At 40.8% G+C, this 235,784-nt stretch overlaps 15 protein-coding genes and 1 long non-coding RNA gene across 31 annotated transcripts; 7 read left to right on the forward strand and 9 right to left on the reverse strand.

Moving 5' to 3' along the window:
* Window positions 1-4,339: 4,339 nt before the first annotated feature.
* ptpn9b (protein tyrosine phosphatase non-receptor type 9b) lies at window positions 4,340-15,715 on the reverse strand. 3 transcript variants are annotated; one of them, XM_040145287.1, is made up of 13 exons: window positions 15,587-15,715; window positions 12,782-12,925; window positions 11,557-11,646; window positions 11,082-11,206; window positions 10,534-10,639; window positions 10,283-10,393; window positions 9,279-10,183; window positions 8,988-9,084; window positions 7,979-8,048; window positions 7,749-7,827; window positions 7,220-7,370; window positions 6,686-6,893; window positions 4,340-6,309 (listed from the first exon to the last, which is right to left on the reverse strand). In XM_040145287.1, exons 1-13 carry the CDS (start codon window positions 15,617-15,619, stop codon window positions 6,086-6,088), a joined length of 2,343 nt encoding a protein of 780 aa, XP_040001221.1. In that variant the 5' UTR covers window positions 15,620-15,715; the 3' UTR covers window positions 4,340-6,085. The 3 variants fall into 3 exon arrangements, with proteins under 3 accessions (XP_040001221.1, XP_040001223.1, XP_040001222.1); XM_040145289.1 differs by lacking the exon at window positions 15,587-15,715 and adding an exon at window positions 15,539-15,584; XM_040145288.1 differs by lacking the exon at window positions 10,283-10,393.
* A 1,005-nt stretch (window positions 15,716-16,720) lies between these two features.
* polq (polymerase (DNA directed), theta) lies at window positions 16,721-33,787 on the forward strand. 3 transcript variants are annotated; one of them, XM_040145278.1, is made up of 35 exons: window positions 16,721-17,097; window positions 17,234-17,342; window positions 17,441-17,925; window positions 18,002-18,246; window positions 18,520-18,696; window positions 18,809-18,939; window positions 19,238-19,394; window positions 19,812-19,923; window positions 20,016-20,217; window positions 20,323-20,464; window positions 20,691-20,837; window positions 20,959-21,171; window positions 21,385-21,527; window positions 21,703-21,892; window positions 22,139-22,281; window positions 22,505-22,698; window positions 23,358-23,482; window positions 23,678-23,921; window positions 24,964-26,452; window positions 26,554-28,186; window positions 28,403-28,543; window positions 28,660-28,862; window positions 29,287-29,494; window positions 29,586-29,779; window positions 29,873-30,001; window positions 30,145-30,319; window positions 30,493-30,616; window positions 31,417-31,517; window positions 31,604-31,686; window positions 31,785-31,886; window positions 31,978-32,089; window positions 32,343-32,467; window positions 32,598-32,733; window positions 32,849-32,955; window positions 33,338-33,787. In XM_040145278.1, the coding sequence occupies exons 1-35, from the start codon at window positions 17,027-17,029 to the stop codon at window positions 33,449-33,451; spliced, it is 8,406 nt and encodes a 2,801-aa protein (XP_040001212.1). In that variant the 5' UTR covers window positions 16,721-17,026; the 3' UTR covers window positions 33,452-33,787. The 3 variants fall into 3 exon arrangements, with proteins under 3 accessions (XP_040001212.1, XP_040001214.1, XP_040001213.1); XM_040145280.1 differs by having other exon boundaries at window positions 22,211-22,281; XM_040145279.1 differs by having other exon boundaries at window positions 18,005-18,246.
* Window positions 33,788-35,226: 1,439 nt separating this feature from the next.
* Window positions 35,227-45,894, reverse strand: uba6 (ubiquitin like modifier activating enzyme 6). Of its 5 annotated transcripts, none has more exons than XM_040145281.1 (32): window positions 45,819-45,894; window positions 45,034-45,075; window positions 44,708-44,802; window positions 44,556-44,584; window positions 44,331-44,425; window positions 44,053-44,164; window positions 42,946-43,026; window positions 42,677-42,799; window positions 42,271-42,394; window positions 41,788-41,891; window positions 41,595-41,657; window positions 41,067-41,143; window positions 40,829-40,895; window positions 40,557-40,700; window positions 40,183-40,329; window positions 40,012-40,092; window positions 39,805-39,882; window positions 39,517-39,698; window positions 39,231-39,336; window positions 38,986-39,075; window positions 38,768-38,848; window positions 38,510-38,638; window positions 38,342-38,393; window positions 38,144-38,207; window positions 37,980-38,049; window positions 37,827-37,898; window positions 37,614-37,737; window positions 37,270-37,463; window positions 36,857-36,984; window positions 36,556-36,643; window positions 36,310-36,404; window positions 35,227-36,103 (listed from the first exon to the last, which is right to left on the reverse strand). In XM_040145281.1, exons 1-32 carry the CDS (start codon window positions 45,875-45,877, stop codon window positions 35,962-35,964), a joined length of 3,138 nt encoding a protein of 1,045 aa, XP_040001215.1. In that variant the 5' UTR covers window positions 45,878-45,894; the 3' UTR covers window positions 35,227-35,961. The 5 variants fall into 5 exon arrangements, with proteins under 5 accessions (XP_040001215.1, XP_040001219.1, XP_040001217.1 ...); XM_040145285.1 differs by lacking the exon at window positions 45,819-45,894 and adding an exon at window positions 45,631-45,716 and having other exon boundaries at window positions 35,962-36,103; XM_040145283.1 differs by lacking the exon at window positions 45,819-45,894 and adding an exon at window positions 45,631-45,716 and having other exon boundaries at window positions 35,962-36,103; window positions 45,034-45,122.
* On the forward strand, window positions 45,226-50,649 carry grhprb (glyoxylate reductase/hydroxypyruvate reductase b). 2 transcript variants are annotated; one of them, XM_040145293.1, is made up of 10 exons: window positions 45,226-45,304; window positions 47,433-47,623; window positions 48,145-48,278; window positions 48,375-48,447; window positions 48,644-48,760; window positions 49,001-49,089; window positions 49,203-49,307; window positions 49,819-49,954; window positions 50,056-50,186; window positions 50,324-50,649. In XM_040145293.1, exons 2-10 carry the CDS (start codon window positions 47,451-47,453, stop codon window positions 50,443-50,445), a joined length of 1,080 nt encoding a protein of 359 aa, XP_040001227.1. In that variant the 5' UTR covers window positions 45,226-45,304; window positions 47,433-47,450; the 3' UTR covers window positions 50,446-50,649. The 2 variants fall into 2 exon arrangements, with proteins under 2 accessions (XP_040001227.1, XP_040001226.1); XM_040145292.1 differs by lacking the exon at window positions 45,226-45,304 and having other exon boundaries at window positions 47,352-47,623; window positions 50,324-50,648.
* Window positions 50,650-50,666: 17 nt separating this feature from the next.
* Window positions 50,667-58,508, reverse strand: LOC120799849 (zinc finger and BTB domain-containing protein 5). Its single transcript, XM_040145290.1, has 4 exons — window positions 58,408-58,508; window positions 57,366-57,579; window positions 56,317-57,201; window positions 50,667-55,465 (listed from the first exon to the last, which is right to left on the reverse strand). Exons 2-4 carry the CDS (start codon window positions 57,573-57,575, stop codon window positions 54,293-54,295), a joined length of 2,268 nt encoding a protein of 755 aa, XP_040001224.1. The 5' UTR covers window positions 57,576-57,579; window positions 58,408-58,508; the 3' UTR covers window positions 50,667-54,292.
* A 167-nt stretch (window positions 58,509-58,675) lies between these two features.
* On the forward strand, window positions 58,676-59,756 carry LOC120799852. Its single transcript, XR_005708899.1, has 3 exons — window positions 58,676-58,776; window positions 58,864-59,099; window positions 59,672-59,756. It is a non-coding gene; the product is annotated as an uncharacterized LOC120799852 (long non-coding RNA).
* Window positions 59,757-60,240: 484 nt separating this feature from the next.
* On the forward strand, window positions 60,241-63,938 carry polr1e (RNA polymerase I subunit E). Its single transcript, XM_040145923.1, has 12 exons — window positions 60,241-60,408; window positions 60,792-60,895; window positions 61,038-61,114; window positions 61,209-61,294; window positions 61,490-61,545; window positions 61,650-61,794; window positions 62,007-62,117; window positions 62,272-62,368; window positions 62,461-62,591; window positions 62,695-62,776; window positions 63,269-63,400; window positions 63,673-63,938. Exons 1-12 carry the CDS (start codon window positions 60,333-60,335, stop codon window positions 63,836-63,838), a joined length of 1,263 nt encoding a protein of 420 aa, XP_040001857.1. The 5' UTR covers window positions 60,241-60,332; the 3' UTR covers window positions 63,839-63,938.
* On the reverse strand, window positions 63,889-71,417 carry fbxo10 (F-box protein 10). 2 transcript variants are annotated; one of them, XM_040145922.1, is made up of 11 exons: window positions 71,142-71,417; window positions 70,100-70,760; window positions 68,779-69,609; window positions 68,408-68,557; window positions 67,858-67,994; window positions 67,076-67,146; window positions 66,741-66,893; window positions 66,294-66,644; window positions 65,892-66,202; window positions 65,559-65,746; window positions 63,889-64,996 (listed from the first exon to the last, which is right to left on the reverse strand). In XM_040145922.1, the coding sequence occupies exons 2-11, from the start codon at window positions 70,682-70,684 to the stop codon at window positions 64,816-64,818; spliced, it is 2,958 nt and encodes a 985-aa protein (XP_040001856.1). In that variant the 5' UTR covers window positions 70,685-70,760; window positions 71,142-71,417; the 3' UTR covers window positions 63,889-64,815. The 2 variants fall into 2 exon arrangements, with proteins under 2 accessions (XP_040001856.1, XP_040001855.1); XM_040145921.1 differs by having other exon boundaries at window positions 70,100-70,770.
* Window positions 71,418-73,935: 2,518 nt separating this feature from the next.
* LOC120800101 (interleukin-8-like) lies at window positions 73,936-76,064 on the reverse strand. The gene is made up of 4 exons (XM_040145924.1): window positions 75,933-76,064; window positions 75,620-75,752; window positions 75,376-75,462; window positions 73,936-74,722 (listed from the first exon to the last, which is right to left on the reverse strand). The coding sequence occupies exons 1-4, from the start codon at window positions 75,982-75,984 to the stop codon at window positions 74,710-74,712; spliced, it is 285 nt and encodes a 94-aa protein (XP_040001858.1). The 5' UTR covers window positions 75,985-76,064; the 3' UTR covers window positions 73,936-74,709.
* A 4,947-nt stretch (window positions 76,065-81,011) lies between these two features.
* Window positions 81,012-82,408, forward strand: LOC120799710 (interleukin-8-like). The gene is made up of 4 exons (XM_040145009.1): window positions 81,012-81,277; window positions 81,407-81,539; window positions 81,685-81,771; window positions 81,915-82,408. The coding sequence occupies exons 1-4, from the start codon at window positions 81,211-81,213 to the stop codon at window positions 81,925-81,927; spliced, it is 300 nt and encodes a 99-aa protein (XP_040000943.1). The 5' UTR covers window positions 81,012-81,210; the 3' UTR covers window positions 81,928-82,408.
* Window positions 82,409-84,206: 1,798 nt separating this feature from the next.
* camk2d2 (calcium/calmodulin-dependent protein kinase (CaM kinase) II delta 2) lies at window positions 84,207-118,442 on the forward strand. Of its 6 annotated transcripts, none has more exons than XM_040145005.1 (20): window positions 84,208-84,630; window positions 87,593-87,687; window positions 100,453-100,512; window positions 101,670-101,724; window positions 102,526-102,591; window positions 103,174-103,246; window positions 104,893-104,995; window positions 105,167-105,250; window positions 105,512-105,606; window positions 106,348-106,470; window positions 106,736-106,819; window positions 107,147-107,189; window positions 108,417-108,454; window positions 109,520-109,579; window positions 111,169-111,213; window positions 111,694-111,742; window positions 113,162-113,237; window positions 113,336-113,430; window positions 116,450-116,688; window positions 117,963-118,442. In XM_040145005.1, exons 1-19 carry the CDS (start codon window positions 84,569-84,571, stop codon window positions 116,680-116,682), a joined length of 1,539 nt encoding a protein of 512 aa, XP_040000939.1. In that variant the 5' UTR covers window positions 84,208-84,568; the 3' UTR covers window positions 116,683-116,688; window positions 117,963-118,442. The 6 variants fall into 6 exon arrangements, with proteins under 6 accessions (XP_040000942.1, XP_040000939.1, XP_040000937.1 ...); XM_040145003.1 differs by having other exon boundaries at window positions 84,209-84,630; window positions 108,414-108,454; XM_040145004.1 differs by having other exon boundaries at window positions 84,209-84,630; window positions 108,414-108,454; window positions 116,450-116,678.
* A 2,514-nt stretch (window positions 118,443-120,956) lies between these two features.
* ank2a (ankyrin 2a, neuronal) lies at window positions 120,957-180,017 on the reverse strand. Its single transcript, XM_040146887.1, has 47 exons — window positions 179,892-180,017; window positions 174,761-174,862; window positions 167,305-167,403; window positions 166,349-166,447; window positions 166,139-166,237; window positions 165,838-166,023; window positions 164,259-164,357; window positions 163,680-163,778; window positions 163,375-163,473; window positions 163,009-163,206; window positions 162,408-162,506; window positions 162,203-162,301; window positions 161,913-162,011; window positions 161,465-161,662; window positions 161,204-161,302; window positions 160,858-160,956; window positions 160,402-160,599; window positions 160,113-160,211; window positions 159,435-159,533; window positions 159,193-159,291; window positions 158,976-159,074; window positions 158,765-158,837; window positions 157,800-157,926; window positions 157,554-157,632; window positions 157,281-157,384; window positions 155,158-155,382; window positions 154,145-154,299; window positions 153,585-153,796; window positions 153,280-153,487; window positions 152,863-152,959; window positions 152,460-152,688; window positions 152,191-152,316; window positions 151,957-152,079; window positions 151,820-151,852; window positions 151,706-151,727; window positions 142,926-143,081; window positions 142,113-142,190; window positions 141,727-141,858; window positions 141,251-141,391; window positions 140,945-141,146; window positions 140,509-140,587; window positions 126,229-126,318; window positions 125,666-125,749; window positions 125,233-125,397; window positions 124,912-125,085; window positions 124,587-124,678; window positions 120,957-123,075 (listed from the first exon to the last, which is right to left on the reverse strand). The coding sequence occupies exons 1-47, from the start codon at window positions 180,015-180,017 to the stop codon at window positions 122,868-122,870; spliced, it is 5,907 nt and encodes a 1,968-aa protein (XP_040002821.1). The 3' UTR covers window positions 120,957-122,867.
* Window positions 180,018-197,327: 17,310 nt separating this feature from the next.
* On the reverse strand, window positions 197,328-202,407 carry LOC120800329 (histone PARylation factor 1). Its single transcript, XM_040146363.1, has 8 exons — window positions 202,277-202,407; window positions 201,268-201,451; window positions 200,210-200,396; window positions 199,889-199,987; window positions 199,147-199,300; window positions 198,486-198,573; window positions 197,868-198,040; window positions 197,328-197,649 (listed from the first exon to the last, which is right to left on the reverse strand). Exons 1-8 carry the CDS (start codon window positions 202,313-202,315, stop codon window positions 197,515-197,517), a joined length of 1,059 nt encoding a protein of 352 aa, XP_040002297.1. The 5' UTR covers window positions 202,316-202,407; the 3' UTR covers window positions 197,328-197,514.
* A 1,092-nt stretch (window positions 202,408-203,499) lies between these two features.
* On the reverse strand, window positions 203,500-213,101 carry pde5aa (phosphodiesterase 5A, cGMP-specific, a). Its single transcript, XM_040146889.1, has 20 exons — window positions 212,821-213,101; window positions 211,883-212,552; window positions 211,004-211,093; window positions 210,715-210,795; window positions 210,544-210,633; window positions 210,222-210,374; window positions 210,059-210,126; window positions 209,794-209,942; window positions 209,171-209,346; window positions 208,999-209,049; window positions 208,364-208,510; window positions 207,956-208,084; window positions 206,178-206,272; window positions 205,890-205,977; window positions 205,324-205,424; window positions 205,151-205,228; window positions 204,994-205,057; window positions 204,842-204,916; window positions 204,315-204,398; window positions 203,500-204,137 (listed from the first exon to the last, which is right to left on the reverse strand). Exons 1-20 carry the CDS (start codon window positions 213,099-213,101, stop codon window positions 203,988-203,990), a joined length of 2,820 nt encoding a protein of 939 aa, XP_040002823.1. The 3' UTR covers window positions 203,500-203,987.
* A 2,781-nt stretch (window positions 213,102-215,882) lies between these two features.
* On the forward strand, window positions 215,883-221,046 carry ppp2r2ca (protein phosphatase 2, regulatory subunit B, gamma a). Its single transcript, XM_040146369.1, has 9 exons — window positions 215,883-215,963; window positions 216,478-216,575; window positions 216,791-216,974; window positions 217,129-217,241; window positions 217,500-217,677; window positions 219,105-219,269; window positions 219,433-219,602; window positions 220,284-220,375; window positions 220,749-221,046. The coding sequence occupies exons 1-9, from the start codon at window positions 215,900-215,902 to the stop codon at window positions 221,044-221,046; spliced, it is 1,362 nt and encodes a 453-aa protein (XP_040002303.1). The 5' UTR covers window positions 215,883-215,899.
* Window positions 221,047-225,345: 4,299 nt separating this feature from the next.
* wfs1a (Wolfram syndrome 1a (wolframin)) lies at window positions 225,346-234,852 on the reverse strand. Its single transcript, XM_040146893.1, has 11 exons — window positions 234,231-234,852; window positions 232,236-232,315; window positions 229,573-229,717; window positions 229,314-229,487; window positions 228,975-229,052; window positions 228,756-228,895; window positions 228,444-228,575; window positions 227,999-228,244; window positions 227,290-227,568; window positions 226,708-226,871; window positions 225,346-226,537 (listed from the first exon to the last, which is right to left on the reverse strand). The coding sequence occupies exons 1-11, from the start codon at window positions 234,850-234,852 to the stop codon at window positions 225,346-225,348; spliced, it is 3,252 nt and encodes a 1,083-aa protein (XP_040002827.1).
* Between the last annotated feature and the right edge of the window lie 932 nt (window positions 234,853-235,784).

Here is a 235,784-nt window from a genome sequence, read left to right on the forward strand (position 1 = left end):
GTTCTGGAACAGAGATTCTTTGGACAGATGAAACCAAGATTAACTTGTACCAGAATGATGGGAGGAGAAGAATATGGAGAAGGAAAGGAGCGGCTCATTTTCCAAAGCAAACCACATCATCTGTCAAACATGGTGGAGACAGTGTTTAGCATGGGCATGTATGGCTGCCAATGGAACCAATGCTGATAGAAGTAGCAGGGTGAATTCTGCAGTCTACAGGGCTATTCTATCTACTCAGATTCAGCCAAATGCTGCAAAACTGATAGGACGGTGCCTCACAATACAGATGGATAATGACCCAAAAAGTACTGCAAAAACAAACCAAGAGCTTCTCAAGGCAAAGAAATGGAATATTCTTCAATGGCTAAGTCAGTCACCTGACGTCAACCCAAATGAGCATGCTTTTCACTTCCTGAAGACATAACTGAGGGCAGAAAGACCCACAAACAAGCAGCAACTGAAGGCAGCTGCAGTGAAGACCTGGCAAAACATCTCAAGGGTGGAAACTCAGCATTTGGTGATGTCCATGGGTTCCAGACTTCAGGCAGTCAGTGACTGCAAAGGATTTTCATCCAAGTATTAAAAAAAAAAATCCTTATATTTATAATTATGTTGGTTTGTCCAATTACTTTGAGACTCTGAAAATGAGGGACTATGTATAAGAATGTCTGTAAGTCCTAAAAAGTCGCTGTGATATTTTTGTTAAACCCCTTGAATTAAAGCTGAGAGTCTACACTTCAGTCACATTTCGATGGCTTTGTTTTAAATCCATCATGGTGGTGTACAGAGGGAGAATTACGAAAATTGTTTCACTGTCCAAATACTTACAGTACCAAATTGTAGATGGATTGTAAGACGATGGGTCCAGTGGTCCAGACTGCAGAGGTGCTCAGGTGCTCAGCACATATCGAAACAAATCTTTCAACGGAACTGACTGTACTGAATCACCGTTGTCACTGGATGAATCAGTAGCTTTTAGCAGCACAGCTCCCCTCACTGGTGACTGAGAGCAGTGCTGTCAGCTCAGTCCTGATTCACAGTACCTACTTCCTCATTAAAAGCATATTAAAAGACAGTAAAGCTGTGATATTAACTGTACGTACAGTGAGGGCTTAGCAGGAGGAAAAGTGAACTAACGACATAATCAGTGATTACAAATCTTTGAACTGAACTGAACTGAAGGAAATTATGTAAATCAGCAAAGGTGTTTGTAATTTCAGCTTCTAACAGACTGCTTCAAAGGCCCTGTCTCCTACCAAGTACAATCGTGGATACGCACAGTTCATGAAAGTGATATGACGGCATGTTTTGTTTTTCTTTTTTCAGTTGCACCTGATGCAGTGTTCGAGTTCAGGGGCCTCAGAAACTCAAGAAGTGATGGTGTCATGATCAGTAAAATAAATCAAAAGACACTTTAATGAAAGTTCAGGTTGGCAAATTCAATCATTACATACAAAAAAAAAAAAAAAAAAAAGGTTGGGCTTTTAGCCACATCTGGCTATTGTACTGGAATCATACCAGTGTTTTCTGCATTTTGCACCAACCCACACATTATGTGCTTTTTTACTGTTTTGTGGAAGAAAAAACTTTTCATTGCAGTTGATCAACCCTACTCAAACTGAATGTCAAACGAGAGGTGATCTGGCAAAAATCTGGCCAGATTGCAAAATAAGCTTCATTTAGGGTTAAAATTAGGTTTAAAATACCTACAGCGTTTGCTTAACAAAGTAAGTAATACTCTGCTTTTAATGAGTTTGGAGAGTTACGATTGTGTCCAGGGGTTGGGGAATTTTACCCAAGATTACTTTGAAAGAATATCATCGGTTTGTCCTTACTGTTATCTTTTACTTTTGTCAGACATGACAAATGGTGTTTGAAATCAATAAAATAAATTAGCAGTCTTCGACTAATGAAAAGTCTGCTTTTGTCTACTGCGGTCCAAGTAAAGCACCCATTGAGTCCAAATACAAGGAACAGTTATAAACAGTTGAGAAACACAAATCATTATTCATTTTCTCTCAGCAACCTTAACTTAATAAGGTTTAAAAACAGACAAAAAAAAATGTCTTTACATAAAGGGAATAGTTAAACATTTTGGGAAATGATTCTCTTTTTTCTTTTTTTCCGCTGAGAGTTAAGTGATATCAATACCACTCCCTTGTCTGTACGCTGAATATGAACCTACAGCCAGCAGCTGGTAAACTTATCCTAGCATAAAGACTAGAAGCAAGTGAAAACAGCTAGCCTGGCTCTGTCCAGGGTTAATAAAATCTGCATACCGGGACATGTGAATTATACTCATTAACACAACAGAGAACTTAAAAAATGACAAGTTGTGGTTAGATAGAGAGTCACATCTCTGGAACTATTCCTTGGTTCGAACGCATAAGTCTCCAGTGGTTTCCTGACAAATTCTTGACTCCTCCTCATATCAAATTATAAAATCCTTTATCGGGTTTATGCAGATTTATATTTAGATGTTAAAGTGTTGTTGAATTGTGATAGGGTCATTTGACACGGCACTGTGAAGCCATCCAAGAGATGTCTGGGATTTTGTTTGACTCATGATGCAGCTAACAATAGCAACAACTGGCTCAACTTTACAGATTTTTCTAGCCAATTTGTATTGTTATTGCAGCTGAGGAAACTCTGGTCAGTAGTTGAAGGTCCCATCTGTGCGCTCCTCCTTACTTTTTGTTTCCTTTACAAAATTAAGTGTATAAAAGATTGCCACATACTGTAGCAGCCTCCCAAAAGTCTGTGAGTGTTCCAGGCAGTGATGAAATATTCAGATTCTTCAAGCAAATATTGCGAAAGTAGCAATAGCACACACAATACTTTGTTATAAGTAAAAGTCCTGTTTTGAAAACTTCACCTATGTAAAAGTGCAGACACATTTTCATCTAAAAGTACTTGAATTATCAAAAGCAAAAATATTCAATGCAGAAAACTGACTTCTATGAGTGTTACACTACTATATATTACTCAATTTTTATTACTGATACATTGATGTGTAGGATAAGTAGCATTTTACTGTTTCGGTTGGTTTAGGTGGATCTAATTTTTAACTTTTTATATACTGGCTGGTAGTATGATCAGTACAAAGCTTCAAATTTTATAATCTCATATTTTGTTTGTAAAATCCTATTTTGTAAAATTATAGCTGTCAGTACTACACAATAGCTGCAAAAGAAAATACTCAAGTATCTCAAATTTGTACTCAAGTGCAGTACTTCGTCCATAGACACAAACCTATGTCTACAAGACTAAAGCTGGCTGCCTTTGTTGACAGGGGTCAGAAAAACTCAATGACACACTGAGAAAAAAGGAATTCTACTTGGAGTGTAAAGCCTTGCTTGAACGAGATGTTAAAAAAAAAAAAAAAAAAAAAGTGCTCGAATAGTTTGAGATACTGAAAGTTATCTCCTTCCATGCCCATCTAAATATATGTGAAAAGAATTTCATAATTCCCACAGAACGGAAAACATTGTGTACATGTTAATACTGCACACGTCCCCCTCTATTCAGTCAAAAAGAGATCACTTTAGCTATGCACTAATTCAAGATAGTAATACCATTGCTTTAATGGGACAGCCGGGCTGACAGCATGTGAAAGGCCAAAATTCAATCACGAGAACTTATAGCACAAAAAGAAACATTAAATGAACACCAATGACAAACGCACAATGCATTCTCTGTTTCTCATAAAACAAATTAAAAATAGCATGGGGACCAAGACTCGTTTACATACACACACTCCCATTTTGTAGCTATACATAATCTTCAGTAATGTTCCCGTGTTGCTCTGGAGTCTGTGTGTCTGTGGATGCAAGGCTGCACTGGTAAGTCCATGCTAGTAGGCTGTTGAGGATGAGTGACAGGAAAAATTCTTTAGGGTGAGCCTGGGCCTTTGGCATTGAGGGATGCAGGGTCCACATTCACCAATAATATCCATGTCCGTCTTGACAAAATTGCTTGGACACCATTACCCCTAAAACATTCAAGGCTCTCTGACCATGCTGATAAACCTTAACCCATTCCAAATATATATATATATATATATATATATATATATATATATATATATATATATATGAAATACTCATTGACACCAAGCTGGGTTTTCTGTGAACAGTGTCAGCCACTTGGTCTTTTTTGCTAGTTTTTTTTCCCCCTATTAATAGCTTTTTTTTTTTTTTGCTTTTTCCTTGGCATTGGGTACCAGACAGTAAGATGTTAATGTCACTGTAGCTGAAGAATTTAACAATAACCTCTCTAAAAATATAACCCCCCCCCCACCCCCACCCCAACTCCCCCCACCCCACCCCCACCCATCCCTCTTATTGTCCTAGAATTGAACAATCACCATTTATACAAGTCAGTTCTGAAAATACAATGGCAAGTGATATTTTCTTTAAGTTTCATTGTGAACAACAAAAAATATATTTCACTCCCCATCTGATTTGTTCAGCTTATCAAATGCAATAACTGGTTTCTTTTCTTTGTAGCATCGTACCAACATTCACGGATTTCAATATTGTAGAAGTTTTACAAAGACATAAATATATAAGGATACAATACAGTAAAAAATACAAAATAAAGTTGATATAGTTTTTTCTTAAATGATAATTTACCAGAGGCAAAACCAGAAACAGATCTTTGACACTAGGCAAAAAACACTAGAATTACCCCCTGAGGTCAAATGATAAAAGTATAGCCATGTCTGAAACCAGAGCTTAGTCCCGGATAACTCACTACTTCTTTGTTATTCATAAGTGGTGTACCATGTACAGGACTAGAGGCAAAATGTGGGTGTCCTGTGTGGCACATAGTCAATGTCTACTGTGCAAGTGAACTAGTTTGGGTGTTATTACTATACTAGCGAGACATTAAGCTAAGGAAAACTTGAAGGCACAAATATCTGAGGCAAAATATACCTCGAGAATCAAAAACGACAGTTGTGGTATCAAGGGACTAAGATTCAAACAGGGAAAGAACAGAAGGGGAAATAAAACAGTTTACAGTTTAAGGTATGGTTTAGGTCTGAGAACAATGAGGCAGTGAATCAAGTTAAGGCCAAATTACTAAAGATCGACCAATCAGAACACTCCGACAGTAAAAATGATGTTAGACCTGACAAATCACACAGATTTGCATTATGATATCGGTTTTTATAACAGAACTCTTCAATATTGTGTCATAGCCTGGCTCGCTACATAGATATTTCTTCTCACGGTTAAGTCAATTATATTAAACAGCTTTTTTTTGCTCTTCTTTCAGAGGTTGTTATAATGCACACTAATGTATAAATGTATGTTACAAGAATATACATGGGCTTCAGTCTATAATATTTCAGTAAGGAGTACATCCAAGCATTCAGGGTGAGGACTTTGGCTTTGAAAAGTTAGTCTACATATGCACAAATACGAAACACATGTAGAAAATGCACCATAGAAAAAATGACATGGAAAATAAAGGAAAAACAGAAATTGACTAAATGGCTCACACACTGATCTACCATCACTTAAAAAAACAGTTTTCAAGTTTCACCTTTTCATACCCCTCACATTGTATCTGTGATCACAGACTTGTTCAGGGTTGAAAAGGAGCAAGAAATACAAAAAGGAAGAAAGGCCGGGGGGGGGGGGTAAAGTTCAAGTTTGTCATTCCTCATGTGCAAGTCAATATAAAAATGCTACAACTCGTACAACGCTCTTGTCAACATGACAGGTTCAGGACAGGCCTAGTCCCCCTGTAGTTTGCTAGATAAAAAGGGGCTCGGAAATTGGCAGGACAGCTTGCTCAATCAGTGATGCAATGCACAGTCTCCACTCCCTGTGTTTTTTTTTTCACAGCTCATCACCTCCTCTGTCTATCCACTCATGTAAAGGAGGAGCAACTGTGGGAGTCTGCATCATTACATCAAGATCCAAAATAAGATCTCCATCCTTTGTCTCTTCTTTCTCTTTTGGCAGAAGAGTCATCTTCCTCCTCTACTCTGAAATGTCATTCCTCACCCTTCCGTTCCTATGACTTCAGTCTAGGTTGGCTATCCCATGCGTTTAGTTATCCTTCCATGTGTCCCTCACTCGCTGTCGGTCTCTAGGTCTGAGTCAGACCACTGCACTGGGCTCAGTTTCCCATGGCGCTGGGCATACTCGATGACTGCCGTGTAGCAGAAGTAGTACTGGTCCCATGTCTGGATGCTGAAAGCCCTCTGTGTACGCATCCGCCGCACCGTCTGACGGACGTCTACTGTGCCGATGTCCTCCAGCCGGGACAGGCAGATGTCCAGTGTACAGAATGTGCCTACACAGAAAGCAGGAAAGAAGAGCAAGTACATCTATGTATTATTGGGAGGGTCCCATTTTTTCCTTCAGAGCACTCTGAATTCTTAGTAGCACAGTTTCAACAAAATGTTGAAGCCATTATTTCACTTTGAACAACATTTTCAACAGCTAAAGTCGTGTGTCTTGCCATATATTCCATTCAATTTAACATTAACTCCATGTCTAGATTATGTCTATATGATAAGACAGGACTATAATAATAATTCACAGAGGTAAGTTTGAGTAAAGTGCATCTAAGAAAGTGACCATTAAATGAGTAGTAAAACGAATACTTGAGCTAAACTTGATGCATTCTACCATATCAGCAATTTCACACTGTTTAATGTAGTGTTTACCTGTGCGGCCAATGCCAGCACTGCAGTGCACAACCACTGGGGGGCCTCCTGGAGGCCCTGTCCACCTGGCTCCCAGGCTCTGAACTGCCGCCTCCCTCCTTTGAAGTACATGCTCACGGAAGTCCAGCATAGCAGAAGCACTCTTGGGTACGCCGAAGTCTGGCCAGCTGACATAGAGGTAGTGGCAGACCTCCCGTCTCTCTCCAGACTATCAAACGGTTAGACAGGTTCGTAGTAGAACAGAGCTAGACTTTGGGCTCATTCCTTTCAACTGGCATGTATGAGCCTGTGGGCCAATCTTCTTGCCAAGTATTCTTGTCAGATTACATGAAATGATGATCTTATAAAGATCGACATTCCACCAACAAAAGCAAGCCCATAGTATATAGTCATCAAAGTTATATCAAGTTATCTTTAGTAGAATTTTAAATACCTCTAAAGCCATCGAAGATACTTCAAGGGCCATTTTATTTTCTCAAATTAACAGACCTAGTTTAAGAATTTTCAAGTACTAATATGGTTGCTATCACTTACCTGTGTATTGTAGAGTTCAAGATGGGAGAGTTTGAAGTCCTGGAACACCTGGATGTGTGTGCTCCTGACCAAGAAGTTTCCGTGCTGCTCGGTCCTGCCCTCCTCAAGAGGCCAGTATTGACCACACTTGACACGTCCACGCTCCACCACCCTGAGACATACGACACAAATCACAGCCTTCTAACCTCATCATCACCCCATCATGTTATTGCTTATTCTACCACTTATGCATGCAAACACCCTTTGTACATCTCTAAAGCTGAACAGACACTGTGCGCTTTTGTTAATCCTGTACTTTGTCTTAATTCACACAACACGTTTTAATCTGCCTTTCTGCACAGCCAGAACCTGCGACTTCTGTGTCCACACTGTACGGATCAACTGACCGGCTATAACGTGGGTCCTCACAGTGAATCCCCCTAAATTAGTCGGAGCGACCAATTCAGGGTAAAATCAGGCTTAATCCGTACAGTGTCTGCCCGGCGCCATTCAAAATGCACTTCCAAAATCAGAGGTGAAGAAGCCTCACCTGGTGGTCATGACAATGATAAGTACCATCTGTTCCCACACCATGCGCCAGAAGTCGCCAAAAGTTTTTGGCAAAGGACCTGAGGGACACAAAAGTCTTTAGGCCATGGTGTCACCAGACTGTACCCACTAAAATCTAAAGGGAACTGAGTAGGGTTGGAGCAGAAAAAGTTTATATTGCATGAAGGACTATATTAAGATAATAAAGAGTTTGTTTTAGCTGCTGCCCACCCTGAGTTGCGATGTAGGCGTTACTCCTCTTGTACCCATCCATGAAACTGGCATTAATGTAATCTGATGTCTGCAAAAAACACACAGCAGAGATAGGGTGAGACTCACTGCTTGGTGTTAGGATCTACTGCCTCCTGTGGGATGCTCAGCTTTGCTCAAATTGCTCATATTTTCTGTTTACATCACTATACTGTAGCTCTGACTTCTCTATAGAATTGAATTTTATGCCCGTAACTAACTTGCAGTAAATGGTTAAACATTTAGACTGGAGTCACATTAAAATTTTATTACATACATTACACTATTAATCCAGAGCAGATTCTGTCAATCTTCAATTTCTCCACTTAATAAGATTTAGTCAGTGGCCAATCCAAACATTTGTTCACAGCCATAAAAGCTTTTTATTTCTTCTAAATAATTGTTTGCAACACGGGTCTTCTATTCATAGTTTTAGACATTATAACATTCTGCTCATTTTACAAAAATAAGACAAAGGTTGCCAAAAAAAAAAAAAAGGCCTTTTCTTGTAACCAGATAAAAGCCACTTTGTACTGCTGCTAACTCCACTTTCTAATCACATGTGCAGCAGATAAGTACAGGTGAAGACATCATAAAGAACAGACCCAATTGTTGACACACAAATTTCAGTCTTGATATCTAATGTCACTGCTAATGCAACATCTAATTTCCACATTTATGTCTAAAGCCAATCCTTTGCTGATTTTTTCGGTGCCGACCATTAATTACTTATGTAAATATATGAAACATAACAGTGACATTATAGTTTAATACATTCTTTTTGTGCAAACATGAATCAGAGGTCTGAATGTGACTGATGTTGGCAGCCTTGTCACATAATTTGGTAGCAAAAATGTATTTAAAAAAAATAAATAAATCACCTTTAATCTACAAAGTCATTAAGGAATATTTGTTAAAAAAACATGTATGAAATAAATACAGGAATCAACTAAACAGGAGAAGTACTGAAATTAAATTCATTAATTATTACCTCATCCTCTTCATCAGAGAGCTGGCAGAGTTGCACTCGGGACTGGTCCAGGCAGAGAACATCACTGTACCTGTTCTTTATCTGATTGGATAATTTCCTGTAAGAGCAGAACTGAGTTCAACGTGAGGAAACATGATAGACTGAAATACTGGGCTGATGTGTTATTTGTCTCGTAATTTTCCTTTACCTTGTTAGCTAGAGAAAAAATAAAAGGAAGAGACCAGCAGAAAGACAAGCACACAGAAAAAAAAAGACCAGCTTGATGGACAGAATGTATTTTCTATCTCTTACTTGGAGTAGTCAAAGGTGCCTGCTGGGGGCTCCTTGCGTATCTCCTCGTACTCCTGATAGATCCCTTTTTTCTTCTTCCTTTTCACATGCTCCACCAGCTCATGCACTGTCATGCCTCCCTGCTCTGGCATATGAACAGAAACCTCCATACAGCGGTCCTCATCATCAGGACCCCATGAGGAGGACAGGGGCGGGGATTGAGAGGATGGCTGGTGGGGTGGACGAGGCAGAGATTTCTGGGGCAACGGAGGTACCCCTTCCTCTTCCTCAGCCTCGTCCTCCTCTTTGACACTCTCATTCTGAGGTCTGTGGGCAGAGTCTGTTGCCTTGCAGTCCACCACATCCCCATCACCTTTCTGGGAAAGCGGTGTGTCGGGAGGCGTGTCTGACTGGGGAGGAGCTTGGCGACCACGACCATTCATGTTAGCATTGAGGCTGGAGCCACTAACGGCAGTGTTGGCTTCGCTCACTGCTGAGCCATTCCAATGTTGGTGGTTCCCCTGTGGCCTGTTTGCAGCAGAATGTGGACCCTGTTGGTATTGGCCTACACCTCGAGTCCTGCCCTCCACTACACCGCAGTGGTTGTGTGGGTTAGCATTGCTATCATCGTAGCAGTTAGAGTTAGCCACGGCTAGCTCAGAACCTAACTGCGTATTTATATGGGTTTGGGACAGTGTAGCGCCTGCACTTGTGTTGCTGCACTCCAAGCTGTAAGAGCGTAGTAGGCTTCCCACACAGTCATGTGTGTCATGTTCTTGTGTGTCACCCTGAACAGTGTTTGTGTGAACGTTAACACAGGACTGGATCCAAGCCACATGGCTATACTGGGATGTCCCACCCAGGTGCTCAGGAAGGGAGGAGACTGGGATGTGACTGGCCAACTCATGAGCTTTCACCGTGCACACCTGGTGATTACAGAACAAAGAAAACACATTTCAAAAATCAAATAACAAAACATATTACAAGTTGTGAAATAACCCCCTGATGAAAACAGACACACATACCCTTTCTCTAAGCTTCTCACGCACAAACAGGCGGAGGACCGCGAAAGGTGCTCGAAACCAAAGAGGTGATGACACAATAAAGACACATTTTAGACGAGCTGGAAATGCCCCCTGGAAAATACAAGCATCAGACAGACAAAATGAAAAAGAATGAAAAGGGTTTTTTTTTTTGTTTCAGAGAGAGCGTTTTAACACCAAAAACCAGAGGGCAGGCAAATAAGAGAGCAACAGAGGATGTTCCAGATAAGTACCTTGAGCAAATTGAGGATCTTGACACAGAGATCATAGTCAAAATTGCCATAGCTGGAGTTGGTCATGTCGTAGATAAATATGAGGCCGTCTCTTTGAGTTTGTACACTGGGGAGAAATCAAGAAGATTTTTATATTAAAAGCAGAGGAGCAGTGTCAAAGAAGCTTGCCATAAAAAGAACATATGATTTTAAAAATACACCTGAGGGAAATGCAGGAATAAGGCAATACTCGATTTAGTTATTCATTTTGTTTCTTTTTCATCTGTGTACTTGCAGGAAAACAAAAATAAAAGTATCATGTCGGGAAAAAGCAAACTGGCTAACACTCTATCTGGGATGCTGACACTACTAGTTGGTAGCAATAAGTCCAAAATTGGAACTAAGAGACAAATACTAAAATGAAAATGGAAACAGTAAAGGAAAGAAATTAACAATGTAGGACCGAAAGGAACAGGTATACCATACCACCAAATACCATACCACCAAATTAAGCGCACAAGGGAGAGAAAAAAAGTTGTTTATACACATGGCTAAGGTTGGGCCATCACCTCTCTATGGCTTTGTCCAGCTGATAGATGATAGCCTGAAGTACAGCTTTGTGGGTGGTTACGTCTGGCCGATGGAGACGAGCCGTGAATAGCGCTAGAGCAGCACCCTTTGCATCACGGCCAGGCTGTTAGGAACATAAACAGGCCATCATATACACCAATGCAAATTTACTCTGCTTCCTTGCTATGTTATTTGTGAGTGGTAGTTTTAGAATCTGATTCTAGACATACTATATTTTCTGACCATTCAAATACACATTCAAGAATATAAAGTAAAAATAAATGTAACTGACTATCCCCATTCATAAAGTGACACCGAACATACAAGTCCACACTGACAGGCACAAACACACACAAAAACGTTTCTTTAATGACCAGAGTGTGCATCATTTTCTGTGTATCCAGGAGTGTAACTGCTAAGTGATTAACTCAGGTTCCTTTGTGTTGAGTGGCTCATAATGACATCACTCCTCACCAGGACTGTAAATTTGCCACTCAGCAGCTCAGAGCGTAGGGGCTCCTCGTCAGGGTTGATTTTGATGATGCCCTCTTTGATTCTTGTGTTCTAATGTTGATATATGATGGTAAAGGTGGGGGAGAAAGAAGGCAGTCATTAGCTTGCAGCTAGGTCAGTAGGCAAACAAGCATTTAACAGCACCAGAAAACATTTAAACTTTGATTCAATCACTGTTTATTGTTACTCCCTGCATTAAAAGAACTGTCAATAAACTTGGGAATAACAAAAAGGTTGTACTTGTGCGTTTTGAATATCAGTGGCAGACAATCCTTGTGTGTTCATCCCAGATTGTGCCCTAAGGAGTTATGCTATTTTGTCCCACCATATATATATATACACAGTAACACCATCAAGTGCAGACTCAAAAATTACAGCACCTAACGATATTAGCAAAAATATAAATCAAATAGCTTTGCATGGAAAATATTTGTTGCTGAGATTTTACATTGGTTTTCATTAGATTGTATGGTTGATCCTGATAATCTGTCCAGCCCCTGCATTGGTCTGAGTCCTCAGTGGGCTAGCTTTCTCACTTAAACACAGTATGCTGATATTCAATTTTGAACAAGAGCATGGTGAATCAGAACTGAATAACAAGTTATGACCTGCTATAACATGAAACAGTTAGGACTTGCAAGCACGTATGATGCTACAATGCAGAGTCTTCAACACACCATGAGGGGTCGTCAGTCAGATTTCTAAACTTTTACACTGTAAGGCAACACTTAACAACAGTGTCATTATTATCATAACTAGAAAACTATGCAGCTGTCAATAAAAATTGTGCCATTTTGAATGTCTTGAGTATATCAAGTAATGTAGTATACTAATAATGTAATATCTTACTGTGAATTAAATTGGTAATTTTTTCTATACACTTTAGAAAACTTAAGGGGAAAAAAAGAATCATACCAGGACTTAAACAAGAAACTGCCTTAATTTGTCTGATTCCCTCGATTTTGACATTCTTATGTGTACATTGTGTACACCAGCAAATGAGCCTGGATCTTATTTGGAAATTAGAAATTTTTCGCTGCGTGAATTGTAATAGCAATAATGCTCAGAATAGTTGCAACTGGATATTTTCCCCGAATCCTTTAGCCCCAATTAAGCCCTCTGATGTCTTGCTGATAATAAACAAATAGTAGTTTGAGTTGTGTCAGCGATCAAAGCACTGCTGTACCTTGTATGCTTGGAAGAGGTCGATGGCTCTGGAGACGTCAAATTTGCGGGCCATAAGAAACTTTACAGCTGTAGGTTGGGAGACAAGCCCAGCACTGTGAGGCTGCTCCCTACTACGCACCTTACTCAGGAACTCCTCCACAGCCTAGAAAGATGTGGGGGAGGAGATGGAAAGAAAAGGTGAGGTGTCTGTGTGTGAGGAGAGATTAAAGCCGTAAAAGTGAAGGGAAATAACCAAAGAAGGAGAGACTATTAACAACACATCAAAAGCTTGGAATTTAGGGAGCAGAGCAATAGGAAGGAAAGACTGAGACATGACGGGTATGACAACTGACATGACAAAGAGGACACACAAAACTATCAGCCCCCTCAGCTTTGTTACAATAACTGTGATACAGATGGTAGCAGCAGGCTGTGCCCCTGGAAGATGCAGTAGATGAGAGCACTCATAAACCAGGAGACAACAGTCAGCTTGTTTCCACCCAAAACCTGGATCTACTCTCATAACAACGGATGTCAAGTGAAAAATTTATCCAAATACAGGGTTTCACTATGAGTTGTTTGGCAGACGTGGTAAGTCACCCACACCCTGATGCATCTCATGATCAGTTTTGTTATTAGATGATGGGGATAAACAATAGACATATTCATTAAATACATAGCATTTGCTGTGTTAAGTAGCAACTCTGCTCCCGGTTTCCTGAATATGACAGTGATAGACAGACAACCAGATAGATAGATGTGTTCTGGTTTTAGCAAGATATTCTATGCTTATTTATGTATCTGCTTTTATCGGGTCATTACTGTGGTTTTGTTTGATTATATTAATCAAATTAAAATAATCCCTTAGTTTATTCTCTCTGTAAAGAACTTTCGTCTGTGTTTATTGTTTTTAAATTTGCTCTATAAATAAAGTGACTTGACTTGACTAGAAAGATATTATTTCTTATGATATCAGCAGAGGTGGTCTTTAAGGTGATGTGAATACAGCACTATGGGAAACCCAAACATAGATGTATGAAATCATATCATCAGGACAATAATAAGATCACAGAGAAAATTCATATTTGGTCAGTTATCCAGTCACAACAACAGGACTTTGTAAAGGATTTGTGACTTTCAGACTGGAACATAGCTAGAACTACGTGCCAAGAATGTACCCGAGTCAATGCTGTCACTGGACACACACTGCAGTCACAAAGTACATACATACACACACACACACACACACACACACACACACACACACACACACACACACACACACACACACACACAAACAAAAACACGTTAAACAACACCTGGTTCTGGCATTTCAAGCAAGCCAGGAGAAGCAAAGGAATCAAATCAGACACACACGGCAACATCAAAGGTACACTGCCTAATTTAGTGCCACTAACACCACTCGAGTTGCCATAGTATATTTTTAATCATGCAGCTATTTTTTTTATTTTTATTTTAAATCAAGTAATGGCTTTTGTGAAGGTATAGGTAGGTTTTGTTACCGCGCCACAAATTTCCCCTTAAATAAAGGCTGATCACATGTTTCCACAACATGTTTGTTAAATGGGCAACAGTAATGTTAAGCTGGGATAAAATTTGGGGATTTGGGGCAGGGCAAGTCAGGGAGGGTACCTTTAAATCACACCATTATATCACGAGAAACCTGTTAAATGATGGATACCGGTATCTATACATTATGTTCCCAGCAGTGACACAACATCAGCACTACGGCTTCTTGCCTTGGTGGGAACATACAAGACAGGGCAACAAGTCACCAATTTCAGCAGCGAGCTAACACCACAAACATTCTGTACTCCAAGTGTCCTCAGGGCAGTTTAATCGATTGACGTTACTGGGTCTGGGACAGCGATGTTTAGCCATCAAGATTCAAATCGACAAATCTGGGGAGCAGTGCAAGCGTGTCACGTTATTTAGCTTACTGATCAGTTAACCTTGTGAATGCTTGATTAAGATTTTAAAAAGTAGCTATTAAATGAAGCTGTCGCCACAATTGCGGTGTGACATTTACTGCTTGCTATCAACGTCAGCCCCACCCCTTTACTAGAAAGCGATGACAACAACAATGCTAGGAACCGGAGGATCACTTCTGTGAATTCTTGACCGTAAATCTGATAGGCAGGACACTGCTAGCTAGTTCGCTCATAGCAAACACTCGCGTTGTGCGGTGAGACTCATGATCTTGGTCTGTCTTCACTGTGTCATGGTACATAATGATAACTGACAATTAGAGAAATAATTGGTTGGTCATGTTTAACCTTCACGCTTAGTCCAATCTAATTTTTAACGTCTGGCAAGATAGCTGTTGAGGAAATTCCCTGCAAGTCAACAATAGCTATTAGCATTAGCTAGCGGCTAGGTTACATGTGGTGACTGGATGGTTAACGGTAGCTTTAAAGACACTAGAGGCAACATGTATGGGGTTAGCCATAGGAAAGGATGTACCACTAGTAACATAAGCGATATGAACATATCCGTGTGGTTCATGTAAAGCGGGGTTATCAAGGGAACGGGTATTCCAGATACACAGCCGGTTAAGTGATCCCTACTATTAGCTACTAGCAAACGCCATCATGCTAACACACATGCTAACTGCTGTCAGTCACACCGGAGTCAGGGTGCGAGCGGGCCAGCGCTGTTTACCACACCGCATCGTTCCCGGGAACAATCACCGTGACAAAATATACGAAAAAAATCGCCGGTTAGAGAAGAAACCGAAGCTGACATGTGTACACACTGAACATGGCGGGGAGATAAAGAAAAAAATCCGTCAAGAGACCCTTACCAGCTGCTCCTGAGTTGTCAGGGCTTCCGCCATCTTGAAGCCTCCGCAACGTCGCAGCGGGCGCGCCCACCAGCCGCTCGCTCACGCCCGACAGAGACCAAGGCCCCGCCTACACCCAATCACTTAACACTGACCAAAACTGTGTTTATCAATACACTTTACCACACACTGTTCAAAACCTGTGTCACTGCAGGTAACTACTGACAGTTAATAAACTGTACTTGATATTTTTCCTACCGAAAGCAATAAACTTTATCAATACATCCATAGATTTTTTTTTTTTTTTTTTTTTTACCATTCACAGTTAATAAACTGAATTTATCCCTATATTTCACTACTGACTGTTTACTACCGACAGTTAAATATCTGTATTGAGAGATTTTACTACTGACAGTAATAAACCTAATTTAAACTGTATTTATCAATGCTATTTACTACTGACAACTTATAAACTGTATTTGCTAATCACAGTTCATAAACTGAAGTTATCAATATAGTTTACTACAGACATTTAAAAAAATTATATTTATAAATACAGTATATTTTAATAATGGTTGTTCAAAAACTACATTTCCACTGAGTTTACTATTAACAGTTCATAAACGGTATTATATTTTACTGTGGATCACTCATAAGCTCTATTAACAATACATTTTACCAAAGACAATTCATAAACTCTTTTATCCATACTGTTGACAGCTCAAAACCCATATTTATCCATCGATTTTACTATGGACAGTTTATAAAGTGTAACCTATTTATACATACGTTTTGTGAATGTCAGTTTCTTGAATTTTATCGAGCCTAATAGCACGTTTTCTGAGAGAATTTATAAAATCATTATTCATCCAATTATTCGACGATGTTTATTGTATTTCACCATAAACACTTAATCAGAGAACATTCTGTTCATACAAACATTTAATCGAACGGCAGTCTATCTAGTACTATTATAAGTATTATTAATATAAGAATTACTATAAGCAGCAGAAGCAGAGGCAGAAGCAGAAGAAGAAGAAGAAGAAGAAGAAGAAGAAGAAGAAGACTAGGACTAGGACTAGGACTAGGGCTATGGCTACGGCTACTAGTACAAGTACTAGAGCTAGAGCTAGAGCTAGAGCTACTCGTGCCTGGGAACTTTCGTATTCGAGCATTTGTTCCGTCGAACTGTTTTTGTGAAACACCGTGGCGGTACTCGGGCGGACTTTTTGATTTCAGGTTTATTTAGTGCTGCTCAACAAAAACCAAATGTTTACATACTTAGCAACCTAAAAAGAAAATCCTACTTATAATTCGACGCTTGTTTTCGTCTAACCGCTCACATTTGATACACGTTGTTAAATATAGTTTAAAAACTCGTGTCAAGAGTAAAAACAAATGTCATGTTAATTAATATCCACCTACTCACACGTTTGTTGAAAAAAGCGCAACTTCTTCAGAATGAGCACAAAGGTAACTCCTCTGAAAAAGAAAAGCTACATGGGGCAGCACCAGATCAAGAAGCCAAAAAGGTAAGTTTAAGCCACAGTTTGACTTATGACCAGATTCCTCCTGTTCTCTAAGAGACCTCTTAGAATCTTTTTAACATTTCTATTTATGAACATCAGTCTTACCTGTGATGAACCTTCAATTTTTTTCTGAGCACAGCTTCCAAGCTCCTGGTGAGCCACCAGACGGAGACAGACTGCTGCAGAAAACCCGTTATCTGTCAGACAAAACAAACAGATCAGAAAACAGTAGCAGAGATTGCCTCATGGTGAGTGTGACAGCATGAGAGAAAGTTTTTGTCTTCTCTTTTTTTCTCTTTTACACATAAGACAGATCACAAACGACGTCTACTATTCTCTGTCTTAGGGTGGAGGAGCAGTGTTCCCGCTGGGAGAATCCACATTAGCTCTCGATGAAGAGATGCTGCAGGTGCTGGATGCCTTTGACCCCGTAAAGCCTGCAGCTAACAATGCTTGTCCAACAACATTAAACAGAGATGCACAGGAAGAGCCAGCATCATCAACTGCACCTGCCCCTTCACGGTCTCTTGCACCAGTTGCGCACAATAAGAAGGAGAGTGACAGAGCTCCTCCTCAACCCACAGGCCAAGGACCCCATAAACCCCCCAGCGCCCAGGAGAAAGTCTGTTGGCGTAGCGGTGGTTGTAAGAAACCAGGGCGGACAGGTGACTGCAAAGACCTTGCTCAGAAGCTTCTCTTCAGTGAGGATTTGGAGGAAGCAGAGCGTGCTCAGAGGGGTCCAGAAAGCGGCCAGTCGGTCCTTGTTTCTGCCCGCATTAATGGGCTACCATATCAAGAAATAAACAGTCAGCAAGAAGGCAGCTCCAACAAGTGAGTCTGACCTTACACATGTTTGAGTTATCCTTTGTACTTTTTCTGTTAACAAATATTTCTCTCTGTGCTTCAGCAGGCAGAAGCTTACGTCCAGAAGAAAAGGCTCTCCTCTTAGCAAAGAGGAAAGTGGATTAAGTGAGAATGCTGATCCACCCCTTGATGTATCCAGAGACTACATCTTGTTCAGCCCCACACGCCTCGCAGCTGCCATGAAGAGAGCCAAACTCCAGCGTTCATTGCAGAATCAGTCCGCCTCTCTGCTCACAGTCCCCACTGGGTTAGAGCTCAGTACTCTCAATGACACTTTACCTCAGCCAGGTGAAGTATTTCAAGCACAGTCATTGAACTCTCTTCTAGGCCGACATTTTTTTCCTCTTTTCTTATTTCTGTATGCGTTATTGACCCACAGATGTTCACACCGTGTATGAACTTTTGTCTCATGTCCAGGTGTGGCCCGTTTGTCTGGTTTTAACTGAAATACATTTATATCTTAAATTAAATTGTGTCCCCAGTATAGACCCTGATATCAATGCTCGAACTGTCTCCAGTTTGGTTTATTGCCATGTGTATGGTATGTGTGCCCTTCTGTAGGCATTGCCTTGTGTGCTCCCTTGGAGAAAACTGAAAAGCTGCTGTTATCCAGTTGGGGTTTGCCAAAACCTGTCCTGGAGCGCTACCAGAAACACGGAGTGACTCGCATGTTTGAGTGGCAGGCTCAGTGCCTCACTGTTGGACAGGTGCTGCAGGGAGGTAACCTGGTATACTCTGGTGAGAAAATGAATGTTACAAGAGTGTGATTCAAGGAGTCAGTCACAGTCATTTTTACAGTTTTATTCCTCTGTTGTGGCTCCTTTTGAACTTTATATCCACTCTGGTTCAGCCCCCACTAGTGCTGGAAAAACTCTGGTGTCAGAGCTGCTGATGTTGAAGCGTGTGTTGGAGACCAGAAGAAAAGCTCTCTTCATTTTGCCTTTTGTCTCTGTGGCCAAAGAGAAGATGCACTATCTTAAGGTGAGGGAGAAGTGGACACAAGGATACCTTCATGTTGTTATGGACAAAGTGTTGTCTGTCTGTCTGTCTGTCTGTCTGTCTGTCTGTCTGTCTGTCTGTCTGTCTGTGTGTGTGTGTGTGTGTGTGTGTGTGTGTGTGTGTGTGTGTGTGTGTGTGTGTGTGTGTGTGTGTGTGTGTGTGTGTGTGTGTGTGTGTGTGTGTGTGTGTGTGTGTGTGTGTGTGTGTGTGTGTGTGTGTGTGTGTGTGTGTGTGTGTGTGTTTATTTCCATCTAAAAGACCTGTGTCTCTGTTCCTGTAGAGTGTATTTGAAGAGGCAGGAGTTCATGTGGAGGGATATATGGGCAGCACTTCAGCTGCTGGAGGGTTCACGGCACTGGATGTGGCTGTTTGCACCATAGAAAAAGCCAACTCTCTGATTAACAGACTCATAGAAGAAGACAGCATGGGTCTACTAGGTAATATATCCATGGTAATTGTGTGTAAAGCTGAAACAAGTAGTTAATTTATCATTTAGTTGATTGACAGAAATTAATCCTCAATGCGGTTTGGAAATTAATTAATCATTCTAATCATTTAAACTTCAGGGTTTCTGAAGTGTGAGAATTTTCTCTTTTTCTCAGAGTAGTATCACTGTATCTGTGGATGTAGGACTGTTGGTTGGACCAAACAAGTAATTTGAAGACTTCACCTTGGGCTCTTGGAAACTGTGATTTGTGTTTTTCACTATTCTGACGTTGTATAGACTAAAGGAGTAATTGACAAAAGAAACAAGAGATCTAATGAAAATAATTAGCAACCCTAATTGTGTGTGTTCATTAATATAGAACATAAAGTGTGAGTTTTTAAAGTGTGTGTTATTTTTTTGCTACTAGGTATGGTGGTGGTTGATGAGTTGCATATGGTTGGGGATTCTGGAAGAGGATACCTGCTAGAACTGCTGTTAACCAAAATCCGCTACATAGCACAGAAGCAGAACACCACAGGGTCTGTTTGTCTGTCTACCTTTGTCTTGATGTACAGTGTTTAAAAATCCTGTTAATAAGTTAGTAAGTCTGTCTTTACGTTTCTTTCTACAGGTCTCTGTCTGAGGGTGTACAGATAATAGGTATGAGCGCCACCTTGCCTAACCTCTCCTTCCTGGCTAGCTGGTTAGGGGCAGAGCTTTACCAGACAGACTACAGACCTGTACCCCTGCAGGAGCATCTCAAAGTGGGCTGCGACATCTACGACAAAAACCTCTCTTTGGTCCGTCAGTTCACTCCTGCACTCCACATCAAGGTAATTCAGATGGAGAGATCTCCGGATATCTGTGTTATCATGGCTGATGCATACTTTCTCATGACCAGTGATATAATCATGTGCTATAATCTTTTCTGCTTAAAGGGTGATGACAACCACATAGTGAGCCTGTGCTATGAGACAGTGAGAGAGGGCCACTCTGTGCTGCTGTTCTGCCCCTCAAAGAACTGGTGTGAGAAACTGGCAGACAGTATCGCCAGAGAATTCTACACCCTCAGGCATACTGGTATGTGAAATTTTAAAAATGTATTCAAGTAAAATGATTCAACATCAGCACAAATTGTATTTCAGAGTGAGGTGAAGTAAAACTGTTTCTCGATTTAAAAATATTTTGTGTTGTAATGTGTGATTGTACCCACACGGTCATGTAGAAGTAAAATTCATATGCATTATTTGGGTGATATGCAAAAAGAATTATCTCCAAAGTGTCAACGGTAGTGTCTTTGTCTCAGATCGTCAGGGCGACACGGACCCGCAACCAGTGTGTCTAGATCAGGAGGGACTAGTGGATGTTATAGCCCAGTTGAGACGAACTCCCGCTGGACTAGACCCCATCCTCCAGCGAACTGTGCCATGGGGGGTGGCCTTCCACCACGCAGGTGAACACGCTCACGCAACCCCTTAACCACAACAACAAGCTGCGGGCTGAATGTAGGGGGTCATTGCTGTCGGCGGTGAAAACAAGATAAAGGCTGTTTATGTTTCTTGATTCCTCTGTAGGTCTGACATTTGATGAACGCGATGTTTTAGAGGGAGCTTTTCGTCAGGGCATGGTCAGAGTCCTGGCTGCCACCTCTACCCTCTCCTCAGGAGTTAATCTCCCAGCCCGCAGGGTCATCATTCGAACCCCTACCTTCAATGGACACTTGTTGGACCCGCTTACATACAAACAGATGGCTGGAAGAGCAGGGAGGAAAGGAGTAGACACTACAGGTATGGAGTGAAGACGGGGGCAAAAAAAAAAAGGAAGGAAAATGGTAAAGAGAGAAGTGGATTATCCCTTGTTAATTGTTATTCTGGTTGTTGGTAGAAGAACAAAATGCGATCATCAGTCTTTTATGAATAATTGTGCCTGTATCACCTGAGAAGTTCATTAAAAGCAATTCTCTTCTTTGATGTCATTTCATGTTGTTGCTCCTCTTTCAGGGGAAAGTGTGTTGGTTTGTAAGGAGGCAGAGCGTCAGAAAGGTATTAGTCTCCTTAAGGGTGCTCTTCAGCCAATCAGCAGCTGCCTGGTAAGAGGGGAAGGGGAAGGTGTCACCACTAGCATGCTGCGAGCCATCCTGGAGGTATGGTTGATTTTTTTTATTTTTTAAATTAACACACAGAAATGACTTACAGGCTGTATGTAAGTCATCTCCTGTTTAGAGAATAGGTGTTGGGTGTTGTGTTAGTTTACCTCATAGTGACAAAATATCTCTTTCTGTCTTTTTTGTCCCGAATTCATATTATCTCAAATCACAGATCATTGTCGGAGGTGTAGCCAGCACTCCACAGGATGTGAGGTTGTATGCTTCGTGCTCTCTACTGGCTGCCAGCATGAAATGTGACGACAAAAAGAAATCAAATGCAGAGACCAACAAAGGGGCTATTGAGGCCTGTGTTGAATGGCTGATGGAGAACGAATTTATTAGCATCAAGAAGGACGGACAAGGTACTGCCACAGTGCTGTCTTATTATGTGCCATGCCATGATGAAAATAGATCTCCAGAAATGAGATTTAAACCTCTGGCAGCAACCAATACCTCACAACGAATATAAAAAGTAACAAAACTAATTAAGGCAACAAGACCTTGTGTAAACATCATACTTGCTTTATTAAAAGTATGAAATATCAGCTTTTCTCACCTTTGCCATTACAATAATGACTTTATATCCTGTGATGTCTCTGTATATCAAGAGGAGCGGTACTGTCCCACTCAGCTTGGTGCAGCCACCCTGTCCTCCTCCCTCTCCCCTCCTGAGGCTCTAGGAATATTTGCAGATCTCCAGCGAGCCACGAAGGGTTTTGTACTAGAAAATGATCTGCACATTCTCTATCTGGTAAACATGTACATATCTTGCATTATACCATCAACAATAACCTCCTGTCAACTTTATTCCCCCCCTGCCATATTATCCCTGAACCTTGACCAATACATTCCTAATAGTTGCTAAATCTTAATCCTAGCTTTTGACCACAAGCATCCCCTCCTCAAACACATGAAACCCACCCCAGTCCTCGCAAGCATAGTAATACAAAATTCTATTTCCACACTTTCCTCAGATCACCCCGTTGTACGCAGAGTGGACTACCATAGATTGGTATCAGTTCTTCTGTCTTTGGGAACAGCTCTCGTCATCGATGAAGAGAGTAGCAGAGCTGGTGGGTGTCCAGGAAGGTTTTCTCGCACGGTCTGTCAGTGGCAAACTTGTCGCCAAGACAGAAAAGCAGCGTAGACAGATGGCAATTCATAAACGGTAAAGCACATATCTACGTTAATTACACCTGCTATATGTACTGTATATCACAGTATTGGTTAATAGTCCTTCTCATGTAGTTTTCTGTTATTGAACTTTAATTTATCAAAATGTCCCGGACAGCTCATGAAGGAATCCAGAATTCCTTGCTTTATGATAGTAAACATGTGACATGTGGCTTGGAAACCAATAGCCAAATTTAATACTAAATTCTAGACACGGTTACACACTTCTGTATGCTATTCACTGACAGTATACAAGGTGGCGCAAGATGATAACAAACACCTTAACAATATAATTCGGTGCAATATAATAGCTCTTCAATCAAGCTACCTTTGTAAAGCATACACTTTTGGATGAATGTAAAAATCAAATACTGAACATTATATTTCATATATATAGTTCTTGTTTAAAGATAGTTATTTATATTTATTACATTATTTTACTGAGAAGTTTGTGCTATTGTATCTTCTTCCTGAATGCACATTAATTCCCAACATTGTGGCCCTTGGATAAAAAAGTGATTTAGAAGAGAGACTCTGAAACAAACCACTCAAGGATCTATCCCCAGAAAGTCAAACAAGAAGTAAAGTTTTAGAAATGTTTTGATCACATGAGGCTTTTATCCTTTAAATTCTTTCTTTGTTATCACTTTACAGGTTTTTCACCACCCTTGTACTACAGGATCTGGTGAATGAGGTGCCTTTGGGAACAGTGGCATCTAAATACAACTGCAGCCGTGGGCAGTTACAGTCTCTCCAACAGTCTGCTTCTACATATGCAGGTACATGTTTAAATGTGTTGCTGAGTGCATTTGGGAGCACAGTGTACAGCATACACTGGGTGTGAGTATATATCATCATAAATGATGGTGCTTATTATCAATGATTGATCCAGACACGGCAGCAAACTGTAAAAAAAAAAAAAACTGAGCCAAAACACAGGACATTAGTTATTATTTATTTCTGCTATCTTGCAGGTATGGTAACAGTGTTCTGCAAACGTCTTGGCTGGCACAACATAGAGCTGCTGTTGTCCCAGTTCCAGACCAGGCTGAGCTTTGGAGTCCAGAGGGAACTAGTCGACCTGGTCAGGGTTTCCCTCTTGAATGCAACACGAGCCAGAGCACTCTACGCACAAGGGCTCTGTACTGTTGCTGAACTAGCCAGGGCTACTGTGGCTGATGTGGAAAAAGCCTTAAGGAATGCAGTCCCATTCAAGAGGTAGGAGTGTGTATGTTTGTCTGTATGTTCCATTCAGATATAAATGCATATTAGGTAAAAAAGTATATTAGTCCCTTGAAAACACACAGGCATAAAAAGGGCCATCAGCTCAGGGGAGATATAGGATAGCACAACATCAGCTCACACCAGTTAACTTTGATGAAGTTGTGACTAAAAACTAGGCACTTTAAATATGTCTATCAAAAGGATTTGTACAGATGCTGTCGTTCATTTCGAACTTTTCAGACAGCTTACCTGATAAATGTCCTTGTCTAATACGCCCAATATCCCATAAACAAGTCACTGAACAAAACATGGATTCTGTTTAGATTACTCCCTCATTGTGTTCACAATTCAGTTAGATTTGATTAACTTCAGTGCTTCAAAAAAAAGTAACAGCTCTATTTATAAAGTTAATTTGTAAAAAATAACCATCTTTTTGAAAGATTTCCCTCAAACTGACAAAAAAGTAGAAGAGGCTTTTCAGATGCAAAATGAATCCGTTTATTCCAAAATGTGACCAAAAATAAAAGTGTTTAGGTCACAGGACCATCGCCCGCTCCACTTGCAGACAGTGTAATTTTAAAGACATAAATAGGTTTCGTAAAAAGTAACAAAACTAAATAAGGCAACAATAACTAACAGTAAAGTATTGTTTAAACAATGACATTCAAGGCAAAACTTAAGGCAAAACTTAAACAAAACTTAAACCTTAAATATTAATAGTAGTAATATTAGAAATATTAATGATAATAATAATCATCATCATCTATCCCAAAATGTGGGACTACGGAGACACTGTTATGTAAAATATATCAAGTATATTAAAAAAATCTCAAATATATACTCGTAAATAGATTACACTACTATAAACATGAACCAACTTCCTTTGCTTTGAAAAAGTCAAGGAGATAAAAGCAGGTACAGTCCTCTAAACCCGACTTAAAACCTATGCAACTGTAGCATGAGCACACCAACTTTAAATCTCCCTGAAATATGAGCCCAAATGTAGAGTCAATGGTGCACTGTTTGTTTTCTTCAGCTCTAAACGTGCAGTGGATGAGAGTGAGATGGAGGCAGCTGAGAGACGGAGCCTTCGCTGTGTCTGGGTGACCGGGGGGCGGGCCCTGACAGAACAGGAAGCAGCCACTGAGATAGTTTCTGAGGCAAGGCTCCTCCTTCAGGAAGACCTGGCCCAGCTAGGAGTTCAGTGGGACCCAATGACACTTCCTCCTGGGGCTCCTGCTGTCAAGAGCCCTGATGACCATCACAGCAGCGACACAGAAACCTCATCTGGTTCATATCTCAGTTCACAAAAAGCACAGACAGACAACACTAAAGACCACCAAGAGGGAGACAGGCTGATGAAAAGTAAGGGCAGAGACTCTGACAGACACAGAGAGGAGGGTGAGGAGGAATATAAAAGTGAGAAAGGAGTGGCTGAAACAAAAATGGAGAAATCAGAGGGCGAAGCCAGGAAAGAGCAAGGGAAGTCCAAACCTGTTGAGAAGGAAGTAAACAGAAAATTGGAGGTGCACATAGAGGGAGGCAGGACAGACCCAGAAAAACAAGAAAGAAAAAAGCACAGAAGGTCAGAGAAAGAATCCCCTTCAGAGAAAGGAGTCAAGAAAAGTGAAGGTACAATCTCAGCCAGACCAGGGGGTCAACAAGTGAAACAGCCGATTCCTGAAAGGAGTCTGACACAGGAATTGGCAGAGATTGTATCCAGCCCTTTGCCTCAGTCACTGCCACATCCTCGGCCTTCACCTCCTCCAATGCCACCTCCCCGCTTCAGAGCCCCAATATCCTGGGCAGAAGAACAACAAAGTGTTTCCACAACGACATTAAAAGGAGATGGTACCACAGGGCTTGCTCCCTCACCCGTACAGTCAGGAAGACTGAGGCACTCGAGAGCCCTAAGCAAGGTCCTTCACTCCATACAAAATGAGAAATGTCTACAAGATAATGGAGAGACAGCATGGGCATCCTACCGGGCATCAATTCACAACTCAGCACCTACAGCCCAGGTGCCAACCACTGCTCAAGCTACTGGCCCCATGCAACAAACTCCTCCAACAGTTTCTGCTCCTAGAAATGCTGACCCATTTGATCCTCCTACATCTGTTTCTCCTGGCTCAGTTCCCTTATTCTCTCCTGATGCCAAGCGAAGAAGGATAGAGGATGGAGAGGTAGATAAGTTCTCATCTCCTGAGCTGTATGCAGGAGATGAGAGAGATGAAGTTGATGGAGATGTTAAAAAGGGAGAAGAGAGCTTTGGTGTCAGCTTTGAATTGGACACTCAGACAGAAAGAATCATCGTTCAACATACATACCAACACAGAGATGGGAATGACAGAAGAATGAATCAGCTGATAGAAACAGAAAAGGTAAAAGAGGAAGAATTGGTAGGAACAGCTGTAGAGCTGGAGGGCGACACAGATGAGGGAAAAAAAAGACTTTTCCCTCCGAACACATGCCATAGATTCAATATCTCTCTCACCGATAGTCATATGGAGCTCATCAGCCACCAGGTAACTGACCCGAATCTTCAATTATGCATTGGTTGCAAATAAGAAATACTTAAAATCAAATGTTTTGGCTCTTTAATAAGGATACGCTGTTGTTTTCACAGATTTCCTGTGGACCTGGTGGTGGTGATATCGTGGATGAAGATAAAAATGAAGGTGATGGTAATGATAATGAAGCTCTCGAAGCCAGTCAGGTTGCTTATGAGAGTCTTAACAGAAGTAGTAGCTTCCTATTCGACAGCCTGTACGACAGCTCTCTGCTGGCTGGTCTGAGCCCACAACAGATCCTTGACCAATCTGATGAAGAGGAATCTGTTGGCCAGGAGGTCAAATACAATTGCCCTCTTCCATCAACCCAGGAGCGACGACGCAGCGAGATTCTCGCCAACCAGGAGGCAGAAAAGCAGGAGGCAATCCAATGGGGCGAGTCCTCCTTCAACCTTTCAGAGTGGGGCGACTCACTGTTTGTGGGCGAACATTTTCTGGAGAGGAAAAGCTTGCTCAGACATACAGAGAGAATGCAAAGAGAGCAAGAAGCCCGCCATCCTCGAGCACAGCAACCCAGTGCAGACCATGGTCTGCCTGAGGAACAGCTGTCAAATTCACCATCTGAACCCAGTCACATGCAGCCACAACCTGACAGCATTGTTACTCAAAATGAGGTTGACAAGGACACAGCTAAACAGTTTACTAATGGTAATAATGACAATAAACCAGGTGGGACACTGGGAGAGATAAACAAGGAAGGTGAAAATGGAAAGCAGGTAGAAAAGGATAAGGAAGCGAAAATGAAAGTTTTATTGTCAGATAATGTGCCTGAAAGTACTCTTCATTGCAGCCCTGGTTTACAAGAGATCTTTGACCGTTGGCCTAGCATGTCTGACCAGTCCTGGCAAAACATTACAACAGGCCACACAGCCACTCAAACATACGCTGCTGCTGCAAACACAGTGGAGGCTGCAGATCTACCTCAGCCCTCAATACAAGTGGGTAGAAAAAGGGAGAAGCTAAATGTGCAATCTGCTGCTGAGAGTGATTCTCAAGTGGCACAACCCCCCAGATATGACACTGAGAATGCAATAGAGAGACCAGGATCAGCTGGTGATCTTATTCCGCCCACCCAAGAAACACCACCTGTCACACCCAGAGTAAAACTGACCACCACCTCGGTCCAGTCGCCTCTCACCACCAAGCCATTTAACCAGTCGACTCCCTCAACCCTTCCTCAACAGAAATCAACAGCCCCAAAATGTGGTAAATCTCACCCAGGACACAGTACACATCGTCTATCGGAAGCAGCTGACACTACACAGCCTAACTCTACGTTTGATTGCAGCCACAAACACAAGCTAGGGCAACCAAGGTCTCTACCTGAATCCGATCTGAAGTCGGTTGCACACTCAAGTTCAAAAACCAAACCCCTACTACATATCGACCAGAACCTCAGCCCTCCTCGACACTCCGCTCCTCTATCCTCCCCCTGGCCGAAGCTTCCCTCTGATACAGAATCGCCCGTGACGGATGAAGGCTTCACTCTTAAGCTGTCCCAGGATGCATCACTCTGTTCCAGCAACTCTGGGACCTTCTCCATCATAGACGTGGCAAGTGACAGGCGCCTCTTCGACACTTTCATTAAAGAGTGGAAAGTGAAGGAGCGGTACTCTCTGGCTTTGGCCTGTGAAAAGAGGGAGAACAGACAGCAGCCTGAGGGGGAAATAGGAGGGAAACACAGGAGAGGTAACCACAAAAGTGACTTTAACCTACAGGAAAATGTGATTAATTGTTGCCAAGCAGTAGCCCCAAAATGGACTTCATCTGACAAGTATTTGTGGAGAGAAGTCAGTTTTTTGTATCTGTGTTTTGCCTCGTCACCTACAACACAAACAACCGTTCTACCCCAAATAGGCTGTGTTGAATTCAGTCTCTTCATCCATGCATGTGTTATCTGTGCAGCGTCAGCATCTCATCAGAAGCTCAACAGGACTGATGGTTTTCCAGTAAGAGACAGTGATGGACTGGTGTTGATTGGACTGTCTGTCTGCTGGGGAGCAAGAGATGCATACTACGTATCTCTGCAGCAAGAGCAGAGCAAAGGTATCCACACACACACACACACACACACACACACACACACACACACACACACACGGATGTACAAGCACACAATCAAAAAATTTTCCCTTAATTCAGCTTGTCTGTTAAACCGTCAGGTTTGAGCTCCAGTCTGGCCCCTCCTCCACTGGATGATGATTTGCCAATAAGTGAGAGGCTGGGGCAGGTGAAGGCCTGTCTGAGCAGGCCATTGGCTGGTCTTAGAGGGGGTGTAGTTGTCACGTATGACATTATCCAGGTGTACAAGACGCTAGTCCTGAGCTGTGGTATCAGCTTGGAGGGCCTCTGTGAAGACCCCAAGGTGAGAAAACAGACAGAGAAATCATAAGTGCACAATGTCCAATCGCACTCAGATTTTTGTACTTACCTCTGAGATGTTGGGATTTCATTTAAAATAAAACCACGCGATTGAAAAGGCAAGGCAAGGAAGTGTTATTTATTTTTATATATATATATATATATATATATATATAGCACGCCTCACAACTGGTGAACTCAGTATGCTCTACATTAAAGTTCATACAGCAGCAAATGACATGAGATTGTAATGAATAAAAGAAAAGAACATACAACACAGACAAACATCCAACCTCCAAAAGACTGACAAACCACACACACGCACAAATAATTGGTAAAATTCTTCCCATGAACGTTTATATTGATAAACTATCAGAAACAAACTTGAATTTCTGGCAAAATGACTCTTTGTTAAATGTTTATCGTAGGTGGCGTGTTGGCTGTTGGACCCTGGCAGTGAGGAGAGGACTCTGCCAAACATGGTGACTGTCTTCTGTCCTGAAGAATTACCTCTGCTGGACGGACTTGGGAATGCGCATGCACACTGTCCTCGTGTTAGGGCAGCGACCAAGAGCGTGATGGTACATGCTGTCATGAACCATCTCACCGGCCTGCTGGAGAAAGACGGCATGCTTGGTATAAAGAGTGCACAGTCAGTCATACAGTGTTGTAGCAGCATGGAGAACTGTGGTAAACATTAGTGGCTTATGTTTTGTACATGTGTCAGATTTATTCAGGCGCATTGAGATGCCTTCCCAGGTATGTTTGGCTCTGTTGGAATTGAATGGAATGGGCTTCAGTGTTGCAGAGTGCGAGAGACAAAAACACGTAATGCAGGCCAAACTCTCAGCGCTGGAATCTCAGGCATACAGCCTGGCTGGACACAGCTTCTCCCTCACCAGTATCGACGACATAGCACAGGTTCAACAACTCTTCTTCTCTATTGGAGCCATGTTTTTGAACCAGATTCCAAATCTAGTAGTAGTTACACTTCTCTAAACTCGTATATGCTAGGTGTTGTTCTTGGAGCTCCACCTGCCTCCAAATGGTGATGTAGGTGGATCGAAAAGTAAGAAGACTCTGGGCTACACCAGGAGAGGCGGTGGCAGAGTACGGGTTGGAAAGCAGTTCAGCACAACCAAGGTGAATCTACTTTGCATTACACAACATTATTGCTGTTGCCGTCAAGTAATAGCACTGTTTTTATACTGTTGGGGAGCTATAACATAATATTTGGTAGATTAAATATTCACTATATTTAAACTGAATTGAAATGATGTTGGCAGGATGTTCTGGAGAAACTTTGCCCCCTGCACCCATTGCCGGGTGTGATTCTGGAGTGGAGGCGGATCACTAACGCCTTGACTAAAGTGGTGTTCCCCCTGCAGAGGGAGAAGCAATACCACCCTAAATTGGCCATGGACAGAATATACCCCATCACCCAGACACACACAGCCACAGGTAAAACACACACATACATAGATACACGAAGACGTCACGTGCACCTGTCTTTCGATATGTGACGTGTTTCATGTAGACACACCTTGATGTTATTGGTTAATTCATATTGTGCAATGCCATCTTATTTGAAGTAAATATATGCAATGCAGTGACCAAGCTCATTTTGTTGTTAGGTAGAGTGAGCTTCACTGAGCCCAACATACAGAACGTCCCCAAAGACTTTGAGATTTACATGCCCACGGTGGTGGGTGAGAGCCCTCCTTCACAAAACGGTTGCCAAATGACCACCAAACAGGGGTAGGTATGATCTATGAGCCAGTGGTTCTCAAAGTGGGGTTTTGGGACACTCATGGGGCACTCCAGTAGTGTTCTCAGTAAAATGAAAAATGGTTTCATGTCATTAAAGAATGTAAAGGAACTGTTGTTCTAATCATAAGTTCCTCACTCACACTTTTCACTCTAGCGGATAGACCTATCTTCTTGAGAAAGAAACTAAATAAATTGAGTTGAATTGGTTTTTTGCACATTAAAACACACCAGCTCTTGCTGCATTGATAACTGCAGATTTTTAATCCATTTTACATTACACCTAACTGCTCCAGAATCTGAATCTATATAACTACTCCCATATTGTTAATATTGTACTCCATATACTCCAATGTTGTTGTTATTGTGAAATATTCTGCTTTTGAGCTTGTGCATGTAAGAACTACATCCAGGTGGCTACAATATGGATAAGATACTATTTCCATTCTGAAAAAAGGTGAATATGTCAATATAAAAGTTAATCGTAATACCATATCTTATCATGGACAGGAACATACAGTGGTATTAAATTAGCTAAATGTTTTAAAAAACAAAACAAAAAAACCAACCCACATAAGTGTCAATTTATAAAACCAGAAACTGAGTCAATAGGTGTGTAAAGTGAAAAATGTGCTCATAATGGATAATGGTACATGCTAGACGTGGCTGTGAATGCACTTAATTTCATGGGTTTTCTCCAAAAGCCATGTTCAAATTTAAACTAACAGTCAGTAGGATTGATAGAATTAGATGGTTTTTCCCATAATGAAGCTTTTACTCTTCCATTTCAGAAAGAAGAGATGTTCTGTGGTGCCTTCAGTTACAGCCGGAGCTGCAGAGCAAGGCCCGGCCTTCTCTGTCAGCATGAGACATGCCTTTGTACCTTTTTCAGGTTACTATGATGATACAGTTGTTTTTGTCTGTCTATACTTGTCTCAGACTGTTGTATCAGCCTTGTCTTTTTGCACTGTACTGCAGGTGGGATGATACTAGCAGCTGATTATTCCCAGCTGGAATTGAGAGTATTGGCTCACCTGTCCAAGGATCAACGACTTCTACAGGTCAGTGGCTTATTGATAGGAGCGAACAGCAAGGAAACATTGAATATCAAACATCAATAAACAAGTAAAAAAAATGATGAAACCTCTGTGTTCACCAGGTGCTGAATGGAGGAGCAGACGTGTTTCGCTGCATTGCTGCCGAGTGGAAAAGTGTCGACCCAGAGAATGTGAACGACAACCTCAGACAACAGGCAAAGCAGGTACAACTAGGCAGGAAAGAGACGATAACAAGGATGTGTGCATTTTCAGTGGGACGCTCACCAGTGTGTACATGTATGTATGTCTCTGAAGATTTGCTATGGTATTATCTATGGGATGGGAGCCAAGTCCTTGGGGGAACAAATGGGAGTGGAGGAGAATGATGCGGCCTGCTACATAGAAAGTTTCAAGGCCAGATACAAAGGTATACACATTTCCATTTCTGCTAGAATTATACATATACAACTAACTGTTCATAATGTGTTCGATACATATCCTGTGATTTTTTTTATTTTTATTTTGTTGGCATTTAGTTTTTCTTTATAAGATATCAATGTAAAGTCTAAAAAAAAAAACATATAGGGGAAAAACCAGTTGGATTAGTGCCTGGATAATTACAGTCTAGGTAAATTTCCACTCGAGACATAAAACTTCTGTGGTGTGCTCTTGCTTTTCAGGGATCAATGCTTTTCTTAAACAAACAGTGAAGAACTGTATAAAGAGCGGCTATGTTCAGACTCTGATGGGCCGTAGGAGATACCTACCTGGAATCACTAACACCAATACGCACATCAAAGCACATGTAAGTGTGCTTGTCCACCACAACTTGCCAGAATTTATCTGTAAGCTGTGAAATGTAAAATTCATGTGGGTTTTTTTTTCCCATGTATTCCATTTTTCATAACGTGTTCCTCTCTCCTTCCCTCGCTCAGGCAGAGCGTCAGGCAGTGAACACGACTGTACAGGGTTCAGCAGCAGACATTGTTAAACTTGCCACTGTGAAAATCCAGAAGCGACTGCGAAAAACATATCCTGCTGCTCCCCTGTCTCACCAGCACACACATTCAGGTGACACACAGTTAACTCTCATTCACCAGTCAAACACCAGACTGTTACCCACTGTAGCATTTCAAAGCCTGTAAAAAAATCATGTCTGATAATGATGCCGCTGTCCATTATACAGCCAGCAACCAGCGCAGGGCTGGGACATCTCATCTGAGAGGAGCCTACTTTGTCCTGCAGCTACATGATGAACTCATCTATGAAACCACAGAGGAAGACCTCATACAGGTATGGGCATTATTTCCTGGATTTTCAATTCCTCCATAGTTGTACTTTTCTGCTGAAACGTTCCAGTATGGAAGATATACTATATGTTTTTCCTGGGCTGATAAAGCAGGTTAGTCATGGTTGAAATAGTTGTATTAATAAGTCTCCCCTAAAACTAAAAAGAAACAGACAGCTATGAAATGGCTTCAGTATTTGTTAATATGTTCAATTAACAATGAACTTGACACCAAAAAACAAAAATTATTTCTGGTTGTTTTTTTTTTCCTTTAATGCAGTTGATTTCTTGCACTTTTTTTCCCCAAGTGCAGAAACAGGACAACAGTCTGGAAAAGTCCACATGTATACGAATTCTTTGTCTCTCTCCCAAACCCCTTTCTGTCAGGTTGCTCAGCTTGTCAAGAGGGAGATGGAGTCAGCAGTAAAACTGTATGTAAAGCTTAAGGCCAAAGTCAAGGTGGGACCAAGCTGGGGGAACCTGCAAGACTTAGATCTATAATGTGAATGTTTTAATGCTTGATACTTAAATCAAATACCATGTAGATACAACTTTAAATTAGGTGAGATATGTAAATATTACAGTTTGTACTAAAATTAATATTTATTTAATCGATACATTGACAATAATGTAATGTAATATAAAACCACAGTCCATGCTTGCTCTATGAACTCTAAATGAACTATTGAATGTATTTAAAATTTTACTTTCTGGTGTACAGTGTCACATACATTTGTGGGGGGGAGAAAAAAAAATGTATTTACTGATCTCTCACTATTTGACATGAGATTTTATGATATGTAATAAACAAATCTATTTTGAAAGCCTGTGGCTGCAACTAACAACAATTTTAACCATCTATTAATGTGCCCATAACTTTCTCACATTTTAATTGTTTAGTCTATGAAATGTCAAAAACAGTGAAAAAATGGCCATCATGACTTCCACGAGCCCAAGGTGACGTGGTAAAATGTCTTGTTTCAGTCAACAAATAGTCCAAAATCCAAACACATTCAGCTTACTGTGATATGTGAGAGAGAAAAGCAGAAAATCCTCTCATGTGAGAAGCTGGAACCGGAGAATGTTTGGGAGTTTTTTTTTTTTTTAAAGCAAAAATTGTGAAAGACTAACAATTATAAGGATAGATTCTGATCATTTTTCTGTCGATCGAATAATCATTTCAGCTCTACTGTGATGCATTTAACACAGAGACTCGGAGCAGCTTTAGTCTTGAGGACATCCTGAAATCTCACATTTTATTGGACCATTGGTTGAGTCGTCTGTCACAGGAACACACATCATTATCATTATTATTGTCACTCATTAACACTGTTTTGTTTTATACTTATGACATTCACTGCACAAGAAGTTTAGTCAGTATGGTAGACATTTTCTGTGCTAAGAGAAATTCCACACCTCTGGAAATTAATGTGGTCATGGAATCAGTTTGTGTGACTTCAGTCTTAATCGTTTTGAAGACGCAGATGATAACCAGGTTAGTGGACTGTGTCTTCAGGTTGATCTCAATAACCTCAATACAAAAAGTTGGATTGTCAAATGATTCCATTCAAAACTACACTGACATTATTGCCAATATATGCCAGTGCAAACTATTTCAAAGACCCTACTCGCAGCCTTCAACTGGAATTAAATAGACGGGCGATTTACAGCCCGGGATAAAAACTTTTAGGATGACTTTTGTTCAGTGTCGATTAACAATTACCCAGTGCACTGTGGTTCAACAGATCTCAACACAGGCTCAGTTTGACACAAAAAAAGTGACAAAAATGAGTAACAAGTAAATAAATACACGTCATGGACACACATCCATAAACAAATGCAAGAAAATAAATCATGAACAGCACTGATTTTTTCTTAAAAAAAAAAAAAAATTGTTTTAAAAGAAGGAGTGTAATCCCAAATGTTGGTACAGTTGTTCCATGTCTGTGTGAGAAAGCCATTGATATCATGCCATTACTTAATATAATGAACATATTGTTTACCCAAATGTGTGATGACTGCACTGACATCAGTTAAGTATTTAATGAGACGGGTAAGACTGGAAGCTACAAATGATAGGTGGTTTTACCCATTTTGTTAAGCGCACCAGACTGGGAAGCAATGTGATAAGATTGCTGCTTTTCTGAAGTGCCGATGTTCGTCAATAGGGCAGTGACTTATCCAACAGAGTTGAACCCAACCCTGTGATGATGCGCTCAAGGCGCAGCAGTGTGAGTTGCCCTTTCATGTTTGGGTAATAACCATACCCAGTGATATACTGTAAATGTGTTTTTAATGAAGCAGTCAAAGTGATGATAAAAAAGATAATCATCTGCAGACACAATGATTATCAGTATCTTTGGTGCTTACGCCCATGTCCACTGACCTGTTACACCTTTAAATTATATAACAAATATTGGCTTGACCTGTTGCTTTAAGGGGAGATGACCAACAACTGGCAAATTCTGTGGTTGGAAATATTTTCAAAACCAATGACAGGACTCTGAGAAAGAAGAAGATGTGATGCCTACAGACTACAAATCTACTTCACTGCTCCAACAGTCCTAGCAGATTTAAAACACATTAGACTAATGGGGCTGTATGTCAGGAGTATGCAGGTTTCTGTAAACATAGTTTTAGTCAGACACACTGCCACAAACAGAAAAAAGTTATTAATCAATTAAGGCATCGACACAGGCGGAGCTGTGCATTTCACCAGAGTAGAAAACAGAACAGAAAAAATATATGTACACAGGTACAGTTAAGTGCTACTCAAGCAGCCTTGCGTTCCACTGGCTAGATCTGAGGCAAGAAGAACTGGGACCAGGACTGGCTTTTTCTTGCTCCATGAAGTACAGGGGGGGGCTTGTGCTGGAGCCAGGAGCTTTGCCCTTGTCAGATAACATCTTGAGGGAAATCTCTTGGCCCCGGCCCGGGTTATTGGGGTGCAACAATTTACATGAAAGGGAAGTAAGGACACAAGAGGTTTGAGGATGACATTTAGAAAGGTGTCAGGGCGTCTCTCCATCGCGGGTGAAGTAGTACCTGACAGGAGGACCAGGGAGGTCCTCGTCGCCATCTGCCTCTGGAGCGAATGACACGGTGAGGTCGACGTATCGCCGGTCCACTGATGGCTTGATCAGTTTCTGCATCCTGGAGAGAGTCAGAGGCAGGGTTAAGTGCATCTGTTCAGTGTAGACAACAGATGAATCATTTCAAAATCATTTCCAGTTGGTTTAGAAGAGCACAAAAATTTGATTTGACAGATTTGGTCCAGCAAATCTCCAAATATAAAGACACTTTATGAGGAAATGAGGAAAAAGAACATCCCTTTTTTTTTTTTTAGGTAAGGCACTCACGTCAATTTAAGTCTCTTTGAGTGTCCTGGCATCACAGGCACATAGAGCATCTTCACACCATGGACAACCATAGTGGGTTCAATTCCATACTTTTCCTGACATAAAAATCATCAACAACATGTTATTTGACAAAGACACAGTACAAAGAAGCAATCAAAAACCTCAGGGCAAATGTGGTAACTGCATCCGCAGTTCATCTGCATTGCTAGTACACCAACACAGTAAAATACGAGAAATGTTTCTCACCCTCACTGCATTCATCAAGTCAGAGAGAGTGAAGTCCTCGTGGCCAAAAATAGTCCAGCAGTCCCAGATGGAGAAGTAGATGTTGTCCCTGGGAAAGACGCCATAGAACTGTCACTACTTTGCATTGTAATAACAACAAAACAGGGTAAACTCCTGCACTTGGTGCCATCTTGCAACTCAAACTTCCCCTTTGTTGCTGTCATGCTGCAATAATAGTAAGATGTGGTGCTTAAAGGTGTTTTCTCACATTTAGGTAGCATTAGAGACGGTGAGACTGACAAAGTGTACATGTGCCCCCTACCTGATGGGTGTCCGTTTAACTGGGGCAGGCTCAGTGAGCACCACTACAGGGATGGCCAAGTTAAAGAAGCAGTTTTTGAATGATTCAAACCCGTAGCCTCCAACCACCTTGATCAACTCGAGGGCCACCTGTGTACATCAAAATAATAACACGTTAAAAAGTCTGAACAAATAGACAAAAATACTTAGACATATTACCAAGCAATAAATTCTTAAGATTAAGCTGAAATTGACATTTCCTGTTATCTGTACGTGTTTAACAACAATGGCACTAAGGTAAACCTGCATGTTTGTGAATTAGACAATGCGCTTTTTCTCAATTTCATGGAGAGACAGTTTAAATGTCTTTGCAAGACAAGCACAACAGACAAACATGAGTAACTGTTAGGGAGTGCCTTAAGTGACTATACTCACCAGTCCAGCCACAGCAGCTGTTGCCGTGGCGATAGCCGGGATGATCTTGCCAGCGATGCGTTTGGTCTTGAGTCTGTCAGCTGGCTCGATGGAGTACATCTTCGCTCTGAGAGCAGACGCTGATGCGACAAAGTCCATGTGGCCGTTGCTGTCATCGTCCTTCTCAAACTGCAGTGGACTCACCTGTAAGCTCTCTACAGAGAACATGTGAAAGTACAGACATTATCACACAGTAGTTACCACAGGATATAATAATGATATTATAACCAAGTACTCCTACATATTCAGCTTTGAATTGTAGAGTCATCTTGACTTCTTTCATTTTTTTTTTTGAGTTTGTGTACCTGGTGTGACACTGTCAGCAGCAATGGCCTGCTCCAGCTGTGTGATAGCCTCCCTCTCCTCTTCACTGCTATGAGGCATCTTCATCTGATCAGGCTTCTTTGCTGTCTCATCTGTCTCTATACACTGGAAGGAACAGAGCCACACCAATCAACTAGATTAGGATCTTTTTTTTAAACTCAGAAATCAGGGACCAGGTCAGTGGAGAAGCTTACTTTCTCTGAGGGTCTATACTCGGGAATCTTGACATCTGAGAGAATCCTGGTCACTGCCTCTTCGGAGAGGTCCTGGTAGATGGAAAAGTTTAGCCAATCAGTGATTAAGTGTGTCTGTTTGAGAGAGTGTATGCGTGAGTGTGCATGACCTACCTTTTCTGAGTAAGAGATGTTATAAATCCCTGCGAAAAGTCGGGCGGTGCTGACAATGAAGGTGAAGTGCCTGATGGGAATAGAGGAGGGTTAGGCAAGCTTAGATGTAAAACATACATTACAATAAAGGCTTGAACAGTAATATAAAAGAATGCAGCACTCACAAAGTGTCTTTCAAGTCAAAATCAATAGGTGCTGGAGGTCTTTTTGGGGACTGCCAAAACAAACCTAAGGGTAACGGTAAAGTTTTCACTATATATATCTTGCTTTTAAATACATTTTATATTGTAGTTATGCATATTGAATTACTGTGAAATAATTTGGTAACTTTATAGGTATATATGTGTTTAATAAAAACTTACTTCCATCTTTTAACCTTGTGTCCAGGGGGAACGAGTACAACAGTTGTAGGGCCTACATAACAAGAACAAAAGTGAACAATGCATATCATGTGGTGGAGCTTGCACCAACTACTACATACATAAAATCTCTTTGTTACAAATATGTATTTTCAGGTAGAGATTGATTACCTTTCTCTTGAAATATTTTTCAAATTTCAGACGGGCAATAGCAATGCATTGTTCCCACTGGCTAGGCCGTCTGCTTAGAAGCTTAATGACCTGAAATGCACCCTCCAGACTTTCCCCTGCCTCCATCCTCTACGAATACACAAACAAAGAATCTTTCAAAACTGTTTAATTGAATGAAGTATTACATTACTGGTGTATATTAATGGAAAAGATACGTTTAATAAATGAGAAAAACACTTATGACATACAAAGTCTTACCTGTAGCACCACTTCAGCCGAGGAGTGGGTCTGCCAGAATGAGTTGTACATGGAGGGCTTGTGGACAAATGCATTCTCAAACTACATACACCCCAGGAACAAAGAAAGAGAGGAAGAAAAAAAAAAGAAAGAAAAAAATCGAAATAAGTTACTTTCTAAAATAAAAATAATCATCACTTGCAACATGAAAGAGGAATTCTGTCGGACTTCAGGCAGACCTTGTCTCTGGCCCACTGGATGGTGTGTTCTATGACAGAAGGGAAAGACTTGAGAGTGCAGAATGGAATTTCCTCCTCTGGGGGGTCTCTCTGGAAAGCAAAGGAAAAGATACAGTATGTAGAAGCACTGTACTTAGAGTGAAGTCTATACCTGAGAAGTGACTGGACAGGAAGAATGCAGGGAACAAACTAAAGCAAAGCACAAACTTATGGTTTCAGACTTGCAAACTCTCACACATCCTCACATGGCTATTGTAGGACTCAGTCAAATTTGGCACAATGATTTCTGTGTGTCCTTTAGTTCCCATGGTGCCAGAGTCCAGGAGAGGCCTCTGATTGGATACACAGCGACTGAAAATTAAATACATACAGACTGACAATATCAGTTCTTGGACAAATTGGTGAATATTTCATGAAATACATTCCAAACTCCTACATTTATGTCATAAGCATTCTTAAATCTAATTAGGGCCATTGCTCACAGAAACAAACTACAGTTACTTAAAGGTTTTAGAAATGATTGATTGTTACCTGTCTACATATCTGCGGGCCTCCACATTGTCCAGCGCAGTGACCACTAGGTTCAGGTGGGAGTAGAAGGAGTCGCTGTAGATGCTCTCAGTAGCTGGACACACCTTGTTGAGGTGAGCATCCACATGCAGGTCTGGGTTGATATCGTGAGTGGCTTCTGCTGCTGTGGTACTCTTTGGTTTCTGAGATGGAGTAAAAAAAAATGGGTATGGCGGGTGTACTGATAGTAATTCAAGTAATTTAATACTGATTGTACAGAGGTGGAAAAGGAAGAGGATATCTATTCACCTGTATATGATGTGGTCTGAAGAGAAACTGCCTGTTGAGGTTCGACTTTTCTATGAGGTCTGGGTCTGTGATGCACACCTGGGGATGAACCGATGCGGTTTAATAAGTTTCAGTAGATTCGTATCCCCAAGAGATGAAATATATTGAAATACATAAAGAATTGCAGTAAGACAGAGGAGAGAAAACAAGGAGGGAAGGACTGCCCACCTCTCCTGAGCTCTTGGCCAATCCAACCCCAAGCAGAGCAAAGTTTTTCAGCATCTCACAGCCTATGGCACCACAGCCAACCTGGAAGAGAAGTCACTGTAGGGTTTACTCAGACATAAACCTTGACAATTCAATATAAAATATGCCTTCAATACTCTGAGAAAACCTTACCATGAAGACCCTGAGCTTGTGCAGTTGAAGACACATTGATTCACCAATGCAAGCTCGTAATCCATCATACCGATCGCCCCTGGGGAAAAACTCCTCTGCAGAAAGAGACTGAAGGGGCCGGACAACTTCGATGGCATCAAGGTAAAACTAAACCCACGACAAACAGAGAAGGAGATGAAGTTAACAGTTAAGGGAGAGTAAAAAAAAAAAAAAATTGATGAAAAATGATGAACCACATTTTGTAAAAACTATTAAAGTTAATAGTTTCCATCGCTGTGCTGCAATGTCAAAAGGGTAAACTGAGCTGTTTAATTATCAATGAGCACCAGTATGCTTCTGAAAAGGAGGTCTACAGTTCAAAATAAATAACCTACCCATTGCTGCAATGGCGCAAACTTCCCTGTGATGGCCTTAAGAGCTTCCTGGCTGGCTAAGCCTCCTACAGCTGCTGCCAAAGGAGGAAGAGTTCCCATCGCCGTCCTTGACAGGCAGCGCACCAACTCAGCATTCACAGGAGCCTGGAAGGAAAGAGGGGGAGAGGAGGAAGGAAAAGGAATGACAGATGTTACAGAGGATGTGTGTGGATCTCTGCAGGTCCACGAGAATGAAAGCACAAGGAAGAAAAAAAGAAAAAAAGGAGACTCACTTTGTTCTTAAGAGTAGCATTCACTTCCTCGGTTAGCTTCAGTAAAACCTCAGCATCCTGTGAACACCTGATGGCATCAAAGTAAAATTGCTAACAACTGAACATGTCACATTTCAACATCTTCACACACTGAAAACCCCAGCCAGGACAAATGATATCCTCAGGTACTGTTGGCACACAGAAGGTAGAGCAGCAGATTGGATCTAGACATTGAGAAGGAGAGAAATATTGTACTTACCCAATGTTGGGAAGTCTACTGTGTTGCTCCTGAAAGATGTCCAGCGCTACCATGGCTGCATGGATCTGTAGTGGAGCCTGATGGGTAGATTTAAGAAGGGATTGTGAGAAAAAACAAGTACCTTGTCAAAAATGATAAGGCATTTATGTACTGTAGTCTGTATCACACAGCAAGATTAATTTAGTAAGACTTAGTAATTTTTGTAATATTTTCTGGCTTCACTGAAACTAATATTAGCCATCCTGGATAAGCTGGTTATCTAGTTCTGTTAACCCTGGGAAAAAATACACACTCAAGTAGAATAAACTAAGAAGCCAAGTGATGCCACTGGTCTTTCTACATACGTGTTTCATTACTTATTTTAATATAATGTGATGCTAGTGTTTTTGGCCATGTAGGGATCCTGAAGATATGATGGCTCGATTATTCCTGAGAGCTGACTGGTTGAGAGCAGAAGTTTTGGTCCCATCCAAACTTAACCTGTTCTGCAGTAGGTTATGCTGCACAGGAACAACTTTAAACACTCACCTCTGGTTTACTGAAGTCTGGAGTCAGGACCTGAGGATCACACAACTGTCTCTCTATTGTCTCCTGAAATACATAAATTCATAAACGCAAAGGCGCACACACACACACACAGAAGATGTTCATTTGGAAACGTATTTTTGTTTTTAGGTTTAACTGTGATATCTGTGGTTGATATGACAACTAGTTAACTTACAAATCTGTATGTCTTAGGGGTTTTCACCAGGACAAAGAAACCTCCATGTGCATATGGTTGTAGTTGGGATGTATCTCCTATTGTAAAACTGTGAGGGGAAAGGACTAATACCACACATAATCAAAACAAACACACACACACACACACACACACACACACACAATCAAAACAAACAAAGGAAAAAAACATATTTTAGATTAATACACTATGATGTCACCTTATGCAGAAAACATCTCACCAAATCTGCTCTTGGAAAAGTTCAAAACAGTACATAAGTAAAAAAAGACGCAGTATTTTATGAAAAACACAGTAACTGTTTCACTTGATATAAATATTAAATCACAACCGTATTGTAAATTTTGTTTACATCTCTGATTTTTTGGGTATGTTGGTGTTATACATTTACAATAATAAACTTGCAGTAAAAGCTCTGTAAAAACTTTTCATCTACCGAAACCATTATCTGTAATGTAGACAGAATACCTGAAACCTGTCGTGCAGTGCCGTTGAGCTCCACCATGCCATTGACCTCTCTGAAGACAACCCTCTGGCCTGTCTGTAGGCCATGGGGTTGGTTGTCCAAGCAGGTTACCACCCCAGGACTGTCCTGAAGGGGCAAAAGTCAAAAGAGTTTGTTTAGAGTAGACACACAGTCTTTGTGGACTGTTTCCCAAGGAGAATAGGAAAAATTGCAGTTTCTAGATAATGCAAAAAATCTGTAGCAAATCCACCCCACTCTTCCAACAAATGTAGCTCAATATTAGCAAGAAATAAAGTTTCTCCAACTAACAAAACATAAACCGAAAACATCGTGGCAGAGTGTGAAATTTCTGAAAGTAAGGTTGGAATTGTTATTTTTGGACACAGGTCATGGAACATAGAAGACTACCTGACTGATACTTTGAATGAAAATCTCCTTGGGCTCCTCTCCTGTGGGATCGGACACCTCAAACTCCTCTCCGAAATCGCAAAACACCCGCACACAGATGCCATATGCGTCACAGCCAATGAACTGGCAAGGACAAAAGGCAACACAGTTTGGTTAATACACAAGCAAAAGGTTCGTTAATATTTGACTTTTTGTGTGTTCCACACGCACAAGAAGTTATTTAGCTCAAACTTTGTAATGTATATCCACTATAGTGACTGTAGACTTACTCTGATGGGGGGTTGTTGTGAGTGGCAGAACTCATTTACCCTCTTCTGTAGGCTCAACCTGGCTTCAGTCAGGATGACACACTGCAGGAAAGAGCAGAGCAGATCGTCAGACATTAAATTTTTCCTGCAGTCTGCCACAGACTCCAGAGTAGAAAACAATACAGGTGTGAATTAACGTTATGTGCAGTCTGGAAGAAAATGACAATGAGCCAATTTCTTAGTTATTCATTAATTAGCAAGTAAACCGGCAATGCAGACAACCCATGGGTCAGTCAGTGCCTAGATGCTTCAGCCCTGAACGTTTTATCAAAGTTTTATCACATCCTACCATGGTTGGAGTTATGACTTGTCATCATTTGACCTTTAACTGAAGCATCCCCACCACGTGAGAGAGAAGTAGTGTTTAACCAGTTTACCCATATTCTGGCCAACATATGACAACTGAGCATTTGCACTGGCAGCTGTGAGTGGTTTGAGAAGCTTTTATTAACATTATCAAACGTTTTCACCACAACATTTGGTCTTCGTTGGAAACTTTCATGAATCCAAGCTGATCAAAGCCTCTGTTCTCCATGAAAAAAAAAAACTAACAGCAAACTTTAAAGTCAGAGTTACAAGTCTTCAGGTCTTGGGCATTTTCATACTTGCATACAACATAACTTTCTAGTCACTGGGAGGACTGCAGAAAAACAATTTTAGGGTAATTCAATGTCAAATCAACAGATTTTAGAAAATTTCACAGCTGACCAACTTGGATTTTCTTCATATTTCTTTAATACAATTTTTAGCAAGCCTAACTTGGCATATATGCAACTCTAGACCAACCGTTTTAGAAGTTAAAGACATCTAATGAATAGTTCAAAAGTAATGACATATGGAACTTTGCAATGTTTTTTAGTAACACTCATTTATTAGGGCCACAACCCCTTTTTAAGCCTCCATATCTTTATTTCCATAAAGTATGAAGCAAATCTGAGATGATCACTCAGGAGGCCTCAGCTGATTTGACATGGAATGACCCTTTACTGAGTGACTAAAACAACTCATTAAAAATGTCCACAAATCAGAGGTTGATCACAACCAAGATTCTGAAAAGCAGTGCCTTACCTGATACTTGCTGAGAAAACTGAGATCAGTGTTGTCATCCAAAGCAGAGGAAGACATGTCAACATGAACATAAGGGTTCAACTCTGCGACCCGAAAGCACACTGCCTCCACCCTGAGGATGGATGAAAATTTGTAAGAGACAGCCAAAGAAATAGAGATAGAATGGAAGAGTTTGCCTGTGTATGAAGATTACAGACAAAGCGTGTGTATGCGGTATTTCAGGGTTTGAATTAAGTCAGAGGTTAAGAGGAACAGTCCAGCTTTGTGAAGTATATTACCTCTTTCTCTGGCTTAACACATCCTCTTTGCGGATAAAGAAGTTGGAGCCCAGATCCCAGGTCTGACATTGCTTTGTGTCATGAAGGGTGACTGCCTGTAAACACACAGAGCACACATGTTCACAAGCTAAGGATTGGGAAGACCAATTTCATGACACTCCTAGTTAAAACATTATACACGGTCATGGTGTTGGATCAATCATAATATTTAGTGAGAGTGCATACCTTCACACCAGCCAGGACAATATTCTTTGCTGTGAAACCAGAAGTCAAGTTGCTTAGTCTCCAATCACAGTTGGCAATGCAGATCATATTAGTATTGTGGTTCTAAATATCTGACAGTGTTGTGGTACAAAAAAATGGGATTGTATGCCCACCTATCTCTATTCCCAGTCCTCCCATTCCACTGAGAAAGACTGATGACTGGGCCATCTGGTGCATAGCAGTGTCTCCCAGCACATATCGCTGGCGGCTGGAGAGAGGGAAAAGGGAAGAAGAGCATATGTGAGGGAATGTGTAGTGATAGATCAAGGGGTAAAGTGAGGAGCACCAGGTGCAGTAAATGCACTGACTGCAGCATAAATCACAACACCGTCATTTCCTGTCTTGAGTGCAGTGTAACGTGATCTATAGTTTCAAGTGAATTCATAAGAGTACCCAAAAGAGACGATTAACCACACACACAGAAAAAAGGTAGACTTGCCTGTAAAGAGAGTCGTCAATCTCCATCGAGTCTGCAGCCATGCTGGGAGGGGAAGAGGGGGGAATTCAACTGAGAGATATCGACTTTACCTATTAAACATATAAAAACACAGCCAGTGATTACATAAGCTATAAAACGTTTTAGGCGTTAGCGGTAATGCCCTAAACCAACGCCCCGTTGAAGGTTAGCTAAGTGGCTAACTAACTGTAAATGTCAGCTAACTAGTTACCGGCAACGTTGTTGACCTGACAACTGTCAGCCGCGCTACAAGGTAAAGAGACTGCCTTAAACTAACAAAGCGATGACTTATAACAATCAAAGAATACAGCTTTTAGCTCCCACAGTAAAGTTGGCTAATGTATGAACCTGCCGAGGTGAGCTTAGCTGCTAGGGCTAGCTAGCACTGAGTGCCACTGCTGCCTGGTGCCGGTGGCGAGGACACTTGTCATAAACTCGTTAAAAGTGATGACACACACGTTAGGCTACAAATAACTCCCCAGAGTAGACGACTGTTTTTGGTATTATCATTCTACCGAGCTATATGACAAAGAGGTTGTTCATATTGTTAAAAATGGACAAATATTCATACGCAGCTACCTGTCAGTATCCGCGACTAGCTACCGCGAATGAATGGCTGTGACTGGTTAAAAACTTGGAGCTATTCCGGGTTAACAAAAATCACATGACCGAGATCATCCAATAGATTCACGGTACTTTATACAGGCGTGCATTTGTGGTCATTTATTCACATTTATTTTGAAAGTGTCGTTATATCAAACACTCACGAACTGACTAACGGGCTTTCCCAAGGGACATTGCAGTTTGTTGGACCGTTGAACTGCATTGCGTTGTGTTGACAGGTGTTCCTATTCTGTTGTCCACCCCATTCAAATCAAAGAGGTTGGGCTAAAAAACAGACAAACCGGTTTGTAAAACGCAATAGAGTCAGACCGCACCACAAATGGCAGCCTCAAGAATGACCAAAAAGTTTATTTAAACACCTGTTTATAACAGAGTTTCATCAAAAAACTGAACATTATAACCTTCATGAAGGGGGAAATTACTGCAGGACTTTCATAGGACTGTTGCAGGACTGCATTAGCTTTAGCTGGGTATTCCTAATAAACCGACAACTGAGTGTACATCAAGGAAAACAAAAGAGAGAAAAAAAAATTAAAAGGCGCTTAGAGGTGCAAGGTACCTGTTACATGATACATCGTCATTTCAAGCTGGTTCACCTTTAAAATGTACGGTATTTTCCCCAGCGGCCTTAAAAACCTGAGGTAACTGAACATAGGTCGGATAATTAGTTCAAAGTCATTCTTCGAGTTTTGAAAATGTAAAACCAACGGGCTTAGCTGAACTGAACGAGCTCAATAAACTTCAGATATTAAACTGAATCAACGCGTGTTCAGTGACGCTCACAGATGTTTGAAGAGCCAGTCAGCTTGCAGCTGCTCCTGTGCTCCTGTTGGAGCCACTGTGTACCAGAGTCAGTGCGAGGACAACGTGTGGGGCCGCTCCCCGTCTCTTTGTTAAACTGTAAGGGCGCAGGGGCAGGGACTGATTCCGATACTAGCCTCCATCTAGCCTCCATCTAGCCCTCACCATTACTTTTCGTCTATGTACCGTATGCACGTAGTGTATATACGTGCGCCTGTTTTTGGACCGCGGTGCTCAACTGTTAAACTGGCCTGTGACAACGCAGTGTCATTTGGGTGGGAAAAAAAAAAGGACAGCACTGTATAAACTCCATAAGCTCCAGTTTGGAAAGTAAAGGCATATTGTTGAACCAGTCCCGGTCGGAGAGACAGAACAGAAAATACGAAACAGTGTTTGGGACCTCCACTGTTTAAAGAAACAAAGGTCAACGGCCGAGTGAAACATTTACATGATGCGATGATGTAACGAAAACACAAGTCTGCTGCTGCCAGTAACACATTTGTATAATTTTTGTGTACATGTACGTTTGCTTGTGTGTGTGTGTGTGTGTGTGTGTGTGTGTGTGTGTGTGTGTGTGTTTGTGTGTGTGTGTGTGTGTGTGTTCGTGTTCTTGTTCTTGTTCTTGTTTGTGTATGAGGGGGGAGAGGAAGAGAGCAACAGATTCTGTGTTTCCTTGTGAAGTCTATGTATTTTTATTTTGAATTCCATTTGGCCTCAAACATAAAAATGACCTCTAGCTTCTGGACAAAGATTTGACCCTGTGAGTTTGTGTTTAGTTTGTATGGGACAACACCCCTCAGGTTCATACTTTAGAGACACCCTCCCTCTAATCATATTGGTCAAAGACACACACAGGAACCTCCCCTCCCCTGAACTAGAGCCAAAATCCTGCACATGAACACAACAGACGCTAAACTCCAAAGTACCACTTTCATCTCTCGGACACCTGCCCACAGATTTACTCTCCCCTGGAAATGTGGTGCAGTCGTGTGGCACTGCGTCGGCTCCAGCAGATTGCCGTTACTCCTCTGAATGTAACTGGGGGTCTAACAAGCAACGTGCAGAGAGAGATGTCAACCCTGCCACGGGTGTATGTCACCCGACAGATCCCACCCGAGGGTCTGAGGATCCTCCGTGAATGTGGACAGTGAGTCATTGTGTCCTATTAAGTCACTTAAAATCAATGATTTTTATACAGAACATCTTGTATGATCAATTAATTGCCTGCTGTAGCTCATTTTACTGTGACACACTTATGTACTTTGAATGTCTGCTTTGCAAAGTTCATCATTTACTTTGAGTAAACAGGACTGCAAACGTTTGCCCTTAGGTTGGACAGATAAGACTGGTAGCCTAAAGGGTATTCTCCCTCAACAGAGTTGAAGAAATGTCTCACTGCACCTTAAAGTCTCAGTATTTCTATGAAGGCCTACACTATACACGATGTAGCTTGATATACTGTCCATCTAAGAAGGAGCTTCAAATGTGTGAAGAATTCCTGATATACAGTATGTGAAATGTCTCTGTCGTTTTACTTTGTCTATTTTGGTATTGCTTGTGTTTATTTTTTTATTTTTTTTGCTCTTCTGATCAATGAATTTCCTTTTCTGGATAAAATAGGAGGAAAAAAAATGATTTGATCTTCAGTCATGGTGTCTTTTTTCCCAGGGTGCAGTTCCAGCTGTGGGACTCAGATGACGTCCCCGTTCCCAGGCAGGAGCTGCTTCAGAAGGTCAAAGGTGTTGATGGTCTGCTCTGCGTGCTGACCGAGAAGATTGATGCAGAACTGTTAGACGCCGCAGGTCTCAGGACAGTCCTTGAGCCAGTTGAATAACTTACGTGCAATGAAAAGTTTCTCTATTTATGCGTTTCTATATGTGTGTGACATACTCCTGCAGGTCCGAACCTCAAGGTCCTTAGCACTATGTCAGTAGGTTTTGACCATCTCTCCCTGGAGGAGCTGAAGAAAAGGTGATTCATCAAGACAAATTCCTTCAGAAGTGTTGATTTGTCTGTATACCTGTTTATCTGACCAATGTATCAAGGAAAAAAGGCCCATTGATGAAACCAAAGAAAGTACCGTTGTTTCCGGGGGCCCAAAAAAATTGTTAATATGCAAACACCGGTTGGCATATGCACTGTGTGTAATATATGTGTTTCTCCCCAGAGGGATCCGTGTAGGTTATACCCCTGATGTTCTGACAGATGCTGTTGCTGAACTGACTGTAGCTCTGCTGCTCACAACCTCTAGGAGGCTCATAGAGGCCACACATGAAGCCAAAACGTAATTTTACAGACACACACACACACACACACACACACACACACACACACACACACACACACACACACACACACACACACACAAGCAGACTCAAATCTATCCATACATGCATCCACAAAATGTCCAAAAACATACATGCACAAATCGTATTTCAAATCTGCAAACAAGGACACTCTTTTTTTGTCCAAGGTTAAATCCATAGCTCTCTCTCTCTCTCTCTCTTTCTCTCACTTGTGTCAGAGGCGGCTGGGGCACATGGAGAACCCTGTGGTTGTGTGGATATGAGTTGGCCAACAGCACTGTGGGTATTCTTGGCTTAGGGAGGATTGGTGAGCACGAAGTATTTGAAAAATCTACACGAAACATGCACATCAGCTTAAAACACCAAACTGTCATTTCTATCAGTCTCGATACTTCTTACACGGTGGGTTTGTGCTTGAAGGTGTTGCTATCGCTGAGCGTCTGGCGCCTTTCAAAGTAAAGAAGTTCATTTACACAGACATGGCCCCCAGGCCTGAGCTGGCCAGTGCCATCAATGCAGAGTATGGTAAGGACCAAATTTTCTTGTTTCTTCAGCATTTTCTCTTCCCACAGAAGACATTTTGACATGTCGCAGTAGGGAAAGCAACAGGCATCAATAATAAAATAAATGATGGCTGAACTCCATTTAGTTAAGTTCCAGGGTTCTGGTAATGTGCATGCTGGCTCACTGTCCCATTGTCATGGTTTACTGGGACACTTGAATGCAACATAGACATTGTTAATGTTATAAGTAACACCTGTGCTTTTCCTCATTTTCCATCAAAATGCCTTCCGTGAAAAAGGCACATCAGTGCACAATAGATTCACAGGTGGATGGAGGAGAGGTTTAACAGTGATTTACTGCACTGGATAATCAAAAGCAAAGCTCATTTCATCTTCTTTAACCTTTCACATGCTGATCTCAGAGAGAGACACTCATGACATGTTGTTTAAGGGAGTCGGATTGGCCCTAGAGACAGTTTGCTCTCGGCATTTTTATGTCGAACGACATCAACACACCTCTGTCTTGGTCCTAGTCTCTTTGGATGAGCTGGCAAAGCAGTCAGATTTCTTGGCTGTGTGCTGTGCTTTAACACCGGAAACGAAGTACATCTGCAACAAGGACCTCTTTTCCAAGATGAAAAATACCTCCATCTTGATCAACACAAGCAGGTACAGCTTAAGTCTAGCTTTCAAATAAACGGTTGACTATGAATGATGGAATCCACTGAGAACTGTCATACCGTATAATTTTGGTCTCTCTGCTGTGTCAGAGGCGGTGTAGTGAACCAAGAAGACCTGTATGAGGCTCTATCCACTGGGCAGATTGCAGCAGCTGGATTAGATGTCACTGTCCCAGAACCCCTACCCACCGACCACCCACTCTTTACCCTGAAAAACTGCGGTGAGTCTGTCAGACTATTTGGTCCTTCGGCTGCTGTAAAAATAGCTCATTTTCAAGTATCTTACTTAGGGCATTTTATTATCCGTCCTTAACTTTCACTGCCTATAACTTGTCTTTTTAATTCCATCTTCCCACAGTGATTCTACCCCATATTGCTAGTGCCTCCTATAGTACCCGCAATGCCATGTCTACCCTGGCGACTAACAACCTCCTCCTTGGACTACGGGGTGAGCCGATGATCAAAGAGCTCAAGCTGTGAGAAGTTCCTCTCTGAGAACTGGCTGAATACTGGACCAGAAGAAATAACCCACCTAATTATTTTTTTTTCGAGGAAAATAGTTTTTTACATTATGTTTCCTTATTTCCTTTACTTCCAACTCTTCACTCAATATGTACAATAACATTAGATTCTGGCTTATTGTTGTATAATCGCTGCCATTTAATAAAAATGTCACCAGCAACAAAATGAGTTTCATCGTTTTTTTTTATTCATTCAGTCCATACAACAACTGAACATACTATACAATCTTCATAGCCTTCAACAGTAAAGAGACAAACATATAGTCCTCTCATGGTTACACTATGTTAGCTACACAGAGGAAACACAGAAAGCCTTCAGATTTGGCATATCAACAAAAGCCCAGCTTTTCAAGCTAGAGGGCATAAGGCAGTGACTTTCTTAATTAATTTCGGCCTTTTACATGTTTTTAACATTTTGGCATATTCATACAGGGGTAATACAGTCAGTGCATTTTTCAGAGATTCACATTAATAGCTTTAAGAAGACACCAGCATTATATTTCCTAACAGGCCACTGCGTGAGACATGGAAGCCATTCTGGAGGATGAGATCTTTCCTTCGCCTCCTCAACTCTACAACTCTTTATTTCTCAAGAGCACATCACAGCTGGCTCTTTCCATCATGAAAGAGGAGGCGGAGTGTGAGGAAGCGACAGAGGAACGGACATCCGAGTTGAGATTTAACCATCAGCGGTCATTTTAAACTCTACTATTGATTCCAAAGTGTCAAGAATTAGAGGGCAAACAGTAGGCTAGCTTAGGTTTACAGGGACACATCCTAGAAGGAAATGGCCTTCTCATGTAGTAAAATGTCAAGATTATCCATCAAATAAAATTGTCATTTTGTGCAGGCTAACAGTGCAATGACTCTACAGTACAGTAAGGTGCCAAATAGAAATGGAAGCAATGGCCACATGATTCTCATTGACAGTGTAGGCGACACAATATAAGCAAGCACTAAAGAATACAAAAAGGCAAACATGTATTTTAAGTGTTATTTTTTCATTTCAGTTCACTAAAACAGAACTTTACAACACTGCATGAACACTGATTTCAATTAACCAACTTTCTAGCAATGAAGCTGCTCTTATTTACAACCTGCTGGAAATCAGGCGTCCCCAACTGGGTTGATGCAAAAATCCTTGATATGATTGTATTTTCTATAAACTGCAAAATTAGATTCCTTCTCAGCATGTATGTTCTTTTTGAATCTTAAACAATTCCTCCATTGAACCATAGATGTCAAACTATAGTATATGTATATGACTTCATTTATCAAGTTACAGGTATACATTAAAATATAGTTACATGCATAAAAAACAGCCACAATTCCTGAAATTAAAACTCCTGAAATTAACATGAAAAAACTGACAAGAGATTGTATAAAAATCTTTGTTTCTGAATTATCATGTGAAATAGTCCTCTAAAGTTCAATGATATTCAAGTTTTGCAGACTAGTGGAAATCCTGTATGATCGATTGCCTGCGGAGAGGAGTAAAAATGCTAAAAACTCTTCACTTTCAAATCCAACAGCGTAAAAGAAAGAAAAACCTTTTGAGAGCTGGTAGAGTTGGATAATTGCAATACAGCAACATATTCACATAGTTCAACATTCCAGTAAACATATTAGTTATTAAAAAGAAGATTGATTTGTCTAAGTGCTTCAGTAACAGATGAAACATTAGATGTAAAAAAAGACGTATAAAGCACTGATATCAACTACAGTAGCAAACTTACATACAATGTTTAGTTCTTCATGAGTTGTTTTTTCTCTTCTCCAAGAGAAACATTATGAAACCAGCCACAAATGTTCAATATTTACATTTCTGTATCATTTTTTCAAGAGGTTGCTGAGCCTCCATATCCTGTAGACAACTTCTTCAGATGACTCTGCCTCTTGGCACAACTTCATTGCTCTTTTAGCAAACTCACAAGCTGTACATACAAAAACACAATTGTGTGTCGAAGGTGAGTGAACTCTTCTGACCACAGCTGAACTTTTTGTGGTCATTTCCAGTCAGTAACCAATTAGTTTCTTATCTTATATTATTTAAAACTATAAGAAATTGCACGTTTTGCACATCATGGCACAAAATAAGGTGCATTTACAGCACAATTTCCTGTGAATCCGTTATCTCTGTATTATAGTAATATTATAATGCATTATTATATATTAGATTTCTCAAAAAAAGACTGCAAGGCCCAGTAAATGCAGATTTTTTTTCCTGCTGTTAATGCAAAGATGGTGCAAGTTGACACTTTTCCCTCTCTCATTGCTCCGATTGTTTTGCTTCCCTAAACAAAGGGACTTCAAGGTTAATAGCTCTGCCTGGCAAGCGCAAATTGGGGCAAGAATTTGATGAGAGACATTCAAAGTGTCTCATTTCTCCAAAACTTGAACTTGACAAAAGTATAAATGTATCAAAGTGAGACATTTATTCCTGTACTCTAATGAAATGTGAAGGCCCCATTATTTCAAACTGAATTATTTACCACCTACCAAACATATTCTCAACTTTAACTAAGGTGGTTAGACTGAAAGGCAACTACAAAAAGTAAAACATCTCACATCATTTGATTTGACTTAGTGGTTGAATATGCATGAAAATCCATAACCAGCTATTTCGAAAAGTTGAACTGGTTTATATTTTTGCTGCTCAAATGCCTCAAACTTCGTCATTTCAGCAAATAAAAGAATGAAGTTTATTCTATGTGTTCAGTTTATGACATTTTCACTGGATACCAACAACAGGGTGAAAAAAACATACAATACCGGAGTCACTGCCATCTTTTCTGTGGGTTAAACTTGCAAAAGGTAACAGATTTCACCATTAGCCAGTCTCACAGGATAGAATCTAACTCTATCCACCTTTTTGTACAGTAGAGTAAGTATCAAGAGCAGATGTCCTTCAACAGTTCTTACTACTTACAATCATATCTGGCTCCCAAACTGAATCTGAATCAGTTAGTCTGTACGACTAACTGTGCCATAGAACAAGGCCCAGTCAATATGCACAGCTGGGATGACTCAGCAGTCTGATGCAGGATGCTGCTACATGTTTTACAAATGAGCAATGGAAAATCTATACGTAAGCACACTATTTTACATGATATCATTTCTTAATGTTGGTGCTACACAGCTGCCACTGATCTGCAAACACTCAGATTGAGTGCTATAATGAGTAAATCGAATCTGCATCTGTAAGTGTACCGCAAAGTATAATTTTCTGGACTAAGGGATCACCTCAACAGATCTGTCACTGGAGAACAGGATGGCCCACATGATTGTTTTTAAAAAACGCAATACAGCCACCAGTACGGCAGCTTATAAAGCCAAGCCTAGACATGCCTAGATCATATTATACAAAGTCCATTGGCTGAATGTATCGACAATGATGGAAAATCCTCATAGTATGAGTAATTATGTAATTATGATATTCATACAGGGGAGTATACAGTTCACATCTATGGTACTTTATGATGAGTCCATAGCAATAAATTCTGGCATTTTTTTGCATGTCCTGCATCCCTATAATTGTACTTCAGGGTAAATGTGTTATAATAACGTTTAATGACTTGATAGTGTGGGTTTTTCCTGGAAAAGAAAATGCGTGATTACATTATCATCCCTATCTTTGGTCATTGATCAGGACTGGTTAGTTTGGACATAACAGCTGATCAGATCCAGTTGCTCTGTCCCAGCTGCAGAAAAATCTCAAGATTTTCTGACTTTAAATTCAGCTCACCTCTGATTCCCAATGTATTCATTCTATTGCCCACCTCCACTCTGATGCAGTGATCCCGGTCCTACAGCAGGGCATTGGACATGTTGCTGTTCTGCCAGCGCAGACAGGTGGTCTTGGAATGCTTGTATAGGTGGGAGGACTGGCTGAAGCGCTTTCCACATTTGAGACAGGCGTAGGGTTTCTCTCCTGTGTGGACTCGGATGTGTTTCTTGCAGTCAGTCAGCGTAAGGAAGGTTTTGCAGCAGATTTTACAGGCGTATTTCCGAGCTCCCTCGACCACCAAGACGTTGTGCTCCGACAGAGCCTTCTTGCACTTGGACAGGACGTCTGCTGAAGCTCGGGTCAGCTGAGGGGGGAGAGAGGTGGGCCTGCCACTGTTCATCTCATATCCACCACTTTCGTTGAGAAGCAAAGGACTTGCCAGACTTGAGGAAGAAGAGGCAGAATCCTGAAGAACACCACTTACTCCTTCTTCTCCTCCCATACTGGTGGTCATTTTTGGAGCAATACGTCTGTAGCCTGGATAGCCCAGAGAGGCTGCGGTCGCTCCTCCGGCCCCTCGTGAGGGTCGCCCCAGAGAGTGAAGCCCCAGGCTGGAGCGCTGGAACTCCAAACCAAAGGGATCTACCCCTCCACGTCCTCCACCTGCACTTCCTCCACTTCCTCTGGGGTTCCCCAAACTGTCATGCAGGGGACGAAGGAACAGAGAATCAGGCTGCAAGTTGTCTCCAAAGCCACTGCGACTTTCACCACTGAGTGGACCTGACTGCAGAAGAGAAGAAGAAGCAGAGCCAGATGTCCCAGCAGCTTCCTGTCTCAGCAGGAAGTGATGTGTTACTGCATCCCCAGTTGTCGTGTTTGGCATGTCGTCTTCTGCTGTAACCAACCCTGTGCCGCCACTTCCAAAATCCTTCTGGTTAAGGAAGCTAGAGATACTAAAACCAGGTTTGCCATTTAATCCGTTACTACATCCAAAACCTCCTCCAACTCCAGCGCCTCCTCCCATGCTGCTCTTGAGGAGGAGCTGGGAGCTTGGCTGCAGCAGAGAGTCAGAGCTGGGTTGGGGTTCAGAGGTGAAGCTGCGGTCGCTGCTCTCTGGGCTCAGCTCCACCTTCTCCTCCTCCTCCTCCCGGCCTCCAGGCTCGGCCGGGTCGCTGCCTTCAGCCTGTGATGTTACGTCGCTGATTTCATCTGGTGGCTCTGGCGAGCTTAGCGGCTCTCGTTTAACCACCACCTGTGGGAAGCAAAGGACGAGTTTCAATTTTGGGTCCAAATAGGGGAGGCTCAGTGAGTGGAAGTGGAAAGCATTTCATTAGTTGTAACTTAGTTCTTGAAAGTAGAGTAGCCTAAATGGGTGTGATTTGGTTAAAAGAGACAGTTCAGAGATGCAGTAGCTTGGGGGAATTTTACTGTTTTTCCCACTTTCCCAGAGTTAGAAAGTAATAAATGCCTTAGGACAGACATTTTTTTGTATCCCATGTAGTCTCAAGTTATGTCAGACAGCAACATTAAGCTATCTTGGCTCAACTGTTGATTGTCTACGGGATCAAATAACTTAATCTTGATCACATAGGCATCCAGGATAATTATCATCATCATGGCTTCCTGATAGGTTTGACCTTATTTTTCCCCATTGTCAGCCATGCCAAACTATGCCAATGGAGTTGGCATGGCAACTTATCAAGTACAGTTTCTGGAATCTCTCGCTCTGGATTTATTCAGGGTCACTTGACAGTGCAACATCACCTACATTCTCATATTCTAAGGTCCATCTCCATCCTTATTATTATTATTATTATTATTATTATTATTATTATTATGCTAAAGATCAAATCTCACAAACATGCACATCCTCATGAACAGGTGGAATTCAAAAGGCTGAAACAAGCAATTTAGGACAGGTTTTTGTGCATTTAAGAGTTTTATGGATCCAATTTGGAAAACTTGTACCAGCAAACCTCACTGAAAAAAGTAAGAGAGATTAAGGAAAAAACATGAACATGTTCTTGCATGAGGAAAAATGAGAGTTGGTTACTTTGTCACAAACAACACAACAATAGAAGCCACAGTTTGCCACAGTTTTACCTTCTGTTCCTGTTCTTCGGCCTCCTCCTCCTCTGTCCCTGATTTAATCTTCACCCCTGCTCTGTTGCCTTGGTGGTCCTGGTCATCCATGTCCTCCTCCTTGCTAACCGCTCCCTGCATTCTCCCCAAGTCCTCCCCCTCACAGTGTCCACTGTCTGACTGGCTGGGCATCTGAGGATCATCTTGGGACACCCCTACTAGACCAGTGATCGCAGCATCCAATTTTGATTCATCTCCCATCTTGTGGGAGTCCGGGGATAGAAGTGCTCCTTCCTCTCGCTCTGCGTTCACTCTCTCTTCTCCTAACAAACCTAGGTTAGGGGCTGAGGGGCGCTGCCTCTGCCTTGGCCTTTCTTCTGGCAGTCCAAGCGCGAGAGAGGGCTTGCGTTTGTGGAAGCGTCGGATAGGGAAGGAGGCTCTCTGTTCCACCCCTCTATTGCCAACTACATTTCCCACCCCGTCCTCCTCCATACCACCCAAAGCGGAGCTCACCAAGCTGAGCCCCAGCTGCTGCAACAGGAAGGAGCGTTGCAACTTTGACGTGGCAGCATTTGCTGCGAGTTTAACATTAGCTGCTAGAGTAGGGTTTACTGCTAAATCTGCCACTTGCTGCTGCTGTTGCTGTTGCTGTTGCTGCTGCTGCTGCTGCTGCTGCTGCCTGCGCCTCTGCTGGTCCTGCTGAGGGTGGTGATGAGTCGGTCTGTCGGATGAGGGAGACATAGGCAGCGTGCGTGTGGTCAGGTAGTGTTTGCAGGCTTTGACTACGTTGTTGAGGTGCAGGTGGGAGGCTGCGAGGAGGATATCCATGACGTTGCTCTCCCCCAGCATCAGTGTTGACGTGTACATCATGTCCACCAGAGCAGCAAAAGCTTCAGCTGTCACCACCTGCAAACACACAGGTATTTGCCGCAGCAAGACAGAATTTAATAAGTCAGTTGTTTTTTTACCGAAATACACTCCTCATCAAACTGTTTGCTGTCATCACTATAAACATTAATGTTATATCATCAACATTGCCCTTTTTTACATAATATTTTTAAGAGCCTGACCTCGCTGTCCAGCTGAATCATGTTCATGCTTGCATCTCCCTCTGCAACAGTGAACAGGGCTCTGAAGTGAGTGCTGCAGGCTGCCAGCACTGAGCGGTGGGCCTTAAAGTGTCGGCTACCCACCATTATGACGCAATCGCACAGCTGACCATGGACACGCTGATAGTTTAGCTGCTGGAAGAGCTGCTCGAAGTGACCCGGGAAATCCATGGCCCTAAAGACATAAGCAAGCAGCGGTAAAAAAAAAAAAAAGTTAAGAGGATATAAAAAAAACAAAGACTTTTATAGAGCTGAAGCGATTAGTCGATATCAACAGAACATGAATCAACAAGAGATTTCATAACTGATTAATCTTTCTTGAGCAAGAAGACTAAATATTTGCAGTTTGCAGCTTCTAAAATGTGGAGATTTGTTATTGGAATTTTTTCCACTATCTTCTAACAGTTCTGTGGCTAAATAATTAAACCATTAATCCACAGATTATGTGACAATCAAAGTACCATTAGCTGCAGCCTGAGAAATATGATGATGGAGGCTTAAAATGAAACTTGGGGACAGAGTAGATGGAGCTAATGGTGGGTTTTGCGTGAGCAAAGTTTTATATGGGCTAGTTTGTTTGAGGAGCTGTTGATGATAATACAAAACAACCAAAAGCTGCAATGTCATTATTGGGGCGAAAGGCAGTGATCTGTGGCTCTACAGATAAAGAGGGCCTACAACAATTTTAGTGGGAATATTAATTAATGAGCACTGAGAGCAGTGTTTCCAAATGGGCTGAATTCCTCGCTATAAAGAAATACACAGCTTGCACTTAAGCTAGTCCAGCTGTTTACTCATGCTTAAAGTTGTAAGTTCCAGCTGCATTAATAACACAGTGGCTGCAGGGCACAGCCTCGGAGAGCACTCTGCAGCTGAATACTGACAGAATCGAATACACATGTGCCAAGTCAAGACCGGCTGACACAGGAGCGGCTAGCTAATGCAACTAGGTAAATCAGCAAAAGCACGGTGAGATTAGAGAGCCGGGAGCATCTGACATTACCTTGAGTTCTCCGAAAGCGTAGACAACAAGAGGCAGAAACCGGGGCCTGACCAGAGACCCGCAAGGCTAAAGTTAGCTGGCTACAGACCAGCAAATTGCCTGCTAGCTACAACACGAGCAGTAGCATGCGGCCACCCGGTTGGACCGCTTGTCTATATGGAAACTGCTTTTCCCATCAGATGTTAACTAGCTAACATTCCTGCGGCTGCACCACCCCATGTCCCCCCGCAGTCAGCTCCGGACAGTTGCCTCGCATTGAGCGGTCTGGCTCGTGGGGGCCCGTGGTGTGCGCTCACGTTGACCGCTTGCCTCCCTCATCTGCCTGTCTGTGTCATCCCCGCGCAGAGTCGGGCACAGCAGCGGCCGCCGGTGAGACAGATGCTGGGTGTAAATCGATATCCGGGTCCAACATGTGTGTGTGTGTGTGTTATAATTTCTAATAATGTCCCCACTCAGACGGGTTTTCCCGACCAGACTCACAGGGTGGCGCTGTGCCTCCCTTCCACGTCCATGACCTCGCCGAGGTGATGGACGCTGCAGGTCTGCTGTGGCACCACAGGGCCGCGCTGCCGAAACCTCGGAGCCCCTTTTTGTAAGATTATGCACGTCCTCATCCTGCTGCTATCTTCCCGGTCAACATGTCCCCCTTACCGACAGCATAGTTCCTGTATTCTGGCGCAGTGGAGTTGAAGGTTTATATAATATCAGAGCTTTGTTTCCTAGAAGGTTTTTTTTTGAGTCAAATTTCATTGAAGAATAAACATTGTTGTTAGTTGTTGATTGTTGTTTTTAGGATTTTATTCCAGGGCAGATTTAATTTTTCCCAATGAGAAGTGAGGGCAAACAGAGTTAAAGCAGTTTATGTTATTATTCATGTGGGGGGAAAAAAAAGAAACTCACATATGCAAATGTATGTTATGTGTTGCACTACAAGACTAGAGACAATACATGATGAGCAAAAGTGGCCTGTTTCATTTATGAATAAAAGGTCAGCTGTTGTTTCCATACAAAATGTTTTTTTTTTTTTAATCAGCATGCCACTTCTGATAGACTGCCACGTATCTGAGTTACAGACCACTGCATTGGCACATTTTTTTGTTGCAGGACCAGATTAGGCCCACTGGCCGATATTTGTTTACCACTGGCCCACACCTTTTTGGAAATCTTTACGTTGTGTTATTGTGTTGTCTTGTCTTCAGCTGTGGTATTTGAGTAATTGACTTTTATTTTTTCATAGTTTCTTACCTTTTTGTCTTTGTTACAGATTAAGGACTGAAATAAATAAATAAAAAAACAACAACGACGAAAAAAGAATGCTACGAGTATGAGTTTTTTTTTTAACTAAGAGTTGTTTGGTGAGTCCCCTGAACATTTGTAACTTGTTTATTTGTTGTATTTTTTTCACTTACTGTTGATTTGATAAATATTTTTTACCATTTCTTTTATATATTTTGTGTATTACGTATATATATATATTCTATATAATATAATTTATATAATTATATGATAAAATGTGATATTATATAAAATAGTATAATATAAATTATACAATTCAAAAGAGAACAACTGTCTGTTCGTTGCCAATATAGTTTTTGTAAACATTTACAAAGTCACATCAAGAAAAAATGCCGTAACCAGATTTAAACCCTTTTAAAACTACCAATGTGCAATATGAAGCCAGTCCCACTGTATATCATGGCCTCACTGTCCTTTTACTTGCGTCTTAATAGTTAAGTTAACATCCTTCTCCAGTACTACTAACACTAATACTACTAACTATCACTAGTTCATTAATTATTAAGGAACACAAATAAGCTCTTCATCCACCATGTTGCCTGAACCTGCGGGTTTGGTAGACCGCGTTGACAATCTTGGCGAAGACGGAAGTACAGAGCAGTGAACTCTCTTGCCTCACCTGGAAACACATGACAACAACAATGGCTGCCTCCTGCTCGCTAGTGTGTTGTGGGGAGGAGAGAGATGCCGACAAAGCTGTCATTGGTGACTATATCCCACTTGTTGCTTGTCTAAGCTTTTTTTAAAGAAGTAAATTCGAATTGTAATCATGACAGTAAGTCTGTGGTCATACATATTTTCTCTAACTTAATCACCTATTTGTATGGCACACGTGGGTGCTAGCAACAGGGCTAGTTGTTTAGTTTTGCGTTATCTAGCGTGATGTCCGAGGTACTTCTCACGTGTATTGAGCTAGTAAAAAGGCCTCAAACGTTGCACAATGAGAGTAACGTTTTGGATAAGATCGATACATCTTCTTAGTTGCTGCTTCATTGATTGAATCACTTGCGGTTCGTCATAAATGTGTATTTTGTTGTTGTGGATCACAGGTGTTGACAAGTTCCTTACTGTCTCTCTCAATCTCACAGTCCGCTTTTCAAACGGCAGCGTCAGAAATGCGGACAAGCTCGATTTTACGATGTACAAGAACGCAGATGAGAATAACCCGAGGAAAAAGAGCAGACGGATATTGGTGAGAAAGATGCAAGGCTGCTTTCATCCTCTGTGTTATGTGTTTTTACTGTACCTTACATCTATAAGATGACTTTTGTGGGTTGTGTTGCTCAATTTGAGGTACTTTCACGACTGTGTTGCTTATGTTTTCCTCTGTTTAGGTTGCTGAATCGGACAGACTGTCCTATGTTGCAAATAATTTTGGAGCGGGGTCACTGAAGTGCAACAACCTTTGCAAGTAGGTAAATGCAGCATATTTTGAAAAATTAGGACTTGGACTGTAACTACTGTGAATAGGATAATAAGTAAGCATATACTCGGTGTCTGTTTAGATATTATGTTGGAGTGTTGAACAGACAGACCATGCAAATGGAGGTGCACGATGCTCTGCTCTTCAACATGCAACCCGTTATACCAGGTAAGGAAAACAATCACGAGCATGCATTGATTACTATACTAAATGTAACATTTAAGTCAAAGGAGTCTATATAACCCTAGTGACTGATGACTTTCCAAAATAACCACATCATCATCATTTGAAAGGAAAATGGTTGATACTTCACCTTTGGCTCGAGATTTTGTCAGCGTAAATTTTCTGTTCGTATTTCACCAGGAGAAACAACAGCGACTGCAAAACCTCAGGACACTACTCAGACCTACAGAGACAAGGTACCACAATGTGTTCTGTTTTTCTTACAACAAGAGAAGACTGGGCTAAAATAAGAATAAACTTGGTATTAATGTCTTAACCTTATGTCACATCTTGTCTTTAGGTTGACTCTTTGATTGAGGCGTTCGGCACCAACAAACAGAAGAGAGCTCTGAGCTCCCGCAAGCTGAATCAGGTGGGCAGTGATACCCTGCACCAAGCGGTGGCTAAGGCTGCCAGCAATGTGATTGACCAGAAGGGTCTGGAAGGTAAGCTACATATTCAAAGTGTCTAAAGTCATTGATTAGGATAGTAGTAGTCTAAAAATCATCAAGTAGTTATCTAAGGGCACATCTTAATGAAATCTGAAAATTCCGGCTGTTTGAGTCGTCGTCTTTCTTGCTATGTTGTCTTCTTTCTGTTCTCATGTCAATATGTTTCTAATAATTTTGTCCATTCATTTTCTTCTCTCTCTCCTCAGCACTTCAACAGGAAGTTGCTGAGACAGAGTCCCAAGGAGACCTGGCTTTCCACCTTCCTCCCCGCAATGCAGACGCAGACCGACCTGAGAACGTCTACTTATTTGATGATCGTATCCTTCATTTGCTGTGTGTGTTCGTGTGTGTTTGTGTGTGTCACTAAGGGAATGCAAGAACCGTAGATGATAGAACAGATAATATAGTATGTGTTCAAAATTACAGCTAGGTTTGTTTGTTAGGGTCTCCGTCCTTAATCGATATCCACAGTCCTGAGTCCAGTGGAGTTTGCCGCGTTGGAGCAGGCTGGTTCCAAGATGGCAGCCCTCACCCCTGAGGAGCTGCAGAAGATGACCGTTGACGGAGGGTAGGGCAACAAAGGGCTCACGCTTACTGAGACAGTTTTTGAGGCTGCATGTTCTTCCTTGCATTCTAACTTTTTTTTTTTTTTTTTTTAAGGTGTCAGTGTGTTGTGAAGCACCTGGAGAAAATGCCAACCGTAGGTGAAGTCAAAGAGAGAGTGGCACGCTGCGCCTTTTATCTTTCTCTGCTCCTCAAACTGGCGCGGCAGAGGAGCATTACCCGCAAGTGTGAGTGATGTTGATTGCCTTCATCATGCAGCATGTGTGTCAAAAGTGTTCCTGTACACCTTCTGGGACCAACCCCAACAGTGATTTATATTTATATGTGCAGTTGGGGAAGAGGAAGGCTGCCCTCGCATCATTCAGAGCAAACTGTTGAGAACATTCACTGTGGAGTCTTTCAACAATGGCAGGTACGATGACGGAACATTGATACACACACATTGATAAATAACTAAAATATTTGCAGGGACTACATTTGCTTTGCAGAACCCTTTTTATAGAATCAAAAAATTTGGGACTTACATAGAAATTGCTTTTCGCCTTTCTTGGCCAACATTCAGATTACTCTGAACAAAGTGGCCGCATATATCTCTTGCAGTATTTTGCCCCACTTTCTACACTTGGACGTATTTGCTGATCACTCAGCTAGTCAAGTCAGTTTTAGTTTTATGTAGCCCAAAATCACAAATTTGCCTCAAAGGGCTTCACAATCCATCAAGCCATATGACACCCAATACCACACCCTCTATCCTTAGACCCTTAATTCAGATAAAAAAAGAGCGATCCATTATTAGCAAGTTATTATGAGCTGTACATTGGTCTAATTAATATATTCATTCTTACACAGATTTTTGACTTGACTATTCAGTTATGTATACAGACACATGAATTTCACCTTTTAGGGTCCTGAACATGGTGTCTACATCAATGCGAGCCAAATTAGCAGCTTATTCCCTGGCTCTGCTGCTGCATATGGGCCACATGACTGCTGACCTCACATTGCTGCACCGGGACCTGGGAATCACTGAGGCCAAGTAAGAACAAAAAAAGCCAAGTCTGCATTCGTATGTGGAAATTTCAGTATGTGTATTGTTTTTAAATGTGTAACACGCTCTGTTGCAGTATGCTACGCATATGTAGTCACTTAATGTTACTGTTTAAATAATACAGGAAGACTGTTGTTCAGGTCAGCGGTGTCATTTCAGACCCATGAACTGATCCCCCTGATCACCCCATAAAGCACTGTCAATATGAGATGCAATAGAGGAAATCTGTCGGTATACCTGATTCGTATATTTTCCTATAGGATGATTGAACTTGCGAAGTCAATGGGACTGACCCTGATTAGACCGGCCCGGGGAAAGACTGATGAGGCTGGACTGCAAGACGAACACAGGCAGGCGTCCCTTCTTCTACCTCTGGTCAAATATGATCAGTTTATAGAGAGACGGAAACGCAAGAAAATGCACTGAAGACCATATCAAGAGGATAAAGAGAATTGGAAATGCCACAATCAAGAACTGTTTATTAATGCATTTTGTAGACAAATAAAATGGTGAACTTTGAGTTATACGTAATATTGTTAGTTAATGCTTACTGTGCATGATACAAAAAAAGTAATGAGCTGTAAACAAATTTTGGATGACAGAAAACATCTAGCTTAGACAGAAAACATGTAGGCACATTTGTAGACATCATATATTGCACACTGAACATCTTTTTCCCTCTGTAACTAGCTATTACCAGGTGAGTCTGTGCGGTCACGATACAAAAAACACAGACTCACCAGGAAACAGAGCAGCTATGTGCAAGAGGCAGAAGCTTAAGTTTGGCTTTGTTTCTTTTGCATATACGCCTCACTGACATCTCCTTCCCTATAGTCAAACAAGGCACAGCTTACGTTGTAGCATGGCTGAAGTTGGCATCTCTGATGCCCTTGACTCCTGCCTAGGACTTATAATTGTGCACTTCCTAACCAGTAAGTCTCAGAAGCAAACTGACAAAACCAACAAAGTTTACAGCAATCCTGTACATGAATATGAAATCTGCATGTAAAAAAAGAACATGATTAAGTTAAAGCTTTAGTATGAAAATGATTTTTTAAGATGTGACAATGTCTTGTAATCCAGCTTCACGTCTTGAGTACACATTAGATGAGTGCACTGGCATTTTATCATAAAATTACAAAAGTCTTTCGGATTTACAAAATGTGCCACCCTAACGTACTGGAAGGTGGATGGCCCCTTTAGTGGTTATAACTCGGTGCAGCCTCTTACTTCTTGGTGGTTACTCCAACCAAACAATTTGGCATCATTTTTGGAGGGTCTTCTCTGAGGAAGTTTAGAGTGCTCCAAATGTGCAATAACACACCAGTTCAAGAGTGACCAGATGCTGACTTCTTGGTAAAGTCGTTCATATTGGTTTGTAAGTGCATGATGCCCATCAGTATTCACAGGATGGAGCAGAACATGCTGCCACTGTGGCAACCACTCTCCACAGTGGCGCTGATCCTGGTTGTCATGGAAATTCCAAGTCGGGAAGGATACTGGGATGAGGAGAGGCCAGAGGGGGAGCTGAGCAGCGGACGAGGAGGAGGGTTTTCCAAAACCCAGGGAGGAGCAGATGTACAGCTACAAAATGCAAAGACATAAAAGTCAGAGCAGATTTTTTCAAATAGAAATATTCATACAAAAACTTGGAGCAGTGTAGATTTGTGGACACATGGGGGCAGCAGAAACAAGTTGTGAGCACAACATCGACATACTGTATCAACTCCTGTTAAGTTGATGTGGTGAACTGAACTTGTTAGCAAGCAGTTGCCTATTTAAACATTATCGTTCATTTGGAGTCACGTGTCTGGCCACCTGGTGAACTGAAGTCCAATATTCACTCTGTTTTAGCTCTGTTTTTGATCTCTGCCAACTCCTGAGAGAAATATCTGGCTTTTGAGCTGCTAACTATGTTCACCAGCTGAAAATGTTGCGAGACGGATAGCTATTAAGCTCTGTGAAGCCAAGGTGAGCCGCATGTTCAGGTGATAATTCTCTAAGTTAATCTCTACAAGTGACCCCTTTCACACTGTCACTTTGTTTTCTCATCGTCATTTAATACACTGTTACAAAAATATGGATTCTAGCTGCTTTAAGCAGAAGAAAAGGGCGTAAAGATGGAAAAGCCACTGATGGTCGTTACCTGTTATTATGCCTTAGAATACTGTTGTTGCGCAACAGACAGCTCTCATTGCCAGGATCCATTTGTAGCAGCGTTTTTTTGTTTCCAGGATGGCCCTGGAACAAGAGATTGTCATGGACACCACCTTTTACAGACCCTAGCACAGCAATGCCACAGCCCTGTGCTGGTTGGACACGGTTTCGCAGTACCTAAAAGACAAAAAATAATTTTGAAAAAACGAAAAACAACACAATAATGTACATCAGTGATGTGTTAACATTTCAGTAAGTAGCTATGTACAATGTCGTACAAGTGTATTTTAAATATCTTTGTTCATGCCTCACTCCATCTCACCTTGATATCAGCGCTGCCCGAGACCTGGATCCCATATCCACGGTTTCCAACCACATCATTCTCCACAATCTGCCCGTTGCCACTGAAACTGACACCATGGCCACTGTTTTCATAGATGCCATTACCACGAAGCTCCACTCGGCAGTCTCTCTCCACCGTAACACCTCCTCGACCATTTTCAAGGATGCAGTTTGTAACCAGTCGGGTTAGCTGACCGCTCTGCAGCACAGCAATTCCAGTGCCACGGTTACTGTTCACAAGGTTAGCAAAAACATTCAGGGGCTCGCTGCTCTTCACGTACAGACCAACCGCTACAGAAAAGGGAAACAGAAAGATGGAGATAACATTAGAGATGGGGAGCGAATGACTGCGTATTTGACGCAAAACAAGTGTTTTTATAACCTCCATTGTAGCTCATGCAGTTGCTCTCCACCAGGGCCACACTGATAGAGCGACGGGCGGAGTTGCGCTCATCCTCGCTGTCCAGGTCACTCTCCCATGCAAACAATTCCCCCTCTTCATTTAAGTTCTCTTGCCCTTCTCTGCCTTCTCCTTCTACTCCTCTTCTTTCCCCGCTCCCCCCTTCTCCACCAATCCCTTCCTGCCCTGGCCAGTTCCCCTCCCTAGCCTCAATGTTCCCCGGGTCTTTCCTGCAGAACACCGCCAGCCCATACATACAGTTATGGGTGATGTAGTTTCTCAGGAGTTGCGGGAGGCTGGACGACATAACCCACACACCACAGCCTTTGTTACCTGGGGAAACGAGGAAGGGAAGAAATTAAACACTTGTGCGGCTGTTTTGAGGAGAAAAATTCAGGATGCTGCCATTATCAGGCTGGAATTACACACAGTAGACATGGTTTCCCTCAATCAGTCCACGTCCTCTCTCTCCCACCACCACTCCGTCTGAGAAGCCATAACAGATGTAGTTGTTCCTCAAGATGGGGTCACCACCTCTGCGGATGTCTACACCCCCCCACTGGTTCTCTTTGATCACATTCTCTGGAAATTAAAATGCATTTGTATGTAAAAATTCGGTTAGAAATGTAAATGTCAGTACATAATAACCACACGTAGTGCTATTACTTTCTGTTATTGGCAAAGCAATGAGTGACGGTGAAAAACCTATTTAAGATGCTGATGTGTAATGTGGAAAAGGAGGTGGGACAGACCCACTTATACACCTGTTATCATTCCTCTGCCATTCTCATTTATAGCAATCCCTGCTGCCTGGCCCTGGAAGATGTGATTCCCACTATGAGAAACAGAAAGAATAGGAGCACATACTGAACAACTTCAGACTGTGTGTCGTTAACTAAATCTGCTGTGATAACACAGAGTTAATTAATTACCAGGTAGTTATATTAACTCTGGGTTCTAGCTGATAGCTGGTTGTAGACACACTACAACTAGTACTCCTGTTTTATCGTACAACATTGCATAACTTATAACACACTTTTATTGTAAAATGCAAGATTATGTAAAGCAACATGCTGTACAGTAGCAGGGGGTGATTGTGAAGTTGCTAGTCAGGCCATACAGCACCACAAGTGTTTGTAGTAAGTATTTTAAGGTCTATATGGAAATTTGCATATATGGTACACAATCCTTCCTTTATAATCTAGGGCTGATGATCAATACGCCCTTGAATAAACCAGACATTGCTTCTACTATGAAAAGTCAAAACGCATGCTGTGAAAAGGGCCTGTTGTAGTTACCATTTCAAACACTGATTGCTCAACAATACTGTTTTAAATCGATGCAATAGAAGAAAAAGAAAAAAAACAAACAGCTATGCTTTCAAATAGCTGCATTTTGTCCTTACTGAAAATAAACAAAAAAAAAAACAAAACAAAAAAAAAACCTCTGTACAAACGCTGTATGAGCCCAGAATAATATCCAAGCTGTGAGTAAAACAAAACTTGCACATTCCTGGAAAGTAAGAGGTTTCTGGAGTCCCACATACCTAACCACAGGATTCCCACTGAAGAGAATATACACGCCTGCTTCCTTGTTGTTATAGATCTGGTTGCTCCGAATTGAACCTTTTCCATTGCCAAGGACAACAACCCCAGAACGCAAACCACTGTGTATTTTGTTGCACTAGGGATTGAAAGACAGAATGAGACTGTCAGAATGGAGTAGAAGAGGCTATGAACTAGGAGCAGTTACATTTGGAAATGTACCTACTGAATATTTTAATCAAATGCAATGTCTGCATCAATCTGGTTTATTATGGACCCCCCCTTTTTTTTTTTTTTTTTTTTTAAATATGAAACCAAAGCAGCTTCTCTGCCTCATACAATGAGTTATTTAACAGTTTACAAGGGTGCAATTTGGGATTGGGACATCAAAAGTACCCCAATAAATCCCATGACAACTGACTGTCAGATTCTGTTGAAAGCTCTGGCAATAGTTAGTAAGTGGACCTTGGGTTAAGATAAATTTGTCAAATGTGGGCATTGTTTGTATTTTTAGAAACCGTTGACTTCAATAGACAGTGGCACAGCAGTTACCATAATTATGGGGTTAGCCCCTTTTCGGATGTCCAGCCCCGCCTCTCCATTTGAGTGGATGTTGTTTTCTGCAATGAGGCCCTGAGCTGAGAGACGCAGGAACACACCTGACGCACGGCACTCACACACCTCGTTTCTCAGCATCACTATCTGAAGCAGGTGAGAGAGAAAGAGGCGGCTCAAGTAACAGTTTGAATAGGAAACTGCTGCTTAATTACTCATGATCTGGGCTACTTCCTTAACTTGATACATTACTCAAATGACACCTGCGTTAAAAAAAAAACTAACTGAATGTGGGAAATCGAAATGTGTTAAGATACATTTAAGTAAAATTCTATTAGTCTGAAACAAAGTAATTATGATTTATTTACTGTGGAGTTCTGGATGCAGCGGACGGCGTAGTTCAGCCCACGGAAAACATTGCCTTCCAGGCGAGCTTGTCCATAATTAGACAAATGCACACCACCCTTCCCTTCCCTGAAGAGGCAGCGTCTGAGGATGCAGCCAAGGCTGGACGCTGCCAACATCTGAGCTTCTGGGTCCCTCTCTAGTTCCTGCTGAAGGGTGAGGGGTTCAGGGGTCACAGGTGGGGGATCCGGGGAGGAGGCCAGTGGCAGAGAGCCATCTGGCCGGGGCTTGAGCAAATGAGACAGGCCATGATTGTCACATGGAATTTTGTAATCAAATGTAAATGGGTTTTTGGTGTTGTTGGTTTTTTCTCCATCTCGGCTTTCCTCCTCTCCCTCGCTATGTTCGCAATCACTCCAGCCATCTTCAATCACTGTGCCCTGACACACTGCATTTACCCCAGTCATCCTCTGCCAGTCCTCTAAGCTCACATGCTCCTTTTTGACATTATTACCTGGAGGCTGACGCCCACCAGTGGAGCCAGCCAGAGGGCCTCTCTGAGAGCTATTGTTATTCCCAGACACGCCACAAGATGGGAACGTCCTGGCCAGGGCAGCCAAGTGTTTACAAGCCCAGTTCCTTTCTGACACTGGAGGACCTTCCACAGTCACTGAAGCTGTGTCACTTCCCGAAAAGTCACAGCTGTCCAATAAACTGAGGACAACACCCAGCAAGTGGGCAGAGCTGCCCTGTGAGAAGGAGCAGAAGCGAGCCTGGCAGGTTCCTGGGCCGCGGATTTGCAACTGAGCCCCCTCAAAGTTGCAGTTATCTAGCTGGACGTGACCCCACGATGTCTAGAGCAAAGCAAGGCGAGAAAGGGTGGAGTCAGAGAGATTCAGCAAAGAAATAAATATAATTGCAACTGATATAGTTAAGATACTGTAGGATACAGGAATGTAGAACTAGTTCAGTTAATTAAGTGATTAGAAATATAATCTGCAACTATTCTGATCATTAATAATCACTCGCCAGTTCCAGGATCTCAAATGTGATATTTTTCTGCTTTTTAGTCTTTTGTGACAGTAAACTGAATGTTTTAAAGTTTTGGACTGTTGATTGACAGAGAAAGCATTTTCAGTGCTTCACATTGATGAAGCTGTGATGGGCATCTTCACTATTTTCTGATATCTTATAGACAAAATTATTCACTAATTAATGGAGAAAATCATCAGCAGATCAACTGATAATGAAAGCAATTATAAGTTGCAGCCTTACAAGGTTGCTCTGGACAGTTGGTAAGTCATTGCTGTAAGAAGAAACCATGACCACAAGCTATTACTTCACCTTGTAGACCACAGTGGAGAACCAGGGTGGCATGAACACCAGATTACACAGCCTGGCAGTGGGGCACTGCTGCTCCATACACACCAGGAGGGCCACCTCGCCCAATCGGCCCAGCCCAACCAGCTCCACCGGCACCTTCAACGCCACCTCAGCCTGCTCCTCATATACGCCTGGATGGAGAACCACACGGTCATACGGCCCCACCACCCCGAGGGCCCCACGTAGGGTCTCAAACTCGCATCCAGGCCCCACATGCCAAACCCTGCGGTCTTTTCGACGACGGAAAAATAGGAGGCATGCAGAAGACTGGAGCTCTGGCCCATTTTGAGTCCAGGTGCGGGTGGCCAGGGCGTGCTGCTTCAGGGCCTCCCTCCAGGATGGGGGCTCTAGGTGGGGCTGACTGGGCCAGTTGGGATGACGGCACTCAGGGCACCCCAGGCAGAGCTGTCTCCAGCGGGTGTTATCCAGGGAGAGGATGAGCTCCCGCCAGGCACGGCACACCTGGCAGCAGCGACCCAGGTCAGGAAGAGGAAGGTAGGCCAAGATAACCCTCCACAGCTCCACGGGGAGGCTGCCCACCTCCATGGCAGCAGAGAGACCGGCCGGAGAGCCCCGTGACGGGTGGCGCACCTGGAAACTCGGTCACACGCGCATCAGGCAACTGGAAACCGCTGGCGCCGATCGTTACACAACAATAATAAAGATAAACAAGCAAATACATAATCAGTGCTACGATGGCTAGCTGTTACTGTAACTAGCCACACTGTCATTTTAACAGGGAAACAACACAGAGCGAACGGGACACGATGTCGTGAATCCTGTAACGTTAGTGATATTTTATTTTACGTAACTAACATCTGTACACAGGCCTGCGATATCGCGATGAAAGTCTGGACACGATTAATGACGGTTAGCTAGCGAGGTAACGCTGGGTACGTGCAAACCTCGATGTTGTAGCCGACTAACGGCAGCTACAACATCAGAACTGAGCAGACCAACGCTAGCTACAAAGCGTCGCGTCCGTCAAAAATTAAAGCCTCACCTTTTACCACTTCGCAGTTGCATGGATGTCCCTGCACATCGTCAGACCTTGGCGTTACATGGCTGCGACGGTGACTTTCCCTCGCCGCTTCCAGAGTTCATAACAATCCGTGACGGCCATCGAAACGGAGTTCAGACGTTTTCCTCCAATTTACGGCAGGAGACCACGCGACAAACAGGAGAGCTGGCCCCGCGTTTCGCTGCCCGGGAGTGGGCGTTCACCTGACGGAAGAAGTTCTGATGTTAGCGCTGTTGTTAAAGACGCGCACCCTGCATACGTCCAACCGGCCGTCTTCACCCCCACTGCGCATGTCACGCCTGCCTCCAGCCGAGGCCGCCATACTCCTGGTAGAGTACGCTGCCGTCTCAGTACTCAAATATTTCAGGGCTAGATTCGCCCATTCTTTTAATGGCTTGTGGAAACGTTTTGCTCAAGCTCACGCTCAATTTCAAATAATTATCGGCCAGTAGTTGAGAATAAACCATAAGGTGGGCGCCATCTGTCATTGACATATGGTTGTATGCAAAACCTTGAGGCATACAAGGTGAAAAGAGGTAAATGCAACCCCTGCAGCAAGACTCAGTAGGGTGTCCGCGCTGTGCATGACATAATTAATAATATTGATAGTAAACTTGAACTTTGCATTTAATAAAAAAAAAAAGTCAGTGTATACAGTTTTGACCGAACAGTAAACTACCGGGCCTCCACGCAGCAAAAAGACTTTGGCAAGGCTCTGACAAAGCAAGTGGGTGGTTGTGGCTTTTACAGCCCAGTGGTGTACACCAAGACAAATAATCCAACCCAATTTCAAAGTAAGTTTGTTACTTGCAGCTGGATCCCAAATGTCTGACTCAGATGGCCTGATAGGTTCCTCTGCCTAGGTTTGGGAGGGCTTGAGGAGGGTTAGTGGTTAAAATTTCACTGCAGCTCTCCCAAGGCACAAAGTGATTTGATTAGGTCATGGACTCCAGGCAGTGGTTTCCTAAGTGTAATGGATCAGGAAACAAGGTTCGGACCCCAAAAAAATAGTCCAGGTTTACTTGAGATTGAATGCAAGCAAGAGTCAGGCAGAGCCAAAGACAGAAAAAACAAAAAAAAAAACCCAAAACAAAAACACAAACACTTATCCAAACAGGGGCAGATGGGCAACAGTCCATAAGGCAGGCTGGTACTGTAAGGCAGAAAAAGGCTGTTATGTATGGGTGGCAGAGAAAGAAGGGAAATGGGCTGGTTTAAATACTACTAAGCCGATAATGGCATGGGGAACAGGTATAGTGAGAGGAATGGTGGGAACACTGGGGTTACTGCAGGATAGGCGGGAATGGCTGGATCTGAAATGACAGGACAGTTCACTCTTAGTTTCCTCCTTTGTCTGACTCCCATTCTATATAGTAAGATTGGTTGGTCTTTGTCACTTTCTCTGTTTATCTCTGTTCTTTACAGTGCTTGCATAAATAAATTCAAATTTCCCATTTCCTCAGGAAATGTCAGAGAAACAAAGGGACTGTATTTTTCTGAAGGTAGATGTGGATGATGCACAGATGAGTGGTGCACATATTTATAAACAATGTCACTTCTTATACACATGTACCAAGAAATACACTGCACCCTGTGTGCAGTAAAAAAACTGAAATGTTAACGTGTTTTAACAGGAAACATGAAAATCCTGTTTCATCAACACTTTTCAAAGTTTCCTTTTCTACAAGAATGGAAAGAAGGCAGCAGCTTCGCTATGCTGTTGCTAGCACCAGTAGTCCTCTGGCTTCAGCCGTCCTAACCAGCTTTTTTACTGTTTTGTTTTTTGTTGTTGTTTTTTCTCCCTTACTGGGGGATGAACTTGTTGGAGGTAAGATCCCACTGCTGCATGAGAAGGTGGCAAATTTATTTAGTATCTTTGGAAACTCTGGGATTTGGGCTTGAATTTGAAATAAACTTCTGTGGGTTTTGACAGTGCTTGGCTGCTCATATGAGTTTGTAAAGATAAACACATTCGTGTTGTGGCATAGTTTAAGACTATGGTCTCTGGGACTATTTAGACTATACTTTATGACTCGGTGATTCCATCTATTTATGCCATATATGTCAAGTAGAAATAAACACAAGAAAGGGTCGAATGCAGTTGACTTTCTTTAGAATAAAGGGCATAATAACAAATTCAGGCGGCAGGTAGTCTTTGCCAGAAGCAGCAGCAATGATATGATGAATGGCCTTGAAAAGCAGGAACATTTTTTATTCTTTTACCTATGTCACCAAGGATGGAGTCTGAGGTTGCATTGCTTACTGCATCACAAACAGCACAACATCCAGTTTTAAGAAGAGCAATATAATGCTTTTGTTGTCTCTTGTCCTTGGTGATTACATACAGCTGCACAGCAGCCAAATATTTTTTTTAAATCTCTTTAAATGATACAGTGAGAGACTGTTTGGCTTTGGGGTAATGTTGCTCTAAAATCATAGAATTTCAGTCATGTCGGCTGCCATTGAAGGAGTAGAGTAGTCTTTATGGTGTGCACATTTGTCCACGAGGTGGCGATGTCTTAACACTGAGAATTTATGCCCACGTGACACAACCCATTAAACACTGTTTAAAGTGTTGCTTTCCAACCTGTACTTTCAGAAAATTTTATCGTGATTTCTCCATTAAAAACAGCAAAATGACCTCCTTAAAAAATGAGAATGTTTAGCAGAGAAGAAGGGACAGTCACACAATGTTTATGTCTCTATGATGCAGGACACACAAAATGTGTTAAGGGACATAGCAGTGTTAAGTGGAACACAGTGCTCTTTCAGACAACCCTTTTGTTGAACATGCTTTTTGAAAACACAATTTGGTGAGTTATTCTGTATGCCCTTTCAAGACACAAAATACTGGGATCTTGTCTGACCTCAGGGGGACAATAATGTGGAGTCCAACTAGAAAATGTCAGGTTTAATATTGTAGACAATATCAAATTCAACATAGTGTTTCCACAGTTCCATGGTAGCCGACACTTAGTGTTGTATTTTGGATGTGTAACATAATACATTAAAACAACACCGGAAACAAGTTTGTACACAGACACTGCTGTTGAATTTACTTCTGTACTGCAGTCTTCAAATATTCCATCTATGTTCAGTTTGTGCCCATATTATTTCCATGGTGCTGAGTATTAAATCATAAGGAACAGAATTTTATTAACAGAATACACCTGTTTATTGTACATTTACCCTACAGTTTTTAATTTTTTATTTTTACAGTTTTTTTTCCATTTAGCCTGCTTCATAGTTGAAATACAATAGCTCTTTGAAAGTAAGTAGACATATGATGTTTAACATATTCTTCAGAATATAGGCTTGTTTCAGCACTCCTTCTTTTCTCGCTTGCACTCGGGACAATTCAAAAGTTGGGTAGATGATATAGGCACATGCTCTTGAGTATCACAGCTGCCATGTGGGAAAGATTCCATTATGCAATACCAGCTCTTTGTGCTCCATAAGTACAGTCCATACACTAATCCACTTTGAACTTCAGTGGTGATGAAAATGTGTCCCTCTTTCCATCTAACCCCAATCTGTTAAGGTTTGTTCTTCAAGGAGTCTGCCTAAAGAGAAAAAAAAAGACATTTATTATAGGGTAGGCTAGCTAACTTAACTTACACATACTGAATATGAAATTGTTGGCAGATGACTATTTGCTCACTTTATCATCACAATTTAATGAGTTCAAAGTACGAGTTTCTGAATTAAGTAAAATTTTTATGACAGCTTGAAATTCACTACCATGTATTGGTAAAGGAGTTTGATGGATTTTAACTATAATTTCAATTTTTTGTTTTGTTTTGTTTTTTTCAATTTTGAAGACAATTTTATGAAGTAGACTGCTCCATTATTGTAAACTGGAAGGTAGCTTCTGCCTGTGATGTTTAGCAGCTGGCCAGCCCCACCCCAGTTAATGACTTATGAACCAGCATCTTGAAATGTGAAATGGGAAGTGATAACTTAATTCTTTTAATGCAAACATCAATATCTTTCCCCGATCTGTGACAAAGTGTGTCAAAACAATGAATAATTTTGTATACTACTGCCATGAACTAGCCAGAGATGCCTTTCAGTCAACACCAAGGTAACAAAATACATTTGTGTGCAATCTTGTTGCTTTCAACTGCTTACCCTGAAGATGAGGGGTTCAAATATAGCATTTTTCTCATGGTAATCTATTCCCACATTCACAAAAATACAGTGAAGATTGACTTACTCAGCTGGTTTCCTCGCAAGCACTTTTTTGACCCATGGAGCTTCAGGGTCCAGACATATCTTTTGCCCATCCTTTTTAAGAGTGGCACTGCAGGTCCAAAGACAGATCAGAGACATTACACATAGTGTAAGATCTCGTAATAGTACACCAGACCCATACAGACACAGGTAATCGCCTCAGGCGTTCAAGTGTTTGATTACAAATGAACAGAAAAAACTGTACAAACTTTGGTCCTGGAGCTTACATAATCTCAATGTCTTTGCAGTGGGAGCTTGCAGGGTTCACCTCCACCTTTCCAATGTAACGTCCAATGGGTTTTTTCTCCTTGGTGATGCATCGACATCGTAGGATCACCCCTTGATCCCCCTGACTGATACCTGAGGTTGTGAGAGGTCGGATGAGGACATTGAATTCTAAACGCATATCAGAAAAAGGCACTAGACGAAAAATAAACAGAGCTCATGCATGCTGGCAACAAAGCAAGTAAGGCATTAAGTGCAAATTTCCAAGAAACAACTATTCTTATATTTTAACAGTGATAGACAGATTAGCCTCACCCTCAGGAATGGCCAGGAAAACCAGGAGTGCCACAGTCGTGATGATAGACATATTTGCTCTGAAGCTGAAGTCAGAGATACAGTCTAATTTCTATAACTGGTGTTGGTCAGTAGACTGCAAAAATTCATATAAAGCTCAGCTCCTCCCTTTGCAGTTGTAGACTGTGATGCAAGTCTACTCTGTAAACCCTTTTTTCTCCTTCCCTGCTCCCTCCCTTTCTTATTCCAAGAAACCAAGTTTTTCTCAACAATTCCAAGGATAAGTGGAGCATTTATTTTTTCTGGACTAAGTTTGTGCATTTAGTACTGTTAATGTTACTGTTATCCCATGGGAAGCAGTTCTCATTAATGGGGTTATGTAGATTTATTGGTACTATGATGACAATAGTCAGTGGAAATTTAATATTTATGCACTGTTCTAGTGAGCAAGCCTGGGTGAATTTATGAAATGTTTTCTTAAACAATTACCTTGAGTTATCTCTGAGGAGATATAGCAAGAAGAAATCTGGAGTTTGGATATTTGTGCCTAGGGAACTCATGAAACTTTTAAATGTTCTCCTGTTCTTTTTAAGGTTTATATTCATGTGTGAAAATCATTTTCCCATAAAAGCTGGATCTGTACTGCTGCAGCTCATGAAAATTAACAGAGAATCATCTGGAATTAAGATGTCTGCATCAAACTGTATCATCTATGTCTTCATATTCTTTTATTTCTGGATTTCTAAACATCCTCTCTTGATTTGTAACTTCAAAACCCCTTGCAACATCACTGAACATTTTCACTTCTGTTCTCATTCAAACACATAACATGTAGAAATGAGTTTCCAGATAAAAAAATCTTTAATTACCTGGAAAACCCACAAAGAGCAAGAGTAAGACAATTTATTTTAAAAACTTAGTATTTACGTCAATGAAAATAATTGCTGTGTAAAACTAAAGCTTAAGTATACTTATGTAATATACATGCAAATATAAGTTTAAAAGTCTTGACATATGTCATCTGTATTTGTTGTATAGGGGCAGGTTATGACAAGCCAGCCAGCTTGTCCTGGCCTGTTGGAGGAATGCAGTCTCCTGCGGGGCCAGTCACACTCAGAATGACACCCCAACTAAAAGTTTTGTTTGAAAGGGAAAAAAACAGTCAATTCTCAAGCCATTGGCCCGCAATTTGTAAATTAAAAAAAACTCCATGACATTTCCTAAAAACCCCAGAGGCACGCTACCTCTGAGTGCCCATTTGGTAAGCTTCCCAATGTTGAACATGTATGTCATCAATATTATCTACAGTCCAAAACCTGTTTAAGTGAAACCAGTTATTTGCTATTGTATACATATTAAAATGGAACATTCTTATGCTGAAGCAACACACGAATGCGCAAGCATTCCTATCGGCTTACATTTTAAACACAAAGACAAAAACAACAATTTGGTAATGACAAGTTCATGACTCATTCCTGATTTTCCCAGCTCCTGTTTTCATCCCAATCAACTTGGTCTTTTGTATTCAGCATCAATATGTAGTGTTTTGCAAGCAAGTGCCGAAGGTTGGTTTCTGAACCATGCTTTATGATAAGGCAGTGATAGTGGATGCTATCAGGCAGAATGCCATTCAAGACAGAGCAACCTCTCTCTAAATGTACGGTGTTAAACTCTACTACACAATATATAAGCTATATATAAGCTACTGTATGTTATCGAATGCTTTGCAGTACCTTACTGCACTATGCAATGTTATGCTAAGTTGTATCAGTGCTGAAGGAGGTGTTACAGTGCATTCAGAAAGTATTAAGACCCCTTCAATTTTTGACATTTTGTTATGTTGCAGCCTTATGCTAAATCATTTAAATTCAAATCTTCCCTCATCAATCTACACTCAATAATAATGCAAAGCGAAAACAGAATTATATAATTTTTTGCAAATCTATTAAAAAGTTAACTGAAATATCACATTGACACAAGTATGCAGGCCCTTTACTCAGTATTTAGTTGAAGCACCTTTGGCACAGATTGCAGCCATGTCTTTTTCGGTATGACGCCACAACCTCTGCACAGCTGGATCTGAGGATTTTCTGCTATTGTTCTCTGCAGATCCTCTCAAACTCTGTCAGGTTGGATACGGATATCTCTGTACTTTGCTCTGTTCAGCTTTCCCTTAACCCTGACAAGTCTCCCTGTCCCTGCTGCTGAGAAACACCCCCCAAGGCATAATGCTGCCACCACCATGCTTCACCATTGGGATGGTTTTGGGCAGGTGATAAGCGGTGCCTGGTTTCCTCCAGACATGACATTTGGAATTGTCGCCAAACAGTTCAATCTTGGTTTCATCAGACCAGAGAATCTTGTTTCTCATAGTCTGAGAGTTCTTTAGGTTCTTTTTTGCAAATGCCAAGCCAGCTCTCATGTGACTTTCACTGAGGAGAGGCCCAGATCGGTGGAATGCAGCAATCATTGTCCTTCTTGAAGTTTCTGCCATCTCTACACAGGATCTCTAGAGCTCAGCCAGACTGACCATTGGGTTCTTGATCACCTTTCTTACTGAGGCCCTTCTCCCTTGATTGCTCAGTTTGGCTGGGCAGGCAGATTTAGGAGGTCTCCTGGTTGTTCCAAACTTCTTCCATTGAAGAATTATGGAGGCCACTGTGCTCTTGGGAACTTTCAATGCAGCAAATTTTTTTTTTTTTTTTTTTGTAGCCTTCCTCAGATCTGTGTCTTGCACAGTCTGTTCCTGAGCTGTGTTGCAGGTAAGGTTGAGAATATTTTTGTTGTGAATGCTAACACTTCCAACATGCGAATTAGTCCTAAATTTCAAATGTCAACCTGCTGGCGCAATCCTCTGGGAAATATTAAACTCTGTGCTAGATGTATGTGCCAATCCATTGAGATATTTGACTAGATGAGAAAAAACTTTGACCTAATGCAGGCCGTCTGAAAAGTCAGGGGATCACCACTCATCATTAGGATGAAACACCCAGCAGCTGTAAACCATATCATGAAGGGGCCCCAAGCCCCTCATGAAGGGACTAGAGGGAAATGTAGGGGATAACTAGGATCATGTTTAACAGTAACATGTTTTAACCATGATCACAAGGCAGGGCCACTTTAAAGTTGAGTCAGTGTTTGACAGATTTATAACAAGTAAGTGCGTCTTTAATCTGCAATAATGAAAGTTTCATGCTGTTAAAAACAATTTCACAATACTTCCTCTGTGATACCAAGCTGCAGAGCCTGTTTCCTCTATTGTGTGTGTGTGTGTGTGTGTGTGTGTGTGTGTGTGTGTGTGTGTGTGTGTGTGTGTGTGTGTGTGTGTGTGTGTGTGCGTGCTTGTGTGTGTGTGTGTGTGTGTTTGAGTGAAATTGATCCTGTTCTACAAAATTAAATCTTATATATCTGTACAAGTGTTTTTGATTTTCCATTGCTTTTGTTATGGACATAAAAACATGAAATTCCATAAATGCACAGACCCTAATCACTTCCTTCTTCATTATATTGTTTATTTTAAAAATCATCTGATATTAACACTTTGCACCACAGAGTAAATTTTGGGGAAAACCAAAAATGGTCATACAGTATGTTTCCTACTTTAATCTGGTCACATGCTGCCTGTCATGAAATTTTCACTCATCTCAAATGAGCGAATTCAAAACAGTATAAGAAAAAAAACTTCTTAGTGAACTTCACCACATCCTCTATTTCACCAAATGTGCTGACCAGAAAAGCAGAGATAACCGAAAAAAGAAGTTCTAGATGGGATTTATTTGTATATTTCGGGCCTTTCTGAGATTCATTCTAGTTCTTCTTCAATAATAAAATGACTAAAACTAAATTGTTATACTTTTAACAAACAGACTTTGGGATCATGTCTTCTGATTAAATCTTTCAATCAACGCATATTGTTTATGTGAGGAACAACCGAAGAATTTCTGTGTCAGAACCACAAGATTGCCCCCCTTGTTCAGAAGTTACTCCATAAGTCTTTGTGCTTTGTGACAGTGGATGTAGTGACGTGATAACTCTGCTCAGATGCTTGTTTGAGCTTGTTGAGCTGTGTCAGGCTTTAGTCCCTTGGAGGTTTTTGGCACGTCCTCTGGAGCTGCGTTACTCAAGTCACATGTATGTCTAGCAGGACATGTCCTTTTGATGAGTGATATTGTCTTGCAATAATGTGCTTTTGAATCTATGATGCACTAATGTACAAAGTTCCTCTTTTAGATTATATTTAGTGTTCATAAACTGTTTCTAAAATTTCCGCATTGTATGTTGTATTTTTTGGGAATGAGTTGAAAACAAAACTTGTATCAGACAGCATCATTCTCTCTGCTTCTTTCTAAATACCAGCAGAAAGCATTAACAAGTTCTGTGAAGCATTTTAGTGCACATTAAGCAGGTGTGCAGGTACTGTATGTACACAGGATTCACCTTGAAGAATTTAGGCATTAGTTAGCTCCTGTTCCTGAGAAATAAGGTGTTTGACACGGACTTGCCATTATTGAACTTAACAGCAACAAATATGGCAATGCATGCAGGGCAGCGTTTGGAGCATTCTTGTTATTTTTTTAAAAGTAGCTTTCAGAGTATATGAGAGACAGGCTAGAAAAAAGTACGTGAAGGGCTTTGTGCAACAAATTTCCGTTCCAGATGACAATTATGACAATTATTTGTCATACACTCAGTCACACATTTATTCTAATTGCTCATTTTATCGCTTCTTCAGTGTGAATCAGTTGTCAGTTGATCAATCTCTAAAATGTGAGCTTTGCATGAGTAATGGTGCAATAAACCATCAACAGCAATCATAACCTTTACCTAATTTGCAAGAATTTCACTCAAGCAGTCCTTTCACATTACTTGGTTTATTACAGACTTTTAGTCACTGTGTTTTTCCAGATGGTAACTCTGAATTGGTAACAAATGTTGACCAATGAGCTACAAAGAACAGATTTCATTCAAATCCTAACAGTGTAAATTCCCACTCAGCTGCCAAGAGTCCCAGCTTACGCAACCTGAGGTAGCCTGGGAAATGACTCACTTCCAGGAGCCAGCTATAAGAGGAGTCCTCTTCAGCGCTAGATTCAAACGGCAGAGCGAGAAAGCAGTTGAACAGAGAAAAGGAAAGTAGAGGAGAGAGGGAACTGCACAAAAATAAGAAGAATACTGCAGAAGTCAAACAACTTCTTTACTTTTCATTTACATAGTGCTTCAGTGTTCCTCAGAGGGCTTTCTGAAGGACATTTTTATTTTTTAGTGGTTTAGTTGTTGCAGAATTTTGCAAAAGGCAAAAATGATGAGCAGCAGAGTCATCGTAACTGCTACAGTGGTGCTTCTGGCCTCATTGGCCATCAGTGAAGGTAAGATTAGTTTGTTATTCAATAACTGAACTGTCACTACTTTGTTGCCCTCTTTTTCTCAATGCATGGAAAGCCACCAGCAAACACTATTGCACTTCCTGACCATATGTGACTCCTGTGTCCTAACAGGGATGAATCTGAGAAGCACAGGAGTGGAGCTGCACTGCCGATGCATCCAGACGGAGAGCAAACCCATCGGCCGCCACATTGAGAAGGTGGAGCTGATTCCTGCCAACTCTCACTGCGAGGAAACTGAGATCATGTAAGACCTCAATTCAAAGCAATCATCCCATTTAGATATGTTGGTACTTTGAGATTTTGTCATTGCCACTTGTTGGCTTTGGCATGAAAGTTTCCTCTAAGTCTGCATATTCTGACTGCATCTTTGTGTCTTGTTGGTGTTGCAGTGCCACTCTGAAAAAAACAGGCGTAGAGGTCTGCCTAGACCCAGCGGCTCCCTGGGTGAAGAGAGTGATTGACAAGATCCTGTCCAAGTAAGTACAGGTCGATCATACAGTACAAGAGCACTCAGACACAATAGTCTAGTTTCATGATTCAACTGGATAATGTCACAGAACATGTCAGAGTCCACTTTTAAGGCACAAAATAATTATTCTTGTGTTTCTTTTCTCTGCAGCAGAAGACGCTGATCAGATGGCGAGGGACGACTTTCATGAGTCTGAGGGGTTTATAGACAAATGAAAAGTACCCAAACGCATTTGTCTGATCAGATGATACAGTCATTCCCCTCATTTCCTATTAATACCAGGGGACTGCTTAATGTCCTGATGAGCTGTTGAAATGGAAAACAGAACTCATCTTCTCAGGTTATGTTTGTATCAAACATGCTATTTATTAACAAGTCTGTTCTTGTTTCTATGTCATTTATGTATGTTGTAGTCAATAGCTCTTTGAACCGATTTTGGCTGCTCCTGTATAACGTAAAACTGGATCACTTTTCTTTTGTATCTAATTTATGTATTCAAACATATTTATTGATGTATTTATGATATGTATCTTCTTTGGTCTGATTGTTAATCTGTTAATAAATTAAAATAAGTTAAATGAAAATGAAAATGGAATTGCTTTCTTTTGTCTATCTTGGGTATTATTAAGTAGCCTTTCATGCCACATGTCTGTTGCAAGGATGTAGTCATGAGATTTCCAAGATCAATCAAGAATTAAAGCTTCTCATAACTGATATATTCGCATGTATATTGTTTTTTTCTTTGCCACTAATTTTAGAATATTGCCTGAATTCAGGCATAATGGATTATAAATAACCAATAATATGCACAGTAAATAAAAAACAGTAAATAAGACAAATAGAAGAAATTTTGTTCCTTAAGGCTTTAATTTATCATTTTAAAATTGATGTGAAGTCTTACACAGAAATTTTCACATGTGTTTTATAACACAAAAATAACTAATAATTCAATATTCTCTCAGTAAAAACTCTTTAATACACGTGAGGAATTGCTTGGAGTGCCTCATGGAGGAACTGAATAAGTGCCAAGAGGAAGTTGTAGTCATTATTACACAGCATGTGATGCTGCATGTGTAATGACCTCACTGTCTTGCCACAGGGGCTTTGCCCTGAGTTTATTGTCACATGGATAAATAAACCTGTACTTTAAAGCATTTTAAGCATGTTCAACTTCAAGATGTAAGTTCCCCTGTGGCCTTGAGTCAATTTAAGTATGAGCATATTAACAGAGAGCGAAAGCCACAAAGACAATCCTTATTTCATAGCTCAGTCTTAAATAACAGGCTGCTGAGATATTGACCTTATTTACTTGTATAGTATATTTATATATAGTATGTATATATATATATATATATATGTATATTTTGTACTGGACTCAACGCCACAGCTTGGACTAGCAACAGACTGGACGTGCTGCTGAACTGAAGATGGATCAGATTCAGTGCTGCACTGTCACATGAACGGTGAACTGTTCATTTACTGTCGGACCTACTGAAGTGTCTTTGAATGGGGATCGATTCACCTACCATTGTATGTACTGAGGTGCGGTGGCCGCTCAGTGAACGAGCTGCATGGTCAGGGACTGGAATCAGCACAGCGATCGGTGATTCCCACCAATTTTTACCTACATTTTCAAGTTTGATGAATTGCAGGCTCATTTGCTGTGAAAAACTTCCCACAGTTGGAACATACACTTCAACGCCTCCAACCTGTATCTCAATGACTTCACATGAGGTTACTCACATTAGCTGTATGGGACTAAGAATTTATTCAGTATAAACTGAATTTAATATGAACCTTCATCATGGTGAGCATTGTTTTGATTATTAAGCTAAGCAACAACCATGACATCTTAGGATGTGTTACAGACAGAGCAATTTTGAATCTTGTCTGTTTACTTCAAACTATAAACAGAGGGGTCTTTGGGGAGTTTAAACTCTTGAGCAATGAATGCCCGGAAGTCCGCTAATATGCATGTTTGATTAGATACTTGAATGAATTTAGTGAACTCTAAGCGCTGTATAAATATTAATTCAACTCGTGATCTCGTGTCAAAAGTCGACTTCTGGTCGGATGAATTAATGAACTAAGCAACAACTTTACTTTGCCCTGATTAGCAAAAAAAAATAATCAAACAAATCAACAACTCCAACTTTAAGAAAACATGTAAAAACTGAGCATTGATACAATGCCTTACTTTTGCTTCAGCCTTGTATTAACAATAATTTAATGAATGTTTAAATAAACGACTTCTTTCAGCTGCCAGCTCCAGAGCGTATAGTGTTCCCTGTGTGTTCCTGCTAAATTTCGTTTTAAATAAACAATCTGGCCATCTTCTTTTCAGAAATTATTATTATTATTATTATTATTATTAGATGCTTGTTATTGGCCTGTGTGAGGATGCAGGCAAAGGGGTGGGGCTGAGCCCACTGCCAGGGGTAGGTGCGGTAGTGCGGCGTCTGAGGCGCGCAGAGAGACAACGCGCTGGACTGACATGCACCAGAGACAGCGATATGCACACAAAATGCTGCGTCCACGACCTCTGACAAGCTGCTGCATGTGAAGGAAATAAAGCCACAGCAAACGGTATCGCCCAGACGGAAGCTTTCGCGCAGGCAGTGCTTTGCCGCAGAAATCATCCCACCAGAGCTCCTGCCGATGCGCCCCAGCTGTGCATGATTCCCTCCGTTCGGCGTGCAGGTCCAGGACAAAACCGGGCAGTGTTGACGACTGTGCGTGGTGGATACTGTTTGTGAGTGCACCTCCTCCGCTTCTCCGCACACCCCTTGGCAAACTCCTTCAGGATGGCGTTAACGATCTGCACGAGATTTACCGACGAATATCAGCTGTTCGAGGAGCTGGGGAAGTAAGGACGCATGTTTTTTATCATCTGGCATCATCCCCGTTTGAAATGCCAGCCTATTATGTAATAGGCCGCCCTGTCTTAAGGATGTGGATTCCGGGCTCTGTGTGTCTGTGCGTTTTTTGTGAGTGTGCGTGTGCGCTCTGCTGATAGTGTAGTCATGGAGCCTACGCTGCAGGGGTGGCTAAATACGCTATCATGTACCATGCAGGCCCGTGCAATGGCATCCCGTTTGACTCAATCCTGCATTTGAAACCCCGCTTACGTTTCGTGATTAGGAAGGAAGATGTCGAGTCGAGCGCGGCGTCACTCGCCTCCATCCTGTGCAGCCACTGATGTTTCATTTCGACCCTTGGGGTGGCACAGGGGGGCGAGGAGCTCCCTTGCTGTAAATTGAACCGGGGTGAAATGCACCTGGGTGCGTGGAATGGTGAGATTTAGTGCCCCCCATCTCTCCTTTCCCCCCTCCCCCCAAGTCCTCCCCCCTCCCGCCTGACAGAAATACACACTCAGTAATGCGACAGCATGTAGTCGGCGGTGACACATTCCCCCAGCCGAGCATCGAGCTGCGGTCAGTTATCAGACACAGGCAGGGAATTCCTCACCCCTGAGAGAGAGAGAGAGAGAGAGGGTGGGAGCGAAAGATCCGCGTACCTGCATGTGTGTGCGCGCTCATGGATGAGTATTATACCCCTTTTGGGGGGCGCGTGTCTAGGTTTGTATACATATCTGTATGTGTGTGTATATTCGTGTGCTCATGCAGTGCCTGACCTGCAGTTCAGGCCCGTGGTACGTGTGACTGTGCAACCCCGTGGTCAGTGGTGCACAGTCCCAGTTGTCTGCAGCCTGGGCAGATACAGTAGATGCAAGTGTACTCCCAGTTACTCAGTGTCTCCCGCTTAGCGTTCTATCAGGAGGAACTTAACCCCCCCCACACACACACACATACACTGATGGAAGCCTTTTTATAGTGAAGAAGAAGAAATCTAGTCTACAGCCTCAGACCCCTGCCTTTATGATCCTATCCTGTGTTCATCTTACACCATCTGTCATTAATAATGCAGCCATATTGCTTTTATAGTACCTTTTAACTCACCTGGTCCTCTCACTGTGTGCAGCACCATTTTCCCCCACACTGACATACAGTAGAGACTAGCTGGTACTGATAGAATGAAAAAATACCACAATGTTTTTGACCAAGTACCTGGACATTGTTAATGCTTCAATAAACCTGAAATGATTATTTCAAAAGATATTTAGATGCTGTAAAAAAAAACATCTGTTTAATGAAAATACAACATTCACACTATATCAACATTTTGAAAACAAACATCCTCAAATTGTTGATATTTAGTCTCACATACGGTTGTGAGCTTATGTGACCTTGGGTCGCCCATAAACCCCTCCTGTGCATCCCTATGCAGAAATGTTTTCGTCTTTGTGAAGCATTTTTATGAAATTGCATAATCAGATGTTCCAAGCTGGTCATGTACAGTGTATGCCACCTAATTTTGGAGCCGTATTGGACTTAACTTGTGAAAACACAGAAACATCCTCACTGCCGATGGTTTGGCTGGTAACACTCCACCTTGTTCCGGCTAGCATGCCTTTAACTTTGAAACACAACAGCACGGGTAATTTAACTGTGCCGTTATTGCACATTCTGTCATGTAGGACTGTACAGACTCATTTAACAGACACAGTTAAAAATCTGCATTTCACAGTGCCATGCTGCCCAACTATGCAGGATAGTCGAGTGAAATTCTTATGTAACATGTTATGCTATGATCATTTCCTTTACCAAATCCCCCATAAATTAGAGGTAAGCTTTAGTGGCAAGCTGCTCACTCCAGAGGATGTTAGATAACATGGTCATGGTACACATTACTATATACTTAGCAGTAGCTAGTGATTACATTGGTACAAAGCTTCATTTATTCCTCGTATTTTAACCAAATAATATGACACTGTGGTTTAACATCATGCCACAGTTGGCAGCCATTAGAAGTAAAGTAAGTGCAAGAAGGGGGTTCATTTGAGGTAATGAGTCTTCCCAGCTTTGCCTGCCTCATGTCTATATCCAAGTGCGTCTAACCGTTGGTGATATCTCTGATGTTGTCTGGGGCTAGACAGGATTTTCCGGGGGGGGCAGATTCTCTTGGAAAGAAAAGGCATGCGCAGTCAGAGATGGAGGTTGAATAGTAAATCGGCGTGCATGGCTGCAGAGTTGAGTGGAGCTGAGGTGGCCCGCTGCATGGTTGCATTTAGAGATGAGAGATGCGGCACTCTGCTCTTCTCCTCCCTCAAATATAGCTGACCTAGTTTTTTGGTCGTCATACATGTGCCTGAGACCCCGGAACAACACATGGCTGAAACAAAAGCACGTTCTGTTGGTGTTAGCGGTCCCATGTAGTGATGAGGATAATGTGTACTGTAGGTGTTTTTTGGTGAGTGGGTTTGTGTGAGTAGCTGCATTGCTACTGAGTCTACACTTTTGGTGTAAATTCATATGGAACTGTGCCTGTAAAACTTAAAATTTTAGCTTGGCCACAATTGTGATTAGTCATCTATGACATCTGAGGACTGTTTAACAAAGCAAGACTTTTAGTCAAGCCAGGTTTATTTCAGTGAATCACAGAACCCTGTTTTATGAAGCAGGTTTAAATATGTTACCGTGGAAACATATCCATCCAGACTAGCAGTCATAACCAGCGGTGAATGTCAGATTTATGATAATTTGACACGTGCTCCTTTTATTGGCAAATTAAAAAGAAGAATGAAGTATCTGGTTCACCTTTTTTAGGCTGACTCAGGCCAAGCTTTTTCAAATAAGCCTCACTTTTCTTAGCCCCTGTTTTGAAACACCTGCTGATTGTACACCGGCTGGTCTAGATCACACCTTATATCGTTTCTTTGACCTTTTTGAATACATTAATACGTGATTCTGTGTGTGTATTAATTTCAGGGGCGCATTCTCTGTGGTCAGGAGGTGCGTGAAGATCTCCTCCGGACAGGAGTATGCTGCCAAAATCATCAACACCAAGAAGCTTTCTGCCAGAGGTAGGGAACACAAACACACGCGTAACATGAACAGAAACACAGGCCCCGAGTATCACCAAGTTATGTGTGGATGAGCTGTGAACATTACTGCTCCTGAAACAGGCTTTGAGGCTTTGAGGACAAGTTTGTGTGTGTTTGTGTGTGCGCAGGGGTGAAGGTCAATGAGTCAGAGTCAGACAGGCACACAGAGCCAGAGACTCATCTGGATTTTATTTGATTAACTTTTCTGTGTGTTTGCAGACGAAAAAGGTTGAAAATGTGTCAAGTAAATGCTTTATCGGTTTGCCTGCTTGCATTTTTGTGGTGTGTAGTACACATCCTTTTTGTGTTATTCAAATCTGTCCTTCGGTTTCTATGTAAATTTTTGTCACATCCAACCTTGTGTGTGTGCCTGGGTGTGCGAGTGCTTGTGGTCTGTATTGATTCAGGGCTCTGGCTGGTCTTGTCGTCCCAGGGGCAGATCTCTTGCGAAGCCGACCCAGTTCTTTCACATCCGTCACTGTAATTGTAGCCACCGGCCTGGTTGCTTCAGGCACACATATTCACACACACATGCACACACACACACGCGCACACATGCACAAGCACGCACACACACACACACACACACACACACACACACACACACACACACACACACACACACACACACACACACACACCACACACACATGACCCAGGAACTGCCAAAAGCATATTCGTGATTACTAACCAATAGTATGTTGTGCCTTTGCTGTTCCTCCTTCTTTTCAGCCAATGGCATGTTTTGTCAGCACTTGCTTGCCTGTGATAACCCATGACTCTTATAACACACAAGGAGTCAGGCTTATGTAGATGTGAGCTGAGCTTTTTAGCCAAAATTTAATTTGTTACAATTTATTGGAAATTACTTTGGCGGTTTTGCACATGTTGCCTCACTCCCTATAGTTTCATTGATATGATTCAAATGTATGGTTTGTTATAGTGTTGAAGTAGGTGTTTATTAACAAGCAAGTATTTTGCCGTTCTTTCTTTTGAGCAGTTCCCCATGTCCCTCCTCGTCAGCATTCTCATCCTCTCCATGTTCTCTGCACTTGTGCATTTACTCTTCGTCCCTATTTTGCATTTTCTTTTTCTTTCTCTTTCATATCTGTTGCCTTTTTTTTTTTTTCCTTTTTTGGTGATTTACAAGACGCTGTCATATTTCTTACTTCTAGTCACTAATACCTCACCATCTATCCCTGCCTTCCTTCCTCCATCGCTCTGTTTCTTATTTCTTTGCTCCCTCATGCTGCATCTCTCTTGTTTCTGCTTTCCTCTCCCTTCCCTAAACAATCCTTTGCTCTTTCCCTTCTTCTGTCTCTCTTCTGCACATGTTGACCCTCCCGCTTGCTGAGCGCAGTGTTGGTAATAGATACCTCGGCAGATGGATCAGTGTCTCACCACTTGCATGCTGGGATAGATTTTCCAAAAATACTGCAAAGGGTTATCTCACCACATATGCGTGTGGGTCTATGGATACAAACACTCACACACACACACACACACACACACACACACACACACACACACACACACACACACACACACACACACACACACACACACACACACACACACACACACACACACACAAACACACACACACAAACCTGCACTTCTATCTTTGTGAGGTCACTCATTTACATAATGCATTCCCTAGCCCCTTACCCTACCCTAACCTAAACCTAATTCTAACCTGGACCCTAAAACCAAGGTTTAACGGTCAAACAGCGATTTGAAATTGTGTCAGAAAATGAAGACCGGCCAAAGGACAACTCAAACTGGTCCTCACAAAGATAGAAGTACATGTGCTCTCTCTCTCTTTCCTGTGTTTGTTTGTGTATAGAGGTTTACATACCGCCCGTGCTGGCATGTTGGATATGGTCTAACCCTCTTTCAGCGATAAGCCCTAGAATTGCAACTCTGATTCTCTTCTCTGTGGAAGGATCATGACCTTCTGTCTACCCTACTCCATCACTATGTGTGTGTGTTTCCTATGCAAGTGCATACATGTGTTTGTATGAGTATATATAATTGAAAAGGGTTTAGGGTAGGATTGGTGTCCGAAATACAGTCAGATCAAGGCGCTGTATGTGTGTGTGTGTGCTTGGTGTTTCTGGTTTTGCACGCACATGTGTGCATTTCGCTTATAGGACCAGTCACAGTCCTGCAATCTGCAATCCTGATTATGCAGCATTTCATTAAGAGCAGCAGATGAGTCAGTGAATGAGAGGAAGCAATGGAGAGAGAGAGAGAGAGGGGAAGAAAAGGATAGGAAGCAGAGGGAGAGAGACATAATCAGAGAGAGGGAGCACGGAAAGCCAACACTTAAGTACGTGAGTGTGTGTGTGTGTGTGCGTTTGTGCACACTGAATCCCTCACATCAGTTGAATATTTGCCCTCTGCCTTCAAGCTTTCTTCAGTGTCTTGTCACTATAACTCTCTCTGCTATCTTTTGTCACATTGTATTTGCTTGTGATGTCCTGTGTGTGTATGAAAGTATGTGTGTGCTCTTGTGTGTGTGTGTGTGTGTGTGTGTGTGTCTGAAATCCCTAATCTGTTTGTGTGTGTGTGTTTGTGCACATGACCGTCCTTATTTGTGTATCTGTGCAGTAGCCTGGTTGCCTCTCTATGTGACCCTTTCAGCTTGTCTTAACAGTTGGGTAGATTTGCAGTGTTGAATCCATCACAATAAAGATATTTTGAATTTGAATTCTCTTCAGAGACTTTATTATCATTGTTCCTGGCTTGATGTCATTCCAGTCCACTGATTAATAACTGACCCTCCCTCAGAGTCCATCCCAGTTTCTGTGAAAATTGGGCTGTGCCGTCGTTATTTTTGTAATTTGCAAGTGCCATGGTAACAGATGATAGCTGTTGCTGAGGTGTATGCCAGTCTGCCTCAGTGTTATACATACATATATAGATATACACAGATATATGTTTGTATGTGTACTTGTTTTCTTTTTCCATATCGTAGCTTTCCTTCATTAGGCAAGATAAAGATTTGCCCTTCCTTCTCTTGACAGTTTTTCATCTCTGTGTTCTTCCAGTGTTACCGTGACTCTGTTTCCCCTCACTTTGAAATAAAAGGAAGGAGGGAGACGAGAGAGAGGGGATGTGATTGTGGGAGAGAGACAGAGGAATGGGAAGGAGAGGAAGGAGGAATCAGTGGGAAGAAGGGGGATCACATGACGCACTCGGTTCTTGAAAGCTAAAAATAAATGTTGGTCATTCTCTCACTCTGGGCTTTTCTCTCTCTCGCTCTCTCTCTCTCTCTCACACACACACACACACACACACATACACACACACACACACACACACACACAGCATGACACAGTATTGAAAATATTACATTTTTGAGCTAGGTTTTTCGGTTCACCGCTTAACGCTCACAGTGTTAAGAACCTTCGGCATGAAACGTGGGGAAAATATCTAATTGCAATTTTTCTAACCGATAATCTACATTCTGATTATTTTTTACATTATCAATTCAACTCCAAGCAGTTTATGGGGGTATACAAAGTACTAAACAGCTACCCCAAGCAGAATTACAGTGTCTGGAAAAGAACCAGATGAAATGATGCGATTGCTTGAATCCAGTCCTCCCTTCCCATTTGCAAATCAGTCAGCCAGTTGATGTCAAAGTAAACTTACAGTAGTTTCTCTGTAGAAAAACTGCTCAAATTAGCTCACATTTAGCCAGATATTACTGTATATAACGTCTGACAGTGTTCAGGATTGACAAAAACTCTCATAAATCCATGTCTTCTTTCTAAATTTCTTCCAAAGCTTTCAGCACCATCTGCTATGGACACATGATAACAGCTGAACCATCTCCATTACAACTGAGCAAATGCCATTCACTGATAAAGGCTGTTAGATGTAGCTAAAAGCTCTTTCTTTCTTTTTTTTGTGTGTGTGTGGCCTAACGCCACCTGACTGAAATTAACGCCTTTGACTTCACTGACTGACAGAACGAGCTACTTCACATCCCTGAAACAATGATATGATGTGCACAGAGGTTACACTCACCTAGCAAGCCATTAAATGCCTGCCTGAAAACAATGTGATATAATCAACTAGATTGTTTACCCTGAGGGGGAGTCATTGATCTTTTTGAAAGACAGTCAACTCTGTATCATTTTGATACAGAGTGATGTTTCTTTCCCAACAAATTCAAAATTGCAGCTCTCGCATTTTTAAAATGACAGGATTTCGATATAAAAACTTTTGAATGTTCAGCCTGGAAAGAACCTTCAGTAGGACTAACAAGGGTAATGAACTCTACAGAAGGTGAAGGCAGTGAAGGCATAAATACAGAGGAGTGCATCTGCCTGTGTCTTCTCCTCCCTTTTTCTCTCACCTTTTTTACTCTGCCTATTGCCTTTTCAACCTGTATCTTTTCGATCTGTTTGATTTACCCTTTCCCCCCAGCAATCTTCTCCCCCTCGGTCCTCCTCCCGCCTCTTTCTTCCTCACTTATTCTCTGGCTTCCTTACAGTAAAAACAGACTGTGAGTGTCACAATGGAAATCTTTCATCAGAGTCTTGTCCCGCATGTTTACAATTCAAGGTTTTATCAGACTTGTTCAACTATGAAACAAGAAACCGCAGTGAAAGAGAGTGATAGAAAACATCTAGATAGAAAGCACAAGTAGATGTAGACAATGTGGCATTTTCCTTAAGTATTAAGAGCAACAGTGTTGGTTTTTAAGTGTTATATTGATCAAAGTATTTGACTTCCTTACAGATAAAGCTTTGCTGGTTGCTATGCCAGCTCTTGTGGTAACCCAGGATCTACGCTGTTAGCACTTTGCCTTTTTTTTCTATTTATTAAGTTAGGGGAAAATTTTCACTGTTTTTATTACTACTGTTTAAATAACAGACATGATATTCTCAAGAAGAATTGTTTGTACTGTGATTATGGGTACAGAATTTTGGTACCTTGGTGCTGCCAATGCTCTGCAGCTACACCACATTCTGTAAGTGTTACCTCAGAAATTTAGCCATAACCATAATAAAGAATCCCTGGCAAAGTAGGGCTTCATTACTGCATTTAAATCTGAAGCTTTTTGTGTCGATATATGTGATTAGAAATGTGACTTTGTGTCTGTTTCTTTCTGTTGTTAAGTCCTTTGTCAGGATGTCTCTCAGATTAGCCCACTTTTCCACATTAGTCTAATGTTTGTCTGCATTACAATGGATTAGATAAAGGCAGACATTACTGGATGTTATGAGACTCCAGAAATACTCTGGGGACAGTTTTATCTCTGACACCAGACACCACTTGTTTCTCCTCAGAGGAGAAAGCAAGGAAGTGATCAGTCTCATAATTCTTCCTCTGTTGGAAACCAGCGGAGGGTGACGGTGTCTCAGCGTCCTGGATGGTTTCATTAGACCCCCGGGTTCTGTGGGGGGTAAAATGGAAACGTACGGAGGAGGACTAGCTGCTGGCCACAGAGGATGTTACTTTCAACCCACTACATCTTTTTAATTAAAACTCTTAATTAAATTGAAGCAGAGCAATTCCAGCACCCTGTTGCATTGTGTGTGTATTAGGGTTAGGGTTAGGGTTAGGTTTATTTCCATTATCGATTAAATTATTGATTGTTTAAACAGATTAATCGAGTTATGCCCATCAAAAGTTCCCACAGGATGTTTTCAAACTGATTATGTAAATCTAATACCAATACATAAACCCAGTGACATATTTGTTCATATATTTGAACAAGTGAGTAATGTCTTTGAAAAATCAACACATATTTAATAAAGAAAACAAGATTTTTTTTATATTACACGTCAGTTGTTATATCAGAAAAAAAAAAAAACTGCAAACAGTTCATATCAGCATGAGACCAAAAACCCATGTTGTTCTTTTCCTAGTGTGAATGGGTGTGTGTGTGAGTGAGTTTTAGGTTTCAGTGAAATGCGTGTTTGACAATATTATGTGGGACTGTTTTATGAAAGAGGACAAAAATCCGATGACCACAATAAGTTGGTCAGGCAGAGTGAAGGATAAAAAGCTGGTATAGAATGTTCAAAGTGCACTTTCTTCACACACATGCCTTTCTCTTTGTCTGACTCTTCGTTTCTTTGTGTAATTGACTATGTTTCTCTGTCAGGTGTTTGCTCTGTCTCTATTTCTGTCCCTGTTTCTTGCTTGCTTGCCTCCAGCTTTCTATGTCTGCCTGTGTCTTCTCTGTCTTTCCCTAAATTTGGTAGTATTAGACGTACAGGACGTCAAACTAACAGAAGTCAAAGAAAATACACACATACACACAGAGCAATACACTCTGCTGCAGTGCGGTTGCAGACGTGACACATCAGAAACTGTAGGAGAAACAAGCAGCAGCGGAGGGAGACAGAGAAGGAAGTAGAGGTGGAATTGTTTGGAATTTTGGAATTTGTCCTGGGATGGCAATGATTTGCAGTGTTAGGATAATGTGTAACCAACTCTTCAATGTATAACTCTTAAGTGTAATCAAACAGGTCTCTGGACCTGGAATTTCTTCTCTTTATAGAGTTAACAAAAAATCCCTCCTTATTTTAGATAAAGCTGCAGCAGGAAAAGCCAGGATGGGAGGATGATTCAAGTCAAAGAAAAAAACTAAAAACAAACAATAAAATGCACACTGTGGTATACATCTGTGTCCACTGAAGTCTCTTAACTTCTTTGGTGCTTATTTCGCAGTAAGGATCACTTCCCTGTAGGCCTCTTTAGTAATAATCATAGTATTATTCGTTTTTCGTTTTCAACATAGCAACATAGTCCTTACACAAATAAACAAATGTTCTTCATGAAAGGACCTAAATGTTTACTTTTTATCATTAATTTTCTGACTTGAATGCACAGTATGTAACCCCTTTGGTAAAACCAGACAGCTTCCAGCTTTCAGCTTTCTCTGATGAGTGGTTTATGAGAGCAAAAAATTATTCCACCATATGTGGTTGCAGGTTTTCTTTTTAAACAGACAATTTAACGACTCAACAAGGTGGTCACTACTATTAGGTCACTATTGCAACAGTAACTTTATTCTGATTATTCATAAAAAATAATGAGAAGTGGTACAGTTATTACTAAGCAGTTGAGTAATTTTTCTTCACAACTTCTCCATTTACTATTTTTTGGGACTTGGTTACTTTCAACATCACGTTTCTGTGAGCTAGAAAGAGTTACCTTGAAAAGTGACATAAACAGATGCATGAGTAACTCTTAATTTACTAGAAAGAATGCAGACTATCTTTAGTGTAATAGGTTATTCATAAGTGATATATTACCACACTCGGCCTCAGGCTGGATGACTAACTAACAGAGACATTAATGAAAAGAGCACTGTCCTAAGTATGGTACAAAGTGTGAGATCCTAATCTGGGCAGCACAGAGGCTACATCCTTGGGATGAAAAAAAATGAAAGAGAAAACCTTTTACTGAAAAAAACACCATTGTAACAGGAAGCCACTTGGTATATTGTAAATGAAGTAACCAACCATCATGGTCTGACATACTTACAGACAGATATTCAGAAAAGCACCTTAGATCAGGCCAAAAAGGTCCAGAGAGTCCTGAACGATAACAATGACTGGGTTAGCTCCACATTTGTCTCGAGAAGTACACTGGCTCCAAATTATGTAAAATGCTGCTGTCAGTTTTAACCACATAAGCAGAACGACTCTCACTAGTGCACACACACAGATACTTTCAAGTATTGTAAAGCATATTTATCAGCCAGTCACAACTCATTGTTGTCAGTCTGGGACTTTTGGAGAGTCGGGCAGAGTTAAAAGTTGACTGCAGCAAAGGTTTGTTCAGGGAAAGGTGTAAAATGTGATTTTCTCGTCCATTAAAAAAAGGAATATGCTCTGTCAGGATAGCATATATAACAACCACACCTTCACTCACGCCTGTGGGCACTTTTGTGGTCCAATCCAAGTTGAGTGGCAACTCTTAAAAGTCCGTAACAATAACACAGCAAACAAATGAAAACCACATGAACGCAGGGAGAACATACACACTCCACATAGAAAGGACCAGGACGAACCCCGCACCCTTCATGCTGTAACCTGAGCAGACCTCAGCCAGACAGCATTAAAACATTTGTATAGTTGCTGACATCTTGTCAACAATTGCACTATTTTTTTTCAACCATGCTGTGGTTGTATGTTTACTCAATAAAGCCTATGCTTTAATATTATCACATTTTTCTTGTCTTTCACAACAACTGCATCATCTTTGCTGTAGCTTAAACGTCATGTCAAATTCATCTTGCAGTTGCAGAGGGCTACAGGGGATTTTTTCTATTTTAAGCAGGTATCTCAACAAAAAGATCAAATGCAGACAAACATTTAGTTTGGTTTTTGGTATTTGTTGTAGTGCACTGTGTGTACTTCTGTTTCAGTAGTGCTGCTTTTCTACTTATCCTAATGCATGTCCACAGCGTGTGCTCTGTGTGTTAAGGATTAAATGATTTAATGTTCCAGAGGAAAAGTGTTTGAATTACATGTCTTTTCCAGTGTGTGTGCTTCTACAGGATTAGTTACTTGTGCTTTCCTGTACGTAGTTCTGTAGAGTTTGACAGCTGTGTGCGAACTCTCGATTTGTCGGCCATTTGCATGCAAGGCTGGTTCCACTGCAGAGGAGAGGAGAGGCCTGACACTCTGATTGGTGCAGGAGTTGCTAGACAACAGATGTCCAGCCGACTGAGAGGTGGACTACCTGTGGAGGATGGAGAGGGAGAGAGAGTGAAAGAAAAGTAGAGGGTGAAAATGGTGGTGAGAGGGAGTGAGGAAATCATATGACAGACATTTACAGTGTGCGGTTTGTTACGTAGAGTGAAAAATACAACCAACCTAACTTGACCTGCCTTTGTATGTACCTTTAAAGCCGTGGTTGCAATGGTGACTTAATTGCTTCAAAGAGACTATTTTCTCATGAAGTATTTACATTATTATGTCTTCCTAATGTAGGTGTAAAACAGCAGAAATGATTACTTCTCAGTATACTGTTGCATTGCATTTACAAATATTCTGCTGCAGAAAAAGCAGCAAATAAAAGAGGCAACATGTTAAATCAAATATCTGATGTTTCCCTCTGCATTAGAGCATACTGATCTGCATTTTCAGAATGATCTGAACTGACACATCCGATTAAGGGGATTTTTGAACAGAAAGTAGTTAATAATGATGTTCATACTACAGCAAAGCTACTACTTTCTGGACAATGATCTACATTGTATTCTTTTAAATTCTGCGTTTGACGTACTCTTTTGAGTTTAGCATTTTTTTAAGTTGTGGCTGTAGCTATTTTAATGTTATTTGATCATTAAAGCCCCCATCTATGATTGGTGCACGTTGCACAGAGTCCAAACGATTACATTTGAACAAGACCACGTAAACTCTTCTTCATGGACCACAACTGCATTGTGACCAACTGGGACATTAAATCAACTGAAAACTGGGGCTCAGTGTTTCCCACTGGGAGAGTTTTTTTTTCTCCTTTATGGTGGTGATTGACCTCTATGTTGAAGAGCTCTGATATTCAAGATCTCAGGACTGGCTGACCGGCCATCTGAAAGTCGCTGTGTATGAATGCTCATGAATTCAGTATTCAGGAAGACTTAAGTATGTTTCAGAATTTCAAATATGTTGCCACAGAGACTTTTGAAAAGGGCACAAAATAAATATATAATAATCTTATTTTGGCAAATGTATTTTTTGAGAAAGTTACAGAATGTAGGAGAAAGGCGGCATGCTTTTGATATAAAATCTGGACCAGTCTAACTTCAGCAGAGTACTGGATGCTTTCTAGTAATTTGTCTGATGTAGAATGCTGTCACGATGCATTATGAAGTAGAGCTATTATATAAGCCAGTGAGGAATTTTTAAATGAACATGGGATATCTGATTGTTTACACAGAATAACAAAAGATTGTGACTTATTATTGGTATTTCTATAAAAGATTATGTTTTTATTATTAATACAAACACTTTGTGTAAATACTACTTTACACGAGCCATTTAGGAAACTGATGGAGGGCCACCACAGTAGGAAATTTGACAACATTACTTTAGTTTAATGTAAGAATAAGTTGAGTAATTTAAGCTCCCCACAAACACACATATCAAAACCGCTGTGGCAGCAGTGCAGCATGCAACTTGATGCCGTTAGGCTAAAATAACGAGTAACCGGAAAAAAAATCTTAAAGTGACATAAAATGAAGTGCCAGATTAAGAAAACTGGAAGACTGGGTTAATAAAACAAATCTATTAAATTAGCAAAGGACAGACAGAGTTTCCGTGTTAGACAGAGAGAAGCAAAGGGATTTATGTGTCATTCATTAATATGGTACGACTGAGGCAGAGATGGAGAGATTAGTGACCTTGCTCAGAGGGTCCTGCTAATCATGAAATAATGGCTGAGCTGCCCTTGTTTCTGGCTCTGCCTGTCAGGGGGCCCGTCTGCCTCTCTGCTGTTGTGCGTGTCTCTAAAGCTGGCGGTATACTTCAAAACCAAATCGAAATTGGCGTACTCTCACAGGCAATATGGCGGACTTGCGACCGCACCAAAGAGCTTCGCTGGGGTCCATTTGGAGCAGCTTGTACAGGCCTTATGTCAGAAGTTTTCACACATTCTTCTTCACCACCCCTGCAGTCAGTTAATAGTGTCATGTGATTAATTTTGCTCCACCTGTGGCCTTCGGGTGCATGTTTCCAGTTTATCTGCTGTTTATTGAAACCTTTTTCACTTCTCCAACTTAAGTAAATGATCAGTTATTTATAGCATTGTGTCATTATATGTCTGGGTCTGAATCAGTAATGCACCCAAATGGTCACTGGGTTATATAAAAAAAAAAACAGTTTTACTTTTATTTATAGATGCCAAAAAGTATATGCAGGAAACCAAAATTAGTTTAGTGAGTTTATCAATTTGTGGTTGTTTCATTTTTTAATTTGATGGATTGCATTTCATACTTGGATGGAGGGATGGAAAGGTTTTTAATAAAAGTGATCACTTGTTTTGAGAGATCATCAAACTGAGAGGCACACAACCACCTCTTTGTCCATGGTTTAGGGAATGAACATGCCATCTCCTTTTTGTTTTTGTGCTTGTAACTGACTGTACCAGGGTAGATCTCTTCTGTATTTTTAGCTTTAACTGTACTGCAGCCACAGCCCATGCTGTATTTGTTTTGCATTTCACTGTTGGGGTTTTATTCTGGCTTCATCTCTTTCACTGTGACTGAAACTCCACCCACGGGGTGTGCACTCACAGTCCTTCAGTCACAGTACACATACTGTACTGGCATTTTAACAAAGCGTTTGAGAGCACGCCAAGTTCCATTTCGTTTAAAGTATACTGGAGCCCTAAGTTTGCCTGTGTTTCTTTCTGTTGCTTTCTATAGATGCACCACACCAACACAAACAGTACCTGTACCTATAATGGGAGCAAGCTGCCTGGTGTTTTGTGTTGGTCTTGCCTATGAGCTGCATTTGAGTCCACAGTTTCCATAGCATCCAGAAGAACAGAAGAAAGAGACATGGATGAGAGTGAAAAATAGGCGTCCTATTTTATTTGGAGGAATAAGTAGAACCCGCTGCTCGTCTCTCTCTCCCTCTCTCTCGCTCTGTCTCTGTCTTGCTCTCTATGTCCCAAGGCAAAGCTGAAATGGGTCGCCACCGTAATGCATTACTCATTATAACAACTGCTGCTCTGACTCATTTCTTCTGAATCAGAGTAAATTGACTTTGGCTTCCACTGATGGGGAGATACTTCTGTTTCACAAAGTCAGATGAGATTAGTTGAGTGTCACACAGATTGCCATGCTCTACAGAGGCCTGTTTTCCTGTCTGTCTCTCCCTGAAGACACTGTTATGTTCAGTTCATGAAATTTGGGTGATTAAAAACAAGAAAAGTTAGGTCTTTGTTGTAAACATTTGAAGGGATTACTCTAATATATGCATAATTGAAATACAGTTCAGTGCACTGAACATCAAGCGGATTAAATTGGATGTGATTTTGCATACATTTACCATATTATGATATATAATATCAATAAAGGACATGATATTTTTATTAATTTGGGTATATTGATTTCAACCATATTGCCCAGCCCAAGTTCTTGATGTATATTTTGATGTATATTTTCAAATACATGAACAAACAAATGTTGACAGCAATAAAAACTGATTGAATCGTTACATTTAATTTGCGTTAAGCTTTTGAATATGTGAAATTTAATTTCATTTGTGTCCTTTTGAATTCATTTTGTCCTCAGGGTAGCAAAGGGAACCTATAAGCACATTCCAGGGGCTCATATCGAGCCTGACACTGGAGGTCAATATGAACCCACTGTGGCTTCTTACTGTGTTTGCTGTTCACTGCTGCCTGCCTGCCTGTGGCACATAACCAAGCACATATCAGGTCCCGTTATTTTTGTCAAGCATTACACTTCAGATAAAGAAAAGACCAGGGCTGACATGAAGCCAACACACAGACAGACGCAACGAGCACACAAACACACGCACAGTAGAGTGAATGTCAGGTACAAAAATACACACTGACGCTGACAATGATGCCCAAACGGTGCGATGTGTCCTCCTCTGAGTCAAAACTAACTCGCAGCCAACTTCATGTTAGATGATTCTGAAAGCCAATCATAGCAGGGAATAATGAAGAGTATTAAAAATAACCTGTCTCTGTTTCTCTCTGTGTTTGTGTCTCCTCTGTTTTTTTTTTTTTCAGATCATCAAAAGCTGGAGAGAGAGGCGAGGATTTGCCGTCTACTGAAACACCCCAACATCGGTGAGCTGCAAATCCTTGATCTCAAAATATGCACACACAAGAACACTGATACAAACGAAAACACACAGACAGTATTTTTGTCTCTTTATGTCTCTGGTGATTCCTGCTATGGCTATTTATCTTCTAGAAACGGTTACGAGAGAGCAAGAGAGAGAAACCAAGTGTGTGTGTGTGTGTGTGTGTGTGCAGGTGATGAACATCTAATGATGATGTATCTGTGTGCTCTCTCAGCCGCGTCATCAGAAAGACACGGGAGTCCTACACTCTCTCTAATCCACTGACCCTTTACACTCTTTCCTCCTCATTATACCTCTTATAAAACCTGTCTTTCCTCTTTTGTTCTATTCACACTCATCTGCTCGTATTGTTTCTTTCCTTCGCTTTGATTAATTCTGATTTCTCAAATCAGTTCTGCGATTCACAGTCGAGATTCCAATCATTTTTCAAGATAGCTCTGCTCTTATAAAGTTTGACAACAACTATGACTGATTATTTTGACTCCAAACCTTTAAAATCTCAAAAGAAAAGACAATATATGATATATTGGAGGTACTAAAAAGACATTATATAGGACAACTCTTCACTAGTATCAGGAGCCAAATGCTCAGTGGGCTTTGAGGGCATCATTGACTTCCCAAGGTCAATACAAAGTCTTGTGTATGTTAAAGCCTCAGATTAACACAGTAGCAATTTCAGCACAGCTGCAAGGACCAAGGACCAAAGTGAAAGCAAGTCAGAAAGTTTATTTCCTAATATTCAATATTTAAACATTTAAATGGATTTGAAGAATGACATTAAGTCACTGTCTTGACATGCAAAGCAAAGTCAGAGTTCTAAAATCAACATTAACATGTTTGATCATTTATAGATATTAATAACAGCCTAAATCACCATATTAATCAGAGGTGGAATACAATGCAAACTCATTTTGCTACTTGATTTACTATTAGTACTTCACACTGTTGTACGCTTTGCATGTAGCCACTGCATTTCTGATACACCTGACAACTTAACTATGAGGCAAAACAAAACAAAGGAAGCTGTAAATGATGAGTATTGGCTTTAATATTGACTGATTTCTCTGTTATTTGGCTTTTTCTTCTGTGTCTTTTCCTTTTCTGTTCGGTGTGTGTGTTTTTGTTACATCTCTTGTGCAGTACGTCTCCATGACAGCATATCAGAAGAGGGTTTCCACTATCTGGTGTTTGATTTGTGAGTAGGATACTCTAACACACACATTCTCAGTCAATTGTACATACCCTACCAATTTCACGTTTCGTCTTGTTTTACTTTCCCTTTCAATTTGTACCGTACTTTTGATGTAACCATTTTCCTAGTAAGCTCTTAAGCAATGTGTCAGTTCTGGCAAACATCTGTGAAACCACCTAATCAAAAAAACCATGCTGTAGCATCATAAGCAATAACATAACTGCTGAAAAACAGTTTTAGGAGGCCAAGCGATACATTAACCTTAACCTTCAGTCATACCAGTCAACATTGGTATTATTTGGTTTTATTTATATTTAATTAAACCTTAACCTAGCAGTATTGTTTGGAGTGAGAAGGATATATCTTACGTTGCAGGGTGAAAATATTCAGTATAAACTAATCTCTTTTGTTTAAGAGCTAGTTTGTGTGGTGCTACCCATTTTAATTAAGTGATGGATGAGTCCGCACTTAGCAAATTATAACTTGACTATGTTTGGATTCAAGAACAGCTGGTGCAACAGGCTCCTTTTAAATAAAACTCTAGAAAAGACAGGTAACCTTATTGAACCCCCTGTCGTACATTCACATGCAAGCATTCATGCACAAAGACAGACACATAACATTAAGTACATGGCTTTACCTTAATTTTCATGGTTGTGATAACTATTTGTTGGGTAAGGATTGTGTAAGGACATTAAAAAGATGAGGTATATGTGTGTGATTCAGTACATTTAAATGATTTCAATTATTGCGAAGAGAGACAGAAAAAATGTGCACACTAATATTGTCTCTGTCTCCCTGCAGGGTGACAGGAGGAGAGCTGTTCGAGGACATCGTAGCCAGGGAGTACTACAGTGAGGCTGATGCCAGGTAACACACACCCACACACAATGCGGAACACAGCAGCTATTATGCATCTCTGTCTGTTACTGGAGAGAACAACTGCGTGCACCTTTTTATATGTGTGTCAAATATGGTCGCGTGATGCAGCTGCCTTGTCTCTGAGGCATTGCATAGTTATTTGTAAAGATGATTAACGACGTATAGCCTGCGGCATTAATCACACACGGCCTACATTACTAACCAGAAAGGGAGTGTGTGTGTGTGTGTGTGTGTGTGTGTGTGGGGGGGGTGTGTGTGTCTGTATCTTTTTTTCATGTCATAGACCTTGTATAGCTTTGGTTTGTCTATACAGTGTAATACATTATATCCTGTGAAAAATGACTTGCCGACATGTGACTTAATGTCATCCATCAAGATGTAGCATCACTCATAATAAGTCTAATGAGAGGGACACATGATACATTGTTATGAGATTGTTTCCTCTTCTCTTCCCCTCAATTAATTTCCCTTCTCTTCTCTTTTTCTCTACCTTTCTCTCTTGCTTTTCTGTCTCTCCTGCCGTTTGTTCCATCACGACCCTGTGCTTGTTCATTACTCTCCTGCCCTCAGCCACTGCATACAGCAGATCCTGGAGAGTGTCCATCACTGCCATGTTAATGGGATCGTTCACAGGGATCTGAAGGTTTGTATCCCCGCAGCCACGGCTGCAGCTCCGTTTAGTCCTGACTCTGTACAACAGATGGCAATAGTTCCCTCATAGTCCTTACCTTTGCATCTTTACATTTTTCTTCATTTATAATTTGTTTTACGAAATAAAGCTGAAGTTCTTATTGTTTTCTGTTGTGAGAAGAAACATCATACCGTTATAGAATTTTTTTTTAGTTGTTACATCCTCCCATTATCCTTATAGAGGCTCTAAAGGCTTTGGGCAGTAAAGGTGATTTGACCCTGATCTTAGCTTTGAAATTTGCTGCAATACTGGTTTGCAGGATTAGAATTCAAACCAAATTGCACACATCTAAGGCCTTGTCCTACATTCTGCCCTCGTATTTCGTAACATTAGATCCTTGTTGAGCTAGTCAATATTCTTGGTTCAATATCCATCCTGCCAATATCAAGAATAAAGATCCTATTTTAATACTACCAACATGTTGCAAACGGCATGCTAGCATCTTTGTGTGCGTGTGAGTGTGTAGTACTCTACATAGAAGCAATCATGAGCCAGAACCTCAGGAATGATAACCATTTGCATAATTATATAAGAATTATGTGGAGATGAGAAATATTTTCTGAGGTCATGAATATTCTAATGATAAACTGCATTCTCATAACTTCCCGTTTTTATGTGGAGGAAAGAGGGAAGTAAATGCAAGAAAGCTGTCATGAGTGTGTTCAAATGGATTATGAGCATGTAATTGTACCTAAAAAAACAAAAAAATCTGGGTAACCATGATGGTTTTTGAATTTCCAATCTGTCGACTTTATAAGGGGAGGTGTTCTTTGCTGAAGTGATTTAAAGTTTTCAGATGCTTCATAATCAGGAGGATTTATTCATCATTATGTAAATCATTATGTAGATGTGTCCAGTTGTCAGTTAGTGTCTGTGTCCTGTTGAGTCATATGTCCGCCATAAACTGACTGCTCACAGGCTGTCAGTGTTTAGAGTCTGTAAATGTTATGAAATGTATTATTCATTAGACCACACTGTTTAAGTGGCCTTAGGTTAGCAAAGACCTTTCTGCACCTGCGTCCATGTGTGTGTGTGCTTGGTTGTGTGTTTGAAAGTGTGTGTGTGCATGTGTGCTTGCTGGGGCTTGCATATATTCATGATTGTGCTAAACTATGTTAGTGTGCGGTGTGTGTTTGTTGTAACCCATGTGTGGCCGAGACACTTGTTTTTACACCGACGTCTTGTGTGACACCACACCTTCCCCCCGTATCCTTCCCCCTGCAGTGTGCGCTTTGTTCCCACTCATGGATTTTAACAGTGGATTGGTGTCACTGTGGACAAACGCATCATGTCTGCTACCAATTCACTCTCTCAGAATCCATGAGACTGAGGGAGCAAGTCCACAGCTCCAGCAAGGAAAATGTCTGTGGCCACGTAGAGAATTGGTCCCGTGCACGTTTCTATTTCTCTGTCATTTGTGTGGCAGAAAGGGAGTTGCCTCAGACACTGATTTAAGAACAGTTTAGCATCGTTGACCCCTAATGGTTTGGATTAGGATTTGGTTTGGCTAATCTGATTTTAGATCTGTGTCTGTGGGTGGCTTGTTCCCAGAGCGTGTGACCTCTCACCTCTAACCTGTTTGACTCCGCCCCCCCCAGCCTGAGAACCTTCTATTGGCCAGTAAGCTGAAGGGGGCGGCGGTCAAGTTGGCTGACTTTGGGCTGGCTATCGAGGTGCAGGGGGACCAGCAGGCATGGTTTGGTGAGTATTCATCCATCCATTTTTCAACCTGAATCAGTTGGTCAATCAAGCAAGCAACCAATTAATCAATCAATCACTCATTTAGTTTGCTGAGAAACAGCCTAGTCACTGAATTGCCGGCTACCCCCTACCATTCCGCATCTCCTCCCTTCCTCCATGTCATTCCTCCAGGTTTTGCTGGCACCCCGGGCTACTTGTCTCCGGAAGTTCTGAGGAAAGACCCATATGGGAAACCAGTGGACATGTGGGCCTGTGGTAAATAACATTCAAATTCTCTCACTGCAACTGTTCGAATGAACTTGACGCTGGAGCTAAAGCCTCAGTCTAAGGCTTTGTCTGACCTGGTCAGGTGTGTGAAGAAGCGTGGTCTGCACCTACACTGCAGCTTCATGTTGTTTCAAGGGTATTGTGCAGTGTTAAATGAGTGAATTTTGTTTTGCTGGTGAATAATAAAGCACTGCACTATATTGTTATTAGTTCTTTACATGCTTAACTTCACATGTCACCCCCTTCCAGGTGTAATTTTGTACATCCTGCTGGTGGGCTACCCTCCCTTCTGGGATGAGGATCAACACCGCCTCTACCAACAAATTAAGGCTGGGGCCTATGATGTAAGTGTGCACTAGCATACACATTAGGGCTATCAAAAAAAACAAACAAACATCTAGTTTGAATGAATGAGAACAACAACATAATTAGTTTCAATTCATTTTAACGCCTAATTCTAAATATGTTGTAAAATAAACACGGCTCTGTTGTTTTTCGCCTCAATGGGTGATTTAAGATTTATTGTCATGGTAATGTTACTGTGCAGCAACAACATTTTTAGATGGCAAAAAAATGCCTCACTTTTTTATTCATGAGTTTTTCATGGCTGGTGTCAAATCCGAAAATGCTTTCACACATTACATCTCAGGTGGTTTGGTGCCATGAGCATGGCTCAGTAGTTTTCTCTACTTTGCATTAATGAAGAGGAGAACACCTTCCCAGTTGAGTGATAGGGCAACAGGGCATGCAGCAGATCAGAGCGTCAGTGCGTTTTCTGAAGGCCCATTCCACCGCAGTAAAAGACCTGGACTGTGCTTGGACAAGCACAGTTAAATTTTGAATTCAGACCAATCACTGTTTAAAATTTTGCAGCATTCAAACAGTAGACCTAATGCACACACAGCCAGTCTCAGGTTTACTTTATCTCTTGTCTCTCTTTCCTTCAGAGGATGGTTGTTTTATCAATTGGACTTGCTACAAGAAGAATATTACAGTTAGATGATGCTATGTTTTGTCTGTATTAGCTTTCTCCATGTAATGAGTTTTGAAATTGTGTCGTTGTCTTTTTTTTTTTTTTTTGACAGTTCCCATCCCCAGAGTGGGACACTGTAACCCCTGAGGCCAAAGATCTGATCAACAAGATGTTGACCATCAATCCCAGTAAACGCATAACAGCTGCAGAGGCCCTCAAACACCCCTGGATTTGCGTATGTTTGCACTCACACCCTAACGGAGATGCAGAAACGCACGCATAACCAAAGACACAGATTCAGGCACATACATAAATACCTATACACTGATAATAATTAACCACCATAAGTAACAGGCTGCTGAATGCTAGATTATCTAAATTCCATGAACATACACAGCACTCCACAGTCACATTGCCCACACATGCACATACATACATTCCTGCCACCCATTGTTTGCGTTCCCTCCTAATCCTCAAATCCTCTCATCTTCTTCCTGCAGCAACGGTCCACCGTCGCTTCCATGATGCACAGGCAGGAGACCGTGGAGTGCCTGAAGAAATTCAATGCAAGGAGGAAACTCAAGGTGAGAATTCTGGCAATCCTTCATGTTTCTATTTATGTAGAACAAATCATCCAGCCCCCCCCCCCCCCCCCATCCGTCCGTCTTCCTCGCTCTGGACTTCTCAGGTTAACTGAAAAAATGATGAGTTGTTGTCTAAAACCTTCACGTTGTCCTTTTGCTGTGCTCCACTCTCTTGCTGAAATGTTATAATCAATCTTCCTGTTTCTTTCTTCCTTCCTTCCTTCCTTCCTTCCTTCCTTCCTTCCTTCCTTCCTTCCTTCCTTCTTTCCATCATCATTCCCTCCTTCTTTCCTCTCTCTCTCTTTCCTCACTCTTCTATCACTGCAGGGAGCCATATTGACCACTTTGCTGGTCACAAGAAACTTCTCAGGTATGTCTCTCTCAGCCCTGCGTCCAGGACCTGATTTTCCCAAACATAACTAAAAACATTTATCTTAAAAAAAAAAAACAGGTGGTTTGAAATCCTTCTTAGCCTTTAACATGGGAGGTAATTTTGTTAGGTACTCTATAAAAAGTGCATCTTGTAGTCATGAGGAAATACATCAGAGGCACTACAAAGTAGGTAAAAATGTGTAGTCAATCTTTAACTTTGAAAAAAAAAAATGAATAGAGGCTTGTTAACCTGTTTTGGAAAGTGTTCGACCTGTTTCTCTATAGAACAAAGATGATCTTGGCACAAATATGCCACTGCTAAACAGAGTCATCTCTCTTTATCTCTCTAGCTGTTGCTCTACCACTCTATCCCTATTTCAAACTCTGTCATACTTTTTTGCATGTATTTCCTTTGACCTATCTCTAATTTTTCTATCTCTAATTTTTCTCTTTTCATTCTGCAGTAAAATGCATTAGTGCATTTGTGTCTCTTTTTATTCATCATCTTCTTCCTTTTTCAATTTTCTTTCCTTCTTTTGTTTGGATTGTGGTATCCATTTGAGGTAAGATATTTGGAATGAAAGGGAAATATGTGGGGTTGGGCCCAACCAATAAGTTGTAATTTTTAAGGATCTCTTACTCGTCTAATAGTAAATCACATATGCATGAAGAGGAGTTGTGGTATTTAAAAAAAGCAATATTGAACCTCATGCTTGCAAAAGTGCCAATATGAAATGATGAGAATGAAATTTACTGACCTGGATTCAGCATGTATTTTAAAATGCAGCTTAGTGTTTGGATTCTTTATGCAGTCAGAAACAAAGCGAGAGAGGAGCGGTGGGATTTTATGTGTGGGCGCTACTGGTTAAGTGCATGTTTATGTGTGCAAATGTCAATTTAAGAAGAATGCTGTGAGAGTCTTCTCGGGAGAGGTAGATTATCCTGTTCATCCCCTGCTAAATACACACCCAGTCAACCAACCCCCTTCAGCCCCTCACATGTGAATTAGTATGGAGTAGGAGAACAACCTTGCATAAATGATGATGCCATTCAGAGCATCTGTTGCATTGCATCATGGGTCTTGCAGTTGGATTTTGCACCTGGAGTTTGAAGATAAGAACAGTTGACTGATATGCTTGCTGCATGTTAGTGTAGCCTCAGGTACAGGGCTCTGTTTGTCAGCTCTCATGCTGAACTATTGTCTCTTTCTTTCCTTCTACAGCAGCCAAGAGTTTGCTCAACAAGAAGCCAGATGGCGTTAAGGTGAGTTGCTTTGCAGATTGAAGATGATGCTTTGTTACTTGCATTAGGCTGTTGGAATGTTCAGTGTCAGAGGAGCTTTATGGATTATTATTATGCATTTTGCCCTGAACAACATCATCATTCAGGGACAGTCACTCCAAGCAGTGGGCAATGGTTATCTTCTTAGCTTAGCAGAACACATTGATTGTATTTGAGTGACTATATTTCTAGTATCATCATCCTTTCTTTTTTTTTTTTTTTATACTAGTCTCTATAGTGTCTCTTCCTGCCTGTATTTCCTTAACAGACCATGTCTCATATTTTCCACAGTCACTCAATCTTTACTGTGGAGCCCCTGTTGTGCTCTTTCCTAATTTCTCTGTGTGTTTGGGGTCCATATCTTAAATTAACACTTGATGCAGAAGCGCATGTGTTCACATGTGCACGTGCGTGTCGAGAGTTTTCTGTGACTGACTAATTCTGTGTGCCTGTTTTTAGACTTAAGTGAGTTTTAATTTGAGGCTGGACCTCTGCATACATGGTTTGAGTCAGTGTCACTGTGTTTGGGTCCATTCCAGGGAGTTCGAATGGTTGGCTATTGAGTAAATGTTTTCTTACCTGTTCCTACCTTAAGTGACAGGGAGGGTTGTCAAAAATAGATTTAAATTGCTGTCTCCTGATCTCCCCCGTATGGTTACTAAGGGTCTCTTTTAAATTCTCTTAAATCCAGCATTTTAGAATTCAATCAAAATTTGTTACCTATTAGGATTGGGTTTCAGAGACATGATAATATCCCCCCAATTACATCTCAGTTTTACTGAGCCCTTGTGCTTCTGCCAATGTCTAAAGTGGTGCTATCATAGAACATCTACCTATCTGCCTATGGGTGTTTTGTCAAATACACAGTATCATAAAGAGGGGTTGGTTGGTGATACTTGGTAAAATCAGATCTTTGGGACACATGAGTTGGGATGACCTCTTTGGAATGGACAGTGCTAAGAGTTTGTGTGTATATGCGTGTGGGCACCTGTGTGAGTCTGAAAAGTGAGTGTGTGTGTCATGTCCCCTCTACACTGCCCCCTGCAGGTCAACAACAAAGCCAACACAGTGACCAGTCCTAAAGACACTGGCCCTGCCCCTGCACTGGTATACACACACAACCTCACCTACACTCGCATCTTCATCCGCAAAACTTCTACAAGTCCCCACCTCACACCCCGCTGTGGAGGAGGTACAGGTTCACCCTTTCACAGGGGATCAGATCAGCTCCTGTTTGATCCTTGCTGGTTTCTTAACCTGGTGTATAAGAATATAAAAAATATATTATGGGTTATAACACAGGGTGAAACAGATTTCTAGCTCAACTTTAGGCTATCCCTGAATGAAACAGTGTGTAAAAGCTTTTGTGACTGCGCAGCATGTCTCAGTTCCACCCTATTTTATACAGCTTAGTATGAAAGATAACATATTAGTAATTCAGATTGATGTGTTCATTCATTCATCTGAATTAGTAAAGCATGCATGGGTTTATACCGAGCTCGGCCACTTTGGATTTGCTGGATCTGTGTCATGCTAATATAGGGCTGAAACAATAAGACTTTACACACGTTTGGATCTGGCTTTGAGTATCTGAGTAGTGACATACTAAATCTGTTGTTAGGGTTAACCTCTACCTCAACCCCCAACCCCCTGCTCCTTGTCCCCTTGTCCTCTTTCCCTCTGCAAGAATCCCTCCTCTCTCCTTCCTCTTTACACACCTAAGCCATGCATGACCTCCCCCCACGTCACGAAATGTACTTCACTATTTTCAGTGTTGCATGTGAAAGTGAAATTCCTGACGAGAATCCATTATTTATGTGTTATTTAGAGTTGCTTTAGAGACTTTTGATCAGATAGTTTGTCTGTGCATGGCTGGAGAGTGAGGTTGTCAGCTCCTTGGGCTAAAATATGATGCTACATTCCCAAGTGGTTTGGCTGTCACTCATTGGCTTGCGCATGGTGTCTGCTGACTGGCTGCCTACGTCAGGCCACATGACTGCTACTCTGCATGATGTCAAAGGCTTTCTGTCTCCCAATTTGCTGTGAAGATGATTACGCATGAACACAGGCACAGGACATCTCTTTTTTTCTCTCTATCCTCCTTTCTTTCTCCATCATCATGCACACACACACACACACACACAGAGCACACACACACACACACACACACACACACACACACACACACACACACACACACACACACACACAGATGCAGACTGCTGTTGTTATAATCTAGTATAATCTGGGTGAGTGATTAGAAGGACTGAGCTGGTCATCAGGATCGATTCTACAAAAGCCCATACATCTGATTACCAAGGCAGGACACTGGTGAGGGCGGATGAGAGAAAAAGCAGATGCAAAAAAGACCTTTAGTGACAATGACATGCAGGGAGGGAGATAAAAGCCTAGAGACAGAAAAACAAGAGGAGACAGGCAATTGAAGAAGGGTTTTTTTAAATTTGATGTCAGATACATAGCCATAGATAGATGTATAGATAGATACTCTAGATGTATAGATGTATAGATAAATAGATCAAAGGTCAAAATGAGATCAAATAAGTGGTAAACAAACTTCTCAACATTCAAAGTCTGAAATACACATATGCTTTATCACTCCATGAGCCATCATACCTATTTCTGGCTTTGTTTAGTTATTTCTTTCCAAAAGTTCTCTGTCCCTTGTTTTCTTTTAGGAACCACAGACAACTGTGATTCACAACCCTGTGGATGGAAACAAGGTATTACAACAAAACCAACTTTTTTCATTTTTAGCTGCATTTATTGACATTAAAAGTGTTTGCTCCTGTATTTTAGACTTTCCCTTTTTACAGTACAGTTAATGACAACGGTATCTCCCCCCTGCAGTAACAGTTCTTATCATTTACCGTTGCATAATCAAATGTTATTTGATGGTATTCCCCGTTCATCTGGGAATACCAGTTGCCTAACATCTGTAATCGCAACATCCCTAGTTTAAGCCCAGCTGGGGATCTACTAGCCAAGCTAGTAGGATCTTCTTATTTAATGTCTGATATATTGCAATAATACAATAAAGAGAGAATTGCCACCAGTAGTCTTATTTGACCTTGCAAGAGTGTTTTATTAGAAACTGTTGAATTCCAACAATCACTGCTATATCAAAAATACATTGTATTATATCATCATCATCAATACATACAAAGATAAAGCACTAAAATGCTTATGTTGTCATTCTTAAGGAGTCCATTGAGAGTGCCAACACTACCATAGAGGATGAAGATGTAAAAGGTAGGGAAACTTGTGTGGCGTGTTTGTTCTCTCATACTTATATTTCTTATCTACACTGTGCACTTACAACACCATTTCCAGTCAGACTGATCACTCTACTTACTGCAGGTCTTTCTTCACCTTGTTTTGTAACTCAGTTAAAATTCACAGCAGGTTAACATCTGCCTCCCTCACTCTGGCTGCCAGCTCTTCTCGCAAAATGCGGTCTGCCCTGTTCTTTTTTTGTCCTACCCTCCCTCGCATCCTCCAGTTTCTCTCATTCCATGTCTGAGGTTGATGCTGAAATTTGTTAACACTGCTTGCTTTTTCTTTATTTGCATACCATCTTGTTTTGAGTATTACTAAATGCCTCTGTTTTTTTTTCCTTCCTTTTTTTTTTGTTTCTTGTTGAAAATGCCAATTTTTCCCCATCATTTCTATCCTGCCTTCGCCCATACATACATATGTATGCCTTAAACAACCCTTATTTTTTGTTACATTCCCCACGCAACACACACACTTGACAGCCCTTCGTCTGGGCAGTTTAGTGAGCGGTATCTTGAGCTCTAAGAGCCGTTCCTCACAGATGTCTGACTCAAGACAGACTCCCACCTCCTCAGTCCAGAGTAAGTCCCTCCACAATAAGTGAGGTGCCCCCTTTTGTTCCCCTCCTATTACCTTGTTAGTCATCACAGGAGGAAACTGCTCTCAACATGTACAGTACCTCAAATCCTGTTTTCCTAGTTTTCAAATTATTTCCCTGATTTAGATTACTGAGTGTCTGAGATTATTGCTCCTTGTGTTGCATTGACTACTTCTTCCCCCAGTGAAAAGAAACCTGTTTTTGACCCCTAACTTACCTGCTCCTCCCGTCCAATTTATTCTTCTGTATTTGACTCACATACACACTCATGTAGACGCTCAAAAAATTGTAGTTTATGTCTGTGAAGGACTAATTGATATACAGTATTTTTAAAAATTTAATGTCATTTTCATGCACAACTTAAGTAATTTTTTCAATATCCCCCAGCCTGCACCAATAACAATAAAGGTAACTGTCAATATTACTTAGTTAAAACTGCTTTTGTAGAAAAATACTTGCATCTGAGCATTGGTTTGTCTTTGTTCATTTTGAGCTTTGTTCGGTGAAAGGAATCGTGTCATCCTGCATTTTCCTGCCTGATATCAGTATTAGTCATGGGAGGCTTTCTTGTTTTTTTACCCAGACATGAAATAACTTTGTGAAATACTTTTTTGAGCACCTTCCATTTCTAATAACTTTGAAATCCCGCTAATTTGTAGAGTAGAACCCATTTGAAGCTGATTTGATGTCAGATTTCTTTTATCTGCACTCAGACCTACATTTGCCTGAAATACAGTGACAACTAGCAAATTTTACATCAGTTTTTGTAGTTGATGTTCTGTGATCTTGTGTTGTAGCTCGCAAACAGGAAATTATCAAAGTAACTGAGCAGTTGATTGAGTCTATCAACAATGGGGACTTTGAGGCCTATGCGTAAGTTTCTTTCTTTCTGAATTTGTACTGTAACATCTAACTGGATGCTTATTTTCTTACTTCCTTTGCTGATTCTGTATTCTTTTTTTTTGTTACAGGAAGATTTGTGATCCTGGTCTGACTTCTTTTGAGCCTGAGGCCTTGGGTAACCTGGTGGAAGGACACGACTTCCATCGCTTTTACTTTGAGAATGGTGAGTTGAAAACACATCAATCATGACTTGTCGAAATGTCATAAAACACATTTCTCACAATGCTCATACCACTGTTGTCCAGAGGAGCTGAGTTGGCAAAAGGTGCAAGTAGGCAGCTGGCTCTGCACCCAAACCAGATGCTCAAAATGAGAATTTGCCCCTTGGAAGAATTAGCGGTTGTTTATTGTTCATCCACTTCAACTTGTTGAGGTTTACCATATGCTCTGGAGATTGCTAATAAAATTACTTGCTTACATTGACATGATATTCTGACTTTTCTAATGCACAAGTTGTTTGCCCTGAAGCACAGTGATAAAACTTCCTGTATGATTCTCCTGTATGGGGAGAATTTGTTTGTTCAATTTAATGTCACAAAGGGGATGGAACCAAAAATATACATTGTACATGAATTCTAACCATATTTAAGTAGTAGCATGGTCACTGAAAAACATGACAAAATGAGGTTTATTTGCAGACCCAGCATGCATACTAACTGAAACACAACCTAATTTTCTGTGAGGTTTTGTCCCACAATGTAATGTGTAGGCAGAATATCAACAACATATACATCAACAACCTCAACAACATATAGTAACACATACACACACATACATACATACATACATACGTGTGTGTGTGTGTGTGTGTGTGTGTGTGTGTGTGTGTGTGTGTGTGTGTGTGTGTGTGTGTGTGTGTATGTATACATATCTTCAGCAAATATCTTCAGCAAAACAGAGTTTACAAAAATAAAATACCATAAAAACAGTTTGTGTTGTTTTCGTGTTACATTTCAGTAATTACATTTCTCAAACCAGTGTTTACCTCATTATTTGAAACTTTGGCCACGTTTAATATGATGATCTGTCATTGTAACATTATATATATATGACAGAAAATAAGAAAAAGAACAAAATGCCCCCTTAATATTTCAGCCAAACTGTTTTTTTTTTTTTTTAAATTATAGGCAATTAAAAGCTCACTGGGATGGGATATGTACCTCTAATAAGTTTCAAGGCTCTGTGAATTAATTCTCAGACCATACTGAAACAAACTAAAACTGATGGCTACCTGGAAGGTATGAAACATGAAAATGTCAGCTGAAATACAAATTATGAATATGAATTATGCACAGCTAGTAGTCATGGACTTCAGCATAAAAAAACAAACACCAATAATGATTTAAATATTATTTTGATAAGAGACAAGTCACACTGTCATACTAAAAAGGGAGTTACCCTTGAATATCCTTGATTTAATTTATCATGCACAAACCTCTGAATGAACTCCGCTGTACTGGCCGCCTCTTCCTGGTACTGCACGTTGAATACTTAGGAGCTGCCAAAAAGGACGGCTAAAGCTGATGAAAAATCCCTTAGCTCTTGCGGCTATATGATGACTCTGCCGTCCATCTGTCAGCATCCATGTTTTTGCTTGGAGACCAGAACCTCTTGTAACAGACACCGGCACAGCAGGTTTTTAGTGTTGTTATAGCCTATGGTCAGCCTATGAGTCAAAAGTAACATACCATAACGGGACTTACGACTAACAGCAATGGGTGATGATGATGTGAAAGAGCTTAAAGGTGGTGTTGTAGTGACTACATTATACTAACATTTATGATACTAATTAGCAGAACTTTCTATATGTCATATTGCTAGCCCTTTCCTCTTGAAGCTACAACCTGCTCTGTTTAGCTGCCTGGTTAGATTATAATAGGCATCAGCCTCAGGACTTTGGAGCCTGTTAAACCTCTGTTTTCTCTCCTCCTGTCACTGTGATCATAGTGTGTACAACAATGGAGCAAAGTCTGGTCTCTGGATTCATTAAAAGTTTATAGGTGATATACTATAGGTATAGTATAGTAATAGTATATACATTATACTATATACTATACATATACACTATATTGTTTCATTTATAGATGCGAAAGAATGACCTTTATGTTTATGTGTCTACTTCATATGGTGTCTAGTCAGTCCCTATGCATTTTGATATGGTGGTAAAATCTGGAAAGCGTTTGCAAAAATAAATTACATTGTTTGCATAGAAATGGCGGGACCATCTTGAAAGTTGCCGCCAACTAGCTGCTCGATAAGTATTAACCATCAACTGTGAATTCCGCGAGCATGTTGAAACTTAATGTTAGTCTGTTAACGATAGATATGGAAGGCTGCTGATTTAAGGTTATCGTTTTAATATTAAAGTAACGCTTGAGTCAAATAACGTGGGTTACATCGCCAGTTTCTTTCTTTTGTTGGTCTGTTTAACTAACATTTACTTCAGCTAATTTAGTTAATGTTAATTTACTCATCAGTTGATGTTACAACCATTACGACTGCAACCACAATAAAAAGGCTCCAAAAGACAGCTCAGTAATTGCAAAGCACACGATCCAGACCACAATTTGAAAATAAAAACAAAATATACAATTCAAAATATGAAAATACTGTTAAAAAAGTCCACGATTGCCTAATTCACTTTGCTCCAGTCACTCATGTTAGTTTGCTAGTAACATTACCAGACACCTCCTGATTAGCTAATGTATAGAACATACTGTAAGGTTACAAAATATTTGATTAATATTTTTTGGATACCAATATAAATGTTATTTTTATAAAAGAGTACATTAGTGGGTATGGCGTAAATTGTTTGCTCAATATCAATAGTCAGCCCTATCAGTTTATAGTTCTTGTTTGCTGATACACTACAAGGACATGGCTGCGATTCTGGACTAACCTTGGAGCACAAAATCACTAATGAATAATGAGTGCTATAAATGGCAGAATGTCCTCAGTCTCGGTAAAAATAGTTCAAATAAACGAAAGATATGACCCAGAAACCTCAATCACTTGGCAAGCTTATGCTTGTACACTATCCAGCATCAACATATGGAGACTTTAGTTCCTCTTGTTTTCATGTCAGTTATTATTCCTTCTAAGGAAGGATCAGTGTTTTGTGTTTGCAGTTGTACGAGATTTCCGTAACCTCCCTGTAATCTGCCACTGTGCCTCATTTCCAGCCCTGTCCAAAGGGAATAAGCCGGTGCACACCATCCTCTTGAACCCACATGTGCACCTCATTGGAGAAAACGCAGCGTGTATTGCCTATATTCGACTGACCCAGTACATGGATAGCAGTGGCATGCCCCGCACCATGCAGTCTGAGGAGACCCGTGTGTGGCATCGCCGTGATGGCAAGTGGCAGAACATCCACTTTCACCGCTCCGGCTCACCCAGCATCCCTTCCCAGTAAGAGACAGTAAGAAACATACAGCAGAAACCTTGATTAAAGAGGAACTAAACAGCAGCTCCAAGTCCTTTTTTGCTGACTTCAGTGGTTAAACGTCTCACATTGCTACAGTGATGTAGAAGTGTGCTCGACGGTGTTGTCAGTACACCTTTACATCACTGTTGGGTGTGGTCACAGGTGCAACAGACTTGAAACTTCAACTAGAAATAGCAGTGAAATGGGCTACTGCTTTTCAGCCCAGTGTTAAGTTACTCTTTTAAGTAGACCAACCAGGAGGGAAGTGGGGCTTAGTGAAAGGGATGGCTGTTCACTAAACTCTATTATACAGTTTACCGTTTTAAAGGGAGCGGAATTACTGCTCAAAATTTGCAGTCATTTTAAAAGACTTTTCATTTCTAGTGGACGACCATAAATTTTGTCAGCTAGAATGACGATTGTTGCTAGCATATTTTATCATCAGTAGCTAGCTACCGTAAACTAATGCTTAGACTAAAACTTTCGAGTTGGCTGAAAACTCTGACTCTAGCTAACTTTTTAATGTTACCAGCTGACCCATTTTACCTGTAAAAGGGTCTTAAATATGCACTTAATGGCGGCATGTATGATATAATGCTTTTGCTTTAGAGAGGCTGAAAAAAATGACACCAACCATCAAATTCATGAGATATGGAGTAAGCACACAGCTTCAACATATGGAGAAATCCAAAGATGGACAGACCTGTTGTGCCTAGTTATGGTTGCTAAGCTTGCTTGGACAATGGCTGTCTGGTGGAAGAATTCAGTCAATTTAACTGTCACTTGCAGAGGTGGAGTATTTAAGAGCACTGGTATTAATCAGCTTGACAATTCAGTCTCTACCACAACAACTGGCAGGCTGAACAGGTCTTTTTCATGATGGACACTTTGACTCATCATAAGAAAGGAATAGGTGTAACCATACTGCTTTGATGACAGCTCTGTTCCATTGAAGAGCTGTGCACACCCTGAACACACTGGCATATTGCACATAAGAGGAATAAATAGGCAAAATAAAAGTAAATACATGTGTGGGTCAGCCGCAGGCATGTAAGGGACATTCCCAGTGGGTACATGGTGGTATTGTGCCAGGCCTTTTTAACGTTAGTAATCAGACCTGTGCTCTTCCTGTTATAACATGTTCGAATATCTGCTGTGAAAAAAAGTCTACTGGTCTGATTGTTTCTTGACACAATAAACATTTTTACTGCTCGGTGTAATCTGTCAGTATAGAATCACATTTCTGTTCTCTCTCCCTCTTGTTGCAGTTAATGGAGTACCAACATTCAAAAAAAGAAAAAAAAAAAAATCCCATCAGCAAATCTAGTAGGGCAGTCAACTAGCCAACCCATGGCTGCTCTCTAACCTTTGACCCTCCTATAAGGACATGACCTCGCACAGGACACAAGTATTAATACATTTTACTGTTACGGCATTTTATTAATGGACATCATTCAACACCACCATCGGGTGGCTGCACACCATATTTGGACATAATGAACCAGGCATATTGACAACATTTTTTTTGGTTTGTTTTTTAAGATGTTTTGGTATGCATTTTAAATATAAAATAGAGATGTTTAAAAAATCTACTACTGTAACCCCTCCCAAATATTAGTTCTGTATTTTTATGTGTATTTATGTGTGTGCAATACAAAAACATTTGGAAGATCAGAATGTTAAAATTGAGCTTGCTTTAGTTCTGGTGATGTATATACATTGTGATTGTTGATAAAAATAAAAACAAACGTTGAAATGGCTTTTCTTGCTATCAGAGGAATTAAGAGTTTACGTAAAATCCTGTTTATGAGCTACATTTATGTTTGCTATGAGCTAAGTCATACTGTTTGAAATGCCCAATTTCAACCTATTATACTAATTTACATGTAAAGAAAAGCAGAGAAGCTTACACTTTGCATTGAGGTATGTTTGTCTTTATATCAGTGAAATACGAAATAAGAGAATGTAGCATATATGTAATATATGAAAATTCAAGACTATTGTGTAGTGCATGGGGGGGTATTGTGAGTAAGATCATATGAAACTATAATATCTTCTGTTTGATTTGTGAATCACTGACTTGTTTGTTTGCATTTGTTAATGTTGTGCATCAGTCCTGTCCCAAATGCTTCTTATGTCCTCCAATATCATGGATCTGCTTTAATAACAATAAGACAGTTATGGTTGACATCCAGCATAAATATCAAAACCTCATATCTAAGAGGAGGAAAAATTAACTTCTGGTTACATTTTATATAAAAATGAGAAAAAAACAAGCCCATTTTTCATAATGTTTGTACTTGTATTGTATGACTGTATGTAGGGTTTCCGTTGTCATTTTATTCTTGTCATTTCCAGTGTGTTACTTTGCCAGTTGCACAGAGAAGGTGGATATGATGAAGACTGAGCAAAGGCACTAGTGTCTACCTTCAGTCAGTTGAAGTGTCAACCTGATGGTTCAGCCAGTAAGTCTGGAAGTGTCGTAAAAGGATTGGATTGCAGTCATACAAGAGTATTGTGAGGGGACAGTGAAGGAGAGGAGTCAAATGAGAGTTGGACTGTAATAAATGTCGGGATGTCTTCCTTGGCGATCAGCGCTTCTAATAGCCAGTAGTCTCCTTACCCCTGCAGGACAATGCCAATGTCTTTGTCATCCTTACTGTTTGCTCTTCTCAATTGGTTTGTCTCTTCTTTTTTAAGGGGAAAATATGATAAAAATTTCTTTCGATGAAACGTATGATGTCAATGCAATGCACTACTCCTTATAGGGTGTGTACCTGTTGCCAGCAAGGCAATGGATGGCTTAACATGTTTAAGAAATAAATAAATAAGCTAAGAGGTGTGACAATGAATGAGTTTGAACTTGTTTTGTGTTGTTGGTTGATCATTATCGCCCTAGTGTGGGGATGGAGAGGAGCTCCTGTTGTATGTGTTAGACTTGAAGTTAGTTATCTGAAACATCTCTTTGTGAACTTCAATCTATACTAATACACTTTTAGGATATACATGCATGATATATTAGTCCAAAAGGAACATAAAGGTGCTGTCATGCAAATGAAACTTGAAAACCACTTAAAGTTTCATTAAATCACTTCTAAACCACCACTTGGACTACCTTAAAGTAGGCAGTTTTTAAGTTCAATAACCAGTTTTTGTGTATTTGACAGATCATTACAGTAATAAGGATCTCTAGTATAAACACTGAAATCTAAGCTAAACAAATATATTTAAAGAGTTAAGTCCAAGTTCTGGACAGTCTTGTTCTAAATTGATAATCTTATCTTTCACTTTACTTTCTGAATTAATGGCGACATCTATTGGATAGTGTATGACCTATAGGATGTACGATATGCTATCTACCTATAACAACAGTAAAACTAACTACACATCTACTGACAACTACATCTTTACCTTACACTCTCATGTAAATTTGAAGTTTTTTAGTACACTGAATAAAATTCGTTTCTATTTCCCTCGGTGGTATAAAGCTCAGGAATCTTAAATGAGCAGGTCAGGATGAAATAATCCTTAAAGGGGCTATGTGTAAATTTTCTCTGTCGCCGAATATGGTTTCTCGTAGGAGCAGGTGGCGGTGATGGTTGCTTGCCAAGAGCTTCAGCCATCTTTCCGGCGCTGAAGACAGTTCTTGGTGAGTAAAGGAATGAAGTTTGTTGGTGAACTTGCAACGTTACTTCTAGACTGGTAAGTAAACAGCTATTAATGCTAACGTTGCTATGTAGCTATAGCAAAAACTTACATATAGCACCTTTAATGTAGATTTGTTAACCTGTTCCGAAAAGAATGTTTAACATACAGTTTTGGCATCCCAGAACCGCCCTCCACCTCATCCTCTCACATTAACTCCTAAACTTAATATGGCCTGAGAAATTAAAAGTTTGCGTTTGCAACAAGGTAGCAGGGGACAAATCTTAATTTCAAAATGGCAAAAGAATCCCTTTTTTAAAGTTTTTTCTTTTTGTCCTTTAGAGTTGTGAAACTGAATAATGTATACATACTTATTAAATTATGCTATTAATTATGCCATACTTCTATATCAGTTTTCATATTTAAGTTAACAAGGATCTGCTTCCGGGATTCCTCCACTCTGAGGCCCAACATAGGGAAGTCCTTAGTCATCCTAGCAAGTGAAAAACAATTGTTAAATTAAGTTAAATTCACATGATATAACAAATTACACCACCATCCATTTGTAGACTTTTATTCTCTATCAGCCATAGACACTGCAGCCGTTTTGTTTTTGTCTTTTTGAATTTTGATACAGTAATACATGCCCTTATAGATATTTATATATGCATGGTATATGTATATAACTGTCATCATCACAGAAAAGGGATGCTGATTCTTCAAATTAAAAGCATACCTGTCACAGTGAACTTCCACTAGTTTGCGTTTTACATTTATCTAAATCACAAAGTAAACGGTGATAGTGAAATAAATACATTACATGTTGTAGATACATACAGTAGCGATACTCAGAGCTGTGAATAATGCTATATTTAAGCTCTCAACCCGCCTCATTATGTGTGTGTCTGGTGTATCATTATCTTGTATTTATATTCTGTCTGAGTCTATCCCTGTTGCTAAGATATTCTGTACCTCATATCCTGTGCGCAAAAAGCAAGGAGGTGTTCCCTCCTGACATTCAGGAGTGCAAATGCTGTTTGTGTAAAATAAACTTTTTTTTTTCTGTGCTGAGAGAAACTAGCGAAACTGTTTTACTACACACACAGACTCATTCCCTCACAAACACACACCACACAACTGCCAACGGCTGGTCCGACACTTTCTGGTTCAAAAGATAAACTGATAAAGTTGAACGTTGAATAAAGCAGAAACACCTGATCACCTTACCCCACATCTTATATCAGACAAGTGTCTCTAAAACTGCTCTCATGATCTTATTCACCAGTGGCAAATTCTGAGGGACTTCCTAATAAGAAGAAGCTTCTCATGGCATTAAAAATAAACATTAAATAAATGCTCTCTAGTAACTAGTAAGATAAACTTAGAATCAAAAAAATAAACTCTAAAATAAGACATCTTCAAACATCAGAATTTTAAATCAGCCAATATATCCTTTTCAAACCAGCTGTCAATGCAGTATTCAACTCAACACATGCATGGACAAACTCAAACATACAGGAGCTACAGTACAATATCACACACACATTCACTAGCCATACGATACGAGTCTAGATCAGAAATTTAAGAGAAAAATAAAAAACAGAAACAAAACAAAAACAAACAAAAAAAACCAATTAGAATTAAACATAGTAACACCAAAAGAAAGACACATACAGAGGGTAAAAGGAGGCAGAAGGGCAATCCATAGAACTACAAAGCAGTCAAAGCTAGGATCATAATGACAGATGTTGATTAGTCATGCCAGCTCTACTTCACATGAGTGATTATTAATTCCTAGGCTACAGATGTCAGTAATGTCTAGATTATAGATAATATATAATTCCCAAAGACAGATTACACATAGCCTACACAAAACACAGCAGCAGCAGTTAAATTCAGTGTTAATACAGTCTAGTTTTCTCTGTGTGACATCTTGACCACCTGAATCAAAAGAGCGTAAAGGCTAGTCGAGTGAGTGAGATAGTTTTTCAGTTAGGAATATCTGAGAAACTCTGATTGTGAGAGGCAGTGCAGTGTAAAATATTGTCTTTCAGTCCAAGCACCTACTCAAAGAGTAGTACCGCGATTTTGCAGGTAAAGTGTTCTTTACCTTCAAGAGGTTTGTGAGTTAGTTGATGTGAATAGTATTCCACTGTTTTCTTAGTTTTTTGTTTTTTTGTGTGTGTTGCTCTACCACAGCATCAGGACAAAAATATCAAAGACAATTCTGACATGGAAAGTAAAATTAATCAGGAAAACAACAGAAGGCTTTCTTTGGTCACAAAAAGGCAAAACAACATCAGAACATGAAAAACAAATCATGAATACATAATATCAGCCAGGGAAGAAAACTCCAAATTGTGAACAAAAAGTCATCTTTGTCATCCAGGACTTAAATGGGGAAGACTATGGGAGCATCGAGGTGCCGTCCGTGCACACTTGGATTGCAGTTGGCTAATGCATAGGATTAGGGGGGACTTTAGCAAGGGCAGAGCCAGGAAGTTGGGGGGGGGGGGTTACACATTCTTTTACTCTTCCTTCTCCTCTTCATCCTCATCATTGTCCTCATTGTCTTCTTCATAGTAACGGTGAAAGAGCTGGTGGAGATGCTGCTGGAGATCACGTCGTTTTGACCCTTTTCTGGGATTGTCCACTTGCTCTAGAAGAACCTGTTTGCGCTGCCCAGCTCCCTTCACCACTGTTCGTCTGAGGGTGCGACCTTTACGCATGTGAGCCCTAGAGATGGAGCAAAGACAGAGTGGAAACAAAAAAGTGAAAGACAGGTCAACATCCCTAAAAAAAGACCCCTGTGGCTCTGTGGAAAATATATTGCAGGAACAGATGTTACTATGTTTGTAGGATACAGTATCTTATGGGGGAGAAACAAAATACCGACAAATTATATTATGCTTTGTTAATCCAGCATGCAGTTGTGACTTTGTGCACAGCAACGTCATAGCTACTTCTAGCAGCAGAAACTTAAAGATTATGTTAAAAACACTTAAAAACAGCTAATGACCAAGTTCAGATGCACATCAACTACATATAAATGCCCCCCAATGACTAAATATGGGTGACAATTTCAAGAAAAAACCAACATTAAGTGTCTTTTGTAGATATTGTGCCACCATTAGCTGCCAAAGCAACTTCAGTGCTCCTTGGCACAGATTTTCCATGTCTCTGGACAACTACAGGAGGGATGGACACCATTCTTCCAAAAGATATTCTCTCATTTGATGTTTTGATGATTTTGGAGAGCGGTGTCTAACATTTCAGCCCATATGTGTTCAACTAGGATGAGAGCTGGTAACTGTGAAAGCCCAAAGCATATGATTTACATCATTTTCATGGACCCCTGCCCTCCTTGGAGAATCTGCATTTATATTTCTCCACTTTTTAGTCAAGGTTTTCCTTTGATTTTTGTACACGTGTTTGTATATCTGTCATTTTAAGCATTTTTAAATTTTCTTATTGAACACATTATTTTTGTGTTGCTTTGTGTACTGTTTAGCTTATTAATTATGTGGAATACTTGGGCTATCTGGCAACTACAGCATGTTTGCTTTGGCTTGTCATCCCTGAGAGGCCTAAGGAGTCACAATACATAATAGTACACAGTAAAATAAATAACAGTAAAAAATAATGGAATATAATTAATAGAGTAAAACTATGATTTACTAAATCACACATGCACTGACCCACACTGTTATGTTGGCAATGTGTGAGTGGGATGCAAGTTGCAAAAAAATTGTTCCACTAAATAATGAGTGTGATAATAATAATTCTAACTGGATGCATGGGACAACAATTGACCAACTATTTTATTTCTCACAGTTAAACATAGTATAGCAGATACTAGATTCGGAAAATGTTGTCTCCCAAATGACAATGTTACAAAGATCTTGTAACTTTGACATTTGGGAGACAACATTTTCCAAATCTAGTATCTGCTATACTATGTTTAATTGTGAGAAATTAAATTGTCTCTCTTTGATTGATTAAGAATGCAAAATGATCACAGTATGCTACCTAACTATCTGGTTAATGTTAGCAACTGAAATATTAGTCAATATTAGTAAAACTAATAAAACCACAGCACAGCTGTCACTGTAAAAAATTCACACTCACAAAATACAAGCAGTCACACACACACACACACACACACACACACACACACACACACACACACACACACACACACACACACACACACACAATCAAACAGGTGCACTCCAGCACTCACACACCTCCTGACCATAGTTCCATCTTCTTTGACAGTCTCTCTCTCTACCACACGAGGGAGCTCTGTTCTGCTAAAGCCACTTATATAGCCTAGTGCCTGGTGGCGTTAAAAGGAGAAAACAGTCTTCATTTAATTTGATATTACTTAGTTACGAAAACATAAACGAGAGATTTGATAGCTCTCCATATGCGCCTGAAACGATTTTCTACACAAGCACTGTAGTTGAGCCACAGCTAATAAAATCCCAATTACACACAGTGTATCAGGTAAGCATGTACAGTCTGCTAAGTCTGAGTTATGAAATAATGGTGACAAAGTTATTAACAAACCTGTTTGAAGTCGTCTTGGGCTGAGGGGAGGTCAGAGGCCAAAGACGGATCACCATGGTGTGTCATTGTCCTTTCACCCTCCAACACCGTTGTCCTTTCTACGAGACTGACCTTACAATCTTCAGCTGTCTCCTGCCTTGATGCTGAGAAACCCTCACATGCAGCAAATGTTACCTAGGTCAGTAGAAAAAGTTATTTGTTTTTTAGTTGTTGTTTTTATGCTATTACCAATATAAATGTTGGTGTGTCTGATATTTTCTGCTAAAAAGAGATTTTGAAGACTATGATCACGAACACACAAATAATATACAGGACACACACCTCTGTATGGTCTCCCTCACTCTTCAGTACAGTGCGCTTTACAACCTTGGAGTATCCATCTCCCTCCGCCACACTGATGGACCTCTGGGGAGCTCCGTCTAATGATACCTCTTCATGCTCCATGCCATCCGCGGAAACATACTTGCGAATGATTTTACGGGTAACCTGAGGAAGATAGTGTGTTCAAAGACCATTAGGTGATGAGGCATTTGTTTAAGGGAAAAGGTAATTGTCTACATATTTTGTTGCAAACATTCCAGAAACCAGTGTTGTCAGTGTCTGAACAAAACTGAAAAACAATGCAATAAAGAGCCTTTGGTATTGCTTCACAATCACAAATTTGCTTTGTTAAGCTTTACTGGATGTTGTCACCACCACTTCAAAAACTGCCATGTGATATTTGCATGAGAGCTAATGTAGAATCTTGCTTTACCCTTTTGACAACAATGTGTCCATTTTCGTCCTTGTACTTTTCTTCTGTCACTGACTGAGTGGGGAGGTCAGGAATTTCATCAGCCTATAAAGGAAAGAAGACAAACAATAATCAGGAATGCTAACTTGGGTCAGAGCAATGTTTACGTGTTTAATTCTCTACTTAAAAAAATAAAACGCCAACACATGTTAGAGAAAAAATAGGATAAAAACTTGCATATTAGACTATATTTCAGTGAAAGAATAGGGACTTTGGGATACAGGAAACAAACTTGCATTCTCAGGAAAGAAGGTTATGTTTTGTAGTAAACCAACGTAGAAATGCTCACAGCATGATAAAACGCCTCCACGAGGTCTAACCATCTATGCAAATCAAGGGGTGGGTTTGTTTTAAACCCTAAATCTTCATTCACACATTTTTCACCCATTTTGATGAGAATAACGGTTGTTAGACAGTAGATATTTTAACTTGACAGTGAAGATCTAGCCTGGTTAGAGTTGCACTTTGGAAGCCACACCCTCCATGCTCATTTAAAAAACCATCAGTCATGCTAAATGTGATACCTGAATGACAACTCTCCTTCGCACTATTCTGGCAGTCAAAAATTCATCATCTGAACTTTCTGACATTGATCCAAGCTCTGCGGTGATCTCCTGACCAAGCAACAGAAATACATTAAGATTTAATAAATGAAAATATATGAATGCTATGTTTGCAGGCGAGTAAGCAGTAAGCACAGTGATATGGTACACTTCCCATTGATTTTGAGAATTTTACAAGGAATCTTCATGTCTTATATTGGAATTTGGAAAGTACAACATGACAGTCTGTTGCTTGGAAAAATATTTGCAAAACATACCATGCTTTTACTTAAATAATAAATTAATGTGCTTATTGCTGATGAAAAAATATGTAACTTATGCTATAACTGTAAGCGATACAGCTGGTTACAGGCAGCAAAAGTGGCATGCTGAGTTAGGACTGGTTAAATCTGAAATTAAAAAAAAAAAAAGTTATAAGGAGTTTTGGATCACATCCATGTTGCCAGAGGGTTAGCAGGCATTCTTCTCTCAAGCAAATATTGGATTTGGTTAAGCTAAGCTCTCAGGGAAAGCTTGCAGGTTGGAATGGTTTACCAAATCTCATCTTACCCTTGTCAGAGAATTATCAGTATCATCATACGCCCCAATTTCACAGACAGGAGGCCGTTGTGAAGCCTCACACAAGGTGAATTCTTCATCGGATGCTTCTGAATAGTGTATTGATTCTTTGCTCTCTTCATGTACATTATGAAGAGGCTCGTGGACAAAAGGAGCATCCTCATAATCTTCACTTCCAGAGGACAATAGCATTCCTTGATTCACCTTTTCTAGCACTCTACAATGGCTGAGATGATGATACTGGGGATGACCTCCACTTAAACTAGTTCTTGACTCAGTCTCTGAGCAATCTGATGCAGCTTGTTTGCAGTCGAAGTAAGGCTCTGGGTCAGAGTATTCAAAGGGAGGGCTGTCTGCATCACTATGTGCAATCTCTGTGTATCCTGGAGGCACATGGGTATAGTAGGTTGTGGTAGAAGAGGTCTGTGCATACCCAGGTGGAATGCTGTACTCCTCATCAGAGGCTGATGAAGTCATCTCTTCTTTAGGACTAACTACAGAGGGCTGAGAGGCAAAACACTTGTAGTCTACTTGAGTCAGAGATTCTTCTGAATACTGCCCACTGGTCTTTAGCCTATTCTCATTTGAAGATGTCTTGAAGTTCCCTGAGGAGAGGTATGGGGTCACTTCCTCAAAGCTAAAATGCCTTGAAGATGTAACTGTCTCAGGAATCAAATCAGAAAGAGACTGAGGAGACAAATCTTCAGTCTGAATGGCTTCAACAGAGGCTACCTCCAATAAATGTGGAAGTTGATCTTGGATACTCTGTGTTGATGTTTCTTCTGTCACACCCCATGAGTCATTAGATGGTGTAGTTGATTCACGTTTTTCTTGACTTTGAAGAATGTCAGTTGTAGAATCTTCCTCGCATAGATTAGCCAGAATTCTTTCAAGTATGTCAGGCTGACACTTTGCAGCTATATTGGGGAAACACACTGCAGAAAATGTCTCAGTAGCATTTTCACCAGATTTGCTGGACTGGAATATGTCCAAAGGAAAATTTGAGTTCAGTGATGGTTCCATTGCTTCACAAAATTTTTGGGAAGATTCTGGGATTGAAAGGGACTCAGTAGGGGATATGGGACTATCTTTATGTATACCAAGGCTTGATGGTACACTTGTCCAAGGGATTTTCTTTAGATCGGGAGCGACTGAGACTAATTGAGATTCATCTTGAATGGATGTCTGGAAATGTGCAGGCTCTGTGATTTCTACATTTGTGTGGTTAGTGTCATCTGCAAGCTGTATAACAGAAAACACATTGATTGCTACGGTATCACTGTCTTCTGTAGGATATCGATCTTCGGGTGAAAGGTCTTCAAACTTGTTAATTTGATCAACTTCAGGGCTTTCATCCCTGAATTCTGACAGAGGTGGGTCAAGTGTCTCTGGTCTAATCTTAAATTTCATCTCCTCAAGATCTGACAGCAGCTGATCAAGCTGAGGGGACCCAGATCCTGGTGTTGGAGTGGATTCTGAGGACATGATGATTTTATCATCTGGACTGTCTTGGGCTGTTTGACAGAGTGAATCGGGGGTCACTGAGCTTGGTTTAGCTGAGCCAGAATCTTCACTTTGTTTGGGTAATGACAGATTTTCATCTTTTTCCTGTGGTGAGCTACTTTGATTTGTCAATGTGATTTCATTGTGTGTTTTACTTAGGTCAAAGGTACTTGAAATCGGCAATTTTAGTTTTTCAGTGGAAAGTATGTTTGAATAATTTGCCAAGGGTGGCGTCTTAGTTAGAAAGACCTGACTCTGTCCTAAACCAACATTTTTTTGTTTTGAAGATTCTGAAAGATTTGTCTTGAGAGATGTTGTTGACACCTGCAAGAAAAGATACAGTGGAGTGGGAAAAATTACAAACAAATAGGACTGTGATTTCTTTTGGTGATGAAAGGTTAATTTAGTCAAATGAAGCATGCATTTATGAAGGACAGGTTCTGGTTTTATACACTGGAGCCATGTCTCAAATAAGGAAATTCACTTGTAGCCCACTTGCATCTAGGCGATCTGGAGTACTATCTATACATGTTAATAACATTTATCTAACAGACCACCGACGAATTAAAACGCATTACATAATTGAAATGACTAATTAAGATGCTACAAAATTAAGATAATTTTGGAAATATTCTTGATAATAACATGTTTGGAGATATTGCATTGAGAACATCAGTGACAACACATCATCATTTACAATGATTAAAGCAGGGCACAAATGAACTTGCCTCAAAAAAAAAAAAAAAAAAAAAAATCACCATTAAAATAATTCAATCAACACAACCAACCAGTAGTGTTTTGTCCCCTGCCTAGACATTTGAGAAGACATGATATGGGAGAGGGGCAATAGTGGGAGGCAATGTCTAGCTAAAGACATGTAATTATGTCATCACATTTAGTTTTGCAACTGAACTAAATTAAATTGCAAAACTTTGGATATGGCTGTCACTGGGGCATAGTAATGGTAAAAAACATTAGATGCACCAATGGAGTAGTACAGTATGTATCTGTGATCTGTTTTAGGTTTTTTTTATGATAACAGTGGGAGCCTGTGCCTTACAAACAGGAAGGTAAACATAACAGACAGATGGTTTAGACATTTATGGCTGTTAAGCAAAGATCTAAATAGCACTATGCATTTTAGTGCAATTCTAGTAGATTGTAATCTTAGAAAAAATAAAGAAAATGTGTGGCACATAGACAAGATATAATTAAGGCATTTGAATCCCCTTATGCAGTCAAGTCAGGTGGTCTAAAGGTATTACTCTTACCACTGGTAAGCTCTATCTGTGTAACTTGAGAATGTTTGATACCAGGGAAAGAAGCTCATGGCACTAAGACAGGGTCACTTTGTAATTTCCATTAGTTGTGCTTCACTGAAAGATCATTCCTTCTACTCTAATGCAAACATGCCACAGCAAGACAGTAAAGCCTTTGTGGGTTATTAATGAAAGCTTTAGGCAAGAGGTCTACATTCACACTTTAAGTATTGCCATTTATTCATTACTTTTGAAAGCAACACGGCAATCGCTGCTGAGCATGAGCTTGTGCTGTCTTACCGACATCATGGAACTTTTGCTCTCGTCCTCATTCATGGATTTTCTTTTCATGTTCTTGGAAATCAAATCTTGGGTGTATGTCCCCTTTAATTGTGATTCAGGGTCTGTCCATTTATGTTCATGCACAAGTGGTCTTCGTTTCAGTGATTGTCTCTTTTCTTGAGTGTGATCATGAAAAGCCTCCTCCAGCCGGACAGCATGATGAAATCCAAATTTTTGCTCTACAGATGGAATGTGACTCAACTCAATGCAAAACTGGCTAATGCTATGTAATCTGAGCTGATCTACTCTAAGTACTTTGTTGTCCAGGGAGGAGGCCTTACAAAAAAAGACTGGTCATCTGTGTTTGAGGAAGAAGCTAATGGTCCTGTCTCAGCTGTTTTACTTGGTGGCATCAGCATTTCAGGACATGAATCTGTTACTGTAAGATTAGGTACTGTGGAGTGAGATAGTGAAGAATCCTGTAATGGTTTGGAGTCTGGTATGATGCTGTCAGAATGACAAGATTTGGCTGGGCTATGTGGCTCTTCCATGCTGATGGCCAAATCCTCTAATTTGTTTTGATCACAAGCCTTCTCAGACCATTTTTCAGCTGCATCTTCAAAGTATTTAACCTTATTATCGACATATTTTCGTTCATAGACTGGATCGTGTATATGTGCCATCAACCTCCTGGAGACTAGCTTATATGCAAGTCTGTTTCCTTCAGTAACAGTGCCTTCTGGGAGACTTTGTCTACATGGCTGCTGTTTTAAAACTTCATCTAAATTTCCCATTGATTCAAAAATTTGAGGGGTAGATGGTCTTAACTGAGATGGCCAGTAGTCAAGGAATGACGGTGTGTACTCATTATATGATGGCATACTGTTGAAGGACTCAGGAGATTCACTGTCAAACACTACAGACTCAGGAGAATCTGGTCTGATCTCATCAAAAAAAGAATCAATACATGAATCAGTGAAATCTCTCTCCAGCGTTATGGAGTCTGGTGAAACAGATCTGTTTTCAGATAAATTCATGTAATAATAAGGTTGAGAGTCAAACTGAGGAATTTGTGAGTCAGGAGAAAGGGCAATGAACTCTTCAAATGAGGCAAATGATTCTGGAGAAGATGGCCTCTGATAAGAGAATAAGCAGGTTGAATATAAAGGACTTCCATAGTCTGGATGTAATTTTTCATGTGACGGTAGCGTATACTCTGAAAGAGAAGGACTCTCTATAAATTCACATTCCTTTGCTTGCTCTTGAGGACTTGAGGATTTTATGTCAGCTGTTAAAGACTGTGAAATGCCAATGTTGCTTTGACATACTGGTGAAGCAGAACCTGTAATCACAGCGCTTGATAATGGAAACTCATGCGCTCTTTTGTCGTCTGATATGCACAATGGGTCACAATGTATTTGTGGTGTACCACTGAAAATACATAACTGTTTTTCTGGGGTACATTCAGAGGCTATTTTTTCACAACAGGGACATTTTCCCTTATATAAAGGATCATACAAATGGGAAATTAAGTTGTTGAGTAAAGGCTTGTGAATCACTCTCGATTCTTTAGATAATGGTGTGGAGTATGATGACATGGATTCACTAGACAAAAGTTTGAGTTTGGTGAAGTTTTTCTGCGACTCACGCACTAAAGCAGAGTCTTCAGGAGTAAGTGAATCTGGCAAATGTAGTTTGTTGTAATCAAAAAATTCCTCAAATAATTTATCATGTTCTAAATCTGATAGAACTGACTGAGGTGACTCTGTCCTGATCTTGTCATACAGGGTCTCTAGACAAGAATCAGTACCCTCCCAGTCCAAAAATGGTGATTCTGGTGTAAACGACCTGTTCCTTGGAGATACCACATCGTAATCTATATAAGGAGATCTGAACTGAGGAACAGGAGAGTCAGGAGAAAGGGACCTAAGTTCATTTTGAGATAGCACTGACTCGGGAGATTGCGATCTTAACTCGGTGACGCAATCGTCTATGGAGAAAGGAGTGCACTCGTCGTCTGATGACACTGAAGGAGACCAAACAGGTCTCACCTCAAATTGGTCACAGCTCAACAAAGTGTCTGCTTGTTTTTCATGTGCAAAGCCTCGCACAACATCTGCATACGTAAGAGGTTTTGCAGAGGACACTGGTGGGGATGAGGTTTCAGTTACTTTTGTGCGATTAGGTTCAACCTGTGAAGTAAGTGAATCTGGCGAAGCTGGTCTGTTGTCATCAAACAATTCCTCAACACAAAATCTGGAATCCTCAACATCAGACAACGTTGAAAGAGGTGAGACTGGCCTACTTTCAGAGTAATCCAAGTAATAGTTACAATGTTGACTGTTCATCTGCCCAAATGTAATCCGAGGAGACAAAGAAGGCTGCTCAACTGATGCAACAGATTCTGGCGAGGATGCTCTGAAGTCTGCCAACCAGTCCTGCAAGCGTGAAAAGTCAAAATCGGAAGACACAGAGTCTGGTGACAACGCCCTGCTACTGAATAGTTTATCAAGTTCAAAGTCTGATAGAACTGACTGAGGGGACTCTGGCCTGGTCTCGTCAAACAGGGTTTCCAGACACAAATCAGTACCTTCCCAGTCTGAAAATATTGAATCTGGTGTAAAGGACCTGTGCCGTGACAATATCACATCACAAACAATATTGTGAGATGTGAATTGAGGAACAGGTGAGTCTGGGGACAATGCCCTGCTACTAAATAACTTATCATGGTCAACGTCTGATAGAACTGACTGAGGGGTATCTGGCCTGGTCTCGTCAAACAGGGTTTCCAGACACAAATCAGTACCTTCCCAGTCTGAAAGCGTCGATTCTGGTGTAAAGGACCTGTGCTGTGACAATATAGCATCACAACCGACATCGTTAGGTCTGAACTGAGGAACAGGTGAGTCCGGTGACAATGCCCTGTTACTAAATAACTTATCACGGTCAACGTCTGATAGAACTGACTGAGGGGTATCTGGCCTGGTCTGGTCAAACAGGGTCTCTAGACAAGAATCAGTACCCTCCCAGTCCGAAAATGTTGATCCTGGTGTAAAGGACCTGTGCCTTGGTAATTCCATATCGTAACTGATATGGGGAGATCTGAACTGAGGAACAGGTGAGTCAGGAGAAAGGGGCCTAAGTTCATTTTGAGATAGCACTGACTCGGGAGATTGCGATCTTAACTCGGTGACGCAATCGTCTATGGAGAAAGGAGTGCACTCGTCGTCTGATGACACTGAAGGAGACCAAACAGGTCTCACCTCAAATTGGTCACAGCTCAACAAAGTGTCTGCTTGTTTTTCATGTGCAAAGCCCCGCACAACATCTGCATACGTAAGAGGTTTTGCAGAGGACACTGGTGGGGATGAGGTTTCAGTTACTTTTGTGCGATTAGGTTCAACCTGTGAAGTAAGTGAATCTGGCGAAGCTGGTCTGTTGTCATCAAACAATTCCTCAACACAAAATCTGGAATCCTCAACATCAGACAACGTTGAAAGAGGTGAGACTGGCCTACTTTCAGAGTAATCCAAGTAATAGTTACAATGTTGACTGTTCATCTGCCCAAATGTAATCCGAGGAGACAAAGAAGGCTGCTCAACTGATGCAACAGATTCTGGCGAGGATGCTCTGAAGTCTGCCAACCAGTCCTGCAAGCGTGAAAAGTCAAAATCGGAAGACACAGAGTCTGGTGACAACGCCCTGCTACTGAATAGTTTATCAAGTTCAAAGTCTGATAGAACTGACTGAGGGGTATCTGGCCTGGTCTCGTCAAACAGGGTCTCTAGACAAGAATCAGTACCCTCCCAGTCCGAAAATGTTGATCCTGGTGTAAAGGACCTGTGCCTTGGTAATTCCACATCGTAACTGATATGGGGAGATCTGAACTGAGGAACAGGTGAGTCAGGAGAAAGGGGCCTAAGTTCATTTTGAGATAGCACTGACTCGGGAGATTGCGATCTTAACTCGGTGACGCAATCGTCTATGGAGAAAGGAGTGCACTCGTCGTCTGATGACACTGAAGGAGACCAAACAGGTCTCACCTCAAATTGGTCACAGCTCAACAAAGTGTCTGCTTGTTTTTCATGTGCAAAGCCCCGCACAACATCTGCATACGTAAGAGGTTTTGCAGAGGACACTGGTGGGGATGAGGTTTCAGTTACTTTTGTGCGATTAGGTTCAACCTGTGAAGTAAGTGAATCTGGCGAAGCTGGTCTGTTGTCATCAAACAATTCCTCAACACAAAATCTGGAATCCTCAACATCAGACAACGTTGAAAGAGGTGAGACTGGCCTACTTTCAGAGTAATCCAAGTAATAGTTACAATGTTGACTGTTCATCTGCCCAAATGTAATCCGAGGAGACAAAGAAGGCTGCTCAACTGATGCAACAGATTCTGGCGAGGATGCTCTGAAGTCTGCCAACCAGTCCTGCAAGCGTGAAAAGTCAAAATCGGAAGACACAGAGTCTGGTGACAACGCCCTGCTACTGAATAGTTTATCAAGTTCAAAGTCTGATAGAACTGACTGAGGGGACTCTGGCCTGGTCTCGTCAAACAGGGTTTCCAGACACAAATCAGTACCTTCCCAGTCTGAAAATATTGAATCTGGTGTAAGGACCTGTGCCGTGACAATATCACATCACAAACAATATTGTGAGATGTGAATTGAGGAACAGGTGAGTCTGGGGACAATGCCCTGCTACTAAATAACTTATCATGGTCAACGTCTGATAGAACTGACTGAGGGGTATCTGGCCTGGTCTCGTCAAACAGGGTTTCCAGACACAAATCAGTACCTTCCCAGTCTGCCGAAAGCGTCGATTCTGGTGTAAAGGACCTGTGCCTGTGACAATATAGCATCACAACCGACATCGTTAGGTCTGAACTGAGGAACAGGTGAGTCCGGTGACAATGCCCTGTTACTAAATAACTTATCACGGTCAACGTCTGATAGAACTGACTGAGGGGTATCTGGCCTGGTCTGGTCAAACAGGGTCTCTAGACAAGAATCAGTACCCTCCCAGTCCGAAAATGTTGATCCTGGTGTAAAGGACCTGTGCCCTTGGTAATTCCATATCGTAACTGATATGGGGAGATCTGAACTGAGGAACAGGTGAGTCAGGAGAAAGGGCCTAAGTTCATTTGAGAGATACTGACTCGAGATTGCGATATCTTAACTCGGTGACGCATAATCGTCTATGGAGAAAGGAGTGCACACTGCTGTCTGATGACACTGAAGGAGACCAAACAGGTCTCACCTCAAATTGGTCACAGCTCAACAAAGTGTCTGCTTGTTTTTCATGTGCAAAGCCCCGCACAACATCTGCATACGTAAGAGGTTTTGCAGAGGACACTGGTGGGGATGAGGTTTCAGTTACTTTTGTGCGATTAGGTTCAACCTGTGAAGTAAGTGAATCTGGCGAAGCTGGTCTGTTGTCATCAAACAATTCCTCAACACAAAATCTGGAATCCTCAACATCAGACAACGTTGAAAGAGGTGAGACTGGCCTACTTTCAGAGTAATCCAAGTAATAGTTACAATGTTGACTGTTCATCTGCCCATCTGCCCAAATGTAATCCGAGGAGACAAAGAAGGCTGCTCAACTGATGCAACAGATTCTGGCGAGGATGCTCTGAAGTCTGCCAACCAGTCCTGCAAGCGTGAAAAGTCAAAATCGGAAGACACAGAGTCTGGTGACAACGCCCTGCTACTGAATAGTTTATCAAGTTCAAAGTCTGATAGAACTGACTGAGGGGACTCTGGCCTGGTCTCGTCAAACAGGGTTTCCAGACACAAATCAGTACCTTCCCAGTCTGAAAATATTGAATCTGGTGTAAAGGACCTGTGCCGTGACAATATCACATCACAAACAATATTGTGAGATGTGAATTGAGGAACAGGTGAGTCTGGGGACAATGCCCTGCTACTAAATAACTTATCATGGTCAACGTCTGATAGAACTGACTGAGGGGTATCTGGCCTGGTCTCGTCAAACAGGGTTTCCAGACACAAATCAGTACCTTCCCAGTCTGAAAGCGTCGATTCTGGTGTAAAGGACCTGTGCTGTGACAATATAGCATCACAACCGACATCGTTAGGTCTGAACTGAGGAACAGGTGAGTCCGGTGACAATGCCCTGTTACTAAATAACTTATCACGGTCAACGTCTGATAGAACTGACTGAGGGGTATCTGGCCTGGTCTGGTCAAACAGGGTCTCTAGACAAGAATCAGTACCCTCCCAGTCCGAAAATGTTGATCCTGGTGTAAAGGACCTGTGCCTTGGTAATTCCATATCGTAACTGATATGGGGAGATCTGAACTGAGGAACAGGTGAGTCAGGAGAAAGGGGCCTAAGTTCATTTTGAGATAGCACTGACTCGGGAGATTGCGATCTTAACTCGGTGACGCAATCGTCTATGGAGAAAGGAGTGCACTCGTCGTCTGATGACACTGAAGGAGACCAAACAGGTCTCACCTCAAATTGGTCACAGCTCAACAAAGTGTCTGCTTGTTTTTCATGTGCAAAGCCCCGCACAACATCTGCATACGTAAGAGGTTTTGCAGAGGACACTGGTGGGGATGAGGTTTCAGTTACTTTTGTGCGATTAGGTTCAACCTGTGAAGTAAGTGAATCTGGCGAAGCTGGTCTGTTGTCATCAAACAATTCCTCAACACAAAATCTGGAATCCTCAACATCAGACAACGTTGAAAGAGGTGAGACTGGCCTACTTTCAGAGTAATCCAAGTAATAGTTACAATGTTGACTGTTCATCTGCCCAAATGTAATCCGAGGAGACAAAGAAGGCTGCTCAACTGATGCAACAGATTCTGGCGAGGATGCTCTGAAGTCTGCCAACCAGTCCTGCAAGCGTGAAAAGTCAAAATCGGAAGACACAGAGTCTGGTGACAACGCCCTGCTACTGAATAGTTTATCAAGTTCAAAGTCTGATAGAACTGACTGAGGGGACTCTGGCCTGGTCTCGTCAAACAGGGTTTCCAGACACAAATCAGTACCTTCCCAGTCTGAAAATATTGAATCTGGTGTAAAGGACCTGTGCCGTGACAATATCACATCACAAACAATATTGTGAGATGTGAATTGAGGAACAGGTGAGTCTGGGGACAATGCCCTGCTACTAAATAACTTATCATGGTCAACGTCTGATAGAACTGACTGAGGGTATCTGGCCTGGTCTCGTCAAACAGGGTTTCCAGACACAAATCAGTACCTTCCCAGTCTGAAAGCGTCGATTCTGGTGTAAAGGACCTGTGCTGTGACAATATAGCATCACAACCGACATCGTTAGGTCTGAACTGAGGAACAGGTGAGTCCGGTGACAATGCCCTGTTACTAAATAACTTATCACGGTCAACGTCTGATAGAACTGACTGAGGGGTATCTGGCCTGGTCTGGTCAAACAGGGTCTCTAGACAAGAATCAGTACCCTCCCAGTCCGAAAATGTTGATCCTGGTGTAAAGGACCTGTGCCTTGGTAATTCCATATCGTAACTGATATGGGGAGATCTGAACTGAGGAACAGGTGAGTCAGGAGAAAGGGGCCTAAGTTCATTTTGAGATAGCACTGACTCGGGAGATTGCGATCTTAACTCGGTGACGCAATCGTCTATGGAGAAAGGAGTGCACTCGTCGTCTGATGACACTGAAGGAGACCAAACAGGTCTCACTTCAAATTGGTCACAGCTCAACAGAGTGTCTGCTTGTTTGTCATGTGCAAAGCCCCGCACAACATCTGCATACGTAAGAGGTTTTGCAGAGGACACTGGTGGGGATGAGGTTTCAGTTACTTTTGTGCGATTAGTTTCAACTCGTGAAGTAAGTGAATCTATTCTGTTGTCGTCACTACTCTCAGAGTACTTTAAGTAATAGTTACAATGTTGACTATTTTGGCTAAGTGTATCCTCTGGAGACAAGGAACACTGCTGATCTGATCCTACAAATTCTGGTGAGGGTGCTCTAAAGTCTGTCAACCTATTAGAACCTTGTTTTTTTATATCCAGTGTCTTTCCAAGGCACAAATCATCATATACTGGTGCTGAAATTGTATTTGATATGGCATGTGGTGTTAATGTATTCATGCCATCTTCAAATAGTGTATAATTGGGCTCTTTGCTTTTAGTTTCAAGAAAGGACCTTCCTGTGGTTGACATTGGAGTTTTTCCATTTGGAAACTGAAACAAGTATTTTGGTCTTTCCACCAAGTTAAAGACAATTGGCTTGGGTAATGGCAGTTTTTTGAACATGTGGCAAGTTTCAGGAGATTGTTTGTGATATTTAGTATACGAGGAAGAGTTTCTTTTTAGTGATTCTTGTATATTTTTGTCTTCTGAGGTGTTTGGTTTAATCTCTGTCAAATCATTATTTGACTGACCTGGTGATGTTATGTGTTTATAAGATTGTGGTTTCAGTTTAGAAAACCAGTAATCAAGAAAAGATTGACTACTTTCTTCCCCTGGTTTTGCGGCTTCACATGACAATGGCCTGACTTGAAATGACTCTTCTGTTTTATTTGAACAGCCTGAATCTTCACTATGGATACTTTGGACATCTGAATGCTTAAGAGATGTTGCAGCTGAAACAGCTGTTGTTAACAGGGGTGTGCTTTCTTCATCTGTTTCACCTGTGCTTTTTTTGTCCCACCATTCATCAAGAGGTGACGAAAGAACATTTATAGAATATTGCATATAATCACGTTTTGTATGCTTGTACTTTGAAATTGACAAATATGATGGGAGATAACCACAGGATGTGAAAGATTCCTGAGGGACAGAAGGATTTTGATTTGAAGCTACTAGTTCTGGTGTCAAGGGCCTACCCTGAACCACTTCCTCACTGCAGACCATATGGTCAGGAGTTGTAATCGATAGTGGTTCGGGCAGATTTCCTCCTGAATATAGTAAATAATAATCACAACATTGATTCATAAGTTGAGCACGGATAGGTTCTGAGAGCAAAAGTTCAAGAAATGAAAAACTGCATTGAGAAGTCTGAGATTCTGGTGAGGATGGTCGGAAATCCCTATCTGAAGATACATATCCATGAATAGATGTAACTATGTGGGGTGAAGATGCTCTTCTATCAGGAGAACCGTCTTCAAGCAAAAATTCATTAAACTCAATATCTGACGTTCCAGTTTCTCTGAACTCTCCCTTTATCTGTACACCTTCAGGTACACATTGATTATATTCATGTTCTTGGGCATCAGCAGACAATGGCCTATACTTATTCCAAGACTCGAGGGACTCAGAACAAAAGGAGTGTGAAGTAACAGTCGTAGAAAAATCTTTCCAACCAAATAGTGGTTCACGTTCATCTGTGTGTGACTGATGGGGGTGTAATTTACTTTTAGTGAAATTAATTGTAACTTCTGGTGAACTACATGCATCAGACCTTGGAGACAGTGCCCGACTCTCGACCAATATACTAGAAAAATCTGCAGGTAAGACCCTTTTTTCCCACTGAGGAGAGTCAGGTGACATTGCCCTATAATCGTTAATTGACATGACAGATTCAGGGGACGACAGTCTATGTATTGAGTCATTTAATATCCACTCTTCTGTTGGAGAGAGACTTCTTTCATTAAAAGGTGAAAATGAACCACACTGCTTCATAGATGCCAAAGAATCAGGGGTCAAAGGGCTATACTCTGTAAAAGTGAAAGGTAATGCCACATCTTGCTCTGGTGATTGTGGTGTGAGATTGGTGATAGGCAGGAAAAGTCTGGAAGAGGTAGTCTTCAGCTCAGAGATGCATGATATCTTTGCCCTGTCTATGACATGATCACTGTCTGTACTAACAGAACAGCAATTATGGTTCCTATCAGTTGAGTCACAAGCCATATGAGCAGGGTCACTGGTCTTCAGACTCTGTGGCAATATGGTCTTTGGTAACTTCATTTTGTATGGTTTCACCAAGCTGTACTTAGCTGTAGCAGTAATGGGGTCAATTGACTGGACATCATCATTATCATCAATGAAGGGCATGTTTTGTGGATACCCATCAGTGTATACTTGAGGTTTTGTGTTTTCGTTCTTGCTTGACTTGAAGGGTTGGAAGCTCATGTCCATAAATGAAACCTGTGGGATCTTGTCATGACCATACGGTACTTTGATGAATTGCGCTGTGACCTCATCACACTTCTGAGAGAGCCTGCTTTTTTGAGCTACATCTAGATCATCTTCAGTCAGGGCCAGAGTTGCTTGATGGTCCTCTGGTGGCAATGCTAACAGGCTACGGTCAGAGATTCTTTTGACAATGGTTTTAGCTGCGTCTGTATCGCCGAGCTGTAGTGTATAGCTAAACTCATTACAAAGCTCACTGAAGTCAGTCTCAGCTTGGTCTGATTCTGATAGGCTCAGACTAAAGTCTCTGACAGATATAGTTGACGGCAACTTCAGAATTTCAGGTGATTGCCCTTTCCCATCTTCACAACCACACTGCTTCAATGGTAAGGTTTGGCTGCAGTCATCTTTGACTTGGCCATGAGTGCCGAGGAAAGGCCTGACGGAATGAACTTCAACACTGCAGCAGCTGTTCTGGTCTTTCACTTTGGGGTCAGAAGCCTGAATTGCTTGGCTTCCCAATGCTGCTTCTTTTGAAGTGGGAAGCATACTTACTTGCTCATCTGAGTTGTCGTAACATGTAGGTTCTGGTGTAATTACATCCTCAGAGGTCCACAGGTTAGGGTTCAATTCACTATAACACAAAAAGAAGGCTATGTCACAAATCTGACTTTGCATGAATGTGATAAATCAAAGTCCTGATCTAAAAAAACTAAAGGGCAACACCCACAAACATTGGGTGTGAGGCAAATATCTTCTCCCACTGTGTTCTATGTAAGCGTCAGGATTTGGCACGGTTCTATTTCTTACCATCGGCATACTGGGAAATACTGACCTCCAGAAAGGCAGCAGTTTTGACTATTTCTTTATGTTTAAATGTCATGTCTTGTGTGTGCTATGGGTGTCAATTGATGTGAGACGAATGGTGTGACACCACATTACTGTCGATGTGAGTTGCAGATTAAAGAATAATTTCAAATTAATTACTTACTGTGGGATCTCGAGCTCTTCCAACAGGTCACCATGCACGCTTTCTGAGTGGGTATGTCCAACAGGCTCTGCCCAGGAGGGAATATCCAGTAGGGAAGCAACTGAGAGGTCCTCTTCAGAAACAGCTGGGGGTGGTCTGCGATCTGACTCCACCCTTCTAATGACTCTGGGGCTGTCTGCATCCTCTTGCACTGAAGATAGGGCTACCGACACTGAAAAACACACGTGATGAATAAGAGTGCAAGAAAACACACAAATAGAGCCTGCTGTCAGAATTACTGAATTGAGTGTTTATAGGTGTTATTACTTTCACTGTGATCCAATGTCTTCTCTATCTCTGCATAAGTTCTAGATGTTTGCTCTTGAACTGACTTGTTCATCTGGGTTTCAATAAGATGGACGATGTCCATGCGGTTGATCTTGGTTAGTCTCTTAATCAGACAGTTTTCTGTGGAAGGATTTATCAATCATTAATAGATTATAGAGAAGCATTCACTTAACACAACTAAGACATTATTCCAAAGTTGGAAATGTAAGATTACACTGAATCAACAGTATGAATATAGGTCTACTAAATACACAAATCAATTGATAGATTAAAAATCAAATATAAAATACATTCATTAAACAGGGTGTACTCACACAATTGCCCTGAGTGCATCAAAGTAAAAAGCTAATAGTGCCTTCAGTATGTTCAAACAAATAAGCAAAATTTACAGGATTTGAATTGTTGCATTGACAAATACTAATAAAATGTAAATGGAAATCTGTTAGACCATGTACCTGTGGCATGTTTACCTTCCCGCTCAACCCAGCGCTGCAGCAAGGCATGGCTCTGCTCTTGGAGGGAATTAGGATTCTCTGTTCTCACTAATTGGATATCATCCTCACTGAATTCCAGTTCTCTTGCAAGCTCTTGGGTGACGTACATAACAAAACAAGGGATGAAAATGTGAAAAATTTTAAATCATATTTTTTGTGTTTTGCTGCTAGAACATGGATAGTCCTATATTCCATTTTCAGCTATTCCCCTAGTTCAACTCACAAATATATCACTTTCAATTCAAATAAAATGCACTACATATTGCTTCCCCCTAAATTGCATTGAATTAAATATTGTGAAATATAAATTTAAAAACAGAAAATGATTACATAATTTGACAGCTTACCAGTCCAGCTGAAGCCAAGAAGATCTGCAATGATAGCTAACGTCTCCTCTTTCCTGTCAGCATCATCCTGCCAATCCACTAAAAAAATGCCGCCGGAGCCAAACATTAAAGTTTAATATCATGGTCTGCAGTTCAAGGTGTAAATTACATCTCAAAGTAAAACTTTTTTTCACGTTGCAGGCACCTGTCATTTAAAATATTCTTTGTAAGTGAAGATGTAAAATGTTATTTCCTGAGGACTCTAACTTATGGGTTTTAATACTCTGAAATGAATTGTGGCTCTGTGATATTGACACATAAAGGTTGGATTCGTCTCTCTGAGGAGATGTTGACTTGTTTATGGACTGACTATTCGGTCAAAATTAGCACATCAGTTTTTTTAAATTTTCTTAATCATCGTAAGCAATGACATTAATGGGCAGATTAAGCAATGTGCAAGCTGATATTAGTAATGCTTTATTAGTAGTATAGATACCAATACCTATACAGGTGTGGAATTCTGCATCAAAATTGTAAAAGCTACTACTTCTTTAACCAACATGGCCATTCAATCTTGAGATTGCATATACACAAACACAGATGGAAAAGTAACTTACAAAGACAAATACACACACACACACACAAACACACACAAATACATAGACACAAAATACAGTAAAAAAAAACGCAATGCAAGATGGAACAGGGGAAATCACAACACATGAATACAACATAAAATGACTAATGGTGACATTATGTTCTTAGGAAGTGAAACAAGGGTCTTGCAGCTGAGAAGAGATAGGAAAGCAAAAGCCCATGTAGGTCTGGCCATACCTGGCGTACATTCTGGAGTTTGGTCATCGGTGATTCTCTGCATCTGAGTTTCCACCGTGTCATCCCAGGCAGGCCTTGATTCAAATGCATCCTCTGTCCCAGAACATGGTTGCACACGTTGCAATGGATTGCCATCAGAATCGTAGCTGTGCAAGGCTGGGATGTCATATGGGAAGATAAGAGAATCTGGGCTCCTTTGACTAGCACTGTTTATATCATCAGCTTCCAAAGAAGACCTAACAGATGTTTCAGTTGTCTTAGAGACTTGGATTTCTTTTCTTTGGGGAGAGGAGGAGGAGATCCTATGAGCTAGAGGTTTCTGTTGCGTCATGACAGGAAGTTTGGGAGGGGGGGTGTTGGATTTATAAGTGGATGGACTACTATCAGAATAACTCCTACTGTCTTTATTAGAGGCTTTACTTGTGTCACTGTCAGCCTCAGATGTAGTCCTACGATCAAAGGTGGAGCTTTTTTCTGCTTTTCTTGGAACCTGCTCAAGCTCAGATATCTGTGAGTCTTTCGTGAATATTTCCGATTTGAAATTGCGAGCCTCTTTAATTGTGCTGCCTGGTTTGATTGCCAAAGGTGGGGGTGGATCCTGATGATATACTGGGATGTCAGCCTGTGCAGCTGAAAAGGACATCTCTATGACTGAGCACTGGTCATCTTCCTCCTCATCATCATCATAATGAAAGGAGTCTGAGGAATTGCAGCTCTGCTCTGAGTACAATGAATGGCCAACTGTGGATGTGTCTGATCGAAGGTCATACACATGGATTCCAACCTCACTTTGAACATCGGTTAGTCTCTCCAAAGCATTGGGGGAACCAAGCTGAACCTCTATGGAGTTGCCAAGATCAGCTTTAGAAAGTGGCTTTTCACTCTCTGACTTGTCACTTGAGGGCTTAATGAGAGTTCTGGGTTTGGGAGTATCAATTTTGTCATTGGCACCCTGACTCTTAGATAATTTTGGGATCTGTTGAAGGGTTGTGTCTATAATAAAATCGCTATTCTCTAAAGTTAAAGAATTTCTGTCTGACTGACCTTCCCCAGTCTCCTCTGGCACAACTTCATCAACTGGATGTTCCTCTATATGTAAAAGTACACATTCTTCCACATCTTCATCAAAACTTCGTCTTGTCATATCAATAGCCCCCCCCCTGGTCATTTCAAATAGCTTCCCCTCTTGAAACTGAAACGGATCAGGGGTTCTCTCATCACCTGTTTGAACAGGTGTTTTATAAGGTGTTTTTCTGTCCTCTGCAGGACAAAGATTCATCTGTTTCTCAGCCTCAACTTGTTCATTGAAAGCTACATCATTGTCACCATCACACCCTGAGATAACATATTCTAGTTCTTTAGTACACACCATAGCCTGAGGTCTGCTGACAGAAACTGAACCATCTGTCAATGGTAACTCAACTTCATCATCATCTGGATGGTGCTCATCTGTCACACAGCTGGAAACATGTGTGTCATTGACTGAGGAATGGTCATCTTCTACGGCGTCTTTATTTTTGTTTATTTGAGCTTCTCTTTCTGTTAACAGTGGCACAGACTCCTCACTTCCTGGATCAGGTTCCTCTCTCTGAGTTGCAGTTAAACACAATGAACCAACTGATTGAGTAGTTTTTAGTGGTGACTGAATTTCTATCTTCTCTGTAATGCTCGAACTAATATCTGTTGTCTCTCTAAGTGTGTCAGTGTCTTCTGTCACACATTTTTCAGAAGTTTTCTGTAGTGTATCTTGTGAGGAAGACTGTATAACTGCTCCAAATTTTAGATTTAGCTCATTGCCTCTGTGATCACCTGTCTCTAAATTTGTGTCTCTCTTCAGTTTAGCCTCCTGTTCCATCTCCTCAAATGTTTTGATCTTTGCAACCATTTTAAACATCTCCTCTTCTGGGGTGAATTGTTTATTAGTGGTATCATCTCCACTATCATCTGTGTCGAGAGAGTCTTGCCTTATGAGCATGTGAAAATTCGCACTGTCACAAATTTTGGGATCGGAAGACACATTGCCATCAGTTGCTCTCATTGCTGAGTTTGAATATTTGTCTTCTTTAATTTCACTTTCCATTTGGATATTTTCACTATTGTTTTCTTGATCATCATGCTCACTTTCATCCCTGTAAATATTTTTGTCATAAGAAAAACATGCTTTGAGCTGGGAAGCATAATCCTCATACACAGCTGTCTTGGCAGGCATTTTAAATTCTGAGTCCTTTGATTTAGTGGGACTTCCCTCAAGAGAGTCTGGACAAAGGGATTCTCCAGTAGGGCTTGGCTCAATTGAATCAGGAGATTTTTTTGAAGATCTATCCTCCATGAGAGGACTGGCCTCTAGTGAATCTCGATGACATTCCTCTTTAGCTGGGTCATCAAAAACCACAGTGTTTAGGTACTCCAAATCAGCTGGACGTTGTGGTGTGTTAGAACTACTTGGTAGTTGAAAAAATGTTTCTGTTTTGAGAAGTGAATGAGCATCTTTATGATCATTGTTACAGTCATCAGTTGTTGCATACGACTTTGTTATGTCCACCACCCCTTCAGTAGGCTCATTAAAACGTGAGACTACACTTGGTGAGATTTTAGCCTCACCCTCCTCAGATGAGAAACTCTTGGGACCTTCATCTTCAAGGGGACCTGTCTGCCACCCACTTTCCAAAACTTCATGTGTATTTATGTCCACAGTGTCTAAATTTGTATCTCCTGGTGACATCATCTTAGGTTCAGGAGAGAATTTAGGAGTTTCTCTTTTAGTGTCTTCAATTAGTATAATTTGTTTGCAGCTCTCATGGAATAGATCCTCTTCTGGGTGGTATTGTATCACCGCTGGCTTTTCCTTTAAATACTGATCTAAATCAGTACTGAGTAGTGACATCATGCCTGACATATCCCTCTCAGCTGCAGACTGTTGCTGCTGTGTCTTTTTCTCGATACAAACTTCTTGGAATGGTGTCTCCAAAACAAAATTTGGTGACAATTCTGTGACTTCAACCACATCTGTCTGCAGTTGTTCAGTTGCCTCTCCACTTACCTTTCCCTCCAAATCATAACTTGTCAGTATTATTTGTTTGCAGCTCCCATGGACTAGATCCTCTTCTGGGTGGCATTGTATTTCCACTGGCTTTTCCTTGAGATACTGATCTAAGTCACTACTGAGAAGTGACAACATGCCTGACATATTCTTCTCGGTTGTAGACTGTTGGTGGTGCGCCTGTCTCTCGATGCAAACTTCATGGAAAGGTGTCTCCAATACAGTACTTGGTGTCAGTTCTTTGACTTCAACTCCATCAGACTGTATCTGTTCATATGTCTCTCCACCCATCTTTTCCTCAACATTAGTACTAGCTATTATTTGTGTTTTTTCACATACTGTTATTGTTTGCTCCTCACTAGAGGATTTTCTGATTCTGGTGAGAGAAACTTCTTCAAATTTTTCCTGGATAACATCCTCCTCTGGAGGTCTACTTTTCACTGGCCTGTCCTTGATATACTGGTCCAAGTCACTAATCAGCAGTGATACCATGCCTGACATCTCTTTTACTTTTGTAGGGGGTTGATTTGAAGTCTTTTTCTCTACCCATTCTTCCTTCATTTGGAGTTCTTCAGTCAAGGTTGATTGGGTTTCTTTAAATTCACATACAACTTCCTCACCTCCCATTGTGACTGTATGTTTCAATCCAGCATAATCTGTTTCTTGTGTTGTGTCATCCAAGATCAGTCCTTTATTTTTGTCAGTAAAAGATGGTAAAATCTCAAATTTCTCCTGCACATTATCCTCTTCTATTGGTCGACTAGCCACAGGCCTAGCCTCTAGATGCTGATCCAAGTCATTGTTCATGACCGAAAACGTACCTGATGAATCTTTTACTTGTTTGAATGCTTTGGGTTCTTCAAATTCACTCTCCAATTCTTCAACTCCCCTTGTGATTGAATGTTTTTCTATTGTTGCATGATCTCTTTCTTGTGTTGTTCCACCCATTATCGCTTCTTTATTTTCATCAGTGACATTTGTGGGAATTTCCTTATCTTTGTCCTTTGTTAGAAAGATTTGTTCAAATTTCTCCTGAACAACATCCTCTTCTGTTTGCTGACTTGCCACAGGCCTAGCTTGTAGATACTGATCCAAGTCCCTCGTCATTAAGGACAACATCCCTGACACATCTTTTACTGCTGAGGATGTCTGGCTAGATGCTTTCTTACCAATGTGGACTTCTGTAAGTTGTGGCTCATCAGTTTTGACATCTGGTACTTTAGTGTGAGTTTGTTTTAAAAGTGTTTTGCTTCCTTGAGTAGCTGTTGTATTGTCTTTGCATGATTCAGGAATTTTCTCTTTCTCTGAAGGTATGACATACTTTTCTTCTCCTCTAATAGAGTAAATAAGCATTTCATTGGTCATTTGATGTGTCAGTGCGAGTCCTTCACAATTTTCGCTCTCCCCTGAGCTGGAATGAGTGGTCCTAATATCAACACTAGTGTCTGAGGATTCAGCCATGCCTTCATTTTTGGGACTCTCATGACTTAGATCATCAGCTTTCATTTGATTCTCAATTAAAGAATCATCTTTCCCAGTATAACCTTTCAAACGGGGACTTGAGATAGATGCTGGATTTGTATCAGAATCATCACCTAGGGTCTCCTCCTCAGCTGCCTCCAACTGATAGCTCACATCTGTACCTGTTGATATCTGCTTGAACATCTGGTACTCAGGACTTTCTTCCAGCTCAGCCTTAATGTCAGCACTGAAGTCCTCAGAAGGTCTGCGATCCGGGCTGATCTGTATGTCTTCAGATAATCTCCTACCAGTGCTTGTGACTGGTTCTTCTAACTGCATCCTGCCGAGGTTCTTCACTGAGAACTCTGGCTTCTCGCTCTGGTGACTAATACTTCCATCATAAATTTGAAATGTATCTGTATTTTCTACTGTATCTCCAAAATAAGCAATTTCTGAAATTGGTTGAGATTCCTGAGAGACATCTCTCTTTAAGTTTACTGTTAGAGCCTCTAAATCCAATGCTCCACACATGTTGACATCACTTTCTGGATGGTAAATAGTGAGAGTCTGTATTTGGGTTTCTGATTTTGGCTCCTGTGTAGGACTGTGTTCAGTTTGCTGTATCTCTTCAGGACCTACCAATTCAGATATCAATGTTGAAATACTTGAAGAAGCCACTGCTTTGTGGTCAAACAGCCCACTTTTACTTTTTAAAGGGTCCTGCCCGGTCTGGAATTTTTTCAGCAGCTCCTTCACAGACATAGTCTCTTTCCCAGACAACTCTGGTGGTTCTCTCTGTGGGATAACCCTTCTATCATCACACTGAACTGTTTCAGCAAATTTTACTGTTTTTCCAAAAGGAACACCATCTAAAATCAAGTGTGACTCCTCAGAGTTATCTCTAATTATACTTACTGGCAGATCTCCTAAGGCTGTCTTGCCATATAGGCTGACATCACTCTCTTGATGGAAAATTGTGAGGCTCTGAGTTTGATTTTGTGATTTTGACTCCTCTGTAGGACTTTGTTCAAGTGTCTGTGTCTCTTCAGAATCTCCTGATACAGATATCAGTGTTGAAGTACAAGAAGCCAGGGCTTTGTGTTCAAAAAGCCCCTGTTTAGTTTTTGAGGGATCTTGCCCAGACTGGAATGTTTTCATCAGCTCCTTAACAGACATAGTCTCCTTGTCCGGCAACTCTGGTGGCTCTCTCTGTAGGCTAACCCTTCTATCGTCACATTGAACTGTATCCACAAATTTTCCTGTCTTTCCATAATAATCATCATCCGAAATTAAATGTGACTCCTCAGAGTTATCTCTAATTAAACTTAGTGGTTCATCCTTTAAGTTTATTTTGTCACATTTCTTGACATCACTATTTTGATGGAAAATTGTGAGGCTCTGAGTTTGATTTTGTGATTCTCGGTCCTGCTTAGGAGTTTGTTCTGTCGTCTGTATCTCTTCAGAATCTCCTGATACAGATATCACTGTTGAAATACAAGGAGCCAGGGCTTTATGTTCAAATAGCCCGTATTTACTTTTTGAAGGATCCTGCCCAATTTGGAAGGCTTTCATGAGCTCCTTAACAGACATAGTCTCCTCTAATCTTTCTGTCTTAGATCTGGGAGATTCTGGGGACTTCATAACTGTGGGAAGTTCTGGCATGTCTGTCTCCGTCTTCTTTGTGGTGATAGAAGATTTTGCCTCATGTATTAGAACTTGAGTATTTTCTTGCACCTCATCTTCTTTGACTTTGCTCTGTAAAGCTTTAACTCTGTCTTTTATAGATCCTATAGGTGTTTCAACCACTAGAGGAGAAGCTGGAGGATCCATAATAGGGGTGGATACAAAGCCACTCTCCTTAAGAACAGCATCGCCATCTAAAGACTCCTGAGAGCTCATCCTTTCCAACTCTCCCTCAGAGCTGCTACATCCAGAACGTTCTCTGTCTCTAAGTTTCTTCCTAATAGGTTTCTTGATATCTGGGAGACGCCGTTTGCTATCATGCTTTACAACAACCTCTTCAAATCTATCTTGGACAAGGTCCTCTTGAGAACCACTTGTCATCACAGGTCTGTGTTCAAAGTATTCTTCCATGTCCAAACTGAGGTGAGGGCCCATGCCAGTCATGTGTCTGCCTTCTGTGGCAGAGCTACTTGAAATCTTCCTCTCAATGCAAATCTCCTGTATGATTAGTTCTCCGCCGAGGGAATTCCTTATGTCAACCGTAGTCTCAAAGAGGGAACCCCATTTTTCTTTTTTAGGACCACAGCGTTGTACTTCCTGTCCACTGTTGTTTATTCCATCACTTTGAGTCTCACCAACCTTTTCCTGCTTGTCTTTGAACTGTACCACTACTGCCAAATGCTCTTTTTCCTCCAACCCTCTAGCTTCGTCTCCGTCTTCATTCATTTGCTCTGCAGTCAAAACGGCAGACATTTTGACATCTGACATGTCTGAGAGAAGGTCCGGGCTTGCAAGGGTTGCAGGGTCAAGAGGTTGGTTAGTTCTCAGGGAAAATGTCTCAGTTGATTCAGATTCATCATCTTCAATTATAAAAAATCATAACCAAAAAGGGTAAAGGACATAAGGGACAAATGAAGTGGGGAAGAGAGAGATCAGAAAACTGTGATCAAGACAATGCCATCAAAAATCCATCTTCAGTTCACAGAGTAAGGAGAAGACTGACAGAGGATAACGGAGTCTTAAAAAGAAGACCAAAAGGAGATGACAAAGTGATCCAGAAGAGTTGGAGGGGAGTAGAGCAGCAACAGCATAAGCAAAGCCAGGAGGAGTAACAAAACATGTAGAATATGGACAAGAATAATGTTAATCTAATTTGTTTGACGAGATATTTAGAAATTTAACACAAAATACATGAACAGAACCAGAAGGGAACAGAGAAACTTACATATGGAACAAAGGGACAGGAAGGATAGATAACAGACAAACATAACTTCTCAAGATTGTTGCTGACATGAAGAGTCATGTCTGCCTACAAATTAAAGATTTAAAACAAAGAAAATATAAAATATTTACAAAAATTAACAGGGTTTTTATTAAGAATGGGTGTAAGGTAATTCTTGTCAAGCAATCAGGTCAATGTTAATGGATTTTTTTGTGTATTTTAAAGTTTTGTAAATTACTTACCTCCTTCATTTAACTTTAAAAAATGACATTGTATAGTAAAATACTATAAAAATGAGCACATTTAATTTTAGATGCAGTTTCTGTGGTATCAAATATAAAATTGTAAATGTTATCATATAGTTAATTTACTCTGTTTTGTGACTTTATATCCATATTAGCTCACATGCAGAAAAGAATTAGTGGTGTAAAATTGTGTAAAAATCTGAATACGATTTAATTAATAGTGCAACTCAGTGAATGAATGAAAGCAATTTAAGAAAGTATGTAAATGAAGAGGAAAGAAATAGAAAGTGTCCAAAATCACACAAAATGAATGTTGATAATAAAAATAAACCAGGAATAAATCTACACATTTTACCAAAGAAAAACCAACATGATGCTGTTTCATCAATTATTTGAAAAAAAAAAAAAATTTTTTTGGCATGCAACTGGTAAAACTGTTATCTGAGAGTATAATAATTGGTCAAAATTAATGCTTATGTATTATTACCAATAAACATAAATCTTCTCACAGTAAGATTAAATTCTAACACAAACACCTTGAAAATCAAAGCAATTTGGAGTGTATTTGAATAAAAAGTATGATTTTGACCTTCATTTATGATTAATAAAAAAACGCAAAATGTCATAGCAATTACAGAAAAATAAAATGTGAAGGGTGGGAGAAAGGCAGTGGGATTTAAAGTTAGGGCAATGTGGAGTACATCAGCCATAGCATAGCTGTCATTAAAAAACATGTAACTATAAACGGTGCAGTAGAGCAAAATAAGAGAGCAGGGTTAACCCAAACAGAAAGTAACATACATCAATCAGTGCATCTCTTGGCACATAAATATTTTCATATTTCTGCACTTTAAAACCTTTAAGATCAATAAGTTTTAGGTCCAATATATGACTGTGTTGTACTGTATAAAGAACTATATAATATTTAATTACATAAAAATTCTATACTGGTTCCTTCAGTACCAACACTGACCACTGAAAATGTAAAATGTGTCAAATGCATGAACCTATATCATTTTATCTTTTTCTTAATTTTTTTTTTTTTTTTAAATCTAAACAGAATTTTCAAAACTGTTAAATACCTTAATCATACAAATATATATATGCAAAACAACAGAGTTCGACTTACATTTCTTGTCACTCTTCTCACTCTGTAGAAAGAAGATGAAAAAAGTATGGTTAACTGCAACCTAATTATGATATTATTGTTTATTTGTTGTACTATGAAGTAGACTTTATTTACCTCATCATCTGCATCTTGGTCTGAATCAGACTCCTAAAGAAGAATGCAGCAGAGGGAGGGCAAACAATGCAGTTACTGCAATTAAAAAGAAATTACAGTTATAATATATACAAAAAACTAATTCTATTCAGACTAACCTTTGAGTATGTTGGGAGGGTAATGTTAAGGTTGCAGATAGCATTGTGGTTAAGGCTACGGTATGTCCGTGGTTCCTTTGTGAAGGACAGGCGACCACATGGCTCCTGCGCTGTGTCTCTAATCTGTACATTAATGAAACAGTAATTCAGCCATTAATTATATATGTTGGATTTCTGAACATCTAAATAAATCAGTAGTATTTTCAGACATTTTTATCCAGTGTGTAGTTATACTTTGATGAATAGGGCCAGTCTGTTCTCCTTGAAGGCAAAGAAGCTGAACACATGGTGCTGTCCACTCTTGGTAAGAGGCACCAGGTTTCCAAAGCAGTCGGCAAATATAGGTTTTCCCTCCAGTACCTGTGTGTTGATTGACAACTGTTTTCATTATTCAAACAAACCATTAAGGTCTATTATCTCTCACTTCTCTTCACACCCCTTTTAGATGATCCCCGTCTCAGACATTTCCCTCTTTTTATGTATCCCCCAGAATCATGCTGTACCTCAACATCTCGGCTTCGGGCAACTTCAGTGAAGTTCTCCTGCTGCTCCAGTGTTTTGTCCATCTTGTCGTCTGTCATGCAGAAACACCGCAGGCGGGCCTCAATGGGGTCCAGTGTCTTGGCAAAAATGACAAACTTGGCCATGTATGGAACACAGATGATCTCTCTGTACAGCTGAGAGGCGAAACTGACAGACTCCTGGATCTGTCTGCAGTCTATCAGCCAGAACCTAGAAATATGAATAACACTTTCAGTCAGAAACAGATTGATGTTACCAGATAGTTTTACAGTATGCTAGGTACTCGTGGTATGATGTTAAATCACCTAAATGAAAGAAAAAAAGGATGTCGCAAAGTGTTAAACTTCTGAGTGTAATACACGACTCCATATTTGAAGGATTTACCTTGCTGACACATTTGTGGTGAAGGAAACACATTGGTTAACAAAGGTCAGAGGTGTGGAGCCAGTGATGTCCTCCCATTGGGCAGGAGTGGTTCCACCTGAAACTCAGAAACATATTTGTTACCCAACCTGTCACAGTGGTTCACTAATTGGTTTTTATTGGTATTTATAGAGAGGAAAAAAATGACAGGATTTCTCTTTGCTTTCCAATCCTATGATGAAAAAAGCAAAAAAATACAACTAAGCTAAGACAGGCACATACCATTAAATTAGATGACATTAAATTACAAAGGAAACATTTTAATGTTTATTTTGACTATCTGATATTAAACAGCTGGTGGTAGCTAGATATTAGTCTGTGATGTTTTAATTTTTACATTGTTCGCTGATATGATGATTGATTATTCCCCATACTTACCTGTAATACTGCAAAGTAAACGTAAAGTGGGGGTCTCTCCACTGTATACTGCACTTGGCCCGTCAGTGTTGGAGCTCTTGGGAATAGGGATTGTCATGGTGATTGGTTTGTGGAACTTCCTCCTTCTTGGCTCCAGTGTAACAATTGGGCTGAATGTGGCTTTGTTACCAAGAATCTTTCTCACTACCTCTACATCAATGGGCTGAGCCTAAAACAAGGTACAAAAACCATATAAATGTAACAGCCTTATCGATTCCTATAGTCTTTAACATTCCACTGATATGTGTGGAATGCACTGAATGTACCTGTAGCCCAACTCTGATTTTCTTAGTGAGGGCTCCTTCAGGGAAGACAGCCTGGACCTGGGGCACAAGAGTGCTGCTAAGGACCCCGCCCTCTGGTCCAATCAAATGACTGTCTTGCTTTATCCGTGATACCACTGCAAAATACTGTGGGAAGTCTCGGGTGATGATGCGGCATATTCTTTTCTTCTCAAGCTCCTCAGGAGAATCAAGTTCTGTGAAGATCAGAAATATTCAGTACAAATATCCTACGAGCGTTTAATTGTGTTAAGTTTGGTAGTGGAGTTTCAGGTGGAAGACTATTTCAGTTTCTCCTTCATTCGTTACATCCTCTGCTTTCTGCTTCCCATTGCAAACCCAGTAGTAATCTAAAAGGCAACTCTGTTCTGCTTCACTTAGCTACTGTGGCCTGTGATGTGTCTTAATTTGATCATATTGTGGCTTAAAGTTTTCGTGCTCTAGTATTTTCATGTATGGTTTGCATCAAAAATGTTGTGACATGAGATAGCAACCCCCATCAACAAGCTCTTGTTTGCCATCACAATCCAGTTAAGATCGCTTACTTTCATCCATGCCATTAAGTATCTGGTTCAGTTCTTCTTCAGTGAAGTCACAGTGGTGTTCCCGCCAGCTCTCCCCTGTCTCACTCCTCAAGATCACTAACTCTCTCTCCGTGCCCCGCAGAGCTGCAAAATGAGGGATCTCCACAATCACAGGCCTAAAAGGGTGACAAGGTTGAGTCAAACACAAATTGTACTTCAAATAACGTGGTAACAGTTTGGCAGAAGTTGGGCTTTATCAGAGATAATATGATGCTTAGAGAAAAGAAGAAAATAAACAAACAAAGCAAACAAAAAGAAACAAACTATTCAAATTTGAGTTAAAAAAAAACAGGTATAAGGTTTCATGCCTAATGAAACAAACATATTCACTTGAAAGTAAATTGAAACATGTTTAACCATAAAGAGAACATCCATTGCACATCAGCAACAGAATCCAACTGGAAACAAATCTGGGGATTGGTACTGGAGACTGAGGAAAGCATGGAGATAACTCAAAAACATAAGGCAAGGTCAGATGGTTTCAGACTAAGGCTTGCACTTTTATAGTACCAAGAAAGAAAGGAAGGAACAAAATAAAAACAAAAAAGACTTACTCATGAAAAGCATATCATGATAAACTCAAAAAATTATATAGGGTAAGGTGGACACGATGGATAAATATGGGGGAGCATGTGACCAGGATTCCAGATTGGTAGGGTGTCCCCCAACCATGGTCCTACCCGAGGAACTTGGTCCCTGGAGGACCCAGCTGCAGGATGCGACTGACCAGGCTCTCACCCTCATTCAGAGGGGGTGGAGCTGTGGGAAGGTGGAGCTTACTGATCCATACGCAGCACAGAGGGGGAGTGAAGGAGAAATTATGAACACTCCACACAACTGTGTAAATACACTCACGCAATCAAAAACACATACACAAACTCAAACACATGTATAGTACACACACACACACACACACACACACACACACACACACACACACACACACACACACACACACAAAAACACACACTTACCCCAGGAACTGAGCTCCGGTGGGTCCTACTTCTATGATGCGACCAGCCAGCCCCTCACCCTCCACCATAGGAGGCATAGAGGCCAGACGGTGTCTCTTCACCAGCCTGCATGTCACCCGCGTAGGTGCAGAACACTTTCTTGGTGGTACAATGATTCGCAGGCCATTGTGACGGCAGCCACGCATGGCCCCGCCCCTGGCATCTACCATGAAGCTGACCAGGAAGCTAAAGAGAAGGACCAAGCAGTGGATGAAGTTGTTGTTAAAGACTATAAACCTCCAGATGAAGACGATGCAGAAAAAGCATCCGAAGCAAAGAAGGAGCTACTTATATGACATCAGTCGGTGGTGATATAAAAACAAACAGGTCTCAGCAGATATTAGCTATTTCATTCCAGCCTTTTCTAGTTCATTGTTTTCACTCCTTTGCAGTTTCATTACACTTGAAATTTAACTTGCGAGACAGACAAGCAAAGAGGACGGCACTGAACAAGATTTTTTCTTGAAGATCTTATGTTTCAAACAGCAAATAAGTATGAATAATGACTCAAATATTAGATGTCTTCAGGCAAGCAAATTTTTACACTTATACTTAACATAAAGATGTCCAGTATGGGAGCCGATCAGGACATGGAGTGAAGTGGTATCGCATTTATTAAAACAGGAGGTTGGCAATATTCTACGTTCTTATTATTGTGATTAAATCCCATCGAAAACACACTAGAACTTACAATGAATTGATCCAACCAACAAGTATTATCTGTCTAGCAAAATCCTGTATTAGCTCATTGCTCTTTGTCATAGAGCTCTATTGTTGTCGAAAACTTGAATAAACGCATAAATGAGCCACACTCTTGCACTAGGTTACATCTGACCTCATTGTGCTGAGCAAGAGCACTGTAGTTTATAATGAGTTACACCCATATATACATTTCTGGCGCTGTAAATACTTACTACTGCACAAAATGTGTTTTAATCATCCGCTGAAAATAGTCCCTAAAAAATAAACTACTTATTCCTGTTTCAGTAACGTTTGCTAATAATAACAGTGCCCACCTGAGTCTTTCTTTCAGAAACTTGATATTTGTTACATTAGTTGTTGTTATTTAATGTTAAATTAATAATAAAAAAATTAATTAATAATTAGCATTGTCTTCACAAAGAACAAGTAGACTTGAAGCTTGGAGGAGGCTGCAAAGCATTGAGAGACGTACTAACACATTATTGATTTAGAACTTTTCATGGGATTTGTTGAAAGTAAGAAAAATATAGAATAATAACAGTCTTGTTCTTTAAGGACTATGACATTTGTTTCCAGCTGTCATAAACTGTGTTGGGTTAAAACACTAGAACCTATTCTCAACATACAGTGCTATTATATTAGATAGAAAAACATAAATAGCCTCTTAGTTCTATGTTTCCGCAGAGCTGCAAGATTAAAAGAGTCAGATCTGCATCAATGATAAAAACTTGGTTGGAACATCTCTAGAAAACCTGAACCCCAGAAATGGAAAGTCATGCATTATGAAATCATGCAAACAGGGAGGATGGGGATGAGATCATTCAGTAGTGGATACGAAAAAAAGTAAAGGCACGGAGGAGAGATGACTAAGAGAGTAGCCAAAATAAAGAGTATCACCTGCTGTTGTCATGGTCTAGGCACGGAGAGGAATGGCTAGAAGCAGAATACAACAACAAACACACACACAATCACAAACACAGCCAAGACAAGAGGGTGCACAAAGAGGCAACAAGAGAATAAACAAAAAGAGAATAAAGAATGAGTAAAAGTGAGGAAAAACCCAACCAGACGCAGAAAAAGACACAGAAGCAAAGATAATAGAAGGAAGGAAAAAAAACACAGACGTGAAGTAGTGAAAAATAATATAAGGATAAATTAAAATTGATTCACAGGTGACTCGTACACTCCTGATAATGAACAATAGCTTGTGAAAGATGGAGTCTTCATTTCAAGGATAAACGAATATCCTTAATGTGTGTGTGTGTGTGTGTGTGTGTGTGTGTGTGTGTGTGTGTGTGTGTGTGTGTGTGTGTGTGTGTGTGTGTGTGTGTGTGTGTGTGTGTGTGGAAGAGAGAGAGAGAGAGAGAGAGTGAGGTGTATACCCAGAGTGTAACAGACTGGAAGACAGCACCACATTATCAAGGTGCTCAGCACCCCAGCTCAGACGGAACGAGTCCTTTTCGTGCTCTCTAGACAGTGCTGACACCTACAGACCAACAAACAACAGTCATTCACACAGTCACAAAAGGCATTCAGAAAATAATTATCAAATATTCAAAACTAAGGATACCTTAGGTGAGGTGATCATAGGTTAGCTAACTCAACAAAATTCCAACCAATTTGAGTAGTGTGCTGTTAATATGTTTTGTCCTCACTTGGTGGCTTGTAAGCATGTCTTCGATGAGGACGCCTTCTCTCTGATGGAAACTCTGGTGAATAGGAGTGTGCTGCTGCCTGTTGGAAAAGCACAGCAGGATTTTTTTGTGTCTTTGTATGTATCTTTCTGTTTGTATGTTGTGATATGTCATCATACACTTTACACATGTACTGTGATTTTTATTAAGTTAGATGTGTGATTAGACTTTTTGTTAGGTGTCGTGTATGTGTGTGATGCTTGTGACCTGTCCAGGTTGTGGCTCATGTAGCTGAAGCCGTCCAGGTAGTGTCCAGGAAGAGAGTCATCTCCCAGCTCTCTGAGATCCTCTGCTCTTAGATACTCCCCACCATCACCTGTCATAGTGTCCTCACCTGGGAAACAAAGATGTGCCATTTAAGATATTTGCACCAAATTTGCAACATGAGATAATTTTCTCCTTTCTCATTTTGACATGTTTCACTCATCAAAACAACACCATACTCATGGCACATGAATGAACATAGGCCATAAGTATGGTCTTACATAATTCTTCAATCATCCATAATCATCATAATTGTCATGATCATATCCACATCCCCAAACACTTCATGCAGTTAGTTTCCACCACTGCATTAAAACACAATAAACGAAGCTCTAATTATACCCAATAAACAACAAGGTGTTAGGTCTAGGAAGGTCTGCTTATGTAAAATCAGTTAAATAACCGAACAACAACAACAAAACTCATCGATTCTCTAGAGGCAAATAACACAGGGGTTTACAAAGTTGAGACTAAAAGGCTGGAAACAAAATTCTCACAATTCATTGTTTACTGCACACTACCAATACAATCAAAATCAATTAGTTAGAAGAACACAACTATGGCAATAAGTTGGCTGGGCAGGGCAGCCATTTTGCAGTACCTTCCAGTTCCACAGACATCTCACATAATGGCTCATCTTCCAGCCCCAGAGCTAAGAAACATACAACCTTAAGAACCACAGCTACAAAACTACATCACCCACAACACACAGCTCTTCATGACTACTGCACAAAGGGAGAAAGTTAAAATCTCTTTGTCCAAGGATAATTTTGGGTTACAGTATCTGAATGTAACCAAAAAACTTTGCACATTCCTTTGCTAGTAAAACAATGAGTTTGATGTGGACCAGTAGAACAGTATATATATTTTTTATCTCATTCTTGCTTTTTCTGTTTAGAGTAACTCACCCTCTTCATCAGAAACATCAAGGATCTCAGTCATGGTCTCAGGGACATTGAGCTTGTGTTTTTCTGTGACCATCTGATGTGACACCCATTTAAAGTCATGGAAAAATATAAACAAAACAGAGAAATATTTAACTGGGTTTTGTTGGAAATGTTAGGCAAAACTGAGTGGTCCAAAAAACTGCAGTCTAAAAGTATCACACATGGAGTTTACCGTTGTGGTAGTGACAAACTCCTCAGTGACGACTTTCAGTGTGTCCACCACAGAGATGTAACCCAGACGTCTAGCAATTGACAGAGCAGTGTTTCCATTCTAACAGAAGGAAGGGCAAAGATTTTGTGTGAAGGACAGAAAAATGAAATTCCATGTTCACAAAACTTTTTATGTTTTTTTATGTTGAGTAAAGTGAGAAGTTTTTTTTCTTTCCTACCAGTGTAGTAGCACTGGGCTTGGCCCCATGTTGCAGCAAAACATTGATTATGTGTGTGTTCCCTTGTTGTGCTGCCTGGTGAAGTGGTGTGTACCCATTCTGTAGAACCATAAAAATAAGAAAATAAGGTCAATATAAAAACTGAAATGAAAGTGGCTTTGATTGTATTTTGGCTTGTCGTTGTACTTTCAGCTTTAATTGAGCAGAGTTTGTATGCTTCAGATTTGATATTTGAAGTCTACCTTGGTTTTAGCATTGATGTTGGCACCTTGCTGTAATAGGAAGTTCACCATCTTGGCATTTCCATAGTGACAAGCCACGATCAGAGGGGTATATCCGAGCTGAGGTATAGAGGGGGTGAGAGGATGATACAGACGAAAAACATTTGTTTCCCGAATTGCCTCATTTGTTTTACTTGTTTGCTGTGATAATTTATTAGGAAGGGGTATACCTTTAAAATAAATTATCTTAAAAAACATGATGACTGACCCAAGTAAACACTACTTTGACGTGTGGCCATTTGTGAAATGTGACCACGGAGTGCATTAACAACACAGTGTCGTAGAAACAAAAAGCCCTTGAATGATGTTGATGTATGATGTAGACATTGCTGTGCCTCCCAAAAGCCAGTAGGTGGCAGAAATGCTGAATTTGTATGTGTTTGTCAAAGAAGCTGGTGAACACAGACTATAGCAGTGAATACACACAGAGTAAGATACATAATTCTCCCGATTCAATTCTTGTTGAATAATTGGTGTCCATGATATTCTGAGAATTCCCCACTTAATTGAATAAATTCCATATTCTAAACGGAGTATCCACTTCCACAAAATCACATGATTAGTGACTAGTTTTTGACTGCGTATGCTTTCTCATAGTGTTTGTGTGTACTTACATGTACAGTATATGTTTGTTTGTACCTTAGTTTGCTGATCCAAGTTGGCGCCGTGTTTGGCCAGTACCTCTGCTGCACTGACCCTGTCCTCTTGGGCTGTGAGATGCAGAGGAGTCAGTCCACTCTGTAACACATGAAGCACAGAGTTGTCCACCTATGTTGTTTATATTATGCACATGAACCTGTAACTAAAAACCTGCTTCATATTCTAAATGGTTGCTATGCATATAAATGTTTTTATAGCAATTATATGTTTCTTCTCAGGTGAGAACGTAAGAGCTAATGCTTAAATTGTGTCTGTGCTCATGTGTGACCTTGGTGGCCATGTTGACGTGAGCTCCTTTGCCCAACAGCAGGCCGGCCATCTCGGCATGTCCTTCCTGGGCTGCCAGGTGTAGAGGGCTGACTCCCTGCTTGGTTAGAACGTTGGTCTCTGCACCATACTGCAGCAGTGCTAATGCAATGTTTGTCTGGTTCTTTTTGGCTGCAATGTGGAGAGGAGTGTAGCCATTCTGGACAGGGAGGAAGGTTAGCAGTTAAATAATGTACTGTGATAACACCGATCTAAAATCAAAAAACAAGGGCTTATCTGCATCCTTCTCACCCTCTTACCATGCCATCACCACTGTAATATAACACCCTCTATAAGGTAATACAATCATCCCAGGGTTGGATAAGTTGAGGTGGGTTAAAGGAAACAGTGCATCACATATAAACAATAGTGTGAGAGTATCTGAAGTACTTTTCTTCTTTAACATCCTTGGTCTAACCTTTGCAGTTGCATGAGGTGATGCCCCTTTGTCCAGCAGCAGCAGAGCTACTTCTTGGTTATCATAATGAGCTGCCACATGTAGCGGGGTTAGGCCATTCTGTAAGAGGAAGCATTTGATTACAGCCTTTATGATTTTGTTGTGTTTTGTTCTGTATCCATCTTCCTCCTTATTAACAATTCTGTTCTACTCTGTAATTGGTCTATTTGAGAGGCACAAATGAGTTCTAGTCGAGGACTAAAAGATTCAGTGCACTGTGTAACTCACTGAAATTAATAGCATTACCCTGAAATAACCTGAGACCTTGTCTGATAATCTGCTTCTATTTACAGTATCTTCAGCTCACCTTGCCAGCATCGTCAGTAAGTGCTTTGCGTTGAAGGAGAAGTTTTGCTACGTCAAGGCTTCCATACTTTGCTGCTACATGTAATGGAGTGAATCCTTTCTGTAGAGGGAAAAGGGAGATAAATTTTATTTCAAACCTATATCTCCAAACTGTTTTGTTTTCATGTTTAGCTGGGTATTAACCAAATTTGCATCAATTTGCGTGATCCATCAATGTTTTTCTGTCTCTGTCCGATTGCATCACATCCCATCCTCTGCTCACCTTGGTGGCCATTGAGTGTGAGGCTCCGGCCTCCAGCAGCACGGCGGCAGTCTCTACCTGGCCCTCCCTGGCTGAAATGTGGAGGGGAGTGTAACCGTTGGTGGTGGCAGCGTCCGGGTGGGCCATGTGCTGCAGCAGCAACTGGACAATATCTGTTTTCCCCAAACGGGATGCAATGTGGAGGGGAGTCTGGTCCTCCTGTGTTTGAAAGATGAAAAGATTGCACATGCTTGAGTTGAGAGGGAAAACGGGAAAGAAACAGATAAAGAAGGGAGAGAGGTAGAGGTTGTGGAATTAGAAAAAAACGTGGTAAAAATGTGGTAGCCAGAGGCAGGCGACAGGAACCATGAGTATGTATTGTATATGCAATCCAGTGGATGAAATATGCTTATTTATTATTAACAGAATGAAACAGTGAATAACTCTGAAGATGCGACTGCTGACTCACCCTGGCCATGGCATCCACCAACGCTCCATTTCTCAGCAAACAGCGAACCACTTCCATCTGACCTGCTCGTGCTGCCATGTGGAGAGCTGTCTCGCCACGCTGATAAGAAAAGACAGAACATTTGTGAGCAATAAGACACTGTGCTGCACAAAACACTTGTGGTCTGTAAGAACAGCTGCCAATCGGTCAAACTGAGAAAGTTGATACTTGAAAAATGTATGCTTAGTTTGTGACATATGTATTCCTGACCAGTCAAATGACCTTCCTGACCTTGTCAAATTCCTACTCACAATGTTACGGACATCAGGGGAGGCTCCATTCTGCAGCAGAAGCAGAACAATGTTGAGGTGACCCATGAAGGCAGCTACATGGATGGGAGTCAGACCAGACTAGAAAGAGAGACAGGGATACAGAGGATGAGCACCGAATGCAAAGGTAAACAGAAGAGTGTACTGTATAATTGTACTGTATTACATTCCCCCAAAGAAATCTCACCTCAGTAATGGCCTGGATGGAGGCACCATATTTGACCAACAGTTCCATCACCTTCACCCTGTTCTTCTTACAAGCGATGTGGAGGGGAGTGAAACCATTCTGGTAGGGTGAATGAGAGAAAAATTAAGAGGTGTAGTATATACAAAATGTCTATATGATCCACATTTATTTTTCATTTCATTACTGTCTTACTTATTTGACACTTTTCTGGAGCATTTTTATGTGCAATGTACTACTTACACATTGGTGAGTAAGTACTAAATTTATATGTCCGTCCCTTTTTTTCCGCTTGTGACAGATTGCCTCCAGTCTTTCAGGAGAAAATGGTGCTGTTTTTCCTACTGTATGTTGTCAAGCAGCTCATCTCTTATCCTTCCATTATTGGTCATTTTCCTAATTATCAGACTTTCTTTCCCCCAAGATTTACCGATACCAAATATTAACTTCTGTCCATTTTAAATCTCCGTATGTACAGTACTGTTTGTCACTCTTGTCTGCAAATGTTTACGTGCTTGTGTATGTCTGCATATGTATATTCAGGAGTCTGTGTCGATGCCTATTTTTGTGCTTGTACAGTTTGCTATTTCCTGTGAAGGCCTACCAGTGCTCTGATATTGGGATTAGCCTTCTTGTCTAGCAGCAGCTTGGTGACTCTGTAGTGGCCACAGTGAGCTGCGACATGCAGCGCTGTGAGGTAGTCCAGTGTGACATCATCAACAGGCGCCTTGTGCTGCAGCAGGAGTTTAACACACTCTATGTGGTCTCCCTGGGCCGACATGTGTAGTGGGGACAGTCCGTTCTGTGTGGGCCACAGGTCAGGAAAATAATACAGTGGAGAAAGAGGTGACAGAGTTGATAAAGAAAGGGAGGAAAATTGAAAACTAAAAACAAATTTAATACACCTTTATTTCATTGTAGGAAAGATTCTGGGGTATGGTGGCCCAGTACTGGCACAGCCGTACAATACCTTGGTTCTGGCTAAGATGGGGGCTCCTCTTTCCAGCAGCAGCTCCACTGCAGGGTCATGTCCACTCCTTGCTGCACAGTGAAGGGGGGTCAGCCCATCCTTGGAGACAATCACACGAGCACAGAATCACAAAAAAACACAAACACTAATATACACACACTATAGACATAAATCCAGTTTGTCTGTTTTGACAAAAGAGGTAATAGACAAGTAGTCAGTATACTCTATTAGGCACTAATGGGTAGTTTCAGAATTGTCACAATTTAATTAAAAACTGATGTCAAGACTTTAAATAAGAGTCTCACCCTGGTTTTAGCATCTATTTGAGCCCCTCGGTCCAACAGCAGGGCCACCATGTTGGTGTTGCCTCTCTTGGAGGCCACATGGAGAGGCGTTATCCCATTCTGACAAAGCAATCAAGGAAACAAAGGAAGGTTTACCACAGTGTACACACTATACAATTCACATTTGCAAAAATATATTTCATGATTGTGAGGGGGAGCTGACATTATTCACATCTCATTCCAATTAAAATCATATCGAAAGTGGTAGAATCTGTTTAATTAATAATTTGTATGATTTCATTTTTTGTTTCTGTTGAGTGGAACACAATAATAGAAGGTTACCTCACTAACTACCCAACTCTATAGGCTATATATCCCAAGAAGGCTATATATCTGAAGACATGCAGGAAGAAGTGTAACCTTTGAAAGGCTATAGGGAAATGCAGATAATAAAGGCTTAGATTGAAAAGGAAAGTTATGATGGAAAATAACAAATACACTGTTCTGCAAGCATCAAGGTGAAAACACACACATCAGATTTTAATAGACAGCAGTGCAGACAGCGTTTTGATTTGCTTAGAACTGGAAATAGGGCACTACCCTGGCTGTGAAGTCCACAGCAGCTCCTCTGTTCAGCAACAGGGTGGAGACATTCACGTTACCATAGTGAGCCGCGATGTGCAGAGGGGTGAACCCACTCTGTTCGAGACAGACAAGGAGAAAAGAGGGAGGAAGAGAGTGAGAGCGAAAGAAGCAGAGGTTGAAGGACACAAACAGGAAGAAACAGAAGATTGGTTGAAACAACAGGTGAGGAAAAAGGAGGACAGTTGCAAAAGAAGAGCAAAGAAAAAAGAAAGAAAGAAAGAGAGAGAGAGAAAGAAAGAAAGAAAGAGAGAAAGAAAGAGAGAAAGAAAGAAAGAACCTCGACTCTGCTGAACCAGTATTATGAGGCAGCATATGAAAAAAAACAGACGTGTTGGTGTAAGAATAAGCATAAAAAATTAGCATTCCCCCAAATAGCACATGCACTACATAATGCATGCAGAAACCCTCTAATTCTGCCATGCTTGCTAAAAAAAACAACAAATGGTGAAAAAAAAATCGAAGCCGTTTGGTTTGTGAGTACTAAGAAGAGGTAAAAATACAAGACATTAAAAACCCAAACTCAATTACACAAAGCAACTAAGCACAATGTGTATCTGCTTGGATGGACAAATGGACATTTATATATAAGCTGTATATAAATATCTACAGCACACAATTGTAGGTGGGTTCAATCCTTACCTTCCCATTCTGATAGACATGGTGCAATTTAATTAAGAAACAGAGTTAACTTAAAGATCGACGTGTTTCAGAGAGGAAAAACAATGATATTAACATGCTCAGAAGTACACATGCTGTAAGTAATGCAGAGAAAAAGAGCAACAAATGAAGAAGTGAAGAAAGTAAGTAAGTATTTAAGCATGTAACACTCATACATTTTAAAGAATTATTTTTATTTTTATTATTAATTATTTTTTAAGTTTAAAAATAAAAAATAGAAATACAGTAAAGTAAAACTAATGATCTATAATTAAATGCAATAAACTCACAGTCTCTGGGTTCTATCAATACAACACACTGTGTTTCACTGTCAGCCATGCAGGAGTGTGTAATACGGCATAGTCACCGGCATGCATCATATTAATGACATCTAATTCTGACATGCAGGATTTTACAACTCCCGATTCAATAAGGGAAAGATTAGGACAAAAGAGCTGAAAGAGATGGGCAGAAGTGACAAAAAGGAATCAAATGAAGAGGTGGTGAGTCTGTATACCTCTGTGGTTCTATTGACCATCATCTGGTTAGGATGCATGGAGAGAGAAAGTGGGAATAGGGAGTTGGGTTGTTAGGGAAAGGGCTTATCACAACATTCACATAAAACACAGGGTAAGTTTACAAGGTCACACAAATAGAAAACAAAAAGAAAAGACAAGGAAGCAAACAACAAAGAGAGGCTCTGTCCATTAATATTTTTGTATTCCTAAATGGAAATGCACCTCATCCATAAAATGAAAAAAACTGTCAACATGAAAATATCCATTCAGTCCATCCATCACACACTTTCTGCCACCTCCCTACACGCTCTCCTCAATTTCTCCTTCCCTCCCTGCCTCACCTCCTTCCTCTCCCTCACCTTGGATTGGACATCAGCGTTGTGGTCATTCTGGAGCAGCAGTGCAGCAGACTTTGTGTCGTCTTTGCGGGCTGCGATGTGCAGGGCTGGTAGGCGAACCTTACCCTTGGTGTCGTGCTCCAACAGCAGGGAGACCACTGAGTTGTGACCCTGCTGGAGAGCGATGGCCAGTGGAGTGAAGCCATCCTGGATGAGCAGAGAAGAGGAAGACAAGAAAAAGTAAGAGAAAAAGACTCCAATTAATTTAGAGAAAATGAGAAGAAAATGTGCATATAAGTGTATTCATTACATACAAACATACCTCTGTTGCAATGCTTTGGTTCCCCTCATTTTCCAACAGGTATCTCACCACCTCCAAGTGATTCTCCTGGGCTGCCATGTAGAGTGGAGTGAAGCCATTCTGTAGGGATAATAAATATATACACATGCAGTTTAAGTGAAGACTGTTATCTTGGTGTTACACATTTTTATATAGATTAATACATCTTATTTCCATGGAAAGACTTCTCACTTGTGACTGAGCATTGACATCTGCTCCTTTCTTCACCAGTAGCCGGACGACTTCTCTTTGTCCGGCCAATGAGGCAATATGGAGGGCAGTGTTTCCTTTCTGCAGAGAAAACCGGGGTTAAAGAAACCAGCCAAGTCTATACGTGTGTTTGCGTACCCTGTTTGGGTTACAAATGCTTTAAAACCTGGTTGAACGAGTGTAAAAGGTGTGACAGATACAGAAACCTCTGTTGTGAACATCGTCTTCCGTGAAATTTAAATAGAATTACATTCTGCAAATTGATAATAAACAAATATTTTGATCATGTGTCATGTTTTTATTTTAAGGTTACTGACTGAATAATACCAAGGATCATACTGATGTCAGTCCAAGGACGTGGGCAGGAGGGCGATAGATTCCTTGCTGGCAGTTCACTGTCGCTAGCTGTTAAACCTGACACATTGGACATCTACAGAGCCAAACAGCTTGCCAAGAAACTCCCCCCACATTCACTATCATTCCCCCTCTCCCTTCCACTGAAGGTAGAATACCTATTTATGATGTAATCACAAATCCACTGTGTGAAACAAATTTTAAGGTTTGTTATAATCTCAATGTAAATTTAAAAATTGAACCATCTGAAAAAAAGGTCAAAAAAACACACAAGACATTCTTGTTGGACTTGTTGGCGAACAGTTGACTGTTGGGAATATATAAAGTTACAAAATTAAACTCTTTCTCCCTCTTAAATCACCCTCATATCCACCACCACCACCACCCTCATGAATCAAGTTTCACAGTTCAAGAGAGAAGCGGTGGTTCACACAGTAATTTACAAGTGATACCATTATATATATTACATTCATGTGCACTCCTTCCTGTCATCTCCATCTTTCTTTTTTTTCCTTTTTTTTCCCTCTTTTCTGTTACCCCATAATAAAATAAAGCATAATAAAAATACTAATACGTGTGTGTACCTTGGTGGAAGAGTCAACATTTGCTCCTCTCTCCAACAGTTCCTCCACTAAATCTTTGTGTCCCTCCTTAGCTGCCAGATGTAAAGCGTTCAGACCATTCTGGAGAGAAGACAAAAAGAAAACATCAACAAAAGAGCTCAAGAAAACAAATGTGGTAAAGTTATTATTACATAACTGCAGCACTGCACATGGGATTACATTATGGACATTAATCCCCAGGTCACAGATCTTGGGTAATACATATACCTGCATTAGACATTACAGGAGGCAGAACATGAATTGTACATGTATTTGTATTATTGTGTCCACCCTCTAAACATTTAGGTCACTTGTGAATATTACAAAATAAAACAATGCGATATGTAGTGGAAATATTTTCTCAAACAATATTGGAATCAGAAAATATTTTTGAAAAGGCTGTGAATATATCAAATTATGCAGCGAAGACCAACCTTAAACGCAATATTACATGTTGATAAAAGAAATTCTAACAGCAGGGCGATTTACTGTTTAAAAAATTGTCAATTAAAAAAAGAGAGAGATTGTTATTATCATGAATGAGACCAACATTCAGGAACTCCAACACAACAAGTACTATATCAGTCTGAGAAAACAAGGCTGATTTTCCCCTCAGGCAAAATCAGCCATGGTGATTTTGGGGTGAGCATTACATCTAAGACCTCCGATCCATTGACCAGAACTACAGGTCAGCAGCAGCAAAGGAGGGGGACAGTAGTGTGTAAAGGTTTCACTCTGACAGGAAATCACAACACAACAGATGTATTTATACAATACAAACATGGACAAACATATTTCCTCTGAGACAGATATACATGTATAAAAGCACAAAGAAGAATGATTCACCTCATCTTCCTCTTCTTCCATTCTGCGACTTTCTCTGAAACCCGCAAACTAGGAGGATATTTCAAACTGCAACTTCGTTTTTATCCTTCCTGCTCTTCTTTTCAAACCAAATGTCAGTCTCTCTTCGTCTTTTTCCTTTCTGTCTCCTTTCTGTCTCCTTTCTGTTCCTTCGCAAATCTTTCTTTGCTCTTTTCTATCTTTGCCTTCTCAAATGCTGCGCCAAGATGGATTTAGAAGTGATGGGATGCCAACTATCAACACAGGTCCTCTGCCTCCTTCCACTACTGCCCTGGTAGAGGCCCAAGCTTCTGGGTCTCTCTGCCCCCCCCCCCCTTGCAAGCTCTCTCAGATGGGTTAGAGAGAGGAACTGTGGATCCTGACTGTGGAGGAACTGTTATTCTGCTAACACCTCTATCATTGCTCCTTTCCTTCACTCGTGCACATACAACACACATGCACTCTCTCCCGCTCTCACTCTCTCTCTCTCTGGGTTGCCAAATGCCAAACAGCCAAAGGGGTGTCATGTTTCTGCACAGTCATAGAGGGTATGTAGGGCATAAATACACACACACAAACATGGATTCTCATATTTAGAAGCAAATGTCAACCTTCAAAAAGAAAAAAAAAGAGTGCATTCGTTAGAGGCCAAAGTATGTAAGTGAGTAACTGTGTCGAAGATATAATGTATGATATAACTTACAATATAAGGGTAAAATGAGAGCCACCATCATTTTCTGTCCATGTCATAGAATAATATACCTAAAAAAACAAAGACATACATGTAGATGTCTTTATGTACAAGATGTTTCTAATGAGCAGATAATTTTCAAAACTGATAACTTGTATTTCCCTTTTCTGGAAAGCCATAATAGGCCTCGTATTGACTGATCTATCACCCTTTGATTTCATGCTAAAGTTTCTTGACCAAATCTGAGTCAGCAAGAAGTCATCTGAAGAATTCTTGCAACTTATCTCATTCTTACCTTACACATCAGCCTTACATACGCAGTGTGAAAACACTGGTAAGGTCAACTCATTATAAATATGTTTTATCCAGGATGCATTTACATTACACATACCACACGCTAGGGCTGCAATGAACAATTATTTTAATTATCAATCTATTTGGCCAGAAAATTCATTCATTCATTCATCTCTTAGTCTATAAATTGTCAGAGAATTGTGAAAAATGGTCATCATCATTTCCCAGAACCCAATAAACTCTTCCCCTTGCTTGCTTTGTCCAAACAAAAGTCCAAAATGTTGAGCTACTGTAATTTACAATGACATAAAAAAAATGGAAAATTAAAATATCTGAGAAGCTGGACGCACCAATTTAAAAAAAATATTTTTATTAAATTACTTAAATGATTAATCCTTTATTAAAATAGCAATCCATCACAACATCCTCAAACCAAAGGTGACACTTTCAAATTACTTATTCTGTCCGACCAACAGACTGACAGCCATTTACAGCAAGAAAAAAAAAAGAAAAAAGCAAAAGAAAAAAGCAAAAACCAAATCTTCACATTTGAGAAACTGGAACCAGTAAATCATCGACAATTTTGCTTGATAAATAACTTAATTAATCAATAATCAAAATTGTTGTTGTTGTTGATCAACTAATCGGTTAATAGTTTCAGCACTATCATGAATACCACTGTCATTACCAACATCTTGACCACAGTCATCAAGTGATCGGTGTGGTTACACTGAGCTGGAAATGCTCTTCATACTTTGCTATGGAAAAATGTTCATGTTTGTCAGGTCGCACTGTCAATGTCGTCACTTCAGTAAGGTACCCAGTCGGTCAATGACATTTCTGCTGCAGGTCCAACAGACAGGATGAGACAACTTTCTAAATGTGACACCAGATGCTCTTCGCCGAAGTCTGAACATGCAGAAAGTTGAGTCTCAGCTTTTACATGTCAGTTCTGAAATTGTGAACTCACTGACACAGCAACAATTACGCAATCTTATTACAATGTTTCAATCACATTTCAACTATTATGTATTCCAAGAGACACAAGCAAATCCCACAACAGAGGCACACATATACACACTCTGCCACACAAACTGATCTAAATCTCCTTTTCCTCTGAGCTGTAAGTAAAAGCTTCATTTAGCTAATGGACAATCAGCCCAACACAGTGATCCGTGGCAGTTTGTAGCTCCCCCTGACAGGAAGGAAACTGTTGAACTCCATCCAATGCAGATTCATATTCATGCCCCTTTGACCGCTGACCTTTGTTATAGTCGAACATGGTAATAAAATGGTCAAGTTTACTTGGTGTTTTTTAATAGGCACAAATGTCAGAAGGGATGAATGTCGGAGGATAAAAGAGGAAATAATGTAAATGCGTGGAGATTAAAGAGTAATATCACTCACCAAGGATTAACATTTGGGTAGATTAGAGGGGAAGTCCTTTAATTTGAGGACATGGAAACGAAACAGCTCACACTAGCAACACACTCATATGAAACAAATTCTTTCTCACGCACAGATAAGTCTATTGTGTTCCCTCTGCAATTCCAAAATAAACAGATCTTATATTATAAAGAGAAGGTGTTTGATTTGTCTCATTCATAACTTCTGCGAAAGAGAGATGGATAGTTTGACTGTGGATATGGCCAAGGTGGTGTAGCTCTCTCTCCATCTCTGTAATTAACTTGGACAGTCTTCTGCCCTAGGCGCCAAACTCTGGCCCTCACCATGTTGTTGCTGCTTTCTAGGATCTGACTCTTTAGTTATTAATGAACACACCACCAGGGGCAACATTCAAAATTCCTGTGTGGCGTTCCAGCGTCTCCCATGGACTTGCAGATGTACAGACAGAGCAAAGTTAATAAACCACTGATGATATTATATGAGCTTCATTAATTTTAAGATGCATTTCATGGCTCATATCTGCATTAAAATTACAGAAAATAATTTATATTGTTGCCATCATACTGTAAACCACTCTTATAATCGTGAAATTGGATGATTTTCCCACATAATTTGTGCTATTATCAACAGTGTTAATTTTATTCAAGTGATAACACTTTGCTGACATAGCTGACTAACTTACGCAAATACAATTTGTGCTTAGGTAAGAACATATGAGGTTCCTTACTTTTAAAGTCATTGCAGATTAATCAGATGTTACTCCAATTAACCAGATTAACTGCAGATTTTAGATTAATAATATTTCAGGTCTGTTGATGCTCTTATCATCGGAGCACTGACTCTAATGACTGCAATGCTGAAAGCTCTGTAACAGATAATGGCTCTGTAATTATGTGGAGTGATATTCCATTGACATGATTCTGATCCACTCATTTCCTTGAGAGCAATTTTGCTGCTAATCACAAGTAACATGATACTTTTGAATGATCATCTAGGTCTCCTATCATTGTGGTGTTTGTAGAAACTACTATGTCCTTGAAACATTATTAAGGTTCAAATGGCATCATATCTGGGGAAATTTCAATTACCACTCTTAGGATGGTTTTACCACTGTGTGGTGTGTTTGCAACTGCCAGCAGACACCATTCAGTATGACTGGATTCATTTCATGCTAGTACCGGTGAAAGTGCAATAATTCCATGCCAGTAGATGAAATCCCAAACATTAAGCAGAAAGTTACACTGGTTTTGCTCGCTTTAGTTTGTCCAAACCTTAAAGGTCCTTCTTCTACAAGTTCTTAAACAGGAGGTGAAACTACAGTAGATCTAGCTTTAATCTGCTTTTTATAATTTAGTGACAAACCTGTGATCATGATAATACGGAAGTCTGAATTGCTGGCGATCACATGCCGTATCACTGTCTGTCACAGTCAGACAAACAAACTTTTAAACTACATGCCAGGAGGAGGAATAAAAGTACTAGACTTGTAAAAATGTGTGTATGCATGTGTGTAAACCTGTGCTTGCATTTAAGCATGCGCATATCTGTAATATACACAAGCATACACACAATCTCACATATGGAACATGCACGCATTAATTTCCATTCATGTAATGTAAATTGTAATGTGCCCATTGACATTAACACTAACAAGAAAACATGTTTAGGAATGTCTCTTTACAAATTTGGAACTTTACTTCAATTAACTTTGTCACTATGTATGTGTATGTGTGTGTCTGTGCATGTGTGCGTATGTGTATGTGTGTCTGTGTGTGTGCGTGTCTGTGTGTGCGTGTCTGTGTGTGTGTGTGTGTGTGTGTGTGTGTGTGTGTGTGTGTGTGTGTATATGTGTAATCTCACGATTGGTGCAAGTCTGTTCTCTACAAAGTAAAATAAGCTTCAGTTAACAGCTTAGGATCAGAGTCATATGAGCTGTACGGTGTGTATCTCTTGTGACTCCTTATGAAATTACATTGAGTGTTTTACAGTGAATTGCCATCTCTCTCTGAGAAACAGTCACACACACAAACACATAGACACACATACACACAAAGTGAGGGCATTGCTGGGATATGTATGAAAATGTCACTTGCATTTTTGGTCACCTGAAAAGGGTGATCATCCGACCCCTGACAGATACTATGAAGGGCAGGGCTCTCCTGTTGCAGGGAGCTCTCTCTGTGTGACTGTGTGTGTGTGTGTGTGTTTGTGTGTGTGCATGTTTGTGTGTGTGTGTGTGTGTGTGTGTGTGTGTGTGTGTGTGTGTGTGTGTGTGTGTGTGTGTGTGTGTGTGTGTGTGTGTGTGTGTGTGTGTGTGCGTGTTTGTGTGTGTGTGTGTGTGTGCAGACTCAGCCATGAATAGTCAGGCTTCCCTCTTGGTGCACAAAACAAAACCCATGGTGTCCATGACAACAAAGACCAGAGCTATGGCTGAGCAGTTGCCAATTCCTGTCTGCCAATCAATTACAGCCCCGTGTATAAACAGTCACTATTAACCCGCTGGAGTATTACACAAGTTTAACAGCAATAACACAGTAGAAAAAATGAGTAGCTGATGATAAGCACGCCTGTATGCAATACACACACACAGACTCACGTAGCCAAGCTCCCCATCTTCCTTTAAGCTACCTTGTGACTGCTGTAAATCAAACTGACATGGGCCAGGGGGGGTGCACAGAGCTGCAGGGGACATGTTTCTTTACACTCTCTCAAACCCCTCCTCCTCAGTGGAAATTGGGTGAGGCTGGGTAAGGGGGGTCAGAACAGCTGTCAGAGGGACGTTTCAAGTGCAGCTGAGATTGGAGGGAAGAATGGGTGTGGCGGAGGGATGGGAGTGGTTATGGTGTTGTGAGGGGGGCCTGAAAGGTTAAGGTATGCACTGAGCCAGCTCAGTTGTGTGATGCTACCATGACACATCAAACTAAAGGTTAGTTTCAGCACGTTAGACAGAGAGACCACTTTACAGCTTTGACCTACTGCAGTGACAGTAGCATGTATTGTATGTGCTCTGAGTCTGCCTCTGTGTGCCTAAAAGAATCATGTAACAGTAAATTTACGAAAGGAAAACGCTATTGATGTGCCAGCTGTTGGGCAGATGTGTTTAATATTCAGAACAAAGTCAAAAGAAAGCGGACTTTCTCTAAATTGTAAATTTGCTGAAGCTGCCTTGAATAGGCATTAGAAATACATTTACTTCAAATAAGAATAAAACTAGATTAAGTTGACGATACAACATCTTGTTTTCCTTGACTAATAACACCATCATTTTGTTGACAAGATCTAGGCTTCAACTGTAAAAACAATGAATAAAAAAACAAGTGCAACTTATACTGTATGTCCAAGAGTTAGGACTTCGGTCTAAATCCATCCATGACTTTTACGACCCTACATTGTCCTCTAATGCGTTTTGTTGTCGAGCCCCTGGATATTTACATGTTGCAAATAACTGACAACTGACTACAATAATGTTCGGATTAGTCAAAATTACTCAACATTTGTCAGTTAAAAATGGAAATCAGTGAGTCCACTTTGATACTCTTTTTGTTGTATACTTACATACAGATGCACAGAATGCTACAGCTGTTTTATAAATGTTTAGTTCAGATTAACTGTATAGCAACATGATCTGACTGTTGTGTTGACATCTGCACAACAACAAAAACATTTGCACATGCTAGACTGTCACAAAAAGTGACACATTACTGATGATCCATAACATAACGTGTCGGTTTTCAACCTTTTTCCCGTGCTGGAACAATGAAAATGTGGACATTCAGTGAGGCTGACAATCACAGACAACTGAAACAATACATAACTCGAGCTATAACACAATTTCTATAACACAATACTGAGCATTTTTCAGTATGTTGATATGCTCAACCCATTTTAAGAAACTACATTTTGCAAATAACTTTGAACTAACACATAAAGTCAAGAACTAAATAATCACTGTTTCTAGCATTGAAATAATGAAGACACTTTACAGAAAAATACTCTATGAAATCTAGAGGTATCTACGGTAGTTTAGCAAAAGTTGAAGGTGTATGAAGTGTATGAATGAAGAAAAAGGTAAAATAGTTGAAGAGTCAATTTTCAAAGTAAAGAAAAAATGATCCACATCATACACAACAGCGAAAATGAAAAAGTCATTAACCACCTGGTGCTAGATTTAGCTTCTGCTGGGACCGGTGTAAGTTTCCTTACCTGGTTACAGGTGCTGATGTCTACTCCATTTTTCAGGAATTCAAGGACTCTGTCAATATTTCCCGCCCTGGCAGCTCGAAGGAAACTGGTGTTACTGTCAGACTATAGGGATGGAGACAGAATGAAGGCTAATATTAGAAGCAGGAACGCAAACATGTATTTAGTTTTCTTATTTCCAGTTTTGTTAGGTTTCAGGTCTACTTTGGTATTTCCTCACATGAGGTGGCAGATGTATAAAGGTAACGGTAAGGGGTAGTTCAGAACATATTTAGGTCACACTGTATTTATAATACAAAAAGTATATATATATATATATATATATATATATATATATATATATATATATATATATATATATATATATATATATATATATATATATATATATATGTGTGTGTATATATATATATATATATATATATATATATATATATATATATGTAAATATTGTATGTGTATATGTATATATGTATATATATGTATATGTATACAGATATGTATACAAACATATACATATACAAATATACATATATATATATATACACACAGATATATATATACACACACACATATACATACATATATATACCCATTCATACATACATACATATATATATCCATACATACATACATACATACATACATACACACGCATATATATATATATATATATATATATATATATATATATATATATATATATTTTAATATATATAGATATATATATATATAAATATATATATATACCCAGAACATACACAACAACAAATAATAACTTCTATCTTCATTTTGTTAGTTTTTACTAACACACCATGTAGACTTCTCCCATTTTTTACAGTCATTAATTTAAAAGTGATTTTTTTCCCATGGTTTGTCATCGTTGTCTTTACATACAAATTAAAAAATTCAAGTCAGTTTAGAAAGATGGATGTAGCTTATTATTGTTGTGCATAGTGGGCTTTTTTTGACATGAAAAGGAGGTCAGACTCCCTGCTTGTATCAATACTTTGTCCGAGTAGGCTATTCTAAATTTAATCACCAGATGTCAAGGCTGCACACACACACACACACACACACACACACACACACACACACACACACACACACACACACACAAAATGCAAAGATATGTACAGTAGCTCTATGTTTTGCTGCATTCATGTTCACATAGACATTGAATTCAAAGTTTCCCAAACTTTAAATCCTCAAAAATGTTAACCTAGTTTCCTTTAAAAGGTGTAACATAAGAACAACACGATCCACAGGGCCTCTTCCTCCAACCTGGATTATATATCAGCTTTTAACACTCCTCAAGACAACCTGAGCCCCCCTCAAAATTTTACCGTAACGTAACTCCCAACAGTAAGCAGAAATATGTTTCCAGCAAAGATTGAGAGTTTAGAGCCCAATGTGGTATATGGGATTTTTAAGGCCAACACCAAATTCTATATGTTAAATTAAATTAAATCATTTTAAACATATATCTTGAAGGTAAAACATAATACTACTAATAAAAAACATTTGTGTATTGTGCTTTTTATTTGCATACTGCAAACATATCAGTCATTCATTTGGTCTGAAACGTGTCAGAAATTAAAAAAGAAATACCCAAAAGCTCAAGTTAATGTCACTAAAATGCTTGTTTTGTCTGAACAACACTCAAAACCCAAAAGATACTCTGTTTAATATCACAGTAAACCAAGAAAATGAGAAAATCGTCACAACTGACAACAAAATGAAAGAAGGGAATTCTTGGCATTTTTGCTTGAATAATCATTTAAATGAGTAATTAATAATCAAAAAAGCTGTCGGTGAATTTTCTGATGATCAGACTTGTTCTCTTAATTCCATTGTGCTATAGTACGTGAATGTCACAAAACTTTTGCAAAAGGTGTATTGATTTGAGAGTGTTGACAAGGTTTTAACCTCTATTTAGTGGGGTCAAGAAAGAAACATGTCAGTCAGACACATCTGGGTGTTAACTTGTAGGGTCAGCACAATCTAACTCCCCATATGTCTGGGATGAGGCCACACCCCTGTGTAGGGTCAAGGGTAAAACCCCTCACGAGATGTCACCACACACACACACACACACACACACACACACACACACACACACACACACACACACACACACACACACACACACACACACAGACAAACAAACACAGACACACCAACAGCAAAGAGAGTAACACGTTTTCTTGAAGACAACACTTCATTAGTGCAGCATCATGTAACAAACTACAAACTACAAAAGTCATAACACCACAATCATGTCCCATCTCCACCTCTTACCAGTGAATCATCAACTTCAGATCCAGAGTCAGCAGCTCCATAGTAGTCAGTGTATTGGTTTAAATCGCTGTCACTCCTGGTGGTCTTTAAAGATCTATGTGATCCACAGGCCTTACATGTTGCTGCATTGCCCATGGTTACCAACCAAATTTGTTAAGAATTTCTCAGCTATATCTGAAAACTGGGGGCTTTCCCCTCTCACTTCAGGACTGTATGGTTTTGTCTGGTCCACCAAGGTCCAGTGCTTGTAGTTTCTCGCTTCGCGTCCTTAGATAAAAGCCTCTCCAGCTCACCTCCTGACGTTTGGCTGCATCAGGCGATCTTACAAACCATTAAATCTGTTCACGCTGTCTGTCCAATGTAATAAATGTCACACCAAATCTCACAAACTTCACCATTACCACCACTCTATCCCCTCTCTGTGCCCTCTTATCCCTTACCAGCCAAAACTTCTTAGCTTCATACACCTCTGGCTCTGTCTTAGTATGTGAGCTGGCTCTAGCCGAGGCCCAGTCTTGCCCACTCTTCCTCCACCTCTCCCCTCTCTCTGTAGGATAACAACTGCAGCAATAAACATTTAACCCTTACCGTCTCCCCGCCTTGGCTATTTTTACCTCTCCAGACCCTCTATTCTACCCAGTCATCAACCCCATGCTGTGTGTTTCCAGGTTGGGCTGCATGACAGCTGGGTCTCAGTCGGGCCGAAGACTGTGTGGCTTGCGGTGCTCCCCAGGAACGCCAAGGCTCATGATGGAGTGATACAAGAACACAGTACTTAGATCAAATTTCACTAACTTACAGCCTTACACAGAATCCTTTATTCATCAATTGGGGTTGGTAGAGAATGTCATGACATGTAGACATGGATCAGAAAACATGTAAATTTTACCTGTGTGAATAGGAATTCATCTGAGCAATGGTATGGCCATGATTGCATGTTTGTACGAGTCTTCAGATTGTAATCACAAATGCACATCAAAACAGCGCTGAAAACCGACTGTTAAAACAAATATCCAAAGACGACTCTGTGCTCCACAGTTAAGGGACAATGACTAATTTGTGCGCGGGACAAGCACTGATTTTAAGTGCATTTGCATGGTGTTTTCTTGTATGTACAGTATGTCTGAATTATGTGGGTGTGTGCTTGTGTCTATGTTGCAGTTTTGTTTTTAGTCACTTCTGCTTTCGCTGTCTCATTCATCTCTCGGCCCAGCACACTGCACAAACAGAGACTGGACTGATTGAAAACCAGCTGTAATCTGTGTTTCTGTACAGGATTTGTGTAGATTGACCTGCAGACGGTCATGTAATGAAGGATATGGATTATACACTGGATTGTCATCAGCAGCTACATTCAAGTGTACACCAATGACCACTGGTATGTTCTTTATTTTTTTATTTTTTTACCACTAGATTAAAAGACCAAATATAGACACACAGTATCAATATGATGAGGACAAGTGCATTCAGACACAGGTATTATTTAAATAGAGTGACTAGAGTGTGTGGCAATATCTTTTATTGCAAATTAGGCCACTTCATATAGTCATGGGTCATTTTTTCTCTAAGAGGAACTACTATACTCACAAACGTTTTGAGGAGATTATTCATTTTCTACTTAGGTGTAGTTTTGTTTACATACAAGAAAATACAAGAACATACACAAATTTCTGGGTACCATTTTCTGATGTCACCATAAGGTGTGGCAAGGGGTTTATAAGCCATAATCAATGGCTGTATAACTAGATAAATAATTTATTAATGCTTTTACATTTATATGTTACTGACTAAATTGATGGCTTATTACAAATTGAAAAACCCATTACCATTTATTAATGGCTTACTAACTATTAATACTGCATACAATCATGACTTTATTGGAAAATGAGAAACATAGTGCCCTTTCTTAATGACTTACTAACAATTTTAACTGCAGACTTGATGGCTTGCAGGGGTCTCACTAATGAATTTAAGAGGTAGCAAAAACTTGGCAATCCAAAAGGTGTTGTTAATAATTGCCTATAACTGATCCGTAACGCATTAGTTAATGATTTTTAACTATTAATAAAGCCATTAATTACAGCTTATAAAGCCTTTGTACATGGTGCCTTATCAGACAGTGGTACCAATTTCTGATTTGTTGGCAGGTGTCAGTTAAAAGTGTATGTCATAACACCTCAAACTTGGTTCCATTCAACAGTTAAACCACCTTTATAAATTAGTGGTTAAGGTTAAACTCCAGGTAACCACAGAAACAAATCAAATTATTTAGTCTAATTCACCAGTTTAACCATTTGTTGAACTAGCTTAATCACAGGTTAGCTGAGAACAAGTCAGCTTTAAAAAAAATTATGACTATATTAAAGACTATTTTCATTTTTTTTCCATTTGGTAAATTTTTATAATATCAGAGTGATAATGCACTGTGTTCAAATATTAGAAAATAATGGACTCTACTTTCTTTTTTTATTTTCCATGAACTCTATTTCAAATATCACCAAAGGTTTGCTGCATAAATGGTCCGGTACCACCAGCGTGTGACCTCAGTCTGAGCTTGAGCCTTTCCCAAATCTGCCATCTATTCCACCATCATTCATCTCCCTCACACTAAATGATAAATCATCTGAGAGGACAGCAGGACAGCAGCTGCAGCACCATGCACAGTCAACTACATCCACATCTGCGCAACCCCCCACAACCCACTCTCATACACACTGTCCTAGCACCAACACTTACAGTATACTCTTAAGTCCAAAAGAGCATGTGTTGTTGAAATCAAAATGGTAGTAAGAATGATACATAATGCAAATTTGTGAATATGATTTTGTTTTACCTGCCGCTTTCGCTCGGCTCTTTCACGCTGCCGTCTCCTCCTCTCCCTGGCTTTCTGCAGAGCTCTGTATTCTGGGTGTTGCTCAAGCTCACGAGCTTTCTTCAGGTGAGCTGCAGCGTGGGCCATGACCTCACTTTTCTACCTCTCTCTGTCTCAAAAAAAATGTTTTACAGGGTGGTGGAGTTTCACTTTTTTAACTTTCACACATCCTTGCCTAAAATGCAAGAAGTGCCTTTAGAAAGTAATTAAACATCATGCTGCATGAACAATGTGCTAAATCCCATTAAAAAAAAATTTGGGAAAATTTTCAGAATTTTTTGAGATTATGTCCATTATTTTCCGTTTTCTGTTCTTCTGTCTTGCATAAGATCAGGAGTCAGCCTTTGTCGCTCCAAATCAAGCCAGGAAACAGCTACTGGATGTTCATATTCTCACAAAAAACACACACACACACACACACACACACACACACACACACACACAGAGGTCCACACATCCATATTTGCAAGCTGAAAATGAAATTCACTTGCATATGTACAAACATGAGAGAGCACAGGAGATGATGACCAAAAAGGGTTGGTGAATGAAAAGGGTAAGACCTACCCACTAACACACTCTCACACTCTCACACACGCACGCACGCACGCACACACACACACACACACACACACACACACACACAGAGAGAGAGAGAGGAAATGATCCAGTCCAGATGTACATGAAAACCCTACTCCATGTGAACAGATGTGGCTACAAAACACATTTGTGTGTGTTTATGTGTGTGTGTGAGCTACAGTCACAGGAAAGTGTTTATTGTGTAAGGGGTTTAAGGAGGCTGCATGCCAACAGGCAGCTGACTGGTACAGCCACAGCTACTCTCCCTACCGCTGTGCGTTCTATCCTGATATCCTGAGGGAAAGAGGGACACATGAGGAGAAGGAGAGGTAAATGGGTGAGGAGGGGAGATGGGGTGGATTAGACATTGTGAGCAGAAGAAAATAGGGGAAATAAGGTTAAGCCATTAAATAAAGCCATTTTGTTTAGAATTGGTCCAGTTTTGTTGCCCCCAAGCAAAAACTTATACCATCACAACAATTTTGAAGAAGCAATAAGCACCTAAAAACTCAACACATTGTGGTTTTAGAAGGACAGAAAGGCAGAAATCTCTGAAGCAGTTTAAATAAACATTGGGGAAAGGGTAAAGTGAGGTATAATACAGGTGAGGTAACAAGCATATAAATATTTATTTATTGCTATGATAATTGTTATGGTAATCTATTGTTATGATGAAATAAATCATAACAATAAATGATGGGCAGCTGAAATGAAGAGGAAGAGGGGAGGGGGGGGGGCGTGATGAAGTTGGGTACAGGCTTTGAAAAGAAGGGAAGGAGAAGGGTCCCCCGTCTTGGTCCAGAAGGGGACCAGTGAGCACAGAATAGTGGATCCCAATCACCTACGAGTTACAGGCTTCCAGCTGCATGGGGAGAAAGCAAGTTGGCCAGAATCTCAACTGCACTGCACCCTCAGTACTGGTGGATGATTTAATATGATTTGACAGCGTTCATGTGTGTTTGAGAGTGTGTGTTTCTGTGTGTGTCCACCAGCAGCAGATGGATGTCATGGTCTCTCTCTGTCAATGCTTCAAATGTATGGGGTTAAATTCAAGCACCAGGGACACTATCTCACACCTTTATGTCTGTTCACAAATTTTGCCTGATACTATGTTTCCAGGGTCACAGTCAACAACAGCATCAGCAACATCTTTTCTGCTGCTACTCATGAATGGTAGAAATCTGCTGAATCACCCCACACTGTAGAGCTGTCTAAAATGTTCTTGCCTGGTGCATTCAGCCTGAGTACTTCATTCAGTTCCATGATGATGCTGCTGTTGGAGGGAATAAACCTTTCTGTGTATGTGCACTGCTCCTCTAGCACTCTCTGCTGGTGAAACAGAGAATAAGTTTTTCTCTTTTTAAAAGGTCCCATATTTCACACTTTGCAGTGTTTTATTTAACGTTTTGATATCCATAAGATATTTTTGTGATTTTATGTACAAAAGTAGATTTACATCTCCTCTCTTCTCTCTGGAGCTCTAGCGAGAACGGGGCGTTTTGCGTGACCGTTTTCTGACTGACGCACGGTTAGGCCAAACACAGGTAAAGGATTGTAGCCTAATAAGGTAGCTTGGTAAGACTCACTGGTAAATGCAAATGGTGATGGTGAGTCAGTGATGAAATGAACCTTGGGGCGGACAGAACCAGCCAGGGGAGCGTGCATGGCCACAGAATCCAAGACCATCGGGGTCATCAGGGAGGTGGGTGGCAGCGACAAAGCCTACAAGCAGACAAAGCCTACAAGCAGGTGGTGGATATCATCCCTTAACTGCGAGTACGCAGGTTTGCAGTCCACACGCACAACCATAATAATAGATGGTTTTCAGTAAGAGTGTAACTCATAAAACAACATGACTGATAAAACAGAAAACTAGATAAAAGTAATCCAACGACTGGTAGAAGAATAGTGTCAAAAAGATCAAAAGCTGAAATGATCATTGGAGATGCCGAACAAAACACTAATAACAGTCGATCAAAAAGCAAAATAACAAATACAAATCTAGCCAATTTCAGGTAAACACTCGCAGAAACCAAATCCTTCAAGGTTGGACGGTAGGTCCCAGTGAGTTATACTGGGGGACTGGCTGAGAGTGGAGACTGTTTGTTTGTGATATCATAAAGTTACAGAAATTTTGATGGCTCATTTAAGGCACAGTTTCTGTATATGGGCTGTGTGCATTTCTCTCTGGATTGAGTGTTTTGATACCTTCACAGTATGTATATTGCATGTAGACCTGCTTCATAGTCAAAAAAGACATGGAAATCTCACTTTCTACAATATGGGACATTTAAGGCAACAGCTATGGATCTTTTTTTTAGCACAATTAATAGAAGAAATAACAGAATATTAACACGGTAATAATTACTGTAAAAATTTCCTTTCTTTACAATTAGGGCCAACTCACAGTTCGTTACCAAGCAAAAAAGCATAAAAGCAGCTTTCCAACAGCACTTCAAAAGTAAGCTATAGTTTGAGTGTGCTAAAAAAACACAACTTAAACAGAATCTCAGAATGACTTTTGTCTCAGCTTTGCAATGACTGTACCAGTTTTTTCTATTTCCATGAGCCCATGTCATGTCTTTATGTCCCACTTTTAGTGCTAGTCATTACGTGACATTTTTGAGGTGGTCTTTTGTTTTTTGTATCTGGCTTCCTAGGAATGGTTTAACTGTGCATATTATAGAACTCATCCATCTTCTGAAGTCATGAAAAAACTATAACACAAAGAAAACCCTCCTCATAACAAACAGTACATTGCAAAATGCAAATGAATATAAACATCTAACAGCAACAGCTACTGCATTGCCTGACTTCTAAAGTTTCAGATTTAACAGACAAAATCTATAAGAGCATTGATCAGCATGATAGTTGATCCTGAAACAGTGTATTATCACAGTAATATTGTTACAGTTGTGTGAGTGTGTGCACAGTATGTCTTTACTAATACTATGAATTTTTCAGTGTACATACATCAGCAAAAGCTGATCAATGACCTCTAATGATCCCTTCCATCATTCATGCAAGATAATGAGGATTAGGAGAATACTTTGTAAACTGAGGAAGTGTGTGTGTGTGTGTGTGTGTGTGTGTGTGTGCGTTTGCGTGTCTGTGTTTGTATGTGTGTCCATTTTGGAGTCAGATTACATTTGGGGAGGCTCCAAAGCAAAGTGATATGAGTTCTTGTTTCTCTGGGTTTGGTGGATCTCCTAGATGGGGAGGATTTGCTTTCCATTTTATAGATCCAAAGGCTTTTATATGGCCCATTAGGACTCTATGACAGGCAGATATGAGAGACGCAGAGATCAGCACACGTATCCTCCCTGCACGTGCCTGTTCATGTGCTTCAAAATCATGAGTGGATGTGTATGCAGGTTTGGTGTGTGTACAAGTGTTTTGTCACATGCACATATACACACACTTTTACATGTTTGGATACGAGAATAGTTTCAAAATGTTCATGTTTATTCTTTGTCTTTTTCAGGTTTGATTTCGAACAACATGCAGTATGTTGAGAATGCAAAAGTGAAAATTCCCAAAAGCATATAAAGGTACCAATAAGGAAGAGTTTTAAAACAGTGCTTGCTCTCAACTAAATTATCAAGCAAAACAACTGTAACTTTTACAATAGATGAAGAAATAAATGTTCACTGTAATAGGTTGCCTATACACAACTTGCTTGTCTCTCTAAGTTTATTTTCATATCATACTGACATGAACTAAAATCGAAAGTGGAAAGTGAGAAAAATGAATTAATTGAATCTATAATATTTTTGGAACATATAAAGTAAAGTGCATAACTTGTAGTAAATGAGCTGAAACATACAAAACCACTGGTTTCTTTCTTAAACTTCTCTCTCTGCTCGTGAAGGCCAATATCTTATTTGCTTTTGCCATTACTGGTATGGTTGTTTTGGCTGTGCTGTTGTTGTTGTTGTTGTCGTCGTTTATGATTTGTCTGCCTGCTAATGGAGCTACAGTGCTGACTAGTGGCGTTATGCCAGTGAGTCTGGCAACAGATAATGCATCTGAGATTTAATGGAGGAAGGATCTCTCTGTTTCAGATGACTCATTTAGATTTCCAGAAGCTCATACACTTTTTATGACAACAATTTTCAACCATGTCCCAACCGCTCCTCATCGAAAAATGCTTGTTTTCATTAGTGCTTACATCTGTTTGGTTTAAGTGATGTATTCTGCTTATGTTAACCTGGTAAGTTAATGGCTGAAAAGTCTGCCTGTGCAGTAACAAAGCATAAGGCCTAATTCCCGTCTACTTCACCAATAGCCACTGGACTAGAGGCAGATACAGAGATGACTGAAAGGCTAAAACCAAAGAGACCCAGCTGCTTTACACACTTTAGGTGCAGGTGCATCACTGAGTGGGTTCCTCTAAGGGCCACTAGATGCTGGCCACGAAAACTCCTGCACAGAAAACAAACACACCGCTTCTCTGTCTTCTCTGCTGAAAAGCAAAATCAATACATTCTTTTCCCAAGAAAGTTCAGGTCTCCATAAGTAATTTAACTTCTTGTGTTGATAAATGTTGTATTACAGAGATGCCGGTGTTTGAAATAATAGTTTCCACTCCCCATAAAACCAAAATTCATTATTTTTAAATTCTAGTTTGTGTACGAATTAAACAAATGAAATACTGTGGTTACTTTGTGATCACAAGAGATGCTGGTAGGTGTACTTTTCAAGCTTTTAGAGAGAGCTAGGTTAAGTATTTCCTTCTGCTTCCCATCTTTATGCTAAGCTACTAAGCTCTATGCTTACTGAACACACATGAGAGTGGTATAATTCCTTTAAGGAAAAGAAAAATATGTTTGGGTATGTTTCTAGCCTATCACAGTCAGTCATGGTAAATGCCACACACTTTACCTTTCTTTCATTTCAAACAATGGCTTCATAATAAAGACAACACATCCAGAAAACTGAAATAATATTTTTGTACAACCTATACTCTAGACAACAGAAGGAAGTCTTCAGTGCCCACACTGAAGCTCAGAATATGCACGCACACACACACACACACACACACACACACACACACACACACACACACACACACACACACACACACACACACACGCTGCTCAGCCTTTCCTTTCGAGATATCGACTGTAAACTGCAGCTAAACCCTGCACCACATGACTTCAACATGAGAAAAATCAACACTACAGTTTTACTACCTGTCTGATTTCACAAGATGTATCTGCAAATTCCAATAGGTAAACATGGAGGTTATGATACAAGTGTTATGTTCTCCATCGGAGAGGCTGTTAATGTATGTGGTGAATTTCAGTAAAAGTAACTTTACATGGTTTTCACTGCAGGAGTGAGATATTTGACACACATGTGGGCTTCATAAATCTACCAAAAAAGCTCAACAAATGCCATACAGGAATAAGAACAAATGCTTCCATTTGTTTTTCAAAAAAAACTTTTTTTTTACTTAAATAAATGACATGCCATACTGTACACTGGCCAGTGAAAATATTGTTAATGCCTAAACTGCTAGTCTTAAAATAACGTCTGCCTTGCTCAGAGACAAAATGATCAAAATCCAGATCAGAGACAATAGTGAATTGGCTCGCAGATATGATTTAAATGTCAAGTCATTTTGCAGCCTCTTTTACTACTTAAGAAAGGTCAGAGCCATAAAGTCCACAACACACATGCTCTCCCCCTCTCCCTCCCCGTCTTTCGATTTCTCACAAACCAAATCACAAAGAGTCAAATTTAATAGGAAGTGGACAAAGCAGGCGGTTAAGAATCCAGATCAGACCACACCCAAACACAGGGAGTAATGAAAATTAGACACGGGCGGGTGGGAGAGGGGGATGAAATGAGCAGCGAGGGAAAAGAGAGATTGAGTGTAGATGGGACCTATAACCTTGATATAGTCACATGATATGCCCCGAGAGAAAGACAACTGGAGGGACAGAAAGTCAAGACGATCACACCTTGTTGGGATTGGAGCAGTACCATGTCCACACACCAACAGACATGTGCACATACAAATGGATACATCCGATTTGTGACTTAGCTGATTTACCAGTAACATGACTTGCTCTATTCGTCCTCCCGTGTTGCTGCCATATTAACAACACTTCCCATTTCTATATACAGAAAAGCAACAGCCCTACAGGCAGACACCAGTACCACATTAACTGATTGCTTGCAGCCTCGCTTTTTGCTACATTAGGCCACAGCCTTCAACTTTTTTTTCAAAGCAAACTAGCAGCACTCAAAAAGTTTCTAGATAGAAACCCTCTGCTGCAGAGTAAGCAACCGATTACATCCCTAAATTCATTATTCCCTTCCTGCAAGTGACGGCAGGTTTATAAGGTGTTATATCTACATTACAACGCCTGCAACCATCACCAATATCCACTGCATCTCTGTGATACAGTGTTGGCATGATACCCACTGCCTTGGAAATGGCCGTCACACTAATTTACGGCTTTCCCTCTCTTCCTCTTTGAAGTGCTGCCAAAGTCCCTTGGGAACACATGACGTCAGTTTGCCATTCCTGTTAATGAGATGAGAGAGAGGCTCTGATCCCACTGGAAAATAGACAACCATATTCCAGCAAAAGTGCAATCCCGCTGCAGATGATGTAATTTATGAGGAACGTCAATATTCCTGAGGGACTGTTCTCAGGGTGAGAACAGTCTGAAGAAGCCTGTAATGCATTGGAACACTGAGGCAAATATCTAAGCCATACAATCTGGTAGCTGTGCATACAGGCTTAATAGTACATCAAAAGTACTCAGCTACCAATGGAGACATTAATTGGCCAAATTAGTAACTAATCTGGTTTTGCGAGTGAATAAAAAGATGTAGGAGTTTTTGCCAAAAGACCCCAAACTGACATACTTTTGAGCATACTGTGTCTGGATATGAGACAAAGCTGAATTAACTAAAAAAATCAGATAGTATGAACATGCAAGCAAATGGTCCAAATGGTCATTTGTGTCTTAAATCTGATTATTCTCCAGACCACACATTGAGAGCAACAGCCGTCCCTGTTGTATGTCGTTAGGGGACACGGACAAACAACTTTTGTGTTGTTCTTGTGCTTGTTATTACTAAAATGTTGGGACGATGCATTTCACTTTGGTGGCTTATCTCATCCAGCCTCAGATGACAAAGGGTATTGAAGCAGAAACTGATTTAACCTCCAAGTTGAAAGTATAATGAATAATGAAGCGTGTGACCTAAAATTCGATGCAGCACACAGTCGTACCAGGAATGCTGAGTGATCCTGTCAGTCTCTGTCAGACAGAAAGACAAATAACCAGGCAGACAATTGGTCAGACACACACACACGTAATATAACACTGAGAGAGAGAGAGAGAGAGAGAATTTTTCAGAGACCAAATAAAACTGATGTGAGTAGTACAAACATTTAATTAGCAGTAACACTTTTCAGTTCTAATTTGGGCTGTAACCAAACATGATGAGTTTAAGTTGGTGTGCAGAAAACATTTTAAATGTTAGACCTAAGTGTTACATTACACAAGTAACACAAATCCTAAATTTAGATATAATGGGCCGGAGCGAAAAAAAATGGCCCTAAGGTGGTTTTACAAGGCAAACTGCATTCTGATCCCCCAACTGCAGGAGTTCAAAGTTGCATCACAGCATCTTCCTCAGTGTGTGGCAAAAGCAGTCTGGTGTTCTTCTGGCAGAAGACCAGATTGTGTGTGTGTGTGTGTGTGTGTGTGTGTGTGTGTGTGTGTGTGTGTGTGTGTGTGTGTGTGTGTGTGTGTGTGTACCTGTCTGTCTATGTGCAGTGCTATGAGCCATGCTATTCTCAAAAACAAAAACAGTGAAAGGCCTTGATGTGTTTCCAAGTGAGAAATCCTTCACTTATCCAACTCAAACATGATGAGAGAGTCAGCAGAGACAGAGGGGGATGTGAGGAAGGTTAAGGAGGAGCTGGAGAGAGAGAGAGAGAGAGCACATTTACACAAAGGTGTTTGAGCTGAGCTTCTGAGAAGTCCATTGATCAATGACAACAGCCTCCTCCTCTCTCTCTTTTCTGTTTCTCTGTAACAGGAAACACAGTTATAAGGCCATGATGAATAATTAACATCTAAATGCCTCCCACTGCCCCCGAGCCAAAAACACCTGCCTTTGTGTCTAGCAAAGGCTACATCTTAGGACAATACAATAATTCTATATCCTCCCTGGCTTGAGGGTTTTTTCAGCAGTCTAGCTTATATTCTTTATATCCTGCAGCTGTGGCCAGTTCATGCAGTCAGTTCGTCAACATCAATCAGTTCATCTCTGTGCATGATATACCCTCACTTTCTCCTTAACACAAAGTTTTCATTGTCACTTTCTGACTTTTCCTGTGCTCTTTTCACGAACAGTCTTTCATCAAAACAAGACAAGCATGATGATGATGATGATGGTGGTGATGTTGATGATGATGATGACGAGCTATGACTCGTCAAATGATGCTATCTCTGCCCTGAAAACATCCATCAGGGGAAGACAGGCAAGCATAAGATGGTGTCAGATATAACTAGGTCACCCCAACTAGTTATGAGGTACCATGATGACCAAGAAGCCCAATGCAGGGCACAGGAGTGTCGGGACTTTGCTTGTGCCCAAATATAGACATGCCGATGCCCCATTTGGATCTGGGACAGGAATACCAGTGCGTTTCTCAAAACCATATCACCATTACACAGTGCGGAAACTCATATGAAGCCCATAGATAATGTCATATGACTGTTGCTTTACTGGCCAGCTCTGTTGCATCAGAGCTGGTGCACTGGCTGGTGTCGGTATTTGGAGGGCTGAGTACCATACCTAATATGGCCACTCCTCAAGGTGAGTTTAGTGGAATATGAATATCTCTGTGTCAAGTCTTCTGATCAACTTTGCAGACTACAGTAGATTTGGTTCAGAACAACACAAAGAAGATAACACTAGTGCTGAGATGATTTGTCAATTATTTGACTAGTCACTGGGCAAAAATACAAGTGTTTCGATAATCAATTAAAGATTTAAGTTACTAAGATATACCAGACTTTCTGTTGTTTCAGCTTCTCAAATGTGAGCTTTTGCATGTAGGTAACATATTCCAAAACCCAAAAATATTCAATACATTTCAAAGAAAAGCAGCAAGTCCTCACATCTGGGAAGCTGGAACTAGCGAATGTAGTTACTGATACCGATTTGTGTTCTGTTGATCAGGATCTATAATCTCACGTCTGACTGTGGGAACTTGTAACAGGTATTTTAACAATTTTATGATATTTTAGAGATTAACAGAATTGATTCGTCAAAAAAATTGATAGATTAACTGATAGTGTAGAGTACATAAGACTGTATACTAACACCAAATGTCACACAGTGGGTTTTGCTTTTAACTACAACTTTTTAGGACTTTATGACATGATATTAAGTGACAATCAAGTGTTTCTGATCATGTTGATGGTATATAGAGAGTAGAACAGTGTAAAGGACAGACATACAGTATCTTGCTGAATCATGCCTACAATACACAACAACGCAGTACCAAGCAGGTACTTCACAAGAACCAATGATTAATTCTTAATGGCATTTAGTAACTGTCTGGAGTGGATGACTTGTGGTCATTCACGGGTTTCTGTGAAAGCACTTAAAAAACCAAGCAAGTGCTTTAACAGCTCTACTAAATGCAGCTATAGAATGCTGTATGTGTGAGTCTTTTTGGGTGTGTGTATGTACATACACCCTGTATAACTCTACGCAATGAAACCCCAGTCGGCTAAACATTCGGCTTCATGCAGTGGAAGACAGGTGTGGCCATATGTGGGTGTATGTTTGGCTGTGGCTGTCCAGAGGTAATGTAATGAAGGCTATGGCTCCATTAGGACTCTCTTCCTGCAGAACCCCATCATACCACTCCCAGTGGAGAGAGAGAGAGACAGAGAGGGAGAGAAGAGAGAGATGAAAATGTCAAAGGCTGCAATGAAATCTGACCTCCTGGCACATCTAGTCCTGTAGGGCAGACAGGGTGAAGGGAGAGAGGGAGGGAGGTATTTTTTGAGGGAAATGAGAGATTAATAGAAATGACAGCCAAGGAGAAAAAGGAGAAAACTAGGGTAAAGAATCAAACCTCCTTTTAAAGGCAGCGAAAAGAAGTGAGACTCAAAAGGAGGAAAGATGGACGGCAAGCCAAAACGAAACTGGGGAGGGAATTTGGTTCATGAAGGGAAACAGGTAGTCACAGTCTCTGTGTCGTTCACATAGAGGAGAAAGCAGAGTGCGGGATGCAATCGTTCAACACCAGCTCATAGCAACGTTTAAATGCCCAGTGACACAGGTTCAATGAGCACAGAGACATTGACACACAGCCACTTGGCTTGGAAGAAGCTATTTTTCCCCAGGACAATCACACGAGAGACAGGGAAGTATTTTTAGCCCTGAAAGTAAGAGCTTCACATCACAGTGCCCTTTTGTCATTTTCTCTTTTTGGTTCACATATGTAGATCTGTTATTGCTGTATTGAGCTCTATCTCAACATTGAGCATTTTCAGATACATGCTATTTGAAGCTTTCTTTACCTATCAATTCATTTTTTGCATCTCTCACATAGTTTTCAAATTTCTAGTGGCATCTTACCATACATATAGTTATTTGCATTGATTGTGAGTTGGTGATACCTCTGTGCCAACACAACACGATGAAGCTGAATGGAAATTTGTTTTTTGGTGTTCAAAGTATTGAAAATGCTATTCAAAAAAATCAACCACAATATTTCTTTCTAGAACCAATGTCCTGTTAACTCAGGGTAATTTGGAGACATTGCTGTAAACAGTTTTTCATTGGAAGCTATTGTCTATCAAAGGTAGGAAAAAGTAAAAATCCTCTACAGCAAGGTCTGTAGATTATCCTGTGAAACCAGGTTATTGTCTCTTGAAAGACACTTGCTATCAAGTTCTGCAAATAAAACCAAAATTATTAGCTAGATACAATTAAAACCGAACAGACAGTAGATTAGATTATACCTACCTTTTGGTGTACAACAGCTACCATTACCTTCAAATGAACAATTATGTAACATAAGCAAATCAAAATGCACTTTAACACTCTGCTAATCAATATTTTTCATATTAACATTGAATGAAACAACTACATGTAATGTGAAAAGGGTAACCCACAGGGATGAACCTACATCGCCCATTACTTTTCAACTCTGCAGCTCTTTAAAAACCTCCTGGCCTCTTAGCTCATTGCTGTGGTTTCACTTCACGCAAATTTATTTCAGTTTTACTGCTCTCATCAACCCCTGTTCCAGCAGCAGCAGCAGCAAAAAAAAAAGCCGTGATTAATCTGCTGTACGTTACCTTCCTATCACCAAACTGCAGACAGACAAAGTGGCAGCTAGCTGGGGAAGAAATCCAAACATTTACCAAGCTAAAGACCTAGATAGACCTTTTACCCGAGAGTTGGATGAGACCAAAACAGAGGCAAGAGGTGGGTGAATATTGGATTTAGATTTGTCAGGTGGTCCACTTCAGCTGGATTTGTAAATTGGCAAATGTTTGCTAACATGTTAAACTTGATATGGCCACATTATGCGAAGGCCCTGTCAGTCAGCTTGTTGTGGAGTTCTGCCCCTAAGTGGAAAGAGTCACAACAAAACAAAACAATGACATCTGCAATAAAGACCCTAAACAGCCTTAGTAATAATTTGCCTGATTAGACCTTTTCTTGGGACTGTGTTGCACATGTACAGTACATCTTCCTCGTTCTCCCTCTCTATTAAGAAGAAAAAACTTACACCTTTATCCTATTCTTATTTATCTTATTCTTGTGGGTACATTGTACTATGGTACATTGAGTTTGGATACCTCACATAATTTGCGGCACAGCCCCACCCTGCCTCAACACGGTAGGTCTGTTGGGGCCTCAAACAATGGTATAATCAAAAGGTAATGTTGGAAAGTGTGCCACCCCTATTCATGTTTAGTATTTCCGTACTTTTGTCGTCTGATGTCCAGTTCTAGCTGCATTTCAGTCCTTACTGATGCTTGGTACTGCTCTTGGATGGGGGGAAGGTGTTGACGCAGAGGAAGAACCACAGACAGCGCAACCAATAGGAGTTGCTAGTACAGCAACAAGCACATGATCATTCATCATTGCTGCCACTTGTGATTGATCAGTGGGGCCAGGTTGGAGGCTCTGCTGCTAGGGACTCAACATGGAGCTCTGCAGTGGTAAATGGCTATTCCCATTTGCCAACTAGGGGCCTCAGTTAGTGTGCTACCTTAACAAATGAGCACCTTTGACTACCAAAAACCACTTTGTACATTTGGTGAATTAAAAGGAACTCATATACTATCATGTGCCGTTTGTGGTACATGTGTACATTTGAGTACAAAAATGAACCTCTTGGTAGTGTAGGGATACCTGCAAAACGGACAATTTATGAGTAACCAGGACACATCCCAATTTAGCTGCTGAATTAGTTGCCATGGAGGGTCAGAAAAAAAGCTTTAATTTAAGAGGTTAAATAGGATGACTTCAAAAAAAATACAACTCTGCTTCCATGTCAAAAGCTGCTGGAGACAAGATCACAACTGAAGAAACATGCTTATACAAGTTCGGCTGATGTAATATACTGGTAAGTACTTATTAGAGGCTGTAAGATCGGCATGCATGTAGATACAGATGTCTGTAAAATAGGTAGTATTGAAGAAGACAGTTGTGTTCAAAGACTAGCTCAAAGTGTGGCTTCCTTTACAAGTTTAGCCTCCAAACAGGACTTTAAGGAAAAGAGGAATTTAAGAAGTCTCCTTTGCACTTTCATCGTAGAGTATATACATTACAGCGGCCTATGACTAATCAGCTAATCTTCTTTCTGTGCACCAACAATAAAACACAGCTACTTCTTATTCTCATTCGCATAGCGTACTCACTTCATCATGAAAGACGATTAAAGAAAAAAACAAAACCCTGGTTGCATCCAAGCATGTGAGCTCAGTGGCCCCACCCTAAAAGAAAAGGCTAAGGTGTGTGTCTGTGTGTGTGTGTGTGTGTATGTGGCACTACAGTCCATTACTGAAATCACATTAGCCTGAGAGAGTGCACTGAGACAGGAAACAACCATTCACCATCTCCTGGCTCACTTTCACTGAATACTCAAACACACAATGCACGATCGAACCTAGATGGTAACACTTAATATTAATCTTCTTGCTTATAACATACGTTCATCAAAAAAAAACAAAAACAAAAAAACAGACTTATAGGTGAATACAGTATTTCATCTTTTCCTAAAAGCTGATGTTGTTGCAACAGTGTATTTAGTTTATTAAAACACACATTGATCTTAGCAATAAATATAGCCGATGAAGTTGTTTTGTAGACTTGGAGAGGAGAGGAGAGAGAGCACCTAGTGGGCACACACACAGGGCACATCTCCACACACACTCGAGCCCAACAGCAGACCTTATATACAGCATGTGAATATGTAAGCTTGTGTGTCTCAGACAACTCCTCAGAAGACAGCGTCGGGGATGCTCCCCCTCTGGCCAGCAAAGCCTAAAATGGTCCACGTAAACAGTAAACCTACGGTGCTAGATGTGAAGTTGTAAACATCCCTCACTGCAGCCTGTTCTGGTAACTAGTGGAGTCAGTGCGGGCCCGGTGGTGTTTATTTTGACGGCCATAACAACTGGCACAATAAGCCTATTTGGATATTATAACACTCGCCCGAAGCACATCAGTCCAAGTGTCTGATCGAAACAGATGGCATCCTCTCTGCAGAGAGCTTTGCTCCTGTAAGCAGCTAATTTAAACCCAGTTAACTGCACATCAAATCAAATCTGCCGGATCCCCAGCGCCGATGTGCTAAAGCACGGCAACGCCTTTGACCGCCCTGTCTCAGCGCGCAGCATCAGCAGCGGCCGGGGCTGCTGGTTACACGGCTGACTGGCCCCGTCAGCGCAGACGGCATGCGGCGGACAGACACCCACCTGCCGTATACGGCTCTGGTGCAGCGGTGGCGGCGGCCCACCCTCGGGAGACGTGTTGCTCGAAGAGGCCATTTTCAAGTCACTTTCGGAGCCGCCGCCCCTGGAATGACTGTCCTCCGGGCTACTTGACATTCTGTCTCGGGCTGACTGCTGCTGGAGGCGACGCGGCCAGTCAGGGTCCGTTCGCCGGTGCAAGGTGGATCTCCGCGCGGGGCCTCAGAATCCACAAGGCTCGGCGGGGCCCGGGATCATTCTGCGGCGTCAGAGTCGGCGTGTGGTCAAACGTGACTGATGCTGATACACCGATTCTTCTTGATTGTCAAAGCCGAAACGAGCGCTCCCTCCGCTCAGGGATGCTCCCGGTGGTTTGCTTTCGCTGGCGCGTATATGCGTGTGGGTGTGTGAACGCGCCTCAGAAGCGCTTCCCCGAAACTCCGCAGGATCAATGCTGCCTTCAAGGACAGTTGGAAACACCGCCAACGCACCTTGATTAAGGATGATCAATCTGAAAAACTTTAATTTTCTACCACCCCACTTACAAAAATGCGACCTGTAGGGGGCGAGGAGCAATAGTTAAAGTGACATAACTATATTATGACTGGTTGATAGTCTAACGCGACTAATTCGAGTGAGAGGATGGATTTTCTTTTCTTTTTTTTTTTTTTACTTTGTCCGTGTTTAGTCGTGTTTTTCAAACACATTACATCATTTAAAACGGTAAGTAGACTGTCACGGCAGGTTTGCTCATTAATTGCCATCACTAAGCAGAATAGCCCTCCGCCTGGTTTACAAGAATAGACCTGTAAAAGAAAACACTGTATCATGACTAGACCATTCCGGACCAATGCCTGTGAATGCACCTCAAGCAGTGGTGCGCTCCTGTTTTGCTTTTGCCCCCCCCCCATACTCCCCTCCCCGTGGTGCCTCTGCAGCAGTAGTAGCTGCAGACGGGAAAGTTAAGAGTGCGATCCACGCTGAATCATGATTAAATAAAAACCGTAAAATTGCTTACACAAATGTGAAATCATCGCAGCCCAGGCACGTTGGGCTGGGCCTACATGATGTAATCTCCCATTTAGCATTTTTACGCCCTCACCTTGGACTGGGTGTCTTCACCGAGCTACAAATTTAATGGAAATTGGGCATAATCAATAGCCACGTCTTGGAAACATTTAAAAACCAGGCAGGACTCGAGTAGAGGAGGGTAAAGTGGAGAACGAGGTGTAAGAAATCATGTTCAACATGCACATTTTAGATCTAGATTAGTTTTCAGAGTCAGCTGACAGTGAAATCACATTGCTCAGAGTCAGACATTATGTTAATTTACCTTTTCTTTAAAATGGAAGAGAGAAAGATGAGAATATAGGAATATGGCTCAATCAGAAGTGCAGCAAATGCTATCTGTCCAGCAACTTATTTTGTATTTTTTTATTTAAAAAGAACATTAAACATAATCAGTATTAAAGAGACTGATTTTGAATGATGTTCCTCTGCCTTAAACCCTGTACGTGGGTAAATATGGATTCATGACTACTCATTCCAAAAGGAACACACTTTTCAAAGGAAACCCGAATTGAGGTATTGGATTTAAACGTTGCGTTATTATCTGTGTAGAAAGCAGACATCTGTGAGATCACAAAGATACATTCAAAGACTCAATCTGCTGCTAGAAAACAGGTACAAAACACTTTACTTTACCGTTTAGGTGTAGGGAAAGGTATGTGATGGGTTCACAAAGTGAAGTTTGGAGGGCTGAGGTATCAAACGGGGCCGGCAAAAATCAAGAAAAATCTTTCTCAAATGTAGCTTTAGATAACCGCAACCCAAAGCAATCACTCTGGACACAGTATGGCCTATCTTCTTAGTCTTACATCATTCCTCCACTAGCCCAGAGAAATTTGATCAAGATAGAAAAATCCATAAATTTTAACTTATAGCACAGACAAAAGGCAAAAAGACTTCATCATACCACAGAAAATTCCTGAGCGAAGCTGGATTACCAACCAGGCGAAGTGGGTAACTGCCTGGATGGCTTAAAAGTCCTATAGGTTTACTGTGTGCCAGTTGCTTATTTGATACCTTACACGTTCATACAAAAAAAGCACAATCAACTGGGACTTGCATCATTACATAATCTCTTGACCCCATCTTGTAACTTGGAGGGGTCTGTGTCAAAATCTAGATGTAAATCCTTTATTATTTTAGTTTTTATGTGCTCAAATGGTGCATTTTCCCACATAAAACCCTATGTTTCAACAAATTACACAAAACTTGTGGCCAGGTACAGTACATGATATATGAGAACTGATTGCTTTCTGGGTTTCGGAGACGACATCTATTGTGTGTTGTTTGGACTGTACATGATAGAAGCTGGAAGGTCTGTAAAGGTTAATGCAGCCATGCTCCTGAGGACTCTGTTATTTCTTGTATGGTGCAACTCATTGCTACTTATGTTCCCTTTTCATACAGTATGACCCTAGAAAGAATTATTCCAATTTAAGTACCATGTCACAAGTAACCAGGTTAAAGACTGAATCCATCAAATCTGTTCTTTGTGAAGCTTTTACCCAATCAGTGCAAATGACTGCTAATGACTGCTGAGTGAATGATGACTCAACTGGTAAGGTAGGGATGTCTTTCACAAACACGTCATGCTCTCCTTCTTTTTATAGGAATCACTGCCCTCTGTCTCCACTGCAATGGTATTGATGATCTAAATCTAAAAAGGAAACTGCTGTACAGTATGGACAATAACTGCTGCATAATCTAGACGTAAACTCATTACTTTAAGGATTCATGGAGATTACCTTTGATACAAAAATTGGACAGGTAAAAATATAAAAATACTTTATTAGACATCTACCTTTTACAAACAAAATATCATTTAACTGGTTCCAATCAATGACAGCAGCACCAAAACCACCAAGAAACATTAACAATGACAAACAACAGAAGACGAGGACACATGGTGGGAAAAGCTTATAAGAACAAGAACTGAAATGAACTTCTGAGTGTTTTTAATGTGCAGAGAGTTGGTCCAGGTTGTCATGGCTACGGCTGGAGAGGTGGGCCTCCAAAATTTCCCCAAATAAATTTCTTTTCAGCAAGCTGTAGGCCATGGGCAGAAGTTGCTTGATTACCTTGTGAAAATACTTTTGGGGGAGGGGGGTGGGGTACAGGAAACCAAAGATCAATAAATATATTTATCCCAACCACATTACTACAAAATTATTTAACTGATTTGCACACAGGAAAGAATATTTGGTTTTATATTATTTAAGAGTACAGTCCGGAAGAGGCAAGACATTGAGTGTAATGAAGTCAAATCTCGTGGGTATGGAAGGACTATTATGTGCACTTTGAGACTTACATGGGATCCGTAACAGAAGAGGTCTATTCCAAGCTCATAACCCATGCCATAGTCACACTCATCGTTGGCAAACTGAACAAACGTGATCATCTCCTGGAGAGGTCCAAAGGCTTTGACGCGCTCTTCATCATTCTGCGCTTCAGCAATTGCCTTGCAGATCTTTTTGAGACCAGCTAGATACAAAAGAGGGGAAAAAAACAAAACAAAAAGAGACAAGTCATCAAACGTTACAGTAACAGCTGAAATGTAATGCAAAGAAATGCAAAGGAAAATCATGTATGCCTACTATTAACAGATTTGATTTCCAATTAAAACAAAACTGTAAAACAGCTTCAACTCAAACATTTTTTAACACACAAGCTGTAATTCAAGTTGGACAATTCTAAAAATTCACAAAGTCACAATGTTGTGAGGAAATAAAAATGTCACTTCAAGTTTTCAGTGTTCACAGCTAATTTGTATGTTACACAAAAAGGTTAAAAAAAACCTTCTATATCAAAATGAAATCATGAGCTCACATCAACAGCAGAACAATCATGGGAAGGAACACCAAAGACAAAAGTGACAGGGGCACCTTGATGATCAGCAAGGCTTAACACTGTAGGGATGTAAGCTCACCATCCGTTTCTGGTAGTTCTCTGTATCCTACATCATTCTTGTCTACAGGCACAACGATGCCAGCACTGTGGAACGTCTTGGTAACCACCTGTGGTGTGACAAGAGGTTTTCTTATTGTCTAGTATCAACTTGGAAAACATTAGTCAAACATATTTTTGTTTTGAATGTATGACCATCACCACTTTAAAATTAGTTATCCGCATTTTTGCCAAATTCAACTATTTCTTGGGGCTCCATTTTGCAAGGGGGGGGGTGCTTAATTTTATGAATGCTTAGCTTTATTGCATAGAGTATGCATTATGACAACACAGTGGGTTAAGAATGAAATAAAGGAGGAGGGATACGAAGATGTGAGGGGGTTGGCAATGTGTCCAAACCAGCAATAACTTTATACACTTTGACTATATCAATGAGGTTCCCTGAAACTAACAGACTCTATTCCAAATGCTGGGGATAAACTTGTAGGTGTCCTCTACATACTAATTGAAATCATGTGGCAAACACAATTGTATACAGTATTGAACTGATACAGTGCAATGTTTTCATTGTGCAGTCCTAGGGACAAAGCATCATATTAGGTAGAAATTAGGAGAGTTACGAATGAGTTCCAAAAACAATACAATGTAGACAATAACACTGTTTGCTCCATTGTGTAAGATACCTTCTTGTCCCTCTGTTTCATGCCTTTGGTCTTCTGCTCTAGAGACAAGCCCAGAGTCTTTGCCCTGTCCCTCAGCTTTGCCTCCAAGCTTTCCAAAGCTTCTCCCCCTGCTTTCTTGCCGCCCCTCTCTTTCCTCTTCCTCAACAGATACAGGCTGACAGAGGAGGGAACAAAGGGATCAACAGTAGGTATGATGACTTACATGGAAGGAAGAAGATAATGAGAAAAAAGTCTAATTCAATAATGCTCTTCCGCTCCCATACACATGAAGACAAGGTGTACACAGACAATAAGGCAGATTATCATAACAGGTGCATGCACCAATCACCTTTTGTGATCACTGATCTGAGCAACCATTAAGTGTTTGACAGGATTTTTGCATGGCCACCATATATTTTTGTGTAAATAAATCTTAGAATTAAAAATAATGAAATGCTAATATGTACCTGATTTCTGGAATGCTTATTCGCCTACTGCTACTTGTGATAAATGAAAACTGCAATGGTATGAGTTCTGTCTTCTGTCCACTGTATTCAGTCCAATTTGATCATGTACTACAAAATTTAAACACAACTACCAATGGCAGCTGGATACAATACATACAGATCATATTTTAATGGTATACATTCAACTGTCTTTCTCATCCTGCAAATGAAACTTTCTTTCTCAATCAGGCAGCCGAAACTGATCACACGTATAGAAAATGTTCATGTGTGGTGAATATGTGGTGGTTAGTACTCACAGGACAGCAGCAAACAAGCTGTCCCCCATCTGTGTTATAGTGCAGCCCTTCTTGGCTTCATTTTCCCCGACAAATGAAGGAAGGGAGTCTGGAGTATCTCTGGTGGATTTTTGGAACAAGAAAATCCCGTAAAAATAAATAAGAACAACTCATTTTCATCTTTCTGTATTAACTACCCCTAACTAGCTAACTAACTGTTAGTGGGCTAGGTCAAGGGTCCTCTAGTGGAAGCTACAACATTGTAATAATACCACTTATACTGGCTCAGCAAAGATATAACACCTTCACAGATTTCAGGCGGCAAAAAATTGTTTGCTATACCTGTAATAGCCAATGTGATGCTGGCTGTCCTCACTGCCCTGAAGTATGGTCTGAAACTCTGGTGGGTCATAAATATACCTCCAGTGAAGATGGAAGTTAGGCTGAGGATTCTTTGAGTTTTTGTGAGCTCCAGCCAGAATGTCAAAAGGACCAACCAGCTGCAAACCCAGTGTGTCTTTCAGCGCACCTATATAAATTAACATTCATAAAAATAATACATTGATACAGAAATTGATTGACATTCAGACATACTGACATACACTTGCTGTGAGTTAAGCTTTTACTAGCTTATTTAAAGACGGTTTTGATATTTATTTTGATGTACACTGTTCTTTTTCTACATTTTTGTTGAAAAAGAGATGCAATATACAAAACCTAAGAAAGCTCAAAGAAATGTAAAAGGAATTGAATTCTTCCAATCGCCTCCCTTTTTTTCATTATCAACTGGTCTATTATTTTCTCAATTAACTGTTTATAATCTATAAAATGACTGAATGAATGAATGAATTTTCAAGAGCCCAAGTTGACATATTCAAATTGTTTTGTTTTGGCTGACTGATGGTAACACAAAACCGGCAATTTTTAGTTGTCACTTTTGGACATGGAAACTTGTAATGATGAATTCAATTTTTTGACTCTAAATAGACTGAATGATTATTTACTGTTAGTAGCTGTCCTACTGTTCTGTTTTGCTAAATAGTAATGCTATTTAGACTGCCATGGACTAGCAGTCTCAGACCAATAAACTGCTTCTCCGTGCTAAACTGGCAAATATGAAGGCAACATCAAACAAAGACACTTGTCTATAGTCTAGTTCTAAGCAGGTTTTCTCAAATGTTGAGCAAGTAATGCATATTTTTTTTCATGTAGTCTCAAAAATCATTTGTGCATTTAGCCCATCCATCCAGACTACCCAGTGGTTAAGTATCAGTAAACCCAGTGGCTCCAGCCTGTTTTCTCTATGTCTACAGACAGAGGAAATTGATTAAATGTCAGATGCACCATTTGTCAGATCAGTATTATCGTAACAAGTTATGCTGTTAGTGTAAAGAGCATACCACGGGGGTTGTCAGGACAAAGCTCCTTGCAGAAATCCCAGAAGTGGTACAGATCCTCTGGCGTTTTAAGCTTGTACAGTCGCACCATCTCATCGCGTTGCCCTACATCCACCTTTGACAATGGCACGGCTTTAGATTCATCAGTACGGGCTTTCTTCAGCTCCCCGTTGCCTGTACCTGACTCCTAAAAAAAAAAAAAAAATGGATTGTAGGAGGAACTACTATGTTACACTCATAGTTGCCAGTTTTGGTACACCAAGCTACAGCTAATGCATTTTAATACAACAGCTCTGCAATAACCTGATTGGCAGGGGATTCCAAACATTTTTTTTTAAATCACCCCTCCATTTATACCAATGATGGTAGGAAAACACTTTTCAGTATAGCACAAATTCAGCAGCATCACAAACTGCAGCGTCCAAACTGTTTAATCAACACCTGTCCCCAAAAGTTTGAACAAAAACTGAACATTATGACATCATAAAAAGGTAGGACTTATTGTAGACTTGTTGTTGTATTGTATTAATAAACTGGCCCTACGGCCCTGAAGTTGTTGCCTTTATGGGATCGATCTGCGAATCAAACGAAGACTCCCACCCGTCTCCCCTGCAGCAGGCTACAGGGAGGCAAGTAACGGCTAGCTTACCTCGCTAAGAGCAATACACCGTTATGTTCCATCACCCAGCACCTCTCACTTCTGTAATGCATACACAGTCTGTGGTGTGATGCGACCACCATCCTAACGTTATGAGGAAAAACTGGCGTGTGTCGTGAGCGTCACTGCGCCGGCAGCTCTGCGGTACCAGGCAGCAGAGCTGCTGCCATGTTGTTCTCTGGCGGCTGCTGCTGCTCACGCACCGTGCCAAACTGTTCAGCCCACAGCGCTTCGCGGGAGCCGCCTCGTCGCCATTGTAGCTAAACGTAGCGCAGCTTTGCGCCTGGTGAGCCCGTATTTTAAACGGACACTCTCGCGACCCATAACGAGGTGGGGAAAGCAGCGAAAATTTACCTGAATGGATTTGGGTTTTCTTTTTGCGCGCCCTGTCATTTTTCTTCCTCTTGTCTCCTCGCCGGCGTCTTCTTTTCAGGCCGGAACTCCCAGCAACGGCCCCACGTTAAAGCGCACCATTGCCCCCTAGAGGCCGAGGATGCGGACTGCACATTCCCGGAGCAAACGTAACAAACCCCCCTCACTCAGCTTACACACCAAAGGTGATCTGGACATCCTGCGTTTTCACCATCATCCTATGATACTAATCGATCCATCCATACATTTAAAATCATTGACATATTATAGTCGTGTGGAAATATTTTTATTTACAGTCGAGTTAGCTGAGAGTCCGTGGCGTTTCCTCTTTCACATAATTTGGAAGGTTGTGTGGACTGAAAATAAAGTATATATTTTGAAATGACCATGGTGATGAAAATGTGCGACGAAAATCAATGTAAGATTGAATGTTAGATAAAGTTCTTGGATTTTCTGGCGCAAAGACCAAATTCCTTCATGACAATTTGAAGATTTTAAATGGTTTGTGAATAAATAAGTAATTAATATCAGCACAAACTTCAAATTCAGGTCACACAGTAGGTATCTAATTTTCAGAGGTGATGAAAATCCATAAATGTATGAGGCTTTTTAAACGACACTGGTCCTACAGGGTGACACAAACATATTTTCTTTACTATCACATGCTATAATATATATGTAGGGTCATAGTGAAACACTGACCGGCCACACATAGTATTAATGTCTGCCATCCAAAAAAGGTCTACAGATAAGGTTTGCAACAATTACGGGAAAAAATACATACTGTCATACGTGTGGTGAACAATGGTTATTCCCTTGACTTTTTACTTTCAGGATCTGGAAATGACATTAATTTTCTTATCCACAATTTTGCGGATTTTCTGACTAACCTAGCAATTATGACCCCAGACAGTGAACATTTAATAGCATTAGCGCAGTGTCAAAAATCGGGGCTGTAGTGACTAAGCCTCGCAGACCAGTGCTGGCCCGTGGCCATGCTTCATAGTTGTTTGGTCTCTGACTGCTGCATGGTCTTTAAAACAGAAGATATTGACAATGATAATTCTTGTCATAAAAATAACACATTTGTAGATCTCAGCATAAATCTCACCTCTGAGTGCACCAGAGTTTGGATATCAAAAAAAATCACGAAATGGTAAATCATGATTTGATAATATGTGAGAACATACAAACTAAGGGCCTTCAGTTCTTTTTTTCTGCATATTTTTAAAGCTGGATAAAGTTTTACAAATCTTAGAATGCATTTGCAAAATCTAGATATGCAGCCATAAAACTATGTGCAGCACAGAGGAAAATACAGATGCGGTACGGATATGATCAAAATCATGTTGCAGACTTCCACAGCTTCATCTTTTAAAAGTGGGGAAATAGATCATTTCGAGACTTGACACTGCTGACAGGGTTTACATTGGATATGCTGCGGCATATGCTCTTAGTCAGTTGTTTGGGACATAATTGCAGCATTTCTTACATAAGTCAAGACTATTGTATAACCCATTAACACATTTGGTAGTCAAAGTTTTGAAGTGTGGGCACTAACTCGATATTTAGTTAAAGTGTGTCCGGGAGAGGATAGAGAGAAACGGGTGTATGTAGGTCAAATAATTTTTTTGCTTCCAAAGCTCTCTCTTCATCTTCTGTCTGGTCCTCTATACTTCTGTCTGTCTCTCTCTCATGGATTTCTATGTGTTTCCAGGGTTACACCACTACTATTTTCATTGTTTTCTTCCTCTGCTTCCTCAGCAACATGCAGCCAGTTTTCCCTGTTCGTCTTACAACCATTCAGCAGTGGGGAACAGGTGTCAAACAGTCGTGTTACAGCCTGAGGAAGACAGAGCCAGTGAGGAACACATGAGATGGAGACAAAGACAGAGACAAAGAGTGTGATGATTGAGGTGGAAAAAATGGCAATTAGAACAGAGAATAAAAGCACAGAATAGCAGCAAGGACAATGATATGGTTCACATGCACATACTCGACATCAGCAGCAGTAACACACCTTGTAGAGTGGATAGCAGATCTCATCGATGTATTCAACTTGCATGTATGGCAGTCGAGTGCTGTTTTCTCTGTTCATAATGTCCTGATGAGAAGCAAGTGTAAACTGGCTGTTAGTATATCCTATATTTGAGAGGGAGCCAGATCAATTTCCTCACATAGTTATTTACTTTTTTTTTTTTCACTTAAAACCATGAGAATGCAACTGGGATTAAAATATGCCTCAGGGACTCCAACATGAAAAATGGCTGCATCAGGAAGGTAAAATAACAATTTTAGGATGAATGGGATTCCTTTTTTTTTTTTTTATCATATAGGAGATTGTAAAAAAAACAACAAACATGATTTCACAGTTATGATAAATAACACTGATGTTTCAATTTAATTTTTGATTTATGAGTGCATTTCCTAGTGGCACCCTCCATCCAAAGCAGGCTGCCCAATCTGACTTTCAGTCACCAAAATTTTAAAACCCTTCATAGAACATAAAATGTAGACAAAAGGCAAACCTCTGCTAGCAGGACTTACAATGGGTTTGATTTTGAACTCTTCTTTCTCTTTGTCCCCTTGTGCAAAGAACTCCATGGCAACCAGGTTGGCAATCTTTTTCGGAGGAAGAGCAAGGTTAAGGTTGTGATGCACTGAGAGATGAAGTGTGAAGTGTATTTTGTGAGACGTACCCGTTTTTGCTCAGGCCAAGGCTTTGTGATAGCAGAGAGGTCACTAGCGGTCATTAACATCGACCTGTGGGGTGAATAAATACTTTAAAAGCCTTGTTCTTCTTCATCACACACACCATTATCATATGTCCCTGACTTTAATTTATTTCATTCTCACCTCAACAGCTCTCTTTGTTTCTCACTCTTCCAGTTCACTCTGCTTTTCTTAGCAAGAGAAAAGAACTCATTCCTTCTCCTAAAAACACAGCCACAAAAGACAAGAGTATGTGAGTTTTAAAAAAAAGACTCGCTTGACCTACAGCTACTTTAACATTTCATGTTTTAACGTACTCCATATACACGGTCAGGTCAGTGGCGAGGATTGCCCTTTTGATCATGTGTAGTGCAGTTTTATGGTCCTCTGTAGAGAGACCGGTGAGAATCTGACTCCCCTGGGAGAGGATGAGAGACATACAGAATGAGTGTGAAGGTGACATGCAGACTCAGTGATCACCAGATACATGCAGAGGCAGTCAGGCATAAACACAAGCTGTCTGCTAAAAGAGCAAAGACTGTGTCCACAATGTGACTCATAAACAAGAGAGTAAAGAACACATAAAGGAATATTTTAAACGATTTTCTCTGGGGAATATCATGCAAGATTACATCTCTCCATGTTGGCTTTGGCAATTTGTGTGCATGTGTGTCATGTAAATAAATGAGTAAAAGGGCAGGACAGATATAGAGAGCAATGGCTCAACTCATGGAGAAACAAAAACACTGGAGTAGCAGGGATAATATACTATGTACATACTGACATACTGATGCTCAAATGCATACACAGGTGACTCATAGTTTGATGGAAAAATGAGGGAGATGGGTCAGAATGAACGACAAGATGATGGATGAGGTCTTACGGTGTTGTTTAGGATGAAGAGGCACAGATTGTAGTGGTGGTTCTCAAGAGAAGAGTGTCCATATAGCTGAGCTAAGGGCTGTTGACTCCTGAGAGAAAGAGAGAAATTGTAAAGGCTGAATATAAGAATGCAGTGACTGAAAATTGATAAAATAACAAAAATAATATAAAAACATATAAATTATTCAAATTATATAAATTAAATAGAAATAACGATGCATATCAATTTGAATATGAAACACAGTAGTTGAAATGGAAAGCAGACTACAGAAAACATGGAAAAATGTACCTTTCTATATAAGAGTTGCTGACTCCTCTGTGGTCAAGATCATGATTCAGAGTGGCTATCATCAATGCTAAGATCTCCAGACGGGAAAAAATAGTCTGTGACACAAACAGAAAAAGATGGACAGAGAGAGATAGAGAGAGCAAAACAGAGGTAAAAATAGTGAAGGAATTTATTTCCCTGCTTGTCTATATGGAAGTTTGTTTATTTTTGTACATCTTTTTTCAAACGATATAACAGGAAAAGAAGGCGCACTTGCACATTCTGTGTCTGTGTGTAAAATCGAGGGTCTTAAATCAAGATCAAAAAACATTTCACAGAGATACTGAGTATATTTACTGCATATTGCACCTTTCAAGAACATCACAAAGTGTTCCACAAAATTATCCCGTAAAAAAACAAAAACTGGGAGGCACAATACAGGACATGAAAGATAATGTATTACTTTGAACATGCTATAGTTCCCTCAACACTGACTTGTTTAGGCAGGTGAAAAGAGAACTTTAATACTCTAGCTTGGTTAAAATGTAGTTGGGTAATATTAAATTTGTGGTTTAAAAAAAAAAAAAAGTCTTGAATTTAGGATTTTTTCCAGGCTGGCATGGATGCGTTGTTAACGGTCCATGTCAAGTCAAAGTTTATGAAAAATAGTCTAGAATATATAGGGTGATAAAAGGCCAAAGTCTGTCACAACATGGATGCTGACGGACAGCTGAATCGATATATAACCTACATCCTAAAGGCCATTAAAATGTACAAAAGGTAAATTTCCAATGAGGAAGCAAACATTAGAAGTTGATTTCTGTCCACATCAGACCACATCAGATCCGATTTACTGAACCTAATAATCTAAAGATCTGGAAAAACTCTGCAACTTTTAAAACTTTAATATAATTTAACATTTATGAAAAAAAGGACAGAAACACCAAAGTGTACTATCAATTTATTGTCACTCACAGTCACAATTACTCATGCAAATAGAGAGAGAAGCTAAACTAAGTGAGCGGCAGAGGTCACTTAAGTACAGATTTAGGCCGGTGTGTGATCCCCATGGAAGCAGTTAAGAGGTTTTTGGGAAGGTCTAAAATTAATCCTCTTTCAAATAATTAAGAGTGCTCTGAACTGCAGGAACCCCGCGGTCCTCGAATGACTCCTCCACAAACTTTAGATTAGCTGAACTTCAAGACTTAAAACAGACAAGACTCTGAGGAAATCATACATTTGTGAACATAATGTAATTGCTAGTGATACAGTTACACAGGACAGATTGTCACCAAAATGTGTATAAAAATGTCAAGGACCATGTCATATTAGGGGATGCATATGTTTTCCTGACTGTATTTTAAATGCGAAATTAGGAATACCTGTTTAAATTCTTGCCACTATTAAACATTAAGCTTATTGTGGCTATAACACGTGGCCAGTCATCGCTACGCTTGCTCACTGGACACTAGCACTCCCCTCCTAAAACCGTGTTTTGTAAAAAATAGCAGGGCAAGTGTGCCTAAAGCACAACTGAGCTCTCCTATGTCCCTGTGTGGTTGGCCTCTTCTCCAGTATGCTGAAAGTTTGATATTTTTATCAACTGTATCTCTTATTATACCCTTTTTTATTCTTGATTAAAGTGAAAGGCACAAGTGCAGGAAAACAGAGGACCAGAATATTTCCAGGGATCATTCATGAAACGTTCCCTGAAAATGTATATTACTGTCTTTGGATATCTGAGTTTTGATAGTTGGCAGCTGTTGTACATGCTCACATAAACACAGCCATGCACTGACCTGGAGCTGGTCTGTGGCCATGAGCATAGCGAACATGCTTTGTGCAGTGCTCAGTGCATGGTTCCAGTTGTGATAAGGCACGTTGTTCCTGTAACCACGCCTCACAGTCAGGACCCACTGACACAGTGTCTGAAGGAAAGAGACATGCACAAGGGTTGGTAAATAACTGGAGAGTGATCAAGTTCTTTTAGGGATCATTTATAATGATTTGAATGAATGTTCTAGTGCAATTTGCCAACAGTTTAACAACTCAAAACCTCCCAAAATTAGTGGAAAAATACTGACTATGCTTGCCATTTTCATACAGGCATGTCAATGAACTAATCGAAGCCAAACTCTTATCCATATTAAGGTAGTGCCATGGTTAGTGGAGTGGCCAAGAAGCCTAATTATTAGCAGGTCAGTTACCTTGTAATCAATGTTAAAATCCTGCACTAAATTGAGGTCCAGGAACATACGGATGGTGGCCTGTGTGGTGAGGTCTTCTGGCAGGCCAAAATCCGAGAAATGGAAGTCTAGAATGTGCAGTGATTCAGCAGAAGGAATGGTTACCTCCTGAAAACAGAAAACCAAAAAAGAGCCACTGATACACAAAAATCACCCACAACCACAAGTACAGCTGAAAATACATCATTTCTGTCTCTACCTCCCACCAACACAACAAACATGCAGAGAAGACATTACATCTAGCTGGAGTGCTGAGGTCACCTTTGCAACCCTTACGCAGTGAAAGCAGCAAGTAAAGAGGTTTAAATTGGTAGAGAATTAGTTGTACGTTAGCACTGGTGCCAGTTAATCTGACCTGCAAAAATAAACTGCAGGTGACAATTCCAGGACTACTGGCAGGATGACAAAAGAGTAGGGAGAGTGAAGGGAGAAGAAAAACAGATTTTAGATAAACTGAAAGAGGGAGAATGTGGAGCATGGAGAGGGAAGATAAAGGAAAGATGATTGAGTTTGTCCTCTTTTCTGTAAAGATCACAAATCATTTACATATCTGATGTTAGATTGCTGAAGCACAGAGAGGTGAGGAGAAGAATCACCTGCAGTGCCTGGATTTCCTCTTCTGCTGCGGTAATGTGGTAGGCAAGAACCTGCAGGGAGGAGAGTGAACACCCGCGGTGGTTCAACTTTTTGCAAACACCTAAACAGGTTCCCTTGAGTCTGAGCTAAAGATATGAGCAGTACGCTACTAGGGTAGGGTAGTTCTCCCACCTCCTGTGTGACCTCGATACTGGCCCTTCGCTCCTCAGTGATCTGCACAGCCTGAGCATACTGCAGAGCCAGGCTGCAGTACACTGCCAGGTCCTCCAGTAGGCGCTCATCATATTTGTTAAAGGCTTCCATGTCATCTGTGTCTCTGCTGCATGTGTGCATCAGCTGGCACACCGCTAAGTGACAATAAAGAAACAGAGGCAAGACAGCTGTGCAGGATCAGGAGTTTTAAGAGGTTTCATCTTTAGTCTTTGTGTCATCTCATGTTTATCAAATAGCAGTGTGGTGGTACAGTATTGCAGGACCTTGGTAGGACCAGTTTCAGAAGGTACTGAGGGTAACTGTATCTTCCTCTTTCTCTTCTGTGTATCAGCACATGATTAAGTAGTTTTCAAGGGTTAAATTTAGTCCCTGATTAATAGTCTAAAACAAACTACCTAGCAAATAACCAACTTCCCTGTCCAGGTTGTCAACACCTAACAGAATCTAGTGTGCTTATTGTACCAAGTATGAATGATGTTAATACTTTGTCACATGAAGCCATGAGTACAATTAGTACAGCTCAGACTATATTCATTCATTAATGTAAAACGACCATTGTCATGTAAGGGAGAGTGACTTACCGATGACATTTTCCGATCCCTCGCTTCTAACAGGGCAACAGATCAGACTCTTGATTGATCCTTCAGAACTCTCCGACACATTAAGTGTTTCCATACTGACCAGAGTTCGAAGGGCATATGATGGATCTATATCGCTGATGTCACGCTCCCTGTGAAAAACGGTATGGAACTATTTTACAATATGTAATATAAGATTATAAGAAAAAATTATTTTGCTTGTTAATGTAAAGTAGCGGTAAGGACTTGTGCCGATCGCAGGCGGTACCTTCTGTAGATCTGGCAGGTTGATCCGAGCTCCTCACACTCAAGGTGTATCACTCGCGAGAACGAAATCTGAAATAATACCACCGAAAGAACAGAAAATAAGTCATGAAAGATGTGATGTGTGACTAACTACACAACTGAAGCAATCTAACAAAATAGCACACCTTGTCTGTGATGACTGAGGTTTGCTTGCTGGGGATGAAGATGGTGCAGTACTGAGCACGTGTGAAGGGCATGATGGTGGCCGCCATCTTACTCAGCAGAGCCTCAAAGGAACGATGGTCCTTGAACAATACCTGTGCCATGTCAATCAAGACCTGACACCCAAGCATAGAATTCTGCATCAATGCACGAGTGTATACACAAAATACAGTATACCTTGACAGATTCTTAGGATATAACCAAAGTACACAGAACAAGATCCTGATATGCACACATGACTGTGCAGCTGGATACTCAGAGTGTGACCGAGTTCTATAATGTTACCTGACTGCGTTTGGCCTCCTGTCTCGAGCTCTCATACAGCTGGATATTGTCCAAGACCAACCCCAACACATCCATGTGATTAGACAGCACCTGGCCAATCAAATTCAAATTTAAGGTTTTCACAATTAATATGTGGTTTTTTTTAAAATTAGAGAACCTCGAGGTCCTCACCTTCTCATCCATGCTGGTAAAAGCAGAAAACGATCCATCTCCAAAACTTCTCCTATTGACCATTACCACTACACCTACCACCTGTGCATAAAAGAAAACATTGAAACATTGAAAAACACTGGAAGTTGCATATGACAGCATTTATATGTTAACTGATCAAGTCAGAGATATATCAAACAACACACACACACACACACACACACACACACACACACACACACACACACACACACACACACACACACGTGCCTCTTGAAATAAATGAAAAAATGATAAATAGGTATGTTACCTCTCCCCTGTGGTTCTTGATGGGCACACTCAAAACACTCCTGATCTTCCAGGCTGATGATTGATCTTCATCTAAGTTGAACCTTGGGTCCTGAGGATGTAAACAGATTACTTGTCACTGCACATTAGATGTGTCACTTATTAATAGGATGCTTGATACATTATTGTGTGTTCAAATATCTGTGTAGTTAGGAAGCAACAGATAATTACATCTCATCATACTTTGTTTCATTCACACTCATGTATGAATCATGTGTCCCTTAAGCCACCTAATCGATATTGTTCATCAGCTATAGACACATCCGGCCAGGAATACCCACATTTCTCAGTAACCTCGGTGTCACGAAGTTTATTAGGAATTAGCCATCCACACAAATGCTGACTGGGGATTACCTGGTGTCCAACTCTGCCATACACTGGCACTGATTCCTAATCACATTGGTAGTGACGAAAAGGAGGGGTGGTGTGGGCACCTCCAGTAAGTCCTTTAATAAGCTGTGCTGTCTTCCCCCTTTGTGTGGGTGTGTTTATGTGGCGGTGTGCGCTAAGGTAGCGTATTAGGGACAATCACTGTCTCAGTAATCAGAGGTTATTCAGAGGAAGAAATTTCTAAAAGGATAAGAGGAACGTACGTCATCTGGGACTCCCTTACACACCCACAAACTCCATGAAATAGCCATGGCATTACCTAAGAACAGGTTATCAGGAAATAGGAGACTCATTTAATGTACAGTCCTCATTCCTGATCTAAAATACCTGTGCCCTAGAACAATCTAACAATTGTCATGCGTAGAAACTTCTCTGTTGTATGTTAAGCAGAGCTTACTATAAAATTCAAAGTCATGACAACTACAACTAATGTGTCAGTTTGTGCGTTTACCTCCGATGTGTCTCTCAGGTTCATTGGTGACCCCGTAGCCAGTACACATCCCATGATACCCTTGAGCAGCTCCAGGTGCACATGGCTCCATATGTTGCCCTCACTCAAGCATCCCAATGCTGTCGGGGCGATCACCTCCTCCAAGGTGCTACTTTCACCCGACTCTTTCTTTACCAGAGACAGGGAGCAGCACTCAGCTGCCAGCAGCTCCCCGGTGTGCAGGACAGCCCCCCGGCAGAGCTCTGCTACGGAACCCATCAACCTGAGACCTCCCCTCAGGAGCACCATCATCCATGGGCAGGTCTCGCCCTGGCCACAGGCTGCAGTCTTTGTAGCAGCGGGACGCAGAGGGTGAGGAGAGTGGGGCAAGTCAGGGGAGCAAGGGCAAATGGGAGAAGGAGGACGACTTGGAGAAAGACAAAAGCGGGAAGAACAATGTGAGTGATTGCCCAATACATCCGGACTGAAACGATCCATCCACTCGGGGGCACTGAGATTGGAGGCGAGGGGTTTGACCCTGTCCGTTGAAGACGAGATGTTCAGGGGCGAGTTGATCAGTGGAGACGAAGGTCTGCGATGACGGGCCTTCATGAGCAGGTCAGAGTAATCAGAGCTGCTCCTGGGAACCCTGGGCAGCAGTGGAGACGTCTCTGCCTGTGGACCACTGACCCTGAAGTCACAGACAAGACAGATTACATGACTGATTTGTACTCATCACACTCATCAGGACACAAAGAACAGTTTTTGCTTGATCCCATTCATATTTCTCCAGCAATTGTTTTCTTCCAATCGTTGACTATATCACGAAGTGCAAGCTTTTAGAAGCGCCTCGTGGTGCAAAAGCTATCAAACAGTTTTGATTATAGTCATATAGGACTTTTCAAATTTAGGGAATCTCGCGTACTCTCAGCTGTCAGTAGTAGTGTAAAATATCTTACGCTGAAGCTCTGCGTAAAAAGTACGCCCTTGTAAAGTCAGAGTGGTCATCCAACCATGCTTCCACCTGGTCGCTCTTCATAGCGTCTCCAAACCTTCTGCTACGCGTCCTGGAGCGGGGGCTCCAAAGCGGGGAGAAGAACCAGCCCATGCCCTCCCCCATCGACGGCTCACTCACTATCTCCCGGCGCAAGGACTCCTCTGCCTCAGGGGCGGGAGATGCCCCGGGGGTCGCGCCGCCAGGCTCCGTGGACTCCAGCGCTTCAGGGTGGAGGCAGGGCATCCCCTCGCTCAAGTAAAGCGAAAAAAGGTCGATTAAACTCAGTTTCCTTTTTCGCCGGGTGAGCTATCTAGGAGAAACACTTGCCGTAGGAGCAGGAAGGGAGGCAGACTAAACCGACGCACAGGAGAGGAGCGCGAGCTCCTGGAACCGATTGCGTCAAGGTAATCCCCTGACCTTTATTTAGCCGATCTGGCGCCACAGGTTTATTCGTTTAAAGGGAACCGTTTTAAATTTCATTACCGAACGAATGGATTGGGTCCAACCTCGGGCTTTGCTCCGTTAATAACTGGCTCACAGGTTAGTCCGCTTCCCATGGCCTAGTGGTTTCATAAATGCCTCAGGCCACCTGAAGGAAGTTCGAGTTTCCAGTAAATTACAGCGTGTCATCATTAAACATAACCATTAGAGTTTAACGATCTGCTGTAGTAATACGCATTTTATTTATTGAATATGTATTTGTATGTATATTATGAACTAATACCACACCATTTATTGTCTAAACTAACAGTGCCCCCAGATAGGCATTTAAGTACACGAAGTTCATGGATACAAGCTACAGCACCAAACAGTTACAAACAATAGTAGAGTAACACTGCCATAAATACATAAATGAGTGTCCCTATCACTCACGTGCTGTGAATAATCTGTACCTGTATCTTTATAGGCTAACGAACAGGATGGTAGTTGAATAAATGAAATAATGGCCCACCAAAGCGAAATACTGCAGTTTTTGCATTCTAGACATTTAGAATTGTTACTTTTTATTATGTAAATGTTTCTGGTTTATTTCAGTGTTATAATGTGTGTCTTAAAAGACAAGGCACAGTAAATATTTTTAAGTTATACATACCGTTGGGTAAAATAGATAAATAGCCTTAATTGGACATTTTCAAAATACTGTATAATATGTGATCTGTATCCATCGAAAAGTTTCTTATGATAAACATTTTATACAGTTTTTTTTTTTAGTGCACCAAAATATGTACACATCCACAGTAAATGTATGACCAATGATATTTCAAAATAAGGAAACACATGCCAGTACAGTGTTAGTGCTGTAGAAGGTAACCTCACCCAGTACACGTGGGCTTAAAAGAGTTGACTACTGAAATGGATGCAATGGAAAGCTTCTGAAAAATGATGTGAAGTTCAAGTTTATTTTTGAAGAGAATTCCTGTGGGTAGTTTACACTGAAGGGCAACATAATGAGGGGCATCTACGTAAGAAAGAGAGAGGAGCAGAGAACACAGAGGCTTTGGTCAGGGCAACGTTTTATGTTAGGGGAATGCCAACAGTGGTGTAATAGGACAAGGCTTATCAAACAGTCCGCCCCAGAGACTGCCATATGACACTGTTGTGTCTGGGAAGAAATCCCTGCAGCTGTAACCACACAGCAAACGGGAAACTGGTGTGTGAGTGTTTAATTCCTTTTAAAGCATCGGCCTACTGTGTAGTTCAAACCCTTCCTTTCAAAAAACTGCAATTTTTTTTATGAATTTCACCAGTGTTTAACTACACACCACTCAGTGTTAAACTGCTCCCTCTGCTGGCCTCTTACTCCTCATCACCTGCAGTGGGTGGATCCACCAGTGACAGCCGTCATGTGATTGGCTGCTCCAGGAGGAGGCTGCCATGACACACTGGATGCTGCACAGAATCAGTTCCACAGCATCAGCAGGCAGCAGACTTCCATCCTCCTCATTATCCCTCTCTCGTTCTCTTTTTTCTCCACCTTTGCATTTCCTCCTCTCACTGGCACCCTTGCTCTCTCTTTGCTCTCCCCGTTCCTCTCCGTCCGACAGTCACGAAGGCCTGCTCGAGCACACTGCAGCAAAGGACGTACGCACACACCAGAAAGGATAGCAGCAGCAGCAGCAGCAGCAGCAGTGGTAGCAGCAGTAGCAGCAGCAGGCGGACTGGTAGGTGTACTGAGGCCTGGCTCCCTCCCTCTTGCAACACAGGCAAGACATCGCATTCTCCTCTGATCTCCGTCAAGGACTATCTGAGAAGTGTACGTGTGTGGTGTGTGTGTGTGTGTGTGTGTGTGTGTGTGTGTGTGTGTGTGTGTGTGTGTGTGTGTGTGTGTGTGTGTCTGTGTGTGTGTGAGAGCAGGGATCTGGAAAGTAGGCACAGAGGACTACCACACCCTGGGAGCATTTAGTACCACTGCCGGAGCTACGCAGAGTGAATGTTGCAGTGGATATTTTCATACTCACATGCCCTACATCCTGTACCTGCTTCTGTATGCATACACAAGCATTTATATTGTCTGCTTGTCTGCTGGAGCTGTTTGTTGGTTTTCCTCCACTCTCCAGCTCTGGGATTTGCTTCAGCATTGACTAGGCCTTGTCTCTGCACATGTGTCTTTGATAATGAGTGTGTTGAATGTCTAACAAAGGTCACACCATTTGGCATGCTGTGTGCATGTATCGTCAGCCTTCTCATTGACAGCCCTCTCCTTTCCTTTCCCTAAACTATCTTCATCACCAGCCTCTCCATCCACTTCCCCTTACCTCACATCTTCTACCTCACCAATTTCCTCTCTTATATCCTCCTGAATCGTTTTTCCCTCTTACTCCTTTTCCTTTTTCTCAAACCCCCTTTCTCCTCCCTCCTCATTCCAACTCCTCTTCACACCTCTTCTCCTTCTGGCCGACTGGCTTCCCAGGATGCGTTATTCCAGGCCGCTCCGCTAGGCCCTAGCAGCATGGGCGGAGCCTGGGTGGGGAGAGAGAGCACGGATTGGACCCTTCCCCTCAGGACGGGCGCGCTGGCGGGTCACCCTCCCTCAGCTTCCGATGGGTGAGGACGCTGAGAGCCCCAAAATCAACCACACCTTCCTGCGAGACTACGTCACTGAAGGTAGAACAGAGGGTGTGTCGTCGCTGTCTTTGTGGTGTCAGATGACACACTGGTATGATTGAACAGATTCATTTCGGCTTCATGGATGCATTATCCCTGCCCTGCTGGATAAAAGGACTGAATGATGAGGTTTTTGTCACTCCATGACAGACTGAACACTCAGCGAGAGACACTTGTTGTTGGTCCTGTTTTAATTTTTAGCTCTTCTTTTGATGTCTCATTCTCCTATGACAGTTTGTTTTATGGTTCAGAGCCCAAGGAGCTGGTGGCAGAAATAATGTGTGGTTTTATTTAACAAGATTCTTTGCAGTGATCCAGTATTTTTTCTTTCATTCCCACTCCCTTCCACATTCGTTATTGTCTCTTAAATCTCTGCCCCTCATTTTCTCTGTGCCTACTTAGTATCCTTCCTTTTCTATCATCTCCTTGTCTTTCTCTCCCTCTCTCTTTATACTTCCTTTATTCTTACCATTATCCCGCTTAATTGCCCCCCATTTTCCTGTCTTCCTCCCAGCTGATGTCATCTCTACGGTGGAGTTTAACCAGACAGGGGATCTGCTGGCCACGGGCGATAAAGGTGGCCGAGTGGTCATCTTCCAGAGAGAGACTGAGGTCAGTTTAATATGTAGAACTTGTAATAATCACTTGTTTCTATGCCAAGCATATCCAGAGTCAGCTTGAATTTTATACTACCTGTGTCCTAACTACAGCACTGTGTTACTGTGCTTCACATCATCCTAAATGCTTGGTCTTTGTACTATATCTTTACACTGAGAAATGTCCATTCAGAGCTGTGTTTTTTTTTTTTCACTATTGACTCTGGACAGTCTAAAGGGGAGTCAGAGGAGGCAGGGGAGACAGGGGACTCTGGGGAGTACAATGTCTACAGCACGTTCCAGAGCCATGAGCCGGACTTTGACTACCTGAAGAGTCTAGAGATTGAAGAGAAAATTAACAAGATCAAATGGCTGTCACAGCAGAACGCAGCACATTTCCTCCTCTCCACCAATGGTGAGACATCAGTGAGAGTTTGTACGTCTACCAGAAGATCATCCAGAATTATAGTTCCCAGTTAGGATGTGGCGCTTGTATACTAGTAGACTCGTATCAATTTTCTGCCATATCAACCATGAATATGCATATATTTTGATCAATCCTGTCACAGATAAGACCATTAAACTGTGGAAGGTGAGTGAGAGAGACAAGAGACCAGAGGGATATAACCTGAAAGATGAGGAGGGACGGCTCAAGGACATCTCTACCATAACCTCTCTGCAGGTACACACACAGACAAAAACTGATACTCACACACCTGCACGTGCACACTTTTGTTCAGTCAGTCAGTATGTATCAGGTTGACGTTCGATTGGCAAGCTCAGTGTCTGACTTTTGTGCCTTTGTTCTTGCCCTCATATGATCCCTGACTCTTATGTCCTGTAGTTTTGTCCCTCTCTTCGTTTTGTCACCCTGTTTCTTACCCATGCTCTTTTTCCTTCCTTCCTTCCTTCCTTAATCTTTTACATTTCTCTATCTAAGGTGCCCGTGCTGAAACCTACAGATCTGATGGTAGAGGTCCGTCCCAGACGAGTGTTCGCCAATGGTCACACATACCATGTCAACTCCATCTCAGTCAACAGTGACGGGGAGACGTACCTGTCTGCTGATGACCTCCGCATCAATATGTGGCACCTCGGCATCACGGACCGCAGCTTCAGTATCCTCCATTACAGTGATTTCTTTTCTTTATCCCACACTGATTTCATTTTAATTCCACTGTGTTGACAATATTCTCTGCTTTCTATAACTCAGCAGCTCTCCTCAGATTTTTGTTTGTTACTTAATCTCTTACTGGAGGAGGATTCACTTGATATGAAATTCCCCGAACTGCACTAAATAAAAGTACAAAGTCGGGGCTTGGGACTATCTTTTTCACTGCCATGAAAGTATTATTGCATGTCATCACAACTCAATTCTGAAGCAGCAATGAGAAAATTGTCCTTGGATAATCTTTAAGTAAAAATCAATTAATGGAACAAATACAGTACAAAGGAAGAAGAGTGGAAGAGGTGTAAAACAGAAACCTTAAGTGTATGTCATTGAGCCTTTTCCTACAGATTAAGGTTTGTAATAATAAGTAAATAATATTTTTGGGTTCAGTTCAGATACGTTTGAATCATATATGGAATCATATATTAAAGTATATGTTTAAACAAGGGCACACTAAATCCTACGTATGTTACTGTGCATGACTTGAACACATCAATTGACAGTGTTCATGTGCACCACATGCAAGTGTGCCAATATGTATATGCGTGCTCTCTGATGCTTGCTGAAGCAGATTCAGATATATTGTGCACGCATACGGCATGCTACTTTGAAGAAATACCTAACTTTGAAATTCACTGTGTATAGTTTGCATTTATCAGTTTTACCATTAAAAAATATAAAATATACCTACTACACACAATTCCCTCTCTAGAAATATACATACAGTTGAAATATACTTTCACTTTCATGTTCATCCGAATTCATCCCTGGTCGTTATTTAATGTAAACGGCACACCGCCGTGTTTGGATTTATGTTTCGAGTAGAGTGCCATGTTAACATCTCAGAGGGCGTATCCGGTGCAGGCTGTAGCATGGTGGATGCAGTGCATTCGGTGATTTCCCATTCAAATGGAAGCTGACCTAGAAAATCATAGAGGCATCTATGGAAGAAGAGTTTAAATAATTCACTCAGCTGTACACTTTCTACTGAACCACACAGGGTTACCACAAATAGAACACAGAGAGGAGCAGAGTGTGTATGCATATTGGGGTTTGGTTGGGATGCAGTTTTTGCGTTACGATTAAGAACCGAGGTGTGAGCATGGAGAACATGGTGGTAATAAGAAACAATGACACATTAATCTAAAACTGAAAAGCAACCAAAAAGAATGTTGAATGAACATAAATGATTTGTTGGAATGCCCTTTTATGTATCTAATTCCTGGGTGTTTTTCCTTTCAGGATATGCATTACCACCCTTCCCTGCAAAAATACCATAACAAAAATGCAGTCATAACACTTTGTGCATCTATGCCAGAATTCCTGTGTCCAAGATCTCTGTGGTGTTTGTTCCTTGATGGACCCTCTTCTCAGATATTGTGGACATCAAACCAGCCAACATGGAGGATCTGACAGAGGTGATAACAGCAGCAGAGTTCCACCCTCACCACTGCCACTTGTTTGTGTACAGCAGCAGCAAGGGCACCCTTCGCCTCTGTGACATGAGAGCCTCTGCACTCTGTGACAGACATACCAAATGTGAGCACTGTTGTGGAGAAGAGGGACAAGCAGTCATAGTTTGCATGCTGTCAATCAGATTGCACCAATGGCAACACAATGCAATGCAATATTTGCATTAATGATAATGGCTTACAACACAGACTGAGAATAATGACTGCATACATCCTCTGTCTTTGGCCAGTGTTTGAGGAACCTGAGGATCCAGGGAGCCGGTCCTTCTTCTCAGAGATCATTTCCTCCGTGTCGGACGTCAAGTTCAGCCACAATGGACGCTATCTGCTGACCAGAGACTACCTCACCGCCAAGGTGTGGGACCTAAACATGGACAAGGGCCCCGTGGAGACGTACCAGGTAAAATAAGACATATTTTCCTTATCTATCTTTCTGTCTTTCCTTTATTTGTTACATTCTGAGAAACCTCTGCTAATTAAATGGAAGCCTCCCATCTTAAATCTGATCTATGTACAGTAGTATTTTGTACCATATTGTGTCTGACTTGTTTTTAGTCATATGTTGCTTGGCCATCTGTGAAAATGTTACAGTATATGAAGTTTAGTGTTAATGTTATTATTTAGTTTGTCAATTTATCAAGTCATTTATCTAATTTTCAATCATTTTATCCACATATGAAGGTTCCAGCGTCAAAGATGTGAGGATTTGTTTTAAGAAGTTTTATGTCACTTAAAATTTAATATAGAGCTTTCAGAATTTAGGTTTTGGACTGCTGTTTATAAAAAAAACAACGATTTGAGGGGTGCCATTTTATTTTTTCCACCATTTTCTAACATTTGACTTAACAATTCATTGAAAAACATTTCGAAAGCAAATTGAAAATAATTCTTAGTTGCACTCCTAAGATGTCACATGCTGCACGAGTCTCCTAAGGTTTGGTATAATACTGCACGCAGATAATCTGCAGAAATGTACTCAAGACAATGGGAGACTCTCAGGGATGACATGTGACTGCAAGACGAAATTTGAATGCATTTGTAAGAGATGTTGACTAATGTTCACTTTCTGCATCATCCCCAGGTCCATGAATACCTGAGGAGTAAGCTGTGTTCCCTCTATGAAAATGACTGCATCTTTGACAAGTTTGAGTGTGTTTGGAACAGCTCAGACAGGTAGGTAGCAGTGAAAGAGACAGAGAAACGGGGGAAAAGATAGGCGATAAAGCATAATTAACTACATCTGAAAGCAAAGGAGGGGTGGTGTGGAAGTGTTTTTCTGCTTACAGTGATTCACTAAAAGCTCTGCACCCACCAGTATACGCCATTTACATCAATCCCACAGACAAGCTTTGCAGACATCAAATCAATCCAAGTTCCTTCAGTTTTGTTTACCTCTCCTCACTCTTCAATGAACCTTGCCTCTTTCGATCCCTGTTCATTCTCTTTCTCCACACATCTACATTTATTCATTTGCCTTTCTCAATATGACTTCTTATTTTGTCTCCTCTCCTCTCCTCTCCTCTCCTCTCCTCTCCTCTCCCTTCAGTGTGATCATGACTGGGGCGTACAACAGCTTCTTCCGGATGTTTGACAGGGAGACGGGCCGAGGTGTAACCCTGGAGGCGTGGCGGGAAAGCAGCAAACCTCGGGCTGTGCTGCGGACCCGGCGTGTCTATACCGGTGGTAAGCGTCGCCGTGGAGATGTGGGTGTTGATAGCCTGGACTTCACAAAGAAAATCCTGCACATGGCTTGGCACCCATCTGAGAATATAATTGCCATAGCAGCCACCAACAACCTGTACATCTTCCAGGATCGTGTCAACCCTGAGACGCAGGTACAGTGACGGGGATGGGAATATGGACAGCGGCAGACACAGTGCTTTTATTGAATTTGTCACAGAAACATAAACAGTGACTCAAATATATTTGTATGTCTCAGAGAAGGCTTGGGGAGTGGACAGCCTTTATGAGAAGATTAAGTCTAAGCCAAGCTGTTTCACAACATACTGAGTTGCAACATCTGTTTGTGTTGATAAAAGATAAATGATAAAATTACAAGAGTGTTAATTTAATGGATCCCCAAGGAAGGTGTATAATCTTTTTTTTTTCAACACTGAGATGAACTGTTGTCTCCAGTACCCATCAGGACATGTTTTTTGTCCCAGTCTACTCCCACTTTTTAAGGATGTTTGTGTAACTGCCCCACTGTAGGGGCAGTAAAAGAGGTGCGGGGACACCTCTCCATCTGCAATGACTCAGTGCTGTTGACCAACCAGTGTTGCACTCCTCACTGATGTGCTCTGGTACTATTTGACACAAAATGGAAGATATGTGTTGTATAGCAACGAAGAAGGAAAGATGCTAAAAAACCTGAAGGTCTTGTGATGATGTAGCTTTGCCAGATAGTGCATCTAACTTTCAGCATTTTTCACAACTGGAAGATAAGGGGTGGTGTTATTGTACAGCTCTTCACAACAACATCCTGAACCTTTTTTTTTTCTATCAAATGACAACAGCAGCTGAACCCCTCCTTTAGAGCAGTGCTCTTGGAGATTGCACGCATAATTGACCCATAATCTTTGCCCTATTCACTTTGCAATAATAGCACTAACAAAAACACAGTGCAGCAGTATCCCTGCTTTAAAACATGAGCTATTCTTCTACAGGTAACATAAATGTATACACTCTTTTTACTGTTAGCTGTAAATATTCTGTGTTCTTTTTTTTTTAAGGCGGTACCTGTTTTGGTCACCAGAGAGCTAAAAGGTAAAGGATACATTTTGTCTAGTACACTGCAAACGATCCTGAGATCTCATTTATAGAAAGGTTGTGGAAGCAAACTGCTCCAGGTTAAGACTCAATGTAGGAGCTTTTGCTTGTAGCAGTACATATATAGGTATTGAGGGCTGTAGGGAGGGAGCGAGTTGTGCACTTCCAACATTTACTGTTTTGTTGTGTATATTAAGCCTGTGATGGGTTTTGATTGCTGTATCAAGGTCTCTTTTTCCTTTTCCTTGTCTAGATACTTAGAGTACATGGAAAATTAGTGCAAACCAGGGAGACAGTGTGTTAGCATTGAGCCCTCACAGATATATGCTCAAATTTAGGCTGACAGGTGATTAAATCTAAAATAGATGAAAGTTTAATTGCTGTTAAGTGTTGTGCTAATTTAAAATGAGCAAAATGTTCATTTTATAATGCATAAGTACATTTTGGCGAGGGATCTTACAATCAAGAAAAACGTTTGAATCTAAGCACATTATTCATGAATGAGGCCGCTGATTCAGCTAATCATAGTTTTGATGACTAAGGTCGTGTCCTGTGTGTTTGAAGGTCAGAGGTTATCATCATTGCAATAGTTCATTGTGTACGTTGCTGAAATATCTTTAACATTGAAACAATAATGTCATGTGAATTTATCATATCACAGGTTCATAGTGTCTTTACACCATATACCTCACAGTGCCACATGCTACTCTGGGGTGCGACCCTGAAAGCCCAGGATGTACAGCAGTAAGGTGATGTCTGTGTTGGAATGAACTATGTGACCTGGTCAAGATTTGATTGTTTACAGTGAAGTGCTTTGTTTTCAAGTGACCTTGGCCCTGATGGGATTGTTGTAAGTGGTCCAGATCTGTTCTGTAGCAGGTGGAGTAAAAGAATTAGTGCAGAGGTGGAAAGTGTCCTGTCCCTTTGCACTTTTTCCAAATCTGACTACTACTCTGTCTGATAGATAAACAACAGTCCACTGTGTTAACCTTAGACCCCAAGAAAAGAAGAAAATTGTTACCAAATCTGTTCCCCTTGTCTGCTTTCTCCTCACATTTCACCTGTTTTGGTTTCAAAAACCACTGCTCATAGATGTTTATGTTGCAGTCTGTGGGCTAGGGAGTTCTCTTCTAGGCACCCCTACTATGTGTTGGCCTTCACTGTCCCTTAGTGTTGTTGAATGCAGACACAATGTTGCACTGATTGGTTTAACAATGAGTACAACACAGCAAAATCCATGATGACGACAACCCACAAGCAAATGGTTTACATAGTGACAGGCCACCTAAAGCATTTTATAATGTAAGTTCCAGGACTCAGTCCTCCAATGGTGAGCTGTAGCTTAGAACAAGTCATTTGTAATCACATCAGAACCACCACCACATACAACCAGTGACAGGATTTGTGTTCAGGAGCACAGCAGCAGCAGCATGTTGCCATTACTCAATGCTACTAGTGTGTATATCTATCATACTTTAAAGAAGAATCTAACAATACAAAAAACATAACTCAAATGTGGTGAATGAAAGGAATGTGCATTAATAAAATAAGAGAAAATCTGACAAAAAATGTGTTGGATCCTTTTATGTCTGTCTATATTTAATGGGACACCATTTTTTCTCATCACTAAAATACCTTCAGACTATGAATCTGAATAAAACCATCCACCAGGCATTATGTTTCAAAGTCAAGCACTTTAATTAATAGTAATTGCACACCCCCATACACTCAATCAGTAGATAAAAAGGCACTCAAATTCACAGTATACAGGCTCAACCTCAATGACTGTCCTTCACAGGAGCAGTTACAACTTTACAGTGTTCACATTTTTGGGTTTTCATGCACCGCAAGCGTTACATGTTGATCATCTTAACAGTACCTCTAATACAGCTCAGCAAAATGTTGCTGTCCTGTGAAAACCATGAATCTTAAAGGAAAACAGCCCCATTTTCAACTTTGTTACAATGCATTTTTCAGATATTAAATAAATAGATTTTAGTAACTGCTTTTTAATTTGTTTATCTTGCTTAAGATGTGTGAGAATTGTCACTGGTGAGCGACAAAAAGCAAAGTTAAAAGCTGTGAAATGTGTTTTCTCATTATTAATGTGACTAAATGATCATCGAATCAGGACACATCAGGCACCCTGTACTGTGAAAGCAAAAATTCTAATTTTAAATATTCCCATTACTGGCACTGTACTTCCTCGGAATGAGTATTGTCAAATGTTTTGTTGGCATATCTACTGTAAGAGATGTCATCAAAAATAAAACCTAGTAATGTGAGTCCCCCCTCCCGGTTAGTTAAAATAAACTGCTGCATGGTAAAGAGTAAGACCCATCATTGGCCTTGACATCTTTGAGGTGGCAATTTGGTGTATGAGTGTGTAATAGCCATGAAAATGAGACTACAGCTGCATACATTGAAAGGTTTGTGGGCTTAGCATAAACAGCATCACTGCAAACATAAAAAAAACTGGATCAGTGTTGTAGGTTGGGATTCCAAATTCTATTTTATGTGCACTGTAGCTCAAGGCACAGGAAAATCGGATCAAAAAATAAAAATAACAAATAAGACCAGAAGGTTTTAAGACCATAAAGCAAGAAAATCGTGGCTAACAGGGAAGAGAAATATATATTCTGCACTCAACCAATATTATTGAACATCTATAAATAAATAGGTAAATGTACATTTAAAATTGTTCTAATGTATACACACACAAATGTAAACACATACTGTGCATGCAAACATGTTCACTAAATATGTAAGATATTCCTTAATACAAAAGCAGCAGCAACATTGCTCCCTAAAAGGTCAATTTCACTCTATTTAAAAATGGCACCATCTTATTTTTAAGAAAAATGTACAGTATCTCTAGGTATTCAGAAGTGGTCAGCACCCAACATTAGCTTCCTTGCATATAATCCATATAAACACCATCAAAGAACAGGCCTTTGTCCAGTTCGTTATAACAGACCCAGAAAATGAAAAATTAGCTTTGAAAGCTTGACTCTGGATGCAAATTGAAAAATATTTTCTTGTGTTTGACTGGCATTTGAATTTTTAAACTGAATGTTGGCATCTGACCATTCTCGAACTGCTTTAGAGGTACATGAGCTGAAATAATAAAATCTTTGTAAACTCATGCACTAACAGGAAGTATTATCAAAAATATTAAACCATTTCCAATAAGTTTTCCCCTTGTTGAAATGTCAGTACATAAACACGAGCTGTAGATCCATGTTAGATCAATTTGTAAACAATAGTATAAGTTACATTAGTAACATGATAGTCATGTCACAAGAAAAAGACTTCCTGAAGAGGTTCAAGTGAGTAATTATTACTTCAGCTTCACTCTGTTGCTTTCTTTCTTCTCAGGCAGTGATTTTTGCAGACAGGAACGGAGAAAAGAAAAAATCAAATGCAAACTTCAGGGCTTTCATTGTTGTGCGTCTCCAGTCTCTTTCTATCTTCACCTGCCTAGCTCCAGTCAACATTGAAGAAACACAGTCCAGACAGTTGATAGCCTTCAACTCGAATTTCGAAGCTTTGGCTCCAAGTCGGCCTTCCAGCTTGGTGCTGAACTCCACCATATTACCAGGGTTCAGATTAAGAAGAACCTGTCTGAACTCATGGCTGGCCATTAGGATCATATCCCTGGCTGGGTCGTCTGCCTCCGCACTTCCACCCTGGATCATCCCTACTGTCACCTCGAATCGGTAGCTGTCAAAACGCTTGACATGGCAGGTGTGTTTAGCCAGAGCCTTAATCTGACACAACTCTTCCTCTTCTTGCACTCGGAGCAGTTGGGGCAGTGAAACGGTAGCCGATGCAGAACTGGCTGCCAAATCTGCAACTGTTAGGTTTGTGACCGTAGAATTCTTTGGCTCACATTTGGGATATGTCTCTCCATACAGGCAGCGCAGCCAGTCTCCCATGAACACCGGCAACATGTTAATGACCGACTGTGCCCCATTCTCCGTCTCAGCGACACGGACATGCTTGAAACGCCCAGCCCAAGTGACTCTGTGTCCATGAAGGTGGCTACAGAAGATCTGTGTCTGGGCCATGCCTTTGGTTTCCCAGGCAGGGGGTCCACACACCTGGCTGTACTGGTTCCAAGTCAGTGTGGAGTTATACACCTTCTGCCCCTCTGCATGGTACACATAGATAGAGAAGAACAAGATCACCATTGAGATACAGAGTAAGATGAGTTTGACAGGGCCGTGTTGGGTCAGTGAGCGGAAAACATCCAGAATAGACATGCTGAACCGGGTCCAGAGCCGCAGGGTGACAGGGATCGCACATACTACCAGGGTCACAACCATCTTTGTCAGTTCCAGCTCGAGGAACCACTTGAAGATTTGGATGAAGAGCATGGTGGCTAGGCCAAATGCCAGAAAAGGCAGTGCAAACAGGAAGAGAAAGTAGGCCACACAGGTCCGGATTAGACCCACAGCTGAGGAATTCTGGAGGAGCACTACGGAGAACTCGCACCACATAAAGCACACAAGGTATGGAACCAGGAAGCAGTAAGTCCCCCGGAAACCACGCGTCCTTGCCATGCTGAGGTTGAAAATAGACAGAAAGAAGAGGAAAGAAAATAAATAATTTGGAGGGCATAAATTTACCAATTTACAAATATGCCGGGATGGATTTTAAAGCCCACTGACAAAACCCGGTGTGTGAGCTGGTATTCAACAAACACATCCTGCAGACCGAATGTTGCCTCTCACCTGAAGAATAGGTAAAACAGGTAAACATACAGCAGGCAAGGGAGACTGAGCTTCAGTGCCACTGACTCCCCCAGTGGCAGTGTGGCAAAGGTGTGCCCCAGAAAACGAAGCACCTTCATGTTCTCTGGCAGGAACTGGGTCAGGCAACACAGAGATGATGCTACCTGGATCGAAAAACATAAACAAAATTTTTTCTTTGTGGGAACTCTTTTATTCCAAATTCAAGTCTGTCAGATTAAAAACCATTTGAAGGATTGCATTTCCGCATGTTTTAGCCCATCAAATAAAGATCAAGTATATGTTAATTTCTTGGCGGACATTTTAGAAAGCCACTGGCTTCTGGACTACTTTCTATCCTCCACAGTTACTGATGTCATTTCTTTTCAGTATGCTATGAAAATATTTTGCAGATACTTACTGCCAAGTTATTTAATCCTCTTGAGGTAATGCTGTTGCATGAATGGATCACTTAATGTGTTCAAGATAACATCTTGGATGTTGGAGTTTTCACACAGGAATATGTAATATTTTTGATGCATTAACAATTTATTCACATGATGCCAGTGTTGTGTGCCCCCTGACCTCTATGACCATTGCTCGGCATGCATAGATCGCAGCAGTGGGGCTGAGGCTCCTGTAGCTGACAGCAGTAAAGAAGATGGCTACAGTAGAGAGCTCAGAACAGGGGATCCAGCCTTTGTCAGCTACAGGGAAGGAAAAAATGACAAAGAAGACGGAGAGGATAAAATACAGGTACGGCTCTAGGTTGTTCCAGCCAAAGTTGGTCTCTGCCTGCTCCACATCCAGCCCAGGTTCAAAACATGTCAGCAAAGATGTCAGGGCGCTGAAGTTCTCCCAAGCCTGGAAAAAATTGAATGAAAATAAAACTGTAACTCTTCGACTACAGTATGTGCATCATTTTGACATCCATAAATACATTTCACCATCACTGCAGACGTTGAGACATTCACATCCACTGTCCTCTCCACTGCATTTCATGTTATCCCACCAGGTCAGATTTCACGTAAAATGTATGTGCTTTATTGTAAAAAGGCTTCATGAAAATGTGAGTTTCCCACTGGCAGAAATGGAAAGACAAACGGAAAACGTCCGACATGTTCATCCACTTCAGTAAAGTGAAAACTAAATCTTAAACCAAATGCACATACATCACCATCTTGAAAAAAAAGAGAAACATGTAGCAACTTGGTTTTTGCATTGAAAAGCAATGGAGCTCAAAAGAAATTTGGTTTTAAATTCTGTGAAAAACAAAATTGTCCATTACACTCACCTTGCTGCTCTGAAAAACACGCAGTGTGCAGATGATCATGGAGATGAAGGAGAGGTAGAACACAAGCAGAGGGATGACAAATGCAAACAAGTCAACTGTCAGGTTGCTGATGATGAAGAAGAAAATTAGTGCATTGACATGATGCGTGGGAATGATTGTGCTCAGCCACTGGACACCGGCCCGTGATGCCCAGTCGACCAGGTGCTCCTTCATCTCCACAACTGAACGCAGCGGGTACTCAAGCATCTGAAGCGAAGAGAGACAGATATGAAGAGAGGTTGGAAAAATTCACGTGCAAAAACCCGGAAAGAGAATTAAGACTTGAATGGTTTAACAAGAGGAAAAACATCCTCAAGAATAGATATTCCACAGATATTTAATGAGGGATAATTTGAGGAATATAGATAAACAGAATGAATTGTAGTACTAGATATGATTAAGATACCATTAAGCGTGATTTCATGTCCATGGCTTTTTTTATGGCCACAGTCTGCTTAGTGTCCAACATCATCCCACTTCGGCCAAAACTCCAAGAGCTTTTGTAGGTCTTCTTGCATCCTGATTCGACCAACTCCGTCTTGTGCTTCACACACACACACACACACACACACACACACACACACACACACACACACACACACACACACACACACACACACACACACACACACAATAGTCTGAGGAGCTTCAGTTAAATATAAAATTATATTTGTGTCCTCATGATGACTCTTTCTATTTCACAAATTTGGTCTTTTACCTTGCAACCACTGTTGTGAGGTATAGAGCTTTCAGTCTTGGCTGTGACCTGGCTGTCATTCCTGGGTGCAGAGGGGACAATACCTTGTGCATACTTTTTTGTCATCTCAACAAAGTCATCCAGGTCCACCAATTGTTTGGCTGAGAGGACAGAAAGCATGGGGTTATACAACAGTATACACTATAGTCTCTTTCTCTCTGTGTCTGTCTGGATACTTACACTCATTGCCGACCATGCTTTCTAACACTTTCTGGGTCTGGCCTGAGGTTGGGCTAGGAATCCTGCTTGCAGTGCCACCTATTGGTGAGGAATGACCACAGCAACAGTGAATTACAAACACTGCACTGCATGCCTGCATGTAATGAGATATTCTTCACCATGACAGCTGCAAACACTGAAATCACAAAGGGGAATATTGGACATATTTAACACTGAAAGCTATCATACGACAACATGCTACAGCATTCTGCGCAGTCTGTAGAACACCAGGTAGGATTGTTGTCACAATGCAGATATGGTATTGATGGTTGTGTGTGTGTGTGTGTGTGTGTGTTCTACCTTGCACTGCATGGACCTGGCTGGCATTTTCCAGCATCTCAGCCACAGCCACCTTCTTTTTCCTCTCTGGGTTAAGCTTAAAGTACATCATCATGGCTGCTTTGCGTACTGCCAGCTCAAACTTACTCTCTGTTGACAACCTGCGCACATCAGTCTCATTCTCTGGAGTAATTCCTAGCAGAGGATGACAGACAGGAAAAGTTCAGGAATAACAAACACAAAACACAAACATAGATATGTATGTGCACGTACTTTATACCTTTTTTCTGGATCCAACAGCGCCGCAGTTCTGTTGCTGCACGTTTTCTTCCCTGTTTAGCTGCTTCAATCAGCCAATTAACAGCGAGACGATTGTAAAGCTCTGCGTCCTCCTCTTTAGCAAGAGTCAAGTAGTGCTGACCCAGCTAAAACACATAGGAGAGGTAGAAGAGAGCAGCTTAATTCAGCTTTTACGACCTTAGCCTAACTATTCATTCTTAAAACTGTCAGTACAATGTGACATACAGTTCACCTTATAGTGGGGCTCAGGCTCCAAAAAAAGAAATGTATGGGAATATAACATAGACTAGCTTGTGAAATATAGTGATATTTATGGATTCCACAGATGACAGATGACCACAGAGCCAATAAATCTTGGTCCCTGTGGCCATCCGTGGCTCTGTCATAGTTAACTACAGAATTTTCCAGGGGTAGCAGAGGCCCCAGTGGCATATCAAGTGACTGTTTTCTAATCTTAACTGTCATCTCATAACTTCCTTCTCTCACAGTTATCATCAAATGCATCTGTTTGTATGAAGATGAAATGTGTTTGCGTTTGAAGCAGCTCTGCATTAGTACATACGTGTTGGTGTCAATGTTACATACAATAAACATAGAGTCTCATAAACCTGTTTTATTAGCTTGAATTATAAATTGACAGTTTTGTCAAAGCATCTAAATACTAATGATAATAATGCAAATGAAAAACAACAATGACAATGAATTGTGTCAAAGCCGTAGGCGTAGAGCATGTCTATTATGATGTATAGCTTGTCTATTATTATATACGAGATATATAATAATAGACACAGGAGTGTCTGAACCATTCCTCAGTGTATATATATCCAGCCACTGTATTGATGTGGTCACGTGTTTTGACATGTTCAGTTACACACACCCCTTGTGGATATTTAGTTGCATGGTATGGCATGTCCAAATACATGGCATATAGCAAGAGGAAGTGAAGTCACATAACTGCCCACTTAAGAATTCACCCTTTCAGAGCTGGTGGGTCTTAAATGTAAAGTCTGGTCTCATCTTCCACCCCTATCCCCCTTTTGTCTGTTATGGACCAACTCCTGAAGTTGGCTGAGGGTCATAAAATCTTCGACAAATTTCAATCCAGCTTTCAAATCCGGCTTTCATCACAAGCATAGTACTGAGACCCTGTTACTAAGAGTGACCATCGACATTCTTATGCATGCAGACAAAGACGAATATTCGATTGTTAATCGATCATGCCATTTTACTTGATAGCTTGCATTACTGTGTAGTCTTTTCTGGTACAGCTTTAAACTGGTTTTATTCATATATGACTTATAGATATTTTTATAAATGTTTCAACAATCGTGTACTCCTCAGCTCCCTTGCTGTGTGGAGTCCCTCAGGGGTCAGTCCTTGGACCAAAACTCTTCTCATTGTACATGCTTCTTCTGACATATCACTGCCATATCACTGTTATGCAGATGATACATAGATCTATTTCTCTGCTAAACCCAATAATCTTGGGTTTAATCTAAAGATTGGATGTCTCTTAATTTCCTCCAACTGAACCCTGATAAAGCGGAAATTCTTTTAATGGGACCTGATAACCTTGCCACTGCAGTTGATCAGTTTATTGGTCCATTTCATTCAAATATTTAATCTACTGCTAAAAATCTTGGTATCATCTTTAATCAGTATATGACTTTTGACCATCATGTTACTAAGCTCGCCCAGTCCTGTTTTCTTCATCTAAGGAATATCACAAAAATCTGATGCATCTTATCCTCTACTGATCTCGATATATTAATTCACGTTTTCATTTTCCCCCATCTCGATTCATGTAAATCCTTCTAGACGTGCCTCAGTCAAGCTGCTCTAAATTGTTTACAGTTGGTTCAAAGTGAAGCTGCCAGGCTACTACCTAGAGCTGTCGTGCCCACATTACCCCAGTTCTTGCATCCCTCCATTGGCTTCATATAAAATTTAAAATAAACTACAAGTTCTTGTTGATTACATATAAGGCACTGCATGACCTTGCCCCAGTTAAATCTAATCTACAATCTCAGCCTTTTATCCATACCCTGCTCCAACTGCAAAACAAAAGGCGATGGTGCCTTTGTTTTGCCCATTCTATCAGATTTGCTGAATCTTTGGACTGTTTTAAGCAACGTCTAAATACCCATCTTTATAGGCAAGTCTTTTTATACCCCTCTATCCCTGTGTTATGTTTTGGTTTGTTTTAGGTTGGTATGTCTCTCACTGTGCTGTGTTTTATATTTTAATTTATTACTTTGTTTGTTTATTCATTTATATTTTTCGTGTCTGTGTGTGAAGCACTGAACTGTGTGTTTTAAAAAGTACTATATATGTAAATAAAGCTTTACTTACTTACTTACTTTTCTTATGCCAGCACATTTGTATGTGTTGGTAGAGAGAGAATGTGAATATTTCAGTAATATTTGTACAGATTCAGTGCATGCTGCAATAAGCTGTAATAGTGTTCTCAATGATTCGTATGTGTGATAGTATCTTGTGCATCATATTCAAAGTCTGGTATCAGCTTCCAAGTGGCCCAAAATAGACACTTGCTCTCAACCAGACTGAGTCAACCAGCAGGACTGACAACAATGTCAAATGCCAGTCTGTACGTGCGGGTGAGTGAAATGTGCCTTCACTCACCCGGGTCTGAGCTCCAGCATCACCCGCATTAGCCTTCTCCTCCATCTGCTCCACGGACAAATCTTCCTCTGGTTCTTCATCTGGTGGAGAGTAAAGGAGAGGAGATGCCATAAATGTAAAAATGTAAGTCTCAATCAAATCAATCAAAAACGACTCTCACTACATAAAACCCTTGCGGCCAAACTTAGGCATATAACTTCATTGAAGGAGCAATATGACTCAGTAATGATTTCTGTACATACTGTGTTCACAGCCAGCAGTCAACAAATCCTCCCTGTCATATATCTTGTAACATGAGCATAACAAGAAGTCAGAGGTGTTTTCTGCTCAATGTGCGACTGTGTGCATTTTAAACGTCTGCATTTTTCTGTCTATGCAGATATCTTGTGACAAGACTCCACATCTCCGTCAACTGCACACCCAGCTTGTATATTACACAAATACTTGTCGATTACATAAAGTTTCGTAAAAGTTACTATCTCCCCAGTATCCTTTAAGCAAAAGGGTTCAGCTTCTTTGCCTGTAGCCCTATTTCAAACGCCATAGTTCTTCATCCACAGCAAAATCTCTTATCAGTGTAACAAGTATGGTTTAACTAACGGTAGCTCTGAAATATAATAAAAGATGCTAATTTAAACTTTGTGATAATATTATCAGTTTCTCTACAGAAGCTGTAGAAAATACACCTGGGAATATTTCAGTAACTGTAAAATGCAAATAACTGGTTAATTTGTTGTTGACAAAAAAAGTCTACGGCCATGCTAGAAGCTCTGTACTTAGGCACAGTGGTGCTTTGAGCTAAATGCTAACATCACCATCCTAACGTGCTGACAAAGACAATACTAAAAAACTATTTAGTAGGTATAATTTACAACGTTCGCCATCTTCGTCTGGCTTGTTAGTATGCTAACATTTGCTAATTAGCACTAAACACAAGGTACACCTGAGGCTGATGGGAGTGTCATTTGTTTTGTAAGTAGTGAGTCAAACAAACCAAAAAGTATAGGACAAATATAAACTTTGACCTGATGAAAGCACTAATTGAAAGGTTGAGTCACCAAGAGGATCCCGAAAGTCTTAACAATTCAACCTGTGGTGAGCGTGAATTTGCATACCACATTTCATGGCAATCAATCCAATTGTTGTTGAGATATTTCACTGAAAATCAGACATGTAAACCTCAGGGTGGCGGTAGAGGAAATGTCAAGTGATCTCAAAAGTTATAATGATTCATTGACTGGGCACCATGAATGTCTGTACCAGATTTAAAAGCAATCCATCCAATAGTTGTTGAGACATTTCATCCAAAGGCAAAAATGTCAACCTGCTGATGGTGCTAGAGGAAATGACAGGGGTCCCCCAAAGCGTTGGTAGGATTCATCCTCTGGGAACCATGACTAAATTTCCTCCATCACATAGTTGTTGGGACATTTCATTGTGGACATAAGTGATAGACTGACCGACCATCACACGGTCGTTGCTATTCACATGCATGTATTTATGGATAAAATTGTACACCAAGCTATGTGTTGAATGCATGGTAATAGAGAAGGCAGGTAACTGCAAAACTATATGTCTGCATGTTCACTACTCCGCACCTGCCAGTCACAGTAAAGTGGACAAGGTGATGTATGCAGAGGATCTGCTTCTCTTTAACTTTGATTTTTTTTTTTTTTTTTTTTTAGTATTGTTATTAATGTTTGTATAGTGGCTTTTATGTGGAAATGCAGCCCATAATACTTTACAACATTGGATTAAAACAAGGAAACAATGTTCTCTAAAGTAATTCTCCATTCTGGCGGGGAGAGATTTTTATCCTAGGGTTAGAGGGCTGCAGGGTTGCTCTGCTACACATGGAATGACATTCCAAAGTATAGCACAAGGCTTATCACCTCAGCACAGCAATGAGTCTGTGGTCTGCGACTTATGTTCGCAGTGCCATTAAAACTCACAATGTGTGATTTAATCCCAGACTCAAAATGAGGGCATTCTTACCATCTTCTTCATCATCGGCATCCCTTTCCTCTGCTTTTCTAATTCTTTCCTGTATTATCACCCGCTTGGCCACTGAAGCAAAGGTGTGTTTCACGGGGGCGGTGGAAGAAGATGCAGGAGCCGTGGTTGAAGCAGTGGTGGGGGAAGAGGGAGGGGAATCTGTCAGAGTGTTACAGGCCATGCTGGTTGAAGTAGCAGAGACAGAGGTGAGCTGGGGAATGGGTGAAATTTTGGAGATTTGAGGGGTAGAGCGGTTAGGAGAGGTAAAAAGTGGTGTTTTGTTTGGAGCAGGAGAGGAGGGTTTAGTGGAAACAGTTTTACAGGTGGGTTTAGAGGACACATCAGCAAATAAGGGCTTTGACCCATCTAAAGAGGGAAGGGAGTCCACTGGTATAGACATGGTTTGTGCTGATTGTGGAGAGGAATCGGAGGATTTTCTAGGTTCTGTCAGTGTTCCTGTGGAGGATGAAGATTTGGCGGGTTGAGAGGGTGCAGCGGAGAGGTTACTGGAGACGGGCGAAGGAGGAATCTGTATGGGGGAGGGAAGAGAGAGTCCATCCTGGGCAGGGCATGACTCCTGGGTGCTGACAGGAGTGGGTGTTGATGGGAAATCCTTCTCCATCTCTCCTGGGAGAAAAAAGAAAAAAGGGGAGAGTAAATATATCACGACAACCATGTGTATACTGCAGTAAACTAATCGAGGTAATTTGTAATAGTGAATCATAAATGAAGACAAAGCTGGGCGGTGAACTCTGTGAACTCCCTGTCAGAGAACTTGGAAGAACCTTTCCTCGGGATATTTTAAAACTAAAATACAACAACTTCCCTTTGAAAGAAGACAGAGTTTTGACAGGGATGCAAACAAAAGTGACAGATGTTCCACTCAATGTGAGTCAACTTTGGGAGAGAAGAAATATGATGGTATTTAATGGAATTTCCGTTATAATAACGTGCAATTTAACTAAACGAAGCGGCAAATGAAAGCAGGAACAAACTGGTCACCGAATAAGCTATTTAAACGTGGAAAGGAAAATTTGGATGGTACCATTAAGTCAGTTTTGACAATACTATAATTACCCTGCTTCGTCCTGCACAGGCGGACACAGACACTGCGCGAGACTCTGCCAACTCCGAACTTCATGCCAAGTATATTCTCAAGACTAAACAACGTAAAGTAAACCAAACAGCGCAAAGAAAGCCTTACTTGGTAAATAAATGGGCAGATGTCTTCGGGATACAAAGTAAACCGTCCCCCCGCAGTTTAAAGGCTGTGTCTGTCGTGCATGCTGGGGTCCATTCCGCTCCACACGGATCCGCGAAACCAGAGACTCAAACCGGGTGCGGTTAAAACCTCGCGTCTCAGATCTATAAACAACACCTCAACTTTGTGACCCACCCTCTCAAAATAGGCTCTGCCCTAATAGGGGGTAATAAATGCCCATCAAATGGCCACTCTATCCGATTGGTTATTTAGTTATTCTTGCTTGGTAAACCGGTGAGGGCCAAAGGGTTTTAACGATTTCTATCACCTCTTCAAACGTTTCCTCAGTTCTG

Source organism: Xiphias gladius, chromosome 15 (assembly GCF_016859285.1).
Source record: "Xiphias gladius isolate SHS-SW01 ecotype Sanya breed wild chromosome 15, ASM1685928v1, whole genome shotgun sequence".
NCBI lineage: Eukaryota > Metazoa > Chordata > Actinopteri > Istiophoriformes > Xiphiidae > Xiphias > Xiphias gladius.

What these genes read in the sequence shown, in the direction of transcription:
- ptpn9b (XM_040145287.1), bottom strand. Translation starts at nt 15,619, where the DNA reads ATGGCGGAAGCCCTGACAACTCAGGAGCAGCTG. An exon ending in TGACAACTCAGGAGCAGCTG is followed by an intron (nt 12,926 to 15,586) that starts GTAAGGGTCTCT and finishes ACATCTTTCTAG; the next exon opens with GCTGTGGAGGAGTTCCTGAG. An exon ending in GTGAGAAGCTTAGAGAAAGG is followed by an intron (nt 10,184 to 10,282) that starts GTATGTGTGTCT and finishes TGTAATCACCAG; the next exon opens with GTGTGCACGGTGAAAGCTCA.
- polq (XM_040145278.1), top strand. Translation starts at nt 17,027, where the DNA reads ATGAGCACAAAGGTAACTCCTCTGAAAAAGAAAAGCTACATGGGGCAG. An exon ending in CATCAAGAAGGACGGACAAG is followed by an intron (nt 21,893 to 22,138) that starts GTACTGCCACAG and finishes CTGTATATCAAG; the next exon opens with AGGAGCGGTACTGTCCCACT. An exon ending in ATCTGCACATTCTCTATCTG is followed by an intron (nt 22,282 to 22,504) that starts GTAAACATGTAC and finishes CACTTTCCTCAG; the next exon opens with ATCACCCCGTTGTACGCAGA.
- uba6 (XM_040145281.1), bottom strand. Translation starts at nt 45,877, where the DNA reads ATGCAGTTCAACGGTCCAACAAACTGCAATGTCCCTTGGGAAAGCCCG. An exon ending in ATTGACGACTCTCTTTACAG is followed by an intron (nt 44,803 to 45,033) that starts GCAAGTCTACCT and finishes CCCTCTCTCCAG; the next exon opens with CCGCCAGCGATATGTGCTGG. An exon ending in ACAAGCTCAGGGTCTTCATG is followed by an intron (nt 40,093 to 40,182) that starts GTAAGGTTTTCT and finishes CTTCTCTTCCAG; the next exon opens with GTTGGCTGTGGTGCCATAGG.
- grhprb (XM_040145293.1), top strand. Translation starts at nt 47,451, where the DNA reads ATGTGGTGCAGTCGTGTGGCACTGCGTCGGCTCCAGCAGATTGCCGTT. An exon ending in AGAACTGTTAGACGCCGCAG is followed by an intron (nt 48,279 to 48,374) that starts GTCTCAGGACAG and finishes ATACTCCTGCAG; the next exon opens with GTCCGAACCTCAAGGTCCTT. An exon ending in GCCACACATGAAGCCAAAAC is followed by an intron (nt 48,761 to 49,000) that starts GTAATTTTACAG and finishes CACTTGTGTCAG; the next exon opens with AGGCGGCTGGGGCACATGGA.
- LOC120799849 (XM_040145290.1), bottom strand. Translation starts at nt 57,575, where the DNA reads ATGGATTTCCCGGGTCACTTCGAGCAGCTCTTCCAGCAGCTAAACTAT. An exon ending in TGATTCAGCTGGACAGCGAG is followed by an intron (nt 57,202 to 57,365) that starts GTCAGGCTCTTA and finishes GTGTGTTTGCAG; the next exon opens with GTGGTGACAGCTGAAGCTTT. An exon ending in CCGAAGAACAGGAACAGAAG is followed by an intron (nt 55,466 to 56,316) that starts GTAAAACTGTGG and finishes TGCTTCCCACAG; the next exon opens with GTGGTGGTTAAACGAGAGCC.
- polr1e (XM_040145923.1), top strand. Translation starts at nt 60,333, where the DNA reads ATGACAACAACAATGGCTGCCTCCTGCTCGCTAGTGTGTTGTGGGGAG. An exon ending in TGACCAGAAGGGTCTGGAAG is followed by an intron (nt 61,795 to 62,006) that starts GTAAGCTACATA and finishes CTCTCTCCTCAG; the next exon opens with CACTTCAACAGGAAGTTGCT. An exon ending in GAGGAGCATTACCCGCAAGT is followed by an intron (nt 62,592 to 62,694) that starts GTGAGTGATGTT and finishes TTATATGTGCAG; the next exon opens with TTGGGGAAGAGGAAGGCTGC.
- fbxo10 (XM_040145922.1), bottom strand. Translation starts at nt 70,684, where the DNA reads ATGGAGGTGGGCAGCCTCCCCGTGGAGCTGTGGAGGGTTATCTTGGCC. An exon ending in TCTCCACTGTGGTCTACAAG is followed by an intron (nt 69,610 to 70,099) that starts GTGAAGTAATAG and finishes GCTTTGCTCTAG; the next exon opens with ACATCGTGGGGTCACGTCCA. An exon ending in AGTGGGAATCCTGTGGTTAG is followed by an intron (nt 67,147 to 67,857) that starts GTATGTGGGACT and finishes TGTTTCTCATAG; the next exon opens with TGGGAATCACATCTTCCAGG.
- LOC120800101 (XM_040145924.1), bottom strand. Translation starts at nt 75,984, where the DNA reads ATGTCTATCATCACGACTGTGGCACTCCTGGTTTTCCTGGCCATTCCT. An exon ending in TTTCCTGGCCATTCCTGAGG is followed by an intron (nt 75,753 to 75,932) that starts GTGAGGCTAATC and finishes TCACAACCTCAG; the next exon opens with GTATCAGTCAGGGGGATCAA. An exon ending in TGCAAAGACATTGAGATTAT is followed by an intron (nt 75,463 to 75,619) that starts GTAAGCTCCAGG and finishes TTGGACCTGCAG; the next exon opens with TGCCACTCTTAAAAAGGATG.
- LOC120799710 (XM_040145009.1), top strand. Translation starts at nt 81,211, where the DNA reads ATGATGAGCAGCAGAGTCATCGTAACTGCTACAGTGGTGCTTCTGGCC. An exon ending in CTCATTGGCCATCAGTGAAG is followed by an intron (nt 81,278 to 81,406) that starts GTAAGATTAGTT and finishes GTGTCCTAACAG; the next exon opens with GGATGAATCTGAGAAGCACA. An exon ending in TGCGAGGAAACTGAGATCAT is followed by an intron (nt 81,540 to 81,684) that starts GTAAGACCTCAA and finishes TTGGTGTTGCAG; the next exon opens with TGCCACTCTGAAAAAAACAG.
- camk2d2 (XM_040145003.1), top strand. Translation starts at nt 84,569, where the DNA reads ATGGCGTTAACGATCTGCACGAGATTTACCGACGAATATCAGCTGTTC. An exon ending in CACTATCTGGTGTTTGATTT is followed by an intron (nt 101,725 to 102,525) that starts GTGAGTAGGATA and finishes GTCTCCCTGCAG; the next exon opens with GGTGACAGGAGGAGAGCTGT. An exon ending in TCGTTCACAGGGATCTGAAG is followed by an intron (nt 103,247 to 104,892) that starts GTTTGTATCCCC and finishes CGCCCCCCCCAG; the next exon opens with CCTGAGAACCTTCTATTGGC.
- ank2a (XM_040146887.1), bottom strand. Translation starts at nt 180,017, where the DNA reads ATGGCCCACGCTGCAGCTCACCTGAAGAAAGCTCGTGAGCTTGAGCAA. An exon ending in AAATAGATGCTAAAACCAGG is followed by an intron (nt 163,474 to 163,679) that starts GTGAGACTCTTA and finishes ATTGTCTCCAAG; the next exon opens with GATGGGCTGACCCCCCTTCA. An exon ending in ACTTGGATCAGCAAACTAAG is followed by an intron (nt 159,534 to 160,112) that starts GTACAAACAAAC and finishes TCTATACCTCAG; the next exon opens with CTCGGATATACCCCTCTGAT.
- LOC120800329 (XM_040146363.1), bottom strand. Translation starts at nt 202,315, where the DNA reads ATGACAGGGCGCGCAAAAAGAAAACCCAAATCCATTCAG. An exon ending in TTGTCCTGACAACCCCCGTG is followed by an intron (nt 200,397 to 201,267) that starts GTATGCTCTTTA and finishes TAATTTATATAG; the next exon opens with GTGCGCTGAAAGACACACTG. An exon ending in TGAAACAGAGGGACAAGAAG is followed by an intron (nt 198,574 to 199,146) that starts GTATCTTACACA and finishes GTCACACCACAG; the next exon opens with GTGGTTACCAAGACGTTCCA.
- pde5aa (XM_040146889.1), bottom strand. Translation starts at nt 213,101, where the DNA reads ATGCCCTGCCTCCACCCTGAAGCGCTGGAGTCCACGGAGCCTGGCGGC. An exon ending in GTATCGAGGTCACACAGGAG is followed by an intron (nt 209,050 to 209,170) that starts GTGGGAGAACTA and finishes TCCTCCCTGCAG; the next exon opens with GTTCTTGCCTACCACATTAC. An exon ending in ATTTTAACATTGATTACAAG is followed by an intron (nt 208,085 to 208,363) that starts GTAACTGACCTG and finishes TCTTTCCTTCAG; the next exon opens with ACACTGTGTCAGTGGGTCCT.
- ppp2r2ca (XM_040146369.1), top strand. Translation starts at nt 215,900, where the DNA reads ATGGGTGAGGACGCTGAGAGCCCCAAAATCAACCACACCTTCCTGCGA. An exon ending in CATCACGGACCGCAGCTTCA is followed by an intron (nt 217,678 to 219,104) that starts GTATCCTCCATT and finishes CCCTCTTCTCAG; the next exon opens with ATATTGTGGACATCAAACCA. An exon ending in GTTTGGAACAGCTCAGACAG is followed by an intron (nt 220,376 to 220,748) that starts GTAGGTAGCAGT and finishes CTCTCCCTTCAG; the next exon opens with TGTGATCATGACTGGGGCGT.
- wfs1a (XM_040146893.1), bottom strand. Translation starts at nt 234,852, where the DNA reads ATGGAGAAGGATTTCCCATCAACACCCACTCCTGTCAGCACCCAGGAG. An exon ending in AAGCATGGTCGGCAATGAGT is followed by an intron (nt 228,896 to 228,974) that starts GTAAGTATCCAG and finishes CTGTCCTCTCAG; the next exon opens with CCAAACAATTGGTGGACCTG. An exon ending in CTCACAACAGTGGTTGCAAG is followed by an intron (nt 228,576 to 228,755) that starts GTAAAAGACCAA and finishes GTGAAGCACAAG; the next exon opens with ACGGAGTTGGTCGAATCAGG.